The 288,358-nt window shown below is 38.6% G+C and overlaps 1 protein-coding gene, 2 long non-coding RNA genes and 1 pseudogene across 6 annotated transcripts; 1 reads left to right on the top strand and 3 right to left on the bottom strand.

Moving 5' to 3' along the window:
• The first annotated feature begins 31,691 nt into the window (after nt 1-31,691).
• On the top strand, nt 31,692-45,505 carry LOC112586930. Its single transcript, XR_003111430.2, has 2 exons — nt 31,692-31,981; nt 44,818-45,505. It is a non-coding gene; the product is annotated as an uncharacterized LOC112586930 (long non-coding RNA).
• Nucleotides 45,506-56,131: 10,626 nt separating this feature from the next.
• On the bottom strand, nt 56,132-247,670 carry COMMD10 (COMM domain containing 10). Of its 4 annotated transcripts, XM_025292979.3 has the most exons (7): nt 247,517-247,670; nt 245,724-245,814; nt 237,634-237,744; nt 235,992-236,147; nt 215,386-215,496; nt 58,786-58,845; nt 56,132-58,037 (listed from the first exon to the last, which is right to left on the bottom strand). In XM_025292979.3, exons 1-7 carry the CDS (start codon nt 247,555-247,557, stop codon nt 57,999-58,001), a joined length of 609 nt encoding a protein of 202 aa, XP_025148764.2. In that variant the 5' UTR covers nt 247,558-247,670; the 3' UTR covers nt 56,132-57,998. The 4 variants fall into 4 exon arrangements, with proteins under 4 accessions (XP_025148764.2, XP_044803726.1, XP_044803725.1 ...); XM_044947791.1 differs by lacking the exons at nt 56,132-58,037; nt 58,786-58,845 and adding an exon at nt 179,783-179,857; XM_044947790.1 differs by lacking the exons at nt 56,132-58,037; nt 58,786-58,845 and adding an exon at nt 194,818-194,895.
• A 5,073-nt stretch (nt 247,671-252,743) lies between these two features.
• On the bottom strand, nt 252,744-273,522 carry LOC123335246. The gene is made up of 3 exons (XR_006553650.1): nt 273,137-273,522; nt 255,682-255,799; nt 252,744-255,000 (listed from the first exon to the last, which is right to left on the bottom strand). It is a non-coding gene; the product is annotated as an uncharacterized LOC123335246 (long non-coding RNA).
• Nucleotides 273,523-275,035: 1,513 nt separating this feature from the next.
• On the bottom strand, nt 275,036-275,222 carry LOC123335245 (annotated as a pseudogene).
• Nucleotides 275,223-288,358: the final 13,136 nt, after the last annotated feature.

The following is a 288,358-nucleotide window of genomic DNA, read 5'->3' as shown; positions in this document are numbered from 1 at the left end:
TTAAACATAAATCTACCCTACAAACCAGAGATTTTATTACTAGATACATAACTAAGAGAAATGAATGTATATGTTCAGAAAAATCCTGTACACAAATGTTTATATTAGCTTTATTTACAATAACCCCAAACTGAAAATCAGGTTACCAAACAGTCATATATCCATACAAAGAGATACTACACAGAAAATGAATAAATAAATAAGGAATGAACTGCTGCTACACACAATTAACATGGATGCATCTCAAAAACATTATGTTGAATGAAACGAGCCAGACACAAAAGAGTACATGCAGCAAGATGCCATTTATGTCAAGTTCAAGGACAGATGGTGGGACTTCCCTGATGGTCCAGTGGTTGAGAATCTTCCTGCCTGTGCATGGGACATGGGTTCAATTCTTGGTCGGGGAAGATCCCACATGCTGCAGGGCAACCAAGCCCATGTGCCACAACTTCTGAAACCTAAACACTCCAGAGCCCATGCTCTGAAACAAGCGCCACTGCAATGAGAAGCCTCCGCACCACAGCTAGGGAGTAGCTCCCACTTGCCACAACTAGACAAAGCCCGAGCACAGCGATGAAGACCCAGCACAGTCAGAAATATGTAATAAATAACAAGTTTTTTTAAAAAAGAAGAACAGACAGTGATTGTCTCTGGGTTGAGGAATGAAAAGGGGTGTCAGAAGTCCTTTTGGAGTGGTGGAACTGTTCTAGATCTTCATTTGAATAATGGGTACTTATGGGCTTCCATGGTTATATATTTTTTATATTTTATATATATATATTTATAAATATATATATATAAATTTTATATATTTATTCTGCTTTATTGATTACACCAAAGCCTTTGACTGTGTAGATCACAACAAACTGTGGAAAATTCTTCAAGAGATGGGAATACCAGACCACCTTACTTGCCTCCTGAGGAACATGTATGCAGGTCAAGAAGCAACAGTTAGAACTTGACATGGAACAACAGATAGGTTCCAAATTGGGAAAGAGTACAACAAGGCTGTACATTGTCACCCTGCTTATTTAACTTATATGCAGAGTATATCATATGAAATGCCGGGCTGGATGAAGCACAAGCTGGGATCAAGACTGCAGGGAGAAATATCAATAACCTCAGATATGCAGATGACACCACCCTTATGGCAGAAAATGAAGAGCAACTAAAGAGCCTCTTGGTAAAAGTGAAAGAAGAGACTGAAAAAGCTGGCTTAAAACTCAACATTCAAAAGACGAAGATCATGGTATCCAGTCCCATCACTTCCTGGCAAGTAGGTGGGGAAACAATGGAAACAGTGAGAGACTTTATTTTCTTGGGCTCCAAAATCACTGCAGATGGTGACTGCAGCCATGAAATTAAAAGACACTTGCTCCTTGGAAGAAAAGCTATGACCAACCTAGACAGCATATTAAAAAGCAGAGACATTAATTTGCCAACAAAGATCCATCTAGTCAAAGCTATGGTTTTTCCAGTAGTCATGTATGGATGTGAGAGTTGCACTATAAAAAAGCTGAGCACCAAAGAATTGATGCTTTTGAACTGTGGTGTTGGAAAAGACTCTTGAGAGTCCCTTGGACTGCAAGGAGATTAAACTAGTCAATCTTAAAGGAAATCAGTCCTGAATATTCATTGGAAGGACTGATACTGAAGCTGAAACTCCAATACTTTGGCTATCTGATGCAATGAATTCACTCACTGGAAAAGACCCTGATCCTGGGAAAGACTAAAGGCAAGAGGAGAAGGGGATGACAGAGGATGAGATGGTTGGATGGCATCACCGACTCAATGGACATGAGTTTGAGCAAGCTCCGGGAATTGGTGATGGACAGGGAGGCCTAGCATGTTGCAGCCCATGGAGTTGCAAAGAGTAGGACACGACTGAGCACCTGAACTGAACTTGCAGGTTTCCCAAGTGGTGCAGTGGTAAAGAATTCGCCTGTCAATGCAGGAGCTGCAAGAGACGCATGTTCAATCCCTGGATCAGGAAGATCCCCTGGAGAAAGAAATAGAAACCCACTCCAGTATTCTTGCCTAGAAAATTCCAAGGACAGAGGAACCTGGCAGACTATAGTCCATGGGGTCGCAAAGAGCTGGACATGACTGAGCACACACCTAGTACTTAAGTGTACACGTCAAAATTGTTTGAGTTGTACACAGAATACTTATGCATTTAATTGTGGAAATTATACTCAGAAGAACAAGTACAATAATAAAAATGTGTATTTTTTCCCTCCTTCTGTTATTAGTTCATACTATTATTGCATTTAGCCAGGAAACTTATTTAAATACAATCAGTTTCTTAATATTTATTTTTGTTATCGCTCCATGAATATTTGAAAGAATATGTGCTATTCTGTTAGAAATAACTTTTTAAGACATAGCTGGTAGTTTGTTATTCAAATATACTATTTTTCTTTTTAAAATGTTAATTCTATTTCTGATAAAAACATACTAAAATTGTAGACTTGTCACTCATTTCGTCCAGGAAACATTTGCTGAATTCTTACCCTATACATTAAAGGTTGAGAGCAGAGGATGTGGAACCAGGGCCTGGTGGAACTAGATTCAACCTCCTGGGGTTGAATCCTGGCCCTGCTCTCTACTAGCTGTGTGATACTGAATATGCAACTCATTTCTCTCTGCCCCAGTTTTTATGTCATTAAAATGTGGCTAATGTAGTCACTACCTCATGTTGTTGGTCCTAAGTATTAAATGAGTACATATAAAGTCCTAGAAAAAATGCTTGCATATAGTAAGAACTTAATAAATGTCAGCTATTATGTGACACAGATAAGGCAATGGCACCCCACTCCAGTACTCTTGCCTGGAAAATCCCATGGACGGAGGAGCCTGGTGGGCTGCAGTCCATGGGGTCGCTAAGAGTCGGACACGACTGAGTGACTTCCCTTTCAGTTTTCACTTTCATGCATTGGAGAAGGAAATGGCAACTCACTCCAGTGTTCTTGCCTGGAGAATCCCAAGGACAGGGGAGCCTGGTGGGCTTCCATCTATGGGGTCGCACAGAGTCAGACACGACTGAAGCGACTTAGCAGCAGCAGCAGCAGCAGCAGCATTATGTGACAGGAACCATGTTAAATTCTGGTGCTACTGTAATGAAAGTGAGAATATAAGGCAAGATCTGAGACCTCATGGAGTTTACCTTGTGGAGGTTTCAGACTTTTGTTTAATCATGCAAATAAATGTATGATTATAGCTGAGAGAAGTGTAATAAAAGAGAGAAAACAGTATCATAAAAGCATGTAACAGGGACTTCCCTGTCAGTGGTTAAGACTCTGCACTTCCCCTGTGCGGGGCATGGGTCTGATCCCAGATTAGGGAATTAAATTCCCACATGACATGTGGTATGACCAAAAAAAAAAATCCTAACAGCACGTAACAGTGGAACATGATCTATTTTGAAGGATTGGAGAAGACTTTCCTAAGGAAGTAAAATTTGGGCTTATTGGAATCTGGTTATGACTTTAGGAAACAAAAGGACTTTTTAACAAATCACAATAAGGCTAATCTATAGAATTTGATTTCATTAAAATTTAAAACTTGTAGAGTTCCAAAATACCATAAACAAAATGAAAAGACAAATCAAAGAGAAAGTACTATAATGCATATGACTAATAAAAGGCTACTATTCAAATTTATAAAGAAATCCTACAAACCAGTAAGAACAAGCCAAAATGTATAAACATGATAGGAACAAGCTATTCAAATAATAAACTGGAAGAGCAAAACAACACATACAAAGATGCTCAACCTCATTAGTAAGCAAAGTAACATGAAATACAATAATGAGATAAAATCTACACCTAATATACTGGCAAAAATTTTGAAGCCTAACAATATCGAGATTCGGCAATGGGAGCTCTAATATGACTCTAAAGGTTATTAATACAATTAACTTGGAGAGCAGTGAGGCAGCACCTAGTAAAACCAAATAGGCACGTACTCTCTGACTCAGAAATTTCACTCCTGGGTGTATATCCTGAAAGTATGTGTGTGCTGCATGCATGCTGAGTCACTTCTGTCGTGTCCAACTCTTTGCAACCCCATGGAATGTAACCAACCAGTCTCCTCTGTTCATGGGATTCCCCAGGCAAGAATTCTGGAATGGGTTGCCATGCCCTCTTCCAGGGGGTCTTCCCCACCCAGGGATCCAACCAACGTCTCAGGTCTGGCATTGGCAGGCAGGTTCTTTACCACTAGAAGCACCTGGGAGTAGTGCTTTCCAATCTTTTCATATCATGACCCACACTGGATTTTATTTTACCCAATCTGTGAATCTTTTTCAATAGTGGAAATTTAATCCATTTACAAGTATCATGATTACTAATATGAATGAATGGATTTCTACAATCTTATCTTTTCCATGTATCCTACTTTTAAAAAATCTTCATTTCCCTTTTTTTAAACTGTAGTTTAAATTGATTTTAAATACTTTGAATTTTTTTCCTCCAATACTTTGGACATTATATAACCTATTTCCATTTTTCTGTTGATCATTCTTATGTTTTAACACATATTTAAATATGTTTTCTATGACCTTATGGTATTTGTTAATATCTCTATAATTTCCCTGAAAGTTATCTAGTGATTTGATACAATTTCAGTATTAGTCAGCTCTAACTGTCTTCTCCATCCAAACCCCACCATCTTGAAATCACTTGGGGTTTTAATTTTAGTTTAGTTATAGTAGGGCTTCCCTGGTGGCTCAGCAGTAGAAAATCTGCCTGCAATGCAGGAGATGTGGATTCAGTCCCTTGGTTGGGAAGATTTTTACCTTGAATCTAAAACTTTTTCAGACTTAACCATTAATCTTACAGGTCTATGGTTTCTTTGTTATTTGTTGATCACTTTCTTAATCATTTTTCTTACTAGAAACATTTGCTCAGAGAAGGTCTGTAGATAGTTAACTCTCAAGTCTTTGCAAGTCAGTGATCGAAATTTTATTCTGTCCTTCAACTCTAATGCTAGCTGGACTCAGCATAAAATTGTACTTCTCTGAAGCCATTCTCTTTCCTGTGGTTGAAAGCCAATGAATTCTCCTAAATGGCTATACTCTGATCTCTTACTGCTCTTTCTTAGTAGTAGTAGTAATGTTAGTCGCTCAGTCATGTCTGACTCCTTTTTTTTCCCCTTAGATTTCAGTTTAACAATATCTGTTGAGTCCCTACTATGTGCTGAGTACATCTCCAGGTGCTATGGATATAGGGTGAGTCAGTGCGCTGAGCTCACTCCCCACCTTTGGGCCTATATGTCCTGTGCTTCCCCCAATTACCAGCCAAGGAAGCACCGTTCTCAAGCAGAGCCAATGCTTAGGTTGGTCAACAGCATGGTGTGGCCTGATATTACACCCCAAACCCCAAAAAACAGCAACAAAACTGAGCTGAGATTCAGTTCTCATCCTTATGCATTTGAATGGGGACAGGCCCAAAGAATGAAGCTGTAAAAATAAAGCTGCCGGCTCTTTGGCCATCTGCCCACCAAGGGCAGAGCTCAGGGCATCTGGTGCCTCTGATAAACGCCCTGACCCAGCTCTGACTAACCACATCTTTCTCACTATCACTTTCTGAGCGATGACATTTGGGAGAGAAAAGACTAGCTTCTCAGCAAAGCAATTCCCTGAAGAAAGAACACAGGGCTGGGGGGACGGGCCCTTATTAAGTCACCCAGTGGGGCTGGGGGTAGGGGAGTCGGTGGGGGGCGCTTTTTCCAAAATACACATTCTGGGTCTTTGCCCCCAGAGAATGAGATACAACCTCTTGGGAATGGGGGCTGAGGAGGAACAAATACACATGTTTTTAAAAAGTTGTTTCAGAAAATGTATCATCTATTTTGTATGTATGACCACTCTGCCACCTCAGAGTTGACAACCAGTGATGCTGTCTAACCGTGTTATTTTATAGATGGAGGAATCCCGACCCAGCGAGAAAATGTGATTGATTGTCTAAGGCCACACAGTTAACTAACAGTGGAGCCAGAATGAGATGCAAGACGGTCTCCCAGACCAGCGCTTCTTCTCACATTCCCTATAATTCAACTTTACCACTTTTGACAATCACCGTCATCAGCATCAGCATCAGCATCTTCCCCAAACATTCTACTGGCCCCTTTACATTAAACTAGCTCTCAAAGTTGCAATAATCCTACTCCTACAATACAAGGTGAGTATTATCTCTGTTTCTCACTCCCTGTCCATGTTTCCAAGCTTTACATACTATGTACCCTGACACTCGGGATCTGTCATCAACAAGTACCCTGTATCTTTCATTGTTTTTTGTAAGGTCCCTTCATATCTTGCCCTAATGGAAATTTGGCTGTCCCCTGCAAATGCCACCTCATCCGCAGCCTCTTAAGTGGAGGTCGTTCCGGCCCCACCCCCATTCTCACTTCTAAGTGCGGGGATGTAGGGGAGACTATATCCCAGGGGGCTCAAGGATGGGGGAGGTGTCCTGTTGTACTTGCAATTCAGTTATCTTCCTTCCTCCCTCAAAACCCCCAGGTCCTCTGAAATTCACACCAGACTTTATGACCTGCCATCTGGACTTGCTACTGTTATCTCCCAAACTACTGTCCTTTTTTTTTTCCAGTAATATTTTTTTTGAAGTATGATTGCTATACAATGTTGCATTAGTTTCTGCTGTACAACAAAGTGAATTAGCTATACGAACACATATATCCCCTCCCTCTTAGGCCCCCCTCCCACCCCTCCACCATCCCACTCCTATAGGTCATTGCAGAGCACCGAGCTGAGTGCCCTATGCTTTATAGTGGGTTCCCATTAGCTATCTATTTGACACGTGGTAGTGTATATATGTCAGTCCTACTCTCCCAATTCATCCCACTCTCCACCCCATTCCTGGCACCATTCTTGGTGACTTAACAACCCTGTGGAATAGTGACCCATCCAATACTTTGCCTTCTGAGACCCATGACCCCTCACCTCTAACAATCTTTAATCCCTATGCCATCTGACCCACACTCTCATGCTTGTGTCCCAAACTCTGTCGTCACCACTCTCTGATATCAATCCACTCACCCTACCACCCACCTTTAAATATATATATATATATATATATATATTCCCCTTATATTCTCACTTTCCTCTTTGTTCTACTTAATTCCAAGAGTTACCATTATAACTACTGCTTTGGGAATTCTCTTCTTTTTCCTGCCTTTCTCTTTTCATCAAATTCATCTGGCAAGAGCCTATTCGAGAGTAAATCCATATCCATGGATTTTGTGATTACACTGAGATACTCAAAGCTGTGGTAGAAAATACAGAGGAGCTGGGGGTTCACCTTGAACACACACACTCAAATAGGACCCCAGCACATCTGGCAGTTCTGTGCTACTTCCCCAATGTTCCCATGTTTCCACTCTGTGAAAGGACTGTTCCACACCTTTCCCTCCCTCTTACAACTTTACACAAAGCTGTCTTAGCTCCAGTTTCCCTAAAAGTGGTGCTTGATACACAGGCTTCCCTGAAGGTAGTTTATATGGGAAGTGACCTTAGGGGTCCAGACACTGGTCCTGAGAAGTGACACAGAAGAGTGGGAAAGCCAAAGACCCATGACCGAGTTGACCGCCCCCATGGACAACAGAAGATTCATCCCGTGGGACTTTCCATAGAGCCTGATGGGAAGCCACTCAGGCTTCTCTGCTCAGGGGATGAAAGGGGTAAGCATTTACCCACAGGCTCCTGTCTTCCTTTGGCCACAGGTGGCCCCCAGCACTAACTGCCCTACATCTCTGGTTATCCCTGGGTGAGCACCCAGTGAACTGGACATTCACATAGCTGCTCCAGGAAGCCCTGGGGCAGGACACAGTCACCCTACCATGGATTGAGCTGTGTTGAAACCTGAACAGACCTGGTCCCTGAAACAACCAGCCAGGTAGCGAGTGAGGCTGAGGGGATTTGAACGAAGGCACATGAATGTCCCCTGCACCTCTCGTATCTGTCAGGGACCCTCTAAGTCCAACTGAGTCTTTACTCAAGTCTGTGACCTTTGACAGACCTTTAATGCAAGTGGGTGAGTGAGCCAAGTGCTGGTCCTCTGTCCCAGCTGATCTCAAGGCCATGACTGATACTCATCATCTGTTTCTCCCACCCATTTTCCATTTTCTTCATGCTCTGGCTACACTTAGCTGTTGTAAGTTGATGGCTTTAGGCCATGACAAACCCTTTATCCCCCGTGAGGTCTCATCCTCAATGTTTTGCTCCTACCAGCTCATGACTGCTGAGTCGCCTGTTCACCGTAGCTGTTGGGCAAGAAAGCACTGAAAGTCACTTCCATGGATGCCCTGGCTTCAGACACACCCCTCCTGCCCTCCCTGGAGGGTGAGCTGCAGTCAAGCCTCAGGGCAACAGGGCCCTAGACTGGCACAAGAAGTGTGAAAGCATCAGCCTGGGGTAAAAGCTAAGAGGGGAGGAGGTGACTCTCATGAAGGTGGCTGGGGCAGGAGCAACCACTGGAGGGACCCTGAGTCTGGACATGCCTGGAGAACACAGCCATCACCACCAAGGCAAGTGATCAGGTCTGACCTCCCGACTCCTCAGAGCCCATCAGAAGCAGACGGTGTAGATTTCAAGAGCATCCGCAAGGGGACAGGCCGGGGCAGTCCCAGTTCCCCAGTCCCCGCTTCTGCCCCTCAGGCTTCCCCCTGACCTTGCTGGTATTGGCGCCTCGCAAGTCCTTCCTGAGCCAGCAGCCTAGGCTCCTCACGCTCGTTCTTGAACTGTTTGCTGGCCCCACATCATTGTCCTTGCAGAGAGCAGCCAAGATGACTCCCTGAGCAGCTCCGGCAGCCCGTAGGCAGTAAGCGGAAGGGCCAGTGTTCAGCGTGAGCCTTCCCTGCCCAGGCCTCAGGGGCTTCCCCACTTTCCCAGCGGCAGAAGAGCAGAGCCTCAGGATGCAGGCTCAGGGTGTGACTGCTGCCTGGGGTCTGGGCTCTGCCACTACCTGGAGGTGAGACCACAAGCTACTAGCTTCTCTGTTACCGACCTGGGCCCTTGGACTCTTCAATCAATAGAAATTGGTAACAGGCAGGCACACCTCTACTGGGGTCCATGCGGCAGCATGAGGGAGTGACAACAAGGAACAGGTATCCTTGCTGGCTGCTGGAGAGGAGCTGCTTAGGTCCTTCGATAAGGTAACACGGGCCAGGTCCCTGGGTGGGGCAGCAGGTGGCTGGCTCGGATGGTCTGCCCACCCCCGTGGTGGTGCTGTGTGCTGGGATCATGTGCAGTACCCTGCTTTTGCTTCAGGCACCTAAGAAACAGCAATTGGTTTGTGGCCTTTTTGTATCCTATTGCTCATAACTGCCCCAGCTGCACATGAGTCCCTTATAGTTTCTTTAGTCTCTCATAGAGTCACTTGGACTGCAAGGAGATCAAACCAGTCAATCCTAAAGGGATTGAACCCTGAAGATTCATTGGAAGGACTGATGCTGAAACTGAAGCTCCAATACTTTGGTCACTTGATGCAAAGAGCCGAAAAAGACCATGGAAAAGACCCTGATCCTGGGAAAGATTGAAGGCAAGAGGAGAAACAGATGGCAGAGGATGAGATGATTGAATGGCATCACTGACTCAATGGACGTGAGTTTGAGCAAACTCCGGGAGATAGTGAAGGACAGGGAAGCCTGGCGTGCTGCAGTCCATGGGGTTGCAAAGAGTTGGATGCTACTTAGTTCATAAACAACTTGTTTCTTTGTATGCTGCTGCTGGAGAAGACTTTGTCCAGGTGCAAGCAATTCGGTGGTGGGTCCCAGGTCCCAGCCTGTCTCTGCCTCAGTTTCCTCCTCCATAAAACAGGATGGTGATGATGATGATAATACTACTTCCTCCTAGGTTTGTACGGAATAAATGAAGTAATATGTGTGAAGTCTTTAGAGAGGTATGCTTTCAAGCATTTCATTTACTCTTCAGAAAAGTGTGATTTGTCACATTTTACAGATGGGAACTGAGGCTCCAAAATGAACAGGCACTTATCAGATGACACACATAAAGCAGGAACACAATTTGAAAACCAAATAGTGTGACTCTGAGACCCTTGCTCTTTTTGGTCTCTCAAAGTCAGAGACACAGACAAGCAGGCAGGTGAACAGGCTGAGAGTGGCCCCCGCTGTGGCTGGGCTGGCCCTGGGTCCCTGCCAGGAATGGGGATTCCAAGCGCTTCACCTTTACTTCTATTGGGCGTCCTGTAACAAGACCTGGGTCGGGAGCCAAAATTCCTGCTGCAGAACCAGATGCCCAACTGCAAACCAGATGAAAGCAGAACAGAGACACAGGTGATCTTCTCTAGCCCTTTCCTTCTCCCCTCCCAGCAAGCAAAGCCTTGTGGTACCCTGGCCACCTGCCCAGAAGCCCTGGAAAGAACGATGGGCCATCTTTGGGGCTTCTGCTGAAGTTGGAGTTGCCACTCAGTTTCAGGATCACATCAAAGTCCTTTACTTGGCCTTCTCATGGTCCTGTTTCTGGACAGAACCTAGATAGAAGGATGGAGGTTGTGGGATTTCTGCTATGTGCAAGGGCTTCAACCAACCACATTCTCCATGCTCTCAGACCTTGTCTTTCTCCTGAGTTGACTTTTTGCAGCCCTGTGCAGTCAATTAACAACCCTGTGCAGTCAATTAACAACCCTGCTTCTGCTCCCTCCCCAGCCAAATGGGTACCAGATGCACCTCAGACAAAGTGGGAAAGAGACAAATCGGCAGAGAAAACACAATTAGACAAAGCAAACAGAGCTGAAGAGGCAGCAGACAAGCCAAGTGCCCTAGAGCCCACCTGCAACACATTTCCAGGAATGCCTTGACATCAACCTCTTCTAATGAGGGCCACTGCCCAGTGAAGGGAGGCTGTGACCACAGCAAATCCAGACAGCTGCCTAACAGGGGCAAGGAAAGTGGGAAGAGGTGAGTTTGCTTGTTTCCACCTTAGAGTCTCCAGGAAGGAGACTCCAGGAAGCAGCCTGTGGCTGCTGTAAAAACATGAGCACTCACTGCCAGAAAGTGACCAGAAAATGGACACAACTCTTTCCGTATCTTGCAATCTAGACCTCCAGCTGCAGCCAGGAGTTGCAGTCACTGGAACAGAGAGGGGAAAAGGCCAGGTTTGCAATAATTCTTTCTCTGGGGGGCCTGCTCACATCACAGAGCTGGAAATAGCAGCTGCCTCCCTGAGGCGGGCAGGAGGCTCCCTGACTGCCTACTTGGAGCATCAAGCAGGTTTGGAGGAGCTTCTGCCAAAAGTCAAGACCCAGAGCCCCCAGTTACATGGCCCTGCCACTCCCAGGGAGCCCCCGCTGCAGGTAGGGTTCCTTTTCCCTCCACCAACATCAGATACTAGAGTGAGACCTGAAGAGCCTCTTAACCTCACAGAGTAGGACACTGCCAGAAGGGGGTGCCTGGAGCACGGTCCTTGGGACGAGACAGATCTAAGCTCAAATCCCAGTTCTACCACTTATAAGAAGCTGTGCAATCTTGACCAAGTTGCTGAACCTCTCTGGGCTTAGTTTCTCATTTGTGAACTGGAGATGTACACCTAAAGTTGCTGGGAAGATTAAATGAGGTAAGTGCATATATGATGCTAAACAGACCCCTGGCACATAGCTGGGGCTCCATCAACGCAGCACGTTTGCGCTGAGTTTTTTAGAAAGATTTAAACACCTATTTAAACAAGGAGGCAGGAGAGGAGTGAATATGAAGAATAAATCTGTAGCTGCAAGGTGTGAGATGAAAAAGCTACAGTTGAAAAAACACAGGGAAGTGTTGATAGAACTACGTCATCAGCACCCTCTTATAAAGAGAGGAACAGAGCTCTGCTAGCTTATTAGCAGGGGAAGTGTTCTATTTTAAAAAAAAAGAAAATCGGCCCACAGGAGAATCAACTGTGTCACATCCACGTAGCGGATAGGATCACCCAGCTGTGGTTCTTCACCATCTCCAAAGCCTTGCCCAATCCCCGAGCTGGCTTCCCACCCCTTCTCAAGCCTCTGATTCACAAGGACAGCCTTCCCTCTTTCCTGTTTACTCTCCCTTCGTTACAGAGATGATGCCCCTTAGAAGTGGTGGATCCCACCTGGAAAGGAAGGATCCCACAGGAGGCTCAGTCTCAGGAGCTGGTCATGACACCCCAAAAATCTGGCTGGCATCCATGCTGGGGCTGTGGAAGATCACAACTCCTGCCCATGTCTGACACCCCCCACGCCCCTCGAGTATGGCCAGCATCGTCTGTAAACCATTCCTCTGCATGGACCAGAGCTACAGAACTCAAACATTCACAGAGAGAGATAGAGGGGACCACATTGCTGAAATCGAGGTGAACCAGGCCAAGTGCTATCACTTGTATTGGAGGATTTAGTTTAACAGTCTGACAATGAACCTTGATCTGGAAAATTTTGCTTTTTCTAGGCACCTACATGGCCCTATGGTGGTCCCACTATAGGGAATGAATGGGTTGGCTGCTTGCCAGAAAAACACCAGGAGATGCTGCTGCTGCTGCTAAGTCACTTCAGTCGTGTCCAACTCTGTGTGACCCCATAGATGGCATCCCACCAGGTTCCCCCGTCCCTGGGGTTCTCCAGGCAAGAACACTGGAGTGGGTTGCCATTTCCTTCTCCAATGCATGAAGTGAAAAGTGAAAGTGAAGACACTCAGTCATGTCCGACTCTTAGCGACCCCATGGACTGCAACCTACCAGGCTCCTCCGTCCATGAGATTTTCCAGGCAACAGTACTGGAGTGGGGTGCCATTGCCTTCTCCGCACCAGGAGATGAGTCAACAGAAACTGACAGCCAGAGACTAGCCCCTGAATGACAGAAAGGCAGCAGGGAGTTGAGTCTTCATCCTCTGTGCCCTAGGACAACATCACTGGTATTGTTCTGAATGGCAGGTGATCAGGGGCTCTTCTCCATCCAGAGGGCTTAGTGGGGCAGACAGGGTACCAGTTTTGGAATCAGCAGGCCCAAGTTTGAACTTGAGGCCAACATCTTCTGTGTGGCCTCAGGAACAGGACTCAGTCTCTTTGGCTTCAGGTCCTCATGGTGCTCAACTTTCTGCAAAGAATTAAGTAGCATGACATGTATACAGAACCCGGCTCAGGAAGAGTGAATTCCCTTCCCTTTGGTTTGAGTTCACAGATAGGATCTGGCCAGACTTACTGTGCTGTCCTTTCATTCCTCAAGACCCCTAAGCTCAAGCACTGTCCCTGATCACTCCCTTACCCTCCCACCCAACATATGCAGCCCCTGATTCTGCCCACAATTGCCTCTGCCTGGCTCCTCAGTCTCCACAGCAATGGGCCTCCAAACCATGCTCCAGTGGGCAATCTGACAGCATTTCTCCTCTTCATTCCATCCTGAATCACCCAAACACAGCTACTCAGAAACTAAGAACAAAATATCATCTCTGGCCAGCAGCAAAATGGTCAGAGCAAGAATCTTTTTCTGCAAGAAACTGAACAGGAGAGTATAAAGTAACAGCAGTCCATCTGTTAGGGATCAAACTGCTCTGAGACCCAATTTGGACTTCATATCTCCCAGACAGGGGCTTGAGTTCAGTGGGAAAGAAAAACTGTCAGGATAAATCTGCTTGGAAATATAAAGTTGACTTTTCTGATGAACAGTAGCCCAGAAGCTCTGTCTTCCTTGTTTTCTCTTTTTGTATGTTCATCCCTGAGGCCAAAGGGGAAATCACATCCTACCATGTAGAAAAGAGTTCTGCACTGGGCAGACCCTGAGAAGGACTCCCAGGTCCTAAACCACTTTGGCCTCTAATACCTACAGCACTCACCCTAAACTGACTGGGTGAAGCACAACTGCAATTGTATTTGAGACTGGCACATCCTTCTAAATCCTTAGGGTACTCCAGTGCTCAAGGCAGAATTTTACCAGACCTCTTGTAAAGCCTGCCACCTGTTTCATAACAACAGCTGATTAAGATAAGCTCTGTGACAGCAGGGAACAATCCTGTTTTGTCCAGGATCATGTGTCCAGTATCTGCCCCGGTGCCTGGGACCTCAGAGGTGCTCAGTGAATCCCCGCGAGAGCGAACTCCTCTGGGCGGCTGTGGATGCAGTTGTGATACAGGCAGTTCTGGGAAGAGATATCACAGGAAGACATTTTCAGCTCTGCTCCATGGGGCTTCAAATCCAGAATGATGTCCAGAAGGGGTGTAGAGGTAGGGAACTGAAAAAAATGCCAGCGGAAGAGAAGAGATCTCAACTATCAGAGTGTTTACTTGTTTAGAACAAGGAGAAATACTTGAAAGCACTACATGGAAGGAGAAACACTTCCTTTTGTTCAGTTGCTCAGTTGTGTCCAATTCTTTGAGACCCCGTGAACAGCAGCACACCAGGCTTCTCTGTCCTTCACCATCACCCAGAGTTCGCTCAAACTCTTGTCCATTGAGCTGGGGATGCCATCCAACCATCTCATCCTCTGTCACCCCCTGCTCCTCCTGCCTTCAATCTTTCCCAGCATCACGGTCTTTTCCAATGAGTTGGGTTTTCGCATCACGTGGCCAAAGTATTGGAACTTCAGCTTCAGTACCAGTCCTTCCAATGAATCTTCAGGGTTGATTTCCTTTAGGATTGACTAGTTTGATCTTGCTGTCATAGCTTTATAAAAACAAATAATCATGCTTTCCACGATGGATTTTAGATTTTTTTCTGTGCATGCACCCAAAAAGAAAGGATGATCTCAAATTTTAGAATTTCCTGGTGAGTTACTTATCAACCTAGTCTATCCCAGCCCTTCTAATCCAGCTGCTAAGAACAAAGACTAGCAGCCTGTCCCTTCCATGCAGCCAGGATGTTGCCCACCACCATCCAGCATGGCAGCATATTGGGACCTGCCAATTCCACTGGTGAGGGAAGCCAGTTCCTGCTCTGGGAAAAGCCAAGCCCCGAGGCTTAAGTGCAGTCTCCCTTCCTGATGCCAGGCATGCAGCCAGTTTCCCAGCTGGCTCTGCACTCTGGTTGCTGATCAGGACTTTAATTCTTTGCTGATCCCAAGTTAGCTAGCTGGGGTTCCTACCTCTTACTAAGAGTTTCTTGTACTAGGACTTGTGCTTGACAACATGTATTGTTGTCAAATATCAATATTTGTGAGGAGTGGGTGCTACAAGGACATTCTCCCCAGTTAAAACCATGTGGAAGGTGAAATGTCTGTTCTTAAAAGCTATGAAATAATGCCACCCTAACTTGGCAGGGGGAGGCAGCATGTGATGAGGGGAGAAACACAAGCTACAAAGCCAAGGCATGAATACCATGTCTCAGCAATAAACTCTACAAGAAAAGTCTCCATCAAATCCCCGATGGGAAACACGCCTACAGAGTGAGTGGCTGCCGTTAAGGGAGCCTGGGGCTAAACTGAGACTGATGTTACACTGATTCCCATCTAGGGCAACATTTTCTAAACATACCTGACTCTTCCTAACAACCACAGCATAAATTAGTGCTAATTTTAGCCCATAAGAGTCAACATGGATATCCAGCAAGATTTTAGTAACTAAAAATTCATAGGTATAAATTAATGCTTTCTGACTAACATCAACTGTTCCTCTTAGTTTATGTTTTTCTGTGTATCATCTCAGAAAACCCTTTATTTTAAAATCTAGTTCTCTCATTTCTCTGTAACTATCCACAGATAACTTGTGGCCTCGGTACTGAGAGTTCTGTATAACATTCAAAGGCTTCTTTAGGCTTTACCCCATGAAATGTAGGTGGCAAACAAAAAAAAAATGAAGATTAAAAAAATATATACCACCAACAAAACCCAGAAAAATGAGTTTTGAAGCACTCCAATCAGTAGTTCAATTGCTTTGATCCCCTCCTTATCAGTGGTGTGTGCTTAGTCATATCCAACTCTTTGTGACCCCATGGACTATAGCCCACCAGTCTCCTCTGTCCATGGAATTTTCCAGGCAAGAATACTGGTATGGGTTGCCATTTTCTTCTCTAGGGGATCTTCCCAACCCAGGAATTGAGCCTGAGTCTCTGGCAGCTCCTGCATTAGCAGGTGAATTCCTTGCCACTGTGCCACCTGGGAAGCCCATATGAAATGTAGGTGGCAAAACAAAACAAAATAAATAATAATTAAAAAAAAAAAAAACCACCACCACCAGCAACCCAAAAAATGGGCCCTGAAGCAACTCCAGTCAATTACTATTCAGTTGCTTTGATCCCCTCCGGATCAGTGAGTGTCACCTGCCTCCACTCCCTGGCTTCTGATCTGTTTATCCAGCTCAGCTTTAATAACCTCACCCTTAGACACAGCTCTCTTGCTTGCCCTGCTGCTTCCCTCTGATTTGGCAGAACAATTAGGACTTCAACTGGCTGTGGCAAAAAAGGTAAATCTTTGGAACAGAAGGGAAAGAGAGGGACGAAGCTGACCCTCAGGGCTAATGGAACAAGGGACTTGAATACTTCCGAGTGTTTCCTTCTCCATTTCCCTCTCTGATCCCCTCTGGTGTCCAGCTCATTTTCTAAGATCAGCTTCCTTCACATGGTTGAAAATAGGCCATCAGCCACTCCCATAGTTCACATCTTTTTATCCAAGAGGGATTAAGCTCATTCTACGGCACCAATTAAAAGAAAAGAAAACCCTGGGGAAGACTTCTGAATGACTTGGTTTAGTGCTATGGTCTGAATATTTATGTCTCCGCCCTCAAATTCATATGTTGAAATCTGAACCTGCAAAGGTGATGGTATTCCTAGGTGGGATGGTTGGGAGGTGCTTAAGTCATGAGGTGGGAACCCTCGGGAATGGCATTATACTTTATACAAGAGGCTCCAGAGAGATTCCCTAGCCCCTACCCTCTTGTTGTGAGGATACAACAAGAAGTCCACAGCTTGGAAGAAGCCGCTCATTCAATCACACTGGCGCTCCAATCTGCTACCCTCCAGAACTGGAAGAAATACATTCCTACTGTTTATAAGCTACCCATCTGTGGTGTTTTCTTACACCTGCCCAAACAGATTATGTGCCCATCTCCATGACTGCTGGGTATTATGATTGAAAGTAACATAGATGGAGCATAGGATAAGGTCCCCAAAGGGAAGTGTTATTCCAAGATGAAAGGAAGGGTGATTACAGGCAAAAAAAAAAAAAAAATGATGTCTGCTATACCTTCCTTGATGACAATCTGGTATCTCTCTCTAAATATACTTCCCAAGACTGTTGTGGCTCCAGGTGTACCTCAGACAATTTTCATGCACCCACCCTCCCCACACTGACAGATGACATTCTCACCATACTGTCTCAACTCACAAGAAGGACATCTTACATAGGCAGAACATTCTTTGACGTAAGTTGTGGCAATAGGTTTTGTTTTGTTTTGTTGTTTTTTATTTTTTTGATCTGTTTCCTAAAGCAAAGAAAATAAAAGCAAAAATAAACAAATGAGACCTAATTAAATGTAAAAGCTTTTGCACAGGAAAAGAAACCATGGACAAAATGAAGAGACAACCTACTGAGTGGGAGAAAATATTTGCAAATGATATGACCAATAAGGGGTTAATATCCAAAATATACAAACACCTCATACAATTCAACAGCAAAAAAAATAGAACAGCCTGATTTAAAAATGGGCAGAAGACCCAAATAGACATTTGTCCAAAAAAGAAATGCAGATGGTCAACAAGCACATGAAAAGATGGTCAACATCGATAATCATCAGGGAAATGTAAGTCAAAACCACAATGAGATATCATCTCACACCTGTCAGAATGGTATATCATCAAAAAGCACACAAGGAAGTATGAGGATGTGGAGTAAAGATAACCCTTGTGGCTCAGCTGGTAAAGAATCTGCCTGCAATGCGGGAGCCCTGGGTTCGATTCCTGGGTTGGGAAGATCCCCTGGAGAAGGGAAAGGATATCCACTCCAGTATTCTGGCCTAGAGAATTCCATGGGGTCACAAAGAGTTCGACATGACTGAGTGACTTTCACTTTGTATACTCTTGGTGCTTAGAACTGCCATATGACCCAGCAATTCCACCCCTAGATATGTGTTCAAATAAAACAAAACCATTAATTTAAAAATTAATTAATTAATTTAAAAAAATTAAAAAATACATGCACCCCAATGTTCACTGCAGCATTGTTTACAATAGCCAAGATATGGAAGCAACCTAAATGTCTATCAAGAGATGAATGGTCCCAACAAGAACCTGTTGTATAGCACAGGGAACTCTGCTCAATATTCTGTAATAACCTATTAGGAAAAGAATTTGAAAAAGAACAGATACATGTATATGTATAACTGAATCATTTTGCCATACACCTGAAACTAACAAAACATTGTTAATCAAATGTACTCCAATATAAAATGAAACATTTTAAAGTAAAACATTTTTTAAGAGAGCTGCATGTATAAAGAAGATATGTATACACTGCTGCTGCTGCTAAGTCGCTTCAGTCGTGTCTGACTCTGTGCGACCCCAGAGACGGCAGCCCACCAGACTCCACTGTTCCTGGGATTCTCTAGGCAAGAGCACTGGAGTGGGTTGCCATTTCCTTCTCCAATGCATGAAAGTGAAAAGTGAAAGTGAAGTCGCTTAGTCACGTCCAACTCTTCGCGACCCCATGAACTGCAGCCTACCAGGCTCCTCCGTCCATGGGATTTTCCAGGCAAGAGTACTGGAGTGGGGTGCCATTGCCTTCTCCATATGTATACACAGTGGAACACTAATCAACCATGGAAAGGAATGAAATTTTGCCTCTTGCAACAACATGGATGGACTTTGAGGGCATTAGGCTAAGTGAAATGCATCAGACAAAAAGACAAATGCTGTATGATATCACTCATTATGTGAAGTCTTAAAATACAACAACCTAGTGAATATAACAAAAAAGGAGCAGACTCACAGAGAGAGAGAACAAATTAGTGGCCACCAGTGGTAAAAGAGAAAGGGGGGAGGGGTAACAGAGGGATAGGGGATTAGGAGATACAAGCTATTCTGTATAAAATAAGCTACAAAGGTCCTTTAAGAGAGGATTTTTGTTTGCTTTTGCTCATCATTAGTCTGGAACTACCTGAATCCAAGTTCAGGGCTTTATGGTTTTTTTGGATTATCCAGATGATGTTAAATCAGGCTGCAAACCTTAGAAGAAAAGAAACAGAGAAAGAGAAGGGAGGTGGAGGCAGGATAAGAAAGGAAGGAAGAAAGGGAGAGAGAGATGGAGGGAGGAAGAAAAGAAGAGAAGGAAGGAAACAAAGAAAGAAACGGAATAAAGAGAGAATTACTTTTAGTGCACCCTTACTCTAACGATAAAGCCAATCAAGACACCAGCCTAACAGGTCTATGTAAGAATGAGCATCATCAATGCAATGGACATGAACTTCGGCAAACTCCAGGAGATGGTGGGGACAGGGAGGCCTGGCATGCTGCAGTCCATGAGGTCACAGAGTCGGACATGACTGGGTGACTGAACAACAATAATAAGAATGAGAGTTAGACCCCCTATCTTGAGCTTTAAAACCTTGGTTCTCACCTCCTTTCCCCTTGTCACATGCAGTCATCAAAAGTGCAGCTCAGTTAGCAGTTGTTTCCTAACATATCAGCAAATGTTCTCTGAATCAAAGTTGCTTTGAGTGAGCTACTTTACTTCTTCCTAGATTTTGGCTTGGTAATTCCTCCCTATCTAACTAGCTCCTTAGGGCTTTAAAATTGAGATTTTCATATTTTATCTGGAGTTTTTGTTTTCCCAGTAGAAAAGCTGACTTAAATTTCCTAGCTTGCCATTTCAGGAGTTATTATCTTATCTATTAATAAAAAATACCAGATCAGAAAATAAAGAAAAGAAAATAATCTGAAATACCACTATCAGAGATATCAGCACTAAAATTGTAGTAAACATCTTTTCAGAATTCTATGCATACAAACATATTCTACATAAAGGTAAACATTCTACATAAATATAAATCCTGTATTACTAACTAGTCTGTAACTTTTGCTCAACATGATAATTTTCTATGTTAATATAGATGGATATTATCTATAATGTTTGCATAATAATATCTAACATTTATTGTGTACTTAGTATGTATATGGGCTTTCAATATATTCGTTCATTCAATCTCTGTCATACTTTCTGAAATAGCTTTTACAGATTATGAAGCTTATTTTGGAGATTTTAAAAACTTTTTAAATACTAGGAAACTCAGGCACAGAGATATTAAATGATGTAATCAAAATCATACTAGTAGTGAAAGTGGCAGTCATTCAGTCGTGTCTGACTCTTTGTGACCCCATGGACTTCAGCACGCCAGGCCTCCCTGTCCATCACCAACTCCTGGAGTTTGCTCAAATTCGTCTCCATCAAGTTGGTGATCCCATCCAACCATCTCATCCTCTGTCGTCCCCTTCTCCTGTCTTCAATCTTTCTCAGCATCAGGGTCTTTTCCAATGAGTCCGTTCTTTGCATCAGGTGGCCAAAGTATTGGAGCTTCAGCATCAGTCCTTCCAATGAATATTCAGGACTGATTTCCTTTAGGACTGACTGGTTGGATCTCCTTGCAGTCCAAGGGACTCTCACGAGTCTTCTCCAACACCACAGTTCACAAGCATCAGTTCTTCGGCATTTAGCTTTCTTTATGGTCCAACTCTAACATCCATAACTTCCACTGTATGAATGCATTTAATTTATTAAACCAAGCTCCTACCAATGGATAATTAAATATTCACAGGGTGTTTTTACTATTACATAAAAATAGCTTTTAAAAAATCTATTGCCCTACATCTTTTTTTAATTTAAATTTATTCTTTTTAGTTGGAGGATAGTTGCTTCACAATATTGTGTTGGTTTCTGTCATATATCAACATCAATCAGCCATAGGTATATATGTTCCCTCCCTCTTTAAACCTCCCTCCCACCTCTCACTCCATCCCACACCTCTAGGTTGTCACAGAGCACTGGGTTGAGCTCCCTGTGTGATACAGCAAACCCCCAATGGTTATCTGTTTCACATGTGGCAATGTATATGTTTCAATGCTACTCTCTCAATTCATTCCACCCTCTCCTTCCTTCCCTTGTGTCCACAAGTCTGTTCTTTATGTCAGCTTCTCCACTGCTGCCCTGTAGATAGGTTCATCAGTACCATCTTTCTATATTCCATATATACGCATTAATATACAATATTTTTTTCTGACTTACTTCTTTCTGTATAATAGACTCTAGGTTCATCCGCCTCATCAGAACTGAGTCAAATGCATTCCTTGCCATACATCTTTATGTACTTGTTTATGTTCTCAGAGAAAATTCCTACAAAGAGAATTACCATTTCAAGGATATATACATTTAAAATTTTAAATTTTGTTACATACTGCCAAACTGCATTCCATAAAGGTTTACCAATTCACAGTCCCAGTTTATAAAATGGCCGTATGCATTGGCATCCTTTTTAGCACTGAGTTTTGTCAATATTTTCCTTCTTTGATGCTCAGAGCATTATTATTTGCATTTCTTTTCAAATGGCGCTATTGGACTCTTACTGTCTAGTGAGCTATCTGGATTCCCTTTCGCTGATTTCTTCTATTCAGCCTTGGCTTTGTCCTGCTTTTTCTCTTCATCAGTTTGTCCTATGGAAAATTCAACTTTTTGGTTAAGTTTCCTTTCAGAACGGAAAGCAATATTTCAGGATGCAGGGTTATTCAGAGTCTCTCCTAAACTGCATTTTCTGATTAGGAGGCTGCTACCTGAGTGACTAAGATGCTAATTTCAGAGCTCTTTATGCTGTGGAATCTGCTCACTTCACTTCCTTTCTCTTCTTTCTGGTCAACGAGCCTGAGTGATTGGCAGTATCTCAGCAGTTTTTTCCCAAGCCCATACACTCTTCTATTTACAGTGTGCAAAGCTTTAGAGATTGTACATTTAAAGCTGTTACAACATTAAAGGTGACTAGTGCAGTCCATCTGTTGGGTTGCACCCTGCTGGCCTGCAAGCCCTGTGCCTGCCAAGCCTCAAGACCCAAGAAAGAGCCTGGAGTCAGCAACAGAGACATCAATGGTTTAACAGATGAGGGGAGCTCACATGTCTGAAACAACGTCCTAGAACAACACCCCCACCGTGTGCAGCAAATGGTAGGCAGGATATGGCAGTGGTCTTGCTACCAGGGCAGAGGGAAGTTACCAACCATAGGGGGATGTCAGATTGGCTCATCTGTTACCAGGGAAACCAGCAGAGGAGTATGCACTTCACCACCCCTTTAACAAACTATCAGATAGAGTGGAATGGCTGTGATCAAAGATTAGAACAGTCACTAGCTAGGGCAAGCGTGTAGACATTTCCTGATTAGGCTCAGTGATTTAGAGGGAAGGTCAGCCATGTGAGTAGGTGTAGGTGAAGCAGGGACTGGTCAGCAGAGGATGTACAGAGAGCAAGAGAACAGCCATCTTGGGTGACCTGATCATACACCATCTAAGGGATATGTTACAATCAAAGAACTTCAGCTTAGTGACCAAAACAGAATTTTCAAGGTAGCCCACTCAACTTCCTTCCTTCCCTCCTCACACATTTATCGTTTCTTGAGCACTACAAAGACAATATACATTTCAAAACATAAATTCTTAAAATTCCATTTTCTCTCTCCTACTTCTCTTATATATTTCATATCCCCCCTACCTTGTATTTCTCTTCCAAAATTCCTCCCAACACCTTGCCCCTTCTTTCCCCCGAATCTGCATCTCTAAAGCCTAAAGAATGCCTCTAAAAATGACAGAGACTGCATTGAAGAGCAAGGAAAAGGAGAGAACTGAGCGGAGGAAACTGAAAAACCAGATTCCTTTTTTAGAGGAAATGGAAATGCTGGGAAATGGGGAAAAAACTATACGCAAATAATTTTTGTCCTACCAGAAGCACAAGTGCAGTGTTTAAATGTGTATCCAAGCACTTTCTGGTCCTTTCTTTCTGATATGCTGGTGGGCTGGAATGACAGCTGTGGAGGTGCGTTCTCAGAACAGTGAAGTGATCAGGTGAGATTTCCTGCCTTGGGGAAGAGCTCTCACTCTAGTGGTCTCTGTTGCAGGGAACCGATGCTGAGGAAACAGACAAGAATATTAGCAATCTAGGAAAGGGGTCTCCCAAATTCCTGAGCTCATCGTGCTCTCAACCATGCTCTCTGGAACACTAGATCATATTTAGATATTTACAGCAGAGAAGGGAGGAGAAAGAGAAAGAAAGCATAAACAGGTAAATAATTTTCCTTATTGCAGGATCACTCAGAAACTTGAATATTAATTACATGTCTCTAGGAGGAAGAGACCATGAAATACAGCTTAATGTTTCTTTAATTTATTTGATCACAGAACGCTTCTCTTTCTAGAACACCTACTTTTTACAACATAATTTGGAAAAAGGGGGTATATTTGTATTTTTGTTTTCATTTTTATAGAAGTTTTGTAGTGCCACGTTTTATTTAGTAACAATATATAGAGTGTACAATAGGACACAAGGTATTTCTTTACATTTAAGATATTGTAAAACATTAAATATGTTTAAACTTGAATTTAATGTTTAAACATAGAAAAATTAAAGTTTTCTAAATACCCCTTTAAATTGATGGAAAAATAATACATGCTCATCACAGAAGATTTGTAAAGCACAGGTAATTACCAAGAAGATACTGAAAATCATATCAAGGTGAGACTAAAATTCCATAGTATTGTTATCATCCAGAGATAATTCTCTTAACATACTGCAGATCTTCTCCCTGTATGTGTATGAGTATGTGTATATGTATATAAGCATGTGAAAGTATACACATAGCTTTTCAGAAAAATTGGGTCACCTTGTGTGAAATTGCTTTTCTATTTATAATGTTTTGACTATGCTATTAAAATTTTTCAAAACTTTATTTTAAATGGTTATTCTTTCAGTTGTATGACTAGACCAAATTTATTTAACTATTTCCATATCACTGAACATCTAGGTTATTTCTAACTTTTCACTATTATAAATAACACCATGATAAGCACCTTATATATAAATCTTTGTTTTCATCTCTGCTTATTTTCTCAAGATGGATACCAAAAAGTGTAACTGCTCTATTACATAGGAAGAACTACTTAATGATTTTGATTAAGATTACCAAGTTGCTTTTGATAGGGACTATTCCAACTCAGTATCATCAACAGTATATAAAATAGCCTCACAGGATATCAGTAAGCATTTTTATAGCACTGAAATTTAAATTTTAGTTATTTATTAAATAAGAAATACTGTGAATTTTACAAAATTTAAAATGTTACAAAGTTTAACATTTCTTTAAACACGGCGAAATTTCCCTCCCACCCCATCCTCCAGGCGTCCTCCCCAGAGGCGATTGATGCGTCTTGTGAACAGGACTTTGGAAGCAAATCTATGTAAATACATTCGCTTCTCTCTCAAAATCTCGCTTATTTCAGTTAACAATATTGCAGGGATCTCACTTCATGTTAGGACATAAAGGATGCTCTCATCTATGTTAACAGTTGTTTTACTTTTCATTGTATAAAATGTACTACATTTTAAAAAAACAATTCTCTATTGACAGACATACTATCAATATTAGCACATTAGCAATGTGCTAATACCAAAAAAAAAAAAAATATATATATATATATATATATATATATATAATTTCACATGTGTTCAAAAATAACCAGGCCAGGACTTCCCTGGTGGTGAAGTGGATGGGAATTCGTCTGCCCATGCAGGGAACACATGTTCAATACCCAGTCCAGGAAGAGTCCACATGCCCATGGGCTTAGAGCAACTAAGCCCACGCACCACAAGGACTAAGTCTGCATACTAGAGCCCGAGAGCCACAACTACTGACGCCCACACACCCACGAGCCTCACACCAAAACTACTGAAGCTCTTGTGCCCAGAGCCTGTGCTGTGCATCAAAGGAAGCTACCGCAACAAGAAGCCCCTGGCCTGCAGAGAAGAGAGGCCCCCACTCACCACCACCAGAGAGCCTGCACACAGCAATGAAGACCCGGAGCAACCAAAAAATAAATTACATAAATAATTTTAAGAAACTAGGCCATGTACCTAGAAGTAGCATTCTGGCTTTAAAAACTGTGCAGTTGATAACTTTGCTGCATTTAAATAAAATGCTTTCTGGAGACTGTGCTATTTATATTTAAAACAACAGTAGTAGGAGCTTCCCTGGGGGTCCAGTGGCTAAGACTCCTCGGTCCCAATGCAGGAGGCCCAGGTTTGATCCCTGGCCAGAGAACTAGATCCCACACAGGGCAACTAAGAGTTCACATGCCGCAACTAAGACACGGCACAGCCAAATTAAAAGAAAAAAAAAAACATTAGTATGAGCGAGCCTGTTTGCCTCCACTCTTACCTGGTAGTGTGTTGGTAAATGATTAACAACAGACTTTCATGGAAGGAAAAAACTCGATTTGTAGCATATGCCAGTTTCCAAGATATAAACAGTACTTTCGTCATGGCTGATTTTAAGCTGTCAACATGAATTCACTATAGGAGGAGCTGGGAAGAGACATCCATTATTGTCCTCACCCACACAGCGAGTTAGCAAACATTTCAATCTTCATCATCTGATGGTGAAAATTAATATTGTGCATAATATTGACTATACTTTTATGTATTTAAGAACATTTCTTTTTCTAGGAGCTATTTGTCTTTTATTTTTCTATTGGGTTACGGCCCTTTTCTTATTTGTAAAAGCACTTTATATATAATGGCTATCAGTTTCTTATATGGTAGGAGTAGCAAATATTTTCCTTGGTCTATGTACCATTGAATTTACTTATGATGTTTCTACCATGAAGAAATTTTTACTTTCCTATAGTTATTATATTTATCATTCTTTTCTTTAAACTCCATGAGTTGCATCAACATACATTTAAGTTTTCTCTATCCTAAGATTAAAAATATAATAAAACTCTTCTGATTTCTCCTCATAATTTTATAATTTTATTTTTTACACATAAAATCACTGAAACCTTTTCTTTCCTCTGTTTCATTTTGGATGGCACATCATCTACATATCCATTAGGTCGAGTTGGCTGATAGTATTGTTCAGATCTCCTATATATTTACTGAATTTCATTTGTCTACTAGTTTTATTAACTGAAATCTTCAGCTCTATCTGTGTTTTTTTCTTTTTGGTTCTATCAATTTTTGCTTCATTTTTTTTTAAAGGTGATTAGGTACATTTACATATAAGACTGTTATTTCTTGCATTGAATCCTTGATCTTAATGTAATAGCCTTCTTCATTCCTGGAATGGTACTTGTCCTGAAGCCCACTTTATCTTATGTTAATATAGCCTCTCTAACTTTCTTGTCATTCATGTTTATATGGGGATATCTTTTCTCCTTTTACTTTTAACCTATCTCTGTCTTTATATTGAAAGTGTGTTTCTTCTAAACTGTTACCAAGTTGGTTCTTATTTATTTTATAATGTTTTATTTAATTTCAGAGCTTAGACCACTTATATTTAATGCAATTATCAATATAGCTGGGTTTATATCTACAATATACCTGTTTGATATCTGTTTGTAACTTTTGTTCTTTTGTTTGTCTTTTTTCCCCTGCCTTCTTTAGGATTAATTGAATAATTTTAGTATCTGCTCTAAGGTTTACCATATATATCTCCAACTTACTAGTCTACCTTCACACAATATTGTACCAATCTGTATATGGTGAAAGACTCTTACAGCACAGTCCTTCCGTCTCCCTCTTCCTAGCCTTTGTTCTCATAGATTTCACTACTACATACATTATAAGCCTCAAAGCCTACTGTTGCTATTTTTGTTTTACATAATTATATTTACAAGACAGGAAAAATTAGAAAATGTATTTCTTTTATATCTACTCACATTATTTACCATTGCCAGTGTTCTTCATGAGTCTGTGTGTGTGATTTCAAATTTCCATCAGAAACCATTTCACTTCTGTCTGAAAAGCTTCCTTTAAGGGTGCTTCTACCAGAGCAGATCTGGTAGCAATGAATTTTCTTAGTTTTTCTTTGTCTGAAATTCTGTATTTTACCTTCATATATATATATTTTTAATGTACCCAAATGCTCACAGCAGCTTTATTCATAACAATCAAAACCTGGAAAACCTAGAAATAGTCCAAATGTAAATGTCCATCAACAGGTGAATAGACAAACTCTGGTTCATTCACATAATGGAATACTACTCGGTAATAATACAAATGAACTTCTAAATACATGCAACAACATGGATGCAAACACTGAGTGAATCAAGACCTATATGAAAGATTACATATTGTGTACTTTCAATTATATGATATTCTAGAAGTTGCAAAATCAATCTATAGTTTTAGAAGTCAGGATAGTGATTCCCTTTGTGAGGCAGTGAGTGGAAAGGAGCACACAGAGATCCTCTGGGAGGGCTGGAAGTGTTCTTTCAATATTTCTCCGTCTATCTAAGTGCTGTTGATGTGTCCTCTTTTATATATGCGAGCATGCTCAGTCACTCGCTAGAGTCATGTCCAACTCTAGCGAGTCGTAGCCCGCCAGGCTCCTCTGTCCATGGGACTGTCCAGGCAAGAGTACTGGAGTGGGTTGCCATTGCCTACTCCATACCTTCATCTTTAAATGATGTTTTCATTAGGTTTAGAATTCTAGGTTGACAGCTCTCTCCCTCACTTTAAAGATATCATTTGAACGTGTTTTTGAGAAGTCTGCTGTCATATTTTATATCTCCATATGTAATATGTATTTTTACTCAGGATGCTTTTCACCTTCTTTCATTTCTTCTCTAATGGAATTCCTTCTCTAATTATTTTTCCTTCTGTAATTCCTTGATTTATCTCTAATGTCCTTCTTTTCTTTATGTTAAATTCAAGCTTCTGACCTATACCATGCTCCTTCTCTTCAAAGAACTTATTTTAACATTTCTTGCAAAGCAGGTCCACCAGCAGTAAACTCCGTCAATTTTTGCTTGTCTGAGAAATGCTTTATTTCTTCTTTTTGAAGATATTTTCACAGGACACAATTCTGGGTTGGTGTTTTATTTCTCTCTACACTTTAAATATTTCACTCCATTTTCTTCTTGCTCACATGGTTTCTGAGGAAAAATTGGCTACAATTCTTATCTTAGCACCTTTATAAGTAAAATGTGTTTTTCACTCCCCTTTGCTTTCTTTCAAGATTTTTTCTCTATCTTTTAAATTCTGCAGTTTGAAAATGATTTGCCTAGGTATAGTCTTTTCATTTGCTTTTTTGAATGTGTGGATTTAGAGGGAGGTTTGTTTAGTTTTGCATTTATCCTGCTTGGTGCTCTGTGAACTTTGGTTCTGAGGCTTGGTGTCTGACATTAATTTTGGAAATATTCTCAATTGTTATTACTTCAAATATTGCTTCTGCTCCTTTCTTTTTTCTTTTGTAGCCATCCCACAGTTTCTGGATATTGTTCTGCTTTTTCAGTCATTTTTCTCTTTGCCTTATGGTTTCACCATTTTCTATCCATACAGCCTTAAGTTCAGAGATTTTTTTTATTTAGCCATGACAGTTTATTAATGAGCCCATGAAAGGCACTGTTCATTCATTCCATTACAGTGTTTTTAAATTCGATCATTTATTTTTTACTCTTACTGAGAATTTCTAGATCTCTGCTTACTTACATTATCCACCTGTTCTTGCATGTGGTCTCCTTTTTCCATGAGAATCCTTAGGATATTAATCATAAGTTATTTTACATTTCCAGTCCGCTAATTCCAACATCCCTTCCATGTCTGAATCTGGTTCTAATGTTGCTTTGTCTCTTCAAACTGTGTTTTTTGCCTTTTACATGCCTTGCAATGTTTTGTTGAAAGCCAGACCTGCTGTACTGGGCAAAAAAAACTTCTGGTAAATAGGCCTTTAATTATGATGTGGTAAAATATGAGGAAAGAGGAAGCATTCTCTAGTTCTGTGAGTGGGACTCAGTCTTCCAGTGAGCCTGTGACTGTGAACTTCACAAGGGCTTCTCAGTTGTTTTCCCCTCCTAGGTGGAACAGGATGGCTAAGAGAGGCCTGGAGTTGGGAACTATCATAGCCCTAGGTTGGTTTAGAAGTAATAAAGTCCCAATGAGTTAGGCTCTCTGGTGTTGGAGAAGACTCTTGAGAGTCCCTTGGACTGCAAGGAGATCAAACCAGTCAATCCTAAAGGAAATCAATCCTGAATAGTCATTGCAAGGACTGATGCTGAAACTGAAGCTCCAATGCTTTGGCCACCTAATGTGAAGACCTGACTCTCATTAGAAAAGAACCTGATGCTGGGAAAGATTGAAGGCAGAAGGTGAAGGGGATGACAGAGGACAAGATGGCTGGGTGACATCACTGACTCAATGGACATGAGTTTGAGCAGGCTCCAGCAGATGGTGAAGGAAGGACAGGGAGGCCTGGTGTGCTGCAGTCCATGGGGTAGCAAAGAGTCAGACATGACTGAGCAGCTGAACAACAACAGCAAAGTTAGTCTCTGGTGAAATATTTTATCTTTAGGGCAGACTTCATTAAGAAGAGAATGTTCTGGCATATCTCAAAATGGTTACTTTTCTACTTCCCTTTCCAGAAGCACGAGGGATCTTTCTCCAATATTCACCATGAGAACCTGGCAGGGCTCCTGGAGGTAAAACCCAACTAGTGTCTGTTTCTTCTGCTTGAGGTTCACTGAGCTTCTTGGATCTGTGGGTTCAACATTTTTGTCAAATTTGAAAAAAATTTGGCAGTTTCTTCAAATTTTTTTTTTTTCCTGGCAGGTAATTAAGTTACTCTCACATTGATTTGACCCTTTTGAAGTACTTTTTAAAAGTTCTTTTAAAGCGGGCTTAGAAGAGCCCTTGTTTAGAGCTCTTTTAACCCCCTTCTAAGACTTGGCCCTTTTGAGGTCTCTGCTAAATGTCAATTCAACAAGGTCTCTTTACTCTTGCTGGACATTAGTCAACACTCTTCAGTCCTGTGTGAGCTCTGGGAACTGCTTACTCTACAGTTTCCTTGTAATTATTTTACCTTGGAGGTTGTTCTTGTCTAACTCTGTGGGATGTTTTCCATTTCTCTCCTCTTACATTCATGCTTCCTTTTAATTCTTTGAACCAAACATGCACAGACTGCTAATCAACCAAAAACCCAAGAAACCCCTATGTGCACTTCTGTAGCAGTTAATCCTTCAGGGACAGAAACAGAAGCTGCTCGATCTATGTTTAATGGGGATAGAAAGAGATACAGAAATGTTGGACCATGTTCTTGCCCTCAACTTCACATTTCTCTAAGATACAAGGAACCAAAGGCTATTTTTAATAATATTTATGTCTTGAAGATTTAGACCATATTCCTGAAAACATACCATTCAAGGCCATATCTAAGTTGCTTTATATCCAACATCAGTTCTCTGGCCCTTACTGTATGTAAAGCAAGGATTACATGGTGAAGGGAGTTGGTACTTGACCACAACAAGTGGCCCAGCTTTTTAAATATAAAAAGATTTATATAAAATCTATTGCAGACTCTATGCCTTTGTGAAGAGGGCTTAGTTGGGTCAATTCCCATCACTGCATGACAATGAAAATACTTAGGGATAACAAAACAACACTGTCCATCTCCTCTCCTTGCCTCCTATCACTCACAACAGAAATATTCACAAGAAATATATTATTAGAAAGACCTTTGACCATATCTCCAAATGTCTCAGGTTATCCAGATCTTCTTAGGTCAAGACCAACAGCTACTCTCCTCTGATCTGTGAACAGCTCTAGTCAGGGTATATCAGGATTTTGGAAAGAGAATCCACTGCCAGAGAGACCTCAGCAACAATTCTTAGAGCTATTTTGTCTAATAAATGGCACAGAGCCAAATCCTGATCTCCTTTCTGCTGAAGATAGAGAAACCGAGAAAATAGTATTTTATGAAATGAGATAGTGGGAAGGAAATAGATTACACATAATCACTTTAAATGTTGGTATCAGCAGAGCCAGAAAAATCTCCTGGCTAAATCCCATGGTAAAAACCTCCTAATTTTGAGGGGATTAAATCAACTGAATAATTTTGGATAGGCAGATACTGGAAGTATCCATTTTTATAGCTAAACTACTCCAGGGAAAGAAACTTAATTTTTAAGTTTCTGGCAACAAATGCAAGTAGAATTTGATGTTTTTTAAGCTACACAATTGGGACTGTCTCTTCGATACAATTTACATCTCTAAAACCTCTGCATGCCAGTTGTATTAACATTTTATTCAGAGACAAATTCATAATTTAACTATTACTACCCGGAAAACTATTAGATAGTAATCTCCCATTTAACTTAGCAAAGAAGGACCCAGGCATGATTGTATCTGGTTGATATAATGATTGCCATAAAAGATTTCCTTTCCCATTTTCAACACAGAGGCAAAACTGAGAATGATACTGATGTTTAGCAGCGGCTAGTGGCCTGTGGGGTCAGTTTCCAGCTATGAGAAACACAAAACTTTCTCATTTCTCTTGCTTACAGCTTTTTGCCTGGTTGGCTGGAAAGAAAGTTGGCAGACAACACCGGCAGGAAGAGAAACAAAGGCTATCTCACTAAGCATATTACTAAAACTCTTCCCTTAGCAACCGCTAGCAAGGTCCTCAAAAATGCAGAACAAGCTGTGATGAGCTGGGAGCTCTTTCAGGGGTGGAGACTTGGGTTTCATTTTTACTCCTGTATCCTCGGCGCCTAGTGCTCTGCTGGGCAGAGCAGAAGCTCAACACGTGTGATGCGTGATCAATGGCAGAACCCCAGGGGCCCTCTCTCTGAGAAGACATGTGCCCTCCCTCTTTCCTTGCTGAAGTGGTGGGCAAGAAAATGGACCCAGATGGAGCTCACACTTGCTCTTCTCAAAGACACGTTTTCCCTCATATACTCGTCCTTTACCTTCCTGGTCAAAATGTGAAGTCTAACTGGTTTTTACCTGTCCTCCTGTCTTGTGGGACATTTCCAAAAGAGGGAACAGCCTGTGATGAGGTAAGGAGACATGAGATTGTATAGAATGTTTAACTATTGTGTCTCTTTCTCTTTTCTTTCCTGTTTCTCCTGTCAAGAGTGAGTGCAGAGGTTAAAGGGAACCATAGTCCTCTCTTCATGGCACATTATTGTAACTGGTCACTTTGGGTTTCTCTCTGGTTTCGTTTACACATTTATTACTTTTCCCCATAGACTTGCTTTTACTTTGTGACATACTAAGGCTCCTACTGTAACAGATAACTCCTGTAACAAAAGGTCACATAATTTTTTTTTTTTTTAAAGAAAATCACTTGTATAAAGACATCTGAGAGGATTATAGGGGCTAAGATTCTAGAGAAATAAGGAAGAGAAATGAACTGACCTTCTATAGCTTATTTTTCTCTGGAGGGGCTTGTTGATTTTGGCCAAAGGTCAAGCACCTGATTCAGGCTTAACATGAGCAGAATGAGAGAAACAAGAAGAATTTTTTGGCAGTCTCACAGGGCTAAGAATCTGAGTGGCCTCAACATACCTTCAGTTTTTTCCAAAGACATTTGCCAAATTCTGAAGTGAACCAAAAAGGCTAAGCAGGGCTTTAGGGTGGTCTCACAGTGATGAAGAAACAAAGAATAGAGCCCAGAAGCATGATTCGACAGATGAATGGACAAAGAAGATACAGTACATATATATAAATACAATAGAATACTACTTAGCTGTTAAAGGAACAAAATAATGCCATTTGCAGCAACATGACTGGGACTAGAGATTGTCATACTGAGTGAAGTCAGAAAGAGAAAGACAAATACTGTATGATATCACTTGTCGGTTCGGTTCAGTTGAGTCGTTCAGTCGTGTCCAACTCTTTGCGATGTGCCAGGCTTCCCTGTCCGTCACTTATACGTGGAATCAAAACATGATACAAATAAACCTAAGAAACAGAAACAAAATCAGGAACATAGAGAGCAGACTGGTGGTTGCCAAGGGAGCAACAGGTGGTAGGGGGAGGGTTGGAATGGGAGGCTGGGATTAGCAGATGCAGCTTTTATATACAGAATGGATAAACGAGGTTCTATTGTATAGCATAAAGAACCATATTCAATATTCTGTAATAAACCATAATGGAAAAGGATGTTAAAATATATATATATATATATAAGTACATATACATATGAATCACTTTGCTGTGCAGCAGAAATTAACACAACATTGTAAATCAACTATACTTCAATTGAAAAAGAAACAAACAAAAATAACAAGTCCATCAAGCATTATGCCCCCTCATTGATGGACCAGGATATAAGATTCAGCAACTTATCTGGCAGGTACCTGACCACCAACCAGATTCCCATGCATTTAAGTGATGTAGAAACTGCCTGTATTTTCATGGATGTAGCTCTTTCCCACTGGCAGGTCCATCTTTTCAATTTTTCAAGTTGTAAGCAGCCTAGTTGAGGGTTTATACCTTCTCGACAATTTACTCCAATGGACAAGTATTTTCTATGCATAGCATGATGTGAAAAAAAGTTTGGGAGGCACTGAGGTAAGTAATGTATGACAATAGTAACACTTGGTAAAAAGTTAACATTTCCTTAGAGGCTATACTGAATTTTGCTCTAGCATGCTCTGATCAGGGGAAATTCTATAGTTCTGGGAAAAAAAAAAAAAAAAAAAACCTGATGCTGGGAAAAACTGAAGGTAGGAGGACAAGGGGACAACAGAGAGCAATGGTTGGATGGCATCACCGATTCAATGGACTTGAGTTTGAGAAAGCTCCAGGAGATGGTGAAAGACAGGGAAGCCTGGAGTGCTGCAGTCCATGGGGTCTCAAAGAGTTGCACATGACTGAGCAACTGAACAATGAAAAAACACTTCCTAATTAAACAGTTACAATAATGTAGAAAATGTTTTAATAATAGCTAATCTAATTCCTAAGGGGAGTCTGCTGCTGCTGCTGCTGCTAAGTCGCTTCAGTCGTGTCTGACTCTGTGCGACCCCATAGACAGCAGCCCACCAGGCTCCCCAGTCCCTGGGATTCTCCAGGCAAGAACACTGGAGTGAGTTGCCATTTTCTTCTCCAATGCATGAAAGTGAAAAGTGAAAGGGAAGTCGCCCTGTCGTGTCCGACCTTGTGCCTATTCAGCCACCACAACCGTAAAGATTCGGTGGGGACAGTCACTGATCCTAAAGCAGAGGAACTGTTAATAGGTTCTAGAAAGTTCGTCCCTATAACTAAGAAAGCTTTTAATGATGAAAAATGTCACTTAAGGAGAAAGGAAATCTTAACTGTACTTCTTAAATCCTCTAGTCACGCAGCCTTGTGTTTTGGACCCAAAGTGTCCCGACATTTGACTAAAAGGCCAGAGGGTGGGAGAGTCCTTTTATCTCTGAAGCCCCAGAACAGTGTCTAGAACCATGATGCTTGCAGAATCCTTTATCAAATCATAAACAGCTCTTTGGCTTTTTTTGTCCTGGGACTCACTTCCTGGATCGTTAAGGAGGTGGCTGTTTTCAGTTTCATATTGTTGGTTATCTCACCAGCACTGACACGTAAAAGGTGTTTGCTTTTTTTTTTCCCCTCTTTGAATCTTTTCTAATGTAAAGAGTTAACAGGGGGAAAAATCATAGTGAGACTTACAGTGCTAAAGCACAACAGCCAAATAACAAGCAATTGCACATATTCCTGTTCAAAACATGACCTCCTGGGCTTTAGGGGGAGGAAAGTCACACAGGCCCTTCCCATCCCACCCTGTGATTCCCACATGTGGGGAGAGCCTGGAGACCTCATGAAGGTCAGAGAAAGGAGACACAAAGTGCTACCTTCAGGCTCATTTCTTCCTCCTCGTTCCCCTCACTGTTAGGAGCTGTGAAGATATTATCTGGAGCACTTTCTTCCACAGTGGTGCCTTTTCAAGCTTCAGATGCTTAGAAGTGTTCACAGAGCACTGGTTTCTTTATACACTCAAACAGTAAAGAATCTGCTTGAAACGCAGCAGACACTGAAGACCTGGGTTCCATCCCTGGGTTGGGGAGATTCCCCTGGAGGAGGAAATGGCAACCCACTCCAGTATTCTTGCCTGGAGATCACATGGACAGAGAAGCCTCACAGGCTACAGGCCATGGGTCACAAAGAGTCGGACACAACTGAAGTGACTGAGCAAACATTCTCAACTGTAGGAACTGGTTGGCCCTGGGTACCTTTTCTGTGGAGAACAGGCCTCAGAATCTTTCTGGCTGTATTCAAATGAGAGCTAATAGATAATCGTTAAAAACATTACTCTGTACCTAACTCAGCCTTCACTGACAGATTCTCAGAGGCAGTGAAATAAACCTTTATGAGGCCCCTCTGTGAAAAGTCAGTAAGGCATACTTTTCCTCAACTAAGAGCTCAGGTGGATTGTGTGCCTTACTGTTTTTTGTCAAAACCAGAAATTTTCAGAATGTTTTTCATTTTAAAATCCCTCTGCTTTGATATTAGGCTTACTTATTTCAATGTAAATTATTAAAATTTCAGTATTTTCAGCCTCAGGATATAGAAAGCAAAAGTCCTTGAACTGGGTAGCCTAGTGAAGCACCTTCTTCAGGCACAAGTTTTATTAAGGGGATTCTGCAATCAAGGTACATAATATTACACTGCATTATTTTTTAAAACTAATGCAAAAATTTTATGATAAAATATCAGAATTTTAAATAAAGATCAGTAATAGTGCTATTCTGAGCTATACTAAAACCTGAAGCAAATGAAAAACTCAGCATACTTTGTTCATCATGAACACATGAGGTCTTTTTACAATGTACAAAGACATGAAGAAATGACTGAAACCAGACTCAAGTATGACACAGATGTAACTATAAGACAGGAAGTTTAAAGCATTTATGCTAGAGATGCAGATTCAATCCCTGGGTTGGGAAGATCCCCTGGAGTAGGAAATGGCAACCAACTCCAGGATTCCTACCTGAAAATTCCATGGACAGAGGAGCCTGGTGGGCTACAGTCAATGAGGTAGCAGAGTCAGACCCAACTGAGCACACACACATGATTGATACTGTTAGATGCCATAATAAAAAAGGTAGATATTATATAAGATCAGATAGACAATGCCAACAGAGAAATGGAAACTATAAGAAAAAATACATGGCAATGGAAGAATAAAAAACAGAATAACAGAGATGCAGAATGCCTCCAATAAACCCATCAGCAGACCTAAAAAAGTCAGTGAATTTGAAGATAAGTCAACAAGATTTATTCAAAGTGAAACACAAAGACACAAGAGCATGGGAAAGAAAAACATAATTAGACATCAAAGAGCTGCGAGACACTACTAAATGGTGCAAAATTAGAATTCCTCAAGAAGACGAGAATAGGTCAAAATACTTGAAGAAATAATGTCAGGATTTTTCAAAATTAGTGACAGACATCACACCCAGATCCAAGCAACTCAGAGAACATCAAGTAGGATTATAATAAAAACAGAAACCCAAAAACCTGGGCATATCAGTCAAACTTCTGAAAACCAAAGACCAAAGAGAAAATCTTAAAAGCAGCCAGAGGAAAAAAGACACACTGCCAATAAGGGGACAAAGGCAAGAGTTAGAGTCAATGTTTTGTGAGTAACAGGCAAGCAAGAAGACAATGGACTCACCAAGAAAGCTGTCAACTCACATACACTATGAATTAAGCACGATATACTAATCCTATACAATGCTGCTAACTCACTTCAGTCGTGTCCGACTCTATGTGACCCCATGGACTGCAGCCTACCAGGTTCGTCCTTCCATGGGACTTTCCAGGCAAGAGTACTGGAGTGGGGTGCCATCGCCTTCTCCATCCTATACAATACACAGTGACAAACCTGGGTTTGTCCCAGAAATGTACATTTGGCTAAACGTTCAAAAATCAATGTAAATCAATGTAATCCATAATATCAGTAGAATAAGAAAGAAATAAGACATAATTTCCTCTTAATGAATGCAGAAAAAGTATAGGTCAAAATTGAACATTCATTCATGATAAAAATTCTCAACAAAGAACTTTCTCAGTCTCGTGAATGGCATATGCCAAAAACTTAAAGCTAACATCATAGTTAATGGTTGAAAGATAAGAAACAAGGCAATGTTGTTTGTTCTCATCATTTCTAGTTAATATTGTCCTGGAGCTCATAGCTAATACAACAAGAAAAAAAAAACTGTAGAGATCGGAAAGGAAGAAGTAAAATTGTCATTCATTCTCCCCAGACTACATGATCACATGTGCAGAAAATACAAATGAATTCTCAAAAAGCTACTAGAACTAATAAGTGAGTTTATCAAGGTTATAGAATGTGAGACTGAAATAAAAATATCAGTTGTATTCTTACATATTAGCAGTGAAAAATTAGAAACTGAAATACAAAAACACCATTTAATATAGGAATAAAGAACAAAATCCAAAGGGATAATTTTAATAAAACAAGTATAAAATGTGTACCTTGAAAATGACAAAACATTGTTGAGAGAAATTTAGGAACTGAATTTAGTATTGTTAAAATGTGATTTTCTTGCAAATTGATCTATAGATTAAATGCAATCTCAAAATCCACTGCTTTTTGTTTTCCTTTGAGCAATTAACAAGTTCATTCCAAAATTTAGAGACAAATATAGGGAACCTAGAATACTCTGAAATCTTGAAAAATTATAATGAAGTTTATTTCATGATTTATTCTATAGCTACAGTTATCAAGCAGTGTGGATTTGGAGGATAAACATGTACATGGGGCCAAACAGAGAGTCTAGAATACATGATCATGATCAATGGTCAATGTGGAAAAGATATTCTTTTAAACAAATGATGCTGGCAAAACTGGATTTCTATTTATAGAAGAAATGAACTTTGGCCCTTATATCATTTTATCAATATTATCTGAAGATGAATTATAGATTTAAACATAAACACTAAAATTATGAAACTTTTAAAAGAAAATACAGGAGAAAATATTTGTGAATTTGAGGAAGGCAAAGATTTCTTAGGACACAGAAAGCACAAACCATAATAGAAAAACATTGGTAAAGGTAGACTTTTTCAAAATTAAGCTCTCTGCTTTTGAAGGCAAGCCACGGACAGGGAGAAAATATCTTCAATAAATATATCCGACAAAAGAATTGTTTCCAGAAAATACAAAGAGCTCTTATTCAGAAGGCAACCTAATTTAAAAAAATGAGCAAAATATTTGAAAGGACAATTCTTAAAAGAATGACTGACAAGCACGTGAAAAATTGCTGAGTATCTTTGGTCATTATGGCAAATTAAAACCACTACACACCTAGGAAAGCTAAAATTAGAAAGACTGACAACACCAAGTGTTGGTGAGGATGTGACTTAATGACGGTCCTCATGGATGGATGGTGGGAATGTAACATGGTACAATTGTTTTGGAAAACAACTTGGCAATTTCTTATAAACACACACTTTCCATACTGTTTGTTAGTTCACAGGCATTTCCACCAGAAAAATGAAAACATGTGTGCTCCCAAAGACAGGCATAAATAGTCACAGCAGCTTTACTCATAATAACCCCAAATCGGAATTAATACAAATCCCATCATAAGGTAAACATTTTATGGCGTATCCATACAATGGGATACTCTTCAGCAATAAGAAGGAACAAACTTTGGACACATACATAGATAAATCTAAAAAAAATGCTAAAAATAAATAAAATCAATAAAAGTAAAAAGTAAAAAACATGCTGAATAAAAGAAGCTCGACACAAAAGAACACATACTGTATGCTTTCCATTTACATGAAATACTAGAACAGGCAAAACTAATCTACAATGACAGCAAAGAAATCAGTGTTGTCTGGGACTGCAGAGATTGACTGCAAAGGCGTCTTTGGGGGATGATAGATATATCTGTATCTATCTGTCTCTTGACTGGAATAGTGGTTACATTGTGTACACATTTGTCAAAATCTATTGAACTGTTCAATTAAAATGAGTGGATTTTACTGTATGTAAATCATTTGAAGGCAGGAGGAGAAGGGGATAACCGAGGATGAGATGGTTGGATAGCATCACCAACTTGAAGGACATGAGTCTGAGCAAGCTCTAGGAGTTGGTGATGGACAGGGAAGCCTGGCCTGCTGTGGTCCCTGGGGTCACAAAGAGTCGGACATGACTGCGCAATTGAACTGAACTTAAATCAAATTTCAAAAAATTTAACTAAAAATAAAAAATAAATCCTAGTTACTTTTATATTTAGTTTTTAGACAGAGGGATCTTAACATCCAAGATGATGTGCTGCATGAAACTAGCTAGGCCATTCTAAAGCCTAAGCTCTAGCCAGCTGCTGGATCATAGCCTTTCTTTCAAAAACATTAACACTCCACGTCTAGAAGTCAACTTTTTGGAATGTCTCTGTTTACAGAATCCTATCCTAACTGTTAGGAAAGGGTGATGGGGACTTGGCTAACAAAGAAGTGCCATGAAAAGCTATTGTATTCCTAGAGCTTAGCACAGTGTCTCTTGATGGAATAAATAAGACAAAAGTAAAAGAATAAAGGCATACCTCATTTTATTGTGCTTTGCTTTACTGCGCTTCACAGAAACTGCTTTTTTTTTTTTTTTTTAACAAATTGAAGTTTTGTGGAACTCTGCATTGAGCAAGCCTGTTGGCACCATTTTCCCAATAGCATTATTTTAAAATTAAGTTACTTACATTTTTTAAAAACATAATGCAATTGCACATAATATAATACAGAACAGTGTGAACATAACTATTATATGCACTGGGAAACCGAAAAATGTGTGTGCTTTGCTTTATTTTGATATTCACTTTTTTGGGCTTATCTTCAAGTTAACCTGCAGTTTCTCTGTGGGATGCTTGTATTCCCAGAGACTCCTTAGATTTCTAGAGCAGTACATATGCAAGGACTGAGAGAGTCAGGGGTGGAGAGAGGGAAGAAAAACAGTGACCCTGAAGACAGATCACCAGGCCAGGAAGTGCCTCATACTGTCTCTTAGAGCAAGCACAGGCTATGAAGTGCAAAATACAAGCAATTGCAAATCTGGGCAGTATCCTTCCTCACTGATCTCATGGGCCAGGTAAAAAGAGCCATCCTCACTGTAGCAGATTGTGTGTGTGTGTGTGCGCGCGCGCGTGTGCGCGAAGTCGTGTCTCTCTTTGTGACTCCATGGACTACAGCCTTCCAGGCTCCTCTGTCTGTGGAATTTTCCAGGCAAGAATACTGGAGCATTGCAGATTCCCTAGTGAGGGAAATTTTATTTCCTGGGTACCTGTAACTCCCAATAAAATGCAGCTCCAGCCAGAGACAATGTACAAAGTACAACTTGCATTTCACCGTTACTCCTTGCAGAAAACCTGGCCTCTCTCAGGACACTCACAGGTGGGACTGTTTTCTCTGGACCCATGTTGTCTCTTGCTTCCCACCACAGAGGTGTATGCACATCTGAAATCAACTAACCAGCATGGGCTCCTTTTCAATGACAGCCAACAAAGACAGTCAATACGTGGCTTAACTCACACAGCTCTTGTTATGTCCACATTCCCCCTTGGTTCATATGTGACCCATCTGCTAATGAAATATTAATGACACACATGTGTCACATATGCCCATACACTCATTGTATTAATAGAATTCAAGCTAGAAATCATGCTTGGGGGAAAGCTGTAGAGGAGCATGTAGAACAGGATCTGATGGCGCTCCCCCCGCCCCTTAGTAAATACCTTGGCTCCCTGGACGAACACGTGATTAGAAATAGCTAAATGTCCTGCTAAGTAAACCAACACGTCAAAGGAAAATCATTAGGACAATTAGGCAGCAGATGTTGGAAAGGAGTGATGGAGAGGCTTTCTGTGGGGGTGTAAGACCACCTCAGAAATATCAGTGATGTTTTGAGGAGGGTAGGACACAGAACATTTGGGTTTCCCCCAAATGCTCAGGAGGCTGTGAGTTAACAGGTGGACAATTACCTGGAAAGGTATCAAACCCTAAATTGAATGTATTTGATAGTCTGCTAGTTGCGTTCCAACAGGTAAAAGCATTAGCAGGGCAACTTCTTGGATCCTCCAAATCCAAGAAGTTAGTTGGAAGTTAGTTAGACTCTTTTGAACCAACCAGGTAAGGGACAATCATTTGGGGGGTATTTCCCCACATCCCCTGAGATGGCGGTGTATATCACCACTCCTTCTCATCTCACATGAAGAAGCAATGTGATGGCGAAGGACCATGAGACCTGCTTTCTGCTCTGGGCTCTACTGAGCAGGGGCCCCGTAACCTTAGGTATGTCACTTACCTTCTCAGAACCTCACAAGTGGTTAGACCACTTGGTATTTCCTTAGTTCCTCTGGGTCTTTCCATGTTGTTTTTGTTCATCTTCCAGAATGTTCTTTAGCTTACCCTCCAGTAGCAGCCATTTCTTGGCCTCCCAGTTGAGGGTCAATGCTGCTTTTCTGACCTGCCCTTGGCGCCAGTGCTGTTCCCAAACAACATCTGATCAAGTTCATTGAACAAACGAGTGAATAATCACATGCATAAACAAATTCATGACTCCTTCCTGCATATTAGCCCTCTCAGTGGACTGCTATTACTTCCATCAAACAGGGATGTTAAAATTAACTTAAAACATGCTAGTTAATCAGTCCTTATGCAGGGTCTTCTATGCGTCAGGCATCAAAATAGGCACATGTTTATAGTGATCAAAGACAGATGACAAGATCTGGCCCAAAAGAAACTTAAACTATTTCTTGGATCTTGTCTGTGGCTCTACAGCAACAGTTGGTGAGTGTATCAATCAGGAGAGAGAAACCATACAGTGATTTAAATCGGGAAAGATTAACATAAAGAATTATCAAGTTATAATAAAACAGTAACTCTAACATATAAGACAGGGCTTCCCTGGTGACTCAGTCAGTAAAGAACCCACCTGCCAATGCAGGAGACTAGGGTTTGATCCCTGGGTAGGGAAGATCTCCTGGAGAAGGAAATGGCAACCCACTCCAGTATTTTGGCCTGGGAAATCCCATGGACAGAGGAGCCTGGTAGGCTACAGTCCATGGTGTCACCAAGAGTCAGACACGAATTCATGACTAAACCACCACCAAGACATAAGAGAACTTTATAGGGTACCATAGGTTTGAGGATTTAGAAAAGGCAGAGGAACCAAAGATCAAATTGCCAACATCTAATGGATCATCCAAAAAGCAAGAGAATTCCAGAAAAAATATCTACTGCTTCATTGACTACACTAAAGCCTTTGATTGTGTGGATCACAACAAACTGGAAAATTCTTCAAGAGATAAGCCACCTTACCTGCCTCTTGAGAAATCTGTATTCAGGTCAACAAGCAACAGTTAGAACTGGATATGGAACGACAGACTGCTTCCAAGTTGGGAAAGGAGTATGTCAAGACTGTATATTGTCACCTTATTTAACTTATATGCAGAGTACATTATGCGAAATGCTGGGCTGGATGAAGCACAAGCTGGGATCAAGATTGCAGGGAGAAATATCAATAACCTCAGATATGCAGATGACACCACCCTTATGGCAGAAAGTAAAGAGGAACGAAAGAGCCTCTTGATGAAAGTGAAAGAGGAGAGTGAAAAAGCTGGCTTAAAATTCAGCATTCAAAAAACAAAGATCATGGCATTCGGTCCCATTACTTTATGGCAAATAGATGGGGAAACAATTGAAACAGTGACAGACTTTATTTTGGGGGGCTCCAAAATCACTGCAGATGGTGACTGCAACCATGAAATTAAAAGATGCTTGCTCCTTGGAAGAAAAGCTATGACCAACCTAGACAGCATATTAAAAAGCAGAGACATTACTTTACTGACAAAGGTCTGTCTAGTCAAAGCTATGTTTTTTCTAGCAGTCATGTATGGATATGAGAGTTGAACCATAAAGAAAGCTGAACGCCAAAGAACTGATGCTTTTGAACTGGTGTTGGAAAAAACTCTTGAGAGTCCCTTGGACTGCAAGGAGACCAAACCAGTTAATCCTAAAGGAAATCAGTCCTGAACATTCATTGGAAGGACTGATGCTGAAACTGAAGCTCCAATACTTTGGCCACCTGATGAGAAGAACTGACTCATTGGAAAAGACCCTGATGCTGGGAAAGATTGAAGGCAGGAGTAGAAGGGGATGACAGAAGATGAGATGGTTGGATGGCATCACCAACTCAATGGACACTAGTTTGAGCAAGCTCTGGGGGTCGGTGATGGACAGGGAAGCCTGGTATGCTGCAGTCCAAGGGGTCGCAAAGAGCCAGACACATGACTGAGCAACTGAACTGAACTGAACTAACAGGCTTGAGGGAGAGTTCAAGGAAGGATGAACTTGGAAGGGGAGGCCCCCATCCACCTCAAGGCTAGGGTTCATACCTTGGAGAAGGCAGCTGATGTCCATTGAATGGAAGAGAAATTTGTTATAGGCCAGAGCTTGTCTACAGTCACTGGGACAGCAGGAAGCTGCCCTCTGGGAAGTAAGCTACAGCCAGTGACCACATGTGTACAGCTGTAGAACGAACACCATTGTTTACAGGAGGCTTGGGACACGCAATGTCAGGAGGGCAAACTTAAGGGGCAGGGGGCCTTGGGTGAGTCATTGCCAGGGGACAGGTGAGCGGGCATGCAGAGGAGCTGGAGGTGATGCTGTGGGCCAGAAGCTTAGCGATGTAGTATTTTGTTGGGAGAGCCACAGGAGACAGGCTAGCCACAGGCTAGGCCAGGGCTGTAGGTGGCTGAAGGCTTGTGTGCTCTGCAGCCCTGACTGGGGCAGAGCACAGACCTCCAGAGACCCTCACACCCACATTGATGACCAGCTGGTCAGCTGGTGGAACCCACAGAAGCCTTTTCTTCCCACCTAGTCCCTCTAGAGCCCTTCACTGAGAAAGCTGAACACAGTGCTCTCAGGAAAGGAGAAGAACTTAGAGGGATTCCAACCATTATTGCAGAGCAGGTACTGAAGGGGACATTTGGTGGTGAGAGGCAAAAATTGGTATCAAAAGAACCCCAAACCAGGTGTCAGAATTCTGAGCACAACGTATAATCTTGGACTAGTGACTTAGGTGTCTCAGTTTCAGTTTATTCATCTATAAAATGGAAATACCACTTGTCCAACTGACTAAATAAGAATACTGTGAGGATCAAATAAGATGAGGGGTATGAAGGACTTTGTCAACTGTAAGGCGCTGCACATTTCCAATGGGCATGGCTGTTAACTGTACTCAGTATTTCATGTGTTGTCCCACCAAGGGGCGATATTCCCCTGGTATTAAGGCCAAAGAGATGAGACCCTGTCTTGTTTCTTTTGAACTGGCACAAAGTAAGGAGTTAACTGAGGAACTGAAGCTGAAGGTAAAGCTGTGTCTGACCAAGCAAGGACCAACCTCAGCTCCTCAGAGTGGCCCCCACTGATATTTCCCCATCTTTCTTCCTATTGTCAGAAAGCTTCTGGAGCAGTCAGTAGGGAGAGCCTCTTTGCCCCCTCCCTGATCAGCCTCTTCCTGAGGTCCGGGGGTAATGCCTTTATGGTAGTATCAGCTCAAGGAGCTTCTAGAAAGACCTCACTTGCTGGCCTATTAAATAGATGGAGGATAACTAAAGACATAAATGAATGAATAAATAGGCAGAGTTGCCCAGCTAAGGTCTTGTCAGAATCCTACTTGAATATGATAACCATAGGGCCAGCAAAAGCCATTTTTCATTAAATACAACATCTTTAAATGCACATATGCACACAAGCCATTGTGCATTCCTTTCTCCATTACTTCCTTAAAAACATAAACAAATGAAGAAATTAGGCATATATGCATAGCAACTGCTAATTTACTCATTTATTTATTGTACTTTTGCAGCAGAAACCTCACAGCAGCACAGACCAGAGCTCTGTCTGGATACCATGGGCACTGCTGTCTGAGGTCTGAAGAGTCTCTGGATAAAGGGTCCGTTCCTGGTGGTCTGTGGCCCCCACCCCAGATCCTAAGACTGCTGTGGATTGACGTGGGGAGGAAGCTGGGAACAAGCTGGGAACAGCTGGAGGGGACGAAAACTGAGGACATGCTGACTGTTCTGGGAGACAACTTCCTGCCATCTGCCTCTCCTTCCCCACAATGGCAGGCCTGAAGAGGAAGAAAAAGCAAGCAAGTTTAATTATTCTGAACATATCCTGGGACATTTCAGAGTCCCCTACAAAGGAACTGAAATGTTGCATGCTCTTTAACGCTAAACGTCACTAATGAGAAATTGTTGTTGTTGTTGTTCTGCCTGTAAGACATTTTGTGGATGACGTTCGGCCAGTCAGCACTTTCACAGACGTGGGCATGTCAATGGTTAATTGTTTGAGGCAGAAACCACTCGGTGTTGCAAAATCAGTTTGCGCTGCTTTTGACACACACTGGTATGGGTTAGATACTTCAGGGTGAAACTAATACACGGAATAAGTCTTTAATTCAGTCATTCCCCCTACCTGAGGCAAATCCCATGGGTTTCATATGATGTGAATCATCCCCACTCAGAGATAACTAAACACATTAAGAAAAGGTAGCTCTGAAGTGGCTTGGACATCTGTTACTGGAGCACATAGGGTAACTTGATCAGTCAATTAATATCTCATAGCTCAGTTTCCCACTTAGCTGTGTTGCTTTGTCATCACTTGGTCTGGAAAGAGAGGAGCCCTTTTCAATTGCTCTTTTTCCCTCCACAAATTCAGCAAAGGGTCAAAAGACAAAATCACATCAGGCTATCAAAGGTACATTCCATACCTCTTTAGCTTCCTAGGGAGTTGCAAGGAGAGGCTGAGGTTCAAGTCTTTAGAAACACAGAGGAAGTCGTGAGTGTTGAGGTCAATTTCCATCCTTCAGTGAACTGGTTTCACTGTTCTATTGTGGCCTTTGAAACTGACTTAGCAATGTCTCCCCTGTTTTCGGAGACATGGGTATTTTATTAGGAATGTCAAGCTGGTCTTCTTCAGAGGGAGTCAGCTATTAACTTTAAAGCTTTCTCTCACTCAACGCCTACCTGAGAGTTAAGGTATGGATGATGCCTTTCGTATTTTGGTCCATAGCTCTCTACATATGTTTACCACTGAAAAATAAGACATTTGCTAAGAAGAGTTATAAGGGACAGAGGAGAAATTGTGATTGCATTTAGTGGTGCACACACACACACAGAAAGACTGATAGCAAATGAGAAACAAAGAGACACTTTAGTATTACCTTTCAGAGCTTATTCAGACTGGGTTAGAGTACATGGTTCACTCTTAAGAACCCTCCCCACCTCCCCCCAACACCTCAGGTTCAGCTCAAATTCTGGACGATCACTAGTCCCTGCCCACCATATAGCACAAAACTACAGCAATGATGCTTTGTTGAGGCAGAGAAGCAAAGGCTAGGCCTTCTTTCTCCAGGTGCTGCTGGCAAGTCCAACCCACAGAGTGAAAGCAGGAAGTGCAAGAGAGGACCACCACCACACAAACATGGGCTTTTTATAGCAGCCTGCCCATCCGTAAACATCAGCCAGGATTTTACAGTTGACCAAACAGAATGGCAAATCCTTCACTCTTAAAGGCTGTGGGGGAGCTAGAAAGGGAGACAATAGCAAAGTAGGTAGAGAAACATTCCTTTCCCTATAAAACATTCACTCTCTACCCACAAACATGTTCTATTTGAAAACCTATACAAAGAAGCTTATGAAATAGAGGCGGCTTCTTTAGGAAAGCCTAACGCAGGTCAGGAAGCAACAGTTAGAACTGGACATGGAACAACAGACTGGTTCCAAATAGGAAAAGGAGTACGTCAAGGCTGTATATTGTCACCCTGCTTATTTAACTTATATGCAAAGTACATTATGCAAAACACTGGGCTGGAAGAAGCACAAGGTGGAATCAAGATTGCCAGGAGAAGTATCAATAACCTCAGATATGCAGATGACACCACCCTTATGGCAGAAAGTGAAGAAGAACTAAAGAGCCTCTTGATGAAAGTGAAAGAGGAGCGTGAAAAAGTTGGCTTAAAGCTCAACATTCAGAAAACTAAGATCATGGCATCCAGTCCCATCACTTCATGGCAAATAGATGGGGAAACAATGGAAACAGTGGCTGATTTTATTTTTCTGGGCTCCAAAATCACTACAGATGGTGACTGCAGCCATGAAATTAAAAGACACTTACTCCTTGTAAGGAAAGTTATGACCAACCTAGGCAGCATATTAAGAAACAGAGACATTACTTTGCCAACAAAGGTCAGTCTAGTCAAGGCTATGGTTTTTCCAGTGGTCATGTATGGATGTGAGAGTTGGACTATAAAGAAAGCTGAGCACTGAAGAATTGATGCTATTGAACTGTGGGGTTGGAGAAGACTCTTGGGAGTCCCTTGGACTGCAAGGAGATCCAACCAGTCCATTCTGAAGGAGATCAGTCCTGGGTCTTCACCGGAAGGACTGATGTTGAAGCTGAAACTCCAATACTTTGGCCACCTGATGTGAAGAGCTGACTCATTGGGAAAGACCCTGATGCTGGGAAAGATTGAGGGCAGGAGGAGAAGGGCACGACAGAGGATGAGATGGTTGGATGGCATCACTGACTCAATGGACACAGGTTTGGGTGGACTCCAGGAGTTGGTGATGAACAGGGAGGCCTGGCATGCTGCTGTTCATGGGGTCGCAAAGAGACGGACACCACTGAGCAACTGAACTGAACTGAAAATACATGTAATTCAGTCTTAGGTGATAAAATAAGGAATAATCATTTAATTATAGGAGGATTTTTAACTTCTCAAAAAATATGATTCTGTGGAAAGAAAACGACTTTTTGAGGTCCAACATTTTCAAGTAGATACTTTTGTAACCCTAGACCCCCCAGCATAGACTACAAAGCTAATTATAAGAAATAATAAAAACATTTTTGAGACCACAATGATTATAAATTTAACTGAATGTAAAGCCCAAAGGAAAGGGATCCAAATGCATTTATGGAAATGGCATTAACTCAAGGAAAATAATCCAGGAAACTGAGACAGGAGGAGAGGTTCCCAGAAGCCAGTAGAAAAGAACCATAGCACTATAAAATCAGGACATGTGAGCAATTTCTCCCTGAGTGCCTGGAAGAATAACCCTACAGATGGTGGTCACACCCTGCTGACCCACCAGCCCAGGGCACCTACCAGTGCATCTGAGTCAGTCCAGAAGAACTTTATAAGACCGCTGACCCAAACATGTACTCAGTCACTCAGTCATGTCCAACTCTCTGCGACCCCATGGGCTTTAGCCCGCCAGGCTCTTCTGTCCATGGGATTCTCCAGGCAAGAATACTGCAGTGGGTTGCCATGTCCTCCTCCAGGGGATCTTCCCAACTCAGGGACTGAACCTACATCTCCTGTGCCTCCTGCATTGCAAACGTACAAGGGAGGTTAATAGCACATCTGACAGCGGGGGCCACTCCCAGAGGCCTCAAGCCTGCTGAGTATGGACTGCCTGTGTTGGGTGATTTTCAAGTCCAGAAAGTGGGTGCACCCAACCGGCTGATGATGTATCACCATCCTAGTTCTTCCAGGTCACACAAGTACAGGACATACTCTGTAGTAAAGAACACCAACACTCTGACACAGAGTCATGAGTCATTTTTCTGCCATGAGGTAGAAAAATCAGATGCTATAAATCATGACTCTATCAAGAAGAAACTGATCCCCCACACTGGGATTCTACATCTAAACACACAGTCTTGGAAACAAAGGGAAATTTTTAACTGAAGTGTTACTGAACATCTTTCTACTGAAACTTGCTTGCCTTCTGCATTATCTATATGAACTTTTTCAGACTTCTGTTCTAAGTGATCACAAATACAAGCTGGACAATCTGTGTTGTGTAAGGGGAGATGCCTTTCTAAAACTTTGTCACCGAACTGCCCAGATCAGTGGGGAAAGCTTCTTTGTAAACAGGGTGCTTATATGTATCTTTAATCAAGACAACTTTTTCAATAGGAAACTGAAATCTGGGTAATGAGCTCACAAAATCTATACATACTTAACAAACATCTCAATGTCAGAATGTTGCCGATGTCTTTCTGGCATGCGCCATTTGACCCTGTCACATAAATCACCTCTGAATTTCATAGGAACATAATTGTTTCTCAGACTTTGTAGCAACAGTAGCAGAAGCATGTCTAAGTCAACTTCATGACCACCATAAATCTCCTCCCAGCAGCGGGAGAACTTGCTCCAGCATTCTGGACAGGAGAAATCTGGGTCTCTAGCAGGTTATCAGGCTTTTATTCTCTTCATATATATTTCCTGTGTGGTGAAGGAAAGAATCAGTGACTTTAGGCAACCCTCCCCAGAAGAGAAGTGGCTACTCCCTAAGCAGATAATCAATATATTTGGCTAAGGCTATTTGAAACCTACTTGTGTAAATCTGAGGTTTATGATGGTTTTGTTTGTTTTTAAGAATTCAGATAGCACAGTGCAAATAAGAGAAGCAGAGGGAGAAGAACTATTAGTGGACCCCATTTGTTCATTCAGCCAACCTGTCTTTAATACCCTGATGTTCACAGGACTACTTACATCAGCACATAATAGAGAGGCAGGAGTGCAAACCAGAGCACATGGTCTGGGATGCATGAGTCACTACTTTATCTGATCATTTGGAAAATTACTGTGCTCTGCTGCCAGAGCATAACAGCATTCCTGAAGGAGGAGAAACGCTGAACCTTCCAAAGTTGAAGTGTGCTACAGCAGCCTGTTTCTGGGGACAGCCTCTTGCTTTGTTCGTAGGTTGCCTGGTTGAACCTGTAGGAAGAATCTGAACTGTGGACTAGAAAGAGCATCAAGAACATCTGGTTATTCTAGAAGTAAAGAGACATGGGAAACAACCTTGAGATATCACTGAGCTCCACACTTCCCAGCAAATCTACATTAAAGATGAGAAAAACCCATATCATTGGCTTTTCCTTAAACAATTCAGGAAGGATGTATTGTATTATTCAAAATTTCAGAAATAAATTCAACTATTAAATTTACTGTTAAATGCTTTCCCCTTCTTTCCTTTACCTAGATTCCTTTGAAGAAAAAATTTTTTAAAATCCAAGTCATTTATAGAATGAGATTCTCATACTCATTAAAAGATGCTAAAAATGACTGAACTCTAGTTTTACTAAGGGAACATTATTATCTATTCATTATTTTTCCAGCTTTGGAGATTAAAACAGTTTCTCTAATCCTGTAACCTCCTCTTCCTTACAGATACACAGCCTGGACCTGCTTCAACTTTCTTGTCTTTGCAGACACTTCTTTTGAAATGAAAACTAATAACTTTCTATTTCAAATAAAACAAAGAAAGCAAGCAATGAAAACTCTCAGCACTCGGATTTGGATCATAGGTCTTGAATCAGCTAGTACAACCTTATTACACTTCAGACAAAAGCAAAAGACCTTTGATAAGATTCTAGAGTATGTTTGACAGGGGTAGCAGGGAGGGAGAAGGAAGGAAGCAATGAAAAAGCCTTGAAATTCTCCAAAATTATAAATCCCATTAAGCCTTACTATAAAGTCCCTCAAATTAATGTGCTCCTAATATTAGCATTAAATGAGGTTGGTGTATTGAGTAGAACTATTTGCATAATGATGACAAAAATCAAAGTTTTAGGGAAGCAAAATTGACTCATTTGAAACTTAAATTCTAATTCCTGAGCAGTTTCTGACTAATGAGCCTGAACAAGTCAGAACTGTCCTGGCCCTCTTCTTCAACAGTGGAAAACAGATTATGTAAAATGTTGGGGGAAATTTAGAACATACACCTATGGTTTCTTAAACTTTCCAAATAACCACACTACGGAGGGATTCATATATCCTCCAATAGTCCTAAGAGCTTAGCCTGAGGTTGCAGGCTGCGAGCACAAAGTTTTTTTGGAAATTTCCCATTTTCTCTGTAACTTTTTATGTACTTCCAACTAGACTGTTGTTGTTTAGTTGCTAAGCTGTGTTCAACTCTTTTATGACCCCATGAACTACAGTCCACCAGGCTTCTCTGTCCATGGGATTTCCCAGGCAACAATACTGGAATGGGTTGCCATTTCTTTCTCCAGGGGCTCTTCCCGACCCAGGGGTTGAACCCATGGTCTCCTGTGTTTCCTGCATTGGCAGGCAGATTCTTTACCACTGTGCCACCTGGGAAGAGCATTTCCAATTATATGCTATAAAATATTCATCTCTCTTTAAAAATACACATGCTCTAAATTACTGGCTAATTAAAATCATGGTACCCCCATTTAAGCTACCAGCTAAGATGCTGTACTAAAATGACACCAAATACAGTTGTTAAAATGCTTCCCTCTCATGTAAGGGTCTGGAGGCAAAAGCTTGTCAAGGGCATATTAGTAGTACTGCCCCATAAACACATTTAGGGACTAGCCTCCTTCCATCTTGTTGCTCTCTATCCCTTTAGGCATCATCCTTATCTTCTCAGTTAAAACCGTGTGTGTGATAGTCACTAAGTCATGTCCAACTCTTTGTGATCCTATGGACTGTAGCCTGTCGGGCTCTTTGGTCCCTGGAATTCTCCAGGCAAGAATACTGGAGTGCGTTGCCATTCCCTTCTCCCATCAAATCTATGTTTTAGTCAGAATGGGCAAAGAAAAGTGAAGATGAGAGACCTAGTCACATGGCTGCAGTAGACACAGAGTGTGAAAAACCACAGTGTCTAATTGGATGGCCATGTGGCTGGCAAAAATGAAAATAAAAGTGATGCTACAGAAATCTGTCTTACAAATTTATGTACCTACCAACTGCAATATTCCTCTAGGGATACCTTGAAAATGTGTGATATATAAGAAATGGCTCTGTAACTGTTTCATGTAAAGAGCCAGGTAATAAATATTATGGGCTTCCCATGTGGTTCAGTGGTAAAGAATCCACCTGCCAAGCAGGAGATGTGGGTTCGATCCCTGGGTCGGGAAGATCCTTTGGAGAAGAAAATGGGAACCTACTCCAGTATTCTTGCCCGGGAAATTCCATGGGCAGAGGAGCCTGGTGGGCTGTAGTTCATGGGGTCGCAAAAAGAGTTGGACACAAGTTAGCAACTAAACAACAAGTAAATATTACAGTCTTCCTGGGTACATGCTCTCTGCTCCAACTACTTAACTCCACTACTGTATTGCAAAAGCAGCTATGGACTGTATGACTATATGTAAATGAAAGAACATGACTAGTTTTAGTCATCTATTACAACACAACAAATTACTATAACATTATAAGTTTAAATTGACATGCATTTATTACCTCACAATTACCATGGATCAGGTCCAGAGTCAGGGTCCTTCATATAGGCTCTCACAAGGCTGCAATCACAGTCAACTGGAGTATGCTCTCATCTGGAGGCTTGACTGGGAAAGAATCTACTTCCAACCCACTCCGGTTGTTGGAGGATTTATTTCCTTGTGGCCGCAAGACTGAGGGATTAGGGCCTCAGCTTCCTGGTGGCTGCTGGCTGCCCTTAGCATCTAGAGGTCACCTGTAGTTCCTTGCCATGTGGTTCTGTCCAGAGCCCCTCTTACAATATGGCAGCTGGTTTCTTCAAAGTCAAGAAGGGAGAAAGTCTCTAAATGAGTTTGGTATCATGACAGAATTTTATGTAATGTAACAGTCACAGGAGTGACATCCCATTACCTTTGTCATATTTTATCAGCTAGAAGCAAGTTAACAGGTGCTGCCCACACTCAAGGGGACAGGATTTGACCTAGGTATAAATATCAAAAGACAAGGATGACTCAGAGTTTGTCCACCAGAGCTGTGTTCCAATAAAACTTTATAAAAACAAGTGGTGGGGATTAGGCCCACAGGGCATAGTTTACAGACACCTGGTATAATAAATAAGGTGTAGAAGCCATTGTTTAAGGTGAGAAGAGGTAAGAATTTATTGAATAGAGTTAGAGAGGAAGAATCCTCAGAGCTAGGAGAGCTATGTAGAAAGATGGTACTATCTCATAACATACCTATTACCTCGTTATTAAAAAAAATTAAGAATGTGATAGATGGGCAATATGCTCAAATCTAGTTATCATAAGATAGAGTTGTTATTAGAACACTAATTAACTACAAAGTGAAGGGGCTTCATAGTAAGCTTTCTCCAGGTTTAATTCACACTTTACATGGAATAATTTCAACAGAAAGCCTAGTCATTTTCTTAGTGATTATGAAATGACAGCAAACACTTATATGATTATTGTAAATCAGGAATTATGATAAATGTTTAATTTGAAATATCTCATTTAATCTTCATAATAATGCCATGTAATTATTATTCCCATCACAAAGATTAGGAAACTGAGCTTAAGCAAATTAAGTAGCACAAAAGGCAATAAAACTAGTATATGACTCTTAGTCTGTCCTGAGGTTCTGAACACTCAAATTTTTCTTGGAAGTTTAATGGGAAGTCTTTGAAGTTTTAATGCAGGAAGGTAGTGTAAATTAACATGGTTAATGTTTGTAGTGATAGGGATGGAGCCAGAGAGTCATACAAAGTGAAATGAGCCAGAAAGAGAAAAATATATATCATATATTAATGCATATATATGAAATCTAGAAAAATGGCACAGAGGAACCTACTGCAGAGCAGGACTAGAGACACAGACATGTGGACACAAGGGGGAAGGGGAGAGTGAACTGAACTGAGAGAGCTGCGCTGACATATATGCTGTACATACACAATGTCTGTGTACAACAGATAGCTAGTGGGAAGCTGCTATATGGCACAGGGGGCTCAGCTTGGTGCCCTGTGATGACCCAGAGGCATGGGACGGGGTCGGAGCAGGGGCAGGAGGGAGGTTCGAGAGGGAGGGGATATATGTATATGTATAACTGGTTCACTTTGTTGTACAGCAGAAACACAACACTGGAAAGCAATTATACTCGAGTAATAATAATAAGAACATTAGCTCCGTGTGGAGGCTGGACTAAAGTGGGGCTGGAGAAAGCAGGGTAGTCAGGGCAAAGATGATGGTAGCCTGCAGAAGGCAGTACCCTGGGGATACATGTGTAAGACATTAGGTGGCAGCTGTGGAAACAGTGGCTGACTTTCTTTTTCTGGGCTCCAAAATCACTGCAGATGGGGACTGCAGCCATGAAATTAAAGACGCTTGCTCCTTGGAAGGAAAGTTATGACCAACCTAGACAGCATATTGAAAAGCAGAGACATTACTTTGCCAACAAAGGTCCGTCTAGTCAAAGCTATGGTTTTTCCAGTGGTCGTGTATGGATGTGAGTTGGGACTATAAAGAAAGCTGAGCACAGAAGAACTGATGCTTTTGAACTGTGGTGTTGGAGAAGACTCTTTGAGAGTACCTTGGACTGCAAGGAGATCCAACCAGTCCATCCTAAAGGAAATCAGCCCTGAATATTCATTGGAAGGACTGATGCTGAAGCTGAAACTCCAATACTTTGGCCACCTGATGTGAAGAGCTGACTCACTGGAAAACACTCTGATGCTGGGAAAGATTGAGGGCAGGAGGAGAAGGGGACAGAGAATGAGATGGTTGGATGGCATCACCGACTCAATGGACATGGGTTTGGGTGGACTCTGGGAGTTGGTGATGGACAGGGAGACCTGGTGTGGTGCAGTTCATGGGGTCACAAAGAGTTGGACATGATTGAGCACCTGAACTGAACCGAAAACCACTCCACTATTCACTTGTCATGACACTCCAACCACACTGATCTTTGGTTCTTGGAATGTGCTGAGCCTTTTCCAGTCTTTGGGATTTTGCATCGGCCATTCTATCTACAATGCTTTTCACTCTATTCTGCTACGGCCTCATTCTAACTCATCCTACAGGACTCAACCCAAAACTCACTTCCTTTGAGAATCCTTCCCTGATGCCCCATATAAATATGGTCCTATCTTTTATTTTCTCTTAAGAGAATTCAATTATTTTTCATCCCATACTTGCTCATAATTTATTACATTTTGCTTGTTTTTATACTGACTGTCTAACACACTACCTTCAAGAAGCCAGGAAGTGTATTCGTTTTGCTCTTCATTGTTAGCACAGTACCTAGAGTACACACAGTTCCTGCCACCATAGGCAGTCATACAACATTTGTTGAGGAAGGAAATAAATAAATAAATGTCTGACTTCACTTAGCTACTGGGCAACTGTTTTTCACATGTCCTGATTTTAGAAGAAATTTTCCTCTTCTATTTCTCTGGAATTATCAACATAATATATGCCAAGTAATTAGTGACGTTCCAATATCCAACCCACTCTCACTCCACACTCTTCCCAAAACCCACCCCCAAATTGAAAATAATGTTGAGAATGAAACGTACAGTAGGAAGAAGGGCTGATTAAGTTAGCTTGAGGCAGGTGAATTTCATTTATTGTTGGTATGAGCATAAACTGATATGAAAGTAATTTGGGAAAGTAATTTATCAGTATGCAAAAATGGCCTTAAAATAAATATAAATTAAAAAAACAAATACAAAGAGGGATGTGTGTTTACATTTACATGAGACATATGAAATGATAAAAAACAAATGTTTCCAATGAGTTAGGTGGGTACTCCTGGGGAGAGACCTTTTTTTACACATTTTAAAAAAAATAGGCAATTTTATATTTACAATAAAATTCCATTAAAAGTACAAATAAAATCTTCATACCTTGGGCATAATAATCCCACTTCTAGGAATCTGTATTAATAATAAAATAATGAAAAAATGTGGTCTAGGGTTTATTTATAATGATCACCAGTGAGTTCTTTAGTATTTTTTAAAATTGAAAATCATCTAAATGGCCAACACTGATAGACTGGATAATAAATAATAATTACCCATTCAAATGAAGGACTACTTAATGATAGAGAAAGATATGTGAATAGGAAAAAAAAAAATAACCTTCAATAAAATGTACTAAAATGTCATTAATGGCCATTTCTGAAAAATTAGAGTATATAACTTTAGGCTACTCCTTTATGATTTTTTGGTGTTTCCCAATTTAAAAAATCAGATTTTCTAATCAAAGAATTCAAATATTATTTGCAATACTTCTTTCTAACAAGTAATTATATTTTTATTCAATCCTCATGACAAGCATTCACATAAAACATGTTTATCTGCTGAGAAAGAAGGTTTCGGTTTCCACTTATCACTCCACCCACCTTATTTCTGTGAAAAAATAACACACAATAATCTTTGGGAATAATCTTTTTTATTTGTGTATCATAACAATGGTAGTGGCTGAAGAAGTAAAATTATCTGCAATTAAATATGCTTCAAGAATAATTATGTTCTTAGCTGGAATTAGACCTCCAATGACCTATCCTTCCTTTAATGCCTTTGGTCAGACTTTCCTGAACTAAACTAATGGAGAGAAAACTATTTACCACTATTTTAAGCTACAATAGAAAATTTCATTATGAAGTGTCACATTTCACTTAGACACCTACACTGGGAATTAAGTCAGCATCATACCAATGAAAATGTCTACCTATTCATATGGTCACTGTCAGGAAGGCCTAACAAAGTCAGCTTGAAATGGTGGATGTCTATTTGTACGTAAGAAGAAGTCTGAAGGAATATTTACCAAAATGTTTATAGCAGTCAGGTACGTTCCTCTGGGGACCAGCAGAACAGTGCATAAAAATATAAGACAGGTCCTGCAAGCTATATATGGAAACAAATCCTGTTACATTATAAAAGTGTCTTCTAGATATGCTATCGATGGAAGTTTAACAACTTTTCAAATCAATCAACTATGGACAGCCACTATAATATTTACATTCTGAAATAATCCAAACACCCAATCCTTCTAAGCAACAACATACAAACACACATATAAATAAATAAGGGCATAAATTCCATATACTGAACATTTATTTGGGAGACATTTAACATTTGTATTACTCAGATACCTCATGTAAGGACTGTGATTTAAATCCAATGGTTCTGTTTAACCATAGGCTATTTCTGAAATCAAATTCTTTCATGTGAAGTCATATTTGAATCTCTCTGTTGTTCTTGCTTTCCCTCATTTTCTCCTTCTCTCCCATTTTCCTTCTTTCCTCCCTCCCTTGCTGTCTGCCTGTCTCCCTAGAAAAAATACAGTACAGACTTTTCATTCATAAAAACTTCAAGTGATTACTTTCTGCTGCCAACTATACTCATATGTATATATAGCCATAGCATAAAATACTGTGCACTTAAGTTCAACTAATTCTAAGACATAAAAATCTCATTGATTGAAATTAATTAACATATTTACAGAAAGAGAATATAAAAATGTTTTTAAAATTTAAGGATATTCATTTAGCACTCTTATCTTTTTATTCATGATCTGAATCTGTCTCCCATGCTATGAATTATTATTAATTTGCAGTACAAAAAAAATAAAAATAAAAAAATAAAAAGATCATCCATTCTAAAAGGCAAAAAAAAAAAAAAAATTTGCAGTACAAAGAAGAGCACACAAAAACGTAAACTGTTATTAAATCATTAAACTCAGAGAAAAAAATTAAGCACACAGAGAGGCTCATTAGAGTTGACTTATAAACTAGTACTAGCTTTCTTTAAAATTTCAAAATATACTCGTTATATTAAAGGAAAAAAATGCCATAATGTATTTAATTGAATGTGGCTACTGTCTTATGTTTATTAATGTAATTAATGATATTATGTGTTCTAAGGTACACATTATATTGTATCCATGGATCCTCCTTAATACACCAAAGTATCATCAAGTATGTAAAAAATAAACAGGTCAGGCAATAAAGCAAAAATAAGCAGTAAAAACCACATGATAGCCACTTTTGTTTCCTTTAAAACAATGTTCTTAAACAACTGCTTGCTTTTGGCACACAGAACTAGAGAATGTATATTAGAACATCGGTACTCAGAACAATGATCTTCCTCGGCTGTTATTTGTCTAAGAAGCAATAAGCCATATAATTTACAAGGAGAAAGCGACTGAATCCTTCAGAAAACAGAACCTGGCAGTTAATCTTCAAAGCAAAATAAGGAGGTGGCAGAAGTGTGATAGAAAAACCAGTCTTCAAGAACATCATGTAAGGGAATCCAGCTGTGCTTGTATGGTCTCTAGCTGTTTACAGAGACAAAAAAAAAAGAGAGAGAGAGAGTTGGTGAAGGGAGAGAAACTCATATGAAGTGTTGTTTAGAAACATGCAAATGAAGGAAAAGAATGCAACTGGTAGCTCTGCATTTTAAATCCACTCACAGAGCAATAAATACACCACTTGGAAAATTTTTCTTTTTATATGAAGCTATTAGAATCCCAGTTTGTGAAGTTTCCAAATTTGTAAAGAAGGATTTCTAAATACTATTGTTTAAAATGCACCTAGCTGTTTTATTTTAAATGATCACTACATAAGATTTGTAAGGGGTTGGAGGAGAGGGTGGTAGATGGAACAGTGCATTTTCCTGGGTTACAAAAATCAGCATTTAAAAAGAAACATGAAATATCCTCAAAGATAAATCTTTACAGGCCTGGTTTGTTCCTTTTCCCTTGGGCCAAGAAATTAAAATATTTAACATTATCTAAGGGCCAGTGTGGCTAGATACTACACAGTTTATTACTTAATGCTTTACATTAAAACAACAATCCTATTGCTTTAATTACAACCATATCCATTTTCTTCCTGATTTAGTCTGTCAGATCTTCTTCATCTCAGCAATGCTTCCTACTGTGAAACATGAGGTATTCACAAGGGAAGTTTAAGGAACTCAAGCTCCATAGCTCCATAATAGGGCATTTAAAAATAAGAATTCATGAAATGGAGGAAACATTGTGAAAAACCCCCATATAGGAAATTATTGAAAAAAATATATACCTTGTTATAGAAATCAAACAATTCCTTGTGACTGAATTCCACAAGAACTTTCTGCAGGCTCTGTAAAGAAAAGAAAGGAAGGAAGGGAGAAAGAAAGAAAAAAATTTAGAAAAAAATTTAGTTTTATACAGTTTACACTGCATTTCTTTTCTCTCCAGCTAGCCTCAGAATATGCCATATTATTCTCTGAGTGGTTTAAAAAAGGAAAAAAAAAAAAAAAAAAACCTTACCTGGTCTACTCAACCCCACTGTTCCAAGGACTCAAAAAATACATTTAATAACACTCCACTGTAACAAAAGGTTTCAACTCTACAGGGGTATCTGTTCTTTAAGTTGATTTCCACAAAGGTTAACAAAATACAGGCCAACAAGGGAACACTTTCATTATCTATTTTTTTCAAGACAGAGATAATACATGAGATTATATTTCATCTTTCTCAGCAGTCCATTTGAAATCTGGTAAATACCATTACACAAAGACACTGGCGGCAGCACATGTGATTGAACTCACCCAGCCATTAATGCCGCACACCAGCACAGCTGCTGCCTCCAAGCACCAACTCACGGTTACGATCTTAACCTGCTGAGATGGCTACCTTTTTAAATGCACAGACTCAGCACAAGTTAACAATCCACACAACAGCTTCAAAGCTGGGACTTAAACATGCTCCTTCCTTTCCCCTCATATGCAATAGAGAACTCTTTAAGGATGCTACAGATACTGAGAGATATTATGTATGTACACAAGATGGTGGAGTAGAGGGCAACATTTAACTCAACCCACCCCAGTCTGCTTGGGGTTGATTTTGTAAACTGAGGAAACAAACTAGTTTCTGAAAAGTGTTCCAACATGTTTATTTTACTCAAGGTACCTTTGGGAAGTGAAAATTAACGAGGAGAGAGCATCAGGAATGTGTTGCCTGCTCCGACCACGCTGTCGTGCTCATGTGACGTAAGAGGCACCATGAACTGAACAAGTGGAAAACTGCTGCCGACAGACGTTGATTCGTGTGCTTAACCGCCTACAGTCATTCCAACGTTATATTAATTCCAAGTTTCTAGGCTCACTGTTTTTTGGTTTTACTTGTTTTAATGATTTCCATTTCTATTTAGAAAGCCAACATTTTTCAAATCAGGTCTTCTCTAGCTAACTTCAGGAGAGTCAATGGGGCTCTGCTCAGAAATGGCACTTCCCTTTGTATGTAGCCCAAGCACACAGGCTCAAATTCCTTTCTTTGGTTTCTCTTACACACTCACATAAGTACTTAAGTTTTAAAATGAATGAAGCAGCATACTGGCTTTAAAGCTGTATCCTTTACAAACGATTTTTTTAAAACTATGACTTTTTCAATCCTATTAGAAAAATCAGTTGATTAATTGGCTCATAACATGAAACCTCCAAAGGCTGAATCAGCATTATCCAGCTATGCCATATTTCCTCCAGCAGTTAAAGAGATGATAAGCCTAGGTTTACCCTAGGGAAAAGTGAAGCAAGTTCATTTCTTTACCCCCACAGCCAAAAGTTAGGAGAGACTGAAGATTGAATCAGCGTGTAAACAACTGATTTGCTGTAACTTAGAGGTAGCAGCCAAGCTAGGCTCTTGTTTCCTCTATTTTGTTTTGCCATCTTTCAAGGTAGTATTTTCTAGTCATGCTACATTTAGGAAAGGAAAGGAAAGTAACTTAAAAAAAATACTTCTTAAAATAACAATATCTAAAACAATGTGTGTGTGTGTGTGCGTGTGCGCACATGAGTGTGTGTATATATACAGAGATGTTTATTTTTATACACACACATCCATCCATAACAGTAGACTCTAGGTACCCTTGGGAGACTGGATCCAGGACTTGCTGTGTATACCAAATTTTGTGGATGAAGTCCCATAACTGCCCCTGCAGATCTGCGGCTCCCAATCTTAGATTCAAACAACTGCAGATGATGTAGTGCCACAGCATTTATTGAAAAAAGTCCACATGTAAGTGGATTACATGTGGATTTTTTTCATCTGCACAGTTCAAACCTGTATTGTTCAAAGGTCAACTAACTTGAGCATCTTGCCTTACTGAAATAGACCCAAGAAGGAAAAGAATTGATACCTTGATATAAAACTCCCTATGTTTGGCATAATAACTGGTAGCTATTAACTGTGATCATTTCCCATTAGACACACAATGACTTAGAGAAGACCATGAGAATATGAAAAAGTGAGGGAATGGTTTTGTTTCATGTCTATATGTAAGGAGGATTATCCTCGATTTTGAGAATCTGTGTTTACCAAAGGGGTAGCCAGGGGCAGTGGTTAAAAGTTTTAGGGAAATAAGGAAGGAGATGAGGTGTGTAGGATAAAAAGGAAAGGGGGGTGGGGCTGGTCAGGGTCCAATTTCCCACTATGTCATGTTCTATCTAACATGGAAGCCCACAGAGTCCAAGAAGATTAAATGCAAATCTGACCTTTCAGGACATTATAGAAGTACTTTACTGAGAAAAAAGTATAGATCACACTTCATTTAACAGTTTGGTAGCTTTATTTATGACTTTAAGTTTAGAATGAACGATGGCCTCCCTTTTTACTCTTCCTTCAGGTTCCACAAATATTATGAGTACACTTGATCAAAATCTTTCCTGGGATTATACCATTTTTAAGAAGAAAACACACACTTGAGCTTTCCTTGAGAATATAACCAGAAAGTCACAAATTTGCTTATCAAACGAGAATAAACTCTTTAATTTCATTGTTTACTCTTCAGAAAATGTACAGAAGGTTCAAATCATTATGTTGTACACCCAAAACCAATATTATGTTATGTAAATTATATCTCAATTAAAAAAAAAAAAAGTCACATGGGTGGTAGCATTTGGCTGGAGAGAAGGAGCAAATCATCAGGAGACCCTTAGAGGCCAAATTTGATTTAGCCAGTGTGAATGATATGAAAGCCTGGCCAGTGATGGAATGCAAGGACTGGGGGTGAGGGACAAATAATTAGGAACAGCCTTTTTCTTGGGAGGTTTCCTGGAAGTTCCCCTAGCTGAAAGGCTATTCATGGGCAGTCTGGACTGACGGGCTTGATCTGATTTTTTTTTTTTTTTTTTAAAGAGCAACAAGAAGACTTGAATAGGCACTTGCCAGAAGAGGATATACAAACAGAGAAAAACATGAAAATATATGTTGAAAGGGATAAAATTATATATAACTATCTTGCAAACTTGTCTGGAATTATTTACTAAAGCTGAATATTTATATACATCCTATGACCCAGAAATTCAGTCCTAAATGTTAATATTGAGCTCAATAGAAATATACACATTTGGGCACCATGAGATAGATGCAAGAATAGTGACAGCATCATGATTCAAAAGAACCAAAACTGGAAATAATAAAAATTTGTTTCAACAGAAGAATATATAAGTAAATTGTAGTACAGGAATACAATGGAATGTTATTCAAACAGATAACAAACTACAGCCAAATACAGGATCATTCATGACTCTAACAAAACCATGTTGAACATTAGGAGTGGGCACAGAAGAACATGTGTGACTAATTTCGTGCATAAGAAGATTCTAAAAAAAACAACAGAAAAGGTTTTAGAAACACTTAGGTGGTAAAACTGTAATGAAGCAACAAAAATATTATTGACGTATCACAACACTGATCACCTCTGGGTGACTCGACAGAGGAGGCAGTAACTAGGAGAAAGCATAAGGGAGGCTTCTCATTTCTTCTGATTATTATTATTACAAATTAGGCAATAAATATTTCTTGATCTTGGTGTTGGATATAAGGGTGTCTCCTTTTTTTGACAAATTACTGTGCTATTTTTCTGCATGTGTGCTATATTTTACCAATTAAAAAAAAAGCACTGTTATGTGTTAAATTCATGCATTTTTATTCAATAAGTTTTTATTAAAGGTGTAAAAAGTCTGTTCTAGGTACTACATAAATAGCAAGGAGCAACAGAAATCAAAATCCCTCACATTGTAGTTGAAGAAAGCAGACAATAAGAAATGTAATAAAAAAACAATAACAACAACAATAACAAAGCTATCACCATAATTCACAACATACATATAGAAATGTTTATTGATGACAAGTGCTGGGAAGAAAAAGCAAGAAGTAATGTGTGTTTGGGGGTAGGTAGGTAGAGATTCAAGGTTACGTGGTCAAAAAGGGTCTCAAAGGGATGATAACATTGAAGATTTAAGAGAAGATTCTATCCCATGGAATAGGAGAAAATATTTATGAATCATTATCTAATACGAATATGATACCCAGAATATATAAAGAAATCCTATAATTCAACAATAAAAAGAAAAACCCCTGTGGGTGGGTCCTAATCCAATATGACTCCTTTCCTTATAAGAAGAGATGAGGATACAGACACAGAAAGGAATGGCTCTATGAAGACAATGGAGGAAGGTGGCCGTCTATAAGGCAAAGAGTGAGGCCTTAGAAGAAATTAATCTTGAGGACACTTCGATCTCAAATTCTAGCCTCGAGAACTGTGGGGAAATAAACTTCTGTTATTATAAGCCACCCAGTCTATGGAACTGTTATGGCAGCCCTAGCAAACTAATACATCGTCTCTTCTGGGATAGAAAGAAGAGAAGATCTTTAGCCTAAGAGCAATGGAAAGTCGTTGGAGAATTTCAAGAATGATGTAACTGTATTTACATATTAGCAACTCACTTCAGCTTTTATTTGTAAATGGATTAGAGCTGGACAAACTAGATGTGGAGAATCAACTAGGAGGTTATACTGCATTCGTCTAGGCAAAGATAGCGACGGCAGCAGTGATAGAGAAAAGCAAAAAAAATTTTTTAATGGTTTAGAGGTAGAAGAGATAGCATTCCGGAACAGATCTGGGTTGGGGAAGGAGGTGAAGGAAGGAGGAGTCAGAATGACTCTCAGGTTTCCAGCAAGAGAAACTGGCGGATGCAACTGAGATAGGAAACTCTACAGAGGAGCAGATTTGAAGGGAGACTCAAAAGTGCAGTTTCAGACAGTTAGTCTGATAGTCTGTGATATTCCCCCAAAATATGTGAAATAAGCCTGGGAAGCCAGAAAAAGAAACTAGCTAAGAGATACACACTTGGGAGTTAATGATATATTGCTATTTAAACCAAAGAAGACTGCCAGGAGAAGAAAGCAGTGTGAACAGGGAGGGCAGCCTGGGACTGACCCCTTCAGAACACCGATATTTAGGGTAAGTAGGTGTTCCATAACTGATGATTATCACCAGGTTCATAAATGTTTTTTGCATGGCATGTGAAACTGGAGGTATTTATTACATCAATCCAAATAATTTAGTAAGTTGGCACACAGGCAATAAAACTGGGTGGCCTGCCTTCAATGTTCCAGTAAGACTCATTAAACTCACTAATACTGTTAACTAAATACATACAGACTAGAAGATTTACTCTCTTTCTTCTGCTTTATATATATGAGAATATAACCAAGAGCCCATTTAGGAAATGCATGACTTACATTGTCTACGCTGGTCTCATGCATTAATACCAAACAGACTTTCCGCACCCTATCTGAAAACACTGCAAAGTGAAAACAAAGGTGCAAAGACTGACATTCTGCCCATTCCTGAAAAGAGAAGGAAAATGTATTTGTTCACCTATTTCCTCTATTTTTAATTTGTAATCCTGTCTATGAGTACCTAGATAATGTTGCATATACCCATTAGCAAAATTCCCATGGAAATAAAATTTAGTAAGGTCTTCAGAGAGGTCTAACTTGATGGAAGCTGACAGGAAGAATATCATTTGCTTTCCCATTTGTTAGAAATTAGGAACATATACATATTTTTCAAGACAGAAATGCATTAGTCTTATCACAAATTATCTAATAATAAACTCTAAATAATACAGACATAAACTAGATAAGAATTAAACCAAATTTACATTGCTTAGCTTTTAAAGTTAAGTAGGACATCAGAATTAGAAACCATACAATTATATTTATACCTAGAAAATCAGGAGTAGAGGATTCCAGTAAAAGAAATACTACTAATCTCTTGTCTTAGTTAAACCTAAAAATAATTTCCTAGGTACTTAAAGAAATTTTCTTCTTCTCAGCTACAGAAATGGACAGATATAAAATTTAAATAATATTTTAAATTCCACTGAGCAGTTTATAAAACAAAAATCATTAGACACCACTTTTTAAATAAATATATCTATAAATTATACTCTATATACAGTTACAGACCACTATAAAAATATTCCAGTGTCTCTTATTATTTGCTGACTATCTACACTATTACTGAATAGTCAGTGCCATTCTACTCATATATATGAGCATTAACCATTTCTACCACCTATAATATTCAGTAATTCAATACACATTTAAACAGTACTGATGCAGAAATGGATAAGCCATAGGAATGAGTACACTCTTGACCAAAGAAAGATCCTTTTCTAGGTAGGCAGGTTGTCCTTTATAGCTAAGCTTCCAACTATAAGAATGTACATAGAATAGTGAGAAGAAAAGGATTCCCTATCCATTATCAGATCAATGGAATTAATCCTGGCAACAAAAGGGGTACTAGATGTTATAATCAGCTTGATTCAGAGGATGCCAGCTTGAAAAGGTGTGAGTAAAACATTCTAGGTAGAATGAAAGAGCAAATTTCCATTTTTCTGCAAGGTGGTTGAACTATACAATTGCCCAAGGTTCTTATCAATTCTATGACTTAAGGATGCTGACAGGCAACCTCCATAAACAAAGTAAACTGGGGAACTGAGGTAGAGGACAACAAAATGTCAGTAAGAAAAAGCTTTAGCAGTAACCTAACTCAACTATCTTATTTAATAGATGAGAAAACTAGTCTCACAAAGTTGAAGTAACTCATGCAAAGTATACAGCACTGGAACTAGTCATTGTTCTTTCCATTACATTATTATGGTAACAAGATAAAATAGCACTTTCACCTATATATCAAGCTAACTTACAGAAAAAGATTTCTCCCCATGAATTTGCACAATTATTTCCCTTTTCTAATTCATTATATACAGAAATACATAAATGCTCTACTGAGGGTAAATAAATAGTTCAGTAAACATGGCTGATAAGGTGCCAAGTAAGAGATGTAAAATGTGAGGTTCAGTTCAGTTCAGTTGCTCAGTCGTGTCCAACTCTTTGTGACCCCATGAATCGCAGCACGCCAGGCCTCCCTGTCCATCACCAACTCCCAGAGTTCACCCAGACTCACGTCCATCAAGTCAGTGATGCCATCCAGCCATCTGGTCCTCTGTCGTCCCCTTCTCCTCCTGCCCCCAATCCCTCCCAGCATCAGAATCTTTTCCAACGAGTCAACTCTTCGCATGAGGTGGCCAAAGTACTGGAGTTTCAGCTTTAGCATCATTCTTTCCAAAGAAATTCCAGGGCTGATCTCCTTCAGAATGGACTAGTTGGATCTCCTTGCAGTCCAAATGTGAGGTTAAGATCTTAAATTTCTCAAAAATTTCCAGAAAAAAAAAAAAAAGCAACTCTTTGTCTCTGTTATATTATTTTTAAAAAAATCTACTGTGAAAATTTCACAAAGTTAACATAATTGCCATGTTTAAAATTCTAATTCCAAACATATAAACAATGTCGGTCCGAAACATACAAACAAACTATGTTAGCCTGACGAATATAATACGTCATACAGAGAAACACAGCAAGAAAAATTACTACTTTCACCTGCATATGGAGCTGATTTCTGTTGCTCCCTCAAGTCCTGTGATTCCAAAGTCTCTTCTTTACAATACTGCCCGGCCTAGCAGGATCCAAAATCTCACAGGCATTGGCCCCGCTGTTTGAGGAGGGCAGTGGGCAAACTGAAAACCCTGAGCTTGTATCCAAGTTTGACAGAAGTTACAAAAGGACAACTGCAACAAACACATGGAATCCAAGCCATGAACAGCATCTCCACAGGGTCAAACCAACCTAATTATAACTTGTCTTCTTCCAATCTTTGCAATGTAAGGTTTGACCAAATGCTTATCTGTTTAGGAATAATGGCAGTATATAAACAGCGAAAGCAAGTTTCAAGGTCATGAGCATGGCATTCAAGACTTCCACGACCTGACCCATGACTCCACCTCATGTCCTAACATCCTCCTCACGTACTGCATGCCCCAGCAGTAGCTGTAGCATTCTGCGTGCTTCAGGTCTTTGTTCATGTTGTCCCCTGTCTTCTCCCAGTAATGCTCCCAGTTGCTCTTGGGTGTGCATGTGGACATACATACATGGACATATACCAGCTATTTCATTTGGCTAGATTCTTTAATACTCAGCTCAGTTGACACTGCAGCACCCGATGTATATTTCTATCTTTCCCTTTCCCTATTTTATTTTAAAGGGTATCTCAGGTGGCTCAGTAGTAAAGAATCTACCCGCCAAAGCAGGAGATGTGGGTTTGATCTCTAGGCTGTGAAGATCCCCTGGAGAAGGGAATGGCAACCCACTCCAGTAATCTTGCCTGGGAAATCCCATGGACAGACGAGCCTGACGGGCTACAGTCCCTGGGGTCACAAAAGAGTTGGATACAACTTAGCAACTGAAACAACTTTTTTAACTCTTTTATATTGTTTTGACGTACAGTCAATTAACAATGTTGTGACAGTTTCTGGTGGACAGCAAAGGGACTCAGCCCTACATATATATATGTATCTATCATCGTTGTTTAGTCGCTAAGTCATGTCCAACTCTTTTGCGACTCCATGCAGTGTAGCACACCAGGCTCCCCAGTCCATGGGATTTCCTAGGTGAGAAAATTAGAGTGGGTTGCCATTTCCTTCTCCAGGGGATCCGCCCAACCCAGGGACTGAACTCACATCTCGTGCCTGTCAGGCATATTCTTTACCACTGAGCCACCTGGTAAGCCCACACATGTATCTATTCTCCCACAAACTCCCTTCCCATTGTATGGAATTACTTACATTTATATTGGGTTGGCCAAAAAGTTTGTTCAGATTTTTCCGTTATCTTACAGGAAAACCTTTTGGCCAATCAAATACTGTTGATGGTATGCTGTTCAAGAGAGGGGCTTGCCCTTATTTGCATCTAACAGCTTAGTACAGTACTTGATCATAGTACTTAATAACTTAATAGATGTTTATTAAGCTTAATTTTAAGAAGGGGAGATTGCTAAATTTAAATATGTTCCCTTTCACCCACTGGGAATGGGAAATAATATATATGGAGAGTATCAGAATAAATGGATTTTGTCTAACTGACAACAACGTTTTCCAAGTATTCTACAGTGTTTGCCCCCTATGCTGAGAGTAGTCTTCCAGGTCTTATAACTCTCCCATACTCAGTAAATACGTGGACCAAGTAGTACAATAATTAAATTCTAAGAACTGATTCTCTACTTAGCTTGAAAAATGGCCTCTCATACTTGAAGGCCTCTTCCTCAAACAAGTGAAAGCTGAAGATAGGAGGTTCTGTAAATACAGACTTAGCTAAAAACACAGTAGTTGTGGCCCTCAACATAACAATGAACCATTTTTGGCCAGAAACTTTTATTCAATATAAAAATCATGTAAAATATATACGAAATATTGTCACTAAATGTTTAATCAGGGATATATACTGCAGCTTTTATAACATTTACTCTGTTATCTGTATATGCTCTCTTCATTCTGGCTAAAATATTACTTCATTCTTGTGTAGACAAAACAATATGCTTGGCAATCATATCATCACCATATTTTTTCTCCTCTTAAAAATTAACAATGTGCTATGCCTGAGCAGATCACAAACTTGGAACCAAGCAAAATGTGGCTCCTATAGTATTCATTAACTATAATTTATTATGTGTATGCTGATATGTCACTATGATTTTCAGCTTTGGTATTGAAATATTTAGCTACGGTTGCTGAATATAATCAGCAAGATAAGAGGTTTTGAATATGATTACATGAAGCTTCTTAAATACAGTAAGAAATTATGTTAAAAAGAGCACTGATAGCAAAAAATGGAGCTTTTTTCCTGTAATAAATATTATAGGTGATGTTATCTTTTTCTGAAAATTATACTTTATTCTAATTATAAGTACTTATCTGATTACTAAAGCATTATCACTACAGATTTAGGAGTAGTGACATTACTTAATTTCTCAAAACATATGCTAGCATCCTAGCTGAGGGATTCCGGGTAAACTAGATACCAAATGGAAATCATATTATGTTTTCAATGTGTAGTTTTAAAGACTATGAGCTCAGTATCCAAGTCTGGGTTTCTCCTTTGTTCATAAAGTCACTTTACCATACTGAGAGTAAATTTACAGAAATTTGGATGGTGTGTGTGTACTTTCAGCAGCTACTGCACACTTTACATCTTAAATTAAGCAACCTAACGTAATTCACAGTGCTAAAAAAAAAAAAGGCAATTAAAAACATATGTTGGTTTAATTTTTTTTCCATCTCATACTGTCAGGTCAGTTGTCAAGGTTTTAAAAAAGAACCAACATGTGCACCTAAATGAGCATTAATTTCACAATTTAGTTACAATTTACAGTTCTTACCACCTAGCTGGAAGCTCTGTGTCTGCATACTAAAAAGTGTAAGTTCAACATTTGTTTCATGTTATGAATGGCATTGGATTCATCATTGGATTCATGTAAGGGGCATCTGAAAACCTATTGTTAACCTGCAGCATAATAATAGGAAACCCCTATTTCACCCTCAACACATGTGGGCCCCAAACCCTAAAGACAGGCAGGCACAGTAACTAATTTGATTATGAGGTTAATTTAAGGCAACAACCATCTAGAAGAAATTGTTAACTTGTAATCATGTTGTTCCATTACAAATTTTTAACTTGTAATGCTGACAGATGAAGACTGAGCTGATTTTTTCCCATCCACATTAGTTCCCTGCTAACCTAATTACCTGATTATAATTTGCAAATTCCTTTTGGAATCATCAAATGAACTAATAATGCATATTCTAAAAACGAAATGGTTCTAACAAGCTGGTATTTTTCTATACTCCTAAGTATATCTGGAGTTCATAAATAAGATTTTCATTTTAAAATGTAGTGTCCAGGGGTTATTACTATGAATTCAAAATAGATAGCACTGGGAGATTGTTCAGTCTGTACTATGGTACTTGAGTAAAGGGTGGAATGTGAGCTTAATTTTTAACTTAGGAAAAATAACAACATTGGAGAATTTAACTTATAGTCTTTTAACAGCCTTATGGAGATGATCATACATCATTTTGTGTGTGTTCAGTCACCCAGTCATGTCCAACTTTTTGCAACCCCATGGACTGCAGCACTCCAGGCCTCCCTGTCCCTAATCATCTCCTGGAGTTTGCCCAAGTTCATGTCCATTGCATCAGTGATGGCATCCAGCCATCTAATGATGCCCTCTTCTCCTTCTGCCCTCAATCTTTCCCAGCATCAGGGACTTTTCCAATAAGTTGGCTGTTTGTTTCAGGTGACCAAAATACTGAAGCTTCAGCTTCAGCATCAGTCCTTTCAATGAGTATTCATGGTTGATTTCCTTTAAGATTGACTGGTTTGACCTCCTTGCTGTCCAAGAGACTCTCATACACCATTCAATGCACCCACTTAAAGTGTATAATTCATTGGTTTTTTAGTATATTCATAAAACTATGTAACTATCACCACAATTAATTTTAGAGCCTTTTCATCACCCCAAAAGGAAGCCATGGGCCCTTCGGCTATCATCTACCAACCCTCCCTCCTAACCCCTTGTCCCAACAGCAATCTACTCTCTGTGCCTACAGACTGCCTATTCTGGAAACAATATAAAATATAAACAAATCGATTCCTAATGCACGCTAATATTTAAGGAATTGGCTATTAAAAAAAAAGAGTAGAGCCTTGCAAAAACAAAACCTGACAAACGTCTTGAGAGGTAGGATAAAAACTCAAAAAGTGCTATCATGGACCCTAAAGAAAGATAAAAGAGTTTTAAGAAGGAGCAATTCAAGTGTCAAAGGCTCCCCAAACCCAACTGAGAAAAGGACTAGGAAGTTTTTATTTTAGACTCAGTGATAAGGAAGATGCTACTGACATTGGCCTAAGTATTTTTGGTGTTTTGGTAAGAAGAAGCCAACACCAGTGGATTAAAGAGGTGCATAGAAAATGAAGAATTCAAATGAATGTAGACCAGGGGTTGGTAAACTATAGTCCACAGGCTAAATGTGGCTTGTTGTCAGTGTTTATACATCAAGATTTACTGGAACACAGCCACACTCATTTGTTTATGTATGGTTTATGTACGGTCTGTGGTTGCTTTTGTGTTAAAAAAATATTTACTATTTGGCCCTTTGCAGAAAAGATGTTTGCCAATCCCTACTGTACACAAATGCCTCAAATTATTAGCTCTACTTAACAAAAGTGACCTAATAAGCATTCCTATTCCAAATTATGTTCACTACTACTAGTTTAAAAGGACCTGTTGTTTATATGCTAGAAGAAAGTAAAATCAGCTGTACTGAATAAAACATAAGTATTCATTCCAAGGATGAAATTTCAGGCCCTCTTCACTACCATTTGATACACTGCTGTTTTACAGGAAAAGCTAGAGACAGCTACAGACTGTTAGATCGTCTCTTCGGAATAAACAGAATATATCACTTAGCAGCTCCTATTTATATAAATTTTCAAACAACAGTAACATCTCATATCATGCAAACTTCTTTAAGAGAAGAAAAATGTGATTTTAAAATTGGTAGTTTTAAAAAAGTAAATTGTGCCTCCAGGTTTATCCTTTATCTAAATTTGATTAATAAAAAATGTTTTGAATGAGTATTTCCAAGCATTTTAATGAATTATATATTCATATAAAGTCTATAAAATATGCTTGTGTGTCAATTTTAAAACTCTATAGTTTATCTACAAAGAGAAATAAAAGCCAAAGGTTTGACTCAGAAACATTAACCCTGGACTGTTCGGCTCTTGCCTGTTACATGTGATGTCTGCCTGAAATGACTCATAACATAATAAAGCTATACAGTCTGGTTTAACATTTTGTATCTGTTGATGATTAGAGAAGCTATATGCCTCAGAAGCCTAGTCATTAATCTTAATGAGCTTTGTGACCTAGGCCAAGTCAATAAAACAAACCTTTAAATAACATATTAAAAAGTTCTCAATAGTAATTGTGAACCTGAAACCGTTTTATATAATTTCTAGCATTTCACAGTTCTAGAAAATAAACAGGGGTTTCAAAGACATTTCTTAACCTGGACGAGAAAAAAATGACAGAATGCTAAGAGTATCCATCAAATATCACTTTTTTTTTTTTTGACAGGTCACATACAGCTGCTTCAAAAATCACAGATTAATGGAACAGGGAATTAAGACACAGATTATTCCATAGGTGACTGGAATATAACTTTATTTAAGAACAGGTTAAATTTCGTGTAGCTCCAAAGTGATAAGGGCCTTAAGATAATGGGGCTTAAGAAGCATCACTATGAACAAAGCTAGTGGAGGTGATAAAATCTCAGTTGAGCTGCACTCAATATGCCAGCAAATTTGGAAAACTCAGCAGTGGCCACTGGACTGGCAAAGGTCAGTTTTCATTCCAATCCCAAAGAAAGGCAATGCCCAAGAATGCTCAAACTACTGCACAATTGCACTCATCTTACACACTAGCAAAGTAATACTCAAAATTCTCCAAGCCAGGCTTCAACAGTACATAAACCATGTACTTCCAGATGTTCAAGCTGGATTTAGAAAAGATAGAGGAACCAGAGATCAAATTGCTAACATCTGGTTAGATCATCAAAAAAGCAAGAGAGTTACAGGAAAACATCTACTCCTGCTTTATTGACTACACAAAAGCCTTTGACTGTGTGGATCACAACAAACTGTGGAAAATTCTTCAAGAGATGGGAATACCAGACCACCTTATGTGCCTCCTGAGAAATCTGTATGCAGGTCAAGAAGCAACAGTTAGAACTGGACATGGAATGACAAACTGGTTCCAAATTGGGAAAGGAGTACATCAAGGCTGTATATTGTCACCCTGCTTATTTAACTTATATGCAGAGTACATCATGAGAAATGCCTGGCTGGATGAAGCACAAGTGGGAATCAAGATTGCTGGGAGAAGTATCAGTAACCTCAGATACGCAGATAACACCACCCTTATGGCAGAAAGCGAAGAACTAGAGAGCCTCTTGATGAAAGTAAAAGAGGAGAGTGAAAAAGTAGGCTTAAAACTCAACATTCAAAAAAATAAGATCATGGCATCCAGTCCCATCACTTCATGGCAAATAGACAGGGAAACAATGAAAACAGAGAAAGACTTTATTTTGGGGGGCTGCAAATGGTCACCATTGTGACTGCAGCCATGAAATTTAAAAACGCCTGCTCCTTGGAAGAAAAGCTATGACCAACCTGCTGCTGCTGCTGCTAAATCGCTCCAGTCGTGTCCGACTCTGTGCAACCTCAGAGACGGCAGCCCACCAGGCTCCCCCGTCCCTGGGATTCTCCAGGCAAGAACACTGGAGTGGGTTGCCATTTCCTTCTCCAATGCATGAAAGTGAAAAGTGAAAGTGAAGTCGCTCAGTCGTGTCCGACTCTAGAGACCCCATGGACTGTAGCCCACCAGGCTCCTCCGTCCATGGGATTTTCCAGGCATAAGTACTGGAGTGGGATGCCATTGCCTTCTTCTGACCAACCTAGACAGCATATTACAAAGTAGAGACATCACTTTGCCAACAAAGGTCTATCTAGTCAAAACTATGTTTTTTCCAGTAGCCACGTATGGATGTGAGAGTTGGACTATAAAGAAAACTGAACACCAAAGAATTGATGCTTTTGAACTGTGGTGTTAGAGAAGACTCTTGAGAGTCCCTTGGACTGCAAGGAGATCCAACCAGTCCATCTTAAAGGAGATCAGTCCTGAATATTCATTGGAAGGACTGATGATGAAGCTGAAACTCCAGTACTTTGGCCACCTGATACGAAGAACTGACTCATTTGAAAAGACCCTGATGCTGGAAAAGATTGAAGGCAGGAGGAGAAGGGGATGACAGAGGATGAGATGGTTGGATGGCATCACCGACTCAATGGATGTGAGTTTGAGCAAGCTCCGGGAGCTGGTGATGGACAGGGAGGCCTGGCGTGCTGCAGTTCATAGGGTCGCAAAGAGTCGAACATGACTGAGCGACTAAACTGAACTAAACTGAAAGTGATAACAAGTGATTTTCACTTTCAAGTCAGCTCTAACAAATATAAAATCAATAAGGCTGGTGGAATTTACCCAAGAGCTGTCAACAAAGACCGAGTTGTGTCATGTAGTTGGAAAAAGTTAATGATTTTGTAAAAATACAGATTATTTGTGTGGAGCAACGTTACCTAAGGTGGGGTGAAACAATCGTTTAAGAGTTTCTCTTTTAGACATTTATGAAGACACTGGCTTAAATAAAAGTTTGCAGAAACTTGTAGAAGTAGCCAAGGACAATGCTGCAAATCAGAACTCTTCCAAACAGACAAAGGCTCTTTCGAGATGGGCCAGACTAATTGGAAAGCATATTAATGGTAACAGAGCTAACTGATGCCCTTCATAAAAGATGATCTTTCACGTGGGTGGCTTAGGATTAAGAACCACATTACTGATCATGCTCTCAGTTTGGTCTTGGTTTGAAATGGAGAGCACTTACATTTATGCAGCAGGAACTAGATATGAGATAGGTTCTGAAGTATATGAAGTACATTAGGCAGGATTAGTAACACTTGCATTTGGGAATGCTTACCAACATTATTATATTAAAGAAAGCAGCAACCCTTCCCCTCTCCTTCCCATTCCACAAGCCACTACTTGGTCTAAACACCAATTTCTCAAAAATTAGAAAGCTGTATTTGCATTGCTTCTTGACCTTTTGGTTAAGATCAAGTGTAGAATGTTGAATTTGCATACATTTTTTTCTTCAATCTCATCATTCTCTAGATTATGCTAAATACAGATGCCATATTCAGTTTTTTAAAGTGCCACTTTTATCAAGTTGCTCTTCTAATAAAAATGGTCAGTATCTCCCTCATTACCAACACTTAAAGGTCTATCTTTTTTTGACTAGAAGTCAAAGCTCTCCATAAACTTCTCCCAGTATACCTTTTCCTTTCTAACTATGAAATATTTAAAATTTACAGGGACTAACAGAGCTGATATTCAAGTAATCCAACACCCAGATATAATTTAGGTTCCCACTCTAGTCAAGGCTATGGTTTTTCCTGTGGTCATGTATGGATGTGAGAGTTGGACTGTGAAGAAGGCTGAGCGCCGAAGAACTGATGCTTTTGAACTGTGGTGTTGGAGAAGACTCTTAAGAGTCCCTTGGACTGCAAGGAGATCCAACCAGTCCATTCTGAAGGAGATCCGCCCTGGGATTTCTTTGGAAGGAATGATGCTAAAGCTGAAACTCCAGGACTTTGGCCACCTCATGCGAAGAGTTGACTCATTGGAAAAGACTCTGATGCTGGGAGGGATTGGGGGAAGGAGGAGAAGGGGACGACAGAGGATGAGATGGCTGGATGGCATCACTGACTCGATGGACGTGAGTCTGGGCGAACTCCGGGAGTTGGTGATTGACAGGGAGGCCTGGCGTGCTGCGATTCATGGGGTCGCAGAGAGTCGGACATGACTGAGTGACTGAACTGACTGACTTTGCCCACAAAAAGAGTAAATAAAGAATACAATTAAATTTGCCATCAAGCATCTCATCTCTTTACCTTTAGAAGAAGGATAAAACTGGCAGAAACAAAAATACAAAGAAGGAAATGAGAAACAAACAAAAGACTTAAAAATGTAAAAATATAAATCTTAACTACATCAAGATTAGAAGAATGATTTTTTAAATGCCCTCTAGTTATTAACCTTAGATTAGAAAGTTGAAAATAAAGGGGAAAAATGGAAATTAATATCTTTTACCTTCACTTCAAATTTGTAATAGAGGTAAAATTAGACCTAGTATTTGGAGATGGGACTTGAATATACAGAAATGGAATAAAGAAGAGTATTCACTATTTCTCCCATTCCTGTTCCTTATTTCTCTAGGTAAAAAACTAACACTGGCAAGACATAGATCATTAGGGGTAGAAGATCATTATCTTCTTTAATAATCTATGTGTATATGAGCAAAGATGGATTACAATCTAAGGAACCAAAATAATTGTTAAAAAGCATTTCTCAGTACATAGCACATTCATGGAAAGTTGAGAGGGAGGTGCTTATTAGGAAGAGGCTAAAATAGCTGAAAAGAATCAACATACTGTATTTAGAGGTGCTTTTATAAAAAGATAAGGGACAAATCTAAAATTAAAAAGACATCATTTTATTACATAAAAATCATAAAAAGCAACATGAAAATGTCTGAAAAAAGATACTGGACAAAAATATGGTTCAAAATAATTCATTTTTTTCTAACTTAATCTAAGTAAGATGTTTTATTTGATTTACTGCCTGAAATCCAAAGGTCAACATAACCTATAAAGTAAAATGTGAAAATCATTAAGGAGAAATCACAGTCTGCATAATGACCTCAGTATAACTTGGTTCACAAAATGGGTTAGGAAATCACAAGTTTGGTGAGTGGCCCAAATTTCTCCAACTGTATCAGCCTTCCAACTGGCAAGCATGTAGGAAATCTTTCTTCTAGAAATACTATGTTCAGAGAACACTATTACACTGCTTAGGAGTACAGGATATTCACGTGTGACCACTCACATGCCTAAAAATGAAATTTTGTTCTGAGTACAACTCACTTTAATGATGTACTTTAAATGTTGTCAGGTTATAGAAAGAGATTTAAAGAGCATAATAGGAGTAGTTCTTTAGAAGGTAGATTTATTTCTGTTGCATCAACTCAGACCTATTTCTTCAGCTTAAAGGAGTATCTTCTAAGATAGATATAAAACACTAAAATCTATAAAATATTTTATAACATCATTATAAAAAAAAGAAATGTTAAATCTTGTTGAGATTTCATTTTGGATAATCACTTTCCATTCAAATAGTATCCTACAGTTAAAAAAGAAAATGTAACAATTCCATTTTTAAATACTCTATAATTAAAAAAAATAATCATCTATAATTTGAAGGTGGTTCAGGCAGTAAAGAATCCGCCTGCAATGCGGGAGGCCCTGGGTTCTATCCCTAGGTTAGGAGGATCCTCTGGAGAAGGAAATAGCTACCACCCCAGTATTCTTGCCTGGGTAATACCAATGGACAGAGGAGCCTGGCGGGCTACAGTCCATGGGGTCGCAAAAGCAGAACACAACTGAACAACTAACACTTAGACTTTTGACTGATATTTTGAATCTATAACTTAATACCAGAAAATTGAGTTTTCAAGTTTAAATGAAAATCTACGCATTTTATTTAAGGGTCTGTGTAAACACAAAGATTTTTATTTTCCACATATTCAATTTAACGATGGCCATCTTAAATTTTCATTTAGTTACAGAGTAAAAATATATTTTAAATATTCGATGCAATTACTAAATATGCTCTCTGCCCATGTTTCAATGTCTTATGGCCATTCTTCTCTTCCTCCTTCAAGCCATCCAATTCTGATCATGAACTTCTTTTCTAGAGTTTAGAACCTCCAAAGATTCTTCACTATTCGCAAAAGTTCAAATTTCCCAGGTTGCCACTTTAATCTTTATATAATGCAAGTTGAATCATCTTCTTCCTGCTCCCTCTGCAAGGATGCCATACAAATGTGCCAATTACTACCTCTGAACACCTGTGTATTTTCTCAAATCAATGCCTTTATCCCTACTTCCTCTTCAGTGAGAATGTACTTCTTTAACTTACACATGGCAAAATCCTGCCATTCTTCAAGGCTCAACTGAAGCCCCTCTTACATGAGGCCTTCCCCCAACTCCCAAACAGGTCTCCTTCTGAGTTCTTCCCACACTTCAGCTAGGGGTGCGGCACCTAACACATTCTACCGTGTACTGTACTTTCCCTGTGAATGTACCATCATTTGTCTAGCAGGACGAAAGTTGCTCTAGGATAGGATCTTAAGTGTGTGACCACTTAAGATCAAACTGCTTGTGTTTCAAAGCCATCTTCAGAAGTCACTATCTTGAACAAATTACGAAATGCTCTCTGCCTGTCTCCTCATTTGTAACATGGGGGTAGTAATAGCACCTACTTGATAGGGATTCAGTTCAGTTCAGTTATGTCTGACTCTTTGCAACCCCATGGACTGCAGCACACCAGGCCTCCCTGTCCATCACCAACTCCCGGAGTTCACTCAAACTAATGTCCATCGAGTCGGTGATGCCATCCAGCCATCTCATCCTCTGTCATCCCCTTCTCCTCCCATCTTCAATCTTTCCCAGCATCAGGGTCTTTTCCAGTGAGTCAGCTCTTTGCATTAGGTGACCAAATTATTAGAGTTTCAGCTTCAGCATCAGTCCTTCCAATGAATAGTCAAGACTGATTTCCTTTAGGATTGACTGGTTGGATCTCCTTGAAGTCCAAGGGACTCTCAAGAGTCTTCTCCAACACCACAGTTCAAAAGCATCAATTCTTCGGCACTCAGCTTTCTTTATAGTCCAACTCTCACATCCTTACATGACTACTGGAAAAACCATAGCTTTGATTAGATGGAACTTTGTTGGTAAAGTAATGCCTCTGCTTTTTAATATGCTGTCTAGGTTGGTCATAACTTTTCTTCCAAGGAGCAAGCATCTTTTAATTTCATGGCCACAGTCATAATCTGAAGTGATATTTGAGCTCCCCCCAAAATAAAGTCTGACACTGTTTCCATTGTTTCCCCATCTATTTGCCATGAAGTGATGGGACCAGATGCCACAATCTTAGTTTTCTGAATGTTGAGCTTTAAGCCAACTTTTCCACTCTTCTGTTTTACTTTCATCAAGAGGCTCTTTAGTTCTTCTTCACTTTCTGCCATAAGGGTGGTGTCATCTGCATATCTGAGGTTATTGAAATTTCTCCAGGCAATCTTGATTCCAGATTGTGCTGGACAGGGATATGAGGATGAAATACGTATTATGTATAGAAGCACTTAGGTCAGATGCCTGGCCTGGTATTCAGTAAGAAATCAATGATCCTTGTCATCACCATCACCCCATCATTTTTCATGTTCTACACATGGACCTAGCCCAGGACCTTGAATATAACAAATGTTTAATAAAATGCTTATTAAATTGAATGGAATCTTTTTTGTCTTTTCAAGTCAAGTGGGAAATAAAGCCATGTGGAATATACTGATCAGGGAAAACCAAAATCTCTCTTAAATGTAACATTTTCATGAGCAAGTATTAATAGTAGATTAATAATTAAATACTCAGAGTTATGTAAACATTGACAAGATAAACTGCATTTTCAGTAAGGGTGTAACAACCTTTAGATCTCACCTAAATGCGGGTTACAATTCTGACAGCTATTTTCATACCTGTGGGCTGTCAGAGAGGCCCTTTCCAGATACATTTACATATACATTAGTTGATCCTTCAAGGACTAGGATTTGAACTAAGCGGCTTCACTTAGACATGGAGTTTTTTCAATCACTATGTAGTCGGCCTCTCCATTGGAGGGTTTCTATCCATAGGTTCTGCACCCCGAGGGTTCTGCCAACTGCAGATGTGGAATCTGCAGATACTGAGAGCACACTGTGAGACTGGAGCATCCTCGGAGTTTGGGAGCCGCAGGGAATCCTGCAATCAATCCCCCATTGATACCAAGAGACAACTGTACTATAATGAAGGTCAATTTCAACAGTACTATCAGAACTGCATGAAAAATCCTGACTTTCCAAGAGAGTGATAAAAAGCCAGTAGGTAGAGAATCACATTTTAGGCAGGAGTATGTGGAGGATAGGTCTCCTTTCCCACATAACACTGAAAGTGAAAGTCATTCAGTCATGCCCAACTCTCTGAGACTCCATGGACTGCAGCCTGCCAAGCTCCTCTGCCTATGGAATTTTCCAGACAAGAATACTGGAGTGGGTAGCCATTCCCTTCTCCAGGGGATCTTCCCAACCCAGGGATTGAACCCAGGTTTTCCATATTGCAGGCAGATTCTTTACCATCTAAGCCACCAGGGAAGCCCAAGAATACTGGAGTGGGTAGCCTATCCCTTCTCCAGGGAATCTTCCTGACCCAGGAATCGAACTGGGGTCTCCTGCATTGCAGGCAGATTCTTTACCAGCTGAGCTACACATGATACTGGTTCACACTAAAACCGCATCTTCCAGTTATTCTTAGATGTAATGTCTTCTGTATACAGACTACCAAACAATGCAAAAGTGTGTTACTGTTTTGTGAAGTAGATAAAACGTCTTGAATAGGATGACTCTATTTAGATCCATTTTCACTGGTGACCTAATCCAGAGATTAAAACATAATGATAGTATAAGAAATATTTTCACTATGTGTTTTCATGAATATACGAAAACAAAATGAAATGCCAAATACTGTGAACATAGTATCTTAGGTTTTTAAGACATGAACTCATGTATGGTAAGCACTATGTGTCATTTACATAGTACAGACTTGCTTTCAGTTCAGTTCAATTCAGTTGCTCAGTCGTGTCCGACTCTTTGCGATCCCATGAATTGCAGCACACCAGGCCTCCCTGTCCATCACCAACTCCTGGAGTTCAAACTCATGTCCATCGAGTCAGTGATGCCATCCAGCCATCTCATCCTCTGTTGTCCCCTTCTCCTCCTGCCCCTAATCCCTCCCAGCATCAGAGTTTTTTCCAATGAGTCAACTCTTTGCATAAGGTGGCCAAAGTATTGGAGTTTCAGCTTCAGCCTCAATCCTTCCAATGAACACCCAGGACTGATCTCCTTTAGAATAGACTGGCTGGATCTCCTTGCAGTCCAAGGGACTCTCAAGAGTCTTCTCCAACACCACAGTTCAAAAGCATCAATTCTTCTGTGCTCAGCTTTCTTCACAGTCCAACTCTCACATCCATACATGACCACTGGAAAAACCATAGCCTTGACTAGATGGACCTTTGTTGGCAAAGTAATGTCTCTGCTTTTGAATATGCTATCTAGGTTGGTCATAACTTTCCTTCCAAGGAGTAAGCGTCTTTTAATTTCATGACTGCAATCACCATCTGCAATGATTTTGGAGCCCCCCAAAATAAAGTCTGACACTGCTTCCACTGTTTCCCCATCTACTTCCCATGAAGTGATGGGACCAGATGCCATGATCTTCATTTTCTGAATGTTGAGCTTTAAGCCAACTTTTTCACTCTCCTCTTTCACTTTCATCAAGAGGCTCTTTAGTTCCTCTTCACTTTCTGCCATAAGGGTGCTGTCATCTGCATATCTGAGATTATTGATATTTCTCCCGGCAATCTTGATTCCAGCTTGTGCTTCTTCCAGCCCAGCATTTCTCATGATGTACTCTGCATAGAAGTTAAATAAGCAGGGTGACAATATACAGCCTTGACGTACTCCTTTTCCTATTTGGGACCAGTCTGTTGTTCCATGTCCAGTTCTGTTGCTTCCTGACCTGCATATAGGTTTCTCAAGAGGCAGGTCAGGTGGTCTGGTATTCCCATCTCTTTCAGAATTTTCCACAGTTTATTGTGATCCACACAGTCAAAGGCTTTGGCATAGACTTGCTTTAAAGAAGTAAATATTCTTTACAATGGCAAGACAAATCATTCAACCAAGCCTTAGAGTAACAGGACTGACCGTGTTTTGCATTTAGATGACACATCTTCCAAGTTGCTGAAAACGTTTTGCAAAATCTCACAGAAATGTTCTCTCTCCCCACCAAGCTAACTAGGCAAAAAACATGCTAAGAAAAGCAAGTGAGAAATTAGCAATATGGTGCAAGGCCCAGACCCAAAAGTCATAAAGGAGATCATAATGCTGTGTCCTGTTTGCCAACAGGTGGGGCTCAAGATTGCAGGCTTGTATTTTCAAATTAAACTTTGATTTGTCTTTTACCTGGCACTGCAGCTAATGCCCTCTTCTCTCCTGATAAGACAGGAGACTGAGAATAGTAGAAAATCAAATCTTTGCATGCTAAGTGCTATGGTGGAGGTAACAGTGATGTGTGGTGCTGTGGAATGAATTGTAACATGACAGAGCTAGATTTTAATGAAGAAATATTCTGACTAGTGAACTTTCACTAAGCTGTAATTTTTTTAAATACTAAAAAGAATGAACTAGAATATTAAACAATATTATGGCTTCAAACATACATTCAAAATTTGACCTCAATTACTGTTGAATAAATCTGCAAAATAAAACCCTTCTTTTCCCCCAGCACCATGGCCTGCATTTTAATCACTAGGATTCATCCAAGGAAAATATATACATGAGAAAGCAGAGCCAGAAGGATCCTAAATGCCAGCAAGTGGTTGGGACCTGAAACTGTTAATCTGATTTAGGGACCATGCTATTATTAGTTAAAGGCTCTGAAGGCGGTATTTGAAACACCAGGGTATAGGCTCACACTCTGGACAATGTCCAGCTCTCTCTACTCTTAATCGTCTCAAGGACTATTTTAAAGTAAGTCAAATATATCCAGTTTTTAAAACATGCTTTTAAAAGTCCTCAAAGAGCAAAGTAAGAACTACTCACTTTCTAAAACGTGTGTGTATATAAATAAAAGCCTGCTTATATATTACTAAATTTCTATAAAAACACAGAAATTTTTAGTCATGACAGCCAACTATGAAAGCTTATTTCAAGTTTTTTTTTCCTCGCTACATTAACTGTTCCTATTACAGTGACTAAAGAAATAATTTTCAAAGCACTGTTTATTAATTTTATACTCATTTTTTAAAAAGGAAACAATGGTTCCTGCTAATACATGGTACATTTTAAATGCAAGGTTGTAAAATATTTGACATAGAAATATTGCCAAATATTGTATAAATGGGCCTAACTCGTACCTCAAATTATTTTGGAAATAAGCACTGAAGTCATAAAAAATTATTTTCTTTCAGTTGGTGCAAAATGTAAAGAACAGAATTCATTGGCATTTTATCTTCAGCTCAGTTAAAGTAAAAGACATGGGGATGCAAAGCCAAGAACTTGACAACCAACATTTAGACAATCATCCATTTTATAATGAGTTGAGTTATGCACTCTCAAATAATTAACACTGAGAAATCTGGTCCTAAATTCAGTCTCCACAACTCTAAGAAGATAAAATTTTAACTGCTAATGATGAAATCTAAGCATAAAAATGTCTTGTTATAGTACTGGCAAATAGGAAACTGAAGAATTATGGAAATGATTCAAAAAAAAAAACCTATATAGGTCACTTCTGCATCCTTTTAGGTCTAACTTTGAACTCTTTAATGATTGCTCTCTTAAAATTTAATTTCAAAGGACAACAAAAATAAATTTTTCCATAACTCCAAGTGGGATGAAAACTCCATTAACTGCTTCTTGGACAGTTTTGAGGAATACAGAAATACTTAACATAATAGGTAAGAGTGGGAGAAATGAAATCATCAACACCCAGATTCAAACAGAAAAGATGAGAGGAAACACTGATTATGAAAGCAATGTAACATCTAGAAGTTGAAAGTATCAGCTCTTGAGTCAGACTGGCCTGTGTTCCAATCCTGGCTCCCTCACGTGTTAGTTGAATGGCTTCACCCTAAGTAATTAATCTCTCAGTTCCTCACTTTCCTTTTCTGTGGCTGGGAATAATAAGAGTAACTAATCTCAGGACTGCAGCAATGCTTATATGACATGAAAAATGCTTGGCATAGTGAACGACACAAACTAAGTGCTCAACAAATATTACCTAAAGTTATTATAAAACTATGGAAAAAAGAACATTTCTGAAGTCAAAACACTAAGAAAGACTGGCCAGAAATACCAGAGGTTGATGAGATATCAAGAAGATGCAGAACAGGAGCACTGGGTTTGCTGTAACTATAAATAAGAACAATTTAAGTTAATAAGTGAAGATAAAAGCCAGGCACTAAAAAATCCATGCTGGTTGATAGGAATGAAGAAGCCAGAGATATGGATGTATATAAAATATGTCCATATTTGTGGAAGTTAAAAATCAAAATAAAAATGAGAAAATAAAATAAAATGAGAAAAGGATACAAACAAAGAAAAGAAGAGGCCAGAGTCAAGTATTTTGGTCAATAATCAGAAAGATGGCAAATAAATGCAACGAAATGAAAAAACTTCTAGTCATGATAATGTATTTTTGGAAATACTCAGCTATAGGCTATACTGATCAATTTGATAAAAGAGTTTTACTAAGATATGATAAGAATACACTGAACATTACTCTAATCTTACTAAAATGATAAATGTTAAATAAAAGCACCACCATCCCCCTACCCCAACAAGAATATCCTCCCCAAACTTGTAAAAGAACCATTTATACTTGGTATTACCCTAGAAAGATTAGTAAAACCTTAAAAGGAAATAGCAATTGTCACATCAAGATTTTCAGATTCAGTATCTCCATAGGCAAACCTTTTATTTCTGATTGTATCCAGCTTTTCTGTTCAATAAACAGTTTTGAACATTGTAATCAACTTCTTTTTAATCAAAACCAGTCATATTGACAAATTAGGTAGTACTGAGAAATGTGATTCATTATGGCAGTTTTCTTTTTAAGTATGTTTTTAATCAGTTTTGGATGCAGGTGCACTTTCAAAAGAAAAGCAACAAATTTCTACAAGTTACTGAGGTCTCTAAAGTAGGAACTGGTTTTGCTAAAAAAGTGTAAAAGACAAAAATAAAATCATGAAATTCATATACAAAAGCAATCTTAATGATTTGTTAATAATTTCTAACTTTTAAAAGAGAACGCTACTCCACATCTTCCTATTTTTGAAGAATTTAATGAAAAAACATATAGTACATATACAATAAATAAAACACAACTATATAAATAAATTATGTTTATTCTCTTCTAAACACTTATTAGCAAACTTTGTTTCAAAAACAATTATGAAAAATATGACATTCAAGTCCTAATTTAAAATTACATTCATTTTCTAAAAAATGTAATTAGTTAAAATGAGGTTATAAAAATCAATCTTTCCATTTTAATAGGTAGTTAATTTACTTGTACAGATGGTTATTACTTTGTATGACTATTAATATAATACCTGATTTTTGTTTTTTACTGAATCTTGTCTAGGACAAAACAGTAAAGTTCTTTTATAATCCCCATTAAACTTCCTAAGGTTTACTTCTTTTAACATTGCTAAGTTAAAATTCATCAATAAAAATGCTGACAAGCCATCGACTTTTGAAAATAACATGTCTACTTAATAAAATGGGTCAATACTGAATATAGCAAAATGATCCATTTGTTACCATAATAAAAATACCACTTATGCAAGTTCCTCTTAAATAGGATGATGAACAATAAACACTGCCCAAGAAATTACTCCAAAGTCAGTAAGCTTTGATTTGTTTTCTGGGGGGAAGAAAAATGAACTCATGAAGAAGGTTAATGATAAATAAATGGCTTTTATAAACTCATTAAGTACTATAAACATTCAGTACATTTTCCTTCTTTTAAAATGTTGATTAGTCTCCATTAAATAGTTTTATTTTTTCAGTCTGTCTTCATTTTGAAATCTGTACTTTTAACAAAAAATAAGGACACATTTACCTCTTCCCCTTTCCTTCAAATTGTACACACACAAAAAATATTTTTTAAAGGAAGAAACATTGATAGTGCAGTAAAACAAGAAAGAATACCACTGTAGGCCAGAAAATCTGAGGAAATTCTATAAACTAAAAAATCAGAGGAGATTTGATTAAAAGAAAAAAAAAATCAAATCAGCAAAACTAAATCTAAAACAAGCAAAAAAGAGTGTAGAGGCCCAGAGAAACATAGAGCTTATGGCCGACAAAAGCATGTGTGTCTTTTCTCAAATGTGATTTCTATCTGTGCAGAGTCCCAGAGTAGATGGTGGAATGAGAGAAACAAAGCAAATAAAGGCAAGCAATTTATGGGAAAACACTCCCAAACCTACAGGTCAAAATCCTGCAACGGGAACACCCTGCTCAGCAGTGCTTCCTCCTTTCGCCCTGCAGTCACTGGATGAAGGCTTCTGTAATAAGAATCTTATTACCCGCCCCCCGCGCCTACCCCACCCCCTGCGCCCACCCCCCCCCCACCCCCCGCCACCCCAAGGGATGGAGTCTCATCTGGTTGAAGAGTATAAATATTCTGCAGCATGAAAACTCCTCCATCTATGCTTTCAACCATACATACTAATAACTAAGAATCACTAACCATTTAAAGAAAAATTAGCAACAAAGCCATTGAATTTAAAATGAGGAAATATCATTCAGGCGGAATAGAAGACACAGAAAACTTGAAATATAGTTGGCATTCTCAGTGGAATAAAAAGACTACATCAACAACAACAAAATAACAGGCTATTTTGAAAAAGAGTTATATGTAATTAAAAATGTGCCTGATAAAGCAATGATAAAACAAAGCCAAAAAAACAGACTGATAATTTAAAGGGTTTAGCTAAAGGAAAAATTACTGCATTAGACAAGGACAAGAGATCCTCCATAACCAATGTAAAATGAAGAAAACATATAAAGAAAGAGAAATGGAAGGTAGATTTAGAAGCTCCAGTAGATTTAGAAACTCCAGTAAAATTACCTAGCAGAATGACAAAACAGAAAGAAATGGATGAAAAAGTACTCAGGGAAATAAAGGAAGAAAAGTTCTTCTTACCTAAAGATAGATTCAGGGGCAGAGGCATCTGAAGAACACTAACAATTAAAATTAATAACTACACTTAATCACATCCTAAGTGTACTATCAGGATGCTATGGATATAAATTTCAAAATCTTCAGTGGGGGGAACAGGCAGAAGGAAGGAGAAAATGGTTATTTACAAAAGTATAAAAATCATATTGCTATCAGAATTATTTCTAGCAAAATCAGGTAACAGAAGTCAATAAAAAGTGAAAGTGAAAAGTGAAGTCGCTCAGTCATGTCCGACTCTTTGCAACCCCATGGACTTTAGCCTACCACGCTCCTCTGTCCATGAGATTTTCCAGGCAAGAGTACTGGAGTGGGTTGCCATTTCCTTCTCCAGATGATATTCCTGACCCAGGAATTGAACCTGGGTCTTCCACATTGTAGGCAGACGTTTTATCATCTGAGCCACCAGGGAAGTCAGAAGTCAATACAGGAGTCTTCAATTCTCAGACAAAATTATTTATATGTAGAATTTGGTCAAGCCCTATTAGAAATCAAGCAAGAGATTAAATACACAGTTTTAGTCATGCAAAGACTCAGACCTCTCTGGTGGCTCAGCCAGTGAAGAGTCTGCCTGCAATCCAGGAGATATGGGTTCAGTCCCTGGGTTGGGAAGATCCCCTGGAGAAGGAAATGGCAACCAACTTCAGTATTCTTGCCTGGAAAAATCCCATGGACAGAGGAGCCTATCTTCATAGGAACTCTCCTATGACAGAGTTCATAGGGTCGAAGAGTTGGACATGACTGAGCGACTTCACTTTCTTTCTTTCTTTCAAAGACTCAGACTAGTTCAAAACCTTCAGGTACAATCTAAATGAATTATTGGAATCCCTTGGTGGTCCAGTGGTTGAGAGCCCGCCTGCCAGTGCGGACTCGATCCCTGCTCTGAGAAGATTCCACATGCTGTGGGGCAACTAAGCTATACACCACCGCTGCTGAGCCCACACTCTAGAGCCTATGAGCTGCAACTACAGACGCCCACGCACTCTAGAGCCGGCGCTCCGTAAGAGGAGTCACCACAACCAGAAGGGCACATACCACAATGAAGAGTGGCCCCGCTTTCCACAACTAGAGAAAGCCAGAGCACTGCAAATATTTATTCACTCAGCACGGCCACAAATAAATATTTTTTAATTGAAAAAAATAATTATTAAATAATCAATTCTAGAAAACCAAACAAAAAATGAGGAACATGTAAAAATATAAGAAACTGTAATGTCCCAAAGCAGTAAAACCAAATTTACTAAATCACTAAATTAAATTTTGTAAAACTAAATTTAAATCATAATGTTAAAAAGAAATAACAATCTGAAATTAAAGTACAAAAGTACTTTAGAATGACTGTCAGGGAGGAATACAAGCATATATATTAAAATTCCAGACATTTTTAGAAAAGAATAAGAATACAGAGTAAGAGAAAAGCTTTTGGATGTTCTCAAAATATTCCTTTTATTCATTTACACAAAGAGATACTTGACAATAGAAAAAAGGATCTAATTTCTATGCCTTTAGATTTAATATGAATTTGCTTTTCTTCACATATACCCATACTTGTACATCAATGAGCCCTTACTGGTGAGTAAACGTCACCATTGGACTGTTTCAAAAGGTTCTAAACCCTCTTTAAAACTAATTAGACCAAAATGGTTATATATGGCTTTGAATATCCTATATGGAATGGAACCATATAATGAAATCAGGTATATGAATTTCTAACTCAGAAAGTTTCAGTACTAATTCTTGGAAAATTACTTCCCCCAAAGTTCATATGACCACAGAAGCTTTATATTAGAGTTACATTATGTTAAAACAGTCCATATATGAGAATATTCAAACTATCTCTTAAAATTTTCCCATTAGAATTGACCTGAATCTACAATAGTTTTCATTTTGTTCAGTAAATAAATTTGATGTCTTATTTTTCTTCCTAAGAAATTTACCTAATTTTGAAAAGAACTGGTATTTACAAAAAAGAACCCGAAGACCTAAACTGGCACTGTGATCTCAGGCAGAGGGCCCACTGCTAAGAATGCTCATGAAAGTTAATTTTAAAGATCTAAACAAGCCTTCAATTTGCAATGTATTCATTAAGGGCAGGCCAAGTGTCAAAAGCTGTTTTGTCTTCTTTGTTTTGTAAATGTGCCCTCTTGTGCATTTTCCTTTCGTAAATTTCAGATGAAAATAGATAAATGTTTCTACAGCACAAGGCATCTGGAAATGGGTTGATACAGAAATTTTAAATATTAAATAGAAGAAAAAAGATCTTTCTACTCAGTAGACAATAACAAGCCATATTTTCAAGTATCTATTAAGGGTCTTCACAAGATCTAAAGAACTTGTTTGTATCTTGTTTCTAAAGTCAAAATAAGACAGAGGGGGGAAATGCCTATCCTCCAACTTCTTGAAACATAAAACTAAGGACCGTTTATTAAGACTTTTCAGATCTCAACTGTTGTGAGAATGTATAGGAATGGTAATTTCTATAGCACCCAAAGTACAGAATACAAAAGTCTATTACAGATTAAAACCAATATCGAAAATACACTTCAGCAAGATCATGTCCATGTTTACTGACCTTTAGGAACAACTATATTTTTCATACACTTAATAACTCCAAAATGAATAGAAGTTGCAAACTACCATATGAAGTTTCCACAAGTCTCCAAGGTCAGTCTCATTCAGTGATACAAGATCATTTTGGACTTTTATAACAGTATAATTTACTTTCTTTAAATTTTAGATTCTTTCTTCTGATCATATATCCATCCAGAAGCTAGGTACAACATTTAAATCAAGTAAAATATTATAGACTTAACCACCCTTGGGATATTTTTCCAATGCTTTTGGAAATTTTTATGGAAGGTAATTTCAGTCATGCATAGTTGGACTAATTTATTTAGCTGAAAATGAACACAAATATAAGTCCATATGCATAGCCACGAAAATTTAAGGAAATGAGAAAAATTAAGATTGAGTCTAACTGCAATTTTCTGAACACTACAAGTCAATTCACATTACTAAATGTTTTAAAGACAAGAAATATGTTCTTCTCTTCCACTTAAGGAGATCAACATTTTTCATTGCTTTAATAAAGCATTCTATATCTCTTATAGGCAAAAAAAATGATATAACCCAAGAGGCCAAATAAATCTGAATAATATGTGCACATAATTAAATATCAGTGTTAGCTTATGCTATCATTAAATTTAAGCTAAGATTATGAAATATAAAGACTAATTGTTCCTAAATCATATCCCACTAATATATTAGCAAAATTAAAACATCTTGGGAGGAAAAAGCAGTTTTTGGTAGCTTTCTAAGACTGAGTTACCAAAAGTGAGTTACTCTCGAAAAGAAAATCTGCTTCCATTTGTGAAAAATCTGTCACATTGCGGACAAATATTCAATGAACAATCAAAATGATGATAAGAACATAGAAATTTAAGTGCCTGTAATAATACAAGGGCTTCAGAGACAATAGACACATAATAATGAAAACAGATTTCATCTGTCTTCTTGCCTCCTTGGCAGCATTAACTTGAGCTCTGTATACATCAGCGTGTTTGGACATAGGCAAGCTTCACTCTAGAGCTACAGTGAGCGTGCAGGAAGCCAGCTGTGAGGTTGCAGTTCCTCAAAGGCCAGAATAATGCAGACTTACTTGTAGAGTGCCAAGATGCACAACAGAAACCTTACTCCTTCCCATATGGTTCACTGCCTTCCTTCTGAGATGAGGCTCTGGTTTCTGGCCTGGGGATGAGAAGTGCAGCAGGGGAGCCAACTGTTCTGGTTTCATGGACAGACCTTTGATTAATCCTCCTGTTTCAGCTCTATATCTTCTTCCTGCCCGACTTCATACTTGGCAGATTCTCAGTTCAGAGGCTCTTTCAGGCTCAGACAGGCTGGTCAGTTTCCTCTCACCTCCTCTGTAGCCTCCTCGCAGCTTGTTTCATCAGTCATCTCACTCCCATCTTTCCTTCTCCCAGTCATTTGTTGAAAACTTAACAAGTACTAGTGAGTCTCTGATTTTCTTTGCTTCATCAATCTGTTCTTTCTGTGCTTCTACGCTTCTATTTTAGTGACGTCTCAGGAGGGACAGGAAAATCAACATGTGTGCTCAGGCCTCCATCTTACCCTACGTAGGACTACTTTTTAAACTTTTCAACGAGACTACTTCCATCTGGTGAATATAATTATACACAAAAACCTTACCTGTTCACTTGTATAAGAGAATAGCTAACTTTTCTGAAATCCACAAAAATTTTAAAATTTCACAGCATTTCAATTCAATATAAATTGTCTACAAATGGGAAATTAGGCATTTTATACCTGAAGGGTAAAAATTTACTATTATGATACTCAGTGCTTAATTAAGAAAACCTAATCCATGTACTGAATTTCAAAAAGACAGTTTCTGTTTCAAGTTCAAAGGATTCCTTACAAACTAAAAGATAAAATGCATTTTTTTCCCAATTATCGCAAGAACGGAATAATTATCAATAAGCTGCAAGATAATGAAAACTAGATGTCTGAAAGTAAAAATTATGCTTCCCCCACCAAAAGAAGGCATGAGTAAAAAGGATCAACTACAATTGCTTAGGGAAGTTTGGAGGAATATATAGTATCATTATTCATAAAATCAAATTTGAAAAAATAGCAATAGTACAATCCTTAAAAACTGTGGAAACATATTAACTTTATGACAAACATACCACTGAATAACAAATATGACTGTTAAGTGACTTATGTGAAGCACAATTAATTGAATCAATATGTTGATTTAAACTTTACTGCCGTTGTCTCATTGCTGGTTCATAAAATCAGATGTGGAACTGGTCTTAAGCCCAGAAACCACAAAGAAACAAAAATATAATAAGAAGCACAAGTCATCTAAAGGCAGCTTAAAATCTGCAGTGTATTAAACACTTTAAGATTTTAATTAAGTATAGAAAGAGAAAAACTGTTTTTTAAAATCACAAAATAATATAGTTTACTTGATGTAAATCCACAGACTGTCTCAGCCACACTGGAATATCTTTTAATCTTTAGAATTCAAATTTTATGCAGTGGAGAGGGAGGGAGGGCCATGGTGGGACTGGGGAGAGGGGATAAACTGACCTCAAGTATCTTCCTCATTCCAAAATTCTCTAGTCAACTTCACATTCTCAATTCTTTATTTACTAATACTTCAACAGTTTATTACCATTACAAATAAAAGTTACTTTTTACTTATATCATGGTAACTTCAAAATCCTACATCAGACAAATATGTTTAGATTTAAAACCCAATGTTAAGACAAATGAACACTAGAATATGAGACTCAGCAGTTCACCATGGCCAGGTCATCTGATCTACCCAGATGTCTGACAGATGAATGCCAGGGCACAGTAATCACTGGAATAATGTTTCGGAACCTACTTGTTGTCATAAGACAAAAAGTAAAGAATTTTTCAATAAAAAGGAAGGACCTGTAATCATTCATATATTTGACACAGCCCCAACCACACGAGTCCTGAATATACTAAAGTAAATAGAATAACATGGTAAGAATTTTGACTTTAAAGGAAGAAGATAATGAACTAACTAGTCTAATATTCCTTCACTACAAACAATAAAAATTGATAAAGACAGTATTACTGAAATTTACCACAACATAAAATTGTAATAATGAATATTGTACTATTTTTTAGTTTTTGTTTTAGTGTTGTTTTAAAAGATTGGTGGGAAAGTAAAAAAAAGAAAGATGACTTGCATAGCCATGCTACAACAGTTCTCAACTTCGACTCTAACAGAACCAAAAATTGTAATACAATTTTTCTGTCCTCCGAGCCACTCCCAAAGATGCTGTGAATCTTGAGGCCAGGGCAGATGTGTTAAGACAAAACAAAATTACATCGACAAAAAAAAAGCTGCAGAAGGCTATCCTGATGCCTATCTAGGAGCAGGCACACCTGGTCCAACTTATTTTCTCTTACCCAAGTCTTTGTTGTAAAAATCTCCATTCTGTGTCTGTCATCCAGTTTCCCTTCCTAACTTTCATGTTACATTTTTTCTAACTATTCCTCACAGAGGTGCCTTGCAGTTCATCTATACCAGAACTGAAACTTTCAGTGTTGCCCCAAAGCTACATGTTAGTCAATTTATGCACTCTAAACTTTTATTTATGGAGAATTCAAGGTCACAGAGGTATAACTGTTTAATGAATATTCTGATGTGAGCACAGGACATAGGGGTAAATACTCAGGTTTTGATCCTTTATTCATTGAAGAAAAGCAATACATGACAAAAAGCATGAAATTCTGGTGAAAAGTAGCGCAGGTGAATTCAAAGACAGATGGGTTTATACCTGGCAGATTTCAGTACCCCAAAATATACTGGTTTGAAACAATCTGAAGGAAAAAAAAAAAAAAACACAATTTTTTTTTTTATCAAAAGCAATCTCTCAGTGATAAGAAAGTCTTCATCAGTTATTACAGGAGATCTCTTACAGTGGCCTTTCATGAGCACCCCTCTTTGGAGTTAAAAAAATTACATGGTCTAGAAATGGCTAGATGCATTGTAGTTCAGTTTGAAATTCGTGTTTCCAATCTGTCTTTTACATTTTTGAGATACTTACAATGCTTTTCCAACAGATTTCATTTTACTTCAGTAATTCCTAATTTCTTACCTATTTTGCAATTAGTAAGCTCACTATCCTAATAACTGTTACTGCTCTTATAACACTAATACACACAATTTACCAACTTTCAGACGATGTATGAATATTAACAAAATATATTATACTCTAGAAGTTGCCTTTAGTACAATAAATTTTAACCATATCAAACTTTTGCCTTTGTTTTCCACTCTTTACATCCAAACTTAAAACTTTTTACTCCAGCTCAAATGCATTAAAATTGCACCTCCTCAGAATTCAATTTTTCTGATAACTGTGTAACCACTTTTAAAAACTAATGGCTAATATGGCAAAAATCATCACAATGATGTAAAGCAATTATTCTCCAATTAAAACAAACAAACAAAAAAAAACTAATGGCTACATAGTGGAGGTTATTAGGAAACCAGATGCTTGAATAATTCCAGGAAACCTATCTCATTCTTGATTGTTTTGAAACCTAATTGCTGCTAAGTCACTTCAGTCATGTCTGACTCCGTGAAACCCCATAGACGGCAGGCCACCAGGTTCCCCCATCCCTGGGATGCTCCAGGCAAGAACACTGGAGTGGGTTGCCATTTCCTTCTCCAATGCATGAAAAGGAAAAGTGAAAGTGAAGTTGCTTAGTCGTGTCCGACCCTCAGGGACCCCATGGACTGCAGCTTTCCAGGCTCCTCCGTTCATGGGATTTTCCAGGCAAGAGTACTGGAGTGGGGTGCCATTGCCTTCTCCGTGAAACCTAATTAATAGTAAGGTATTCTTCAAATTGTTTTTCTTGGGACCTTACATTCACATACAGGTTAAAGAAAAAGTTTATAAGACTTTATTTTTGATACAGAGGAATATTCTAACACTAAAAGGATAATAATTTAAGAAACAGAATAGCTCCTTATTTTCCTTTTTTTTTGCTGGGGGCAGGGAGGGAGGTAAAGATTTCAAATTAAGTTGTCAAGATATGTATAGATTAGAAGGCCGAATAAACAGGCAAATCTGAGTGTTTAGAGCTGCATTTCTTTTCTTTTAAAATATGTCAATTCTTGCAGAAAAAAATATGTGATCTAATTCTAAAACATAATTTAAACAGTCTAATATGGGGACTGCCAATCCCACATATAAGAAGCTTTGTGAGACAGAGAGAGAGAGTTGGAAGATATTTATTTGGCTTAGTGACTAAAGCCATCTTAAACCACAAACTTACATACTGAAAAATAGAACAATTTAAAAAAATTTTTTAAGTTATTAAATAAAAAAGATGGAAATCTGTGCAATTTGTATTCTTTAACTTTTTGTGATTAGTTTCTATCTGAGCAAATCTTATAAAAATAAGAAAACCTTTAGACAAATATTTAATGTAAGGAGATGTCTGTTAAATTCGAGAACTCAAAGCAGGGAAATAAAATGATTAAATCTACATTTTGGAAAAAAAAAATCAAGTATTTGCTGAGTCTGTCACATGCTTAACTAATTTGAGACCTAAATTATGGTGTGTGAAAATTGAGGAAATAAATGTTCTCTATAAGGCAGACAGCCTTATAGAAAACATGTTTTCTCAAATTTATATCAATTAAAAATTTCCAAATAAAGTATTCTGATTGGACTATCAACAGGTTAAGTTTCCTACTCAACAGTTTAAATAACTTACTTGATAACACTATTTGATTCTAAAAAGGCTGACATAAAATGTAGTGTGTATAAATCAGAAAAAGCATAATACTGGCTGTATCATAATACTAGAATGTGGAAAAAAGGACACAACTCCTTACGTACTTACCTAATTATTTTCTATTTTCTTTTTTTTGTTCCTCTTCTATGTAAAAGTGAGTATATTGTACACATATGATCCATATAAATAAATTACATGTATATAGAAGGGGGCATACACCTAAATTTTTATTTATATAATCAGGGAAGACTGGAGTAATACAATAAAATTTTCCAACTATAACATTGGAAAATATTCATGACAGAAGATTGTAATTACTTCTTAAATAGGGCACAGAAAGTAGGAGCCATGAAGGAAAAGATTGAGAAATACATCAGAGAAATAAGGTCATATTAAAATTAAAATTTTCTCTTCCTCAAAAAAATGCCTTAAGACAGAAAGCAAGCCACAAAGCATGAAACAATAATCTACAATCAACAATGGGGTAGTGTCTAGGATATCTACAAATGAATATGAAAAACAGACAACTTGATAGATAATAGACTTGAAAAAGCACTCTATATAAGTGGGTTTCTAAATGGTCAATATACATATCAAAAAGTGCTTAACTCACTAACAATCAGGAAAAGCAAATTGAAAGCTCATTGCAATGTCTCTCTACAAACTCACCAGAATGGCTGAAATTAAACACAGTGATAATATCAAGTTTTGGAGAAGAAATGTATCAACCACAGCTCTCATACACATCTGGTAATAAGCAAATTCGTATAGCAACTTTGGGAAACTTGATTATCTACTAAAATTGAACCCATGATCTAACAATTCACATCTAAGTATATGTTCAACAGAAATGCATGTGTATGTGCACCAATCATAGTACAAACTCAAATTTCCATCAATATGGAAAATGGTTACACACAGCATGGTATGGTCACACAATGGAACACTATGCAGCCAGGAGCGAAACTGGTGCTATACAAAGCATGGAGGGACTACACACATGCCATGCTGTGGGGAAAAAGTGCCCAGAGACAAAACAGGGAATTCTGACTGACTCAATTTATATAAAACTAATCCACGATATGAGGATAGATGGGAGAGTGATTAACTTTGGGAAGCAGGAAAGGGGCAGTGGTTAGGAATCAGTAAGAGGGCTTCCAGGCATGCAGATAACACTTTCCTTCTTCAGTGGTTGGTGGTTACACAGGAGTGTTCATTTTGTGATAACTTACTGAGCTGTATGTATGTTATACTTCCTTAAAACATACGGAGACCAAAAGCTAACTTTAGCAGCTTTACTCTGAAGATGAATTTATTATTTTCTTAAACATGGGCAAGTTTTTCTTCTAACTTTTCACAGAATCCTACCAAGAGGAAAGGCAAGAATTGTTTTAGTATAACAGCTAAAATGTCCTCATGCTTTAAAAATCATCATTAGCAAGTATAGTATTTATTTTACTATATAACTTAAAAAGTTTATATAAGTCTTTTTAAGTCTATATAACTTAAAAAGTTTCCAAAGAAATCAATTGGGAAATAACAGTTGAACCTGAATACTAGAATAATTACTTGAATATAATACAGAAACTAAAAAATAAAGACGATAAAAACGAAATGTTTTTAACAGAAAAGTTCAGTTGGAGATATACAGAACTGTTTGAGATATATAGAAAAATAATTTCTTCTAAACTGAAAGAAAGGCAATGCAAAAGAATGCTCAAACTACCGCACAATTGCACTCATCTCACACACTAGTAAAGCAATGCTCAAAATTCTCCAAGCCAGGCTTCAGCAATACGTGAACTGCGAACTTCCAGATGTTCAAGCTGGTTTTAGAAAAAGCAGAGGAACCAGAGATCAAATTGTCAACATCAACTGGATCATAGAAAAAGCAAGAGAGTTCCAGAAAAACATCTATTTCTGCTTTATTGACTATGCCAAAGCCTTTGACTGTGTGGATCACAATAAACTTTGGAAAATTCTGAAAGAGATGGGAATACCAGACCACCTGACCTGCCTCTTGAGAAACCTATATGCAGGTCAGGAAGCAACAGTTAGAACTGGACATGGAACAACAGACTGGTTCCAAATAGGAAAGGGAGTATGTCAAGGATGTATATTGTCACCCTGCTTATTTAACTTATATGCAGACTATACCATGAGAAATGCTGAGCTGGAAGAAGCACAAGCTGGAATCAAGATTGCTGGGAGAAATATCAATAACCTCAGATATGCACCGCCCTTATGGCAGAAAGTGAAGAGGAACTAAAAAGCCTCTTGATGAAAGAGGAGAGTAAAAAGGTTGGCTTAAAGCTCAACATTCAGAAAACCAAGATCATGGCATCCGGTCCCATCACTTCACGGGAAATAGATGGGGAAACAGTGGTAACAGTGTCAGACTATTCTTTGGGGCTCCAAAATCACTGCAGATGGTGACTGCAGCCATGAAATTAAAAGACGCTTACTCCTTAGAAAGAAAGTTATGACCAACCTAGATAGCATATTGAAAAGCAGAGATATTACTTTGCCAACAAAGGTCCGTTTAGTCAAGGTTATGGTTTTTCCAGTGGTCATGTATGGATGTGAGAGTTGGACTGTGAAGAAAGCTGAGTGCCACAGAATTGATGCTTTAGAACTGTGGTGTTGGAGAAGACTCTTAAGAGTCCCTTGGACTGCAAGGAGATCCAACCAGTCCATCCTAAAGGAGATCAGTCCTGGGTGTTCATTGGAAGGACTGAGGCTGAAGCTGAAACTCCAATACTTTGGCTACCTCATGCGAAGAGTTGACTCATTGGAAAAGACTCTGATGCTGGGAGGGATTGGGGGCAGGAGGAGAAGGGGACGACAGAGGATGAGATGGCTGGATGGCATCACCGACTCTATGGACATGAGCTTGAGTGAACTCCGGGAGTTGGTGACGGACAGGAAGGCCTGGCGTGCTGTGATTCATGGGGTCGCAAGGAGTCAGACACGACTGAGCAACTGACCTGAACTGAACTGAAACTGAAGGACACTCCCTCCAATGCAAAGAGGTTATCTTAATCAGTGGTATACAACTGTGTCAAGCTAAAAAGCCCCTTCACACTGAACTGAATTGTATATGGGAGCTGGAGAACCACAGATTTCACTGCCACATTGCAAAGGTAGCAACCCTATTTCTGACATGACACAGCCCGTCAGGACTGTACATTATATTTCAGAAGTCCAGGTTATGTTTGCATATTTGTTTTGCTACCAGCAGCAAGTAAGTTTAACCTGCCCTTTGTGATATATCTGTTGTCATACTGGTTTGAACCAAACTGAGTCAAACCAAAGCAACTGTGATTAGAAACGAAGGGCTCTGAGGTATCACAAGTGGGGGCCCAGAAGCGGGTATATACTGAACATATACAAGTTGAATATCTCTGTTCTAAAAAAGCTTTTTATATTAAAGTATCAAAATCATGATTTAAAAATGGTATTTGTCTTTTTCCATCTAGTTAAAAAAAATTCAATCCCTGGTGTTGAGACTTCTCTCTTAAAACAGCCTTAGCGTAAATATTCAGAAATAACAATGCCAAGTAAGCTGAAAGAAAAGACAAAACCAACTTTGACGTTGTTGACCATTTCCTTAATATCAAATTATAGAGTACTGTGTGTGCTGTATACTATTAAAATTGCTTTACATACATTAATTCATTTCATCCTCAAGCAACCTATGAGATACAGAATGAGACAGAGAAATTAAGTACTTGTGCAAGGTAACAAAAATGACATTTGAACCCAGGCAATCTGATTGTAATTTCTGCTCATAACAGAAAAGACTGGTCAACTCTAGCTAAAATGTATATCCATATAAAATAGTGAACACAGGAGCATTTATAATATTCATTCATTCAACAAATACTTAACTGAGTGCTTAAGACAGGCCAGGCATTACTCTAGGTGTTTCCAATTCAACAGTTTATAAAACTAAAGTTCCCTGCTCCTGTGGAAGTTTTCATTTGGTGGAAGCTGACAATAAATAAGTAAAATACATAATCTGTGTAATAAAACGTATGGCTTGTCTGAAGCCATGGGGCATGAGATATACTGGGAATATGCTGCACTGTTATTCTCAGGGTGTAAAGAGAAGGTTTCGCTGATGAGGTGACATCTGAGTAAAGATCTGCAAGAAGTGAAAGGATAAACCATGAGAATATCTGGGAGTGGAACGTTCTAGACAGAAATATCAACAAGTACAATATTCCTGAGGAGAATGTGTGCATGGTATCTTCAAGAAACAACAAGGAGACAGGATGTCTGGAATACAGTTAAGTAAGAGGGAGGCGATGCGGTAAGAGGGAGAGGGAGAGGCTTTATTCACATAAAGGCACTGTGAGACTTTGGCTACTGTTTTCAGATAGGGAGCCATTTAAGGGATTTGCACAGACAACCAAGACTGAACTTGGGGCTTTCAGGGTTCTAGAAGAATCTGTGGTAACGGGAGAAATATTTTGCATTAACGTTAAGAGGTGAAAAGTAATGAACAAAAACAGAAGGGTCATAATCAGTGAGGTTAACATTTCTAAAGGGTCAGGGTCTTTACTAAAGATAGAGAGAAAGAGAGAGAGAAGAGGCTAAAATTTCCACCAGCACTGTGGCTGGGAAGAATCCAATCTGAATAACATCTGCTATGGAAGCCAAAGAGACAATGGAGGCAGACATGACAAAGGAAGATAGGGAAACTCCCAGCAGCATTAGAATCATGTAATGGGTTCCTCCTGGAAATACTTACAGGGAAAGACAGAGTGTGTCACTGAACAGCAATGCCAATCAACAAGGCAGCTTTGCTAGCTAACACTTGCAAGCCAGGCATTTATAAGACTTGCCTGCTTTAAAAACAGGCAAAAAGTCCTAGATAGCATGGAAAAGAATACAATTTCAATTTTGTAATAATCATTAAAAGAAGGTCACATAAAGAGAAAAAAATACCCTCAGTTCACATATAAATTCTCGAGGGAGTAATAATCTAATGCATATTGTTTTGAAGATGAGTAAAATTATTACTTTAATACCATAAAACGGATGAGTAAGGAATGATATAAGCTGCTTATGCAAATATATTTGAAATGAAGTAAAATTCGGTGTTCAAATGGAGAAGCTATTGAAGTGTCCAGTAATGATACATTTAAATAAGGCAATTTGGCTGGAAGTGCATTCATCTGTAAATAATTTACACACAGATCGAGTTATTAACTAGCTAAAAAAAAAAAAAGTATGAGTTCTGAAAGCATACCCAAAAGGATAATTTCGGCTCTAAGGACAAAGAACGCAGATTTTAAAAGGGTCTTAGAGTTCCTTTCAAGAAGAGATTCTTTGAAGTATAAATGGCTGGTAGGGGCACAGGAAGAAGCTGACGTGGAGCCTTGGGAGTGCTGGGGAAGAGAGGACACAACTCTACTAACTCAGTCACTCAGCAAAGAGTCTGGGTCTCGGCCATCTCTGCAGGTCTGAGACTTATCATTTTGCTGGAAAACCCTCCCCTGGTCTAACCAACTAACCAACTGTCTACATCCCAACCGTGAACTTCCACCTTGAAGGTACTATTTTTGTAAGACGACAAAGAGGTCAATCATTTCTATATTTCAGATCTGTGCTTTTTATACATATTTTGCAGTTTTCTCCGTTTGTGAAATGTGCCAAAATCTACTCATCTACTTAAAAAAAAAAGAAAAAGAAAAAAAAAACACAGGTACAATGAAGAAGAGAGAGTATGAGCTAATAATAAGAAGCTCATCAGTTAAAAACATTAAATGGAGAACAGGCTGATAATGAATACTTTTAATTCCTTTGAGGAAGCTTTCTGGTTCTTCAGGATTCAGCATTATAAAAGCTGTAATTCCCTTTGACTGCTAATCATAGGATTGCTGCTTGTTTGTTAGATTTTGAGTTTCAATTCGAATCAGTTGCCTTCCTGGATAATAACTGCTTACCTGTCACTTACATTTTTGGGGAATTTCACTGTATACTCGGGCTAGAGTCACTGCTGCTTTCCTCTCCTCTTATCACCTACTATGTTTTATTGGAGATGCACTTTTAGAGTTCTTGCAAGTCTGCCTCATCTATCTTTGCTTTCACATTTCACAGACAGTTTAGCTCAGTATATAAACTCCTAGTTTCAAAATCATTCTCCTATAGCACCCTAACAACATTTTCTCCACTATGGCCTAGTATTCAGGGTTGCCACTGTGAAGTGTTAATAACTGTCTAATTCAGGGGTTTTTTGTTCGTAACTTATTTTTCTCTTCAGGGTCTCAGGACTTTCTTCTTCAGTGTCAGTAGACTAAAATGCCAAAAATATGCATTTATAAGGGAGTATTTTATATTCATTCATTCTGTTTGATACTCGCTCAGCCCTTCTATCTAAAGATTAATACCTGTCTTTAGGTCTTATGATTTTGTAATTATTATTTCCTTAACTTCCTCTCTGGATTTGACATACATTATTTGTGCCCATTCATTATCTTTGAATATGCTTCTGTGTTTTGTTCTATTTCACACTTTATGTTCTTTAAAAATAAGAACATGTTACAGTTTGTTAGAAAGTGAGAGATGCTACTGAAATGAGAAAGTGGAGCAGAGTAAGTAAGTTCAGGTGCTGGAGGCAGTGGGAGAGTAAAGGTTGTGATTTTTGAACAGGAGGATCAAGGCAGGCCTGCCTAAGAAGCTGACGTGCAAGCACTGGGAAAAGGCTACATGGCTGTCTGATGGAAGAAGATTCCAGCGAGAGATACAACTAGTACTAAGACTCTAAAGCAGAAAGTTCCTGGAAGGTTGGAGGAACTGTAAGACGACTAGCGCAACTGAAGTAAACTCAGTGAGGGAGACAGGGTGGTAGAAAACAAGACCAGAGAGAAAACCTCGAGGGGACCATGTCATTTAGGATTTTGTAGACTACTGCAGAGACCTCCCAGTATGTGAAAAAGGGACTTCCCTTGTGGCTCAGCTGGTAAAGAATCCGCCTGCAATGTGGGAGACCTGGGTTTGATCCCTGGGTTAGGAAGATCCCCTGGAGAAGGGGCCTGGGGAATTCCATAGACTGTGTAGTCCCTGGGGTTGCAAAGAGTCTGAAACGGCTGAACAACTCTCACTTTCACTGCATGGTAGAACAGTAATGGTTAAATTTGAGCATTTCCCCTTTGACTGGTAGTATTATTAAAAACAGATTTAATGTTCCAGTTATAAAAATTATGATTTATTTTTACTTTATTTCCACTGTAATTTCAGGAATTTTGGCAAAAAACAATACCCCATCATGCTTTTATTCTAAACTATAGATGTTACAAGAAAAAAAAATGTATGCAATATTTGAAACTTAACTACTCTGAGAAAATATTCCCTGCTTTTTATTACATGGTCAAATTATTATCTAGTAAAGTTCATTTGGTTATATTTATTTAGAAAAAAAGACACTTTGCATTTCTTGTAAATCAGCAGTGATGCTAAATCCTACATCTCTCGATTTGTACCAATACCATCATCTCCTACTGAAAAGAGAGGATAACAGGAGAAACCTTGGGAAAGATTAAATGACAGCAAAGCTAAGGGGTCAGAATAGAATATCTTAGTTGTTTCAAAGCAATTTTCTCGGTTGTAATCAAAATAAATTTAATAAAACTAAAAACAATCTGCCCCTAGAATGTTATATTCTCCTGTTTTGAATAAATTCATATTATCTGGAAATCAATATGGCTCATGTTGCACACAAACAAGGTCCGAAAATAGTAACACCCCAGAGCTCCAACAGGATGCCATATCCTTGAACTTTTTAGATCAAAATGAAAGGCTATTTCCTGGAAGAAGTGATGCTTCTGAGCAAGACATTTCTTAAAATACTACTTCCAGAATTACTTGCAACCACCATAATGAAACATTAAGTCATCAGCCTGATTGTTAACAGCACTGGTGACATAGAGAAACTGCTCATATTTACTGGACCACATGACAATTAAGAACAGAGCATTTTTATGATTAATAGTTTAAAAGGCAGGAGTTTTCAATGAACTAACTGGAGCAACTTTCAATTCTTTGATGATTGCCCTGACCAGTTTTAACTAGATTAAAGTAATTTGAAAATGTTTCTCTAAAAGTTACATCTGTTAATAGTTACAAACCAGCTTAAATTCCCATTAAGTTTTATTCAACAAATCTCAAGATTCTGCTCTGAGAACCTCGTAAGTACCCACTATTCTGTAACAGGATTAGCAGTGCATTTCCACATTATGTTGGTTTGGAAAAATTTTTTAATGTGTAGGCTCCCTAGGAGTTCATTTTCAACCAAACAATATCAACCCACTTAAGCCATAAAGACCCATTTCCACTGGCAACAATATGAAAACCAAAACGTATTACATGGGGCAACTCCCAGGGAATAAGCCCAGCAAAGCACAGAACCAGGATTGGGAGGGAGACTGAGCTTTAATAAAACACCACTAAATAATACTTAAACCAGAAATCATTTCTGTTGTTTACAAATACAGATCTGTTTAACGTCTTCAGTTGTTTAGGCTAACCATTTAGATGATCCTAAACTTGCTTGAAGCCTTTGCATTTAGCTTTCCAAGTATTTGGTTCTGGTTTTGCTTCAAGCTTAAAGTAATTCTAGCATCCTATAGCAACACACTGCAACAACAAGTTGATTTTTAACAATGTCTTCTATATAGAGATCTATGTTTTTAACTGTTGTCTCTTTAAGAGAAGGCAACAGTAAAGTGTGTCTTTAAATGTCACAAACATATTCTCAGTCTGTATGAATCATGGCTTTCAATCAAAAATGTGATACTAACATAACTCTTCATGCAAGGATCACAGTAGATTTTATATACTTGTAGTTAACAATTCTCACAAGATTTACAAAATTACATATTTGTGTAAAACAAACCTCTATTTCTCCCATCCAAACTTATTCCCCTTCAACTTTGTTTCATAAAAATGAGCACAAGGAAGGGCAGACAAACAAAAAGAGATCACTACATGAGACAGGGCATGTACGTTCTTACATTGTACAAAGGGAGGACAGAATGGCAAATGAATGAAGTACATCAATGTGAGAAAGGAGCTGAACAGAGGCGAATGCAGAAAAATAGGGGAGGAAATGGAAGAGGTAAAATGCAGAAAGAAAGATAGATAAGCGGAAAAAAAAACACGGGAGGAGAAAGGAGAAGTTAGTAGGGCAAAAAGAAAACAAAATGAAAAAGCGGAAAGAATGGAAAGCCTTCAGAAAATATTTGAAGGTCCATTTAAGGTGGACCTTAATAAGCTGAAAAAATTCTGATTAAGTTGAAGGAACTCACTGTGAGCCACATTTGATGAAACTGCTTGAATTTTCAAATACTAATTAAAATGTTTGTTCAAAAAAAAAATGTTTCCTTTAATCCTCTCATTAATGTTTATAAAATAATGCTATAGACAGGAATTAAGGACACAGCCAGAAGTGACTATGATATCCAAGAACTTTTGGGAAAAAAAAGAGAAAAAAACTTGTCATATTTTAAAATTATAATAAATACTAACCACACTCTGTATAAACTGAGAAAAGTGAGGTTGTAGCTACTATATTGGAGAAGGCGATAGCACTCTTGCCTGGAAAATCCCCTGGATGGAGGAGCCTGGTAGGCTGCAGTCCATGAGGTCGCAAAGAGTCAGACACGACTGAGCGACTTCACTTTCACTTTTCACTTTCATGCATTGGAGAAGAAATGGCAACCCACTCCACCGTTCTTGCCTGGAGAATCCCAGGACGGGGGAGCCTGGTGAGCTGCCGTCTATGGGTCGCACAGAGTCGGACACGACTGAAGCGACTTAGCAGCAGCAGCTACTATATACTGCAACACACAGTATCCTAGATATGATTTTGGAGCTTTTACGACTACTACACTAAGGCTTCCCTGGTGGCTCAGTTGATAACGAATCCACCTGCAATGCAGGAGACCCAGGTTCTATTCATGCGTCAGGAAGATCCCCTGGAGAACGGAATAGCAATCCACTCCAATATTCTAGCCTGGGAAATCCCATGTGCAGAGGAACCTGGCAGGCTACCGTTTATAGGGTCAAAAGAGTCAGATATGACTTAGTGACTAAACCACCATACTACAGTTAGAAGAAAGCCAAAAACCATGTGATCAGGGAAAGCATAGTTAACAAAAACACAAATTTAAAATTTCACTCTTTTGAATTGAACTGGAGAATTTCTTATATTCACTGCCAAGAAAAACCACCTAAGAAGTGAAAACTTAGATACCTTCATTGCTGAAATACTGACTTTGAAGAAAATACAGTTCAAAACAATAAAACAGAAGAATTCCATTTGCCAGAGAGGGTATGATTCTCCAAATAATCTGATGTTTAAGAACTTAAGAAATACAGTTGGGGCAAAAATAAAGTAGCTGACACTAAAAAACTCTTATTATGAAAAACTGCAACAGAAAATTCCAGATGAACTAGCAATTAACTATTTCAATTATAGTTATTTCATGTCAATTATATTTAGCCAAAATTATAGCACTATATCTACCACGAATAGGCTGTGGAATCAGCTTGATCTTATTTTACGAGGCTCTAAGAGCTGGCTTAGAAAAGACCCTGCTGCTGGGAAAGACTGACAGCTGGAGGAGAAGGGGATGACAGAGGATGAGATGGTTGGATGGCATCACCAACTCGATGGACATGAGTTTGAGCAAGCTCCAGGAGTTGGTGATGGACAGGGAGGCCCAGAGAGCTGCAGTCCATGGTGTTGCAAAGAGTCAGACACAACTGAGCAACTGAACTGAACTGAAGAGCTGGCAAAACCATTTTTAAGAGTATGGAGTAATGGGGAGTACTATTCCAAGCCAGCCTCAGAAATTACCTTAAAAAAAAGGAATTAAGGACAAAAAAAAAATTTTTTTAATGCAATTTAAAACCATATCTGAAATCATTAAGTGGTAAACTGGGAGGAAGGCAATATCAGTTAAGACTTGAAAAGCTGTTTCTAATGAGGATGATATATCACACACATATTATACCTACATATCACATTGATATTTGAACTGATTCAAGTAACTTCAAGAACTGTTGATGGTGTGGAGAAATGAACAACACAGTTTTTCATATTAGTTTTCTTAGAGAAAATTATATGGTAGAGATGGGGCTGTAAAAGAGGTGGGCTTTTTATTTTTAACTTGTATACATCATTGGATCTTAAAGATCCATATCCACTGGACATTTAATGATAGGAATGTACCCCATGTTTACTGTAAGAACTAAATGCAATAACAGATGTTTCCAGTTCAGTTCAGTCGCTCAGCCGTGTCCGACTCTTTGCGACCCCATGAATCGCAGCACGCCAGGCCTCCCTGTCCATCACCAACTCCCGGAGTTCATTCAGACTCACATCCATCGAGTCAGTGATGCCATCCAGCCATCTCATCCTCAGTCATCCCCTCTTCCTCCTGCCCCCAATCCCTCCCAGCATCAAGGTCTTTTCCAATGAATCAACTCTTCGCATGAGGTGGCCAAAGTACTAGTATTCTAATAAATAACAAATTCATATATTTTATTCATCCTATAAGTGTTTAAGAGTCTACGATGTACTGAGAAATTAGTGAAGTTCTAGTGATATGGTAAAAAAAAAGTCAAGCTAATGAATCAGACAGATTAATTTATTAAAACATATTAAAATACAATGACATAAGATAAATGTCCAACAGGTCTGGAGGGACAATGGAGAAATACCTAAGGAGAGGCACAGAAGAGAGAAAGCTTCCCGGTCAAAGCTGAGTCTTAAAAGTATCTTAAGAGCATACTAAAGGAAAAAGTAAAATTATCTGTTTCCAAATGACTAAACTCTAGAGACTGCACAAAAAAAACTGAAGAGAATAAAGAAATTGAATAAGACTGCAAGATTAAAAAAAAAAAAATCAACATGCAAAAATCAGTCACATCTCCATACACTAAAAAGGAACTATCCAAAACAGAAACTAACAACAACAACAACAAAACATATATAATACCATCAAAAAGAATAAGATAGTTAGGAATAAATTTAACCAAGGAGGTAAAAGATTTGTATACTGAAAAGCACAAAGCATGATGAAACAAATTAAAGAAGATACGAATAAATGGAAAGACTTGGAACATTTAATATTGTTAAAAGGTCTGTGCTACCCAAGGCGAGTCACAGATTCAATGGCATTTCAAAATACCAATGCAGTCTTTACCGAAATAGAACAAACAACCCTATAATTCGTATGGAAACACAAAAAACCCTGGAGGCCCAAAACAATCTTAAGAAAGAAGAACATGGCTGAAGGCATCACATTTCCTGATTTCAAAATACATGATAAAGTTACAGTAATTGAAACAGCAAGGTACTAACATAAAGACACATATACAGACTGATGGAAGAGAACAGTGAGTCCAGAAATAAACCCATGTATATATGGTCAACCAATCTTCAACAAGGGTACTAAGGAGAAAAGGAGAGTCTCTTCAGTAAACTGTGTTAGGAAAACTGGATATCCAAATGCAAAAGAATAAAACTGAGTCCTTATCTTACACTGTACACAAAAATCAACCTGAAAGGAAGTAACGCTTTAATCATGAGACCGAAAAATGTAAAACTACTAAAAGAAAATGGAAAAAAACGCTTCTTGGCAATAATTTCTTTAGGACACCCAAAAGACTGGTAACAAAAGCTAAAATGGACAAATACGGCTACATCACACTAAAAAGCTTCTGTACAGTAAAGGGAGGAATTAAAAAGTGAAAACAGCAACTTACAGAATAGGAAAAAATATTTGCAGACCATGTATCTGATTGAGGAGTTAATATTCAAAATATAAAAGAAACTCTAACTTACTAGCAAAAACAATGAAACAGAAAACAGGACCCCAAAACCATAAATTACTAATTAAGAAAAAGGCAAAGGATCTGAATAGACATTTTTCTAAGGAATACTTACAAATGACATGGACGGACCTAGAGATTGCCATACTGAGTGAACCAAGTCAGATAGACAAGTATCACATATTACTTATATGTGGAATCTTAAAAAAAAAAAAAGGTACAAATGAACCTATTTGCAAAACAGAGTCAAAGGTGTGGAAAATATCTGTGGCGGGGGGGATAAACTGGGAGACTGAGATTGACATGTGCACACTACTATACATAAAATAGATAACTAATAAGAACCTACTATATAATAACACAAGGAACTGCACTCAACACACTGTAATAAACTATGTGAGATAGACTCTAAAATAGAGTAAATCAATTTATATGTATAACTGATTCACTTTGCTGTAGCACAGAAACTAATACAACCCTGTAAATCAATTATATTCTAATAAAAATTTTTAAAAAGAATACTACAAATGGCCAATAGGTATATAAAAAGATGTTAAACATCACTAGTCATCAAGGAAATGCAAATCAAAACCATAATGAGACGGTTAACAATACTGTATTACACACTTAAAATTTGTTAAGAGAGTGGATCTCACGTTAACTGTTCTTACCATGATTATCAACAACAACAAAAATCTTCTAGACCATTACCACTGAGAAAGCAATAAAAAAATAACATAAACAGAACGTAATGAGGCTGCTTTGCTACATGGTCTCATTACACAAAGTTAAGCAGATGATTGTGCTCTTTGAGGCCTACTTTCTAAAAAATACGATCCAGAATACCTAGATATTGGAAAAATGAACTGTATTTAGAATATATAGAAGACTTAATGCAAAAATAGAGTGAATGAATTTTTAGGATATTAGAAGCAAAGAGAGAAGGCTATTTTACTTTATGTCACCACACAGAATTTCACATCATACAGGTATTTCTTTTCACATGCTGGACAAATAACTGTGCTTGTATTTTTGTTGCACAAACAAATCCACACGTGATTATATATTGTCATATTTTGTTGTCCAGCTGTTTCATATATGAATGACTTGTCTCCCAAATTACATGATAAACTTCTTTAGGGCAAATTATACTGTCTTTTCCTTTTGTGTCTATTAGCAGCTAACACTGTGTTGGGCTATAGAACTGCTCAATGAATGCTTGTTGAATTGAATGGTACCCTTAATCACTGCCATTTCTTTTCTCTGAAGTACAGTTGAATAGATTTAATGCTGTGGTGCTGTCAGCTTTTATACTTCATCCTGCTTCTGTGACTACCTTGCTAGGAAAAGGCAAATTCAATCTTCACATTTGTTCAATCAATGCTGCTCCTGCCAGGATTATCAACAACAATGACAATCAATGCTAAATCAAGCAGTGAGTTTTATTACACATGAATATCCATCACCTATAGATTGAACCCAAAATATCTACGTTAGAGTCATTATTAGTCTGTACCTGATTCAAAACAAATGATCAGTCTTAAATATAAGTTCACTACCTGTATCTCATTCTGTAAGTAGGAATAAAAAAAACAGTAAAAGGGGAAATAATAAAAATATTTTTTAAGTTAATAAATTATAAATGTCCTCTACATGCTAGCATTTTTATGCCTAAATTTGAAGACAAATTAGTTTCTTATAAAGTGAAATTCTTCGACTTTAAACTGCAACATCTATAAGTACACATTTATTTTATACTATTTCACAGGAAGATAAAACAATCAACCTTAATCCTATCAGAAGTTGGAAGTCAAAATCAAAAGTATGATTCTCAAGTTAAGTTAGTCTTCAAAATATAAGATATGTCTTCGCAAAGAGTCAGACACGACTGAGTGACTGAACTGAACTGAACTGAATGCTTATTTACTGCAGTGAAGAATTTTTTCTTTACAAATGCAAAGATTAAACTGAATTAAATAGTTAAAGCTTGTATATAATCAAGGCTAAGTTATAATATATAACCTGTAACTAACAAAGAGATAATCACAGTGATCCTAGAGGTCCTATTTTAATAAGCATGAATCAGAAAAGCAAAAGGAACAGAATCCAGACATAACTGTCATTCACAATCCTACAATTTATGACAAATCACAATTTATGCAACCATGAAAAGATTCATTTAAAATCATAGTGGGACTATATTATTTCCTCGGGTTTAATTGAAACTTTGAAGGAAAAAAAGAAGTATCGGCCTATTAAAGGTTCTTTGACAAATCTATTTTACTGAACCTTTTATATCTATAATTCTTTCTCTTGAAATAATGGGAAAAAATTACTATATATGAACATGAAAAATGAGGTATTTCCTTTCTTCAATTACTTTGCCTAAATAATTTAAAATTAACATCTAGTTAGTGTTGTACAAAATCAACAACAATGAATAAAATTTTTTTTAAACTCTGGCCTAGAATATGAATAATGTTAATATAATATCAAGTGGTGGTTCTGTGGCTTACATTAGATCTCACTTCTCTTAACACAGTTTTTAAAGGTGAATTGGAAATGTATTTTTCTATCAAGCAACTACAATGATTTGGCTGAAAAACTCTTATCTATACTAACCTCCCATGGCAAAACTGAGAATTTCTTTCTAATTTAAGGTAACCAGGGATGAGGCCAAATTGAACAGTTAAGAAAAGAGTCACAGTGACAGTAACTATATTCATATTTATTGCTACAATGAAAAAAACACCCTTCTAATCCTGATTCCCATAAAAGATTTTAAGTTCCACTGAAATATAAGCACATGTGTATTATTCTGATGATATTTTATTCCCTCTCTCACTATGTTGACATTTATAACATGACCTAGTTGAGCTAAAATTACCACAGTAAAAAAGTAGCTGCATTGTGATAAGTGATTTTACCTAGACATGCTGTCTGGTTCCCACTGGTATACACACACTGACATCCTGGGGTGAGAAAGACTAATTCCTTCTACTTGTCTTTTTCATGACAAAAGGCACTGATAATGACTTTTAAAGTTTCTTGCTTACTAACTGAAAAGCTATGAATGTTCAGTATCACCAAGCAAATCAGAAAGCTAAGCCCTTCAGTATCACAAGATAAAAAAAAAAAAAGAAAAAAAAATCCTGAGGCCAATACCTTGCAAAATGAAGATAAAAGAAATGAAATCACATAAGTGGGTGGTCTTAGTATTTCGGGTCACACTCCCTACTTCACAACAAGTAATAGTGGACCTGCGTCTGGGAGGCATATGACACAAAACATAAATATGGAATTTCTTTTCATTCCAACCCCAAAGAAAGGCAGTGCCAAAGAATGTTCAAACTACCACACAACTGCACTCATCTCACGTGCTAGCCAAGTAATAACTCAAAATTCTCCAAGCCAGGCTTCAACAGTACGTGAACCCAAAACTTCCAGATATTCAAGCTGGATTTAGAAAAGGCAGAGGAACCAGAGATCAAATTGCTAACATCTGCTGGATCATTGAAAAAGCAAGAAAGTTCCAGAGAAACATCTACTTCTGCTTTATTGACTACGCCAAAGCCTTTGACTGTGTGGATCAAAACAAACTGCGGAAAATTCTTCAAAGATGGGAATACCAGACTACCTGACCTGCCTCCTGAGAAATCTGTATGCAGGTCAAAAAGCAACAGTTAGAACCGTACATGGAACAACAGACTGGTTCCAGATTGGGAAAAGAGTATGTCAAGGCTGTATGTTGTCACCCTGCTTATATGCTGGGAGGGATTGGGGGCAGGAGGAGAAGGGGACGACAGAGGATGGGATGGCTGGATGGCATCACTGACTCGATGCACGTGAGTCTGAGTGAACTCTGGGAGTTGGTGATGGACAGGGAGGCCTGGCGTGCTGTGATTCATGGGGTCGCAAAGAGTCGGACACGACTGAGCGACTGATCTGATCTGATCTGATGCAGAGTACTTCGTGTGAAATGCAGGGCTGGATGAAGCACAAGCTGGAATCAAGATTGCCGGGAGAAATCAATAACCTCAACTATGCAGATGACACCATCCTTACGCAGAAAGTGAAGAAAAACTGAAGAGCTTCTTGGTGAAAGTGAAAGAGAAGAGTGAAAAAGCTGGCTTAAAAGTCAACATTCAAAAAACTAAGATCATGGCATCCAGTCCCATCACTTCATGGCAAATAGATGGGGAAACAATGGAAACAGTGACAGACTATTTTCTTGGGCTCAAAAATCACTGCAGATGGTGACTGCAGCCATGAAATTAAAACACGCTTGCTCCCTGGAAGAAAAGCTACAACCAATCTAGACAGCATATTAAAAAGCAGAGACATCACTTTGTCTAGTCAAAACTATAGTTTTTCCAGTAGTCATGTAAGGATGTGAGAGTTGGACCATAAAGAAAGCTGAGGACCAAAGAACTAATGCTTTTGAACTGTGGTGTTGAAGAAGACTCTAGAGAGTCCCTTGGACTACAAGGAGACCAAACCAGTAAATCTTACAGGAAATCAGTCCTGAACATTCATTGGGAGGACTGATGCTGAAGCTGAACCTCCAATACTTTGGCCACCAGATGTAAAGAACTCACTCACTGGAAAAGACCCTGATGCTGGGAAAGATTAAAGGCAGAAGGAGAAAAGGATGACAGAGGATGCGATAGTTGGATAGCAACACCAACTCGATGGACAAGAGTTTGAGCAAGCTCCAGGAGCTGGTGATGGACAGGGAAGCCTGGCGTGCTGCAGTCCATGGGGTCGCAAAGAGTCAGACACAACTGAACAACTGAACTGACTGACTATTCTATGTTAAATTATCAGGGACTATGAACTGAACAACATTTCTGTGCTGATAGTACCAATTAAAGATATAAAATAAAGGAGTCTTTCAAAGATACTCTGAAATATAGAAAAAGGCAAACAGAAGAATATCTATAATGAACTGCTGGAGAATAAAGAGGATGAGTAATCACAATTTGCCAGAAAGTTATTAAAACTACTAGTAGGAATAATAATGTCTTCTCAAAGGAATCCAAGACATGTTGATTGAAAATGCAAAGCTCCATTAATGAGAAAATTAGGTAAGAGGCTCAGTGCCCTAAAATAAAGAGAAAACCTCTTCTGTCTGTGGACTGGATTCAGTACTTAAGTAGATACTTTTCAAGTATCATTCTAACTTATGCCAAGGATAAGTGAAACTGTAATACAGATATAAATGGATCCTGTTTACCACTGCTGTCAACTAGGAAGGCTTTTTAGAGTGAGAGGGAGGCAGATAGAGTATGCGTTAGAGCAGTAAATTTACCTGTACCTTGGCCTAGGGCACAGAAACAATGTGAATCTGTGTGCAACAGATGTGAAATTAGAGAAAAATCTGAAAATAGTGTTCAATGTTTAACTGTCAAAATCAGCAATGTGCCTATATGTAAAGCCCCTAATACCATATTAGGGATTATAATCAATCATACAACTACTATTCTCATGAACAGACACAGAATTTAAGTGCTAAAGTTACTTTAGAATTCAAAGGTACCTTGATGTCTATAGCAGGATAGTAGAGCTGGCGACATATATAAGCTGTGTGTACTGACCTGACTTGCACAGGGACCAGAAGCCTAAGGGAAGCAGACTTGACAGCAGGGTGGTAGGGGAGGGTAGAGAAAAGATAAGGCCGAACCTATGGGAATGTCTATGTCTACAGACTATGTTTATGTCTATGAATCTATAGCAAAAGTTGTTTTCAGAAAGGACTCTGTGAGACATGGAGTTCAAGCATAGTTATGATAAACTATGATAAATATAATGCCATTTTACATGCTCCAGAATTTATATCTGTGAGATTATCAAGAGACAGCATCTCTAATAAGAAAGCAGCTACACAGGGCATACAGAGGTGGTGGTGAGGGTGTGCCCTCACGCAACTGCAAGAGAAGACAAGAGTAAAGGAACGTGTGGAGCCTGTGTGCACTCGTGAGAGAGCCCTGGGGGCTATCAGAGTAAACTAGGGATACTTTACAGGAAGGCGGATGCCTTGCATCATTCATGCAGGACATGAGCCAATATAACTGAGTTATTACCATTAACATGACTGTGCATGGATCTCCAGAATGGTGAGGCATGGAGACACTGAGGTTGGGCATAATGTATGTCTTGAACCTCTGAGAATGTTCTAATCTGACAGATGTGACAAAGTTAAAAGGATGATTTATAAAAGAGTAGAAGTCAGGGAAGGAGTACATACCCTATAAGAGACGTATTATTCCAGAATGCTTAGAAAAGCAGTCTTCTCCTCTATGACCACTTGATAGCATCCTTAATGGTACTGGCGGTGGGGTGGGGGAGGTGGTGAGGAAGGGAATGGTTATCTTAATGATGATGACAGCCATAACAAATGATATGTGCCTAGTGCCAGCTGCTGTGAAAATTATTAATACTTTATTATTCATTAACTCAATGAATTCTCACAATAATGTTATGGTGTTGTTGGTGGTGCTATTATTAAACTTCCTTAATTAATAATGGAGCTGAGCTTAGAATTTACCTTACATAAAAGGTAGGTGGTGGTGACAGCAGCTTAGGGGCATTCTGGCAGGACCTCTGGCAACCCAGTCCAGTATTCTTGCCTGAAGAGCCCCACGGACAGAGGGGCATGGCGGGCTACAGTTCATGAGGTCGCAAAGAGTTGGACATGACTGAACAACAACAACAAGAGCCCCAGAAGCATTCTGTTCGGCAGCTTCTCTGAGAGGGCACAGAGGGGAAACCTGAGCATATCATCAGCCAAAGCTAGAAGCAGCAACAGAGCTATGAAATTAAACCGTGAACTGCAAGTGCCCTGCACAGAGCTGTGTAGTACCTAAAGTGTTTCTGCTATATGCTGCAATTTTCCAACTTTTCTACCCCATACCAAGAGGAGTCAGTACTTTTCAGAAAAAGGGCAGAAGATGAATTTGCTCAAATTCAAGTTACTCAGAGTGAGGGTAAGAAAGGAAGATCACTTATGTCTTATCGGGCTTACCTCTTGTTTCTCCTCAAACCTTAGGAACTCAACATTCCACATCTTGAATGAATGAATGAGAGGGTGGATCCCACAACTTCAAGATCCTTCCCACAACCAAATCACACTAATATACCCAACTGTCTGTATCCACTTCAAACCCAACCACTCCTCAGCTTCTAAAAAAGTGAAAGTTAGAAAATTATTTATCATTTGAATTATAAAAACTCTCTTAGTAGTCCACAGGAAACAGACTACACGACAGCCTCAAGATAAGTAATAAATGATAAGCATTCATGACACAAAATGCTACAAATGAGAAGATCAAATACAAAATGGTCAAGCTAATTTATGCACAATCATTTAAAAATGATAATTCTTTCACCTTTAAGCAACACAAAAATTTTTCAGTTGATAAGTAGTCTGGAACACTAGCACTTAAAGTTTTAAGACACATTTATAGTCTAATGTTACATTCTGAATGCCAAATTTAATAGTGGTAAAATTAATTTATGGCCACATCCAAAATATAAGACTAGATGATTACCTTTTATAGGTTCTTTCAATCAATTAATCATATTTTACAAATCCCCTCCCCCACCCACACACACACATAGACTCTAGCTTAAGCTGAGCTACTTGTCCAAAAACTTTAACTTTCATTCAAGCAGTTGGTAAAAGCCGAATGCTTATCATGAAACTGACAGTGTGTTTAGGGTCTTTTACTCTCATGAAATTTGAATTTTAGAAAGACAAAAATACAAGGAAATAGGCAAAGTAAGTGCAAGCTGGTAAAAAAAAAAAAAAAAAAAAGAAGGAAACTAACAATGAACTTGGACAGGCATGGTGCTCAGGGTATGCCTCTTTAAGAATATAAGATCTGAGTTGAGAAAGTGAGAGAAGTAAACCATGTGCAAGGCCAGAAAAAGAGTTCCAGGCAGATGAAAAAGGATGTGAAATAAACTACAGAAGAAAAATACTACCATTTGAGGAACTACAAGGACATCAATGTGATTGTGGTCAATGAACAAGATCAGGCTAGGGAGCTAGAGAATTGGGCTCAATCATAAGCCACAGAAAAGAATCCAGTTATACTAAAGACAATACAGAGTTATTGAAAAGTGTTCTATGCAGGGAATAATGTGATTCAAATAACATTTTAAGAAAGTCAACTTTAACTGTGTATAAACTGTGTATAAACAGATTAGAGGGGCTCCAGAAGGAGTCAATGGCACCCCACTCCAGTACTCTTGCCTGGAAAATCCCATGGACAGAGGAGCCTGGAAGGCTGCAGTCCATGGGGTCACCAAGGGTTGGACACCACTGAGCGACTTCACTTTCACCTTTCACTTTCCTGCATTGGAGAAGGCAATGGCAACCCACTCCAGTGTTCTTGCCTGGAGAATCCCAGGGATGGCGGAGCCTGGTGGGCTGCCGTCTATGGGATCGCACAGAGTCGGACACGACTGAAGTGACTTAGTAGTAGTAGTAGGAGGAGTCAGGAAAGTTAAACAATGATGATACTTTGAAATAGGTGTCAGGACATACAAAAAGATAAGAGTAGAGTCAAGACAAAATTTGAAGAAAGAAGAAATAAAGCTAAAAAATGAATAGAGATACAGAAAAAAGGACATAAGGAATAAATCCTACTTTTTTGCCTTGAGTAATTTTAAGGTAATATTATACCAAAAGTTCTTCAAGACAAATATCCAAGTCCTAACACACTCAAAGGGTCATTTAGGAAAAGAAATAAGATTTAGAACAAGTATTTTAAATAACCCACTAATTAAATAAATAAGGATGAAAGGAAGGAGGAGGAGGAAAGGAAGGGGACAAAAGGAGGCAGGAAAGGAGGGAGGAAGGGAAAGAAAGAAGGAGGGAGAGAGAGTGGAATCCCTCCATCATTTGGGGAATTTCAATGTCCCCACCATATCTCACAATCATGTCTAAGCTGATTCCTGTTACCTACTTGCTCATCTCCATATTTATTTTCCATTTACAGATAATTTACATAAAGTAAGCATGCTCTAAAATGAAAATTAATGTTGGAATTAATTTCTTCTACAGTTGTTAGAAAAACCACAAACTTACTGACGTTTCATTCTAAGTAAAAGTTTAAAATATGAACTTGCAGGATTTCCCTGGTGGTACAGTGGTTAAGAATCCACCTGCCAGTGCAGGGGATAGGAGTTCAATCCCTGGACTGAAAAGATTCCACAGACTGGGGGGAGAAGGGGTAAACTAAGCTTGTGCCCGCCTGCCACAACTACTGAGCCCACACACCTACAGCCCATGCTCCACAACAAGAGAAGCCGCCGCAATAAGAAGCCCATGCCCCACAACTAGAAAGTAGCTCCTGCTTGCCACAACTAAAGAAAGCCAGTATGCAGCAAGAGACTCAGCAAAGCCAAAAACAAATAAGTAAAATGAATAAATTAAAAAAATATGAATTTCCAGCTTATAAATACTCTGAAACCTGAGAGAAAGGGAGAGAAAAAAAGGAGCTATATGTGCTAATCAAATCTAAGTAAGAAAATATTTTAATTGTGGGTGAGATGGTTTCTTGAAATGGACATGAAAGTTTCTTAAAAGTGACAGTGTTATAAGTTTCTTGAGGATGGAGTAGAATTAGATGTAGTAGAACAGTTAATGAAGCAAGGTTCAGGAGACTTGGGCTCAAGAATTAGTTCTAATACTGTATATTAATATTAATATTTAACCAAACAAAGTATTATTTAACTTGCTTGTACTTTAGTTTTTCACCAATAAAGTAAGGAGGCTGTAGTAGTAATTATTTGTTTTTCTTCCAGCACTAAATCCAACACTTTTTATGAAACTACATTAACCGAGGTAACATGTTAGACAAGCTGAAGAGACAAAAGGCCCACTTTCATCGGAAAAGCACATTCCCACATGTGAATGGGGGGATTAATCTACACCAAATACTAAGGATAGTAACACACTGTTTACTGATTTAAACTGGGAGTAATTCAATAAATTGATTGCATATTAGTAGGTACAAGGCTAACCCTAGAGAAAATATAAAAATGGTTTTGAACTCTGGTGTTGGAGAAGACTGTTGAGAGTCCCTTGGACTGCAAGGAGATCCAACCAGGCCATCCTAGAGATCAGTCCTGGGTGTTCTTTGGAAGGACTACGTTCAAGCTGAAACTCCAATACTTTGGCCACCTAGTGGAAGTGAAAAAGTTGGCTTAAAGCTTAACATTCAGAAAACAAAGATCATGGCATCTGGTCCCATCACTTCATGGGAAATAGATGGGGAAACAGTGGAAACAGTGTCAGACTTTATTTTTTGGGGCTCCAAAATCACTGCAGATGGTGACTGCAGCCATGAAATTAAAAGATGCTTACTCCTTGGAAGGAAAGTTATTACCAACCTAGATAGCATATTGAAAAGCAGAGACATTCCTTTGCCAACAAAGGTCCATCTAGTCAAGGCTATGGTTTTTCCTGTGGTCATGTATGGTTGTGAGAGTTGGACTGTGAAGAAGGCTGAGCGCCAAATAATTGATGCTTTTGAACTGTGGTGTTGGAGAAGACTCTTGAGAGTCCCTTGGACTGCAAGGAGATCCAACCAGTCCATTCTGAAGGAGATCAGCTCTGGGATTACTTTGGAGGGAATGATGCTGAAGCTGAAACTCCAGTACTTTGGCCACCTCATGCGAAGAGTTGACTCATTGGAAAAGACTCTGATGCTGGGAGGGATTAGGGGCAGGAGGAGAAGGGGACGACAGAGGCTGAGATAGTTGGATGGCATCACTGACTCGATGGATGTGAGTCTGAGTGAACTCCGGGAGTTGGTGATGGACAGGGAGGCCTGGCATGCTGTGATTCATGGGGTAGCAAAGAGTCGGACACGACTGAGTGACTGAACTGAACTGAACTGATGCGAAGAGCTGACTCATTTGAAAAGACCCTGATGCTGGGAAAGCTTGACAGCAGGAGAAGAAGGGGACGACAGAGGATGAGATGGTTGAATGGCATCACCGACTCAATGGACATGGGTTTGGGTGGACTCCGGGAGTTGGTGATGGACACGGAGGCCTGGCGTGCTGTGGTTCATGGGGTCGCAAAGAGTTGGACACAACTGAGCAACTGAACTGAATTGATAATAGAAGAAAGTGTCCAACAACACAGTGTGACACAAAATGTTCCTTTAGGAATAAGAATATTTTCACTGTTTTTTAACTCCCCCAATTAATATCACCAAGACCAATGCCAAGCAACTTTGCAATCAAATGCCTAGAAATCTGACAGAGGTGAAGAATGAACAATGACCTTAATTAATTAGACTATTAAACACACATGCACACACCTGAACATGCAAACAAACACACACATACAGACACACCTTACAGAAACTTAAGAGTCTACCAGCTAAAATATAAATTTGCTGTCCCTTAAAAGTATATAAACTGTCAACACGAACCTGGGAGAACTGAGGTGTAAATGAATATTTTAAAATGTCACTCAAAGTTCACTGAATGTTTAGCGGCTTTAAAAAAAAAAGTATCATTAAAAGCAATAGAGATTAATATGTTCAACTTCTGGTCACACTAAGTGCCAGAGATAACACTGATAAAATATAAGATTAATACAAACAAACAAACTACATTAAGATGCTGGAAAGTATTCAGAAGCATATATAAGGCTGAAGACAGTTCATTTTAATTTTGAAAAATGAAAGTAGAATGGTTAAGAGTTCATGGCTTACTGGTTCCCAGGCACTGATCAAGCTTCACAGCTACAACTATAGTTGCAGAAAATGGAGGGGGAAAGGCAGCCACTCTCGCTAAACATGTTAGAAATTAAGAGTTTAGGGCTGGAAAAGCAACCGAAAATTTAAAGAGGAAATCCTGACAGAAAGTCAACCTCAGACCCAAATTCAGAACGTAAGCTACACAAATTCCTGGCTGGTATCAAAATTACACATGAACATAGGAGGCCCGTGAAGCCTGATAAAAAGAAGGAAGAGAAAAAAGTCAGATTTTTCTTTGTAATGATACTATTAACCGAGTTAATTCATCAGTTATTTGTAGTCCGAGTGTGAGAAAGATGACTCTGGACAGACTTAACTATCAGAGGAGACAGCCCAAAGTCATCGCAGCTACTATCATTTAGGAGGGAACCCTTAGAAGCAAAGAAACAATACAAATGATGAGCACCATTTTAGCCCAAATCTTGGGGCTAATGGCCAAAGTCTGTAGTCACAAGAGAGACCTACAAGGGTTTGGGGTATTTAAAAACAACAACAACAACACCAACAGGAAGCTGTAAAATGCACAGAAGACAATATTTGCAATTTCAATTCAAGCAAGCCTGCATGCTTAGTTGCTCAGTCATGTCCAGCTGTTTGTGAGCCCAGGCTCCTCTGTCCATGGGATTCTCTAGCAAAAATACTAGAGTGGGATGCCATTTCCTACTCCATCAAGCAAGCCTACTGGTTCAAAAAATCAAGGTCCTCTAAAGAATATGACAGAAGGCAGAGTTACTTCAACATAGAACCTACAATATCCAGTTTACGAGCAAGAATTTCCAGACATGCAAATTAATACTCAGCAAAAATGTATACCCTGGTCTCAGATGGTGAATTTAGCAGATAAGTAATTCAAAGAAGTTATGATCAAGAAATTTAAGGAAAACACGCTATTAGTGAGTGAATACAGAGGAAATCTCAAGGGGAAAAGGGAAACCAAGAAAAAAGAGAGAGAGACTCCAGACCTGAAAAGTATAGTAACTGAAATAAAACATTCCCAAATGAGCACCACAACAAAGTGGAGATGGTAGGGGAAGAGTCAGTAAAACTGAAGTTGGAGTGATAGAAATTACCCAAGCCGAAGGTAAAAGAGAAGAAAAGACTGAAGTAAAATGATCAGAACATCAGAGGCCTATGAGATAGTACGAAATGATCCAATACATGTAACTGGAATCTCAGCAGGACAGGTGATAAAAAGAGAAAAAAAAAAAATCCAGAGATATAATGGATGGAAAATTACCAAATTTGATGGAAAATATAGTAGGCTAAGGTAAACACAAGGAAAATTTTTACCAAAAATAACACAGTCAAACTGCTGAAATGCAAAGATAAAAAACAAATCTTGAAAGGGGCCAGAGAAATTCCATGAATGGGAAAGTGATAAGACTGACAGCTGAATTCTCTTCAGAAACTATGGAGCCAAAGATACTGCAACAACATAGTCAAAGTACAGAAACCAAGAATTCTATTTCCAGGAAGTCCAATCCTTCAATAATAAAAATAAAATAAGTACATGTTCAGACAAAAACAGAGAATATGTTGTCAGCAGGCCTGAATAACAAGAAACACTAAAAGAAATTCTTCAGTCTGAATGACTGAAGGCAACTCAGGTCTACAGAAAAGACAGGTATGAGTAAATATATAGATAAAAATAAAAGAGTATGCCAAAATTTTCCTTTCTTCTCTTAATTTAAAGAAAATATATGATTATTTAAAGCAAAAGTTACATCACTGTATGGAGTTTATGTTAATAATAAAGTTTTAATATTGGTTCATCAGTTGAATCAAATGCACTCACTAAAGCAAGATATTAAAATAGGAGAAACTATTCAGGGAGAGAGGGAATAGATGGAAACTCTACTTTCTGTTCAGTTTTTTGATAAACCTAAAATTGCTCTAAAAATAAAGTCTATAAAAATTTAATTACTGACATAAGGTAATATAATGGTGATTATATCATGACTCCAATTTTTAAAAACCTGGTGCAACAGCAATCCTAACATTAAGCAAAATCATCTTTAAAACAACAACAATAAAATGTCTGTATTCTCAGACATATGTAAAAACTCCTAAGAAAGTTTCAAAACCAAACACTAGAACCAGTAAATGCATTTAGCAAAGTCACAGGCTACAGGGTCAATATTGAAGTACAAACTGGGAGAATGGGATTGACATATACACACTGCTATAGAGATAATAAATAACTGAGAAGAAACTACCGTATAGCACAGGGAACCCTACTCAATACTTGGTAATAATCTATTCGGAAATAGAATAAAAAAGAGTAGATATATGTGTATGTATAATTGATTCACTTTGCTCTATGGCAGAAACTAACACAACATTGTAAATCAACTATACTCCAATAAAAATTAAAAAGTAAATTATAGTGCTATATACTACCAACAATTCAGAAGTGATATTAAGAAAATAATTCCACTCACAGGAGCTTTAAAAAAATTCCTTAGCTATAAATTTAGCCACAAAGGCACAAGATCTACACACTAGGAACTACCAAACATGATTAAGAGAATTTAAAGAAAATGAAAATACCTACATTCCATGAAAATAGCTACATTCCATATTTATACACTGAAAGACTCAATATTGTTAAAGTGGAAAATTTCCCCACTTCATCTGATAAAATGCAATCTCTAACAAAATCACAATAAGTATTTTTTGTAGAAATTGATAAGCTGGTCCTAATTTATATATGGAAATGCTAAAAATGTAAAGCAGGCAAAATAATTTTGAAAAAGAAGAACAAAGTCAAAGGAATTACACAACTCAATTGAAGAAACTTGCTATAAAGTTACAATAATCAGAATAGTGTGGAACTGGTCTAAAGATGAACTTCTACATCAATGCAGCAGAAGAGAAAGTCCAGAAACAAACTCTTTCATTTATGTCAAATTGATTTTAGACAAAGGTGAAACCCAAAATCATCTGGAGATAAGGTTAATTCATGTAAACATCTAACTGTTCCAACATTCCCTGTTGAAAGACTACCTTTTCCTCTATAAAACATCTAGAAGAAAATATACATACAAGAAAATCTTTTCGATCTTGAGCTAGGCAAAAGTTTTCTAGATATGACGCTAAAAACAATCATATAAAAGAAAAATTTGATAAACTGGACTATCAAAGTTAAAAACTTCCGCTTTTGAAAAAGACATCACAAAGAAAGCGAAAAGACACACCACTGACTGGGAGAAAATATTTGCAAATCTGATAAAGTACTTGTATCCAGAATATGTAAAGAACTGTAATAATTCATTAATAAGAAGACAGTGCAAGAAAAAGTTAATTCCAATACTCAAAACTAACTTTTTTAAGATCCACATAAGCTGTCTTACTATTTATTCTTTACAACTTTGGGAATATTTTCACAAGAACAAAGAGGTTTCAATTGGACTTAACTATCACTAGAGAGTAAGTCATCATAATTTCTTAATTGTGCTCTATGCCCTCCTCAGTATCCCAGGGAACATTAACATTTTCCTTCTCCCTTTCACCATCTCTCTCTTTGGAATTATCACACACTTATCAGTGCTGGCTGATGCACTGAGGCTTGCCCACATCCACCTTCTCGCTAAAGGGCAAGCACAGATCAACGGACTCAGTACATCTTCTCACAAACCCGCTACACAATTTTTTTTTTTTTTTTGGAGAGGGGTTGAACTGTCTTCCTGTCTAGTTATTTTCTCTCTGGTAAGAAAAACTCTGAAAAATAAACAAAAGACTCCAAAAATTCACCCTTATTTGCTTCTTGACTTGCTATCCATTTAAACAAAGAATGGTGCCCAGAACTAAAACATTACATCCAAAACAATCAGCTGGACCATCTCAAAGAGTTTACTAAACTGAAAGTATGAAAAAAAATTAAGAATAATTTTATAAAAGCAGAAGATATGTCATTAACTTTCAAAATGCAGCAATATAAAATTCACTATGCACAGCCCAAGGTCAAAAGATGCAGATATCCTTACTTTTTCAGTTAAAGACTAATAATTAGTACTACAAATCTAGGAACGCTTCTTCATAAAACTTTTAAGGAATCTTGAACACAGAGGCTCTGACCAGGAGTTTGACTGACTAGCAGTGTAAACAAGAGTGACAGCCTAACCATGAACATCCTCAACAGTAAGATAAAGCAACTGGTGTTTAATTAGAAGACAGTCCCTTTAAAACAAACCAAAAATTTACAAACTATCATGGGATAGTAGGCAGGTTAATGGTGCTTCAAAACATTAACAACCAAACATACCACAAATTTTAAAAATATAATTTTTCACTTGATGATACAGATTTTTTAATGAAATAATTTTGCATATTTGAAAATCTGGACTAACAGGTGAATGTTAATATTATTTTTTTAGTGTTGAGATAAATGCTTGGGAGAAGGGGATGGCAGAGGATGAGATGGTTGGATGGCATCACCAACTCGATGGACATGAGTTTGAGTAAGCTCTGGGAGTTGGTGATGGACAGGGAAGCCCAGCATGCTGCAGTCCATGGGGTCTTAAAGAGTTGGACACAACTGAGCAACTGAACCGAACTGAAGGCTTGGGTTACATATGGATCCATGGATCCTCAGTAATATCTCTCTCTTGCTTTTCTCACAGAATCCAAGGCCACAGTTCAGAAACTCTGATCTACACAGACATTTTTGTATCATCCCCTAACATTCCCAAAGTTTATGACTCTATGATGCCTATAATTCCTATGATTCTCTCCAAGAACAAAAGGGAAAAAAAAGAATCAAAAGGCAAAGATAAGTACGGTCACCTTGCAGTCATTCACTCTTAAGTGGCTTAGAATTCCTTGGCTTCCCAATTGAATGTTTCAAAACCCGTGTAAGTCTCCTAAAGAACATGAACACAGTGGAATATGTTCAAGAAACTCAGTTCCTGGGTTTCTTATATGAGACTGTAATACTTGACTCTTGTTTCATAGATAACTATAGACAACTATTAAGTGCACTGTTATGTCTTATTTTCTAAACTACCCCTTTCATGAGGCTTCTACTGATTAAGAACCAACAATAGCTCTCACAATTACCTATATCAGAAGATTCAGCTTTGATGTCTGGCTTTCAAAATTAGGATAATCTGGATTCTAGCCACACATTCAACAAATTTGAGATAACCTTAAGACCAAAACTTGACAAAAAACAGTATAAAAAAGGAAAAATACAGACTAATTTCATTCCTTAATTAAAAAAAATTCTAAGTAAACTAACACATGTATACCTGTGGCGGATTCATTTTGATATTTGGCAAAACTAATACAATTATGTAAAGTTTAAAAATAAAATAAAATTTTAAAAAAATAAATAAATAAAAAATCAGAAATATAAATTGAGTTTACCCAAGAATACGATGATGGCTCAACAAGAGAAAAATAACCAACATAATTCCCTACTTCAGAAAATAAGAAGCAAATATCACAGGGCACAAAATCCTAAGACTGCTTCAACAGATGCTAAAAATTATTTGGTATTTTTACTAGCTATTTGTTTTAGTTTCCTATGGCTGCTGTAAAAAATCACCACAAACTTGATGGCTAAAAACAACAGGAATTTATTCACTCACAAAACTTGTAAACAGTGACACGGAGCCAACATCGAGGTGTCGGGGGGCTATGCTCCCTCCAGGAATCTATTTCTTGCCTCTTTCGGCTTCTACTGACGGACAGTATTCCTTGACTTGTGGCCACCATCACTCTGGTCTCTACCTGAGGGACACCACCAGCTTCTCTTATGTCTGCTTGTGTCAAATCTCCCTCAGCCTCTCTTATAAGGACATTTTTTTACTGTATTTAGGGCCTATCCAGACGATCCAGAATAATCTATCTCCAGACATTTAACTTAACACTACAAAGATCTTTTTTCCTTATAACATTACAGGGTCCACAGATTAGCAACTGATCTCTTTGGGGACCCATTATTCTTTAAAAAGAAAAGAAAAAGCAGTTTTACTCTCTATTAGTTGGTTAGGGCTATCATAACAAACTACTGCAGATTGGGTGGCCTGAACAACAGACATTTACTTTCTCACAGTTCTAGAAGCTCAAGATGTAGGTGCCAGCATGGTTGGTTTCTATTGAGGCCTCTCTACTTGCCTTGCAGACAGCTGTCTTCTCGCTTGGTCTTTTCTCTGTCACATGCATGATCTCTTCTCTGTGTGCATGCAATCCTGGTGTCTCTTCCTCTTCTTATAAGGACACCTCTTATATTGGTTCAGGGACTCACCCTTACAACCTCATTTAACCCTTTAAAGCCCCTTCCTATCTTCAAATACAATCATATTAGAGGCTATGGCTTCAGCATATAAATTTGGAGGGAAAAGAATTCAGTCCACAAAGCTCTCTAAGAAGGTTCACATCAGGGAGGAGTCAAGGACCTACTCAAGGCTAGCTAAAATTTTCTAACCACAAAAGAATGAATGGAAGTTCTATTTGAGTCTTTATTACTTTACTACCCAAGATTGGGCCTAATGGGTTCTTACGGTATCTATTCCTTCTTCTATCCTTGTCTCATTAAGATACTGCTTCCTGGAAATATGGTTCCACTTTTCCTGTTTTCTGAAAATGTTTCCCAAACCTCAATCAGAAAAACTCCTTCCTAAAGCTAGCCCATATTCTGTTCATGAACTTTCAAATACAAATACTGTAGGTTTTGTCTACCAAGTTGGGTCAATTTATTTAGAAAACTGTGTTATGTTGTCATTAGCAAGTATCTTCAGAAACTGTGTAAAGCAAAACCATTTTTGTGAAAATTTATAAACAACCCAAATCTACATAGGAATCAAAATCTGTAAGTTCACTGTTAAGCAGTTGATTTTGGGTGGTAGAATCAGAGTGGATTTTTTTTTCTTTTATATCTCAGAATTTAAAAACTCTTTCATAAAAATATACACATCTTTGGGTTTTTTACATGGCTATTTAATGACTATATTTACTCAAAAGGACCTTCAAAAGGATCTATTAAAATCTATCATCTGCACCCCCTCTGCATCTTTCTGAATCTTAGTCCTAATTTAAATGTTCATCTTTTTTGTACTAAAGATACAGCACAGAAATTATAAGCTATAATAAAAACTTAAATAAAATATAGAGCTGCTATATTTAATTTATATCCACTTTAGCAAGTTCTATCTGGACATGTATAACATTTACTGGTGATTAACTATGAAGTTTGTAATAATTTTGGTGAAAATACAAGTCTTAATTAAAAACACAACCTAATATTTTGGAAATTGTTTCAATGAGAACATGAGATTTGTCTTATGTTTCTACTGAAAGCATAAGAACAAAACTTTCTGGTTCATATAAATATTATATACATGCTATGTGTATTTTATGTGATCAGCCTTTCCTCACTCTTGTAGAGTATATCATTCAGAAATAAAAAATTTCCTGAATCAACAGAAAATCTTACTAACAAATACTACAAAATTTACACTAAAAATTCAAATTTTCCCCTCAATGTAAAATCTTCTGATCAGTTTGCTATCTATTCCTTTTCCAACAATAAAAACTTTTACATAATGGCTAAAAATATAAATCTAAGGAAAAAGAATTGCCTTAAAAAATGCTTCTTCTATATGCAAAAACCTTGTATCAAAAATACTGGACACTGTGTTCTTTTATGATTAAACCTCTAATCTAACTGGGAAAAGTTATCAATGCTACAATGGTCTGGGTCGCCTCACTTTGAAACAACTGTCCCTGTGGCATCAATTTTGTAAATGATAAGGCTTCTCCTTCCCCAGGGGCAACTTCAGGACTGACTTTTCCAGGCTGAGCTCTACATTAAACAGGAAAAAGACTGTTTTTCTTCTATATACTCAGTGTACCTTCTAATACTCAACCAAAATTTCCTTCACAAAGGAAATCTTCATTTGAAATAAAAAAAGATCAATCTATACACTAGATTGACCTAAACAATTAGGCCATATTAAAATAGTGATTATAAGGAAATGAGAATAAGGAAAAAAGCCATTTATTTTTAAATACAGCACCAGCACTACATCTGCATAGGCTTCCCTGGTGGCTCAGATGGTAAAGAATCCACCTGCAGTGCGGAAGACCTGGGTTCAATCCCTGGGTTGGGAAGATCCCCTGGAGGAGGGCATGCAACCCACTCCAGTACTCTTGCCTGGAGAATCCCCATGGACAGAAGAGCCTGGAAGGCTACAGTCCATGAGGTCACAAAGAGTCGGACACAACTGAGCAACTAAGCACACACCTGCATAAACAAAATATGGTATCTTCACAAACTTTTAAAAACTGCTCCCTTCTATAAAAGTTAGATGGAGTAGGGTATCACTTAATAGTATTTTCTATCATATTCCCTTCAACTAAATGAACTTTGACTATAAGGCACTAATACTAGCTATAACATTTAAAATATGCTGAGGTATTATCTATTATATAAACTTTCTTCATAGGCTTAGATCTTTATAAAATGCTCATTATACAACATTTTCATTTCTTTTTCTCATATTCCACAACACACATATTTGATATCATTCACAGAATTAACTAACCACTATTTTAAAATGAGGTTACAGCAAAATGAGAGAGTGCAAAAGTAAAATTACAGTATATCTACAAAATATACTCTCTCCAAAGAAACCAAATCAAGTAAAAACTATATTACAGATGGCTTAACTACCCAAATTATTAAGAAAAATAAGGAACCATCTCTAGTGACAAAAAAAAAGCTATATAGATTTCAACCAATTTTCAGTCTAGTAATTGGTGATGAATAAGAAGAAACAGAGGTATAAGAAATCTACTGCACTCACTTTTTACACAGAGTTATGTAACAACAGACTGGTTCCAAATAGGAAAAGGAGTACGTCAAGGCTGTATATTGTCACCCTGCTTATTTAACTTCTATGCAGAGTACATCATGAGAAACGCTGGACTGGAAGAAACACAAGCTGGAATCAAGATTGCCGGGAGAAATATCAATAACCTCAGATATGCAGATGACACCACCCTTATGGCAGAAAGTGAAGAGGAACTCAAAAGCCTCTTGATGAAAGTGAAAGAGGAGAGTGAAAAAGTTGGCTTAAAGCTCAACATTCAGAAAACTAAGATCATGGCATCCAGTCCCATCACTTCATGGGAAATAGATGGGGAAACAGTGGAAACAGTGTCAGACTTTATTTTGGGGGGCTCCAAAATCACTGCAGATGGTGATTGCAGCCATGAAATTAAAAGATGCTTACTCCTTGGAAGGAAAGTTATGACCAACCTAGATAGCATATTGAAAAGCAGAGACATTACTTTGCCAACAAAGGTCCGTCTAGTCAAAGGTTATGGTTTTTCCAGTGGTCATGTATGGATGTGAGAGTTGGACTGTGAAGAAGGCTGAGTGCCAAAGAATTAATGCTTTTGAACTGTGGTGTTGGAGAAGACTCTTGAGAGTCCCTTAGACTGCAAGGAGATCCAACCAGTCCATTCGGAAGGAGATCAGCCCTGGGATTTCTTTGGAGGGAATGATGCTGAAGCTGAAACTCCAGTACTTTGGCCACCTCATGCGAAGAGCTGACTCATTGGAAAAGGCTCTGATGCTGGGAGGGATTGGGGGCAGGAGGAGAAGGGGATGACAGAGGATGAGATGGCTGGATGGCATCACTGACTCGATGGACCTGAGTCTGAGTGAACTCCGGGAGTTTGTGAGGGACAGAGAGGCCTGACGTGCTGCAATTCATGGGGTCGCAAAGAGTCGGACACGACTGAGCAACTGAACTGAACTAATGTAATATAGATCACATTTCTCCCAAATGATAGAAAAGCTTGCTGACAGGGTGGCACGTATTTCACTGGGAACATTTCTGTGTTATATATATCAAGGCCTGGGATCCTAGACCTTGATTTAACCACAGATAAATGGAGAAATGGAAACACTGAAAGGGGAAGGGATCAGAGATTCACAGATATCACTGCAGTTCAACTTAACAAATACTGAGCACCTATTACTGCCTGGTTTTAAAGGTCTCAAAGAACACCTTGAACAAGCTACTCTGTTTCAATTTCCTCATCAAAATGGCAGTATTATTTATCTCAAATGAAGTGATACATAAAAGTGCCAGTAACAAGTCAACACCCCTACTAATTCTAGTATTTTCACTAATTAACATAACCATTGTGCTCTCTTTGGTGACAGAATAAAAATTTATTGTCTTTAAAATTTTAATTCCTAAGTCAGCAAAATAACTCCACATTTGCTCATTAATGTAGTGATAAATTTTATGACCTTGGGTGTTGGAATTTTGAAATAAATTACTCATTGTCTAATTAAAAATATTAATTAATGTCAGATCATAATTACATGTTCTAATCTTGTTCATCTTCAACTCTAGAGTTCCACTTTCTAAGAAGTTTGTTTCCCTTTAGGCAACACAAAGATCCAAGGAGCAACAGCTAAGTTTTAAAGAATTCTGATTCTATCACCAAGTCCAGTTCAAATAGGACAAAACATTCACATACCCTCATAATAATCAACCATGGTTTAGTCTATATATGATACTACCATTTTCTGTATGATAAGATCCTATTTCTACAGAATGTGTTAGGGTTTAGTACTTCCATAAAAGCCAGTATTTTCTTTATAAAAAAAAAAAGATAGGTATTTTCTGAATATGAAAATTTTACACAGTCCAAAACTTTTTTAAAATTGTTCTACTCCATGAAAAAACTACATGTAAAATATGATAAATTCCTTCTTTCCCCCTTTAATAATGAACTCAGGTACATAAATAATAAAACTATGCAAAGCATCATTCACATTTTATCAATCACATTCACTCAGTGACACTGTATTTGCATTAAAATATGAATTCACATAAAAAGAAATACCACTATATTATGAAAAGGCCACAAATTTTCTGGACTGTAAAATTAAAATAAGATTGATAAATAAACACACGTGGTATCCTCATTTCTCCAGAGGTACATGCTGTATATCAAGGAAATGAGATGGCAAACGTTTACTCTATGTAAGACACTTCTGAAAAGGTTTCAAAATGAACCCACTGGTACTTAACCCTTCTTTAGTTACAGACTTGATAGTACTCATAAATGATACAGACATCTTCTCAGAAAAAAAATGTATATGTGCACATACACAAAATGTAGCAATTTCAGGACTTCCACAGACCTTCTGGAGACAGAACCCATACAGATTAAATATCCTTACACAGACCTTTGATATTCAGTGAGTATTTTCACAGTGAGCCAAAGGGTCAAGACCTGTGGTAACTGGCCATTCTGTAGAGGCCCACATTTGAATCAAACTAAAATAAAGCTGGAAATGGATATGAAATAGCAAATCACCCAGCTAGTGAAGGAGCCTGGCATTCACCTCTCAGTTTGACTCTGGCATCTTTACAACTCATTATTAGTAGAATAAATATCAAGGAGTGCTTGGTGCTAATCATTAATATATTCAGAAGGTCTTTGAACTTCTCACAATAAAAAGAGTACACTGTGCTTTCATATCCTAAGCCTCCTTGGCAAGTAATATCACGACGAGTCTCTAAAAGATAACAAGAAATAAAGTATACGATCTCCATAGATAGCTATTTGTTAACATATTTATTAAATTCACATCCTCTAGAAGGAACTTTAATCATAGTGTAATTTATAGAGATAAAAGATACAAACCCAATCTTTAAGAGAAATCAATATGATACACCAAGTTTATTCCTGAAAACACTGACCACAAAGAACTGTGTGACGGATATTTTATTATAGACACCCTAAAACAATTTAAATGTCAGATATATTTACACAATTCTTTATTTCTTATAAAGTTCTAATTGGGTTTACTGATAGCCTTCAATGTCTGTTCTAACTTACACAACAATTTCACATTAAAGCAATTAGAAATCCATTTAATTTTCTTAAAGAAGATTGGGATGAGAAAATGTGATATGCTGTACCATGCTTAGTCATTCAGTCATGTCCAACTCTTTGCAACGCCATGGATTGTAGCCCACCAGGCTCCTCTGTCCATGGGGATTCTCCAGGCAAGAATAGTGCCTGGAGTGAGTTGCCATGCCCTCCTCCAGGGGAGTCTTCCTGACCTAGGGATCAAATCCAGGTCTCCCACACTGCAGGTGGATTCTTTACCATCTGAGCCACCAGGGAAGTCCAAAATGTGATATATTCATTATCTATCATAATTTCAACAAAATACCAAGAGTATTTCTTGAAACAGTGTACAGTTGGAATGATTATTTTTTTAAAATTAGAACTTCTATTACACCTATAACCCTGGCCTACCATTTTATATCTTCCATTACTCACCTCCCTACCCCAAGATCCTTTCCGCCAGGACAACATGGTACTTCAGTGCCTCCTGTCACTGGAACCTCTTTTTTTAATCTTCATTCCTCTTATAAGCCCCATGTTGCAAAAAGCCCCAGCCCCAAGCAAAAAGAGCCACCAGCAGAGGCTTAGATATGTGGGTATATTCATTCTTACTCCTCACAAGATAGAAGGGTGCCTAGGGAGAGGATTTATCACTTTTACTCCTAGAACTTTAAGAGGGGAAAGTACAGTTGACCCTCCATATCAGCAGGTTCTGCATCTGTGGGTTCAATCAACTCCAGATCAAAACACTTGTAAAAAAAATTACAGAGAGTTCCAAAAAACAAAACTTGAATTTGCCATGCACCAGCAACTATTCACATAGCATTTACATTGTATTCATAACCATTTACATAGCATTTGCATTCTATTAGGTATTAAAAGTAATCTAGAGATGATTTAAAGTATATGGGAGGAAGAGTGTACAATACATGAAATACCACACCTTTTTATACAGTGGACTTGAGCATCCGCAGATTTTGAAATCCACAGTAAGTCTGGTAACCAAAGGACAAAGTTTAGGGCTTTTCAAATTGAAACTCTAGCTATATTTTTCCATCAAACCACTGCTACAGATGCTTGTTTCACTCCAGGTACTACTTATATTACTCTGAGTTACATTATGAATCTCATCAACTTTGAGAGCTAAATCAGAAACTCAAATCATATTTATCTAATTGTTTTTCAGGAGAAAGAAGTTAGAATTAAAATATCGATGTCTTCCTGAGTATGCTGTGTAACTGTACTAAGTAGTTTACACAAAATCTCATTTAATCAACAAAATGAAGTAGAAATTATCTCTATTTAACAAGACCTAAGAAAACCAAGGCTTAAATGGGTAAGTTATATTACTTGCCAGGGCTAGAATTCAAATGCAGTTCAAGTCTGTGCTCTTAGCCACTACACTTCATTATCTTATATGTATATTTAAAGTTTCAAATATCACTGTATAATATAATCTTATATCATGAATTGTTGCATGGAAGTGTGTATATAAAATGCAGTTACAAACAGATATGCATCAAACTTTTCTGACCTTCAAAATCGATGTATTTTAAAATTTCCACATATTTGAAAAGCAACTGAAAAACTTCATCTATGTATGTGATTTGAACCTCACTAGAAATTCCTTTACACAAATTTATATTAATACACTAATGAATAAAAATAGCAAGCTAAATAATCATTACCAAGCTCTTTCACATAACATGATTTCCTGGTAATGTCCAGTTCAGTTCAGTTGCTCGGCTGTGTCCAAGTCTTTGCGACCCCATGAACTGCAACACACCAGGCCTCCCTGTCCATCACCAACTCCCGGAGTCCACCCAAACCCATGTCCATTGAGTCGGTGATGCCATCCAACTATCTCATCCTCTGTCATCCCCTTCTCCTCCTGCCAGCATCAGGGTCTTTTCCAATGAGTCAGCTCTTCATATCAGATGGCCAAAGTATTGGAGTTTCAGTGTCAACATCAGTCCTCCCAGTGAACATTCAGGACTGATCTCCTTTAGGATGGACTGGCTGGACCTCCTTGCAGTGCAAGGGACTCTCAAGAGTCTTCTCCAACACCACAGTTCAAAAGCATCAATTCTTCAGCACTCAGCTTTCTTTATACTCCAACTCTCACATCCATACATGACCACTGGAAAAACGATAGCCTTGACTAGATGGACCTTTGTTGACAAAGTAATGTCTCCGCTTTTGAATATGCTATCTAGTTTGGTCATAACTTTCCTTCTAAGGAGTAAGCGTCTTTTAATTTCATGGCTGCAATCACCATCTGCAGTGATTTTGGAGCCCCCCAAAATAAAGTCTGACACTGTTTCCACTGTTTCCCCATCTATTTCCCATGAAGTGATGGGACCAGATGCCATGATCTTAGTTTTCTGAATGTTGAGTTTTAAGCCAACTTTTTCACTCTCCTCTTTCACTTTCATCAAGAGGCTCTTTAGTTCTTCTTCAGTTTCTGCCGTAAGGGTGGTGTCATCTACATATCTGACATTATTGATATTTCTCCCGGCAATCTTGATTCCAGCTTGTGCTTCTTCCAGCCCAGCATTTCTCATGATGTACTCTGCATATAAGTTAAATAAGCAGGGTGACAATATACAGCCTTGACGTACTCCTTTCCCGATTTGGAACCAGTCTGTTATTCCATGTCCAGTTCTAACTATTGCTTCCTGACCTGCATACAAGTTTCTCAAGAGGCAGGTCGGGTTGTCTGGTATTCCCATCTCTTTCAGAATTTCCCAGTTTATTGTGATCCACACAGTCAAAGGCTTTGGCATAGTCAATAAAGCAGAAATAGATGTTTTTCTGGAACTCTCCTGCTTTTTTGATGATCCAGAGGATGTTGGCAATTTGAGCTCTGGTTCCTCTGCTTTTTCTAAAACCAGCTTGAACATCTGGAAGTTCATGGTTCACGTATTGCTGTAGCCTGGCTTGGAGAATTTTGAGCATTACTTTACTAGCATGTGAGATGAGTGCAATTGTGTGGTAGTTTGAGCATTCTTTGGCATTGCCTTTCTTTGGGATTGGAATGAAAACTGACCTTTTCCAGTCCTGTGGCCACTGCTGAGTTTTCTTGGTAATGTATCAGGCATTAAAACTGAAATTTTGCTTAGTTAATGGCAATTTCAAATAACATAAACTTTTATACTTCACTTTATTTCCCCAAATCTCCAGTTATACTCTTGCAGAAGAAAGAAACTGTAGTACGGTATTTTCTCAGTAGAGATACTTTATAAGGTATGAGAATATTTTAGTCTTTATACTTTCATTGAAGGCAAAAAAAGAGGATGGCAGAGGTTGAGATGGTTAGATAACATCACCAACTTTGAGCAAACTCTAGGAGACAGTGAAGGACAGGGAAGCCTGGTGTGCTGCAGTCCATGGGGTTACAAAGAGTTGGACTTAACTTAGCAAATATTTTCATTACATTAAAAATGATTACTACTGTGTTTTAAATTTTTACACAATTTTTGTTTCTTTGCAATTTTTCTTTTTAATATGCACTGATTTTTGAAATTTATTAATCTTGGCAAGATGGAACTGTCATGTTACCATTCTGATTGTTATATGATGTCAACTTTTAAAGAAACCTACTTAACCAGCTAGAATAGGCCATAATACAGTTTCACTTTGTCACTATTGCAAATATAACAATCATCCTATTATTACTGAACTCAGGTTCAGCTGCTCACTGCTCAAAAGCCAATAGTGGAGAGGCAAATGTTGGCAGAAAGGAAAGTTACTTTAATCAGAAAGCCTACCAACTAAGGAGACGGTGGACTCATGTCCCCAAAACCAACTCTAAAGATTCTGCTCAGCTATGTGATTTTTAAAGGGAAAAGGGGGAAGTGATCTCAGTTAATCATTGAAGCAGATGGTTAGGTTCTGCATCATTTTCCATTGCGTGCAGGATGGCTGACAGTTAACTATCTTTCTTCAGATGTTATCATGCCCATGTGGTCTGCCTGCAGGATTGCTAAGGGGGCTGCTGGAGTTAGAGAGCGAGTCATTCTTTAATTACTTAATTCTTCACTCCTACTTCTTTCAGTCAAGGGAAAGAATCAACAGGTTAGGCAAGATATTGTGTGCATTTAGTAGAATGTAAATCAGGAGTTAGGTTAAATGTTACCTAGTGATCTCATTTTTATACTTCAGGCTTAACAGGGACAAAAATAGACAAACAGGAAAGGGGCAAAGAGCTACTTACAAATCCCTACTTGTCAGACATCATTTCATTTCTATGGGATTAGGGGAAAAAGTCCATCTTCCATAATTTCTTCACACTGACATATGATGTTGTATAACTAGAGTGGAAGACAGGTCTGTGGTGCCTCTTTGCTCACAATTTTAGTTGCCTTCTTATATATACAGGCAAAACAAGGTATAATTATTTTGATGCCCATTAACATATAGATTATTAAGAGCAATTGTGTTAATACCATTCTCTGAAGATCAGTTCTTCAAATAGTGCTAGCTGTAGATTCAGTACTGCTCACGATGGAGCAGCTTATGTTACGGTTACAGTTTGGTCATGGTGCAGTTAGCTTTTTTCATCTGATGGTGGTGACAGCATTTTTAAAACAACTAAGGAATGTGCATCAGACACTGAGTCTGTTACTCTATTGTCCCAACCATTAACTGCTCAAGCCCGCTCTTTTGTGACTCAGGGATGACTGAGAGATTTCTGTTTCTCTACAAACAAGAGGCCAGGGACAAACCGAAGCCTTTGTACTTTGGGGAGTCCTGCAGGGTTCTGCTCAGTCCCACCATACATGTACAATATTTGCTCAGGTTGACATCTGGAAGGATAACCTGCTGGGCCATAAGGTTTGTGCATCTTCAAACTTACTAGGCATCATACAGCTGCTTTTCAAAGAGGGCTGTACCAATTTACATTGACACCAGCAATGTATACAAGTTCTAATTTCCCTCCATAAGTATTTGGCAAATATCAGACCTTCACATCGGAGAAGGAAATGGCAACCCACTCCATTATTCTTGCCTAGAAAAACCCGTGGACAGAGGAGCCTGGTGGGCTGCTATCCATAGGGTCGCACAGAGTCGGACATTATTGAAGCTAATTAGCATGTGTGCATGCCTTGGAGAAGGAAATGGCAACCCACTCCAGTACCCTTGCCTAGAGAATCCCATGGATAGTGGAGCCTGGTGGGCTGCCATCTATGGGATTGCAGAGTCAGACACAATTAAAGCAACTTAGCAGCAGCAGCAGCAGACCTTCACATCTCTGTCAATATGATGGTTGTGCCAACACTATCTCATCCATGTTTGTCACCCGACATTCCATTGGTTCATCAATGATATTTATTATTGATATAAAATTTTATTTTTCTTAGTGCTGACACTATTGTAATAGTGTTTACATTTTTTATTGATCACTTCCAACTTGCTATGATTCAAAAACATTTAAAAACTCAGTTTGTAACTTTTGAAATAAAATTTCTCTCTCTTAAGGAATGTTCTAGTTTGCCATAAGTTATGACAATATCTGTTAAAAAGAGTTTATAACCTCTTCGTCATTAAATTACCTGGTTTTTGAGAAAACTATTAAATAAAAAGAAATTATTTCATCCTCTGCTCATTCAAAGCAGTTTACACATCAGTTATTTTACTTAGCCTAATGTTAGCTGCTCCTTCATTAAGTTAATTCTTTTAAGGCTAGGACTGTCATGTTGCACTAATGGCATGTTGTACTATCTTTAAGATATAAAACGCCAGAGCACCCTAAAAGTCCCTCCTCAGTCCCCTTCCAGTGCCATCCTTTCAAGGATAAACACTATCCTGACATCTAAAAACAGATCTGAACTTTATATAAGTAAAATTATATAATATGTGTTATTTTGCCTCTGGCTTCTTTCAGTCAACATTATATTTATACAATTCATTCACAGTCTAACAATACTATACTTCATATATTCTCAACGATGTACAGTATTTTGTTATATGACCATACTACAATTTATCCATTCTACTGTTTATATGGGCAGTTTCTACACTTGCGCTCTCGTGAATGGCATTGCTATGGACACTGTCATTCATGGCTTTTGGTGAATACATATTTGCATTTCAGTTGGGTATATACCTAGAAGTGGAATTTCTGAGTTACATGGTATATGTATGTTCAATTTTAGTAGATAATGACAAATAATTTTTCCGAAGTGGACTACCAAAGCCTAATTTTTGAGTTCATTCATTCACTCATTCCCTAATTTAAAAAAATATGTTAAGCAGAAAATTGTTAGATGGCTCACATCAAGTTTCTGTGTCTCCACAGCACTTGTTCCTTCCTGTATTCATTTTCTTAAATACCTAAGGTGTGCCAAGCACTGTTCTACATTTAGTGACCACTGGATTTATAAGACAGATTCCTCACCTTCATGGTACTTACATTCTAATGGGGAACAAACAATAAATCACAGGTGATAAATAAGTTTTTTAAAAAAGATATAATATCAAAAAGTGGAAAGCTCTACTAAAAAAAATAAAATGGAATAAGGGGAAAGAATGTAGAGATGGGAAACAGGGTCCCAATTTTGATAAAATGTATCAGGTATCTCTAAAAAAAAGTGAAATCTGAGTTGAAGTAGGTGGTAGTGAGAATAATTACATTTAGCACATATTCTGAAAGTAAGGTAACAGGATTTGTTGACAGATTTGATATGGGTATGGGGTGTGAATACAATAATTATGATAGTTATTCATACATGTTTGGATGAATAACTCTATCTAATAATAAGTCTGTAGTATGAATACATGCCATCAGATACACACTCATTTATTAGGTGGTTTTTAGACAGTTGTTAAAGTACTGAGTATATCTTCTATAGTAATACTTAGAATGTATTTCAAATCTTCCTCTGTTGTCATTCCAACAATCAGTCAACAATAACTCTGTAAAAAAATATTCTTCTTCTTAGAGGAAAAAATTTACAAATAACACAAATAAACATAGACCCCACTCCAGTACTCTTGCCTGGAAAATCCCATGGACAGAGGAGCCTGGTAGGCTGCAGTCCATGGGGTCGCTAAGAGTCGGACACGACTGAGCGACTTCACTTTCACTTTTCACTTTCATGCATTGGAGAAGGAAATGGCAACCCACTGTTCTTGCCTGGAGAATCCCAGGTACAGGGGAGCCTGGTGGGCTGCCGTCTATGGGTCGCACAGAATCGGACACGACTGAAGCAACTTAGCAGCAGCAGCATGTCTGTATGTATTTACATATATATGTGCGTGTATATATGTATGTGTGTGTGTATATAAAGATTATATACCTATAATCTTAATAACATCAAATGCTTAGAAGGTTTCTTTGTTTTGTTTTTTTTTGGCAGTGCCACATGGCATGCAGGATCTTAGTTCCCTGACCAGGGATCGAACCCATGCTCCCTGCAGTGGAAGTGCGGATTCTCTCTTTTTTTAATGTTGATAGTCATTTTACTTATAATTGCCAAAATCTAGGCTAGGCTTCAAAAATACATGAACCAAGAACTTCCAGATAATCCAGCATATTAATCCACGCTGGATTAAGAAAAGGCAGAGGAACCAGAGATCCAACATCCACTGGATCATAGAAAAAGCAAGGGAATTCAAGAAAAACATCTACCTCTCCTTCATTGACTACACTAAAGCTTTTGACTGTGTGGATCACAACAAACTGTGGAAAATTCTTCAAGAGATGGGAATACCAGACCACCTTACCTGCCTCCTGAGAAACCCGTATGCAGGTCAAGAAGCAACAGTTAGTATCGGATATGGAACAACGGACTGGTTCCAAATTGGGAAAGGAGTGTGTCAGGGCTGCGTATTGTCACCCTGCTTATTTAACTCATATGCAAAGTACACCATGTGAAATGCCAGGCTGGATGAAGCACAAGCTGGAATCAAGATTTCAGGGAGAAATATTAATAATCTCAGCTAGTGCAGATGACACTACCCTTATGGCAGGAAGTGAAGAGGAAGTAAAGAGCCTTGATGAGGGTGAAAGAGGAGAGTGAAAAGGCTAGCTTAAAACTCAACATTCAAAAAACTAAGATCATGGCATCCGGTCCCATCACTTCATGGCAAACAGATGGGGAGACAATGGAAACAGTGATAGACTTTATTTTCTTGGACCCCAAAATCACTGCAGATGGTGACTGCAGCCATGAAATTAAAATATGCTTGTTCCTTGGAAGAAAAGCCATGACAAACCAAGAAAGCATATTAAAAAGCAAAGACATCACTTTGCCAATAAAGGTCCATCTAGTCAAAGCTATGGTTTTTCCAGTGGTCATGTATGGAGGTGAGAGTTGGACCATAAAGAAGGCTGAGTGCCAAAGAACTAATAATGCTTTTGAACTGTAGTGCTGGTGAAGATTCTTGAGAATCCTCTGGACTGCAAGGAGATCAAACCAATCAATCCTAAGAGAAATCAACCCTGAATATTCATTGGAAGGACTAATGCTGAAGCTGAAGCTCCAATAGTTTTGCTGCCTGATGCCAAGAGCTGACTCACTGGAAAAGATCCTAGAAAAGACTGAAGGCAGGAGGAGAAGGGGATGACAGAGGATGACATGGTTGGATGGCATCACCAACTCAATGGACATAAGTTTGAGCAAGCTCCAGGAGATGGTGAAAGACAGTGAAGCCTGGCATGCCATAGTCCATGGAGTTGCAAAGAGTTGGACACGACTGAGCAACTGAACAACAAAAAGGAAAACAAGTATCCTTCAACAGGTGAATAAACAAATGGGTACATTTATAAAATGGAATACTTTCAGCAACAAAAAAGCAACAAACTACTGATTTATGTAATGTCTGGAATGAATATCAAGAACAATACACTGGAAGTGTGGATTCTTAACCACTGGACTACAAGGGAAGTCCCCGAGAAGTTATTTTTTTAATTAATATGTCACTATTTCAATGAATGAGTAGCTAACAAAGACTGACAAACAGATCGATCAATAAAAAAAAATTTTTTTTAAGTACAAAATTACAAATCCTTTAAGAGGTACCTTGAGGAAGTTAAAATTTTAAATGTCTTAATGAGCATACTATGACTTAAGGTAAAATTTCACTCCCTGTGCTAATTACCAATTGCCTCTGTATTTTTAATGTTAACTTTTTCTCTTAGTGTTTTTATTTGAATTCATAACAATCCAACAGGAGATAAGAAATTTGGGTTGAGATTCAATAATACCAACACATAGTAGCCTATATTAACCATATGAATGGAGAAATAACACATAAGTCTTTTTAATTATCCTAGTCTATTTTTTGCTCTTAAAAATGAGAATTGTCTCGCATGCTACATCCTAAGAACTAAAAATGGCACAGAGTGCTCTATACTTGGTTTTGTGTTGCCAGGAAATACTAAGTGGAAAATCAGTCTTAACAGACAGATTTGTCACATCAAACTGGCATCTTATATGATTGGTAATCAGTTGACAACCTTTTGCTCTTTTAAAAAAAAAAGCAATGAAAATATTAAGGGCCAAGTCAATGGCACCCCACTCTAGTACTCTTGCCTGGAAAATCCCATGGACGGAGGAGCCTGGTGGGCTGCAGTTCATGGGGTTGCTAAGAGTCGGACACGACTGAGCGACTTCACTTTTACTTTTCACTTTCATGCACTGGAGAAGGAAATGGCAACCCACTCCAGTGTTCTTGCCTGGAGAATCCCAGGGACAGGGGAGCCTGGTGGGCTGCCGTCTATGGGGTCGCACAGAGTCGGACACGACTGAAGCAACTTAGCAGCAGCAGCAGCATACAAAGTCTTATGGGCTTCCCCAGTGGCTCAGCGGTAAAGGATCTGCCTGCAATGCAGGAGATGCAGGTTTGATCCTTGGATTGGGAAGATCCCCTGGAGGAGGACATAGCAACCCACTCCAGTATTCTTGCCTGGAGAATCCCCGTGGACAGAAAGCCTGGTAGGCTACAGTCCACAGAGTTGCAAAGAGTTGGGCAAGACTGAAGCAACTGAGTATACATGCACACACATACAAAACCTCAGGATGTACTTATTTGGAAAGTTTTACACTTGATCTCCAGTTTTTGTACAGGAAGAAAAATAAATGAAAATGAAATTTTCCATACAGAATTATAAGCAGGAGACTTAATCATTTATTAAATGAGTCAAAATAAAGCATATAATATATAAATTGCAAATAAAAAGGAAAAAAGAAAATATGGCTTAATTATAGGATGGTCAATAAATGTAATCTAATTGTAGAGCTTCAAAAGGCTTCAGAGTAAGACTTGGAAGAAAGCAAGGGGCTATGGGAAAGAAGTCAAAAATGAGCATGCTAACATCACAGAAAACAGAATCAAAAAGCAAAACAAAAGCAAAAAATTTAGAAAAGAAATTCACAAAGTTTAATCCAACAAATGAGCTACACTGGAGAAACAGTACACAGTTGAAACTGTAAAATACAGTCTAAACTGTGGACGCTTAAGAATGAAAGAGGTTAATTCATTTTACAAAGGGTTCAGTTGAACTTGGTACACCCCTGCATCTAAAGGCTAAGACAGTAGAACAGTTCTGATAGTCCTATTCTCAACCACACAGCCTGGTGAAAGAAAGCTATATTCTCCTCTACTGAGAATGGAAATTGTTTCAACTTATTTCAGTTATTAAATGTCTACTGTGCAGACTGCTATGGTTTCCTCCCTTCAAGGTATTTACAACAAGAAACAGATAATAAATAACTGAAAAAGATACCCAGGAGTCACACTTCAAATAAGCAAATGAACAATCCAAAGAAGCAACATGTCAAGGAAGAAGTAACTGTACATCACTGCCAGCATGTGACAAGGGTCATGAGTGTTACATGGATAGAAATGTCTGGCCAAGACATGTTAAATGAGGAAGCTTCCAAGACATGATAGACTTTCAGGAGCTTTTTGAAACAGAGAAGTTGACCAGAGTATATTTCAGAGGGCACTACACTGGGAAAAGGCTCTAAAAGTGAAATAGAAACATTATAACCAAATAAATAAAGCTAGTCAAATCACTTTTTTAAACAGGGTTAGAGATAGTGAACTGTAAGTTTCCTCTCCTAACATCTGTGCTAAATGTTTTACATGCATTACCTCATTTAATCCACACATTTTTCTCATTTAGAGCTGTTATATTCGTTTTAGCAAGAAGGAAATCGAAACCAACGATGAAGAGACTTGTCCAACATTACCAGGAAGTGGTGCAACCAAGAGTAAAACCCAGGCAGTGGGACTCAGGAATCCTGATTTATGGACCTTCTCTACTAATGGTCCATAATGGCTAAAATAATTAAGGTCACTTATTGTCAGAGCTTTGTATAATGTCTGGGTCACAGTAGGTCCCTGATAAATAATGGCCAAAAGAAAGAACGGGAATGATAAAGGTGGACAATGTGATACAGAAAAACTACTGATTTCCCTCTCTCTCTCTCTCTGATACTGCAATGTTCCAAAAATCAATGAAGAAAACCTGATGAATAAAACACCTGTATTATCTTTATGCAATCTCTTGAAAGACTATAAGAAGGATCAAGGAAGTCAAGAAATCTCTAATCTTACTGATGTCCTTTCCTGATATAGAGGATTATTCATTTCAGTGGATTGACTTGGATATACAGATATATCTAAACTATTAGTAAAAATAAAATAAAATACAATTCACATTAATTAAAAATACAGTTATTGTTATTTGTAATGGCTAAAAATGAAATGTTTATTCCAAGATTACAGGAGTAAAAAGACCAAGTATTCTAGACTGCATATAATACAACAGACATGGCAATGCAATAATTGCATCTAATTCGAGTAACTCAACTGAAAGTCAAAAAAAACTGGAAAAGTACTTTTAGATTCTCAAGTTTGCTAACTTCAATTCGACAGCAAAAGAGATACTGATGTATAGAACAGTCTTATGGACTCTGTGAGAGAGGGAGAGGGTGGGAAGATTTGGGAGAATGGCATTGAAACATGTAAAATATCATGTATGAAACGAGTTGCCAGTCCAGGTTCGATGCACGATACTGGATGCTTGGGGCTGGTGCACTGGGACGACCCAGAGGGATGGAATGGGGAGGGAGGAGGGAGGAGGGTTCAGGATGGGGAACACATGTATACCTGTGGTGGATTCATTTTGATATTTGGCAAAACTAATACAATTATGTAAAGTTTAAAAATAAAATAAAATTTAAAAAAAAAAGCATATTAAAATAGGAAAAGGGAGAAGCTAGATTGTATCTCTGCAGTTATTTGGACACATTTCTATTTATAATTTGGGGGAAAGGAAGGGAGAGGAGAGGGTGATTGCGTCCTCATGCCTGCCAGCCCAACACCACAGGTTTCCTCTGCTTTTCAAAGAAAAGTCAAACTAAATACTCTACTGTGGTTGGACTAAATCCCTGATTCAAACATCCACCAAAGAGGTTAGTTTGCTTTTGACAGTCTATCTCCCTTAGGGTGAATATAAATTTTTATTTCACCAATTCTGCTTTCAGAAAAGCTCTCCCCAAATATTCTCCCTCCTTCGAATACAGAGCAAACATCCACTTTCTACATTTTTCCAGTGCTAGAGATCAATGATAAATGTATGCGTGGGTTCATTTACCCATATGGGAAATGGAAACTGCTGTTTTGACTCTAAGACTACTCCGTGGAACAAATGGATTAGGAAGTTTAGACAGTTCCACTGACCATAAATTCATGATAAATCTGTAGAAAATGCCCTATTGAATTCTGCGAAATACACAACCATAAGCCCACCAGAACTCAATGTGAAGTGTCTGGTGACTGACATCCTGAATACCTGACATGCAGATAACTGGGCAAGAAATAATAACCTCAGTAAACAATCTCCAGAATTAAGAACAATAAAATGTTATTCAACTTTATGTCTAAATTGCTTTTTGTCTTTTAGATACTACCTTGTAAGTGATGTACATAAACAACGGAGGGAAAAGAAATCAGTGGAGGGGGAAATCAAAGTGTTTTAGAGAAATAAAAAACCCTGAGAATAACAGGAAGCAAATATGTAATTGAGCAGGTCAAGAAAACAAAATAAAAAACAAATAGATGCTAAAAATTTTTTAAACCAAATTAAAAGTCCTCAAGTTTTCTTAGTATCTGTGATGTTAAAGGCAAAAAAAAAAAAAAAAAGTGGTTAAACAACTTAATTTATCTTCACCTTATTTTTTTTGGTTATTTATATTTTCCAAGGTATGAAACAGAATAGTATTTGGAAAGGAATATTAAGTATATACATACAAACAAAACACACACATATGCATGTGTGTATATATACATATATGTGCATATACAAATACACACATATCCAAATGTATATGTATACATATGTGTATTTTCTCAACAAATCATCTTAACTGAATATGTAACTTTTTCCCCAACAGTAGTACGGCTAATTAAGATTTAATGTACTTTTCTGCTTCAACAATTAAATGAGAGGAACTGCAGGGAATTGTTTTGTACTGCTAGGAAAACCATACAATGGTCAGAAATGTGAAAATAAATTTCCACGAAAAATTCTGTTTTCTTTCATAAGTTTGAGGAACATTTTCACTTATGAATAATCCTCCTCCTCCCTTTAATTTGGAATTTAAAACTTATGTTGTAGATTTGAGTGTTTCAGAGAAAGAAGATTCTGGACACACCAGATGTATGACCATCTAGGAAACTGATTATTTAATGGAATAAAAAGAAGAACTACAGAAACTAGGCAGCCATTTTATTAACATCTGATTTAGCAGCATCTAACAAAGATGACAAGTTTTATCATGCATTTTTAACCACTAAATTCACAAAACAAACAGAAGGTTTACATGGGAGGTACAGAGTGATCAGACTATATCCTCTAGTTGTTACTCTTCCAGTAAAACAGCATGTGTTGTCTAAAATTGCTATGGGAACGTGGGAGCTCATAAGAAAAATGAAGTTTTAGTCGAATGTCTTCTTTAATATCCTATACTACGACCTCTATAGTAAATGAAAAGTTTACATACAAACAACCATTATGAGTAAGATCAAATATTAACATTAAGATGGAGTACAATGATGTTCAATTTTGCAACTATGGTGTTGAATCTTTATTAAGCATGTAAGCAGTTTCACCGCATGAGGGTTCTGTTTGCATGTTACAATTGACTTAACATATTCTGTTATTCAAATGAATTTAAGAGGGAAAACATTTATGTTCCAACTCTCCTTCTGATTATAATATAGAGAATGATGGCAGAGATTTCTCTAAATAATCAACATAATCAGGAATAAGATCCAAAAGAAAACTTAAAGCAGAAGGTACAGAAAAGAAGGGATGAGAAAACATCTAAGTGAATATGAGATAAGAAACAATAACTTAAGACTCATTGTAAATTTACCTAATATGAACCATTCATATTACTGGTAGCTCAGACGGTAAAGTGTCTGTCTACAATGCGGGAGACCCGGGTTCGATCCCTGGGTTGGGAAGATCCCCTGGAGGAGGAAATGGCAATCCACTCCAGGATTATTGCCTGGAAAAATCCCATGGACAGAGGAGCCTGGCAGGCTACAGTCCATGGGGTTGCAAAGAGTCAGACACAACTGAGCAACTTCACTTTCACTTTCAAGAAAGTGAATTTAGTGCAGTAGAAAGAGAATTTGATTGAGAATGCAAAAGTTAAGTTCCAGTCCCATCTCTGTTACTTACAGGCAGGGTAACTTTGTTGCTGTTGTTCAGTTGCTCACTAGTATCCAACACTGCTTTGGGACTCCACTGACTGTAGCATACCAGGCTTCCCTGTCCTTCACAATCTCCCTGTTTGTGAAAACAGGAGTTTGCTCAAACTCATGTCCATTGAGTTGGTGATGCCATCCAACCGTCTCATCCTCTGTCATCCCATTCTTCTCCTGCCTTCAATCTTTCCCAGCATCAGGGTCATTGGCCAATGAGTCGGCTCTTCCCATCAGGGAGCCAAAGTATTGGAGCTTCAGCTTCAGCATCAGTCCTTCCAGAGAATATTCAGGGCTGATTTCCTTTAGGATTCACTGGTTTGATCCCCATGCTGTCCAAGAGACTCTCGAGAGTCTTCTTCAACACCACAGTTCAAAAGCATCAATTCTTCGGTGCTCAGCCTTCTTTATGGTCCGACTCTCACATCCACACATGACTACTGGAAAAATCATAACTCTGACTATATGGACCTCTGTTGTCAATGTGATATATCTACTTTTTAATACACTCTCTAGGTCTGTGACAGCTTTTCTTCCAAGGAGCAAGTGTCTTTTAATTTCATGGCTACAGTCACCATCTGCAGTGAATTTGGAGCCCAAGAAAATACAGTCTGTCACTGTTTCCATTGTTACCCCCATCTATCTGCCATGAAGTGATGGGATCAGATGCCATGATCTTAGTTTTTTGAATGTTGAGTTTCAAGCCAGTTTTTTCACTCTACTCTCTCATCTTCATCAAGAGGCTCTTTTTTGTTCCTCTTTGCTTTTGCCATAAAGGTGTTGTCATCTGGTTATCTGAGGTTATTGATATTTCTCCCGGCAATCCTGATTCCAGCTTGAGCTTCATCCAGCCCAGAATTTTGCATGATCTACTCTGCATAGAAGTTAAATAAGCAGGGTGACAATACACAGCCTTGACTTACTCCTTTCTCAATTTGGAACCAATCTGTTGTTTCACGTCTGATTCTAACTGTTACTTCTTGACCTGCATACAGATTTCTCAGGAGGCAGGTAAGGAGGTATGGTATTTCCATCCCTTTAAGAATTTCCTAGTTTTTCATGATCCATACAGTCAAAGGCTTTAGCATAGTCAATGAAGCAGAAGTAGATATTTTTCTGGAATTCCCTTGCTTTTTCTATTATCCAGTGGATGTTGGCAATTTGATCTCTGGTTCCTCTGCCTTTTCTAAATCCATGTTGTACATTTGAGTGTCTCGGTTCACGTACTGTTGAAGCCTAGCTTGAAGGATTTTGAGCATTACCTTGCTAGCATGTGAAGTGCTGCAACTGTGCGGTAGTTTGAGCATTCTTTGGCGCTGCCCTTCTTTGGAACTGGAATGAAAACTGACCTTTTACACTCCTGTGGCCACTGCTGAGCTTTCCAAATTTGCTGGCATGTTGACTGCAGCACTTTAGCAGCAGCATCTTTTAGGATTTGAAATAGCTCAGCTGGAATTCCATCACCTCTACTTACTTTGTGGAGTATAGTGATACTTTCTAAGGCCCATTTGACTTTGCACTCCAGGATGTCTGGCTCTAGGTGAGTGATCACACCATCACATGGTTATCCAGGTCATTAAGACCTTTCTTTGTATAGTGCTGTGTATTCTTGCCACCTCTTCTTCACATCTTCTGCTTCTGTTAGGTCCATACCATTTCTGTCCTTTATCGACCCATCTTTGTATGAAATGTTCCCTTGGTATCTCTAATCTTCTTGAAGAGATCTCTAGTCTTTCCCATTCTATTGTTTCCCTCTATTTCTTTGCATTGTTCACTTAAGAAGGCTTTCTTATCTCTCCCTGCTATTCTCTGGAACTCTGCATTCAGTTAGGTATATCTTTCCTTTCCTTCTTTGCCTTTCGCTTCTCTTCTTTTCTCAGCTATTTGTAAGGCCTCCTCCTAGAGCTATCTGTAAGACAACCACTTTGCTGTTTTGCATTTCTTTTCCTTGGGAATAGTCTTGATCCCTGCCTTCTGTGCAGTGTCATGAACCTGCTTCCATAGTTCTTCAGGCACTCTGTCTATCAGATCTAATCCCTTGAATCTATTTCTCACTTCTACTGTGTAATCATAAGGGATTTGATTTAGGTCATACCTGACTGGCCTAGTGGTTTTCCCTACTTTCTTCAATTTAAGTCGGAATCTTGCAACAAGGAGTTCATGATCTGAGCCACAGGCAGCTCCTGGTCTTGTTTTTGCTGACTGTATAGAGCTTCTCCATCTTTGGCTGTAAAGAATATAATCAATCTGATTTCAGTATTGACTATCTGGTGATGTCCACATGTAGAGTCATCTCTTGTGTTGTTGGAAGAGGGTATTTACTTTGACCAATGCATTCTCTTGGTAAAACTCTGTTAGCCTTTGCCCTGCTTCATTTTGTACTCCAAAGCCAAATTTGCCTGTTAATCCAGGTATCTCTTGACTTTCTACTTTTGCATTCCAGCCTCCTATGATGAGAAGGATATCTTTTTTTGGTGCTAGTTTTAGAAGGTCTTGTAGGTCTTCACAGAACCATTCAACTTCAGCTTCTTCAGCATTAGTGGTTGGGACACAGACTTGAATTACTGTCATATTGAATGTGTAACTCTGTGTAAACCAAAAACCTTCCTGGCGATTGCTTGAAAGACTTAAAACCAAACAGCAAGCTGTCATTCTTCTCACTTAATTCTGCAGTGTAGTCAGAGTGTCAGTTCATGACATTAAAATGATTTCCACAGCCAATCAGTGTCAACACAGTGTATTTACAATTCTTTATATTCAGTCAAAGGCAAGAGACTGACTTCTAAAGGTAATCACCTACTAAAAGCATACACCTCTAATATACAGCAAGGAAAATACCAAAATGTACTTGAAATTACCCTGCTCCTTCTATGTTCCTCTTATCTCTCCAGCTACGACTAGTATTAATGTCTTTCTCTTTAAGACAAGCAATGGACATTTCTGAGGATAACTTGACTTAAGGCTGTGAAACGAAGTTTAAAAAAAAACTCATCAAAACTGTAAAAGGTAATGCATATATGTGGTTGCAAATATATACATATATACATATGTATGTCTCAAGCTAAGACTATGCGTATGAGAGAGAAGAGAAGGTTAGAGAAGAGAAGCAAAGAGATCCATCTGAGACAACTCTCTTTACATCTCTGGTAATCAAGCCTTTCACACAATAACCACCAGGAAAGCATCCATGGCTCTGGCTCTGAGCTGAACTGACTTGGGGATTAGAGTCTATGATAATGGAGCAGGACCTTATGCGGCGTTCCCAAGACAGAACCTCACCCTTATCCTCTGCTCTCGTTACTCTTTGAAGTACCTAGATAAGAGTATCTGATGCACATTTTCTGAGTTGTTTGACAAATGCTAAAACCACCACGAAAAGAAGTAAGAACCACTTGATGATCATGATCACAAAGCTCCTCGCTCGCCACCCCTCCTCAGATCTATCCGTGCCTAAGGGCTAATAATGCTAACCCCTGTGATAGCACCCCTTTTACCTCACAATTATCCAATCAGAGAATTGTGCACAAGATGACCACAGACCCTGGGATGCCCCTCCTTCATTTCACCTTTAAAAATACTTTGCTGAAACTCCTGGGGAGTTTGGGTGTCTTTAGCCTAGCTGTCCTGACCTCCTTGCCCGGAGCCCTGCAATAAAGGCTGCACTTTGCCACAACCCAGGGTCCACAGATTGGCCTTAGTGCAAGCAGACCCAAGTTTGGTTCCAGCACACAACTATTTCAATTCTACTCTACTACTAGTTCAATATATAACACAGGCAAATCATGTAATCTCTTTGTGCTTCAGTATCTGAACTGGATTCTACTCAAAGGCTGACTGGCTCTTTCCATAGGTGCCTACATTTGAACGCACTTTTAGAAAAGATAGGAAAAGTAGCAGAGTTCTTTCACAGATTTTTCTATTTCTATAAAAATAAAATTTATAATTCTTATTGGCAAGAAAGACCAAAAACAAAAAACTGTGTACATGAAATCAAATGACACTTTAGAAAGTAAAAAAATGTTGCCTAAGGTGTTAATTTCATATTAAACTGCAAAGTACATTACCATCAAGTGGAAGGGGATGAATGGAATGACCTTTTATGGTCTCTTCTAAAACTGAAGACTATGATTGTGAACTAGACTCTGCAAAATGTGGCAAACAACCCCACATATTAAAAATACCACAAGTGTTTGGACCTCCCTGGTAGCTCAGACAGTAAAGAATCTGCCTGCAATGCAGGAGACCTGGGTTCAATCCATGGGTCAGGAAGATAACCCTGGAGAAGGAAATGGCAACCCACTCCAGTATTCTGGCCTGGTGAATTCCATGGACAGAGGAGCTTGTCAGGCTACACTCGATGGGGTCGCAAAGAGTCAGACATGACTGAGGGACTAACACTTTGACAAGTGTTTACTGCAAGAAAGATTTAAAAAGGATAGATATTTATTTGGCAGAAACAATTATCCTTCCTTAATTATCAACTTCTGGTATAAATTACTGACAATCTATAAAAAGAAAACTTCTATTATCAAGATCTTATTTTTGCACATATTGAAAGAACAGGTATAGCAGTGTTTCTAAGCTTTATTTAGAAAATCATATGTCACACAAACAATATCCATTATTTCTTAGGTTTTGCTTAGCGTCTCCTTTTCCCTGGTAAATTTGAAAATCTATCCTTTTATATATATAGAAAAGGTATCCTTTATATATAAAGATAAAAATTAATCACCATTTAGAGTATATTACTATTTTTCTGATCATTATATTAGGTCGTGAGAAGCCATCCACAGAGATATAGTATTTCTGTAATTAATAATAGCAGGAAGGATCCTTGAACAAAAGTATGCCATGTACTGTCTATAGCCATAAATAAAATATCTTTCTTACAAGTAAGCCAGTACAATATCAACTCCATAACTCTGACTTCTTAATATCGTGTGATAATCACATACATTAACTAAAGCAGAGATGGGAATGTTGGCTATTAAGATAGAGTTGGCTACTAAGTTGGCTATTGAGAGTTGGCTATTAAGTTTTTTATACTAGAAAATCATCATTTTAGCTATGTGTGTCTTAGATTATTCATCTATGAATTTATTCTCATTAATAACAAAGCAGTTGAATTCTCTGCCTGCTTACTGTAAACACTTTTCCTCATGAGTCAATCACCCCATCACTGTAAAGGGCCACAAGTTATGACAGGACTTTTAAAGCCAAATGTTAAACACCTGACTACAAAAACAAAACAAAAAGCCTTGAAATTTCATCTGTGACTTAATTAGGCTCCAGATCAAGCAACACCTCCACAAACAAGTCACATGGCTATGATACAACTTCTTACGGCCATCAACAGTCTCTGCAAATATATTTCATTCTGCTAGGTACACTTTAATTCTAGTATTTTATGAAATAGATTCTGATCCTTACTTATTTGTCTGGCCCTCATAAAGGGAAAAACTAAATATAAACAACAACAACAGAGCAAAGAGAAGCAAATTCCTCTGAAGAATGACTTATACAAAATATTTTTTCTTCAAGTTCAAGACAATTTTCCCCATAGAACCAATATTACGAACAGCAGTTAGACTTTCTGACTCATTTGTAAAATCTGATGTGAACCTTAATGTAAGTGAACTACAGAACCTTTTCAAACTCTTAATCCTAGGTAGCCAGGAACCATTTGAGAACAAGGGTGGCCAAGGACAGTATTTATTATTATTGTTACTACTAGTGGGAATCATAATATCCAGGAAGCTATCACTTACCAAGTACCACTATGTGCTAGGTATTGTGTTAAATGCTTTACTTGCCTCATTTAATTTTCATAGCTACTCTATGATATATGTATTATTTTTATCCTATGGTTTAAAAAAAATGAGGATTTGAAAAATTAAGTGACTTGCCTAAGGGCACATAGTTAGGAAGTTGCAAAGTCATACCCAGGTCCACATGGCTTCCATGCTGTCTACCACTTTGCAATATTGCTAAGTTTCAAAATACTTACTTTCTTTTTCAGAGTCAAAATTTCCAGTCCTTCAGAATAGGTGATACCAGCTACACACTATAAGAAACCTTTCTGATCTAATTTGCACTGGATATAAATAACCAAATCCTACCAGAAGTAGCATTTTCATCTTTTCAAAAGGAGGCAATTTAATTCAACTGAACTTAAAAATGGTTATGTTAGATAGTGAAACAAGAGTAACCAGAATAGCTTGCAATGGGAAGCAGATGAACCCTTCTGGAAGAGGACATCCATACTTGTCTCACTAGTATCTTTTCTTTTTGGGAAATATTACAATTCCATTCAGTGCGATACTGACAAAGCCATCAGTCATGGGGCCTTCCATCCCCTAAACCTGGTGGCCATGAGAACTAAGCAAGGTCAATAGTTATTTGGGTCCCCACCCCCACATATTTAATTGTCACGGGGGAAAACAATAGTCATTCACATTCATCTGAAGCCTGGAACTGTAAGAATGACAGACATTAGGACACACACAGTCCACAGGGAGCAGTTGCCAGAAAATAAAGTCATCACACAGGAAAGCAAAATTGAACAATGTGGAGACGAAGCCCTGGTGATATCGCTTGAACCCCTGCATCCCGCCATGATTAGGTTAGAGGTTCACCTCTTGTTTCCTAGTAGCTATTTGAGCCAGTAAATTTTGATTAAGTTAATTTGTGTCAGATCTCTGACACACAAACCCAAAACAATCTCTACTAACATGGGTTTCTGAGAATTTGCTCTTGAGGTCATCTTCCTCCTGGAGTGCTTTCATTAGTTCTCTTTATCCATTCCAAGCAAGAAGGAAATGAAGAAAATCACTTTCAATTTCAGATCAAGGATGATTAGCAAAGGGAAAATACAAGGATACTGAATACAGTTTGGACTGTTAAAGGCAATATTAATATATACATTTTCCTATTTAAAATATTTATGTACAAAAATCTGGAAATAGCCATGACTCTCATCCATAAGCTCATATTTTCAGTCATGATGTTTGACAGAAAACCACAATGTTATAATGTCAAAACTTTAGAAAGTTATATGAAAGGCAATAATAGAGCATAAAATGTAGCAAAGTGCTTATCACAAATAAAATTCAGCAAATGTTTGAAATGTGTTTAATTTGACTTTTTAAAATATACATTTTATAGGACTTAAATATTCTTTTTAAGTTTTTGTCTCTCAACTTGTATTTTACAAGGAAGTCATACAGAAAGCAAAAATGCAGCTATCTCAAAGTTTTCTAGAATTTAAGGTTTGAATTTTCATGCTCATTTCTTTCTGGATTAGTTCTTCACCTTCAAGTATTAGCTGCTTTTCCTTATTAATAGTTCATGTACCAAAGGTATACACAACTTATAAATAAAAAGTTAACCTTAAAAATATGGTGGCAAAAATCCATGATGCCAATTCAAGATAATTTAGCATCTACATTCCAAAGAAACTAGGGCTCTTGGTTGCCAAGGACAGATACCTACCCCCTAAACTAGCATAAGCAAAAAAAGGTAATGTACTGGCTCAAAGGATTAAAAGTGTAGAAATGGGAATGGCTTCAGGCATAGCTGCATTTAGGCTTCAAGATATATCATCAGGACTCCACAATGTTCAATTTTGCTTTCCTTCATGATGACTTTATTCTCCAGCAAGTACTCCCTATAGACTACATATGTCCCACATGGCTCTCTCTCCCCATCCTCTCAGTTCTACTTTCTGATATGTTGGCCTCCTTCTCTAATTGTATGTGACGTGTGAGGCTGTAGTACTTGAAGCTGCTACAGCCATCTTTCAATGCACACTGATATATACTCATCCAATCAGCCCTCAGTGCCTGTAACGAGACACAGTGTGCTGACTGCTTAGGTGTAGGTCACACACACCATGTCTGAGTCAGCTGGTGGGTGTGGCCTTACCCTTAAGAGCAAGGAAAGGGTGGATTCTTCAAAGGAAAATCAAAGGGACATTTTTCAGAATGCCAGAAATACATCCCCAATACAAATTACCTCTTTGCAAAATAAAAATCATGCGAACAAAGATAACAACTACAAAAACAATGCAAAGGTTTTTAGAGTGCTGAAATATATGCACAATTTCTTGGGAAGTGTTCTTAATTAGATGCTCATTGTTTCCTTCTGATATCACTACTGAAATAATTAAAACTTATATTTTCCCCCTTTCAAATTCCCTTTTATTGTGTTAACTGAAACTCAGGGTTTTGACAGCTGTGGCTACCAAAACAAATGAAATGTATTTCCAAATAGTTAAAGATTAAGCCCAATTATTGCCACTAATAATTGTACCAGAGTTCTTGGCTGCAAGAACAGTGCAATTTCTGTTAAGTTAAGCAGAAAAGGACACATAAACAAGCTGAAGAAATAGACTTGGGAAACAAGCTGGAACTAAAGAGCACTAGGAGGCTAGAACTGCCACCAAAATCCACGCTGAAGGAAAGAAAAGTTGGCTTAGGAAGCCTCTGCCGAGAATGTTGGCACCACTCCCACTGCTGGTCCCAGTGCTTCATCTGTAACTGTCCCCTGTTTCTTTGTATTGCTTTTTTCAGATGTGAAGTTTCATGCAGAGTTTTCTAGCCATCTGAGCATAAATCATGTGCCATAACTCTAGCCGTATCAAGAGCTATGAGAGGGATGATCTGTAGCATTTTGGCTTTCACAGTAGAAGTAAGACTTTAGGCACTTAGAATAAACCCTAACATATAAACAGCCCTTGATAAATGTGATTTATTATTCTCATAAAAGCATGGCTTAAATCGCTATGTGGCAAATAATGTTTTTAACATGACTATATGATTGATAGATCATCTTCATTAAAAACAACAACAACAAACGTATTTCCCAAATCACATAATTATTGGTAAAAAACAGGTAAAAACTGGACTTCCATGACGGCACACTCCCAATGCAGGGAGCCTAGGTTCAACCCCTGGTTAGGGAAGATCCCGCATGCCACATGGCATGGCCAAAAAAAAAAAAAAAATAGGCAAGAATTGATTATTCTGAATCAACTCTTGGCTCCAATGCCAGTAGAAAGAATTCCTGAAAAATAAATTCAATCTCCTTCCCCTCCAAACATATTCTGCCTCTACAACATAATTAAGTCAAATAAGCTTAATAAAGGATTTCCCTGGTGGCTAAGATGGTAAAGAGTTCACCTGTAATGTAGGAGACCTGGTCCGATCTCTGGATTGGGCAAACAATAAGCAGGAGACAATCAAAATTTGACCTTCTGGGGTAGATTATGGCAGGTCGTGGACAAGTTATTAATATTTCTTTCTCCACCATGAGTATAATGGGGGAGTCAAGTAGCCAGTCACTTACTGCAAATTAAGTACCAATGTTCATCTAGGTTAGTTTCCATTACAGCTACTGGAAACTGACCAAGTCAACATTCTGTTGTAATCTGACAAAAAGATGTATCTCACTCATAAAGAAACCCATCCAGAATATGGATCTATACACTTAGAGGGAAAAGCTGTCACTTGGCTCCTATATTACCACACTACTTTTTTTTATTATTACAGGATAAGAGTCTATTATTATTTTCTTAGAATTTCACCCAAGACATGGAGCTATAATTTAAAGAAAATAAAGTATAAGATATAAAGGAAATATTTAAGAGGAAAAATTGACTTACAATATACAGTCGTTTTAAAGTACTTGGAAGCCAGCAATTTAACTTACAGAAAAGCTATGTTTTAAAAAAAAAAAAGACAGAATTTAATTACTACAGTATGTTTTCTCAACTCAGTTAAATAAACTACATTCATTTCTACATTTCTATTGTGAGTTTGAATTACAATATGCTAGGAATATAGTTACATGTAAATATCAATACATGAAGTAATTAGAGATCATTTAGTCTACTTTGCGGTGATAGTTCAAATTCTGTCACTCTTCTTTGTCACAGTCATATGTACATAGGTTGATAGCGATTATTTTTACAGCAATAAGGTAGCTGTGGAAATAATATAATGGTTACTTTTAAACACTAAATATCTTCAGAATTTCACCTGACACTATTTACTAATCCATAATACATGGACGCAATCTCTGTACCTATGTGCAATATTCAATGGTACTTAACTGCACATACTATTATCATTTTGGGTAGAAATGAGAAATTTACAAAATGAGTACAACGTCACTGCTATCCACTCCATTATATACTCATTAATTTATCTTACATACTTTTAGCTATACTTTCAGCTGTCAAATAGTTCTTCATTACAAAAGTTCTATAACATTTTATTTACTAGAGTATTAGGGGCTGAAAAAGTCTAATAAAAGTCTAAAATATAGGAAGAAAACAGAATTACTGTTGTCTCTTTTGGATATATACATTTCTTAACTGCTTTTAAAGTATATTTTATTTTTAGGGAAAAAATTTTAAATAGATAAAAATCTTCTATCTATATGTTAGCTTTTCATTTAGGGGCGTACACTTAAATTGCAGTCAATAAACACATGATTTAATTTAAAAGTAACAAAATACTCGGCTTCCTAATAAAAAAGTTGGAAATTATTACATATTTCTAGCTTTTTAAAAAGCAAAAAGCAGGAGAGGATGGTAAAGAAAAAATGTATATGCTATGCAGCCATTATGCACTACTGAGTACACTGCTTAGTAACTCCAGTAGAGGAGCTAACTTTTGAACTTCCACTTAAAACCTATTATGCTGTCAATAAAAAGAAGTTCTTAATGTCAGAGACCTTCTGATCTACAGAGCTATGGAGAAATAAAGTTGTTCACTTATTCAGTCATTTCTTCAACAAATATTTCTAGAGCTCCTTACAAATATCAGGCTCCATAACCAATGAAATACCTACTCTCTAGAAGCTAAGATTAAAAGATATAGAAAGAAAGAAATTAAATAAATTACTAGAATTGTGACAAGGACTATAAAGAGAAAGGTATAAAGTAGGAGGACTACATCAGGTCAGATCTGATCACGGAAAATCTCTTAAGAAATGCTATTTGATAACTGAACAGCATGCTCAAGGACTTGGGGAAGTCAAGGAGAGAGTCTTCTAGGTAGAAGAAACAGAACCTGTAAAACCCAGAGAGGCAAGAAAAAATTTAGGTATGTCTGATGAAGTGAAGGAAGTACATATAACGAGAAAAGAAGAAACAGAATGATATGAATATAACACTGGGGATATGAGACTCTCATAAAGTAAAGATAAAGTTGTTAAACACTATTAAGCAGGAAGGTAAAATAAATTTACAAAGCAGAAACAGCACTGGAATGGTCTAAAGACCATGAAAATAAACATCGTGTTGAAAAAGTTTGTGAGAATATGAGAAAGAGGGTGGGATCTCAAATAGCAGATGGATTCATTATTTCCATTTGATGCCTGGATTCATTTGAACATGCTTAAATGTCGATGGTATGACGCCAATAGAGAGAACAATGAAGGAGAGGGAAGTAACTGGCAGAGAAGGAACTCAGAGCTCAAGAAATTATTAGGCAACTCATCATCATTAGTCAGTGTGTTATCTTCTCCAACACTTAATGCCTGATGGCAGAGTAAAGTCAGATAGATTTATTCAGAAGCAGAATTCTTGCTGGTTGAGTTCAGGGAAGACTAGGACACTGAAAAGAGAATAAGTGATGGATTTGAGTCTTAGATAAAGAAGAAAATGAAAACAGTAAAGGTGAATTCAAGCGTTCGCTTCTGCTTCATGGGGCTTCCCTGGTGCCTCAGATGGTAAAGAATCCACCTGCAATGTGGGGGACCTGGGTTCGATCTCTGAATTGGGAAAAGCCCCTAGAGGAGGGTATGGCAACCTACTCCAGTATTCTTGACTGGAGAATCCCCAAGGACAAGAGAAGCCTGGCAGGCCTTACTATGCTAAAGCCTTTCACTGTGTGGATTACAACAAACTATGGAAAATTCTTAAAGAGATGGAAATACCAGACCACCTTACCTGCTTCCTGAGAAACCTGTATGCAGGACAAGGAGCAACAATTAGAACCAGACATGGACAATGGACCAGTTCCAAATTGGGAAAGGAGTATGTCAAGGCTGTATATTGTCACCCTGCTTATTTAACTTACATGCAGAGTACATCATGTGAAATGCCAGGCTGGATGAAGCAAAAGCTGGAATCAAGATTATAGGAGAAATATCAGTATCCTCAGATATGCAGATGACACCACCCTTATGGCAGAAAGTGAAGAGGAACAAAAAAGAGCCTCTTGAAGAAGATGAAAGAGTAGAGTGAAAAAACTAGCTTGAAACTCAACACTCAAACAACGAAGATCATGGCATCCGGTCCCATCACTTCATGGCAAAGAGATGGGGAAACAATGGAAACAGTGACAGGCTTCATTTTCTTGGGCTCCAAAGTCACTGCAGCCATGAAATTAAAAGACGCCTGCTCCTTGGAAGAAAAGCTATGACAAACCTAGACAACATATTAAAAAGTAGAGACATCACGTTGCCAACAAAGGTCCATATAGCCAAAGCTATGGTTTTTCCAGTAGTCATGTATGGATGTTAGAGCTGTACCATAAAGAAGGCTGAGTCCCAAAGAACTGAGGTTTTTGAACTGTGGTGCTGGAGAAGACTCTTGAGAGTTCAGTGGACAGCAAGGAGATCAAACCAGTGAATCCTAAAGGAAATCAACCCTGAGTATTCCTTGGAAGGACTGATGTTGAAGCTGAAGCTCCAATTCTTTGGCGGCTGCTGCTGCTGCTGCTGCTGCTGCATTGCTTCAGTCATGCCCAACTCTGTGCAGCATGCCCAACTCATAGACGGCAGCCCACCAGGCTCCCCCACCCCTGGGATTCTCCAAGGAAGAACACTGGAGTGGGTTGCCATTTCCTTCTCCAATTCTTTGGCTACCTGATGCAAAGAAGTGACTCATTGGAAAAGACCCTGATGCTGAGAAAGACTGAGGGCAGGAAGCAAAGGGAACGACAGAGGAAGAGATAGCTGGAGGGCATCACTGATTCAATGAGCGTGAGTTTGAGCAAACTCTGGGAGATAGTGAACAACTGGGAAGCCTGGTGTGCTACACTCCACGGGGTCGCAAAGAGCTGGATACAACTAAGCAACTCAACAACAACAGAGTTCTCAAGAAGGGCAATTAGGAGAAAGTAATCAGAGGCAAGATGTCTGTTTTAGTTATTTCAAAGTTGGAAAATTTCTGATGATGGCCCACAATGTGCCTCTGCATGTGTGGAGATCAGTCCCAGAGCTAAGCAGGTCAAGGAACTTTTCCACCAGGAGTGCCCTCTTTGCATAGGAACCTTCTTCTATGATGGCTTGTTGGCTGAGAGCTAAACCAAGAAGACAGCCTGGGAAACTCCTCCTTCCTCCTTGCTACCAAGGCTAAGGAGAAAACAGAGTAGCACCTGAAAGAAAGGGAAGTCAAGGAATACTGTGCTTGAGTCTGTTCTTGTTTTTCCAAACTTTTTTGAAAAACACTGATTCTTTTGTGATCTAGAGATCTCTTCAAGAAAATCAGAGATACCAAGGGAACATTTCATGCAAAGATGGGCTCGATAAAGGACAGAAATGGTATGGACCTAACAAAAGCAGAAGATATTAAGAAAAGGTGGCAAGAATACACAGAAGAACTGTACCAAAAAAAGCTTCATGACCCAGATAATCACAATGGTGTGATCATTCACCTAGAGCCAGACATCCTGGAATGTGAAGTCAAGTGGGCCTTAGAAAGCATCACTATGAACAAAGCTAGTGGAGGTGATGGAATTCCAGTTGAGCTATTTCAAATCCTGAAAGATGATGCTGTGAAAGTGCTGCACTCAATATGCCAGCAAATTTGGAAAACTCACCAGTGGCCACAGGACTGGAAAAGGTCAGTTTTCATTCCAATCCCAAAGAAGGGCAATGCCAAAGAATGCTCAAACTACTGCACAATTGCACTCATCTCACACGCTAGTACAGTAATGCTCAAAATTCTCCAAGCCAGGCTTCAGCAATACGTGAACCGTGAACTTCCAGATGTTCAAGCTGGTTTTAGAAAAGGCAGAGGAACCAGAGAACAAATTCCCAACATCCACTTGATCACTGAAAGAGCAAGAGAGTTCCAGAAAAGCATCTATTTCTGCTTTATTGACTATGCCAAAGCCTTTGACTGTGTGGATCACAATAAACTATGGAAAATTCTGAAAGAGATTGGAATACCAGACCACCTGACCTGCCTCTTGTGAAACCTACATGCAGGTCAGGAAGCAACAGTTAGAACTGGACATGGAACAGGACATAGGAAAAGGAGTACGTCAAGGCTGTATATTGTCACCCTGCTTATTTAACTTATACACAGAGGACATCATGAGAAACATCATCAGAGTATATCATTCTTCCAGCTGGGCTGGAAGAAGCACAAGCTGGAATCAAGATTGCCAGGAGAAATACCAATAACCTCAGATATGCAGATGATACCACCCTTATGGCAGAAAGTGAAGAGAACTAAAAAGCTTCTTGATGAAAGTGAAAAAGGAGAGTGAAAAAGTTGGCTTAAAGCTCAACATTCAGAAAACTAAGATCATGGCATCTGGCCCCATCACTTCATGGGAAATAGATGGGGAAACAGTTTCAGACTTTATTTATGGGGGCTCCAAAATCACTGAAGGTGGTGATTGCAGCCATGAAATTAAAAGACGCTTACTCCTTGGAAGAAAAGTTATGACCAACCTTGATAGCATATTGAAAAGCAGAGACATTACTTTGCCAACAAAGGTCCGTCTAGTCAAGGCTATGGTTTTTCCAGTGGTCATGTATGGATGTGAGAGTTGGATTGTGAAGAAAGCTGAGTGCCAAAGAATTGATGCTTTAGAACTGTGGTGTTGGAGAAGACTCTTGAGAGTCCCTTGGACTGCAAGGAGATCCAACCAGTCCATCCTAAAGGAGATCAGTCCTGGGTGTTCATTGGAAGGACTGATGCTAAAGCTGAAACTTGAATACTTTGGCCACCTCATGCGAAGAGTTGATTCATTGGAAAAGACCCTGATGCTGGGAGGGATTGGGGGCAGGAGGAGAAGGGGACGACAGAGGATGAGATGGCTGGATGGCATCACCGACTAGATGGACATGAGTTTGAGTGAACTCGGGAGTTGGTGATGGACATGAGGCCTGGCGTGCTATGATTCATGGGGTCGCGAAGAGTCGGACATAACTGAGCGACTGAACTGAACTGAACTGATTCTTTTGTTCAAACAATATCTTCTACAGAAATACAAAAGGTAAAACAGAAAAATGAAGGTGGAAGTGGAACCAGGGGCCCATTAAACTCCCCTTGCCCATCCTCCATTTTTCCCAGCGACCTTAGAGCACAAATTGACTTTCTGTTCAAAGTGAACAAAAGAGTAAAAATTCCACACCTTCTTAAAACACACTTCCTTGTTGGAGTCATTATGGATCATTAGGTTAAGATAGTATAGAGATCTATGAGCATAAACCTCTAGTAAATCATGAAGAAGTATTTTCACATCTCCCTTTCTATACTTACCAATAGGATCTATTTGTCTTTGCAGAAAAATCTGTATGTGCCCAAAGTTTCATTAGGCATTTTATGTATATACTTGCATTTAATTATCTCAAGATTCTGGTAAATAAATATTATTTCCATTTTGCAAAACAAGAAGTTGAGGTCCAACGAGGTCAAGTAACTGGCCCACAGTTACAAAGCTATTAAGTGAAAGGGTCAGGACTCAAAGCATCTGATCCCAAAGCCCCAGAGTCCATTACATCAGACTGCCTCCAAGTTCATAAATGTTACACTGTTCCTCTATTACCATTTATATATAAACTTCCCTGGCTAAAAGCCCGTAAAATGTTTTCTCATTAAAAAACATTAAAAGCAGCTCAATCCTTGAGAATTATCATGTAACTTTTAAAATCTAATAATAGCACAAAACATCGTCATTCTAACAGATCTCTGCTCAATCTATTTTCTTTTGGTAAATAATGATTCTCTTCACTGCTGCTAGAATAAAAGTTGATGCTGCTAAACACTAAAAGAGTGTTCTTTATGTACTGTTCTACATCTACATGACTATGAGGTTCTATCCCAGAGGTGAGGGTAAACCAGCAACATTAATCCAGAAAGGTTGGCTGGAGGTGAAATGACAACCAGTAAAATATGGCTATATAAAACTAACAAAATTCATGGAAACAAATTTTGAGAAATAATCACTAAAAAACAAGATCATGAGAAAAAGGAGCCCAAGTTAACTTGAATTATTCTAGAGGAAAGTTGATTTTAATCAAGAGCTTCAAGGGGAAAAAAGTCAGATACATAACTAAGCAAAATAAAGGAAGTATGGATACATAACTAGGAAGTAAACACAAAAGAACTAACATGCTAGGTTTTTTTTTAATGTAGAACTATGGACCAGGTAGGAATAGCTGTCATTTTTTTACACGTGACTAGAGTAATAAGTACATCTACTGAACCTTCAAAAATAATTCAAGTAAAATGAGGTCCTGGGCTATCTCATTATCCATATAACTATTTCCAATAGTATTTCTTCTCAAAAGCATCATGAATTTAATCTTTTCATATTTGGAACATAGGAACAAGACAGTCAACTATATATTATTAGCTGTAAATAGGAGACTAATCAAAATAATTAAAATTTATACAAATTCTAAAAGGAATTTACATTTGGTTTGAAATAAGACCAGTCTCCTCTGTAATGCATGGAAATACAATCTCAAAAATGTTCTACCCCATTTCTGATCAACACTAATACTATTTAGGTATAGCACCAAAAGTGAAAGTGTTAGTCGCTTGGTTATGTCTGACTTTGCGACGCTGTGGACTGTAGCCCAACAGGCTCCACTGTATATGAAATTCTCCAGGCAAGAATTACTAGAGTAGGTTGTCATGCTCTCCTCTTGAGGATCTTCCCAACCCAGGAATCGAACCCAGGTCTCCTGCATTGCAGGAGGATTCTTCACCATCTGAGCCACCAGGGAAGCCTAGGTATAGCCCTACTACTGTACAATACTTGACCACACTAAAGGGAAAGAGATCTCCTCACATACCACAAATGAACTGCTTTGTAGATTATCAGCTTTCCACAAAGTCCAAAACTGAATGAATTAAAATTTATATTTATTCATTCACTTATCATTCAACTATAGACAAAATGTTTACTATGTGTTCTGGCATTGTGGTTCAGTTCAGTTCAGTTCAGTTCAGTCGCTCAGTTGTGTCCGACTCTTTGCGATCCCATGAATCGCAGCATGCCAGCCTCCCTGTCCATCACCAACTCCCGGAGTTCACTCAGACTCATGTCCATCGAGTCAGTGATGTCATCCAGCCATCTCATCCTCTGTCGTCCCCTTCTCCTCCTGCCCCTAATCCCTCCCAGCATCAGAGTTTTTTCCAATGAGTCAACTCTTCGCATGAGGTGGCCAAAGTACTGGAGTTTCAGCTTCAGCATCAGTCCTTCCAAAGAAATCCCAGGGCTGATCTCCTTCAGAATGGACTGGTTGGATCTCTTTGCAGTCCAAGAGACTCTCAAGAGTCTTCTCCAACACCACAGTTCAAAAGCATCAATTCTTCGGCACTCAGCCTCCTTCACAGTCCAACTCTCACATCCATACATGACTACTGGAAAAACCATAGCCTTGACTAGACGGACCTTTGTTGGCAAAGTATTGTCTCTGCTTTTGAATATGCTATCTAGGTTGGTCATAACTTTCCTTCCAAGGAGTAAGCGTCTTTTAATTTCATGGCATTGTGGTTAAGTATGATGAATACATACTCTTGTGAACAAAACACCAATGTCTATTTCTTTTAAATGTAAACAGTGTTCTCTCAAAACAGAGCTTTCTTCTGCAAGAAAGTCACAAGTTTAAATTGAACTTGTGAGTTTAAAGACTACTTGGAAAGTCTTTACCCTTATTAAATTCAAGGATGCCTATAATTCACTTTCATAAGGATATGGATTATTTAAATCCTTCGATGGTCCCTTGGAGATGTGGGAAATATCACATGAAAAATAAAAACAAGACTGATTTTCATTTTAATGAGTAGTCACTGAAATTCTAGAGCATTGAGCTAGCTAAACCAAGATTTTAAAAAGTATTTTAGGCATTTACATTTTATTCTCAAGGAGTCTGCTAAGATTTTTAGGTCATAGAAACTGCTTTTCCCTTTCAATTCTGACACTGTCCCTTTAGTATCCTCTATGAATACTAACATTTCATATTTTAACTATCATGTTAGATATTCTGTATCTATGGTAATTATTTTCTATACTCTCTGAAGAGCCAAAGGCCTCTCTTACCAACAATCTATGTGATTACATATTATTTTATATTTTCACTTACCTTCTGGACAATCTGCCTTTTTTCCATTTGATTAAGAATTTTAATCTTTTACTTGACTTTTAAACTTTTTAATCTTTGTGGGTACCAATATTGCTTTAAACACCCCCAAAATCTTAATCTTCCTAGCAATCATGAAAGCCCTTTCTGTGTAATCTTACTGCATAATCTGACTTTATTGTAGCAATTATTTTAATTACCTTAACTGACTGCTTCTTTGACCAAAGTTTCAAAACACAGCTGAGCTCTCCCTGACCCTACACACACACACACACACACACACACACACTTCTCATTTCCATAAACAAGACCACCATTCAATCCATTTATATAAACCAGAAAGCCAAGGATTGCCCTTAATTTCTCTCCTCTTTCTGCCTTACCTCTTCCCCAAATTTACAAGCGGGCTAGTCTACTTTCAGTTCCTAGAATAAAGATTTTCATCTTGCCTTAGGGTCTATAAATATTTAACTGTGTCTACTAAAATAATACCCCGCTCCTATCAGTAAACCTACTTCCTTCTCTTCTGAAGTTTCAACTTCAATGTCATCTCTTCAGAGACCACCATACCTAGGAGTCTGGTCTCTGACTCTCAGTCTTCTTCCCCTTGTTTGTGCCCTTCATAGACACACTTCGACTGGCAACTACATCATTTGCCTGATTCCCTATTTATCTATATATGGCCCCCAGGAGAATGTAAGCTCCATGACAGCAAGAGCTATGTGAGCTATGTCTGTCTTACTCTTTATCTCCAGTTCTAAATATGCCTAGCCCTTATTCAATATTCAGTGAACATTTACTGAATAAATGAACAAAGAATAGAAAGTTTAGATGAAAACATACTGAGATGGTGGCCAGGTTCATAACACAATACCATTGTGGTAAACAAGACCATGCATGCCCAGAAAGTCGAAGATCACTTTCTTAAGTTAAAAAGCCTCCCTTCTCATTCTCATCTGGATAACTTCAAATGGGTCTGTCAAGATCTGTAACAGTGGTCCTCAAAGTATGTTCCTGGATCAGCAGTATCAGGATCACAGTGCTTTTCCAGAATGATAGTTCTCTAAAAATGTTTGTTGAATTCAACTGAACAGACCTCCTATTATTATTTCCTTCTTTCTTTATGTGGATTTTCATGATTAACGGTGCTCTATGCCTTTAAAATTCGTGACTCAGAAGTCATACACACTGTACGTATGTGTGTGTTAGTTGCTCTGCATAGGTTTACACTATCGTGACTTCTACTAATTTCTTTCACATTAGTTACAAATTACTAGCTTAGTTCTAATTCCCTTTATTTTGCTGTTTCATACAATCTCAAAACATGAAAGAGACAAAACACAATCTTGGTCTGTAAAAAGGCCATATTTTTAAAGATCTCAATTTATCTAACAAAGAAGTAAAATTGAGAAATAAAATTAATTTGTGATTAAAATAGATGAATGGCAAGAATAATAAGGATGTTTAAACAAACATTTCTCCATTTTCTCCTCAAAATAACAACAAAAAATTCCCTTTTATATGGCAATAAAAACGCAGTCAGCCAATAGGATATTACAAGATACATAATCCCCCTGCTGCTGCTGCTAAGTCACTTCAGTCATGTCCGACTCTATGCGACCCCATAGACGGCAGCCCATCAGGCTCCCCCATCCCTGGGATTCTCCAGGCAAGAACACTGGAGTGGGTTGCCATTTCCTTCTCCAATGCATGAAAGTGAAAAGTGAAAGTGAAGTCGCTCAGTCGTGTCTGACTCTCCGCGACCCCATGGACTGCAGCCTACCAGGTTCCTCCATCCGTGGGATTTTCCAGGCAAGAGTACTGGAGTGGGGTGCCACTGCCTTCTCCAAATCCCCCTAAATGTCCCAAATCAAAAGGACTGACTTTATGAAAATAGTTTTTAAAAACTCACTGTTTTTTAGTCAGGAAAATTTCTCTTTTTTATTTTTACTATGTTTATTTTTCAAACAAACTGTATGATTAGATGCCACAAAAAGATAAAAAGCTCATGATTTCTGAAACATTTATGAAAGAATTACTAATAGAAAATGTCACAAGTTGTAATCTCATTTAGGTAATATTATTAACAATGTGAGGAACCACCAGAGTCTACTGTGAAAAAGTTAATCCATATATTCCAGAAAATATAGGATAAAAATGGAACTGGAAAAAAATGTCCATTTCTCCTATTTCACTCACCTCTATTCCAGTGGAATTTGGTGCTAAAAATTCATTCTAAGCAATAGAGCCCTGACAATTACAAATTCAGCTATATTATGGCTATTAAGGGCTTCCCTCGTAGCTCAGTCAGTACAGAATCCACCTGCAATGGGGGAGACCAGGGTTCAATTCCTGGGTCACGAAGATCCTCTGGAGAAGGAAATGGCAACCCACTCCAGTATTCTTGCCTGGAAAATCCTGTGGACAGAGAAGCCTGGCGGGCTACAGCCCATGGGGTCAAAAGAATCGGACACAATTTAGCGACTAAACCACCACCATTGCTATTAAATTTAAATCATACTCCATACCACTTTTTATAAACCTCAGTATAAGTAGCCTTCCACTCAAAAACATTTATTTGTATAACTTAAAAATGTACACAGATAACCTGTCAGTTTCTAAGTGTACACAGCTGGTACAAATGATTATTAACCCTGAATTAGAACAACAACAAAAAAAACTTCATTACTGATTGTCCAAAGATTAAAGAAAACTCTCAAATGAAAACCTAAAACCATATTTTAGATTAAATGTTAATACATTTACAGTAAGCCTTCATTAGCACTCAGCATTAATCTTTTTAATATCAAGAAAACAAACAAATAAGAAAAGCTTCCTTGGTCCTTATTCTTTGATTCAAAATATACTTAATTATACTTCAAAGCTGACTTACCACTATACAACCTACATAGAAATGTGCTATAACTATACTATGACTCTATTATACTGCTTTATCCAAAATTCACCTTTTAGCTGAATTATGTTAGTCTCTTTTTTATTTTTCAGACCCAGTGGCATTCCTTTATTCTTTGAAGATTCTTTATAAGGTAGATTCTACCTTATAAGGTTTATTGACTATACCTGAGTGTCAAGCACTGAACTAAGCTCTTTATTGACTTTATTTAATGATCACAGTAATTCTTACCTAAAAAGGTAGGTACTATTACTATTTCATTTTACATAAGAAAAAAACTGAGTCTATAAGATTCTTTACTCAATATAAAGGATGGTAAAGGATGGACTTCAACCTAGGTCTATGTGGGACCAAAGTCGATGGTGCTCTTAACTATTTTCCCTCCACATTTTCTGTCTCCTTTTTAGTTGCTTTACTTCTCCCTCGCCCCTTCAATATCTTCTACTGTTTATTTCTATCCGTTTCTTTAGTAAGCTCATACATCTTAACAATTTCAACATGATCATACAGACAAGATTCTAAAAATCTATACTTTGGTCCTTTCAATTTACTGCTATATTTCTAATTCCCAAAGGAATATATTCACCTATATAACCTAATATTACCTTCAAATTCAGCAGAGATGATTTCCAAAGTCCTTTACAACTTAATTTCACACACACACACACAAAAACAATTCATCTTAGTCCTCATCCAAGTGATTGTTTCTGTCCATGGAAATACTATTCCTCTATGTTCTTCTTCCCTTCATTCTCTGTATTAAACTAAAATCTATTGCTTTTCCCCCAGGTATGTCTTGTGGATTTGAATTTTCTATTTCATTCCTACTATCACAACCTCATAACTCAACCTACCCTGACTTTCTGCCCCCTTCATGCTCACCATCACAGAAGGATCTTCCCCAAATACAATTTGTATCAAGTCATTCTGTTTGAGAAATCTATATAGGCACTCCAGTGTCTACAGCATAAAAACAACATGGTTTTCAAGGATCTCCTTAATCCAACCCCAGGTTACTAACAATTACTACTACGTGCCTTCCACTCTCATTAGGCTGCTCTCTTTATTCTTCCCAAATATCCTAAGCTCTCTGCCTTAGGGAATACTCCACCACCTACCAATTCCCTTCAGCATCTCACTTTTTCCACATGTCTTGAATGTAGCCCACTCCACATAGCCTCACAGGTGTTTCCAAACAGAAAACACTCAGCTACAGTCAGGAAATGTGGGTTCCAACCCTGGTTCTGACATGACCCAGGAGTGTGACTCTGGGCAGATTTTTGAGGTAACTAGTCCAGACTGCTATTTCTTCATCAGTAAAATGAGAAGCTGAATTAAATTATAAAATCTTTTTTGGTTTAAAAAATTTTTAACTCCAACAATATTCACTGTCTTACTATTTTAATGCTTAATAATATATTAAAGGTGTTATTTATATTTAATCTTCCTTACTAGATTATAAACTTCCCAAGGATAAAAATCATGTATTCTATGTTTTTGCAAACTCAACAAGACACAGTATAGTGTTGATAAATAGATCCTTAATAAATACTTGTGACTAATTAACTCTTTTAGGGTAACTAATACCCTTTTAAGTAATAAAACCTTAAAATAATTTCATAATTTTCAAAATCATGTAATCAGGGTATGAGGAGGGGTTTATATTTTTCCTTTCCTTTTCTTCTGTTTTCTTCAATTAATTTAAGAAGCAAAAGATAAAACAGGATCTGAGAATTTCTTTTTTAGGAAGCCCATAGTAATGTATTTGCTAATGCTTAATTATAACCAGTATTTCAGATAATAACTCTGTGGAAAGAGAGGCAAACTGTAGCTCAGCTTTTTTAGGAATTTCTATAGCAAAACACTGTTCTTTATATATTGGTTCCTTTCAATTATTTTGTCTCTGGGATTATAAAATTACGCATATAAACATGGAGACAAGATTATTTTTTAAAACTTGGTTACTTTGTATCCCTTTAACATAGAATATCTGAAATCCATATGTCTCTGGTCTAGGTGCCTTATAGAATACCATGCAACTGAAGGATTAAGACATACAATATTATGTTTTTGAACTCTTAGGAAAGGGAGATATTTCTCTGAATACATTCTGGTGACTGCTTTCATCAATTAACTGTACCTGACCCCCCCTGAGAAAAAGTCAGGGCATCAAATTTTGTGTTAAAATCCTATTATCAAACCAGTTCTCCTTAAGGTTACTAGAAAAAGCAGAACCAACTACAAAAAGCCTTATCTAGGCTAGAAAGCACACTGTTCTAGTGGCTCAGGTGGTAAAGAATTTGTCTGCAATGCTGGAGATCCAGGTTTGATCCTTGGGTTGTGAAAATCCCTAGAGAAGGGAATGGCCATCCACTCCAGTATTTTTGCCTAGAGAATTCCACAGACTGGCATGCTACAGTCCCTGGGAGTCAGACACTACTGAGACAGACACTACTGAGACACTTCCAGCACTTTCAGCAGGCTAGAAAACAAACTTTGCCATAGAGGCTGTATTTCCTGGTACCATAATTTCAAGTGCTTCTTAGGAATTAGAATGTACAATATTTTCAGAGACAGGAACTCAAAAAAAAGGCACCATTATCCATATTATGTTGTTCAGTCATTCACTCACATCTGACTGTTTGCAACTGCATGGACTGCAGCATGCCAGGATTCCCCGTCCTTCCCATCTCCTGGAGCTTGCTCAAACTCATGTCCATCAAGTCAGTGACGCCATCCAACTATCTTACCCTCTGTCGTCCCCTTCTCCTCCTGACCATAATCTTTCCTAGCATCAGGGTCTTTTCCAATGAGTCAGTTCTTCCCATCAGGTGGCCCAAGTGTTGCAGCTTCAGCTTCAGCATCAGTCCTTCTAGTGAATATTCAGGATTGACTTCCTTTAGAATTGACTGGTCTGATCTCCCTGCTGTCCAAGGGATTCTCAAGTGTCCTGTCCAGCACCACAATTTGAAAGCATCAATTCTTCAGCACTCAGCCTTCTTTGTGGTCCAACTCTCATAACCGTACATATACTGGAAAAACCACAGCTTTGACTACACGGACTTTGTTGGTAAAGTGACGTCTCTGCTTTTTAATATGCTGTCTACATTTGTCTTAGCTTTACTTCCAAGGGGCAAACTTTACATACTAATTTCAAAAATCATAAATTTATTTGCCAATTTAGGAAATCATTTAGGCCGCAAAGAGTCAGACAGACATGACTGAGCAACTGAACAGAAATAGGAAATCATAAATATGCACTCATAAGTGAATAAATGTGCATATGCAAACATATAAACAAACATTTGGGGATATCTTCAGGATATCTGTGCTGTAGCACCGAGTTCACTGTATATTATAAAACTTTACTGTATTTTATTTTACTGTATTTATATAACTTCATATATATATTATATAACTTTACTGTATTTAATTTAATATGTGATACTTTTACAATAATTTTATAAGTAATTCAAACATTTGATATAACCACCTACTTTAGAATAATATTTAAATACGTTTTCTTTATTTTCAATATTACTAAGTAATGACAGAATCTTAGATGTGGAAGAGAACCTAGAGTCACAGATCTAAGAAAGCATCACATAATAAGACCTAAGACTCTTGAGAGTCCCTTGGACTGCAAGGAGATCCAACCAGTCCATTCTGAAGGAGATCAGCCCTGGGATTTCTTTGGAGGGAATGAAGCTGAAGCTGAAACTCCAGTACTTTGGCCACCTCATGTGAAGAGTTGACTCATTGGAAAAGACTCTGATGCTGGGAGGGACTGGGGGCAGGAGGAGAAGGGGACGACAGAGGATGAGATGGCTGGATGGCATCACGGACTCGATGGACCTGAGTCTGGGTGAACTCCGGGTGTTGGTGATGGACAGGGAGGCCTGGCGTGCTGCGATTCATGGGGTTGCAAAGAGTCGGACATGACTGAGCGACTGAACTGAACTGAACTGACTTGATTTTTAGTACTGGAACGAGTAAAGGAAGATAATCCAAAAAGAGGTGGTTTCCAATTTCAACTCCACCATTTCACTTAAGCAGTTGTCTCCTTTTCACCTCATTTTCCTCACTTCTAACTTGCTCTCCCTATCGCATAGTAATAATATACATTTAAATATTAGGGAAATAGAAGAACTAGAGAATTAAGTGGACTTCCCTCATAGCTCAGTTGGTAGAGAATCCACCTGCAGTGCAGGAGACCCCAGTTTGATTCCTGGGTCGGGAAGACCCCCTGGAGAAGGGATAGGCTACCCACTCCAGTACTCCTGGGCTTCCCTTGTGGCTCAGCTGATAAAGAATCTGCCTGCAATGCGGGAAACCTGGGTTCAATCCCTGGGTTGGGAAGATCCCCTGGAGAAGGGAAAGGCTACCCAATCCAGTATTCTGGCCTGAAGAATTCCATGGACTGTATAGTCTAGTCCATGGTAGACTTGACTGAGTGACTTTCACTTTCACAGAAATTAAGGTATTATTTCTTTACAGGTATAAACAAATGGAACTCAAATACTTCTCAATTATAGGGTGTATTCTTCTGAATTTTAAGTTATGAAAATGAAAGTGAAGTTTGCTCAGTTGTATCCAACTCTTTGCGACCCCATGGACCATACAGTCCATAGAATTCTCCAGGCCAGAATACTGGAGTGGGTAGCCTTTCCCTTCTCCAGGGGATCTTCCAAAGCCAGGGATCAAACCCAGGTCTCCCACACTGCAGGTGGATTCTTTACCAGCTGAGCCACCAGGGAAGCCCATTTCAATTTTAAGTTATGGCAAGTGAGTATTTAAAGCTAAGTGTGCAGAGATAGAGTTTATTTATTCATCCAACAAAGTAAAGCTTTTCTCCAAATGGGAACTCAGCTCTGTTTCCTAAGGCATTACCCTAAAACTGTAGGACTGAAGAAAAAGCACTTAAATATTTTCTACCTAGGACAGATACCATGAAGTAGTCAGTCTGAGCAAATATGTCAAATTTGAGGGAAGCCCTATGCTTCTGTAGAACCAAAAAGCTAAAAAGGCCTTATAATACAAGGTAGCAAGTTTAGAGAAAGGAAAAAAAGGCAGCATCAACATTCCTGCAAAATATAACTAGCATCAAAATAGAATTTTTCCTCATATAATCTCTCTCCCTCTCCCTACCTTGCTCACTCTTGCTATCACTGAGGTAGTTAAATAATATGCTTCCTACTCCTGTAATAATCAAAAGCTTTTCTCTACTTTTCTCCCCACTTCTATCCAGCCTGAGATATTAACTTAAATCAGATTTCTCTCTATAAAAGTGCCAGTTAGTAAGCCAATACGGGATATTGCCTTAACATTTTACAGACTTCTCAATGCAATATATAAAGTGGCTGGGCTAAGAGAGGCTTTTTTCCAGTCTTGGATTATTCTTCTATAAGCTCTAGACATATCATTACTATTTTGAGCACTAATCACCAGCAGCTGAATTTAGATAAAATTCACAAAACAAAGCACAGCATTTTGGCTTATTTGCATGAGATGGTATAAACAAAATTAAAGGGGACTTTCCCCAGATGAACTGGCCATAGAGAATTACAATTATTTCTGGGGAAACAGGCATATTTGATCACTTATAGAGTTCTACTCTTGGAATTAGGAGGCCTGGGTTCAAGTCCTTAAGTCTACAAATAATAAGAAAATAACACTGCCCATCTTTACAAAAAAAACCTCATCTTTGCATCTTACTTTACAGTTTTTAACATATTTTCCTCTTAAAGAATCATGACCAATAAAAACAGACTCAAGTTCATAGAGCTACAGGTTCTAGAGTCAAACCTGAAGCAGAAATATTTTAATGTGCTGGCTTTTTCAGCCATACAGTATGTAAGTATGACACAAGTGATGCAGAATAGCTTCCAAAAAGCAAAAAAGCGATATGCATAGCCACCAGAGTTTGCCACTCTTAGCAGTGGAAGTCCCCAAACCTAATTTGATTAAAAACAAACAAAAAAAAAACTATAAGGGCGGGTCATCTCTCTGGGACGGATACATGGTAACCAAGCGTTACAGACTAAATGTTTATGCCCCCCAAATTCACATACTGAAGCCCCACCCCAGTGTGGCTGTAGTTGGATGAGACCCCTACAGAAGTAATTAAAGTTAAATGGGGCCATAAAGGTGGGGCCATAATCTGAAAGAATGAGCGTCCTTTTAAGAGGCACCAGAGAGCTACCCTGCTCTCTCTGAGCACATACACTGAGAAAAGTCCACGCAGGACCTAGTGAGAAAGCAGATGTATACAAGCCAGGAAGAGCCCTCTGTGATGCTGTTCAGTCACTAAGTCATGTTTGACTCTGCGACCCCACAAACTGCAGCACGCCAGGCTTCCCTGTCCTTCACCATCTCCCGGGGCTTGCTCAAACTCATGTCCATCAAGTCGATGATGTCATCCAACCATCTCATCCTCTATTGCCACTTTCTCCTCCTGCCTTCAATCTTTCCCAGCATCAGGGACTTTTCCAATGAGTCAGTTCTTCCCATCAGGTGGCCAAAGTATTGGAGCTTCAGCTTCAGCATCAGTCCTTCCAGTGAATATTCAGGACTGATTTCCTTTAGGATTGACTGGTTTGATCTCCTCGCGGACTCTTACCAGAAACTAAATTTACTGGCACCTTCATCTCGAACTTCCCAGTCTCCAGAACTACTAGAAATAAATATCTGTTGCTTCAGCCACCTACTCTGGGCTATTTGTAATGGCAGCTTTAGTAAACTAATATATATGTACATAAGACCTATAAGAATAGCTAATTAGTAATAAGAGGCACTTCATGGCAAATAGTGGAGAAGGCAATGGCACCCCACTCCAGTACTGTTGCATGGGAAATCCCATGGATGGAGGAGCCTGGTGGGCTGCAGTCCATGGGGTCGCACAGAGTTGGACATGACTGAGCAACTTCACTTTTACTTTTCACTTTCGTGCACTGGAGAAGGAAATGGCAACCCACTCCAGTATTTTTGCCTGGAGAATCCCAGGGATGGGGGAGCCTGGTGGGCTGCCGTCTATGGGGTCACACAGAGTTGGACACGACTGACGCGACTTAGCAGCAACAGCATGGCAAATAGATGGGGAAACAGTGGAAACAGTGACAAACTTTATTTTCTTGGGCTCCAAAATCACTGCAGATGGTGACTGCAGCCATGAAATTAAAAGACGCTTACTCCTTGGAAGAAAAGTTATGACTAACCTAGACAGCATATTAAAAAGCAGAGATATTACTTTGCCAACAAAGGTTCGTCTAGTCAGAGCTATGGTTTTTCCAGTGGTCATGTATGGATGTGAGAGTTGGACTATAAAGAAAGCTGAGTGCTGAAGAATCGATGCTTTTGAACTGTGGTGTTGGAGAAGACTCTTGAGAGTCCCTTGGACTGCAAGGAGATCCAACCAGTCCATCCTAAAGGAAATCAGTCCTGAATATTCACTGGAAGGACAGATGCTGAAGCTGAAGCTCCAATACTTTGGCCACCTGATGCAAAGAACTGACTCATTTGAAAAGACCCTGATGCTGGGAAAGATTGAAGGCGGTAGGAGAAGGGGACGACAGAGGATGAGATGGTTGGATGGCATTACCAACTTGATGGACATGAGTTTGAGTAAACTCCGGGAGTTGGTGATGGACAGGGAGGCCTGGCGTGCTGCAGTCCATGGGGTCGCAAAGAGTCGGACATGACTGAGCGACTGAACTGAACTGAACTGAACATTTACCAAAACTATGATATGGTCAACTGTATTCCTAGTGAAGACTGTCCTTAGAGCCAAGAAACAAAACCTGGGGAGCTTGATGAACAGGGTATTTTAATGGCCTGAAATATCCTTCTCACCACAGGCAACTCCCTCAACAATGGAAGAAGATTATTCAGACTTTCCTGAGTTAAATTCCCTCTCCTCATGCACTGACAATTATAGTTCTTGTCTCAGAAATCTCTCTGAGCTTCAGCAGAACAAAGCCACTTCATCAGCTTCAAAGGAGCACATACTTCTTTAAATATGTTGATAAACTGAAGAAGTTAGAAGCTACAGACTAAGATAAATATTGACTTTATCAGTGACTTTCCATATTTTAGCCATGATTCATTTTGTGTACACAGAAGATAACTCTCAGAAGTATTTTCTTCATTTCCAAGTTTGTAAGGGGTGCTTCAGTCTAGCCTCCAAGAACTTTAAAGATTCCAGCGTTCAGACTGCAACTATTGTTCATTCTAGTTTACCAAGAGTATGTTATAGCTTATTAAGTGGTTGTATAATATGTAAAACATTGTATTTGATCTGTACAACATAACCCCTTCTAAGAAGGTATATACTTTTCCCCCACAAAATTATAAAACTGAGTTTCTTAGTAAGCGGTAAAGCCCAGAAAAACACTCTTTTTTCCTTTTTTTTTTTTTACTACTTTATATATTATGAGAAAATAAATGAAGCATCCCAAAATTTCCTTGAAATAAAGATATCTGTGGTCATTTGTAAACAATGACAGTTAGCTTTTATAATCAAAGTTTTAAAAGCTAGACAGGTACTAGTTAACTTACTGTTTTCATTTCATTAGCAGTGATGACATGAAGATTTTATAACCTGGGTATGCTCATTAGGACTTTTTCTAAATTAATGAAATTTCATCACAGATCTACCCAAAGCTTTGTACAAACCGTTATCTATTACCCACACTTACTTGGAGGTAGAGGGAAACTTAATCAGTAATTTAAAATACAGACTAACCCACGGTTTGTTTCTATTAGTGAGGGAAAATAGAGTAATCTCAATCAGCCCTTGTGTAGCTATAAATCCATTACTTCAGTGGGAGGAGTCATTGACTCACATACAAGACATAACCAAAAACTTAAACATAAATTTCATTCAAACAGAAACTGGGTGGGTTTTTTTCTTTGCACATCATTTAGTTTCTGAATTAAAATAAATACATCATTTAATCTATCTTAGAAAACACAGAAAGTATTCTATACCAAAAAAAAAATGGTTTTAAAAGTAAAATAGCAGTATTTGGTGAAAGTACTCTCTAGTTCAAGAATGTAATGTCACAAAATAAACCCAACCATAAACTACAAATTATTCACAAAATAATTAAGACCTTCTCCTCACATTGGTTCAAGAGTTTTTTGTTTAGAGTGTGTGTGTGTATTTATTATAAGATGCTTTCAAGAAGACAAAAACAACATTTAAAAAATAAAACTTAGGAAGATACTTTAAGAAGATCTAAGCAGACCACTAGATAAGATGTTCTAACAGATATGTTCTATCTTTTGACATTAAAAGCATTTGTATATATCTTAATTGCTGTATTATTTCAAAATTTCTCACTGAAGTAAATAATTATTTCCCTTTAACTGATTCTTTAAGTAAAAAGATTCCTCTTTTCTTATCTGAACCTCTGAAGAAGTAGTAAGGAGTCCCAACGGTGGCAGAGATTTCTAGGAATTAAGGGAGGAATATAAACTGGCCAGAGTAGAACATGACTGAGTGACTAAGCAGGAAACGCAGGTTTGATCTCTGGGTAGGGAAGAGCCCCTGGAGTAGGAACTGGCAATCCACTCCAGTATTCCTGCCTGGAAAATCCCATGGACAGAGGAGCCTGGCAGGCTACAGTCCATGGGGTCTTAAAGAGTTGGATACAATTTAGCAATTCAGCAACAACATGAACAGGCCAAATTACCATCAGTTGCCTGGCCCCCTCACTCCAACATTTGCTCAATTTTTGTCACACACGCACACACACACACACACACGGAAGGGGCGCGAAGCGGGGGAAGATGAATGACTATTGGAGACAAGGTGCTGCATCTAAAATAGATGCTCCAAATTAGCTCCTACACGGTGTCCTCCATGTGATAATTAAACACTGATCAGGACACGCACTAGTATCTCTTCCCAAAGACGTATGCTTCTTAAATCTCAGACAGATTTGATGAGAGCGTACAAACTGTCCTTTCAGATACCAAGGTGCACATTTTTGCTGCTCATTATACTGCTGTGATATCCATACTTTAAAGTCTTTAACCAAAATTAGTTCTAAATTAACCAACTTAAATTATGGAGAATGATGAATATACATAATCCATCCAGCTGGGCTTGGGCATGGTTACTCTCCACCTCCAACAAATACATTCTTTCTTAGAGCAAAGAAATTTACCAAAAAAGCTACTAGGTTAGATCACAGCCTATGCTGCTGCTGCTGCTAAGTTGCTTCAGTCGTGTCCAACTCTGTGCGACCCCATAGACAGCAGCCCACCAGGCTCCCCCGTCCCTGGGATTCTCCAGGCAAGAACACTGGGGTGGGTTGCCATATAGAGACAATGGCTACCAAAGCTCAATTGAATTGTAAACATACCTACTACAGGTATGTATTGCTATTGCTAAGTCGCTTCAGTCATGTCCGACTCTGTGCGACCCCATAGATGGCAGCCCACCAGGCTTCCCCATCCCTGGGATTCTCTAGGCAAGAACACTGGAGTGTGTTGCCATTTCCTTCTCCAATGCATGAAAGTGAAAAGTGAAAGTGAAGTCGCTCAGTCATGTTCGACCCTCAGCGACCCCATGGACTGCAGCCTTCCAGGCTCCTCCATCCATGGGATTTTTCAGGCAAGAGTACTAGAGTGGGGTGCCATTGCCTTCTCCAATATGTATGTAAGATACATACATACATATATATATATATATATACATACATACATACATAATACATATATATATACAAGATACAGTTGACACTATATATACATATTTATATCTATATGTATGTCACTAAATGAGAGCTACTTTGCATATGTTTGGTCCAGGTAAATTATTTTACACAGAAATTTCCGGGTGTTTAAAGCAATTTGAAAAGGTTCTCTAAAATAATCAAGAAACACAATTGCTCATAAACCTGAAAAAGGGTATCTAGGTCATCTATTTCAACTGTCTACACCAAGGAACATTTCCTTTGACTGATTTTATCCAACTGCCATGGCATCAACTGTTGTCACTGCAACTCAGTGCAAACAGGGACTTCAGCGGTTAGATATACTCTGCGTCAGAATTATAACGTCATTAATGTGACCCTGGGGAAATCATACTTTTTTTTTTATCAGACTCTGAATTTATAAAATAAGGATTAAAATGTTCCATAGAAGACAAAGAGAAAATAAAATAGTTAAAATGCACTGGGTCCTCATAAAGTTGTCTTTGTCATAATAATAGCAACAAAAATGAAAGACAATGATATTAGCTATCTTAGCATTTGGTTCTGATTATCACTTTCTAACCATGACTAACTATGCTAGTCACTTAACCATCTTTCAGCTTTCTCTCATCTATTAATCTTAATAAAGTATTAACATTCATAGTACATACATAGTTAGAAACATCAATGGTAATAATATGTGAAACTACTTTAAAACAAAAAAAAAAAAGGTTCGATGCATGATACAGGATGCTCGGGGCTGGTGCACTGGCATGACCCATGACCCAGAGGGATGGTATGGGGAGAGAGGGGGGAGGGGGGTTCAGGATGGGGAACACGTGTGCACCCATGGCCGATTCATGTTGATGTATGGCAAAACCCATACAATATTGTAAAGTAATTAGCCTCCAATTAAAATAAATAAATGTGTATTAAAAAAAAAAGAATCACAGATATAGGAAACAAACTTCTGGTTACCAAAGGGGAGAGGGAAAGGGAGGGACAAATTAGGAGTATGGGATTAACAGATACAAACTACTATATATAAAATAGATGAACAACAAAGATATACAGCATAGCATGGGGAATTGATTATACCCAATATCTTATAATAACCTGTAATGGAATATAATCTGCAAAAATACTGAATCACAGCGCAAAAAAATAAATAAATAAAACAAAAAAGAATACATATGTGAATTACTATAAGTTATTGTTATAAGTATAATAATGAGATTGGAAATTTTTGTAATACTTTCCTAAAATGTATAATATAAATGGGGCTTCCCAGGTGGCACTGGTGGTAAAGATTACACCTGCCAAGGCAGGAGATGTAAGAGACGTGGGTTTGATCCCTGCGTCGGGCAGATCCCCTGGAGTAGGAAATGCCACCCCACTTCAGTATTCTTGCCTGGAAAGCTCCTTGGGCAGAGGAGCCCGGCAGGCTACAGTCCATGGGGTCACAAAGAGTTGGACGCGACTGAGAGACTGAGCACAGCAATATAAACGATGGGTTCTTCACCACAGTGTTTTGACCACTGCCTGATTCACTTCACTACAACAATAAAATTTTAAATCTTCCAACTTTTCTCAAAATTGGATTTTTCTTTATGACTCAAACATTTATTAACTCCACTATTCAACATTTTAAAATCAATACATATGTATTAAACTCCAAATATGTACAAGGTACCATCTCATACCCATTTACTAAGAGGCTCATCAAACTGTGGAATGCCAAGGCTTTTTCCTTTCTTCATTTTTTTCCTCTTGGATTTACATTCAATTTAAGTGGTAACTTTACTTGAGATTCCCTCTACCCCCAACCACTTAAGAAAGAAGAAACTAAAAAAAAAAAAAAGAAAGAAAGAAGAAACTAAATTTATTCAGCTCCTATTATTCACTTGGCACTACATTTACATTTATATTATCTCAGACAATCCTCACAACAACCATAGGAGACAGGTATTCACATCCCATTTTAGAAATAAAAAAAGATAACAACCATAGCAGAGAAAAAATTTAAACCAGGTTTGCTGAATGCAAAGCCTACGATCTTTCTACTAAGTTAGCACTTTCCGGATTTTCAGATTTCATAAACCAGAACAACACACACACATACACATACACACACACCACCGGTGGTCCTCATGTGGCTAGCAACATTTTACTTTCTAAGAATTTATATGTATTTTAAGTCCTACTATCTACCATCAGCATTACTGTATAAAAGAGAAGGATATTAACATTTAACAAAAAGGAAAAGAAAGACAATCTCAAAATAAGATGCAAGCCTTCTGAAGAAAGAACAGTTGACAATCTTACAGATATTTTCACCACACAATGGACCCTCCGACTGGCAAGTGAGAACACATGCACTAAAGGAAGCTGCTTCCCATGGGAGTGAAGCAGAACCTTAAACAGTGCCCTACTCACTTTCCCGAACTTCAGCACAAAGTGAAAAGAACACGTTTCCTTGACTAAAGCCATGGGCTTTCACAAGGTTCTTATGCTCCAAGACCCTGAGGACAAAGACAATTTCAGAGGCTTAAAAGTAAGTTAAAGAAGCTTCTGATATCAAGAGATCAACATCTGCAGTATTATTATGTATTTTCACAGAGAGCAGTCCTTCTTACAGGTTTTTTCCTTCAAACAAAATCTTTATATCTGAAGCAATTGAAAGAGTGGTTAAAGAATACAGATTTATTACCTCACACTTACTAAGAGACTCATCCATCTTCAGGCACTTTCCTGTCTTTCCAGCCTTATCTACCACACTTAATTAAAGAGCGCAAGGACCTTGTCTTTCTCATGTTTTGAGGCAGGATCTGATATTAGGATGCTAAGTTACCATTTGAGGGTCAGTATACAATGAATTGACTAGCTCAAGGCCAGAAAAAGTATGAAATATAAACAAGTGAATTTAAACTAAATTTTCATAATAAATTTACATTTTAAAAAAATTCATAGTTTGTCCTTCAACAGTGACCAACAGGAAAAATCAAAATAAATCTGAGACACATATAACCTAAGTACTATAATCTCTTTCATACTCTCTTTTTTAGTTTTTTTTTTTAATTGGAGGCTAATTACTTTACAATATTGTAGTGGTTTTTGCCATACATTCACATGAATCAGCCATGAGTGTACATGTGTTCCCCATTCTGGCCCTCCCACCCACCTCCTTCCCCATCCCATCCCTCAGGGTCATCCCAGTGCACCAGCCCTGAACACCCGGCCCCCATCTCTTCCATACTCTATTTCTAATTCATGTACTCACTAGGCAGAGGATAGGATCAAGAGTCTACGGTGGGAAGCAGAACAGACAGAGGAAGATAACTTGCTATTTGCTGTCCAGTGGCACGTGGAACTGACTTATATAATTCATTACCATTTAAGAGCAAAGTTGGACCATAAAGAAAGCTGAGCACCAAAGAATTGATGCTTTTGAACTGTGGTGTTGGAGAAGACTCTTGAGAGTCCCTTGCAAAACAAGGAGATCAAACCAGCCAATTCTAAAGGAAATCAGTCCTGAGTATTCAGTGGAAGGACTGATGCTGAAGTTGAAGCTCCAATATGTTGGCTACCTGATATGAAGAACTGACTCATTGGAAAAGACCCTGATGCTGGGAAAGGTTGAAGACAGGAGGAGAAGGGGACAACAGAGGATGAGATGGTTGGATGACGTCAGCGACTGGAAGGACATGAATTTCAGTAAGCTCCAAGAGTTGGTGATGGCCAAGGAAGCCTGGTGTGATGCAGTCCATGGGGTTGCAAAGAGTTGGACACTACTGAGCGACTGAACTGAACTGAATCTATCAGACATCACATTAGGTACTTTACAGCCTCCAATCCCTGCTCCACCATTATTCTATCCTGAATTGTCCTAAAAGTCTTAAGAAAGGAGCATACTCACTAGACACCTGAAAATTCTAAATGATCACTTGGCAATAAAGTTCAAAGTTTTATGAAATAATTCTTTTAGGCCAACAATATTAGGCAAATCCTCTCTTTCAGGGATTAAAGAGCATCCTGACTGCTTTACTACATTTTATATGTGCAATTGGGTTACGCATCTACATTTCTCAAAGCAATCTACATTTCTGCCTACAGTAGGCATCTACATTTCTCAAATTTTATACATATATATAATATCCTGATTTTGTCAGTGATTCCCTTTAAGGTCATAATACAATGTTATTGAAATAATCTACTCATACAGAAAATGAAATGCCTTCTAACTGGTTGGGTTTTTAGTTTAAGCTACACGGGAGGTAAATCTTTGTGGGCAACAGATATAGGTTTTCATCTTACTGAAATTTAGTCACTGGATATAGTCTTCCCCAACTCAGACTATCTGTTTCTTTTTTCACTCACATTTTAAGGCCTAATTCAAATATATACTCCACAGCAGACACGTCCCTATGAATCTATATAAAATCAGTACCACACATGGTATATCAGACTGCACTATGAATAAACCTCCCTAATTCAACTTATTTGTAAGTTTCTAGTAGGGGCACCCCACTCCAGTACTCTTGCCTGGAAAATCCCATGGAAGGAGGAGCCTGGGAGGCTGCAGTCCATGGGGTCGCAACGAGTCAGACACGACTGAGCGACTTCATTTTCACTTTTCACTTTCTTGCATTGGAGAAGGAAATGGCAACCCACTCCAGTGTTCTTGCCTGGAGAATCCCGGGGATGGGGGAGCCTGGTGGGCTGCCGTCTCTGGGGTCGCACAGAGTCGGACACGACTGAAGTGACTTAGCAGCAGTACCAGCAGCAGCAGTATGTCAGGCACCATTTTAGGTGTTTAACATATTTTCCAATTAAGTGTATTGTTTCCAAGCCCTTATCTATTATATCCAAAAGAAAAATTTGAGTCTATCCAAAAGAGAAACTTGAATATACATTTCTATCCACTCAGCACCTATCACAGAGCTTGGTACATAATGCTTTTTGAACAAACATTCATACTTTATTAAGAATATAGATTTTAGGAATACTAGTCATTAAAAAAAAAAGAATGAAATACTACCATTTGCAGCAGTCTGGATAGACCTAGAGAATATTATGCTCAGTAAAAGAAGCTGCAAAGAGTTGGACATGACGAGGAGGCTGAACAACAACAACAAAAATGAGTCAGACAGAGAAAAACAAACACTGTATAATATCACTTATACATGGAATCTAAAAAATAATACAAATGAATGTATATGCAAAACACAAACTGACTCACAGATACAGAAAACAAACTTGTGGTTACCAAAGGGGAGGGAAAAGTGACGAGGGACAAATTAGGGGTTTGGGATTAACTAATACAAACTACTTTATGTAAAACAGATAAGCAACAAGGATATACTGTATACACAGGGAATTATACCCATTGTCTTCTGATAACCTAAAATGGAGTATAGTCTGCAAAAATATTGAATGACTATGTTATACACCTGAAACTAATATTGTAAATCAACTATACTTCAGTTAAAAAAAAATAAGACTACACATTTTGTTCACAGAAATATATAATTGTATTCATCTAAAATATAAAGACTATAATTTGAACAGAATCTTCAACTTTTATTATTTTAATGCAAAATTTGGTTCTTGATTTTCTTCAAAAAATGAAATTTATATAAATATTTGCTTAGCTTCAACATGTTTTCTATATGTCATATCCTCATTTCTGACCTTTTTCCCATTTTATATAGAAAATCAATTGCTGAAATAATTTTGTCTCTAAATCAGAGAGGGTTATACATATTAAACACTTTGTTAAATTGGAGTCAGACCTGTGTTCAAATCTCAGCTTAGCTGACTCAGCAGCGATATGATCCTGCTCAGTTTCCTCATTTATAGAATGGAGATAATATCTATTTCACAGAGTTACTGGGAAGAGTAAATCAGATGAAATATTTTAAGCAAGGGAACACAGTAAACATTCAGGAAATAGGCAGCTGTTGTTGCTATGATATAGATTTGTCCCTAACTCAGCAATGATTACAGTCTTACTTTAAACCAGTGGTACTCAAACAGATGTGTCTAACAAAGAACACAAAAAATATTTGTACAACTTATAAAAACACAACCTATATCCCATACCTCATTCTGAGATTTGTTGTTTGTAGAAGAAGAGAGGAAGTAAGGTATAGGCACACAGAGTTAGAAAACAACCCTTCAATGACTTTGAAAACACTATTTTAAATATTAAATTTATTAAACCTTTCATATGAGTCCATCTGCAACTCCATTTATTAATAATCAAAATGTTTGATTTGTTAACATGCAAAATTTGAATTTTCTATTTACCATTAGACATATTTTGTTCAATAAAATAGCTGTTTATACAACAAGCTCTCTTAATAGTAACTGCTTAATTAAAATAACTGTATTGCTTTTAAATCCACACATAAGATTAACTGAAGGTCTACTGTGTGGCTGACATTGTTTTAGGCATGTCCCTGCTCTCATGGAGTTTACTTTCTAAGACAGGGGAACGGAAAATAAAAGTAGTAATAAATAGTTATGTTAGGAGATGACAGTAATGTAAAGAAAAATAGAGTGAGTTAAGGGGGATAAAGAGTGATAGGAGAGATGCTGCAATTATTTGTAAAGTGTTTGGGGAAGGTTTCTCTCTAGAAAGATATCTGCTGCTGCTGCTAAGTCACTTGAGTCGTGTCCAACTCTGTGCGACCCCATAGACGGCAGCCCACCAGACTCCTCCATTCCTGGGATTCTCCAGACAAGAACACTGGAGTGGGTTGCCATTTCCTTCTCCAATGCATGAAAGTGAAAAGTGAAAATGAAGTTGCTCAGTCGTGTCTGACTCTCAGCGACCCCATGGACTGCAGCCTACCAGGCTCCTCCTTCCATGGGATTTTCCAGGCAAGAGTACTGAAGTGGGGTGCCATTGCCTTCTTCAAGAAAAATATCTGAGTAGAGACCTAAGAGAGGGGAAATAGCAATCCATGTAGCTAACAAAGGAAGAAGCATTCTAAAAGAGGAAATAGAAAGTGCAAAGGCCATGAAGTGTACCAGGAAAAACAAGGCAACTTCTGTGCATAGAGCAGAAGGAAGAGACAGGAAAGGTATCAGATGAAGTTAATTAAACAGGCAGCATGGGGTCATGAGGGCTTTCCCTGTGGCTCAGCAGCAATGTGGGAGACCCGGGTTCAATCCCTGGGTCAAAAAGATCCCTAGGAGGAAGGCATGGCAACCCACTCCAGTATTCTTGCCTGGAGAATCCCCATGGACAGAAGAGCCTGTCCTCTGTGGGCTACAGTCCATAGGGTTGCAAAGAGTTGGACACAACTGAGGCAAGTTAGCACGCATGGGGTTATATCTGATAGGATCTTACAGGCTATGCTAAGGCCTTTGGGTCTTTGAGTTAAGAGAAGCCCTTAGAGTATACTAAGCAGAGATATAACATAATCTGAATTACGTTTAAAAATTCTGACTGCCACATGAAAAATAAACTACACAGAACAAAGGTAGAAGTGAGGAAGCTAGAGGCACAAAAGACAGACTCATGTCAAACTTAAATGATTAGCCACAGGAGAAATAAAATTTCCTGGACTTAATTAATGAACATAGTGACCTAGACCCTCTATTCCCAGAGACAAGATTGCAAAAGACGTTAGCACCTATTACATGTCAAACACAACAAAACTGTTTGCCAACAAATCAGTCAGGCCTCAGGGAAAAAAAAAAAATCACTGCTTGCAAGGCAAATGATACCTCACTTACAAAAGGTCTTTCCGTAATGTACATTAACCCTTAAAACTTTAGATGTGCACCCCCAATTCTCCCAGATTCATCCAAGTCAAAACTCCAAAGACATAGGAATACAAACATTCTACTTCCAGGAATGGGAGACTCAGACTAACCCTCCCACTAAGGATTAACTAAGAAAATTTATCAAAAGATAATTAAAAGCAAAAATTTTAAAACATTTACTTGAAGGCACTGGAGGGCTAACAGTGAAGTAATGATTTACAGTCGAGGATCCAGGAGCAGCCTAGAAATAAACTCAGCCTTTGGAGGCACTTCTCCCCTCCCCTTTAAAACAAGTAGATACTCAAATGGCCAATAAAAGGGGGAAAAAAGGAAAACCATCTTATTAGAAATTCAAGTAAAGAAATATTAAGACCACAATAAAATACCACTGGACAATCACCAAAATAGCTAAAAGTAACAAAGATGCATTACTAAGTTCTGATGACCATGTAGAATACAACTTTTACACACCGTTAATATGAGTATAAACTACAACTACTTTAAAATTAAACATGTATATGCTTTGGAAGATTGCAAAGATGACTCCAATTCTCCACCCTTTACTACAGACATTATTGCTAAAATGTGACTCTACAGCATCTCCCATCAATAATTAGAATCTATTTCCCTACTCCTTAGATTTGGCCTGTAGGTGTGACTGACTTTGGCCAATAGAGTATGTTGAGAATAACAGTGTGCTGGTTCAGCCCCAAGGTTTCAAGAGGCCTTGTGCCGGTTCACGCTCCCTGTGAATCAAGCGAACAAGCCTTGTGCCGGTTCATGCTCCCTGTGAATCAAGCGAACAAGCCTTGTGCCGGTTCACGCTCCCTGTGAATCAAGCGAACAAGCCCATGCTAACCTGCCAAATGGTGGAAGACGTGAAGCACGGTCACCTCAGTCAGCACGGTGACTAAAGCCATCGTAAACTAGCCTGCTGCCAGCAAACTGCTGACACATGAGCAAGCCCAGCTTCAAACTACCTTGCCGACACATAGACCCATGAACAGTAATAAGTGGGTACCGTTTTAAACCACTGTTTTGGAGTGGTTCCTTCTGCAGCAATAGCTAACTGATGGTACCAGAAAGAGGTACAGCAATAATTTTAAACATAAAGTATATAATACTGTTTTTGAAATCAATCAGTGGCCTAAGGCTTAAAAAATGGTGAGCAAACTCTTAGCAAAAGCTGAAAAAGGTTAAGAAAATTTTCACAAAAGCTGAAAAAGGTTAAGAAAATTTGCGCTGGAGGCTGAAAAAAATGGAAACTTATGCTATGTAGTAACAAAATAAATGGCAAAAACTGTGTTGCCTATAGTACTCCGAAGATGAAGAAGTTACTTAATAAACATTTAGATTTGTCTCAGATCTCCAGGCAAGTGTTAAAAGTCAGGTGGTTGTTCCCAGCTGTGTATGATAAGGTAACAGGGCAAAAAAGAGATGAGCTAAAGAAAAATTGATCAACTCACAAGCAAAATTTAGAAGGAATAAAGAGGGGCCAGGATTTGTTGGGTTGAAAAATAACAACTGCTTCTTACCTCCAGTCTCTCAGCTGGCAAAACATTCTCCAAACGTATAGTCTGGAACTGCAGGCCAAATCAAAATGTAAAAACCCCTTGTAAATGTCTCTAAGAGAATAATGAAGGGGCCTATAAGACCCTCTCAGCTAAATAAAAAGCCTTCTATAGTCTTAAAGGAGTTGTCTCACAGTCTGACAAACCCAAAACATGTCTAGAGAAAGAAATGTTGTCTCAAAACAATTTTAAGTGTGACTTTGGCATATATCATAACACTCAGCAATTCCACTCCCAGGCAGATACCAACAGAAACAGACGCTCCTATGCAACAAAAGGCATGTATCAGAATGTTCATAGCAGCAGTACTCATAATAGCTAAAAACTGGCAACAACCCAAATGCCTATCAACAATGTAATGAATATAAAATTTTTTAATTGTAATGAATAAATAAAATATGATCTATTCATATAATAATATGCTATACAGCAATGAAAATGAACAAACTGTATACATAGCAATAAGAATAAATATCAAAAACATAATTTTGAAGCAAGCAACACAAGAAAATAATGTAATACCTTTTAAATAATGTCAAAAATAAAACAGTCAATAAAAACAAACAATATTATAGAAGGTACACTACGTAAGAGGGAAAAAGAAGAGGAAACTATATAGGACAGGCCAAGAAAACTTCAGGAAAGCTGGCAATAAGTTATATCTGGAATGGAGCTGGATGGTAGTTACACAGATGTCAGCTTTGTGATTAACTGTAAATTTGCGTTTTATGCGCTTTTCTGTACATACATAATTCAGCATGCATAAAAGACGTGCATCAGAGAGGCCACAGGACAGACTGCGACAGCCAAAGAACTAGGAATGTGTCCAAGTCCGAGAGCACGTTAGACAGAACTATTCTGTTTAAATGACATGCTCTGCAGAGATTTTATTTAATTCATGTAATCAAAGCAACACTGATTCATTCTGTCAGCCTGTTTAAGACTGAAGGTGCAAAGAGGATTCCCTGTGTTTGCTTAACGATTCAGTAAAATCTAGCAGGCACTATAATACGAGATGAACTGTCACTGTCTCTCATCAGGAGCACCATTCACTTTCAGTAATAGTTTTTTTTTAAGATGTGTGTTCAACAGTGATTCAAAAACTCCTGCTAAATATTATTCCTCCATCATTTATCTACTTTTTCTTCATAAGTTCCTTGTGAAATCTTACTGTGATGAGAAACATTTGAGCAGAATTGCCTCCTAGGCCCACTAGAGCTGAAAGCAAAAGTCCTAGACTTTTTCGGCCAGGGAAAGCCCAGAAACGAGAGAAGCCACAAGAGATTGAGAGAACCTTCCCTCAAGGTTTCAGTAGGTACCACAGCCGACAATCAGCCTGACTTTGGTGAGAAGAGATATGTGTAATACAAAATAATAATAAGCTACACTTAGAACCTTCTCTTAAAGAAAAAGGTACCATTGTGAAAAAAAAAAGCTGAAAAATCATACATCAGAACTTGTATTTGTTCAGTTCATATTCTACAGTTTTTGAAATCTGTAACACAAAGTATAAAAGAGGTACAGATTGACTCAGTTAAGAGAATACTTTTCTTTAAAAATCTAAACTCATTAAACAAGAAAAAATCAGCTTGAGCTCAGTTCAGTTCAGTCACTCAGTCGTGTCCGACTCTTTGTCACCCCATGGATTGCATGGATTGCACCCTATGGATGGATAGGGAGGATTGCCAGGCCTCCCTATCCATCACCAACTCCCAGAGCTGCTCAAACTCAAGTCCATCAAGTCAGTGATGCCATCCAACCATCTATCTCATCCTCTGTCGTCCCCTTCTCTTCCTGCCTTCAATCTTTCCAGCTTGAGGGTCTTTTCCAATGAGCCAGTTCTTCGCATCAGGTGGCCAAAGTATTGGAACTTCAGCATCAGTCCTTCCAATGAATATTCAGGATTGATTTCCTTTAAGATTGACTGGTTTGATCTCCCTGCAGTCCAAGGGACTCTCAAGAGTCTTCTCCAACACCACAGTTCAAAAGTATCAATTCTTCAGTGCTCAGCTTTCTTTATGGTTCAACTCTCACATCTATACATGATTACTGGAAAAACCATAGCTTTGACTAATTTCAGCTTGAATTACCAGATAATAACTTTAATTAAATTTAATTTTTAATTTTTTAATTAAAGAATGTACCAGTTAGCTGATGTCAGTATTGGATATACTATAAGACTATTATAAATAAAACTTTAGATTTCCCTATAAATCTTTAATTGTGAAATGGGCTACAGGGTTGATAGCATTATATTTTGAAAGACCATTACAAATCAAATAAAATGCAATTTTAAAATGCAAGCTAAAATGCTGAGCTCTGTGGTAGATTTAATTCTCCAAATATAACACAGTATCTTTTACCCGACAAGTCCCTTTTTCAATATGACCTCAACGCTTCACCCGTACAGAAGTGTGGTCAGTTCCCCTCCCCGCTGAACCTGGCAGACCTTGTGATTGCTTCAACCAGTAGAGAACAACAGAAATTATGCTTATGTGACTTCTGTGTCAAGGTCATAAAAATGTCACGCACTTCTACCTTCAGATGCTTGCTCTTGAATTGAGGTGGAGACTGAGTTAAAGCCTTAAGGGCAATGAGTACAGTGTTAGTGGGAACCTCAAAGGCCAAGAAGGCTTCCTTCATGGCCAGGGATAAAACATCCACCTGCCAACTCAGGAGACCCAGGTTCGATGCCTGGGTCAGGAAGATTCCCTGGAGAAGAAAATGGCAGCCCACTCCAGTGTTCTTGCCTGGAGAACCCCATGGACACAAGAGACTGGCAGGCTACAGTCCATGGGGTTGCAAGAGAGTCAGACACGATTAAGCGACTAAACAACAACAACAGAAAAGGCCCAGAAGGGGTTGTTGGTGAGGGTTTAAAAGTCCTAAAATGTGATTGGAAGCTGCAAGAAAGAGGTTCCTTGTTTTGTTTTGGAGAGAAGTTTAGAAATACTGTTGTTCGAAAGTGGGAAATGTTCCTAATTAACTCAATGACTAAAAGTGCCACTGGGCTTCTCGTTGCATATAACACATGAGAGGAAAGAGATGAACTAAAGAATGAACTTTTAGGGCTTCCCTGGTGGTCTAGTGGTTAAGACTCTGTCTGCCAATGCAGGGGACATGGGTTCGATCCCTGGTCTGGGAAGATCCCACATGCTTAGGAGCAAATAAGCCTGCGTTCCGCAACTGTTGTAAGCCCGTGTGCCTAGAGCCTGTGCTCCACAACGAGAGAAGCCACTGCAATGAGAAGCCCACACACCACAACTAGAGAGTGGCCCCAGCTTGCCACAACTAGAGCAAGCCCTTGCACAGCAATGAAGACCGAGCACAGCCAAAAATAAATAAAATAAATCTTTAAAAAAAAAAAGAATGAACTATTAGCTCCAAAAGAGTGAGGACTTGGGTTAAACAATAAAGCTATGCCAAGTTACAAGCGCCTCCAGGTGACAAAACTATTCTCAAATAATGAAATGGCTTTCAGGTAAAGATCAAATCCAGAGTAGGGCTGTATGCTATGTTAAGACTTCTGAAACAGCTAAGACAGAGCCTCATAGAAATGTTCAGACTGACAAAACACCTTATAAAGTATATTTGTTTTTCTTTTTTGCTATATAACTAATTACCACAAACTGAGCGGCTTAAAACAAGATGCAGTTACTAGTTCATAGTTCTACAGGTCGGTAGTTGAGACAGGCTTGGCTGGCCTCTCACTGGGTATAATCAGGTGTCAGGCAGGTAGGGCCTTTACCGGGAGGCTCCAAGAAAGAATGTGCTTCCACGCTCATTCAGGTTGATGGTGGAACCTAGCTCTTGTAGCTAATGGTCTGTGTTCCCTGTTTCCTTGCCGTCAACCAGGAAACACTCTCTTCTCCTAGGGGCTGCCCTCATTCTTTCTCACCAGTGTCTCCATCCTCAAACCAGCAACACACAGAGTCCTTCATACACCTCACATCTTTCTGATTTCTCTTTGGCTACCAGCCAGAGGAAGTTTTCTGCTTTTAAAGTGAACAGCTGATTGGGCCAGGCCCACCCAGAAAAAATCTCCATAGCTTAAATCAACTGACTTGGGACTTTAAATTTCTGTAGAAGACAATTATTTGTTTTAACAAACATATTAGTATAGTGAAAGGCCTATAACATATTTAATAAAAATGTATGATAATAAAAGCAAAAGGCTAGGGGTTGAGGGAAATGGGTGTATTGTGAAGTTCTTATCAGTTCCCGGAACTTGAGGCTAAAAGAAAAATGTGTCCCCTATTCTCACGTTTTAGTGTATATTTTAAGGGTTAGTATTTCTGCAGAACATTATTGACAAATTGAAATTTACATTTTAAGTTTAAATATTTTCTTTATACCAACCACAGAACATTACAATTTTACTCTCCTGGTTTTATGGAAGCAAATTCACCAATAATATTTTTAAAATCTACTTCTTAGCTTATGTTATTTTCAATTGAGGGAAATGCCATGTTAAACAATTTCTCTTGACTAAGTGACAATCATAAGTAATTTTAAATTAATTGCAGTTTACTAAAACTTCTTTCACAGAACACTACTGTGACTGGTATTGGCTCTCAAGGTCACTAACGTAACCAGGTAAAACCGCACAAGCAAATTTCAAACCAATTTTAGAAGAGCCAAACGTCATGCTGACTTCACATGATAATTACTGACACTGCATGTTGCTAAAACTATTTCAGATGAAATTCTTACGGGACTTAATCTAAATTTTTTAGAAGCAAGTCAGTGGCTGTTTTTTGTAAATAAAAGTAGTCACAGAAAATAACTTTTCTCTGGTTAAAAATACAAAACTGGAAGATACTTTCACTTAATTTTTTATATCTTCATTATAGATGTAACATTAGGCTGACCATAACCTTCTAATTTCTATTTTATACACACTTTCCCATAATAATTTATACTCTTACCTGGTGATCTGTACATTTTGAACTTTTTTATTTTAAAATTGAACAGGTAAAGTCACAAGTCTTAGGAAAGTTCTCCATTCATCAAACATTCAAAGTTATATTCTCCCACTTATAAGCAAAGGCACAGGCTTTCTATTACGGATGCAGCTTTATTTTTAGTCAGAGTTTTACTGTACAGCTTTATTAACCTTTTTTACTTGGTTCAAACTGCTAGCGAAAGGTCACCAGCACCAAAGAACAAAATTCAGTAAGGTCTTCTAATAGACCTAATCTTCCCTTAAACATTTTCTCCCTAAATTTATCCAAAAGATAAAAAGAATATTAAAAAAAAAAAAAAGGATAAGAAGGAATTATTTTCTTTATGCTTTCTACTTTCACAACTAGTTCCACTTTTGGCAAAACTTAACAATAAAAAGGCCTTATAAACAGCTTATAAAGGCCTTATAAAGAGCTAGGCATTTTGATTCTCCTGCCCTAAACTGGAAAGATCTCTTTAAGAAATGAAGATATCAATGTGCTATACTGTAATAGATACTTTTACACTTCCTACCATATTTAAGGGGTTCCCAGGTGGTGCAGCAGAGAAGGCAATGGCACCCCACTCCAGTACTCTTGCCTGGAAGATCCCATGGATGGAGGAGCCTGGTAGGCTGCAGTCCATGGGGTCTCGAAGAGTCTGACACGACTGAGCGACTTCACTTTCACTTTTCACTTTCATGCATTGGAGAAGGAAATGGCAACCCACTCCAGTGTTCTTGCCTGGAGAATCCCAGGGACGGGGAAGCCTGGTGGGCTGCCGTCTATGGGGTCGCAGAGAGTCAGACACGACTGAAGCGACTTAGCAGCAGTAGCAGCAGGTGGTGCAGTGGTAAAGAATCCACCTGCCAAAGCCGGAGACAAAGGAGAGGCAGATTTGATCCCTGGGTTGAGAAGATCTCTTGGAGAAGAAAATGGCTACCCATTCCAGTATGCTTGCCTGGGAAATCCCATGGACAGAGGAGCCTGGCTAGCTACAGTCCATGGGGTCACAAAGGAGCACACGACTGAGCGCACATACACTGTATTTAATTCCAGAAAAACCTTGGGAGGTTGCTATTACTGTCCAAACTTTCAGACCAGAACTTAAGTTTCAATCAAGTAAGTAACCTGCCCAAGATTCTTCAACTAGTCCCCAAAAGGTAAAGAATGTGATCCCAAAGTCTGTGATCTTTTTACTACATGTCAATGCCAACTCCAAAGTCCTCCACCTTATTCTCTATTATCTATCAAATGTAATAGTTTTTAGCTGGATGGTAGAAATCACTGGGATCCAGAAAAATGTCTTGTCTCAGGACACACACTGATTTAATAAGGTGTGTATTTAGTAACAAAGACTAAACCTCCCTACAACAATATTAACAAGGGGACAAAATTAAAATTAAAATCTTCAGTCAGACCTTTTTAAATAAAAGAAATTAAATACCACAATTGTTCTCAAATCTTTTGGTCCTTAAGTTAGGAGGATAATTGATTTTCTAATTATGATACTAATGAATGTGACATGTTTTAATGACCTAAAATGAAAAATTAATAGGTGATTAATACTATGAATATAAATAAAGGCAAGCCCCTACTGTACAAAGCAGTATAAGCAGAGCCTACAAGAACAGAAGCCATGGGAGATAGTCATGCCTGAATCTAAATCCAATTAAAACACCTTGGCTTGCAGCAACAGAACCCTACTCAATACAACTTGAAGGAAAACAGGGAATCATACTAGAATTCTTCAAATTGGCACCAAGTAGGCCAATACAGTCACATGCCTCCCAGTCAATTTTAAAGTTAGCGCCTATCATCTATACTATCTTATCCCTTCCATTTTTCATTTGGACACACTGAATATTTGTTTACCTACAAGATTTTTATAAGACTATACTTACTTGACAAATATAGATTATCAGTGAATTTATGTTTAAGAAACTTTTCTCTAACAGGCTCTTATCCTATAAATCAGTAAGAGATTGGTAACAGGCAGGTGACCTTCTTTAATGTACACAGTAGTACTTTTAAATTCTAAGACAAGAGAACCTGAAGAATCTGCATGCGTGAGTAAAACATAAAAGGGACAAAGCACACACGAGTCATCAGTTAATACAACACAATGACATATTTATGTGAATTTAACCACAATTCACTTACATAACTTCAACTATACACTTTGCAAACAGAGATAGAATACTAATTTAAAAATGCAAGCAATTAGGTCCACCATTCCTTGAACAAGGGGAAGTCCTGGAGTCAGTGTGAGTGTGAGATGGAAAATGTGAATCTTGTTTTCTCAGTCAATGCTAGCTGACATCCCATGTGTGCTAAGGTGACTAGGGCTAAAAGACAAAAATGCACTCCAAATCTAAATGACCAACTAAAGAAACAGCCAACAGTTCCAACAAACTTCTGAAGAAAAATAATATGACTGAAACTGACTTACTAAGAAATGTTATGTTGATAGCCCATGTGGTACTTTCCTAAGGAATTTCCTCTCCCTCCTCAAATTAGAGTCTTATTTCTATGAGATCATCACCTTCTCCACTGACCTTAGAGACCATAAAATCCATCTCTCCATAAGACTCTGTATATGTAAAAGAAAAAAAAAAAAAAAAAAACAAAGAAACCATCCATCACTCTTTTTAACATTAATATGCAAAAAAGAAAAATAAGTTTTATAGGGGAACCTGATAGAAATGAGAATTAGGAGAAACTACGTGGGTTAATAAAGGCACTCTTTGAATGTAAAGACTTGGGCCAACCTGAATTACGAATTGCTTAACATAAATTAATCATAAACTATCTGAAAGAATTTTTATGTCACAGAGTTTCAATAATTAGCTAAAACTATTTATAAACCAAACTTCCCCAAAAAGAAAATTGGAGGTGAAAAGCATTCTCAAGTAAACAGGTCAAGTTTGTCCTCCATCAACTGACACAAATGATTGGTAAACACAATCTGGTTAGGAAATGTTTATACTTTTATGCAAAGTGGCTACCATTAAGCTGCTAAGTATAAGGTTCAAGGTCTAAATTCAATATCTCATCAGCAATTAAATAGGAGAGAATTATATATTAAAAACAGATAAAATATTATATAATTTCTACTGCTTCACATTTCTGAAACAGTTTCCTGAGGCCTAACTCACATTCCAGCACTGACAAAAAATGATGATGTTTACAGTTCTTTGTTGTTATTGTTCAGTCACTAGGTCATGTCCAAGTCCTTGTGATACCAGTCTCCTCTGTCCTCCATTATCTTCCAGAGCTGGCTCAAATTCCTGTCTATTGAGTCAGTGAGACCTACTAACCGTCTCATCCTCTGTCGTCCCCTTCTCTTTTTGCCTTCAATCTTTCTCAGCATCAGGGTCTTTTCCAATGAGCTGGCCCTATACATCAGGTGGCCAAAGTATTGGAGCTTCAGCACAGTCCTTCCAATGAATATTCAAGGTTAATTTCCTTTAGGATTGACTCGTTTGATCTCCTTGCAGTCCAAGGGACTCTCAAGAGTCTTCTCCACCACCACAATTCAAAAACATCAAATCTTCAGCAGTCAGCCTTCATAAAGAAGGCTTATATAGTCCAACTCTCACATCCATGCTGACTACTGGAAAAAAACACAGCTTTGACTATATGCACCTTTGCCAGCAAAGTGATGTCTCTGTTTTTTATACACTGTCTAGGTTTGTCATAGCTTTCTTACCAAGGAGTATGCATCTTTTAATTTCATGGCTGGAGTCACCATATGCAGTGATTTTGGAGCCCAGGAAAATAAACTGTCACTGCTTCCACTTTTTCCCCTTCTATTTGCCATGAAGTGACAGGACTAGATGCCATGATTTTAGTTTTTTGAAGGCTGAGTTTCAAACCAGCTTTTTCACTCTCCTCTTTTATCCTCATCAAGAGACTCTTTGATCCTCTTCACTTTCTGCCATTATAGTGGTATTATCTGCACATCTTAGATTGCTATTATTTCTCCCAGCAATCTTGATTCCAGCTTGTTAGTCACCCAGCCCAGCATTTCACATGATGTACTCTGCACATATGTTAAATAAACAAGGTGACAATATACAGCCTTATCGTACTCCTCTTCCAATTTTGAACCAGTCAGTTGTTCTATGTCCGGTTCTAATGGCTGCTTCTTGACCCACATACAGGTTTCTCATTGTATTCTACAATGTGGTTAACCAACAAGGCAGCTTGAGGTTAGGTGACAGGCTAAGGCCTCCAGGTCCCCCACACACTGCTTGACTGCCCCTAGAGAGAAGAGGTCAATCAATACATCAGCTAACCTGTTACCTACTCGCACTTCAACTGAGCAGTTATAATCTAGAAAAATCCAGTACAGATTCTATTTTACTACCAGCAATGCCCTGATTCCCGAGTACTATGAGTACTTCACCCAGACAGCCCTGCCAGAAAAGAACAGGAACAACTCTCAATGCAATCCTGTATCAAGGTCATTCTCTCACCTCTCACACTTGGCAAATGGAGATAAATCACCTACCCTCAGGAGAGTTTCATGACTATCAAAACAAAATGTTTAAGAACAAGATAAAACCATAATGACTATGAGAATAGGCACTACTCATGGACCTCATTAAAGACAGATGGCAAAGTAATCACTGTGGAAGCAGAGTGGCTACTTTATTAAACTGTACATTATTTTCAGTCCTTCTGAGCAAATTTAAAAACGTGACTTATTGTTTATTAATTTCAAGGGTCCAATGAGACAAAGTATAAAAGTACATAGGATACCTGGCATATATTAAATGGTCAATAAATGTTATCTATTATCATTATCTTCTTAACTGTTTAAATGTGGTACTATCAGACACAGTGCTTACTCTCTATGCACTGCAGCCATCAAGACACTAAGCTTTGATGAGCTCCATCTACCTAGAACGTCTAGAATTCAGAAAAATATAAAGTGGCAGCACTTACAAAAGAGACAATAAGATATCTTGGCCACTTGCAAATTTCATATAATTTCATAAAGAAATTAGTTGTCCTCTCATAAGAACTGACCCAAGGCAACTTATGAGTTTACTTCTTAAATAAACAAAATTTCCTTATGAGAAATCTTTTTTTTTTTTTTTTAGGAATTACCATTAATTGGATCCCATTTTAAAACATATTTTTAAACTTGTTCTTTTTTTTTTTTTTTTTAAACTTGTTCTTATTCTATGTAATAGTCCTATGCTGCTGCTAAGTCACGTCAGTTGTGTCCAACTCTGTGCAACCCCATAGATGGCAGCCCACCAGGCTCCTCCGTCCATGGGATTTTCCAGGCAAGAGTATTGGACTGGGTTGCCATTGCCTTTTCTGAATAGTCCTATAGGTAGTACTTAATTCATAAAGAACATGTGTACCATAAAAGAGAAGTGTAAATACACTTAATGGCAGCAGTCTTATTATATTATTAGTCATTAGCATGCCAACCTAAAATACCTAAGGACTTGACTATAACTAACTCACAAGTGAATACACAATACCCATCTCAAAGCTAAGAAATGTACAAGTTATATCTAAATATAAATTTGTCAATAAATCTATAAATTACTTACCTGTCTACAGCAAAATATTTGATAAATCTAAATCATTCAATCAAACTACTTTAGGTTCATGCTTACAGTGTTCATATTTTCTTGCACTTTAGAGTCAAAGAAAGTCAACATACAGTACAATCAGTTGAAAAGTAGAGAAAATACCCAAACAAATAAAATGTGGAAAAATCTAAACATTATTTACATAAGGAAGAAGAAATTTTCATTTGTTAAAAATAAGACTATCCTATAACTGCTTCCCTGGTGGCTCAGTGGTAAAGAATCCACCTGAAAATGTAGAAGATGTGGGTTAGATCCCTGGGTTGGGAAGATCCCCTGGAGAAGGAAATGGCAACCCACTCCAGTACTGACTGGGAAATTTCACGGAGAGAAGAGCCTGGCAGGCTACACTCTATGGGGCTGCAAAAGAGCCAGATACGACTTAGTGACTGAACAACAAATCCTATAACCAGTGACAGATTTTTAGTAGATTATTTCTTCTGTTACTGAAGCATTCACAAATAATATCCTCCTCTTTTCTTAACTAAAAAGGATGATTATAGTATGCCTACCTCACTGGAGTGCTTTGAGTCTCTCTAGAGTTTTGAGACTCATAGCTAAAAGCTACCAAGTAAATACAAAGTATTATAATTGAGACTAGTGATATAAAAGCAAAGATGGTTTAATATAATAGAAAATTACATTTGTAATTGGCACAATGCCATACTATCCCTGTGGGCTTGTTCTTTCAGAGCACATACTCTATAAAAGGTCACTGTGGGTGAAAAAAAAAGTCCCACAGGGAGTTCCAGTAGACTATAACGTAATATTAGTAATTAAGGAAGTGGCATTCTTCCTCTATATTCATTCGGGAATCTTTTCTACTAATTAAAAGAAACAGTAATTTGTTAAAAAAAAAAAAATGATGGCTACAGATAATTCAATCTCAATTCCAACAGCCTGGTTACAAAGGACAATATTGTAACACTTAACAATTTTTTAAGTAAGAGCAGAATACTATATAAGCCATCAAGCCAGTACTCAACTATCTTCTAAAGTAATCTTTTCCTAAAAATATTTTCCAGAATAACTTATGTTCTTACACAATGTTAAACTATAGCACTTCAAATTCAAATTCAATTACACTAAGTTCCTACTATGTGTTAGCCATTCTAATAGGCATTTCAAAGATATCTCATGCAATTCTATCAATAATCTTAAGAGGCAGGTATTATCAACCACATGTTCAAATTGAGAAATTTACTGCAAAAAAACTCGGACTTTTTACCACAGTCTAAGAATTTAAACTCAATCATCTCACTTTAAATCTTATGTTCCAAAAAAAATAAAAAATAAAAAATAAATCTTATGTTCCGCCCCCCAATTCTGTCAGACTAGGGTCTCATCTGGCTATGCCACTAATCAAGGGATAAATCATTTAACCTCATTGGGTCTGAGTCTTATCAGTAAACTGAGAGGGTTAAACTATTCCTAGTCAGCCTCTGTCTCTCTAAAATGTACTAATTTAATCCTTTTAAAGTATACAAGTCAGTGGCTTTTCTTCCCCTAAGAAAAAGATTTTTAAGGTACATATATATATATATATATATGCCAAAGCCTTTGACTGTGTGGATCACAATAAACTGTGGAAAATTCTGAAAGAGATGGGAATACCAGACCACCTGACCTGCCTCTTGTGAAACCTATATGCAGGTCAGGAAGAAACAGTTAGAACTGGACATGGAACAACAGACTGGTTCCAAATAGGAAAAGGAGTATGTCAAGGCTGTATATTGTCACCCTGCTTATTTAACTTCTATGCAGAGTACATCATGAGAAACGCCGGGCTGGAAGAAGCACAAGCTGGAATCAAGATTGCCAGAAGAAATATCAATAACCTCAGATATGCAGATGACACCACCTTTATGGCAGAAAGTGAAGAGGAACTAAAAAGCCTCTTGATGAAAGTGAAAGAGGAGAGTGAAAAAGTTGGCTTAAAGCTCAACATTCAGAAAACGAAGATCATGGCATCTGGTCCCATCACTTCATGGGAAATAGATGGGAAACAGTGGAAACACTGTCAGCCTTTATTTTTTGGGGCTCCAAAATCACTGCAGATGTTGCCTGCAGCCATGAAATTAAAAGACGCTTACTCCTTGGAAAGAAAGTTATGACCAACCTAGATAGCATATTAAAAAGCAGAGATAATACTTTGCCAACAGAGGTCCGTCTAGTCAAGGCTATGGTTTTTCCTGTGGTCATGTATGGATGTGAGAGTTGGACTGTGAAGAAGGCTGAGCGCCGAAGAATTGATGCTTTTGAACTGTAGTGTTGGAGAAGACTCTTGAGAGTCCCTTGGACTGCAAGGAGGTCCAACCAGTCCATCCTAAAGGAGATCAGTCCTGAGTGTTCATTGGAAGGACAGATGCTAAAGCTGAAACTCCAATACTTTGGCCACCTCATGCAAAGAGTTGAGTCTTTGGAAAAGACTCTGATGCTGGGAGGGATTGGGGGCAGGAGGAGAAGGGGATGACAGAGGAGGAGAAGGGGATGACAGAGGATGAGATGGCTGGATGGCATCACTAACTCGATGGACACAAGTCTGAGTGAACTCCGGGAGTTGGTGATGTACTGGGAGGCCTGGCGTGCTGTGATTCATGGGGTCGCGAAGAGTCGGACACGACTGAGCGACTGAACTGAATATATTGTAGCATGAATCAGGACATCATTTCTTTTTATGGCTAATAATACTCCATTTATGTATATCAGATCAGATACTACCTGTTTATTCATTCATCCATTGATGGGCATATTTAAGCTGTTTCCACCTTTTGGGCTGCTATTATGTACTACTATAAACATGCACATAGATGTACTTATTTGAATCTTGTTTTCACTTCTTCTGGGTATATATCTAGGAGTGAAGCTGCTGAGTCATTAGATAATTCTATATTTAAACTTCTGAGGAAGTAGCAAATGACTTGCCATAGTGGCTGCACCACTTTACATTTCCACCAGGGATATATGAGGGTCCTAATTTCTCCATATCATCACCAACACTTATTTTATTTTTTTAGTTATAGCCATCCTAATGGGTGTCAAGTGATATATCAATGTTTTGTGTATCCCTAGTGACTAACGATGTTGAGTATCTTTTCATGTGCATGTTGGCAATTAGTATACCTATTTTAGAGAAATGTCTGTGCAAGTCCTTTGCCCATTCTTTGAGCTGTTTATCTTTTTGTTGGTGAGTTTTAGGAGTTCTTCACATATTCTAGATAGAAATTCCTTATCAGATATATAATTTGCAAATATTTTATCTCATTCTTTAGGTTATCTTTCCTTTTTCTTCATAATGTCCTTTGATGCACAAATTTTTAATTCTGATGAAATCCAATTTATCTATTTTGTTGTGCTTTGGGGATTACATCTAAGAATCCATTGCCAAATCTACTTAAGATCTCTTTTTTGCTGGAAAATTCCATCAGCTTTTGCTCATTCTATAAATACAGTTGCATATGAATAATTCTATTTGTTTTATTGCTGATAGTTATTAAAGGGTGATTTTCGGAGCTTTTATTATATTGCCCTTACCAAAGAAGTGGCAGTATTTTACATTTGGATAAAATTGCCCTTTAAAGATGGATAGGTTGGAACTCCTTGAGATAAAATGGAGTAACTCTGAAAGAAACTGCACTTTTGCTTGTTTATTAAAAAGAAAGAAAGAAGGGCAAAGAGGGGAAAAGAAAGGAAAGGAGGGAGCAAGTTCTCTTCATCTGAGAACATCATCAGTTAGTAATCACACACAGACAATTTTAAAAGGCACTTTAAACTATATGTTGAAACATGATTATTAGAAAAAAGTTTATCCTGCAATAAAAAGTAAATACTGCAGCAGCTATCAAAATGGTCTCTAATACATGGATAGCATTTCTGTGATCTAGTTCCCTCACTTCAGCCAATAATATTAGTATCTGTCAACTGGCTTAAACATGGCTTTAAAGCAAATATACTGCTAAAGAATTACTAGACAAAATAAACCATATTTACCAAAAAATAGAATATTCCACAGCCATTTAAAACTTCATCTATTGACAAAGATATTTATAATGTAATATTCCATGAGGGGATGGGAAATACTTTATAATTGATAGATTTGGAAAGCTATATGCCAATTAAGTATGTCATTCGAAATTATTATCTTTAGATAGAATTATAGACGAATTTTATTTTCTTACATTTTCTGATTTTTCTACAATGTAAATTACTCAAGTAAATCTAGCAAAATACAAAGGAATAAAAAAAGAGATAAAACTAAAATTCCCTAAAATAAGTTTGGGTAAATTGCCCTTTAAAGATGAAATTAATAAGTAAGAATTTCTGTCTACACATTTACTTGTTATTACATTTCATCTTCACCCATTATGTGTAATTTGTCAGCCATATGTTTTGGTTAACTAATCACAACAATAACAACAAATGTACAGAGTTTCACTGAAGTTTTAACAGCACAGTTACAGAATATACGTAAAGTTTACATAAACTCCAGAGAACACCAACGAAAGAATTTTTAAAAGCTTAATATGATGTTTTAAAAACTGTGTATGATATGTTACCTCATTAATTAGACATGGGGATCAAAACCTTCCTGAAACAAGCAAATTATCAAGGTTTGTAAAAATTAGATTATATTAATTCTCTCTGTTTTTGCTAGCAGCAGGAGGTGAGATAAGTGACACAATAATTGCTCTACCAACCCTATTCTATCTATGGCCCTAGTTATGTTCCCACTGCCTATGGATACCATTCTCCATTAAATGATATGGTGATTGAAATTGGCTATTTTCTGTGCACTAACTGAACAACTATCTTCAGATCCTCAAAAACACCATTCAGCTCTAGAATTAAAACACAGAACTAATGATGCTGAGTTAATGTTAATGAATTTAGCGTAATGGGGGTCACTGGTGATCACCGTGTGGGGCAGGAGAAGGAGGTGTTTCAAGATGGAGGGCGGTGTTGAATACTATTCAGAGGTCTAAAGATTCAAACAAAAAATTCCTGTGTGATCCTGGAACTAAGGCGTCTGAGGGTCCTCTGTACCCCAAATGACTCTAACGAGGGTGCGGCAAGGGTTCCAGTTCTATCATCAGGCAATTTCTCACTCACCATCATGCCACCCTCAACATACACCAAATCCTCACTTTCCAACTGACCCGATTTAGAATCTATGGTCCATCACCAAAATCACTCCCTTGTATGCAAAGTCAATCCTTTGTCCCTTTCTCTCTTCATCTGATATACTTGGCAAAGATGAAACCCTGATTAAACCTAAGTATCAACCTACTTCACACGTGCACTAGAGCAACTAAAAATGGATGAAGGAAAATGTATACCCTTTCAACAGTTCTCGTTTCAAATTCGTGGTCACAAAGCTCAAATGAGCAATGAGCACTGGTAGGTAACAGTGAAACAGTCTAAAATAACTATCCCAATATCCAAAGTAACTACTTCATACTTTTTCCTCTGTTCTCAAAACTCCAAGACCTATCCACTCCCCCAACAAATAACTACATTCAGAAAACAGAAGCAATCAGTTACAGCTTTCTCTCCTACCACCAAAACGACCTACCTGGTCCATTCTCTTTGTTTTTTTCTGTTACAACAAATAGTATGTTCCTACTCTCATCACAGTCCAACCGTTCCATTTGTGCTCTAGCTCACTTCTCACTTTCTTAAGGAACTCATACCCTTCTCTGTCCAGCAGCATCAATTTTTTCCCCCCATAGATGTGGCACTGGCATACAAACCTTCTCTAATATCTTCTGCCACTGAATCCACATTCCTCTACATTGACTATTCTATTTTGCTTTCACTTTCTTACCTCATTTTCTTTCCTCAATTTATTCCAGTCAGGATTCTTTTCCCTCTCAATTGTTACTGAGATTACAATTGTCAAGGTTATCAGCGAAGTCCATCTAACCAAATCCAATAGTCATGTAGATGTCTGCTCTTCTTTTCTGACCTCTGAATAGTATTCAATACCGCACTCCATCTTGAAACACCTCCTTCTCCTGCCCCACACGGTGATCAACAGTGACCCCCATGGCGCTAAATTCATTTTTTTTTTAACTGCTATGTAGTGACTGTAAATTCAGGCTATTGTGGCAGATGAACCTAAGTTCAAATCTTACCTACATCACTTTTTAAAATCCAATCTGAAAGTGAAAGAGTCAGTTGCTCAGTCATGTCCGACTCTTTGTGACCCTGTGGACTGTAGCCTGCCATGCTCCTCTGTCCATGGAATTCTTCAGGGAAGGATATTGGAGTGGGTAGCCATTCCCTTCACCAGGGGATATTCCCAACTCAGGGATTGAACCTGGGTCTCCAATCTAGGGAAAGATATTTAACCACTGAGACTAGGTTCTCAATCTACAAACTAGGAAAAATATTAGTACCTAATTCCCAGCTGTGAGGGTTAAATTAGTAACTTTCATTCTCTCTTTCACCTATTATAGCATGTAAAGTAATTCGCCCTCCAAGAACTGCTCTCTCCCTTCAGTTGTTGGCTGCTCCTTTCCCAATCACTGTGAAAAGCTCCTCCAGCTCTATTTGCCTTTTAAATTTGGGAATTCATAAGGTTCTATACTCCTTCCCTAAGCAACTAAGCTCTTCCATCTCATAACTGAAATTATAATCAAAACCTCAATGATTTCCAAGGTTCAATTTCTGATGTATCACCCGCCCCCTACCTCACCAACTGCCATGCAAAAATCTCTACCTGCATCTCTCAGCTATCTCATACTCAACAAGCCCAAAAAACAAGGCTCTCTCCTTTTTCATGTGTTCTTCCTCCACCTCAAACTCCCCTTTCTGTTGCAGTCTCCAACTCCTTGCTGTCAGTTTCCACAGTTTCAGTATTTCCTCTTTGTAACAGTCACTAAACTTACATTTACAGGCTTAGAATATGTACTCCCTTTTAGACCGTAAGCCCCACGATGGAAAGTAAATCTGTCTATATCAAAAATACCTTGCCTAGTATCCCATGCACGCGTGTGTACGTGTTCAGGTGCTCAGTCGTGTCCAGCTCTTTGCGACACTATGGACTCCAGGACACCAGGCTCCTTTATCCATGGGATTTCCCAGGCAAGAATACTGGAGCAGGTTACCATTTCCTCCTCCAGGGATCTTTCCAACCCAGGAATCAAACCCATGTCTCCTGCTTTCTCCTGCATTGGCAGGCAGATTCTTTACCACTAGGCCCATCCCATGAATAATAAATGTGTTTAATAGTGTTTCTTGAATTGAATTTGAGATATTTTAGAAGTTTGCTTATTTAACTTACTGAACTTACCAGCATTTTATTTGTTTAGATGTCTAATTCATTGTTAACACTTTTATTTCAAAATACTTGAGCCACTCATTTACATTAGTATTATTTCTAACCCATAAAATATTTTAAAGAAAATTTAAAGGTACTCAAACATACTATATTTGAGGAATTCTACAATTATCAATTGCCACTGGATTTCAAAAAATAAAGAGGTTCAGAAGCTAGGAAAGGCAAGTGAGGGTAATACTATTTGTTTCCCTACTTTGGAATTTCACAAAATTTTTGAAAAGAATTTCAGTAAAAAGATGATTTTTTTAAAAATTATGAAATGCAGAGGATGGTAAACTTCCAAACTCATTCTATGAGGCCACCATCACCCTAATACCAAAACCTGACAAAGATCCCACAAAAAAAGAAAACTACAGGCCAATATCACTGATGAACATAGATGCAAAAATCCTTAACAAAATTCTAGCAATCAGAATCCAACAACACATTAAAAAGATCATACACCATGACCAAGTGGGCTTTATCCCAGGGATGCAAGGATTCTTCAATATCCGCAAATCAATCAATGTAATACACCACATTAACAAATTGAAAAATAAAACCATATGATTATCTCAATAGATGCAGAGAAAGCCTTTGACAAAATTCAACATCCATTTATGATAAAAACTCTCCAGAAAGCAGGAATAGAAGGAACATACCTCAACATAATCAAAGCTATATATGACAAACCCACAGCAAACGTTATCCTCAATGGTGAAAAATTGAAAGCATTTCCTCTAAAGTCAGGAACAAGACAAGGGTGCCCACTTTCACCATTACTATTCAACATAGTTTTGGAAGTTTTGGCCACAGCAATCAGAGCAGAAAAAGAAATAAAAGGAATCCAAATTGGAAAAGAAGAAGTAAAGCTCTCACTGTTTGCAGATGACATGATCCTCTACATAGAAAACCCTAAAGACTCCACCAGAAAATTACTAGAACTAATCAATGACTATAGTAAAGTTGCAGGATATAAAATCAACACACAGAAATCCCTTGCATTCCTATACACTGATAATGAGAAAACAGAAAGAGAAATTAAGGAAACAATTCCATTCACCATTGCAACGGAAAGAATAAAATACTTAGGAATATATCTACCTAAAGAAACTAAAGATCTATATATAGAAAACTATAAAACACTGGTGAAAGAAATCAAAGAGGACACTAACAGATGGAGAAATATACCATGTTCATGGATTGGAAGAATCAATATAGTGAAAAGGAGTATACTACCCAAAGCAATCTATAGATTCAATGCAATCCCTATCAAGCTACCAACAGCATTCTTCACAGAGCTAGAACAAATAATTTCACAATTTGTATGGAAATACAAAAAACCTCAAATAGCCAAAGCGATCTTGAGAAAGAAGAATGGAACTGGAGGAATCAACCTACCTGACTTCAGGCTCTACTACAAAGCCACAGTTATCAAGACAGTATGGTACTGGCACAAAGACAGAAATATAGATCAATGGAACAAAATAGAAAGCCCAGAGATTAATTCACGCACATATGGACACCTTATCTTTGACAAAGGAGGCAAGAATATACAATGAATTAAAGACAATCTCTTTAACAAGTGGTGCTGGGAAAATTGGTCAACCACTTGTAAAAGAATGAAACTAGAGCACTTTCTAACACCATACACAAAAATAAACTCAAAATGGATTAAAGATCTAAACGTAAGACCAGAAACTATAAAACTCCTAGAGGAGAACATAGGCAAAACACTCTCTGACATACATCACAGCAGGATCCTCTATGACCCACCTCCCAGAATATTGGAAATAAAAGCAAAAATAAACAAATGGGACCTAATTAACCTTAAAAGCTTCTGCACATCAAAGGAAACTATTAGCAAGGTGAAAAGACAGCCTTCAGAATGGGAGAAGATAATAGCAAATGAAGCAACTGACAAACAACTAATCTCGAGAATACACAAGCAACTCCTACAGCTCAACTCCAGAAAAATAAATGACCCAATCAAAAAATGGGCCAAAGAACTAAATAGACATTTCTCCAAAGAAGACATACAGATGGCTAACAAACACATGAAAAGATGCTCAACATCACTCATTATCAGAGAAATGCAAATCAAAACCACTATGAGGTACCATTTCACGCCAGTCAGAATGGCTGTGACCCAAAAGTCTACAAGTAATAAATGCTGGAGAGGGTGTGGAGAAAAGGGAACCCTCTTACACTGTTGGTGGGAATGCAAACTAGTACAGCCACTATGGAGAACAGTGTGGCGATTCCTTAAAAAACTGGAAATAGAACTGCCTTATGATCCAGCAATCCCACTGCTGGGCATACACACTGAGGAAACCAGAAGGGAAAGAGACACGTGTACCCCAATGTTCATCGCAGCACTGTTTATAATAGCCAGGACATGGAAGCAACCTAGATGTCCATCAGCAGATGAATGGATAAGAAAGCTGTGGTACATATACACAATGGAGTATTACTCAGCCATTAAAAAGAATACATTTGAATCAGTTCTAATGAGGTGGATGAAACTGGAGCCTATTACACAGAGTGAAGTAAGCCAGAAAGAAAAACACCAATACAGTATACTAATGCATATATATGGAATTTAGAAAGATGGTAACAATAACCCTGTGTACGAGACAGCAAAAGAGACTCTGATGTATAGAACAGTCTTATGGACTCTGTGAGAGAGGGAGAGGGTGGGAAGATTTGGGAGAATGGCATTGAAACACGTAAAATATCATGTATGAAACGAGTTGCCAGTCCAGGTTCGATGCACGATACTGGATGCTTGGGGCTGGTGCACTGGGACGACCCAGAGGGATGGAATGGGGAGGGAGGAGGGAGGAGGGTTCAGGATGGGGAACACATGTATACCTGTGGCGGATTCATTTTGATATTTGGCAAAACTAATACAATTATGTAAAGTTTAAAAAAATTAAATTAAATTAAAAAATAAAAAAATAAAATAAAATAAAATTATGAAATGCATGAATGGGGTATTCTTTTTTTAAAAGGATTTACTCCTACAAGACATTTTTATCTAACTATCATCGTACACTTTGTATTAATACTTTGTTTTCACTCAAAGATATATAGTGTCTAAAACAATATTTTTGCTAGCTTAGAAAGTCTTATTATGGATAAATATGGACTTTCCAAGAGGCAGCCTAAAATACAGATAAAGGGTTACACATACACACTCTTCACACACATACAAAGGGGTTCATTTTGTGATATCAAGGAGTTGTACACATATAATGTGAATACTTCAATATACTTGAATACTTGAGATCTTTTAGAAAGTCACATTATCAGGAAACTTAAAAATAAGCCAAAAAAAAAAAAACACTAAATTGAGGAAAGACATCTCTGTATTGCTCTCATTTAGAAAACATGACACCTTAAAGGATACTATCACTGAGAAATTCATCACAATGAAAAAGGATAGAAAACAAAACTAGGAATCAGAAAACTAGAGCCACAAAGTCTTAGAAATATTTAAATAAGTAAACATGATTCCAAAGAATCAAGCTTTTTTTTTTTTTTTTTTTTCAAAGTATATGTTCAATTGTCTACCAAACAGGGGCTGTTTTATTTTCTCTAATTCTGCTAGATTATTTCTAGCAGAAATATTCTGCTAGAATATTTCATAAGATTGCTTCCACATGTTCTTTAATAATATAGAACACATATAACAAAAGCTGGTTTAATGTGTATACTATTGGAATAAAGAAATTATAAATGAAAGGGCTCTATAATATTATAAAAATACCTGGGCTTTCACTGGTCTCCTAAAATTATCCAAAGTATAATAATTAACTAGTTATCAAAGAACTTCTTTTTGAGATAGTAATGTTATACCTTTCTCTAGAAAATTTTAAATCTCTCAAAGGCAACCTAAAATGTTCCTAAAATGATTATGAAAAGCCTATTATCTAATTACAGTCAGATCTTTTTTACACCCTTCACCCAGCAATTATACTCCTGAAGAATAACCATAAATTCCAAAGATACTTTATTCATTCATTCATTCATTTGAATATGGAAAAGATCTGTTACAGAGTTAAGTGAAAAAGGCAGAATAGAAAATCAAAGAAGACTTGCAAAAGAAAGTATCTATTGAACAAAAACTGAAATAAAAGATGTCTGCATAGTCGTGGTAAATCTGAGTTTTTCTTTCTATATCTCTAAAATTTTCACAATAAACAATTACAACTTAGGTAATTAAAAAAGACCCCAAAAAATCTTTTAAAAAGATAAGCAATATTCATCAATCATTTCATGTCAAAAGTAAAACCACCGACCAATCTCAAAATTTTTCTGAACCCTGAATAAAACCATCCCAAATGACACAAATAAAAGTTAGTATCTTGATACAAACCTGCTCATTAGACAAAGCTCATTTTATAAATTTCTGGTCAAAATCAGTGAGTAAAATACCCAAGACTTTACAGAGTAACTTTTCAGATCGTAAGATAGTATACTGTGTAAAAGGGGAAAAAATTCTGACTGAGGAAAGAGACTTATCTTCTCATACCACATCTAGTATTGAATAGTAATAACAAAACTTCAATTCTTTTTCCCAAACCAAAAGAAAGCATCACTATTTTTTTAAAAAATCACTCATAACAAAGGTACAAGAAAAAGCAACTGGAAGGTCATACAGCAAAACATAACAAGCCTATGGGTGAAAAGTGAAGTGGGTTCTAGAATTATACATGATTTTAACTGGCTTTTTCCCTATATTTTCCAAAATGTCCATTATAAATATATGTACATCTACTGTAACAGAAAAAAATGAACTTAAATTATCAAGAGAATATGTTGAAACATATTCACTATACAGATATTAATAAAAATACAGCATTTGTAAAATTTAGACCTGCTCGTCAAAGCAGCTCAGAAAAATTTGAAGGTCCTTCAAAATCAGTCACTATGAACACTGTCCTTAAGGAAATCAAAATAAACTTCCAATACAAAGAGCTCATGATTTGAACCACATATGCTTTTCTCTTACTGAAAAACCTGTTATGTACACAGCTAAGGATGTGTTTTTAATGATATACCCTATTTCTCTGTTCATAACACATCAACATCAATGATGTCACACAGCCCTTACAGTAAGGTCTGTCAATACCTACAGCCTCTACTGACTGGGATAACATCAAAACATACAACCTTACTTACTATATAATGGAATATATTAGTGTCTTTCACTGACTTAAGTGTAAGATTGTTTCAACTTAATCAAATAAAAAGAAAATGCAAAGGAAATTTAGAATCCACATAACTATAGTTTCATGAAGAACAACAATAAAAAAACAATCATTGCATTTTAGAAAAGCCCTCAACACCCTGAAACATATACACATATTACAAGATAAGTGTTAAATTATTAAATAAGCAAAATGATACAGTATCCTAGCAATAAGTATAGCATAAGACTCAGAAATAAAACTGCCTGACTTCCAATCCCAACTTTGTTTATTGTGTGTTAGTCGCTCTGTCATGTCCCCACTCTTTGTGATCCCGTGGACTAGAGCCTACCAGGCTCCTCTGTCCATGAAATTTCCCAGGCAAGGATACTGAAGTAAGTTGCCATTTCCTTCTCCAGGGGATCTTCCTGACCCAGGGATTTAACCCAGGTCTCCTGCATTGCAGGTGTATACTTTACCAACTGAGCTACTAGGGAAGCCTTGTTTATTAGTTAGGATTAATCTAGGAAAATAAATTAATTATACATGTCTCCATTTCTCCATCTATCTATAAAATACAGATAATAATAAGAATTTATTCGTGGAAGACATGTTTTAAATATTAAGAGGCAAGCCCACATCTACATAGAGTAACCACTAAAAAAAGGCTTTTCCCCCTTTTCTCAATCTAAATAGAATTTGTCATACATTTTGCAAATAAGAATGAAGACCTCTAATTTTTAAAATTAGTATTAAAAGTCCTAAGTTCACTGGAGATCATAATTAACCTTCTACAATGTGAGCACAATCCAACTGAACAGTTAGATAAAAGTCTAGAAAGCTTTCTTGTCAATATGATTTTATCTCAGCTGTTTCAAAATAAAGAAGAAAAAAAGAATGAAACACAAGGATTCTTTCTTAAAAGATGTACAGAAAGAATTTAGAATTGCTGTATTAACAAAATATGATTGTTCTCAACAGCAAATTTACTGAGGAAAATGAAAGATTAACAATAAAATTCAAATATTTTAGTGTTTTTAGGATATTCAAAGTTAAAGTGTTGATGCCATTCAAAATTACCAGATCTGTTACGTATAAATTGCTACTCTCTATAAACGAAGAGATTTCAACTGTCTATGACTAGTCTGGAATTAGTTATACTCTAATACAGCCATTCAACTATCTTTGGGAATATTGTATTCTCTTCTCTCATAAAGAAATTAATACAAGTGACAGAAGGTAACCAAAAAATCAACAGTGTGGAAGGCTTTTTAATAAATTTCATTTTGGCAAATGATCATATATAAATTAGCAAACATTGAAATCATAATGATTTCATTTATTTGTTCTGTACATATCTGATTAACAGGCACTAATTTTGTTGATGGAAACAAGAGAACTCTATTGTTATATACAGATTAGAAATGTAAACACTTAGCATTTCCCACAACTACTGACTTCACAAATTACTTTGAATGTTATTTCAAATAACATTTTGAGTGCCAGAGATTAGGTAAGCAAAGAGCTCTACTGCCCCCTAATGAAATAAACCAAAAAAAAAAAGCCAAAAAACTCAGAAAACTTGTTTTGAGCTATGTGTGGAACAGGAAAATAATCTTACTTTGCTAAATGCAATAGATAAACACTATGAAAATTAACTGAAAATGACTAGAATATCTATCAACATACTATAAGAAAAGCTAGGATCATCCAGTTTCCATGATAAAATTAGTAGCAAAACAGGAAAGCCTTGAGACAGAAATGTTCTAAGAGAAAGGAGGTCAGTACAACAATGTTATCTAAAGTGATAGCAATTAAAACTTCACTGCAGGCTACCCTTTTCATGTGTATGTTGGAAGGGAAGAAGAGAGAGATTCTTAGAAACCACACTTTACATTGAATTACAGTAAGTTTTCAGTTTAGCAGCTTAAAAGTAAATACTACCAAAATATTCTCTTATAATTTGCACTGATTCTAATCCTCTCAGATTTTAATAATGTGTACTTTCAAAATAACTACACTATAAAGCATACATATGAAAGAATTTTACCTGTTTCCTGTTTTAAAAAAAATGACCATTTCTTAAGCACGACAACTTTGTCCTTCATGATACTCTGCATCATACACTAACCAATGATAACTTTCAATATTCCTTTTAATAAAAGTTCTCCCTTCCTTTAACCAATCTGGTATTTAAAACACATTCCATACTCGTGTTCCTTTAACCTAATATTCTAACCTGTCTAGAATTTCCGAATTCTCATTTCAGAAGAGAAACAAGAACAGAATGAGAGATCATAAAAACATGGAGAAAAAGTAAAGCCTCCCAGCATCGGTTCATGGAGGGCACCGTGGTGTGGTAGCTCACGGTCCCTTTAGAGACGGGGCACACATCACGTGGAGAGGGCATGTTTCCATCTAGGTTGATCATAACCGTACCTTCCATTACATGTCTACTGTTTCCAAGGTATAAGGAATAGGGGCCAAATCCATAAAAATGCCACAGGAGAGACAGGCAATACAGACAAGGACGTTCACTTAAATCTGCATACAAAAAGAAAATATCTTGTATATTTGAGTGCTGCAGCTCCCTTCCCAAGCGCCTGTTAATGAAAATCGTTCTCGAGCTGTACAAGTCATGCATGTGTGTGAGTGCTAAGTCGCTTCAGTCGTGTTCGACTCTTTGTGACCCTATGGACTGTAGCCCACCAGGCTCCATGGGATTCTCCAGGCAGGAATACTGGAGTGGGTTGCCATGCCCTCCTCCAGGGGATCTTCCAGACCCAGGGATCAAACCAGCATCTCTTAGGTCTCCTGCACTGGCAGGAGGGTTCTTTACAACTTAGCCTAAGGGTAATCAAATGTCTGTTCAAAATTTTAAAACAGCAACAAACAGAAAAATACAAATGTACTCAAGCCTATGTCTCAAATGAGTTGGATCTCACATATGTAGAAATTTCCTGAATAATATGAATTAAAAACTTGACTCTCTTACTTGAAGCATTACTCATTCATGCCTACTGCCTAAAAATGTAACTGACACAGACACATTTTGAAGACATAATAAAGAAGCTGGGAGGACTCAAGCAATCCAAAGTCAAGCATCCCAAAGTCCATCACTGCCAAAGTGATGATGTTTAAGATATCCAATAGAGGGGTCAAAGACAGTACCCTTCCAACCTATAAATTCCAAATAGCTACTCAGATTTCACATACAAGAGTCATGAGAAATAAAGTGAAGGTACATTGGAGAACACATACATGTGTGTGTGAATGTATAGGTGCGTGTCTTCCCTCATGGAGCAGTCCCAGTCCATACCAGTGAGCTCCAGATTAGTACCCTAAACCTAAAGGAATGTTTTCCTTAGTTCACAGGGGAAAAAAAAAATAAAGGACTTCCCAGGCTATCCTTTACCTCCCTGTGCCCACTAAGCACACATATGAAAAACATGATCAAGAAATAAAAGGGAGAAAGATTGAAAGAAAAGAGGAAAGGTTAATTTCCTTAAGAAATAAAGTTGATAACAGCTTTGGTTTAAAACAAAGAGATTTATTTATTCATTAGCCCATAAAAACTTTTAGTGATGATGATGATGAAGATGGCAGCGGCCAGCATTTATAGAACATGATGTACTTCACAAACAATGAGTATTTGATCTTCCTTAGAGCTCTGTGAGGCAGAAAATACTATTCCTATTTTACAGATGAAGAAACTAAAATTCATAAGGATTAGGTAACTTGCCCAAGGTTAGACAGCTACTAAATTGCAGAGCATATTTAACATACCACTCAATTCAACACTTAATTGTTACGTTTATGTTCTTTTCTGGTGAAAATGTGTGAAATGAAATGACTCTTTGGAAACACTGTAATAAATTAACAAATTTTATATATGTATGTGCTTGTGTGTGTTAAGATCCAACTCAAATGCCTCAAAATTCTGTTGACATGTAACTAGAGATAGGCACTTATGCCAGTTCTTATGAAAGAGAGAAACATACAATCCATAATAGTGGGTTGGCCAAAAAGTTCATCTGGGAAAATCCAAACGAAGTTTCTGGGCAACCCAATAAACCGTGAAAGTGCTAACAAATAAATAATAATATACACACCCTTCAATGCCCATTATTTCAATAAATAATATTTCTTTCATTATTCTCCGATCACATACTGTCATAATAATCTCTTCTTCAGATCTTCCTAACTCATTCTCACCTCTATTTCACTTGTCTTAAAATGAACATTTTCATTTATTTGAGGAAAAAAGGTCACTCTCTCTTCTCGCTACTAAGGATACTCAATTATAGTAAAAAATATATGTATGTAAAAAATAGCTCTGGTTGACATGTGAAATATACATTTCTTTAAATGCTGTAACAATAAAAACTATTCCATAGCAACTCTTTAACCTCTGATAACATGTTGAAGTTTTCTGAAATTAATACTAAGGAAGAAATCACCATGCAGTATAAAACTAATCCAAAATTCTATTTTGTAAGAGCTGAGATCTAAACATAGCCACAAACATACTATACATACACAAACACAATTCAAGTCACCTTCATATTCCAGGCATTGGCTGGACAACAATACTCCCTCTGCAGGTTAAAACACAAAACCAGAAATATTCACAAATACCTAAAACATTAAAATTGTAATTTTATTATGACTACCACCAATTTTTTCCCATTGCAGAATTCAAAAGAATATGTTATAACATGTTCTTACAAGAACGCCACCTTGTAAGCGAATCTGGTTTCTCAAATAAAAAAAGTGAAGTGTAAATCTGACATCAAAACTTGCACAAATAAAGATCTGTCATTTTGTTAATCCTTGTCTAATTTTAATTAAATTATTTTTTAATTTTCAATCCAGAGAGCAAAGACCCTGCCAACAATAAAGTACAAGACGTAGGAAACAAAATACATCATTTCAATGGGATACTTTCTCACCTTCGAATCTTCATTGCTCACTCCGAGCTGTAACACAGCTTGAGGAGATTTTAGTTTTGCTTCAGCAGAGTGAGCCATCTGAAGGTTAAGCTGCCATCCAACCGTCTCGAGCTACAAAAGACAAGTGTAGATTGGAATCAGATGGTACAGAAGGAAGAAAACACTCAACTTTAAGCAAATCTCCAGTCAGCAGGAATGAACATGGATAGCCTGGACTTTGTGGAAAGTCAGTTCCTGGGCTCCTTCAACCTGCACACTCTGCACATTCTCCCTTTGGGCTTATTAGATTGGCCTCATGCCATGCCTGTCAAATTCAAGCCTAAAACTGGTCTTTAAATACATTCTGTTCTAAAAATAAAAGTTCTGAGAATAGGCAATTAAATACACTAAAGGAGTCAATGGGTTTTTAAACAGTAAATTACTATTTTAAAACAGTATATTTTAAAGCCAATGGTATTTATATAGTTATAAATTGTAACTAGTAAATAGCATATATATGTGATAACTACTCTAAATAACCTCCCATTATCTTTCAAAACTCTTTGCAATAAGTAGAACAAGGTAAAACTTTTTTTTTTAATTTAGTGGGAAACTGAAGTGCCCAGATGGTAAGAGGTTCACACATTTAGACACAGAGAGACTGGAAGAGAGCCAGAAAAAGAATTGATATCTACTTACTAGTGAGCAGGTGTTATCATGCTTTCCAAAGTATTCTAACCTACTATGGTTCCCAGTTATGACAGAAACTAATTAGAATACTTCCTTTGAATTTATTAATTAACACAACAGCAAAATTTAATCAGGAAGGCAAAGACAGCAAAGAGACTAAAGCAGTTTAAGTTTCAAAATATTAAGCAACATAAATGCAGCTTTACTGAACATGACAGATTACTGATTTTTCCAACCTCAAAACTGTAAGTATAAAGTTTTAAATCTAATTTCCAGTAAATCCAAAGTATCAATATTTAGGGTAGTTTTGTGACATGAAATTGTCATATACCTCTGACAACTCGACTCTAGTCGTTGATTTACTGAAACTACCTCAGCTACACTGGTAAGAATGGCAGACTCAAAACAATTTTTACTTAACTGGAATACTAATTGCTAACTTGAAAGACTGTTCAACAGCTAGAATCACAGCAATGACTCAAAGCCAAATTGGAAAGAGAGCAATGAAAGTATTATCTATTCAAGAGAGGATGTGATGAGAAAATAAAGATACAGTTCTGTTCTTCCTGGCACTGAACCTTTAAGAGGTTATGGGTAAAAAGAGCGAAGATACTGCAGAGACATAATCCATAATACCACAAGTAAAAAAATCAATGTAATGGTACACATGAAGCAAGGATCCGTAATGTACTGATTTTTAATACTAATTATACTCTTGATGAAAGTGAAAGTGGAGAGTGAAAAAGTTGGCTTAAAGCTCAACATTCAGAAAACGAAGATCATGGCATCTGGTCCCATCACTTCATGGGAAATAGATGGGAAACAGTGGAAACAGTGTCAGACTTTATTTTTCTGGGCCCCAAAATCACTGCAGATGGTGACTGCAGCCATGAAATTAAAAGATGCTTACTCCTTGGAAGGAAAGTTATGACCAACCTAGATAGCATATTCAAAAGCAAAGACATTACTTTGCCAACAAAGGTTCATCTAGTCAAGGCTATGGTTTTTCCTGTGGTCATGTATGGATGTGAAAGTTGGACTGTGAAGAAGGCTGAGCGCCGAAGAATTGATGCTTTTGAACTGTGGTGTTGGAGAAGACTCTTGAGAGTCCCTTGGACTGCAAGGAGATCCAACCAGTCCATTCTGAAGGAGATCAGCCCTGGGATTTCTTTGGAAGGAATGATGCTAAAGCTGAAACTCCAGTACTTTGGCCACCTCATGCGAAGAGTTGATTCATTAGAAAAGACCCTGATGCTGGGAGGGATTGGGGGCAGGAGAAGAAGGGGACGACAGAGGATGAGATGGCTGGATGGCATCACTGACTTGATGGATGTGAGTCTGAGTGAACTCCGGGAGTTGGTGATGGACAGGACTGGCGTGCTGCGATTCATGGGGTCGCAAAGAGTCGGACACAACTGAGCGACTGATCTGATCTGATAGTAAAACAGTCTCTAACACCAGCTCACTAGTATTATCAACAGTCCACGGGGTAAACAAAGACTCAGATATGACCTAGCAGACTGAACAACAATTATTTTCAACAGAATCTACAGGCAATAGATTCTCCAACATAACAGGAAAAAACACGACACAACTACTCTCATATATCCAAGCATTTTGATACACAGTCTTAATTGAAAAACATCCTGTACATATTCATATGAACCTATAAGACACTGTTTTGATCTCATTTAATCGTATACCTGTCCTTTAAGCACTTAAGATAAACGACAAAGATAAATATTAAGTGAATAAATTAAAATATGGTCCCACTATGGTCAGGTCTTTGCACAAATGAATGTATACTTAGTCATTGCACAGAGGTGGAATGGGGCAATTAAGATCACTGAACTTAAAGCTTATGCTTTAGTTCATACTTAAGCCACTACTCACTACCTGCTACTGCTAAGTCACTTCAGTCATGTCCGACTCTGTGCGACCCCATAGACGGAAGCCCACCAGGCTCCCCCGTCCCTGGGATTCTCCAGGCAAGAACACTGGAGTGGGTTGCCATTTCCTTCTCCAATGCATGAAAGTGAAAAGTGAAAGTGAAGTCGCTCAGTCGAGTCCGACTCTCAGAGACCCCATGGACTGCATCCTACCAGGCTCCTCCATCCATGGGATTTCCAAGGCAAAAATATTGGAGTGGGGTGCCATTGCCTTCTCCACTCACTACCTAGGTGGCCCTAATAATTAAGTCACAATCTTTCAAGATCTCAATTTCCTCATAGGAAGTGGAAATAAATCTATCTGAATTATCTGCTTTTTTTCCTGAGTTATTGCCAATACTAAATAAGAAAATGCATATTCAAACTGTTTTGGAAACTCCAAAGCATTATAAATATAAGGCCTTTTGATTACCTAATTTTTCCTATAGTATTTTTTAATAGTATCTTTTAAATAGAGTAGACACTCTATATGTTGAATTGAACTGAAGCAAATAAAAAATACAAGCAAAGGTAATTTTAAAAGCATCATAACATGGGAGAGGGAGAAGGTGGTATGATTTGGGAGAATGGCATTGAAACATGTATAATATCATATAAGAAACGAATCGCCAGTCCAGGTTCGATGCAAGATACAGGAAGCTTGGGGCTGGTGCACTGGGATGACCCAGAGGGATGGTATGGGGAGGGAGGTGGGAGGGGGGTTCAGGATGGGGAACACGTGTACACCCATGGTGGATTCATGTTGATGTATGGCAAAACCAATACAATATTGTAAAGTAATTAGCCCCCAATTAAAATAAATAAATTTATATTTTTAAAAATAATTTTTAAAAAAATCATTTGGTTTTTTGTTACTTGTATTTATTCCTGTGCATGTCTTGTATCTATTGATCATTAAATGCTATATTTTTTTCCAAAAAAAACAAATAAAAGCATAACTACAAACATTGTTGACTGACTTTCTTAAATTTTAGAGCCTTTTCTATTGTTTTGTGATTTAAAAGCATTCATCCCATGCCCACAAGAAACAGTAACTTAAAAAGTTAAAAAAAAGAAACACGTAGTTGTTGTTGTTCAGCCACTAAGCCACTCATATGTAGACATATGCACATACACACACCCATACATAAAATCTCATATAAGAAGAGCAGTATCCAGAAACCTCAAATGAAGAGGGAATAAAGGAGAACTTCAATTATTTTTTTTTAATATTTTACAGTCACACAGAGCAATAAGAAAAACAAACCTAACAAAATCTTTCCAGTGAAACTAGGAGAGAATACCAGCACTACTCTTATTATCCCCATTTTACAGATAAATGTGTAAAAGTAAACAACTGGGGAAGAGAAGAGTAGACAGAGGCTCCTTATGCTTGTTACTATTGCCACTTTTCTCTAAGTCGGAAATTACATCAAAATCAAAAGTTACAAAAATTAATTCTAGTAAAAATCATCAATGGATACTAAATTTAAGTGGAGAAGGTCTGATTTGAAATGAATAGTCACAAAGCTTCTTGCCCACAATTGCTTTTTAGGTACAAAAGAAAAAAATAATTATGCAGTAGAAAAAAAAAAGCAAAACGTCTTAACCAAGAGATCAAAATTAACATCACCAAGCAGCGGCAAACGGACAAGCTGCACCTGCAGGTACGATATCCTGCAAATACCATTCACATTTTTAGCCAAATCATAACTAAATTTCATCCTGAAGAAACTAACAGAAAATATAAACACAAGAGGAATGTACACTTGAAAAACATCAATGTCCTAAAAGACAAAAAAAAGTTAAAGAAAGAAGAAATTTCTTAAACTGGTTAAAACATGTATTATTTTCTGGATCTATAATAGACACTGGTGATATAAATATGAATAAAACAAAAGCCTTTTATCAAGGTGAAAATATTATAGTATACTCTAAGTATTCATCTGAGACTCATAACTATGAAACAAATACGAAAGTCATCAATATTTTAATTACATAGGAAACAAAATCTAGATTGAATTTTTACTTAAGTTAGCTAAACTACATTGCTTCTATTTAAAAGAAAATTCTGTATTGTGTATATCGAACATATGTACATTAAAATACCAGGAATCATTTGAATATAATTAGACATCTCACATCCAAATTTAAATCTGAGGGTCTTTCCACCTTAATCAACATTATACATTGAAATGTCACCAACATAACATAAAACACAAGGAAAATGAGCCACTAATATTTTTAATGTTTTCTAACCCATGCCAAAACTGTTTAAATGATAGTTCTTAGGCATCTTGCTTACATTACTTATTATCTGACAATGTTACTAAGATGTCAGTTCAAAATAGGTATAAAGACTTCATTCTCCCTCTAACATCCAGGTAACAACTCCAAGCTTAACTTCTGGTAATTGCTTTGTAAATCACAAGTCCAAGCACATACAAAATCAGTCAAAATTACAATAATACTAACTCTCTTAAAATGAAAATGAAAATGTAAAGTTAATCACCATACTTTAACTACTGGCTTCCTATAATAGTAGCCTCTGCTTGGATCATATCACATAGTAAGAAATACTTTTTTATGTTGCAAATTGATATAAATATACAAAAGCGTCACAAGACAATTTTTCACCCAGAGCAATGATACATATATTCTGTTAAATTTCACTTTTAAAATACTAATTCAAAAACCCTCCATATTGATTTTATTACCCACTAAACCTCTAACAGGTCAGGCCATCTAAAGTAGGAAAAACATTGCTCAGAAATACTGAAATGAGTTTTAGGAATTATGTGTGTGTGTATTCATGAAACAATTACTGTTTACTATAATAAATCATGAAAATACATAAAAATAGAACTGTAACTGCGAAAAGAGAAAGCACTATCTATATTCTGTTGCTATAATCCATATTTATAACTAGTAAATACTATAAGCAGATATTCCATATACAATATATATATGGCTTATTACAGAAACTATACATTATTATTTATACTTATGAAATGTAAAAACTGGAAGTTGACTAAACATTTAATACAAGAACATTAACCTATTTTTTAAGCTTAGCTAAATACTTATTCCCCAATTTCCTCGACCACTTCTCTTAACCTCAGTGATTTCTTCCTATACAATCTACTGACTAATTATAGGAAATTCCCCACTTAAAAAAAATTCTAGTTGGTTTATTCTGTGTTTTCTAAAATTAAACACATTGAATGAAACATAAAATAAGAACTTTTTCTAAATCTTTCATACAGGGGAGAAGGGCATTTTTCAGTTCAATGTAATCTGCTTAATAAGGTTAGCTTTTAGAAGCATTTCTCATTATAAACCTGTATCACCAAGAAAGCAATACCTGCTGGGAAAATCAATTTATGAATGTATAAGAGGTCATAATTATGATCCCTCAATAATGGCATGTGTATATGAATGTGTATATAATTAAACCTTTAAAATAACAGATTCAGAGTACTTTTACATTTGTCTAAAATAGAGAAGTTTCTAGTATTTCCATTACAATCAATAAGAGATTTATTTTTTTAAGCAATATATGTGCCTACAGAGTCTGCCAAAGGACACAAGACGACAGCATCAATTTAGAAGTACATTTTATTGGAAACGTTCTATTACTATAAACCAGTGAACAATAGGGGCACTGATGTTTATACCTCAAATTTTTACCTTTTTCCTTCAAAAGAAAATGCTGTAGAAGAAATGAAGAAGGGTATTTATAATCCACTCAAATAGGTCCATTAATCAAATCAGGAAAATTTTAAACAACCTGTCACTAGCAGGCCCTCCAGGAGATGCCAAGTTTTACTCCCCATCTTTAAGCTGGCAACGCCCAATTTACAAAGTCAGATTCCAAAAAAAAAATCTATTTGCTTAGAACTTAGAACAAATTTGCAAATACAATGAAATTGTAAATGGGGATTAAATTACCAAGTAATTTAACAGAAGGAATAGAAGTGCTTCCCTCCTTTTGTTCTAACCAGAGGAATATCTAAAATTCAAAAACTAATGAAGTAAATTCCAATCTCTAATGGCTAAAAATAAATAATACCTTGGCATTAAGAAAAATCAATCTCCAGCATTTTATACATGTGGTTTTCTTAACTATTATCTACATCAGATATCAGCCTTAACTCAACAAGCATACAGTTTGACAAAAAGCTTGTCGCTTTCAGAAGATTCCCATCTTTATGTGAATTCTGTAAGTTGATGAAACCTATGCTTCTTTTCAGTAGAATCATACTTTCATCCTGGTTTTCTATCCATTTTTAAATAATAATGGCAAAATTAGATCATTTTGACCTGTGCAAATTAAAAAAAAAAAAAAAAAACTTAACCATTACCTGAGACGGGAAAACTACAGGAACAGTTTCAAGAGGAACGCTCCAAAGAGCAAATTATTTTTTAAAAGTTAAGTTTGAGATGCCTATTCTACATCCAATGAAATTATCAAATAGGCTAGAGAAAAAAATGTTTTATTAGAAAATAGTTTTTAAACTCAGAAGCCTGAATGTGATTGCCAGGCAAGTACAAAAGAATAAGAGAAGAGCACTGGGGACTGAGTCCTCGCATAATACACAATTTAGAGGTTGTGGAAATGAGAAGACAGTAATGAATATGACTGACTAAAAGATGCAGCCAGAAAGGAGAAAATCAGAAGAGCATGAACCTGACCTTTATACCATCACAGATGCTGGGGACATAAAAATCATCAAACTAAAATCTCTGCTCCAAGCCACGTGATGAAGACAAGCATATGCAAAAACAACTTTGCCATAACATGTACATAAAAAATCTTAGGTAATCTGCAAAAAAGCTACTAAAACTAATGGCTGATTTCAAGAAAGTTATGGCAAAAGATCAATATAAAACATCAGCAGTTTTCAACATACTAGAAACAAACAACTGGAAATTACAAAAACGCAATTCTATCTATAGTAGCAACCAAAATCAGGCAAATACACAGTGTCTTAGTCTGTTCAGGCCACTAAAACAAAATACCACAGACAGTATAGCTTAATAATAACAAGCATTTATTTCCCACAGTTGTGGAGCCTGGAAGTCTAAGATAAGGGTGCCAGCAAGGTTGGGTGAGGGCCCCTCTTCCAGACTGCAGACTTCTTGTTGTAGCCTCACAAGACAGAAGGAGGCAAGGGAGTTCTCTCTTTATAAGGGCATTAATCTCCCTGATTAGTCCCTTCCGTATTAACTAATTAATTCCCAAAAGCCCCACCTTCTAATACTATCACGTTGGGGGTGAGGTTTCAATATATGAAATTTGAAGAGATGCATTCAGTCTATATCATAAGGACAACTTTAACAAAATTTGTGAAAATTCTGGTCATTAGAAAAGTACAAACATTGCTTGAATAAATTAAAGAAGATATCAATAAATGGAGAGATATACCATGTTCATGAATTTAATGATTCAATATTGCTAAGATGTCAGTTCTTCCAAAAGTGATCTACAGATTTAGGGCAATCCAATTAAATTCCCAGCAGGAATTTTTTTTTTTAATAGAAACTGACAAGTTGATTCTAAATTTTAAATGGAAATGTAAATGACCTAAAAGAGTTAAACCACTTTTTTTCAAAGACTTGGAGGAATCATATTACCTAACTTGAAGAATATAAAGCTACAGCAATAAAGACAAAGGCAAAGGATAGACCTAAAGACTCACAAAGTGACTTCTAATGAAAGCACCAAGGTAAATGATGCTGGAACAACTAGATATCTGCAAGGAAACAAAACAAAAAACAACCTCTACCTAACAAATGGGCTTCCCTGGTGGCTCAGACGGTAAAGAATCTGCCTGGAGTGTGGGAGACCCAGGCTTGATCCCTGGGTGGGGAAGATCTCCTGGAGAAGGGAATGGCAACACAATCCAGTATTCTTACCTAAAGAATTCCATGGACAAAGGAGCCTGGTGGGATCACAAAAGTCGGACATGACTGAGCAACTAACACCTAACAAACACCACACACAAAAATGAACTCAAAATGGATCACAGACCTAAATGCAAATGCCAAAACCATCAAACTTCTGGAAGAAAACATGAAAAGAAAACCTTTGTGATCTTAGGACAGGCAAAGATTTTAGAGACAGCCATAGAAGAATGACGGAGAAGGCAATGGCACCCTACTCCAGTACTCTTGCCTGGAAAATCCCATGGATGGAGGGGCCTGGTAGGCTGCAATCCATGGGGTCGCTAGAGTCAGACACGACTGAGCAACTTCACTTTCACTTTTCACTTTCATGCATTGGAGAAGGAAATGGCAACCCACTCCAGTGTTCTTGCCTGGAGAATCCCAGGGACGGGGGAGCCTGGTGGGCTGCTGTCTATAGGGTCGCACAGAGTCGGACACGACTGAAGCGACTTAGCAGCAGCATAGAAGAATGAACCATAAAAGAAAAAGGCTATAAACTGGACTTCATCAAAACTAAAAATTCTGTTCTTCAAAAGTCACCATTAACAAAAAGGTAAGCCACAGACTAATAAAATATTCACAACACATATATATACCTGACAAAGGACTTGTATTCAAAGTATATAAAGAATTCTTACCACAATAAGACAAAAAAAAAAATCTCTACAAAAACAGGCAAAGATTGGAATACATAATTCACAAAAGAAAACAAATAAACCAATAAACACATAAACACAATAAACAAATTAAAAGATATTCAATCTCCTTATACCATTAAAATGTTAAAATTTGAAAGAATGGCAATACCAAGTGTTGGCCAGGATGTGAAAAATTGCTGGCTGGAATGTAAAATAGCATAACTTCTCTGGAAAACTCTTTAGCAGTCTCCTCATAGTTAAATACACACTGACCCTACAACTCAGTCAATCCATCCCTAAGAAATCACTCAGGCAAAGTGAAAATATATGCCCATAAAAAGGTATGAGAATATTAACAGATTTATTCAAAATAACCCCAAACTGAAAACAGTACAAATACCATCAACAGGTGAATGGATAACAAATTGTGATATATTCATATAATAGAATACCATGCAATAAAAAATACCAACCCATGATTTAAAAAAAAGAACAAACTATTAACACATTCAACAACAAGAATGAACCTCAAAATCATACTCAGTGGAAAAAGCCAGAGAGAAGTACATGTATATGATTCCATGGATTAAAAATCCAACAAACATCACCAAGCAAATCAGTGGTTTCCTGGGGCCAGGGTTAGAGGAAGAAAGAACTGCCAAGGAGCATGAAGTAACTTTTGAGAATGATGAAAAAGCTCTGCCTTTTGATTATGACAATGATATCATAGATATAGCTCTATCAAAATTCACTGAACAGTACAATTAAAAGGATATAGATTTTACTTTGTAAATTATAATTTATTACTGCAAGGAGATCAAACCAGTCAATCCTAAAGGAAATCAGTCCTGAATATTCATTGGAAGGGCTGACACTGAAGCTGAAACTCCAATACTTTGGCCACCTGATGGGAAGAACTGACTCACTGGAAAAGACCCTGATGCTGGGAAAGATTGAAGGCAAAAGGGGAAGGGGACAACAGAGGACAAGATGGCTGGATGGCATCACCGACTCAATGGACATGAGTTTGAGCAAACTCCAGGAGATGGAGTAGGACAGGGAAGCCTGGCGTGTTGCAGTCCATGGGGTCACAAAGAGTCAGACACGACTGAGCAACTGAACAACAACACGCAACATTATTTCTTAACAGACAGATGAAATATACGAAAAGCTGTAACAGAGGACCGTATAGGTGCATTCAGAGAACATCTTCAATCTCCTTGCCATACTTTAGTCATTGGCAAGAAGGGAAGGCAATAAGCTTCAAAGAAGCCCCACTACTACTAGCCTCCCTGAGAAAGAATTCCACACTGTAACATCCATAAGCATACAAAGACAAGGTCAGGATCTCAGAGATGACCACTGTGCAGTTCAGTATTGACATCATAAGAGGTATAAATGCTTCATTACAAACATCGCAACGTAGGGATACTCTGTAACCTATACCCTCAAGTTTAGATGCTCCCGAAGTCAACACAGCATCACTGCTAGGGTGGTATGAAACTTACAACTATATTCCTTGACTCACAGACTTGGCCAAAATACCTAACTGGTCATCATATCCAAGTTACCAAAGTCAACACAGCATCACTGCTAGGGTAGGATGAAACTTAAAATTATATTCCTTGACTCACAGACTTGGCCAAAATACCTTAACTGGTCATCATATCCAAGTTATAAGGTGATGAGGGAAAACATCAATGAATTATCTTTCAGCCTGTTTTCCACCTCTGCATACCATGGATATATGAACACAACAGTACAAGATTGAGGACACTGAAATGTCATGCAACTAATGCTCTCACTGTTGGCACACTCTGAAAAAGTACATCAATTCTATTTAGCAAGTGCACATCTTTGAATACTATGACATAAGAGTAATTTTGCTAATAGCCCAGTTCTTTGGCATTAGTAAAATCTTTATTTAATTTGTTAATGGCTCTGGTTTTAGTCAATTATTTATAAAGCATAGAACACATTTCTGTTTCAAATTAGACTGATTAAGGGTCTTTTAGATCTAAAGTTCTTTAAACTGATTGCTGCAGCAACAGCTAATGACATCACCTTTTTTCCCTGGAGAATTTTCATTCCAAGCTAAAGCAATTCTTATTATACACATTCCCACTTTTAAAGAGGAAAAATATAAATGACTAAATATAGTTTCCAGTGAAACTCAAGAGTCATGAGATAAATGAACCACAAAAAGTTTCAAGTACAACCAAAATCAAAGCACAAAAGAGCACTGCTGCTGCTGCTAAGTCGCTTCAGTCGTGTCCGACTCTGTGTGACCCCATAGACAGCAGCCCACCAGGCTCCCCCATCCCTGGGATTCTCCAGGCAAGAACACTGGAGTGGGTTGCCATTTCCTTCTCCGATGCATGAAAGTGAAAAGTGAAAGTGAAGTCGCTCAGTCGTGTCTGACTCTAGCGACCCCATGGACTGCCTACCAGGCCCCTCCGTCCATGGGATTTTTCAGGCAAGAGTACTGGAGTGGGGTGCTATTGTCTTCTCCAAAAGAGCACTAGGAAACACAAAATATAATCCATACCCTTCTCTCTTTACTGTTCTTTCCTCCACCTATAAACACAGATATTCCTCTTTAAGAGAAAACCTTATACACAGAACCTCAAAATAGCACAATTTGTAAAAGCAGGGATACTATCCATTTATTCAGTCAACAACCAATTTCTGAGAACCAAGTCCCAAGGGTCATTTAAAGTAGTGAAAATACAGTAGTGAACAAAACAGACAAAAATTCCTGTCCTTCAGGGATTTATAGTTTAGTAGTAGAGATTGACAATAAAAAAAAATAATATAAAGTAAGTACAATGCATAGTGGGTCAGATAAGAATAATAAGTATGGTAGAAAAAAAATGAAGTAAGAGATTACCATAAAGGTAGAAGCACTTTTCACTATGATGATTACAAGAAGGCTCACTGATAAACATGAACTTTGAGCACAGGGCTGAAAAAGATAAGGAAGCCAACCACATGAACACCCAAGAGCTTCTGAGGTAAAAAGAATAAAAGTATCCCAAGTGAGCCAGGTGAAGGTCAACAAGATAGCAGACCAAGAGGGGGTTCCTGATCATGTAGGGTCTTAAAGGCAATTGTAAGAACTTTGACTCCTATCATAAGCAACATGGGAAGACTGGTGGATGTGGAACAGAGGAGGGACAGAATAAGACTTACAATTTAAAAGAAGCATTTCTGGAGTTCCTAATCTGATAATGGTAGGAAATAGTTTATATGACATAAACTTCCCTTGCAAATACAAAGTACAACCTCTAAACAAGCTAGCTTAAAAAGAGATTTGAAGGCACTGGAGGATAACTAAAAAGCAAGCAGAAGTTAACAGGAAGGGCTCCACACAACATGACAGATTCAATTTCTTTGCCTTTTTATATTTTTATGACTCTTCCCAATCCATGCAGCATGGGGTGGCTGAAATTCATATAGAAAGCCTTAGATTTGGCTAAAGGGGTCAATCACCCCCTTCCTAGACATTTACTCAAGGGAAATGAAAACATATGTCCACAAAAAGACTTGTACACAAATGTTAAGTGTTAGTCACTCAGTCATGTCTGACTCTTTGTGACCCCATGGACTGTAGCCCACCAGGCTCCTCTGGCCATGGGATTTTCCAGGCAGGAATACTGGAGTGGGTTGCCATTTGTTAACAGTACTCTTATTCATAATAGCCAGAAGCTGGAAACAATCCAAATGTCCATCAACAGGAGTACAGATAAACAAATTGTTTTCATACAAGGAAATATTACTCAGCAACAAAAGAATTACTGATACAACTAACAACACAAATGAATCCAAAAAAACATTATGTTGAGAGATACTATACAGACACATTTATTTAAATTCATTTATACTATTAATAAGACTAAGAACATAAAAAAAAATTTTTTTGCGATGGAAAGTGAGTATGAAGGTGGAGAGAATTAAAATTGGACCCGTTTCAGGTGATGAAAATTTTCTCCTCTTTTGTTAAGAATAATGACTAAAAGGGCATATATAATTTATGAAATTCATCAAACTAAACATTTAAATTATCTGCATTTTTTGCAGGTAAATTATATTTCAATAAAAAACAGCAAATGAATATAGGAGCATTTAAACCTCACAAACATTGACGTTCAGTCAATTCCAGCACATGGAAAAACTATGGCTTTCTTTTGATTCTTAACATGTCAACAACTAAAGTAACAAAGAGGGAGAAATCTGACTTGTATATGGATATAATTACAACAAAATACCTCTCCTATAAATGCAGATGATAATGTTAAGAAGCATTTAAATCTTGAAAAAGGAGACTCCCCTGATGGTCCAGTGGTTAAAAACCTGCCTTCTGGTTAAGGGGTGCCTGTATGTTTAGTCACTCAGTCGTGCCCAACTCTTTGCAACACAATGGACAGTAGCCATTCAGGCTTCTCTGTCCATGGGATTTTTTCAGGCAAGAATACTGAAGTGAGTTGCCATTTCCTACTCCAGGGGATCTTTCTTCCTGACCCAGGGATCAAACCATGTCTTCTGTATCTCCTGCACTGGCAGGTGGACTTTGGATGCGGGTTCAATTCCTGGTCTGGGAATTAAGAGAACACATGCCACAGAGCAACTAAGCCAGTGCACCACAGCTACTGAGCCCATGTGCTGCAACTAAGATCCAATGTAGCCAATAAATACATAAATCTTGAAAAGAGCACTCAGATATGCATTCATAGCTATATATTTAGATTTAGCTCTACGAAGTATGCTTTTTCTGTTCTCTTTATAGTAAAGCCCTTCATCCATTCTTAGAATTCCAAAAGAAATGAAACAAGAATACTAAAGAATATAAAAAAACTAAAAGAATGCATCAAATTTTTAAAAGGTCAAATCGAAATTTCTAATTTCTTATATTGCATTTAAAAAACAGATATTTAACAGTTAATAAAGCAAACAATTAGTTGCTAAACTTAACAGTGAAGTAAATCTTACTACAATGGCTTAAAGAGAATTTTTTAAAAGACTATTTAGAATATTATCTTAGAACATTACCCATCCATTTTTAAATGCAGATTTCTCAAGAACATGAAAGAAGACATGATGAATTTTCACTATATAAGGAGATGAGTAAATATTATAAATAAATTTGTCATATAATTGGTAAAGTTAAGAACACTATTAACAGGAGGAGAAAATCACATTACACACATTTTGAGCATTCAAAGCAAATACAACTGTCAAATATATCTTTAAAAACTCCCTAATAAATATACAACTGCATTTTAAGAAAAAGAATCGGTATATGTAGGCTTTAAAAAGCAGGCTACTCACAGTGCTAAAAATATGCCTTAAATATATTTCTCATTATCAAATCTATTACTAAGGAACAGGTGAACTCTAATACAAAAATATTTTTTTAAAAATCATAAAACAACTCAATTATTTTCCTTAAGGTCTCAGAAAAAAAAAGAGATGTGTCTCAATAATATTTGACATATAGGTTACATTTTGTATAGTAGGAATATACATAAAGAAACTCTTACCAGAATTTTAGGACTAAAATTAAACACAGTATTCAAGTTCTGTCTGAAAGAGTATTCATAATTTAATAAATTTGTTATCACACAGGCATTGTAACAAAAATCAAACAGAAAACCCTGGTAGAAGGACACTGCTAACATAATCAACACTGGTGAAAGAGGGAAGAATACAAATTCCAATATAAGCTGTGGTAACATTTCAGTCTCTGAAGGGTTAAGACAAAGTGTATTAAAAAAAAAAAAAAAAGGAGATGGGATAAAATTAAAAATCCTTTCAATCATATCCTGCAAAAAGCTATCAGATTAATTTTTAATCAGCTTCTCACTTATCAGATTTAAGTAACAGAAGATGAAAGAGGTGTTTTAAAAAATTGAATTAAAAATAAGCTCTTTTTGATTTTTTAGCTTGTTATTTAACTGAATCTGACTCTCTCTGAATTGATAATTACTTACATAGATGTTCCACTGCAAGCATGGCACAGACAGTTCATGAGACCCTCTAAATTACTGTAAAACAACAATCAGTCTCTGTAAATACAACCTTTGCCCATTGTAAACTACTGCCATATATTTTTGTTATAATTTAATATATGACATGATTTATTTTCATCTATAGCTATTTTAGTCATCATATCCTAAATAGTCATCAGGGCAAAAAAAAAAAAAAAGAAAGATAACCTTATAGCTGCAAGAGATGCCATGACATAAAAGGAACAAGGCTTAATTAAGAAAGGGGCCAATCTGACTACCATCTCAGCTTCACCACGGACCACTTGGGTTAACACAGTTAAGGCACACTTTCAAGTTTTATTTCTTTTTCAAAAATACAAAACACACACCTACTGTGTAAACCACTGTGCATAATGCCTGACAGAAAAATTCTGCTGCTAACATCTAGGTGGGAGAGCAACACGGTGGTTTAGAAATGTTAACTACTTTGTCAAATCCCAACTCCACCACTTATTTAGCAGCATGACCATGGATCAGTTATTTAAGTCTCAGTTTAATTTTAAATATAAACTAGAACTATTAATGAGTCTTACAAGCTATTACTATAAAGCACTGAGTAGAATATTTGGCCCACAATAAACACAAGAGATGTTTGCTATTATTATACAATCTTAATTAAGCATTGAAGGCATTAAAATAATGCACTGATATTAGCTATCCTCTCATATACTCTGCATTGGCAAAAGGTAAATTTCTACCTTCTCAGGGACCAATGTACAATTAATCACACTCTTCCAACTATTTTTTTGCATAATTTGTATGACAACTGATCAAACCACTTCTTAAGACAGAAGTTAATGTAATACAACATAACACAGGGAAGAAATATTATTCTTTAAAGAGTAACAAACTATCATCCAGAAGATATTAAACAATGACTGACTATTGGAAGTGAAAAAAAAGAGTCCTAAGATGAGCTCAGGGAGGACAGAAGCCTCCCATGGAGAAGAAGGGCAAGAGCTCACTTGATCTTGATTTTCAGTATGAATAAAGACTCTGAAAGCAGAGCTTCACATCCTTCTGACCTTTGGGGTTTTGAGCAGGAAGTGTCAGAAAAGTTAACACAGGGATAACTGGCTTGCAGTGGCCTAAGCATTCACAGCAACGTCGCTTTTTGATCCTTCTTTGTCAGCTCTTCCTATCACTGAGAGGCAGGATTCACCAAGTGTTGGATTGTTCACTCACTAATATGAAACGTGAGTTGGGCTTAGGCTGTTATGAGATAGGTAAATTTTACTCTACTAATGATGTGCTGTTGCCATGGTAACCCTGCTCTGTAGGAGAGGAACCACAGGTTCAGACATTTGGCGTATGTGCTTGGCTGAAGAGCCAATAGGGGGAAGCCACCATCTGTAGCATTATGATCACTTCTAGGTCAGAATCCGACCCCAGGTCAATTGATATGGCTGCACCCCAGGAGCCTCAGTCATCCTAAGCAAGCCGGTCTCCACACCCAGCATCCCTCGGGGCACAGTGTGCCACACCACACGTTGGGACTGGGGTCTGGTGTGGACAGCCCTTCACCGTGGGACACACAGCATGGCCAGAAAGGTGGCCACCCCCATGCGTTCATGGGCAACTTGGTGCTAAACCATCTGTAGCTGACCTGCTTCTAGGTCAGGGTTTCATACCTAGGACAGCAGCTCCCTCATTGTGATCTATTTAAAGTCAGCCCTTGACACAAGGTTTTGTAAAAAATAAAAACAAAAAATAAGCAAAAAAGAAGTGGGAAAAAAACCCACTTTTAACTATACAAGTATACTGTACTTATATAAATACAAGAAAGAAAAACAGAAGAAAATGATATAAATATAAAACAGGAAAATATTCAAAGGCAAGTGGAGATTTTTTTTTTTTAATGAAGATGTTTAAAAAAAATTTCAGGAACAAAGAATGGAAAACAAAATCTGGATAAACCTTTAAAATAGGATAGGAGAAAGCAGAAATTTAAATGATGAAAAATGAAGCAGTGATATGGAGCTTCACATCCTTCTTGAGAGCTCTTGAATGCAGAAGTCAACAAAAAGAAAAGGAAAGGAATGAAAACAACACAGGGGCATTTTGTAAAAACCCACAGCCAGCGTCTTACTTAGGGTGACACACTGAATGCCTTCTCTCTAAAACTAGAAACAAAGCACAACAAAGTTCAAAGTTACCAATCCTATTCAACATCATGCCAGAAGTCCTCCTCAGTGCAATAAGGGAAGGAAAACAAAAGCTGAGCAAACAGGAAAGGAAGAAAGAAAACTCTCTCTTCATGGACAATCTGACTGTAGAGAAAATCACAAGGAAAACAACAAAAAAAACTGCTATAACTAAATAGTAAGTTTACCAAGGTCTTGAATACAATAACAATAAACAAAAATCAATTGTGTTTCTATATACTAGCAGTAAACAATGGAAACCCAAATTTTTAAATCAGTACCATTTACAACAACTCCAAAGGGGGAAAAAAAATGGTTAAGAGTGTTCAACCCTAACAAAAATGGAGATATACTCAATACTCTTAAGAAGTCATTTCTCTACAAAGTGACCTATAATTAAACATCAGTTCAGTTCAGTCACTCAGTCATGTCCAACTCTTTGTGACCCCATGAATCACAGCATGCCAGGCCTCCCGGTCCATCACCAACTCCCGGAGTTTACCCAAACTCATGCCCATCGAGTCAGTGATGCCATCCAGCCATCTCATCCTCTGTCGTCCACTTCTCCTCCTGCCCCTAATCCCTCCAAGCATCAGGGTCTTTTCCAACGAGTCAGCTCTTTGCATGAGGTGGCCAAAGCACTGGAGTTTCAGCTTCAACATCAGTCCTTCCAATGAACACCCAGGACTGATCTCCTTTAGAATGGGCTGGTTGGATCTCCTTGCAGTCCAAGGGTCTCTCAGGAGTCTTCTCCAACACCATAGTTCAAAAGCATCAATTTCCTCGGCACTCAGCTTTCTTCACAGTCCAACTCTCACATCCATACATGACCACTGGAAAAACCATAGCCTTGACTAGAAGGACCTTTGTTGACAAAGTAATGTCTCTGCTTTTGAATATGCTATCTAGATTTGTCATAACTTTCCTTCCAAGGAGTGTCTTTTAATTTCATGGCTGCAATCACCATCTGTAGTTCTCAATCAAAATTCCAGAAGGTTTTTTGCAGATTTTTTTTTAAAGGTTTTCATTAAAAGGTAAAGAAACTAGAATACCCAAAACAATTATTAAAAGGAACAAAGTTAGCAGATTAACAATACTTGATTTTAAGACTTACAACAAAGCTATAGTAATTACGGCAGCATGATACCAGCAATAAAGACAGACAAATAGATCAATGAAACCAAAAAGAGAGTCCAGAAAGAGACACATAAATATGTCAAATGATTTTTGACAAAGGAGTTAAGGCAATTCAGTAACAAAAGGATGTTATCAATAATTGCACTGAAACAAATGAAACATTAACATCAGAAAAAATATAAGAACTTGGACCTATACCTCATATCCTACATAAAACTAACTCAAAATGGATATTAGACTTGAATGTAAAACACAAAACACTTAGAAGAAACACTTAGAAACACTATAAAACACTTAGAAGAAAAAAAACAAGAGAAAATTTTTGTGGCACTGCATTACGCTACAAATTCTTAGATCAAAAACCAGAAGCAGTATTAATAAAAGAAAAAAATGATAAATCAAACTTCATCAGATTTTAAAGCTTCTACTTTGCAAAAGATACTATTAGAAACTTAAAAGGAAAGCTACAGACTAGGAGAAAAAACTGCAAATTATGTATCTGACAGAGGACTTAAAAATTCACAAAACTCAACAGAAAGAAACCAAACACCCTCTACAAATTGTAACACCCAAAAAACCAAGAACAAAACCAAAACCCATGCATTTTGATATGCTGGGATTTACACTTACAATTGTCCTTTATATTTATATTACTATGATTCTTAATCTGTCATAATGTAGAAATACAGTTACATAAAAGGTCTGAACAGACACTTTACCAAAGAAGCTCTATGGATGACAAGTAAGTACATAAAAAGATGGTCATAATTTGTTACTAGGGATATGTAAATTAAAAACACAAGATACTATTACAAACCTAATTGAATAGCTTTAATACAAACTGATGATATCAAATGCTGACAAGGATTTGGAACTACTGGAACTCTCATATAATGTTGGTGAAAATGCAAACTAATACCAAACCTTCACAAATAATTCCAGAAAATAAAAGAGGAGAGGGGAACTCACTTTGTAACCAGATGCCAAAAAAGACATCACAGGAAAACTACAGACCAATATCCTGCATGAACATAGATCTTTACCAAAATATTAGTAAAGCAAATACAGCAATATACAACCAAGATTATATACCAGAACCAAGTTAAATTTATCCCAAAAATACAAAGATGGTTGAAAATCTGAAAATCAATTATGTAAAACAACATATTAATAGAAAAAGGGGCAAAATTTATATGATCATCTTAATCTCCATCAAGAGTAACCTGGAGTTTCCCAGGTGGTGCTAGTGGGAAAGAGCCCGCCTGCCAATGCAAGAGACTTAAGAGATGCTGGTTTGATTCCAGGGTCGGGAAGATCCCCTAGAGGAGTAATGGCAATGCAATCTAGTATTCTTGCCTGAAGAATCCCATGGACAGAGGAGGCTGGTAGGCTATGGTCCATAGGGTCACAAAAAGTCAGACACAACTGAAGCGACTTAGCATGCACACACATGCAGAGGTTATTAAGGAGCTTTGTGATACTGCTATTATTTTATATTTTCCTCAAAGAGTTCATTTTGCTTACTATTTGCTATTCAACAAATGCTGAGCACTTTCTGCATACAAGGCATTCTGCTAAGCCCTAATACCAACACACAAAAACAAATAAGCATGTGATTCAGTAATAAGTCTGGGACTTCCCTGGTGGTCCAGAGGCTAAGACTCTAAGCCCTCAACTAAGGGGGCCCTGGTATGATGCCTGGTCTGGGAACTAGATCCCACAACTAAGAGTCTGCATGCTGCAACTAAGACCTGGTACAGTCGAATAAATAAATAAATACTTTTAAAAATTATAATAAGTCTTATACATAAGATACACAGTTAACAGAATAACCAACTCTGACCAAGGGCTCAGAAGGAAAAAAAGGTCTCATTCCTATCCTAAAGTTACAGAAGCATATTTGAAATTGGCAATTAAAATTAAATCACATTGTGGTAGCAAATATGCATGGAAACACTTTTACAGGAATATCATATACATACTTTCTATTGCCTGATTTACCTCTTTACAAAAATTATCACTTTAAAAACTTTAGGTATAATAATTTATGCCATACATTACTTTAAAATATCCTTTGAATAATATACTCTGTACCTTGTGGGGAGCAAGAATCCTCTGCCTGAATTTTTCAATTGTTTCTTGACCCATAGAAGACCATGCACTGGCAAAAGCTTCTGCTTTGTCTTGTCTAAGATGAATGCTCTCTAACTGCTGCTGCAAAGCGGCCGGCTTCACATTGTGATACACTGCCTGGTAAGGAGGAAAAAAGCTACATATATCCCTAATGTTCACACAGAGACCTTGAGCTATAATTAAATACAACATTACTTCAAATGATTTAAATTTTTAAAAATTTTATATTTCTATTGCATAAATTTTTTAATATTTTACAAATAACAATATACACAACCAAGGGTGGAAAATTCAGAATTAAAGGGCCCAAATTAGTCATGCTAAACTTCATTTTTGCCTGTGGTTTAAGTAATACTAAATCTACTTATCAGAAAACCTTCTTTGCTCCAGTTATGTAAATGGTATCCTAGTTAAAATTTAATTTCCTTATTTCACTTAATTATTTCAAATAAGTACACAGTGGTTTTGTTTCCCAACTAACACAATTTTTCCAAGAAACACTTTCTCAAAACCATCTTCATCTACCAATTTCCTAGGTAAATACATAATAAAAAATTGAAAACTTTTTTCACAGTAATACCTGTTCTATTTTTTACATTATGATGAAACAATTTTCTCATAAACCCCATGCTGCTCTGTCCTGTCTGGTTATCCTTTTCTTCTACGGAAGGTCCACTGAGGACAAGAACATAGTCATCTTTATGATCTGTAATCTGTGTAAGTCTGCATGTAGTAGAGCCTAGCATTTTGTCCTCAACTGTATCTGTTCACTAGAATGCCCCAAAGCTGCAGTACTGTTTAAATTTTTATTTCACAAGTATTCTTCTACTTAAGCAACAGGAATTTATTAAGAATCTACTTTTAGATTCTTAATAGATTTAGCCTAGCAATGTGCTACAATGCACCAAAAACGTGATCCTAGCCCCCTACAAATTCAAAACCTAGTGAAGGAGATGTAACTGACATACATGAACTCATGAAAAGACTAACAATGGGCTCAACCATGATGAGCCAAGCATAAAAGGAATCAAAATAACAGGAGGACTGCGAGGATAAGGGGTCCAGGCTGCAGTGGGAGGAGATGTGATCTGAAGGGAACTTAAACAATGAACTGAATTTAGATGTAAAGAAGGGATGCAGAAGGGCAGCTCAGTAGGAAGAAATACTATATAACAAAACGTCCTTTGACAACTATTTCTTTTCTAAATGTTTTATTTATCATCCTAGTCAAATAAATTCTCAGAATCAATTATTAAATTTCTTAAATAAAATGTGTGCATTTTTGCAAATTACTATACCAAGTAACAATAAATTTAAATCTTTTTCAACTGTCTCAAGTCAGTGAAGTCTTGATTTACAATGTCAAATATTAATACTTTACTCATGCTATTCAACACTAAGACTGTGTTGTAGAATGCAATCCCATGAGAAAAAAACACACGTTCAAATACTTTTTTACCACATCAAAATTTTTGATAAAACAGATTCACAGCTTTTACCTGTACACTTTAGAAAAATAAGCTAAAATGCTATAGATGTCACAGCAATGCAAACATGTAGTAAATAAAAATCATGGTTAGGCCTTTGGGGGCAATAAAAATACCTGTTCTAAAATGAATGATATTGTTTCAAGAACTAGGTGAAGATCTTGCTTCTCTAGAGAAAATGCAACTTGAAGTTTTTCTTCCTCTTCTTCACTGAAACTACTTTCAGCCTACAACACAAAAAGCAACCTATTAGCATACATTCAGGTATTCAAAATGCAGATACTCAACAGCCAATTCATTTATTCATATGAAAATGAGAACTTGAAAGAAAAAAGTAAATCCACCATTGAAATAAACTGATGTGTCTGTAAATTTCAATATCTTAAAATCACAGAACAGTTCATTATTTGGATCTTGCCAAACAAATTTCATTTGTTTAAAAAAATCTTAAGTTCTATGATGTATAGGAGGTGGAAAATAATAACATGAAAAATAGACATTTAGAAAACACAATACTACAAAGTAAAGCCCTAAAATGTTCTTCAGTGGCTAAGTCATGTCCAACTCTGCCACCACATGGACTGCAGCATGCCAGGCTTCTCTGACCTTCACCATTTCCCGGAGTTTGCCCAAACTCACGTCCAATGAGTCAATGATGCCATCCAACCATCTCATCCTCCATCACCCCCTTCTCCTCCTGCCTTCAGTCTTTCCCAGCATCAGGGTCTTCCCCAATCAGTCAGCTCTTCATATCAGGTGGCCAAAGTATTGGAGTTTCAGCTTCAGCATCAGTCCTTCCAATCAATATTCAGGACTGATTTCCTTTAGGATTGACTGCTTTGATCGCCTTGCTATCCAAAGGACTCTCAAGAGTCTTCTCCAGCACCACACTTCAAAAGCATCAACTCTTCAGCGCTCAGCCTTCTTTATGGTCCAACTCTCACATCCGTACATGACTACTGGACTACTGGAAAAACTATAGCTTTGACTAGATGAACTCCCATCACTTCATGGGAAATAGATGAGGGAACAGTGGAAATAGTGTCAGACTTTATTTTGGGGGGCTCCAAATCACTGCAGATGGTGACTGCAGCCATGAAATTAAAAGACGCTTACTCCTTGGAAGGAAAGTTATGACCAACCTAGATAGCATATTCAAAAGCAGAGACATTACTTTGCCAACAAAGGTCCGTCTAGTCAAGGCTATGGTTTTTCCAGTGGTCATGTATGGATGTGAGAGTTGGACTGTGAAGAAAGCTGAGCACAGAAGAATTGATGCTTTTGAACTGTGGTGTTGGAGAAGACTCCTGAGAGACCCTTGGACTGCAAGGAGATCCAACCAGCCCATTCTAAAGGAGATCAGTCCTGGGTGTTCATTGGAAGGACTGATGTTGAAGCTGAAACTCCAGTGCTTTGGCCACCTCATGCGAAGAGCTGACTCGTTGGAAAAGACCCTGATGCTTGGAGGGATTAGGGGCAGGAGGAGAAGGGGACGACAGAGGATGAGATGGCTGGATGACATCACCGACTCGATGGACATTGAGTTTGAGTGAACTCCGGGAGTTGGTGATGGACAGGGAGGCCTGGCGTACTGTGATTCATGGGGTCGCAAAGAGTCGGACACGACTGAGCAACTGAACTGAACTGAACTGAACTGAGATGGACTTTTGTCAGCAAAGTGATGACTCTGCTTTTTAATATCCTATCTAAGTTGGTCATAGCTTTTCTTCCAAGGAGCAAGAGTCTTTCAATTTCATGGCTGCAGTCACCATCTGCAGTGATTTTGGAGCCCAAGAAAATAAAGTCTGTCACTATTCTCATTTTTTCCCCATCTATTTGCCGTGAAGTGATGGGACTGGATGCCATGATCTCAGTTTTTTGAATGCTGAGTTTTAAGCCAGCTTTTTCACTCTTCTCTTTCACCTTCATCATTCACTTGTAACACTATAAATCAACTATACTCCAATATAAAATAAAATCTTTAAAAAAATAAATAAAACATTGTGGGGGAGAGCACCTTCTCTGTACTAATACTAACCAATTATAATGGGTCCCAGCAACTTTTCTAAGAGCCCAAGCAAAATCTTCATTTAAGCGAATAGCATTTTAAGATAGAAAATACCTGGGAGTTCCTTTCCCTTGTTAGCTCTTTCTTTCCTCCCCTGAACACACCCCAAAACCTCTCCCAATATATGACCTTACCCAGCATTAAGCCCCTGTCAGCATTTATAAGAGGCAGGATTAAAGAGATAAAATCTGTTAACCTTAAGAACCTTTATCTACATCCTCCATTACCTAGCACCAAGATTCCCATCAGATAGAGAGGTGGCAACTAGTTTGAGCCTTAGTATTATTTTGTTAAGTCAGTGGATTAAGGGATGCAGCAAAAGCAGTTCTTAGATAGAAGTTCACAGTGATACAGGCCTTCTTTAAGAAACAATAAAACTTTCAAATAAACAATGTAACCCACCACCTAAAAGAATTAGAAAAAGAAGAACAAAATGCAAAGTCAGCAGAAGGAAGGAGCTAATAAAGATCAGACAGAAAATAAATAAGAATTTTTTTTAATAGAAAAAAAAAATCAATAAAACCAAGAGTTGGTTCTTTGAAAGGGTAAACAAGATTTACAAACCTCTGGCCAGGCTCATCATGAACAGAGAGAAGACCCAAATAAACAACATAAGAAATCAAAGAGAGAAATCACAACTATTACTGCAGAAATACAAACAAGTAAAACAAACAATCAGGACAGGGAAGCCTGGCGTGCCGAAGTCCATGGGGTCGCATAGCTGGACATGACTTAGCAACTGAACAACAAAACACATTTACTGAGTATTTTCTATGCACTACACAGATGGTTCGTGTCCTCAGGTGTACTATGCTCTAGTTAGAAAGACCTTACAAACAACTATTCCACTAATCTCCATTTTAATGAGTTCTGCAAAAGTATGGGTTACTACAAGAGTACACATAAATCAAGAAATCTTTTTGATAATTTTAATATTTTCCAAAACTTACACATTACACACATTACTTTCATAAGCAATATGTGAAAAACAGAAGTGAGGCATCTGAGTACAACCTCATGGCTAGTCTTTCTTCCATTTCCAAAATCATCTCCTTGATCCAAAGACTGGTTTTTCACACATGAAAAATGTACACTATTAGAACTGCTTTCAAATAAAAATACTTTATCCCCACATACCAAAAACAACTTTCCTAGTTGCTGCCTCTCCCCAACAGCTACATGGAGAAGTTTCAAAAGTATCATGAGTCCCTGCCTTGATGGCTTAGGATGAGATACAATTTTACAACTGCATTCTTGTAGTGAAGCAACAATGAGGTGAAGCTTAGAACTCTTAGAAGTGCAGCTCTGAACTGTCACATTTTTGGTTTGGGGAGGTCAGTCACAGGAACTCCAGTCTCTTCTACCTATTTTCTGACTAAGAAAAGCATGAACCCAATTTGGCTAAAATGTCAGTCACTTACCTCAAGACCAATGTTTTGATTTTAAAGTTCCAGAGTTTCTGTGACTACCACATACCTTCTTGAAATAATGACCTACAGTACCAGAGTTTTATCAATATAAGGAACAGAATAACAGTATTACTCGCATATAATCACTGAACCACATGTTGCATTACATTCAGTGGATATGTACAATCTAACTTCCAAGTGTGTCAAACTGATTCCTTTTAACATACACCAAATGAGGTGTTTTTGACAAAATAAAGACAGTGACTGGGCACACAGAAAAATAAACTTCAGTGCCCTCAATATGTACAAGAAAGGCAGATTTTTTAAAAAGAGAGCAAAAAAAGGGACAGTCTCAAGATCTCCAGGAGCATTATATTAATAAAGTGGTTTGGAATTAAGGAGAACAAGGGAACATTTATCTCCCCTCAACCACTAGTACATGAGATATGCACCCTTAAAATAAGATGGAGCTTAAAATATGTGAACAGAACAACAAATGCAGAATACAGCTACAAAACAAAGTTCCAAACACATATTCAACATCTTGATCTAACAACAACCCTGGGCAGATAAAAATTAAATGTAAGTCATGGTATTTGCTTCCAAACAGCAGCAGGTTAACTTCTTCCTCTATACCAAAAGTAACCCACACATATCTGGGCACTGAAAAAGTTAGAGAGATATATTCATTTTTATGCTCTCAATGGGAGAAAAATTTAAGGCCCAGGTTTATAAAATCAGAGATCAAGGGTCCAAAAAAATTAAATTTTTTTTTCATGCCATATATACTTTTATTTCTTTTCCTTTTTTTTTTAATTTTATTCTTTAACTTTACAATATTGTATTGGTTTTGCCATATATCGAAGTGAATCCGCCACAGGTATACATGTGTTCCCCATCCCGAACCCTCCTCCCTCCTCCCTCCCCATACCATCCCTCTGGGTCGTCCCAGTGCACCAGCCCCAAGCATCCAGTATCATGCATCGAACCTGGACTGGCGACCCGTTTCATATATGATATTATACATATTTCAATGCCATTCACCCAAATCATCCCACCCTCTCCCTCTCCCACAGAGTCCAAAAGACTGTTCTATACATCAGTGTCTCTTTTGCTGTCTCATATACAGGGTTATTGTTACCATCTTTCTAAATTCCACATATATGCGTTAGTATACTGTATTGGTGTTTTTCTTTCTGGCTTACTTCACTCTGTATAATAGGCTCCAGTTTCATCCACCTCATTAGAACTGATTCAAAAAACTTAAATTATTAATGGAAAATGGATGTTAATTTTCTATATATGTAAAAAGCATACGCCATAAACACAGAACATAGAACTTCCCTGTAGCTCATACGGTAAAGAATCTGCTTGCAATGCGAGAGACCTGGGTTTGATCCCTGGGTTGGGAAGATCCTCTGGAGAAGGGAATGGCAACCCACTCCAGTATTCTTGCCTGGAGAATCCCATGAACAGAGGAGCCTGCTGGGCTACAGTTGGTGGGGTTGCAAAGAGTCGAACACAACTGAGCGACCAAGCACAACACACATAAACATATATATATACAGGTAAAAAGGAAAACCAATACTTAAAAAGAATAAGCACTATATGGACTGACAAGGAAAGATTTCTGGTAAAAGCGATAAGTGGAAAAGGTAAACGGCAGGGCAATACACACAGTACAATGACACTTATGAAAACATTTATTTACAAACCAAGCAGTTCTATGTGTATATGCATACACATAGATGGGCACATCTGTATTTATTAATACCTGAAAAAAGACCTGGAAAGATAAAAATCAAATTGACAACAAAGACATCTTCGAGGGAGGTGTGATGGTTTTCTCACATCTGCAGATTCTTTAGCTCGCCTCCATTCAAAAGATGGGAGTTCCTCTTAAGTTTCTCTTCCTTGAATGAATCAGACTGACTGACTGACTTTTAAGAAGAAGAATAAAGTAAAAATGAAGTTATGTGATATTCAAGGTTAGGTCATAAAAAGGACAGCACCATCCTCTCCTGGACCACTCATTCTAGAAGAAGCCAACCTCCACCCGTGCCAGGAACAAAGGCCCATGTGACAAGCAACCACAGCTGCCGCCAGCTAGCCATATTAGAAGGAAATCCTCCAAGCCCAGTCGACACTTCAGGTAACAACTGCCTCCACCAGAAGCTGGGAGCAATTTCATGAGAACCCCAAGTCAGAGACGCCCGGCCAAGCCACTGCTAAATTCTTTATTTAGAGGAAGTGTGAGAGACAATAAATGATTATTGTGTTTTAAGCTGCTAAATTTGGGGGAAATTTGCAATTCAGCAATAGATAACTAACACAGGAAAGAACTAAGGTGGAGAAAGAAGCAAGAGTTAACCAAGGGGGCATTTCAGTTCATCCACACTGTTTAGATGTCTTAAAACAAACATTCATAAACTGTGAAATAGTTTATGTTATTAAAACATAAATGTTATTAAAACAATTTAAGCACTCTATTTTGAACTTCAAAGGCACAAAAAGAGCAAATCAAAAAATCCATGCTTTCAACATTTCTTTTTCTTTTTTTTTTGAAGAATTCATTTTCTTAACATGCATGATGAGTGAACTAATCTCAGTTCCACACATAGTTAAAATCAGGTCATATTCCTCAGAAGGTTATAGAGAATTTCTACTCTATGAAGGCAGAATATTATCGAAATAATTATAAAGGCAATTGCTTCCCTGGTGGCTCAGCTGGTAAAAAATTCGCCTGCAATGAGGGAGACCTGGGTTCGATCCCTGGGTTGGGAAGATCTCCTGGAGAAGGGAGGGCTACCCACTCCAGTATTCTGACCTGGAGAATTCCATGGGGTCGCAAAGAGTGAGACGCGACTGAGCGACTTGCACTTTCATTTTCAACTCAGCATGGCTTTAGAGAGAAGAGAAGCCTTTGGTCCAAAATTCAAGCTCTGACTTTCATACACAGGATACACACACACCACCACCGAGGAAGAACATACGGTACTAGTAGTCTGCATACGCCATAATTTAAAGTGTACATATATAATTTTAACCTGATAAACTTAAGTTGTAAGAAGTCCTCCAGCTTATATTAAGTACAAAATAAATGCATTTTCAGAGATAAGCTACCCTTTTTCTTTTTTTGTTCGGAGATGGGGTGAATTCTTTGTTCAGGACTGTGCTTCACATTATTAACACATTTAACGTCCCAGGGCATTAAATGCCAGCAGCACCCTAAACACATTGTAACAACAACAAAAATCCTCACGCATTTCTATATGCTGGGGTTTATACCTGTGATTGTCCTTTATGTTAATATAACAAGACCTCTCTATCATAATGCGGAAATACAGTGGTACCCACGAGTCAATCTATCAAATAACTTTTAAAGTCTTAAAACATTTCTGAAATGTATGGCACCCATTCCAGACTTCTGTAAACAAAGTATACTGGATTACACTGTGTGTTAGTTGCTCAGTCGTGTCCAACTCTTTGCGACCACACAGACTAGCCCACCAGTCTCCTCTGGCCACAGGATTCTCCAGGCAAGAACACTGGAGTAGATTGCCATAACCCTCTCCAGAGGATCTTCCTGACCCAGGGATCTAACCCTGGTCTCCTGCATTGCAGGCAGATTCTTTACCATTTGAGCTACAGGGAAGCCTTATGTTTTTGAAACAGTTTTAAGGAAAAATACACCAAGACACAGAAAAAAAAACTTACAGTTACCAAATGGGGATGTGGAAGGAGATAAATTAGGATTTGGGGATTAACATACACACACTACTATATATAAAATAGATAAACAAGGACCTACTGCATAGCACAAAGAACTATACTCAACATCTTATGATAACCTATAATAAAAAATAATCTGAAAAACAATACATATATATATATCAATATCTTTGCCTTACACTTGAAATATAACACTGGAGATTAACTATATTTTAATTTAAAAAAAAGGACATATTAATAGTCTTTAACTTTTTTCTTCTCCATTGCCAATAAACTTGGGTATAAGTAGGTATAAGTTTCATTGTGATGTTCCAAATACACCAAACTCCAGAGGCTACAGGTTTTATCTCTCTGAATGAATAGTTATATTTCAAAGATTCATTTGGATTAGTTTCTTGTAATGAATCAAGTATTTCTTATGTCTGATTTTCATAATTCTTCTAGAAACTGATAAAGAAGTTAATTAAGATTGGTGACCAAGTAGTGAATTACTAATCATCAATATTTTCAAGATAACCACACCCTTGAAATAAAAGTGGAAGAGAAAGATTATATACTGGTTGACAGCAAGACTACAGAATTATTTTTAAGAGGAAGAATGAAATCGTGATATCAGAATTTTCCCAAAGCATGTTCCACAGAGTCTTAATCCCAAAATAAATACCATGATAAAACAATTCCATGGTCAAATACATATGGGAAAAAAATACATATGGAAAATTCTGCACACAATAGTCACCCTTAAATATTTACTATTAATGCTACCATAAAATATACTCTGATAAGTTCCATAATATTAAAAAAAAAATTGTTTTGAATGAAAACAGAACTTCCCAAACTTTTGACCATAGGATATTCATCAAATTTTCTGGAGACTCAGTGTTCTCCAGTATTTCTGGAGAAAAACACAGTGCAAAAAGTTATTCAAGTGGAAACCTGGATTTGCAGTAGAATCATAAGAACAAATTATAAGCGATAATATTGCAAACATACAAACCTTCAGGTGAAGTTTTTGAAGAATTCGGGTGAGCAGTCGTGGAAATCTTCCTATATCTATTTCATTTATCAGGGACACTGCTTTTTTCATGCTAAAGAAATTCATAAAACAAAGTTTTAAAATATGTTTTCCTCAAGTGGTACTGTCATTGCTCTAAGTACAGCTGACTGTAAATTTTCATTTCAACAACTGATTGCTATTAAGCTAAGTCTGAGTGAAATAAAAACAGATGATGGCCAGCGAAGAAGACAGGACATTTCCAAAAGATACCCCATAAGTATCTCTGTTGAAAAGGTCTATTTGGCAAATTCTCTTTCTTCTGGGCCAGGCACACTACTTGGGAAAACCTGCACTCTGGGGGGAACAATATCAGTTTAGGAGTGGGAGTTTATGTATCCATGTAACTCAAAACAGAACTCTGAGAAGAGTAGGGGGAGGGAAGTGGCAGTTACACCAAAAACAGATAAAAAGACTGATGTTTTGCAGACAAGGGAATTAAAAAACAAACATTAACATACAATATAATTCGGGGTCACTAAGTGCACAGTTGTTTTAAAACCCTGCTTAAACTGTTCGTTAAGTTGCTCAGTCGTGTCCGACTCTTGGCAACCCCATGAACTGTAGCCCATCAGGCTCCTCCATCCATGGGATTCTCCAGGCAAGAATACTGGAGTGGGTTGCCATTTCCTTCTCCAGGGAATGCTTAAACTGTAATCAACTTTAAATTATGTAATAAGAACAATTCTACTGCACCACACTGGATATGGTTTACTGATGTGGTGTGACACTGGTGTGAGAAAAGGAATTGGCTGTCAGAACGCAATCAAAGAAGGAAAAACTTCAAAATGACAACTCTCTTCAAAAAGAGTCTTGTCCCGTCACAAGATGGGCTTCCCTGCTGGCTCAGACCGTAAAGAATCTGCCAGCAATGCAGGAGACCCAGGTTCAATCCCTGGGTTGGGAAGATCCCAAGAGAAAGGAATGGCAACCTACTCCAGTATTACTGCCTGGAGAATTCCATGGACAGAGGAGGCTGGTGGGCTACAATCCATGGGGTGCAAAGAGTCGGACACGACTGAACAACTAACACTATGCACAAAGAAGTTATTCTCCAGATTCAGTGATACTTCTGCACTTTTCTGCATCCACACACCACATGCATTATTATTTATCTTTCATTACACGGAATCATTTTTGCCTAATTTTAAAACAGAACTTTATATCACCACTATAGACCACCGACATTACCTACCATGAATAGATATGAACTAAATATATAAATGAACAAAAGGTAAATAAAGGGGAAACAAAAGCAATGTTACCAAATTCTGGTCAAATGCTGTTACCAGCCAAAAAACTCCTGGCCTGGGGCCTATTCGATCTTGATTGAAAAGGTGTATTAACACGTGTTAAGTATTAATGACCACTCAGGACCAATGGGAGTCTTTCTCGTATTCAGAAAGTCTGAAAAGTATTGAAAAAGGAAAGGGAACACCTCTTCACGTGATTTCAGAACTACTCCAGGATGGCTTGGGTACCAGTGATACCAGCCTCGGGGAACAGTGACAGTGACCAGACACTGACGCACTGACTTCAGCTGTCGGGCCGATTGTAAGCCCACGCAAGTGAACCACGGTGCAGGCGGAGACGCCCAGGGTCCCGCATTGCCGCGGGGCCCGCACAGCTACTCCGCCGGCTCGGCGCGCCGACGACAGACAGCAGCAGCATCCTCGGGCCGGCCCTGCCCGCGCCACCCCGGTGACAGCTGTCCCCCCGCGCCCAGCCGGGGCTACCTGGGGCTCTCCCGCAAGATCAGCGCCGCGGACGCCGCCATCCTTGACGCTCCCTGGCCCCGCCGCCCGTGTCAGATGCCTGGAGCCCAACCAATGGCGGAGGCGGCGGCGGACGGCAAGCCGGAAGGGCCAAGCCTCGCCCGGGCCGCGCCGCTCCGCTCCGCTCCTGCAGTCCTGGAGGGGCGAAGGGGTGTTCTCAGCAGTCTTACTCCGCGCCACTCTCGCAGTTCCGAGTTAAGGCTGTACACATATTAATTTACTTGTAGATATATATTTACCTATTTTATATATACACATACCTGGATATGGAGTGTGAATATTTTTAGGTATTGATGTAGATAATGTGTGTAAACATATATTTAGGAGTGTGTACTGCGGGAGTTGGTGATGGACAGGGAGGCCTGGCCTGCTGCAGTTCATGGGGTCGCAAAGAGTCGGACACGACTGAGCGACTGAACTGAACATATACAAATAAATTTTTTTGGTGGGGGAGGAAAAGTTTAAGCACCGCCTGCAGTGTCTGGCCTGCGCTGCAGCTGGGCAAGCAGTGGAACATGGGGTCACAAAGAGTTGGACATGACTGAGCGACTGAAATGAACTGAGGGAGGAGGGCTATTTCATGTTCCCTGTTTCCCCTTGTCTCACATTCAAGCCATTTATCTCCAAAAGCAGTAGCTTCCGCCAAAACTCAAGCTCTTGAGTCAGGAGTCAGCATCTGTCCCAAGACATTCATCTCCAAGTAAGCTCATAAAGTTAGTCCTGTAAAGGCTTCTATGTACTTGTTGGATCTTTTAGATAGTTTGACCAGAATTGGTACTGTTTGAATTTCTACCAAGACTGAGGCAACCCTTACTGGAAAGGTGTCCTGATTCTCAGCCTGTTCAATTGCAAGCCCCAGATCCAGGGGCAAAGTAAGAGAAGAGGAGGGAGCTGAAGGTTTCACACCCAAATCTGTACTCTTAGGACATAAGCCTGGCATGTCTCACAGAGAGATAAAGAGAAACATATATGTCACTTCTACCCATTTCTCTTGCTTTCTACAGAACCGATCTAATTGTAAAACAGTATTATAGTTGAAACCCTTCAACAGATCAACGTTCCCCATCTTCCAAAGAATACTGTGCCCATTCAGTATCACAGAAGAAGATCAGATGTGTGTTTTTAAACTCTGGGCATCAAATTTGTCCCAGTTTTTTAAAATAAATTTTAAAGAAGTGGTTCTGGAACTGCTAGCTCCAATCTGTAAGAGAGAAAAAAGCGGCATCCACAGCCGTGGCTTCTTTCCACCGGAGGCATCCCTTCCTGGTCTAGATGGGGGTGTGGACAGACTTTCCACTGAAGATTTCCTTCCCTTGTTGGACTTAGTCTGTTGCTTACCAACGCAGGTGCCTTACTCATCCCTCCCGGTTGAGGTGGGGTGGAGATGCACCAAGGGTAGACCTGATGGCATGCCAAATTGATTTAGTTCCTTACCACCAAGACCTTTGTTTGATATGCCCTTTTGTTCTAATGTCACCTGGGGTAGAGCAGAGTAGCTTTCCCAGAATATTTTCCAAGGGACTACTGGGGGAAGCTTCCATCTTACATGTGCCTGTGTGCATTCCTGAGTACAGTCCTGACCATAGTAGAAGCAGTGAGTCATAAAGAAGTGAACAACAACCAGGATATCTCCTCTGAGTGTTGCCACATCACTATATGTGAGAGCAAAAGGGTTGGCCAGCGAAGAAAAAGTGATTTTTGTCCTCAAGCTATTAGGGCCAATCCTTCCAATTCATTTCCACAGATTCTACAGAAAGAATATCTAAGGAGTTGAGACAAAAGCCACCAGAGAGCCTCCTCTGGCCCACTAAGAGCTAGTGCTACCAAAGGAAGAAACCCCTTACACTTCCAATCTGACCAGATTCTGCAATTCCCGATCTGTGTCCTCAAAAACCTCATGGTCGCCAGCAGGGCTTTTATCCACATAGATCGGAGGCACAGCTGTGAAAAAGTCTCACTTTAAGGTCACTGGCCCTTGAGGCAGGCAGCCAAGAGAGTGACCTCTACCCTGAGAGAAGTTCCTGGAGCTAGAGCTCCACCTCGCTCCCAGAAGTGCTCTTGTAACTTTTGGCTTCTAGGAAGGCTAGGCACTTCCATACATGGAGTCTAAGTAAAAGTACAGAGTAACAACATGGATCACAAGTCCCTTGAAAGTCTATGATCTGACAGATTAGGTTAGTAGTTCTAATTCCCCAAGCAATTACGAAATGGTCAAAGAGACCAGGAAAAGGTGACCAAGAAAGGAAAGTTCGGTCCACACTCTTCGTCCATTTCTGGCTGCTCCCCTCGCAGGGACGTTGGGTGTCTCTTGGCATTGGCAGGTCGGTGTAAACCCCTGACAAGTCTCCCCTTTTTGGGACTGCATTCAGCCACTCAAGAGCTTTCTCTGTCCCTTTCATACTTTAATAAGACTCTGCTACACAAAAGCTCTTTACCTGGTCCCTGGTCCTGAAGCTAAATCTTCTTTGGAGATCATGAATCTGATATTGTTCACCATAAGCTATCAAGACTTCGATTAATATTGATGCATATATGTGGAATCTAGAAAAATGGTACAGATGAACCTATCTGCAAAGCAGAAATGAAGACACAGCTGTAGAGAACAAATGTATGGACACCGAGAGGAAGGCGGGCGGGGGGTTGGGATGAATTAGAGGATTGAGGTAGACATGTATACACTACTATGTAAAAAAGTAGATAACAAGTGAGAACCTGCTGTATAGCACAGGGAACACTACTCGATGCTCTGCGGTGGCAAAGAGGTGATCCATGTCTATACATAGCTGATTCACTTTGCTGTACAGCAGAAAGTAACACTGTAAAGCAACTAAACTTCAAAAAATAATAATTTTTAATAAGATAAAAAGAACTCACGGGAGAGTAGAAAGACAGCACGACTTCAGGAATAACTTAGTCTCCCTTAGAGGAAAATACCAAGTGCATTATGAGGATTCAGAGGTGGGAAGAGTGATAAGACATCCCCGAGGTATGATCAGGAAAGCTTCCTGGGGCAGGTAGCGTGAAGAAGCCTTAAATATTAGGTTGTGGCATGTATATTCAATCTGATGAGAAATGGGGAGCCTTAAGTGTTTTCAAGCAAAGCAAGTTTTGTGATGAGAGCTGCATTTGTTTGTTTATTGAAGATCACTGTCAGCAGAATGGTTGTTGGACAGGGAAGAGGTAAGCAGGGATGCCAGATAGGGAACTATTGCAATAACCTATGGAAAGCAGTAAAATTCACTGTAGCAAAATGGCATTGGAGAATGAAAAGACAGTGGATGAATTAGAGTTACATTTCAGCTGCAGAATCTTCAGGAGCTGAGAAAAGATTGAATTTAATTTCCGTACCTAATTATGTTTTACTTAAATTATTTAAATTAGTTGGCATTCCTAGAGCAGCCCTGAAACATCCTAACTGAAAGGAGAAGCCAGATTGCAAATTAAAAGTGAATAATCCCCACATGGATAATTGAGTCAATTATACAGCGTGTTGAACACATACAAATACATTTGGTTCCACAACACTCCACACACTTCCCAATTCATGCAGTATCTGAAAAAAAAAAAAAAGTACATGTGAATCTACATAAATTATAGGTCTCTGATACAAACATAGATTACCTTACCTGACACCATTTTAATAGAGTTCCAGTTCCCTCAGCTTTTGAATCATTTCCCTTATGTCTTGATTTATTGCCTGAAATAGAGATGCTAACAGCAAACTATTTTGAATCTCTAGGAGGAAGAGGTGAAGTTTATCTCCTCCTCAGTTCCCATCAAAACTATAGCTGGGATTTTCAGCCAAGGAGCATCAGGGTGGTTTTGAGAGTCAATTCGAAGGCAGGCTGATAAGTCTGGGGTCTCTGAGAAGGGGAGAGAGGGGTCTGGAATTCTCAAGGAGGAGAAAAGGACAAACATCTTTTTTTCCCTCTACATTCCTTAGTCTTAGTTACATAAAACGTTTTTTTCTTTAAGCCCAGGACTGATGCTTACACAACAAATAACTGTTTAAACTCTGTACTAAGGATTATATAACAACAATGTATCCTGCTTGAGGACATGTTTCTCCTTCCTAAAAACCTTCTGGTTAATCCTGTAATCTTAAAATGTAAATTACGGGAGTGGGTCTAGTAAAATCTTTACAACCTTGAGACATCCTTTGGATTTATTGTAATAACCAATTTAAAAAGTATATAACTCCCTTGCTTAGACTAGGGAGGGGGGCACTCTCCATCCCCCTTCTGATGTCTATGTCAGAAGCTTTCTCCCTTTTCATACTTTAATAAAACTCAGCTACACAAAAGCTCTTGAGTGATCAAGCCTGGTCCCTGGTCCTGAAGCTAATTCTTCTTCGGAGATCATGAATCCAACATCGTCTGGGCACTGAATTCATGTAACCTGGAACAAAACAGTTGACTGCACCAATTTCCTTTTATTGATCTGCAAAATGGAGGTGAGAATAATGTTTGCTCCCCTGGGCTGTGGTGAGAATTAAACAGCCTGATTTGTATGTGCAAGAATCACTCTACTTTCCCTCATAAAACAAAGTACAGACTTCCAAGGTTTTAGCAAAATAGTGTCTAGTGGATGCAGAAAGCCCTCTCATTATTTTTCTTCATATTCACTGATTGCAGTGATCACTTCTTATCACTACTTTTTCCTATAAAGGCTTGATGCAGTGAATAATTCCACCCCCTAAATGAGACTGTCAGCCAAAATATTTCTGTAATCTCTGGAGTGTGTGTGTGTTAGTCGTTCGGTCATATCTGACTCTTCGTGACCCCATGGGCTATAACCCACCAGGCTCCTCTGTCCATGGAATTCTCCAGGCAAGAATACTGAAGTGGATTGCCATTCCCTTCTCCAGGGGATCTTCCCAACCCAGGGACTGAATCCAGCTCTCCCACATTGCAGACAGATTCTTTACCATCTGAGCCACCAGAGAAGCCCCAGTCTCTGGAGTATAGGCATACATATCCAAAACTACATGGACAAGCCCTCGTAGTTGTCTTCCTGTTGCTACATGCTAGAGAACAGGATATGTACCTCTTGGAGCGTAATTCCATAACCACACTTTATTCCTAACCCTCAAACTTGTCAACCCATCTTTAGAATGGATCCAGAGCCTAGATTGTTGTGGAATGTGAAGTTGCAAAACACACCTCGGAGGACACTCAAGGCGGTGGAGTACAGTTTATTATGCCAGAGGGTCCAAGGGGAATCAGTTCCCAATAAGGACCCTGATGTTTCTGAGAGGCCCAGTTTTATACCCCCTGCTATGTGACAGGTTACATGTTAGCAACCTCTCTGTTGTATATGACTGAGTTTTACAACAAATAGGTGCTAGGAGAACAAACAGTTAAGGTTAAAGGGGGGAAACAATGATTATCCATCAAGGGGGGATGTCTCCTTGGTTAATCTAACAGGGGCAGCCTGAGCTCAACTACAATGTCCGTCTGTCATCTGTAGGGAGGGATGTCTCCAGGAGACCTGGTTTTCATTAGCAACTGTTTCCTCACTCTTGGGCAAAGTTCATGCCCATTTCACATCTTGTCTTTAGGATGGATGACAGGCTTCAAGATGGAGTCTCTCTTGCTTCTCCCACACTGGCCCTAACATTCCCCCCTCCTGATGCTCATCTTATCTTTAATGATGGGGATCAGTCTTGGGTATGTGTTGTACACAGAGACTACATAACTGCAGCAGGGCTGTCAGTCTGGAGGTTACACATTGAGCTATACACTGGAGAATACAAGGCCCAAAAATTAATATAATGATTAACAAAATAGTTACAAAAAGATTTTTCCATCAATCACCTTTGATCCAAGAAAATACTGATGTCCAAAAAGGAGGATTATCATTAGACATAGCTTTTACCTGGTTTTTCATGTCATCTAGAGTGGCTGATACATTGCCAGATAAATCAGGAATATATACACAACATTCAACTTTAATTATAGCATAAGTCCCTCCTTGGGCAGCTGTAAGTATGTCTAAAGCCATCCGATTTTGAATCACTGCCTTTCTCATTTGTATTTGTTCTTCATTTAAAGCTTGGACTGCCTTTGCATAATTGCCTTTGCCTTGGATTGCCTTTGTGTGTTTCATAAAGTTAGTTAGAGCTTCTACTTTAATCATAATATCTGTTGTTCTTATAGATGGTACGAACAAGACAGCTATGTAATCATACCATTGAAACATGAACCTTGCCCACCATGCATGCAAATAAGGCAAAGTTACCACGGCTTGTTGTAAGGATGGCTTAATATGTTCATGAGCAAAGGCAAATCCTAAAGTGCAGCGGCTGACCCAACCAACTGGAAGCCAAGGTCATAAATTCGATCCACACAGCCATTAGGTGCCTTTAGGGGCCACCCATCGGATCCCAGGGTTGTTCCTCCAGTCTGAGCCAGGCCAGTGAGCTGGTAAATCTGGGCAATAGGTGACCTCTAATATTTGTTTACATATTCCAAGGTTTTAGCAAAATAGTGTCCAGTGGATGCAGAAAGGCCTCTTATTATTTTTCTTCATATTCACTGATTGCAGTGATCACTTCTTATCACTACTTTTTCCTATAAAGGCTTGATGCAGTGAATAATTCCACCCCCTAAATGAGACTGTCAGCCAAAATATTTCTGTAATCTCTGGAGTGTGTGTGTGTTAGTCGCTCAGTCATGTCTGACTCTTCGTGACCACATGGGCTGAGAACAAGTATCCCACATATTTTAATTATTTTGGACCTATGGGACAGTCACCAAATCCAATAGTCTGTCCCTTTGCTCCCAACAGATAGGGGCAGGGACAATAGTCTGGCCTTTTTCTGGAGTCATCCAAAAATACTCATCCCATATCTGGTAAAATTGTTCAAAGTACCTGATGGATTGGTCCTTTTTACTGGCCATAGAGTTCTTACCTTTTTTTTTTTTTTAAGTGAAAAGTATAGGCTTTTGTTACTTTATAAAGCTTGCATTTACTTCAGATGTCACCCCATGGTCAGATTAGAGTCCAGTTTGCACCAAGAAAGAAGTGACAGGTTATGAGTTACCAAAGAAAGAAACGTTTCTCGTTGTTGTCTCAAAAAGGAACAGAGGGGGCAAAAGTCCCCTCTGCGGAGGGGAGACTCCCACCAAGGAAGTCCAACCATCACTGACAAAGGCATGGCCCCACAAACCCAACAGTTAGAAGTGTTATGGAAGTTCGCATATGAGTGGGCCCAGGACAGGAACACATTATCCTGAGTTTGCAGTCCTGGTAGGGTGGTCATGCTAATCAGGAACAGCAGAATCATCTGCAGTGGTTCCATCCTGGATCTGTAGTCGTCAACAGAAGATGAGTCGGATCTTCAGTGGTTCCTCTGGGTTAGTATGACTGGTCCAGTGTCCTTTTTCCTCCGCTGCTATCTTGAGCTGAGTATGGTAAATCCATGGACTTACCTGCAACTTTAACTGCAGTGGGAGTGGTTAGTACAATAGCGTATGGCCCTTTCCAGGTGGGAGATAACATCTGCCGTTTCCAATCCTTTACCCATACTAAATATCCTGATGAGTATGGGTGTGTAATAGTAACTAAAGAAAAGGGAATTCTTTCTTGAACATAAGGGGTGATATCATGGATTACCTTCCCCAACTGTTCCAGTTGCTGCCACACCTCCACCCTTCCTCCTTGTAATAAATTTCCCTTTTCTTCCCAAATAAGTGGGGGAGGCCTCCCAAACATTATCTCATAGGGAGAACACCCGTGTGACCGGGGGGTCATTCTGATCCTCATTAACACAATGGCAGCACATCCATCCAGGGGGCGCCAGTTTCTTACACCTATTTTGCCAAAGTCACCTAGATGGTCCAGTTCATTCTCTCAACCATTCCTAAGCTTTGTGGCCTATACGCTGTATGTAGCTTCCATTTAATATTTACTGCTTTGCAGACCAGTTGGAGTAAGTCAGCCACAAATGCGGGCCCATTATCTGATCCTATACTCAGAGGGAACCCAAAGCTAGGAATAATGTCTGTCAGCAAGAATCGGGCCACTTCCTTCGCTTTTTCAGTCTTGGTGGGGTAAGCGTCTACCCATCCCGTAAAAGTACATATCATCACCAGTAAATATCTGTATCCTCAGCATGGCTTTACCTCAGTGAAGTCCACTTCTAGATGTTCAAATGGAGCGGTCCCCTTTAACTGTATTCCAGTTGGCGCTGTCTCTTTGGGGGCTGGGTTATTCTTGGCCCAGGTCACCCATCGGCAGCATCTGCATACAAGGCTATTAGATGTGGCATGACAAAATAGAGGGCTAAAATCTCACAAGTCTTTGTTTTCCCTAAATGGGTGGATTGATGGAAATCTGTAACCAGTTGAAATGCCAACCTAGAGGGGACGAAGAGTCTCCCATCTGAGAGTTCCCACCATCCGTCCTCCCGCACTATTCCCTGCTCAGTTTGTGCCCAGATGGTTTCTTCCTTGTCATAGACGCAGACTGCTTGGGCAGTTAGTAGGCTAGACACCACAGGTGTCACCAGAAGTTTGGTTGCTATATTGTCTTGGGCGGCTGCTTCCTGTGCCAGTTGGTCAGCCAGATGGTTCTCTTTCGCCTAAGGTGTGTTCACCCTCTGGTGGCCCCACCAGCGGGTACATTACTGCCACTGCAGCAGGTTCCCATACTGCTGCCAACAGCAGCAGGAGTTCCTCTTTATTTTTTGTATTTATTTTCCAGTTGTAGTTAATAGCCCCCTTTCTTTATATATGGCCCCCTGTACTTGTAAGGTAGCAAAGGCATAGCGTGAATCACACTTTACTCCTAACCCCCAAACTTGTCAACCCATCTTTAGAATGGATCCAGAGCCTAGATCTGCTGCCTCTGATCTATTATGTCTACTAAACCTGCCCAGAGCCCCAAAGTTTCTTCCATACTCTTGATTCTATTGCAAACTTCTGCCAAATTCACCTTTGTTTTTATATTATTATAATATAAATAAAATATATTTATAGAACAAAGTATATTTTGTTTTATATTCTATATATTTGTTTTATAAAACATAAAATTATATTTTGTATTATAACTCAGCATGTAACAGACTGAGCTACATGCTAGTGTTTCCCTAGGGGCTGTAATTGTAGGGAAGTAGGAACAAGTGTCCTTTCCGTCATAGGGGCTTCCCTCATAGCTCAGTTGGTAAAGAATCCACCTGCAGTGCAGGAGACCCAGGTTTGATTCCTGGGTCTGGAAGATCCCCTGGAAAAGGGATAGGCTACCCACTTCAGTATTCTTGGACTTCCCTTGTGGCTCAGCTGATAAAGAATAGACCTGCAATGCGGGAGACCTGGGTTTGATCCCTGGGTTGGGAAGATCCCCTGGAGAAGGAAACAGGTACCCACTCTAGTACTCTGGCCTGGAGAGTTCCATGGACTGTATAGTCCATCGAGTCGCAAAGAGTCAGACACCATTGAGCCACTTTCACTTTCAGGAACAAGGGTAGAGGAAGGAAGGAGGGAAGCAAATACAAGGTGCCATGTTATCCAGCTTATTACAGCTTCAAAACCTAGTTTATTTCTGAGAGAAACTATTTCAGGGTACTGTATCTTGCAACAGCCAAAAGATAGCAGTGGAGAGGAAATTTTTGTCTGCAAACTCTTTCTAATTTGCCATCTTATTTTGGTCCAAATTTGTCCAATGGCTCACGCCACCCTTGAACTCCTGAGGTATGTCACCTGGAGCCTCTAGACAGTCACTGGAAAATCCAGAGCTTCCACAAGTTGGGTAGGAACTGTCCTAGGGCCCACGGCCCAATCCCTGCCCACACTCACCTTGAAGATCTCCCCAGCCCCTGCCCTACCAAGGCTGGAAGCAAGTGGCAGGGGCTTTAAGATCACAGGAATAATTCAGTATTCCCATGGGTCACATTATTGAGAAAGTCAGCAACAGCCTGAAGCCTGGGACACAGTGGGCTGAATGTATCTGTGGAGGTATATAGCTGGAAGACAGTTTTACTCCCCGAGTGGACTCTCAACACAAGAATTGGCTTGGGCCCTGAGTGCTTCAGCTCTTAATTGATGCAGCTTTTTCAATTCATGTACGCCTAGCTGTTTTACCAAAATATCAGAACATAGGTTGGAGTGAGGTTGGTTACACCACTGCCCTGTGTTCTGAGAACTAGGTATGACCTTTGTCCCATTTGGAGCCCTCCCCCTTTTTTTGGCTGTGCTGCACAATGTGTGGGATCTTAGTTCCATAACCAGGGATGGAATCCTCATCCACTGCACTGGAAGTGCAAAGTCTTAACCACTGGACAGCCAGGGAAGACCCTGGAGCCCCTCCTTTTTGATGATTTCCTTCTCAACGGCCCATGGCAGTGTCCTGCAATGTAACCTCAGTCTGCCCACTAGGCATGACCTATATCTTCTCACTCAATGAAGTAGAGCCAAAATATGCGCCTTTTTTCCCCAGAAGTCTTCTCCAACTTATGTAAACCCTGAGTACATCAAGGAATCCAGCCCAAAACCATTCCAGCCAGAAATGTGAACAATTATCTTTGGAGGAAGGGTAACACTTACTCAACCGTTAGAACAGCATCTGAGCCCAAGGAGTCCAGTCTAGCTGAAATGACCTTTTAAGCAAGCTCTTGATCTATATTATCAAACTGAGGGGTACAGACATTTTGTTACAACCTCAGATTATTCTGGCAATGGCTTAGCTAAGGATCTGGCCCAGGTCCTTAACTATGTAAAAGCCTGTAATCCTACAACTCACCTTGAGTTTCTCAGGTAACCATCAAAGGTTGTTTAGAGTCGCATCAATGAAGAGGACAAGAACTGCCTGCCACCCATGCCCCATCCCCAGGTGACGAGCAAATACAAAAGCCACATTCAGCTGCTTGGAACAGGCACTTGCAGCAGCCACTGGCCCAGTTTTCCTCCTTCCTGCCACCTCCCCATTCCCACACCAGCCTCAGTGCCACTTTCTAGCCCTATTTTTAGCTCTGTTTTCAGCACTTGCCTCATAAGTGTAAGTGAATTAGTTGGGGTATAAGGGACAAACAGCCTTCTAGATGGTAAACATGTAATGTTTCCACATTTTCTCCCCAGCTTCTCAGGGGAATGAAGTTTTAAAGTCCCATATTCCAATTTATGAGTTGGTTATGTGACTGTTCCTATTTAATGTAAGATAAGTTAGGAATCAATAAAGCATAAATGTAAACTATTGCCTGAGTATTTGCATACCAGGCTGTGGTGTAGAAGGAAGCAAGAAGCTTAGGGGAAAAAGAGAAAAGAAGGAATAGTATCAGACTTCCTTGGTGGTACAGTGGATAGCACATCCCCACCAATGCAGGGGATGGGGTTTGATTCCTGGTCTGGGAAGATTTCACTTCCTGCAGAGCAACTAAGCCCGTATACCACAACTGCTGAGGCCACACGCCACAACTACTGAGCCAGTGAACCTACAGCCCATGCTCTGCAACAAGAGAAACCACCGCAAGGAGAAGGCTGCGCACTGCAATGAAGAGTAGCCCCCACTCATTGCCACTAGGGAAAGCCCACACGCAGCAACAAGGACCTACTGCAGCCATAAAGAAATCAATTTAATTACAATTTTTTTTTCATTTACCTTTGCATTAGCTCTTTTTTTTTTAAATTTTATTTTATTTTTAAACTTTACATAATTGTATTAGTTTTGCCAAATATCAAAATGAATCCGCCACAGGTATACATGTGTTCCGCATCCTGAACCCTCCTCCCTCCTCCCTCCCCATTAATTACAATTTTTTAAAAAGAAGTAATAGTATCCAGGGTGCAGGCCACATTTGTTCACACAAACAGTATTTATTTTCACCCACCCTTAACTGGAGACTGGGGAAGGGAATGGGAAGGAAACTTTTTTTAAAAAGTAATAAAAATATACTTTGTGATATACGAACAGTTCCCCTTCCTAATCTGTTCTCAAGCTTAAAGTTGAAAATCATCTGAAATTATCACCCCTCCATTTTCATTTGCACCTAATTTCTTCTCTCAACCTCTCAGAGACCTGTGCCATTCACAGGATTGATATTTACACATAGGATGTGTGAAACATTGAGTGGTTTCTTCAGTAATTTTCACCAGTGAGCACAGTTTGAAAAGAATTAGATGGTGCTTCCCATATAGACACATCCACCGAGGCACAACTGCAGACTCCCCTTTACTCAGTGACTAGTAAAGGAAATAAAAACAGTAACCACCACAATTAGGCAACAGGAAAAAAAATCCACCCATCAACAGCAAGCAAACAGGGAAACATCAGGCAGCATTTAATAACATACTTGAAAGAAGCGTCTGCCAAGACAAGAAAGGGCGTCTGTATTGCCTAACATGCATCCTAGAGGTGATCCCCAAACTGCTGAAACAGTGCTAGGGAAAGAAGACATCTACAAGCCAGGAGAATCCTCCTAATAACCCCCAATTTGGGGAGGAAGAGAAGTTGGGGAGCTGTGTAAATTGCCAGCCAAAGAGAATCATGGGACATCCTTAGAGAATATGTATCTGTGAAGACAGACGCAGGATGCTATGGGGGATGGAGGAACATCCAGGAACTAGTCTTCTGGTGCCCCTGGGGGAGGGGAAAGTAGAACAATAAGGCAGAAAAAACAGAAATATATGGCATACAAGAAACAGATGAAAAGTTCAGTCTAGAATAAGATATAACGGAATAGAAGAAAATGCCATCTGCCATGTAATTGCTCAAGATAGAACTTACTACGAAAATAAATTCAGTGGAACAAGAGCTAAAAGACAAACTTGATGAAACAGCACAGTTAGATGTAAAATACATTGCAAAAGCAAAGAAAGAAATTGAGGACTAAAAGTGCATCATTTCCTAATACATAAATAAGAAGCTGAAAGAAACAGAGTAGGCACAATTGCAAATTGAATTATTGACAGAAAGGAAGGGCTAACCATAGCAAAAGCAAAGGAGAAAGACAAACACAAAGTAGATGCTGAGAGCAAAGAAAAGTCAACCTGAAAATAACTGCGTCCCTAAAGCAAGACTGAGGACAATAGCAGGGGGCGACAGAGGAGACGATGGTAGGATGGCATCACCCACTCAATGGACATGAATTTGAGCAAGCTCTGGGAGATTGTGGGGGACAGGAAAGCCTGGTGCGTTTCAGTTCACGGGGTTGCAAAGAGCTGGACACGACTTAGCAACTGAAAAGCAACAACGAACAAAAACAGACACAAAGATACATTCAATCACTGTAATAAGGAGTCTGACAAGTCTGACTCCTTTTTTTATGTGACTGCTGACAGCTTTCAAGCCCTCTTCCCTTCTGACCCACATCTGGGCAAACTGATGAAGATGGCCCATCACTCCCTCCTTTGGCTCTGGCAGGACATTCAAACCACGCAAGACCCCAACCGTGTGGGAGAACTGTCCTCCTGCACCCCCATCCCAAACACAATAAAACTCCAAGCCAGCCACCTTCCCTGCTCCCTCCAGACATTGCTGGACCTGTTGGGAGCCTGTCCCGCTCACCCCAAAAAGCCACATGATGTGAGTAACAAACTTTTTCATGTCTTTTTAGAGTGTGTGTATGATACCATCAGTCTCAACAGCAAATGAAAACTGGGTTGAAGAGTCTATCTCTCTTCTGTAAAATGGTCACAACAGATATACACTAGAAGACAATTTCCCTATCATGTGGGGGAAACTGACTCTTTACTTTGAAAAAGAGTAAAATTTTTATCAGGAAGAACCTGCTATAGAGTGATGATACTGGGGGGGGTGGGAATTCTGGTGAAATTATCACACTCGGAGTATAAAGGAGACATTCTTCAGTAATCTAGGTGAGAAAAGTAAATCACAAGAGAAAAGAAATCAACAAGTCTCAGACTGCTCCACAGCAATGTCTATCAAGTCTTGATAAAGGTGTATTATGTTCAGCCATGATGCTATTCAATTATTAAAGCAAAAGTCAGATATTCTCAGATATGATTGTATTTGTAATTCTCAGAGTTCTTTTGGAAAAGCAGATAGTTAAAAACAAGCCAACCTAACGATTAACAAAATAAAGAACACAGGAATGAATATGCGACAACATGTAGTGAACATTAAATCCATTTAGAAATAAGGGTTAAAATGGGAATTATGTTTACAAAATTAAATCTAAATATTTTAATGTTTGAAAATGTAAAATTAATATATAGCTAAGAGAACTAATTTATGTAATGCACATGATAAGTGAAATAAAATTTTAGGAGTATAGATTTCTTAATCTTTCATGGCATGGTATCAATCAATTCTATCTTAAGTGAACTATATCACTTAAAAAATAAATTAACTGTAACTTCTTAATCTTTTTTTAATTTTTGCAAGGGTAACAACCTAGAGAGCTGTCATCTGAATATGGCTAATGGACTATGAAAATATTTTGCTCCCTCATTTTCTTTGACCTACTCAGTGATGACATAGGCAATGTAATCAGAGAGATTTTTATTTTTAAAACAATACTAGCAATTTAATATCCATTGCTTGCTTCACAAGTCATATTACCACTGCTTCTAAAGCCACTTGAGTTTGTGACCTCTTCCTGAGAAGAATATTTTAGGAATACACATAGCTTTGTTAAAGAAACAACTTTTTAAAAAGAGCAATTTCTTCCATTTCTTTTCCTTCCTTATCCACTTTGATAAAGATTCTGTACAGCCATATATAGCTTTCAAACACTGCATATAGATTGAGATCTAGAAAAATATCCATCTAGAGGTTACTGGAATTTGGTTCAGCTAATGTTTACAGTATTATTTCTGATTGGTAAGAGTTTCTATAATTTTTTACCTTCTACTTTGTACTCCATACTGCTTGAATTTCTAATCAATATAAAAATAAGAAAGTTGTTCTTCAAAATATAATGAAAACAAAGTGAATTTGTTGTGCATTCAGATTATTTTTTAATATATTACTAAAAGAGGTCACATATAAATAAAAGTTCTTTGAGTGACCCAAGTATTAACACCATTCTCACAGTAATTTGTAAGTAGTATTAATTTATTAATTATTATCAAAATTTACTTAAGATTTTGTGTTCAAGGAAAGGTCCAAAATAAATGATGAATACTACTTGAATTGAAAAGAATGCAATTGTACATCTCTTCAGTATAACTACCTGCTTTTTACACAAGATTTTAAAAGCTTTCTCTATACTGTTTAGATTAGTAAACTGACCAGACGGCATAGTTGCTATCCCCTAGAACAGTCAGCATAGTATTATTAACGACAAAGCAGAGCTTCTAACCAGCCACATAGCCAGAGAGGGCCCAACCTGCCTGCTTAGAGTCACATGTAACAGTAAGGGGTTTGTCTGACTCTTCGCCCAGTTTCCTCATTGGTCCAACCACACACCTGTCCATTCTCAGTTCTATATCTAGAATTAAGTAGTTTCTCCTTTGCAATCTGAATAAAGTATGGATTTTAGTTAATAGTAATGTATCAGTATTGCCTCATTAACTGTAATAAATATGCTATATTAACCTAAGATGTTAATAACTGGGGAAGTTGGGTGTTAGGTACATGGGAACTCTTTGTAATGTCCTTGCAATTTTTCTGTTTTCTAAAACTCTTTTAGGAAAAAATTATTTTTAAAAAACCTATTAACTATTTGCAACTTTTTGAATTATAAAGGAAACACTGCTGTCAAAATGACACATATAAAACTTAGAAACATCATCATCTCCTTGTGCTTTCTCAGAGCAGCATCACTAGAGCACTGGGATTGTTGGGGGTGATGTGCTGTGTAACCCATTTCCTTCCCCAGGAAGGTGGGCTGTATCCCCTTCCTGGGATAGCTGCTGGGAAGGTTGCTATTGCTCTAAGCTGTCAGCCTTCTCCAGAGATCTCCTCTCCTAAAGAGCCCCATTCAGCTTAAGGTCACATCCATTCCTCAGGGCAGCCTGTCTCCAATTTCTATTAGGTAAATGCTCCTACCATGGCCCATTTCAAACCAAAGTCTTCTCAATGACTGCACATCTGCAATGTCTCCTCTCCTGCTCCGGGACACCTCTGTGTCTCCCTGAGGTCAAACGGGGACAAGGTCAGAGCACCATTTCCGCTCCAGAGCTTCCTGGGGCCCGCTGGGTGCTTGGTCTGCCTGCATCACGGTCCTCCCTCTCCCTCCAGCTAGTCCTGCTTTCTTCCCACCCCTTTCCAGGTGCTGAACTCAATAGCCTTTCTTAACCAACTTCCTACATACCAACTGAAGCTCAAATTCTACTTCCCGGGGAACCCAATTGCAGCAGAGATTCTTATTGAACAAATTTTCAAGATTATTATTCAGTGGTTGCATCAGGCACTTGAAGACAATACTGATGGTGAAGATGGTGGTAGTGGTGATTATGGTGATGGGAAGACAAAGGAAAGGAAAAGTTTTTGTCTGATAGATTCTTGAATTTTATTTGAACAAGGGTTTGGGATATTTGTCAGGTGGGACTGAAAAAATTAAATGATAGCCAAGCATTTTAATGAAAAGAATTTATGTTACTCTCTAGGAAATCCAGAGGACCTTTCCTAACCATGCCAACTTTACTTTCATATTCCCCTTAATACATAATCCATGGTGTCTATCACCTTCATCCAACGTGCATTTATGCAGCATCTTCTTTGTGCTAAGCTCTGTGCTAAGGCTCTGGTGTCCAAAAAGCACAGTCCCAACTTCCCTATGCAGATTACATCATGTAAAATGATGGCCTTGATGAAGCTCAAGCTGGAATCAAGATTGCTGGGAGAAATATCAATAACCTCAGATATGCAGATGATACCACCCTCATGGCAGAAAGCAAAGAAGAACTAAAGAGGCTCTTGATGAAAGTGAAAGAGGAGACTGAAAAAGCTGGCTTAAAACTCAACGTTCAAAAAACGAAGATCATGGCATCTGGTCCCATCACTTCATGGCAAATAGATGGGGAAATAATGGAAACAGTGAGACACTTATTTTCTTGGGCTCCAAAATCACTGCAGATGGTGACTGCAGCCATGAAATTAAAAGACGCTTGTGTCTTGGAAGAAAAGCTATGCCCAACCTAGACAGCATATTCAAAAGTAGAGACATCACTTTGCCAATAAAGGCCTGTCTAGTCAAAGCTATGGCTTTTCCAGTAGTCCTGTATGGATGTGAGAGTTGGACTGTAAAGAAAGCTGAGCACCAAAGAATTGACGCTTTTGAATGGTGGTGTTGGAGAAGACTCTTGAGAGTCCCTTGGACTACAAGGAGATCAAACCTAAAAGTCAATCCTAAAGAAAATCAGTCCTGAATATTCATTGGAAGAATAGGTGCTGAAGCTGAAACTCCAACACTTTGGCCACCTGATGCAAAGAACAACTCACTGGAAAAGACCGTGATGCTGGGAAAGATTGAAAGTAGGAGGAAAAGGGGATGACAGAGGATGAGATGGTTGGATGGCATCACGGACTCAATGGACAAGAGTTTGAGCAAGCTCCAAGAGTTGGTGATGGACAGAGAAGCCTGGCGTGCTGCAGTTCATTGGGTCACAAAGAGTTGGACACAACTGAGTGACTAAACTGAACTGAACTGACTTCCCTAGTGGTCCAGTGGTTGTGACTCTTTGTTTCCAGTGCAGTGGGCACAGGTATGATCCCTGGCTGGGGAAATGAGGTCCCACATACCAAAAATAAAATAAATAAATAACTAAAAAAAAAACACTGTCCTCCTGATAAGGAAGTTACAAACTGATGTAATGAATGTGAGGTCTAAAAAAAGACAATACAAAGAAAGAAGTACCATGATTGATGTGAGCATGGGGCAGGGTGGATGTTCTGAATACACAATGATAGCCACCATTTATCAAGCTACACTTACTGTGTGCCCAGCATTGTTTTGAATGCCTTGCGAGCATTGTTTGATTAAATCCCACAACAACCCTGTTGGCAGGTCCACTCTCAGATAAGGAAACTCACAATGAGAGTCTGAGTGGTTTTCCCACCGTGATTCAGTAAGCTGTGGGTCGAGCCAGGACTTGGATCCCACGTGCTAATTCAAGACCTAGGACTCCTAACCTTGGTCCTGCTGAGAGATGGAGAATGACTGAATCTAACAAGGAGTATGCAAGTGGGCTGAAGACAGAAACGCTGTGATGAAAGAATAACAAAAAGACCACAAAAGAGACTAGGAAATAACCGTCGAGAGGAAGGAAGGGAAATAAACAAAGGTAGAGGTGGTTCAAAGGCAGAACAGAGCCAGTAGAGTCAAATACCAGAATAAAAGATTTAAAGGTCCTGGTGGCTCAAACAGTAAAGCGTCTGTCTACAATGCAGGAGACCTAGGTTCGATCCCTGGGTCGGGAAGATTCCCTGGAGAAGGAAATGGCAACCTACTCCAGTACTCTTGCCTAGAATATCCCATGGACAGAGGAGCCTGGTGCAGGCTACTGTCTGTGGGGTCACAGAGTCGGACATGACTGATCGGCTTCACTTCACTTCAAAGGTCCATGGACTTTAACCACAGTGCTGTCCTTGGGGATTTTGGTTGACTAGGGGGAAGGCAGAACTGATTTCAGATAGTGAGTTGAGAAATGAGTAAATAAGTGACTGGGAAATGGACACCGTGAGTGTTGAATATTATTTCTAGAAGCTCAGTTTTGGGGAAAAGGGGAGGGGTCAATAGACAGGATCAGAGATTTTTCTATAACAAGTTTTGCTTTGGTTTTTCTAAGAAGGGAGAGACTTGAACATGGGTAGTGTGATGACACTGAGTTAACCTGCCTTGCTTCTCTTTCACCTTTTTTTGCAACAGCCCCTGATTTTATCTGAGCTAATCCCCTTCTCCCACTCTATGCTGTTTGATGGGACTGCTGTACTGGGTAGGTTCTGACCCCAGGGACTAACTGACACCAGGACCAAAAAACAAAAATACTTAGAGTTGATTCTCCCCAACAATGATGAGGAGTCCAGCTCCTGTTTGAAAAAAAAAACCTACATGTGACTTTTCAGGCCTGACCATGAGTAATTACAAGAGCTCTCCCTGGGTGCCTCACGGGGAAGGCCGCCCTCCCTGCCCTCCTGGCCTGGGTACACAGTCAGTTCAGTTCAGTTCAGTCGCTCAGTTGTGTCCAACTCTTTGTGACCCCATGGACTGCAGCACGCCAGGCTTCCCTGTCCATCACCAACTCCCCGAGCTTACTCAAATTCATGTCCATTGAGTCGGTGATGCCATCCAACCATCTCATCCTCTGTGGTTCCCTTCTCCTCCTGCCTACCATCTTTCCCAGCATCAGGGTCTTTTCCAATGAGTCAGTTCTTCGTATCAGGTGGCCAAAGTACTGGAGTTTCAGCTTCAGCATCAGTTCTTCCAATGAATATTCAGGACTGATTTTCTTTAGGATGGACTAGTTTGATCTTCTTGCAGTCCAAGAGACTCTCAAGAGTCTTCTCCAACACCAAAGTTCAAAGGCATCAATTCTTCGGTGCTCAGCTTTCTTTATAGTCCAACTCTCACATCCATACATGACTACTGGAAAACCATAGCCTTGACTAGATGGACCTTTGTTGACAAAGTAATGTCTCTGCTTTTGAATATGCTGTCTAGGTTGGTCATAACTTTCCTTCCAAGGAGCAAACATCTTTTAATTTCATGGCTACAGTCACCACCTGCAGTGATTTTGGAGTCCAAGAAAATAAAGTCTCTCACTGTTTCCATTTTTTCCCCATCTATTTGCCAGGAAGTAATAAGACCAGATGCTATAATCTCAATTTTCTGAATGTTGAGTTTTAAGCCAACTTTTTCACTATCCTCTTTCACTTTCATCAAGAGACTGTTGAGTTCTTCTTTACTTTCTGCCGTAAGAGTGGTGTCATCTGCATATCTGAGGTTATTGATATTTCTCCCAGCAATCTTGATTCCAGCTTGTGCTTCATCCACCCTGGCATTTCACATGATGCACTCTGCATATAAGTTAAATAAGCAGGGTGACAATATGCAGCCTTGTTCATACTCCTTTCCCGATGTGGAACCAGTCTGTTGTTCCATGTCCAGTTCTAACTGTTGTTTCTGGACCTGCATACAGATTTCTCAGGAGGCAAATCAGGTGGTCTGGTATTCCCATCTCTTTAAGAATTTTCCATAGTTTGTTGTGATCCACACAGTCAAAGGTTTGGGCATAGTCAATAAAGCAGAAGTAGATGTTTTTCTGGAACTGTCTTGCTTTATCGATGATCCAATGGATGTTGGCAGTTTTGTTCCTCTGCCTTTTCTAAATTCAACTTGAACATCTGGAAGTTCATGGTTCACATACTATTGAAGCCTGGCTTGGAGAATTGGGTTTTGGAGTCAGGGCCTCTCAGACCTTGTGCTTTGCACATTTGCATTCCTAGCCCCAGGGCCTTCAATCCTTAGTCTCTTTATCTGAGGCCTTGAGCAGACCTCTGCCAAACTCTCTTTACTGGGAGGAGGAGGGAATCCTGAAGATAGATTTCCCCACTCTGGCTCAATACCCAGTATTCGTCCACTCCTAATCCTCACCCACTATCCCCTACCCAAGCCAGGGTCCATAAAGCTGTAGGAGCCTCTTGTTCAGGATTTGTGGACAGTAAAATGCCCCCCAAGACTGCCCAGATCCACCTAATCCTCCACGGTGGGGAAAAGAGAATGGGGTGGCAGGAGGCTGGTGCTTTCTTTGGTTTTAGCCCCTTGCATATGACCGTACAAGGGAACATACCCCTTGCATATTCCCTTGTAGCTCAGTTGGTAAAGAATCTGCCTGCAATAATGCAGGAGACCTGAGTTCAATTCCTGGGTCAGGAAGATCCACTGGAGAAAGAAATGGCAACCTTCTCCAGTATTCTTGCCTGGAAAATCCCATGGACAGAGTAGCCTGGCGGGCTACAGTCCATGGGGTTCAAGAGTCGGACACAACTTAGCGACTAAACAACCACCACCACCATTTTACCATCACAGTAAGTGATAATGACTTAACTCTTTGCTTTTTGGCTCCTGAATCGGCTGCTCTGACTCCTGACAACTCAGCTGTCTCTCCCAGCTCAGTGAGCTCCTAACAGTTTGTCCTGAGGACACTGTCCTCTGTGCACTGCTCCCCAGCTCCACAGAGCACCTGCTCTTTCCAAGGCAGGCTCTTGTTCAGTTCATTACCTCACATGTGGTGGGCCCTTTTCTGGCCTAAATTAGCCAGAACTGTTTGCAGTTGAAAACCATAGCTGACGTACGCACATCTAAATGCTGATCATGAAAAGCCAACAAAGACTAAGCGTGCAGAGATACAGAAAAGAAAGAGAAATCACAAAGATTAATACACTGGGGCTCCAGATGAATCAGGGGAAACTGGATCCAGAGGTCATTCCAAGTGACTGGACTTTGGTAGGAGAGAACATAGAGAAGTGGGGGCAAGAAGAAAATAGAGATTTTTATGAAGATTTGAGACACGGAAGATAATCAGGATTGTCAAAGATATCTGTGTTGGGAGACCTCTATCCTTTCTAAGAAAGATGAAACATTGCTTAGATGATGAAGAGGTGGTGAGTTTAGATAGCTAAAGCTTACATGGTTGCTATGTGAATGACTAAGGAGCTTGTTGGGCCAAAGGAGGTATTGCCATGGGAACAGGCAACAGCATAAGTCTGCATAACTGGTACCTTCACCACAGACCGCTTGAGAAAGAAACATATATGGAGTCACACATTTTATTTGAAATATTTTCTAAACTTGATATTTTTGCTAAATGTAGCCTTTGTTTTCAGGCTGCCCAGATGGCGCTTGTGATAAACAACACACCTGCCAATGCAAGAGATGTAAGAGATGTGGATTCAATCCCTGGGTCAGGAAGATCCCCTGGAGGGAGGGCATGGCAATCCACTCCAGTATTCTTGCTTGGAGAATCTCATGGACAGAGGAGCCTGGCGGGCTAGAGTCCAAGGGGTTGCAAAGAGTCGGACACGACTGAAGCGACTTAGCACAGCACAGCCTTTGTTTTCAGTTATAACTTTGAAGCAAAAGTAAACACCAGAATAAAAATGTGTTTACCAAACTGAAAGACTGTCATAAATTTGGAAACATTAAATGGAGAAATTGCAATAAACTTTGCGGGGAGGGGGAACCCCAAATCTGTTTCAATAGTGGTGTCTCAGTTTTGTTCTCTGCATAAAACTTAAAGTACATATTACTGGCCACCAGAGGGAGCCAAAACCAAGCATACAACTTTTTCTACAAAGCTTTTTAGGAAAGTGAATTATTAAAAACTGCAAAATGCAAATGAACCTCATCTTCCAAGAATATATGCAAAAGTTGTAGAAATCATACAATTTAATGCTACTCTGATGCCAAATACATTAGAAAAAATTTCAAACTAGAAGAGAATTCTGAATCTCAAGTAGATCAAAAAAGCGGCATTCTTCCCTGCCTCCCTCCCTGTCTCTTTTTCTCTCTCCTCTCTCCGGGGCTGGGCTGTAGTAACTCCCCAAAGCTAGGTCATTTGTATTCCATTTCAGTGAAAACATTCTGTGAGTTGTATCAACACGTTCTCAGCCACTGCTACAGGGAGCATACCTGATTAGAGGTATGTTGACAAGAAACAGGTCTGACTCAGACCTCTTAATTCAGGCTTCAAGTATAACTTGGGAAAGAGAGGGGAAACATTTCTAGTGGAAGTTTGGTTTTTAAAAAATTGCTGCCATTAAATAGACATCTTTCCATTTTCTGCATAGTATGTGCATTAGTTAGGATAGTTTGTTTATAAGCAAGAAAATCCTACTTTGGCTAACTTAGAGGGGAATGGAGTTTACTGAAAGGATATTGGTTTCTACTATCCTTTGAACAGTTTATAACTAAAATCTGGGAAATATTTTATACTGAAAACGATAATTAGAGTTTATTTTGAACTAACTTATGTTCACAAATTTGAAAATATGGATTAAACGGATAAATCCTAGAAAAATAAAACTCTCCAAAATTGGCATTAAGATAGAATAAAATAGAATATAACTGTTTTTATAAATGCATATATTCTTAAATACCTTCTTATCAAAACCAACCAACCAGCCAACCTCAGATCCAATGGCTTCACTGGTAAGTTCCAGCAAATATTTAAGGAAACCACAGTCATCTGAAACAAAGCCTTCCAGAGAAGAAAAAATGGATAGGAATCCACAATTCCTTTTGTGAGATGAACATTACCTCCATATCGAAGACCACAAGGGACTTCCACTTCCAGAGAGATGAGTAGAAGGACTTTTTTCTGTTTCTCTCAATAAGTACAGGTTAAAAGACTGGACATGATAAATGAAACAAAGGATGACTCTGAAAAATTGACAGAGGTAGACAGGCTGAATAGGGACCTTGGATCCGAGAAATGACACAGTTTAAGTAGCCTGAGTTTTCTTTCTACTTCACATATCCCAGGTTGAAGAAATTTTTTCTTATTCCTTTTATCCTTAGCACCTAGTAAAGTAACTGGCAGATAGGTACTTGATGAACGAACAAATGAATGGTCACTAAGTAGTATATCTATTAAGCACTCAGGGCCATTGAATTCACTGTCAAAGGAAAAACAATTAAAATCAGTCCCTGATCTCTTTGAATTTACTATAACTGATTTAAGCATTGGCCAATTTTAAAAGAACCATAGAGAGTGAGGAGGGAAATGCTGCCAAAACTACAAACTATAAACACAAAATAAGCTATTTGTTAGACATGAACAGTGAAGATAAAACAGTCATATTCCTTCCACAGAGTGGAAAAAAAATTATTATGGAAAAAGCAAAATTTTAGTAAATCTGTGAATATGAAAAAGAATTTCCCATATCTAGGATTAAAGCGTAGATTATGAAAAAGAAAGTATGAAAACTGGTTTGGCAACATAATATATTTGGAGTACTGTTCAAACTAACCTGGAAATTGTAGTATGTCATTAGAGACACCACACAGAATGAAGGAAAAGAAACAGTAGAAGGGGGAAAAGCAAGAAGTAGAGATGTTTTTAACTATTTCATACAAAGTGAATTATTATTTTAATTATTTTATACAGTCCATGCGACCCCATGGACTGTAGCCCGCCAGGCTCCTCTGTCCATGGAATTCTCCAGGCAAGAATACTGGAGTGGATTGCCATTTCCTCCTCCAGGGGATCTTCCTGATCTGGGGATCAAACCCGGGTCTCCCGCATTGCAAGCAGACTCTCTACCATCTGAGCCACTAGGGAATCCTGTTTTATACAGGATATATGCTAATGGAAAGCACTCAATGCTGAGAACATACCAAATGTCCATAAATACTAGACAATCAAGAAAGTCACACATCAAGGGCACCTGCTATAATAGAAGAGCCGCTTTACTGTGCTCCCAGGGGAGCGGTGGCAGTGTCGTCCACATGAAAGGCACCCCTGGACAAAGCAGCCGATTGTTTGCGTGGCCAAACACTGCAGTCCTGCCCACATAAGTGTTTACATTTCCAATGCATAATAGAACTACAATCCATGATAGCCACAAAATGTCCAAGTTGGCATTGTTCATTTTCCAGGACAAGCAAATAAATACATAAAGGAGAGCTTACGGGATTTTTCTATGAGTTCACATCCCAAGGTTCATACCTGCAAGAGATCCAGGATACTGGATTTTGGGGTTGGGGTTGGGTGTGGATGGATTGTCTCAGATGCTGTATGGATTCTCTTACAAATTAGATACAGGTAAACTATTCTGCAAATCAATGAGATATGACATTCTATTTGCATTGGAATAAATCCTTGTGTAAAGGAGTACTAAGTGACTTTAAATCCCTTGGTTAATATTTTAATCAACATGTGGAACCACGCTCCTTACAATTTCTATACATATTCATGAAGACACACAGTCAACACTGAAAGATCACCAAGCAGAAAGAGAAAAAATCCTATTACACTGACATGACAATTTCCTTAATGTAATCAAATGGTACAGCTCTATTCCTTGTTAATCTGAATTCAGTTCAGAGAACTAAAGAGATTTGTTCACCCTGGGATAGAACTAGACACTTACAAAATAAGTTTCTGACAATTCACATCAATTTATTTTTGCAATAATCATTTAGTGCAAGAGGCTTTAAAAAAATGCATTGAATTAGCATTAGATCAAGATGAAATAAACTGATTCACACACACAAAAAAAGGACTTCACCAAAGGTTTTACTAGGCTTCCTTAACAGCAGTATGAGATGTCTGCTTAATAAATATGTGCATTTATTTATTTTTTGCTTTACTTGGAAAACTTACCAATGTAATTTGCCAACACATGTTTTAAACCAGATCCTCTCATCTAATGTTTAAGACAGTAGAACAAGAGGAGACAAAAAGGAAGGGCAGTTTAATGTTCATTTGCCCGATTATTTTTTAATATGAAAATGAGTTTTCACTGGACAAGATACAGATATAGATTGAATGGTGAGGTTAATATGAACCAGTTCAGTATCTATTCCCCCATTTCAAAAGTTTATCACTGAAAAGTAGTTTACTATGTTTATGCTAATTCTAAGTGTTCTAGATTTGAAGTGACCAAATACATGTATGTTAATAAAAATATTTTTAAATTAAAAAAATATATATAATAAGGCAGTTTTCTCAAACTTACCTGATCTTGAGACCTACTTGGGGATGCTGGTTTTAAAGTATGGATTTCCGGGCCTCCTCCCTAGAGATTCTGATTCCCAAAGTACAGGGTGGGCCTAAAGAAAGCACATTATTAGAAGCACCTGGATGAGCTTTACAATCAGGTCCATTAGGGACCTATGTGGTGTCATGACAACAACTGACCTAGTCTTAGGATTCAAAACCCTAGGGTTGCCAGGGCTTCTGTTAGTCCTTAACTGAGTTATTTTAATCTGAGTCTAAATCGCCTCAATTGTTTAAAAAAAAAAAAAAGGAAGACTGTTTTCAGTGTATAGACTCTGAGGACAGGACCAGCTGAGTTCTACTCACAGCTCCCTCCCCATGCCTGGCACAGAACAACCTCTTGGTTATTACCTGTTGACAAATCCCTAGTTAAAGACAACACGTAAGTTTCCTTTTCGACTTTAAAATTACATAATTCTAAAATAAATAAGGAAACAATTCACTTGGTCAGTCATTTACAAAATAACAATTATTCTCAAAACAAAACATAATATAAACCAAAAAAAATGCCCCCATTTCGTTGGACTGGTCTCTGTATGTTCCTGATGGACATTTCAAAGGACCTGACTAGGGTGATTTGATTTCTTCCTCCCAGGACCGTGATGGTTAAAGGTAGTGAATTGGGAGCACAGAGTACAAAGTTGAGTCTAGAAAATCCAGTAAATTCTGTGAAAAACAGAGTCAGTTCTCCTGCTGCACACATAGGAATACTGGCGTCACAGCATAACTTGCAGGATTTTTGTTACTTTAGTCCCAAAACATACTGTTAAGTAACAAGTCCAGAATTATCATGAACCTTCCCTGGCATGTGGATTGTACGGTAATAAGTACTTTTGAAAATGATTAAACAGGAAAAATAAACTCTGGGAACTATATGTTTCCAGTCTCCACACAGCAGCATCAACCCCACCTGGGGAATGCAAATTCTTGAGCTCTGCCCCAGACCTAACAAATGAGAAACTCTGGGGGTGGGGCAGAAAAATCTAGCATGTTACCAGCCTCCCAGGTGACTCTGATGTACACTGAAGGATGAGAACCACTGAGTTAAACAGGACTCATAAAAACAAATGCAAAGTAAGCTGAGTACAAGTTTCTATAAAGCTCCAACAACAAATCAGAATTGAAAAAAAATCACATCATGTATCCACTCAGTTGGGTATCAATACACTCAGTCAACACACAACAACATGCCTCCACAGAATAATTTAAGTTTCCTCCTTTTGGAAAAAAAAAAATTCTGAAATACTGATCCTGAAATGAAAAAACAATGTAAACCAATGACCTTTAGGATATTCAAGTCTTAATATTTCCATGTTACAAGTAACATGGAAATGTTGCCAAGTATTACCAAATTTCATTTTTTAATTATTAAAATAATAATGATAATAAATGAAACTATGGGTATACAGTGCCAAGTCAATCCAAATAGCAATTCTGATTTAAAACTGGTGATATGTGAGATTCTAAGGGTAACTAGCTATTAGAAATGTCTGAATCTATGTTCTTCTATGTCAAGACAAGCTCCCAGCTACAGAATTCTGAAAATCCTCAAACTCCACCTCCTAAGGTACCAGCAAAGAGGAAAGAGATTTTTAATCTGAGAGCAGGGTAGCAATGGAGGTGCTGGTGCTAGATCCATCCATGTGCACGCTCTTGAGTTACCAGGGGAGGAATTTCAGACATCACAACAGGAAGGTTAGAGAAGACTGGCGCATTCTGTGTAGGTCTATGGCTTTGGAGAACACAAGTCTTAAGTGTGTTTTTTAAAACGTTTTCTCCCAGCCCTAAAATTCACCTAGGAGAAAGAGGCTGGCTTCAATGCAAAAAAGAAAAAACCTATCCGCCCCAAGGGCAGCTCCTAGTCGGGGACATCGAATGGCAGCACGCTGATGACCTCCCCAGACTCGGTGATGATGGCGCTGCTGGAGCGGCACTCAGGCCACGCTTGTTGGAGTTACGCTTGGGGCAGGGGTAGAAGCAGCCCAGGCAGTCCACAGGTCCGCGTTGTTGCAGATAAGCCCGCCGCTTTTGTCATACTTCTCCATGACTCCGCAAAGAAGAACGACGCTAACAAGACACTGGGCTTCCCTTTGTAGCTCAGTTGGTAAAGAATCTGTCGGCAATGCAGGAGACTCAAGCTTGATTTCTGGGTCGGGAAGATCCCCTGGAGAAGGAAATGGCAACCCACTCCAGTATTCTTGCCTGGAAAATTCCATGGACAGAGGAGCCTGGCAGGCTACAGTCCACGGGGTGGCAAGAGTCAGACCCGACTTAGCAACTAAACCACCAACCACCACCACCAACAGGCCGGTGCATTCAGAATGGATTTTTGTTTGGCAATCTTCCTAAATAAACTCCCTTTACTCTGAAGAAGCAGCACCCTAAAAATGACCCTGCAGTACTTCAGAACATTATAAGGCAATGTGTCCTGGGAAATTCAGGCAACATGTACCCTTACCAGGGCAGTCAGGCTTGTCACAGAGAGTAAGGCTCCATTCTTCCAGCATTCTGGGTAATGTAATATCCAACCTAAGCCAGTTTTAAGGAACAGTTGATCGAAAGCTATTAAAAACTTCCTTCTACAAAAATTTTACTTAAAAATGTAACCATTCTTAATGGAATTTTTCCTAATACATTACATTCCCTTTTTTTTCCTTAAGAAAAAGCTGCTGCTGCTGTTGCTGCTAAGTCACATCAGTCATGTCCGACTCTGTGTGACCCTATAGACGGCAGCCCACCAGGCTCCCCCATCCCTGGGATTTTCCAGGCAAGAATACTGGAGTGGGTTGCCATTTCCTTCTCCAATGCATGAAAGTGAAAAGTGAAAGTGAAGTCATTCAGTTGCGTCCGACTCTTCACGACGCCATGGACTGCAGCCTACCAGGCTCCTCCGTCCATGGGAGTTTCCAGGCAAGAGTACTGGAGTGGGGTGCCATCACCTTCTCCATAAGAAAAAGCACTGGTGGTTAAGTCACCAAGTCTTGTCTGACTCTTTGCGATCTCATGGACTGTAGCCCGCAAGGCTCCTCTGTATGGGATTCTCCAGGCAAGATTACCGGAGTGGGTTGCCATTTCCTTCTCCATATACCTAAAACTGGGCTTCCCTGGTGGCTCAGTGGTAAAGAATCTGCTTGCCATAACTACTGAAGCTAGACAAGGCTGTGAAATTATGACCTTCTGCACCCTTGGTCCCTAAGCAGGCATAATACCTCCTTCCCTTCCTGTTAGGTAATGCTGTTCCACGAGGCCCAAGAAAGGTACTTTCAGAGCTGTTTGATCTCAAGGCCAGTTTTCTCAGCTCCTGGGGTGGATTTCTTGTGGCAACAGATGTTCCCCTCCACTGCCTTTTCTGTTCTTTTTTCTGACTCCAGTTGTGGTTCTCAGCCAAGCCTATTTTTAAATTCTGTCATGGCCACTTCATTTCCCCAAGGGTGGCAGCATTGTTGGCAAGCTGGTCTTCGAGGTCTGACTACTGGTTCTCATCTGGGGGCAGAGAACAGTCGAGGGTCTCTCTGTGTGGCTCATCAGGGAATCTGGTTGCCTTTTTACGTATGTTTACAACATACACTTAGCAAGAAACTATTTTTCTAAATACTTTCAACTCAGAACTTTCTTTTGTACCTCCTTGGGCATTTCATACTGTAATAAACTCGGAACCCCAGAAATTGAAATTGAAACCAGAATCTCTCTTATACCCAGCCAGGATGCCCCCAAATCGTCCTGCATTCCTACTTCACAGAAGGGCAGAGGGTGGGACCAGACTCTGCCCACCTGCCTCCCTCTGGACATCTGCTCTCTCTGGGCAGTCCAAGCACTCAGATAGGTCCAACCCCAGATAGACTTGCCAGCATTTTCACCACCCATCAGCAGACTGAAACTTGGCCCCTGGGATGGCAGCAAATGGGGCATTCTCATTCCTAGGGTCTCTATCCTGGAAACTGTATATGGAAACCTGCCCCCTATAACATCATGGATGAGGCATGCCACCTAGCACTGCCCAGGAATTTGTCCATTTTCATTGCCCATTCAGCAGCAGAGGAAACTAACACTCTCGAAGGGACTTCGGAAAAGATACCTCAGCCAGGAAGTGGCAGAGTTGAAATTCAAGCCCAGGGCTGAACGCCCAGCTGATATTCGGGAGGCTGGCTGTCCTTGACCTCAGCATCTTCACTTTGAGGTCGCTTGTGCAAGACAGTTGAAGGCACTGTCCCAAGGAAGAAACGATAAGAAATAACACTGCCCTCTAGTGGTGAGTGGGGAAAGATTCCACTGAAGAAATTAAGAATGTTTGGTCAACTGTCAGATTATCCTTCGAAACCCCCTTCGGCCACCAGATATCATAGATAATGCAACTAAGGTGAAGAGAACAGAAGGAACCCAGGAACTGTCACACAGCTAGTCCTGGGCAGTTGGTTAGATAGAAATGTGTTCTTTGGAGAAGGCAGTGGCACCTCACTCCAGTACTCTTGCCTGGAAAATCCCATGCACGGAGGAGCCTGGTAGGCTGCAGTTCATGGGGTCGAGAAGAGTTGGACACGACTGAGCGACTTCACTTTCACTTTTCACTTTCATGCATTGGAGAAGGAAATGGCAACTCACTCCAGTGTTCTTGCCTGGAGAACCCCAGGGACGGGGGAGCCAGGTGGGCTGCCGTCTATGGGGTCGCATGGAGTCGGACACGATTGAAGTGACTTAGCAGCAGCAGCATAAAAGTCAAATTATGATGTTGTATATATGAAACTTGTTTAAAGTTATAAACTGTTACTCAAATAAATAAAGTCTCATTATAATAGCCAGTAAACAAAAAAAAAAAAAGAAAAAGAAATGTGTTCTTGTATCTTACTTTGTGTCAGCTGCTATGCATGCTACTCTGGATACACTGGGGAGAAAGATACAGTCCCTAGCTGTTATAGGCTGAATGGTGTCTGTCCAAAATTCATCTGATGAAGTCCCAAACCCCAGTGCCTCAGAACTAACATATTTATAGATAAGGTCTGTAAAGGGGTGATTAGGTTCAAATAAGGCTGGTGTCCTTTTAAGAGGCCCTAGGGTTACAGAAGCACAGGGTAAAGGCCACGTGAGGTCACAGTGAAAATGAGGCAGTCTGCAAGCCAAGGAGAGAGGCTGCAAAAGAAATCACACCTGCCAGCATCTTGAGCTTGCACTTCTAGTCTCCAGAACTGTGAGAAAAGCAATTTCTGTTGTTGAAGCCACCTAGTCTGTGATACTTTATTAGGGCAGCCCTACCAAACTAATGGGCTTCCCTGGAAGCTCAGCTGGTAAAGAGGCCACCTGCAATGCAGGAGACCTCGATTCAATTCCTGGATCAGGAAGATCCCCTGGAGAAGGAATAGGTTGGTTACCCACTCCAGTATTCTTGGGCTTCCCTGGTGGCTCAGACAGTAAAGAATCTGCCTGCAATGCGAAAGACCTTCATTCAGTCCCTGGGTTGGGAAGATCCCCTGGAGGAGGGCATGGCAACCCACTCCAGTATTCTTGCCTGAAGAATCCTGTGGACAGAAAAGCCTGGTGGGCTGTAGTCCATAGGGTCGCAAAGAATTGAACATGACTGAGCACACAGCACAGAGCCAATATGAGGAAAGAAACAATGAATGAAGGATTATAAATAATTAAGAGTCAAACATCATGAAGCAATAGCAACAGATAGTCTGACTTTGAAACACCAGGGGAGGGTGCCCAGAGGAATATGAGCTACAGAGGTGAGGAAGTGAGTGGAAGAGGGTGCTACACATAGGGCACCAAAGCAAGGGCAAAGACCTCTGAAAGCAGGAGAAAGCTCGTGTCTGAGAAACTCAGAGGAGGTAGAATTGGGGGGTGGGAAACAATTGGCAGAGTCCTTGAGGTTGGCGGAGTCCCCACCAGCTCAAGGTTTATACATCAAGGTATGGGTTTGGTAAAACCCTGAGAGCAATGGGGGTGAGGGGCCATCTGGAAGTGGATATAGTGTAAGCAACACTGTAGTCAGCTTGAGTGGGGAGGTAAGGTAGAGTTAGAAAGGTTAGTTGCAGTGGGCCCTGGCGTGACTTTGTTGCTGCTGCTGCTGCTAAGTCGCTTCAGTCATGTCCGACTCTATGCAACCCCAGAGACGGCAGCCCACCAGGCTCCCCTGTCCCTGGGATTCTCCAGGCAAAAACACTGGAGTGGGTTGCCATTTCCTTCTCCAGTGTGTGAAAGTGAAAAGTGAAAGTGAAGTCGCTCAGTCCTGTCCAACTCCTAGCGACCCCATGGACTGCAGCCTACCAGGCTCCTCTGTCCATGGGATTTGCCAGGCGTGACTTTGTTAGGCCAGGTTTTATTAGAGTTAGTTGGGGTTTATCTTGATGGCAGTTTGAACACAATTAAATGCATTTGGGAAGAAACAGCTAAGAAGAAAGTGTGAAAGATGCAGGCGAGTAAGGGGTTGAGACCCAGGAAGGGGCACCTGGCATTTGATCCATTACCTAGAGCCTGCAGGCTTTTCAGGGACTCACAAAAAAAAAAAAAAAAAAATCTTTGAGCACTAAAAGTTAAAGGATTGGCTCAAAAAAATTTTAACTGCAGAATCAAAATATGTTTAATTAAATGTATGTACAACGGAGTATTATGTCAACTTCCTTTTGATAATATTTAACTTTCATAAAGATGGCATTGTATTTAAAAACAATTTGGGAGTTAGATTTTTCTCATCTTGAAAAATACTTCCAAAGACCATCTTTATTTAGTTGCTAAGTCGTGTCCGACTCTTTTGTGACCCTATAGACTGTAGCCCAGCAGGCTCCTCTGTCCATGGGGATTCTCCAGGCAAGAATACTGGAGTGGGTTGCCATTCCCTTCTCGCGGGTATCTTCCCTACCCAGGGATCAAATATGCGTCTTCTGCATTGGCAGGCAGATTCTTTACCACCTGAGCCACTGAGGGAAGCCTGATGAGCATCTTAGTGCTCCAAAAAAAAACACACACACACACAGTCAATCACAAATAAGACAAGTTATTTGTAGCTAAGTAATTTTTAAAGAAAAACTTTCTTAAATTGCTTTAAAGCTTTACAGCAAACATGTATGTATGTGTGTGGTGTTTTATATGGAAAGTAAACACATTTGAATATATTTGGTACAGTCTGTAGTGGAATGTCCTAAAGAACATACAAAGGCCAGGGGAGACCTAAAAAACAGCCTGCAGTAGGCAGAGCATGTGACATGTGAGGGGCCAGCCTGAGAGAGGAGGAAGTTTTCAAGGGGGTTGGTGGAAAAGATCGGCAAGCCCCCCTCTGCTGGCTCTTTTGTCCTCTATAAGATAGGAGATGAGTTGTTTCTTCTGTCTGTGAACCAAGAAAGGGAGGGAAGGTGAAGGGCAAAGAGAGAGGAACATCAAGATTTGAAATTGCCATTTCAGAGAGAGGAGGAGGGAGACTGACTGGAAAGCAGGGAGCGCCCAGGTAAGCACCCAGGTCACCAGGAGTAAGTGGCTGTGCCAGTCTGCCTAGTGGCGTGTATTCAGGAGCACAGTCAGTCTGGAAGCTGGAACAGAAAGTACTTTCTTGGATTCACCAGGGCTTGGGGTTCAGTAGTGATAGCTTACAGTGAACAGGGTCGAATTTGTGATCTCTGAAGATTTAGCTTCAAGACCAGGGACTTGGCTTGATCACTCAAGAGCTTTTGTATAGCACAGTTTTATTAGAGTATGAAAGGGACAGAGAAAACTTCTGACACAGACATGAAAGGGGGACGAAGAATGCCCCCGTTGCTCGTGTTAGCAAGGGAGTTATATACTTTTTAATTAATTATTACAATAAATCAAAAGAATGTCTCAAGGTTGTAAAATTTTACCAGACCCACTCCCATAGTATACATTCTAAGATATCAGATTAGTCAGAAAGTTTTCAGGAAGGAGAAGCTGTCCTCAAGCAGGATACATTGTTGTTGTATAATCCCTAGTACAGAGTTTAAACTGAGTTGTTTGTTGTGTAATCATCAGTTCCAGGCTTGAAGAAAAAAGTTTTTATGTGACTAAGACTAAGGAATGTAGAGAAAAAGAAAAAAAAAAAGTTTGTCCTTTCCTCTCCTTGAGAATTCCAGACCCCTATCTCCTCCTTGAGAACCCCAGACCCCTTTCTCCTTGGGGACACCTGGACTTCTTATCAATCTGACTAGGAATTGACTCTCTCAGTAGGATGGGCAGGATGAAGGATCAAAGGTGGTGAGGAAGTTAACATCATTTGAGTGCCTACATCACGCACAAGAATAGACACTCTTACATACAATGCCTCATCCAGAAGCATCATTATATTGGTTACAACACGTTTGGCTGCAATCAAGAGAAAAACTCAACTAACAATGGCCGAAAGGTATTCGTTGTTTACTCACCAAAGAATCTAGGAAATTAGACCTAGAATTGGTTTGGAAGCTCCATGATATCCTCAGAGACTTGGGTTTTCCTTCCCACTCATGCCTTCCCTCAGCAAGGGTTTCATTTGCAGGCTTGGAGCTAATGTGTGCACTGCGGTTGCCCCAGCTCACAAAGCATACCTTCCTCATATGACAGCACTCTCTGTGGGAAAGGAAAAGGATACTACTTCCTAGAAGGCTAGCAGTCTTCTACCTGCATCCCCTGGGCCAGAACTGAGCTGGGTGCTCACCTCTAACTGACACTGATCAACAGGAATTGGAAGGCTCCAGTTTAGTTTTAAATCATGACTCCTCTTGAGGCTGGTCACATACCAAGAATAGAGATGGGATTCTGTTAGCAAGAAAAACAGAGGAATGGCTGTTGGGCAGGCCACCAGCATTGTCTGCCACAATCACTATCTTCATTTTGCAGTTGAAGAAACAGGTTCAGGGAGGTTATGTGGCATGAGGAAGGCCATCGGGGGTCTAGAAATTGAGGTCTTTTTTTTTTTTTTTTTTTGCTTTGTTTTCTACTTTTTAGCCACACCATGCACCGTGTTGGATCTTAGTTCCCCAAGCAGGGATCAAACCCACACCCTCTGCAGTGGAAGAGCAGAATCTTAACCTCTGGACCACCAGGGAAGCCCCATGGGTCCAGAAACTGAACCCAGATCTTTCTGATACCACTATGCTTTGCTTTATCAAGTCTTGCTGACTCCAAGACCAATTTTCTTTGCGCAAACAATGGTTCCCAACCAGGATTTGAGGACACCAGGGGTCAGTATAGCCAGTAATGAGGTCAAAGTTAAGTAGAAGAGGGAACCTTCTGGGCATTTATTTCCAGTGTAAAAAATTAATAAACAGAAATCTCAAATAAATAGTCAGGAGACCAAACACAGGAGACTCTCACACTGTGTTGATGATGATAGCAGAGCCCAACGGGAAGAAGAAAGATTCCTCTTCCTTCCTGACAAAGACTTACCCAATGAAAAGCCATGGACTCTGTTTACTGTAGCATCCCAGCCTCCTTTTCCCCTTTATAAAAGAGTTCTTCTTCCCTTGCAATGCAAGGACTTGTACATGGCTTCCCACAGTAAATTCCCCCAGGCCCTAAACTGCAATTCTCTGCTGATCCTGAATAAGCCCACCTTGGCTGGAGAAATATCTGGCAGTCTATTTGCTTTAAGTCAACATTTTGGTGGCCCATAGAGGGGCCAGAGATGACCCCTGCTGACTCTGAGACTGGGGAGCAAACAGGTGCAGCACCCACAATTGAGCCCACTGCCACTTGCTGTCTTTCTCACAAACCCTGGATTTGAAAGGTATATCTTTCTCCTGGATCAAGCTGACAACCTCTTTGCCTTTGACACTCTTCAGGCTTTGGAGTGGGGGTCTACTTAAAGCTTTCGTTTTTGCGGTTAAGGTCTTGTTTCTGTATGTGAGTCCTTGCTTGGCCCTTTGGTCTGGCTTTTGAGATCAGAGTGTTTCAGTTGAAGCTGGCTGAGAGGCTGTGGGCCCTTTCCTTTGGGAACAGAAGCTGCTTCACTGAAACTGCCAGTTCCACTGTCAGCATATTCTTTAGGAACAGGGGCACTTCTCCGGAAACTCAGAATGTCTCTGGCCTGGCTTCTCTGGGACCAAGGTATTTCCTTAGAATTGGATGATATCATCTTGCAAGTTGTTTGAACTGAGTTGTTCAAACTGTTTTGAAATTGTCCCTTTACAGAAAAACCTGTGAGTTATTCTCAGCTATCAGTTACCTGAATATTATGAGGGTGAAGAAGGCTGAGCGCCGAAGAATTGTTGCTTTTGAAGTGTGGTGTTGGAGAAGACTCTTAAGAGTCCCTTGGACTGCAAGGAGATCCAACCAGTCCATTCTGAAGGAGATCAGCCCTGGGATTTCTTTGGAAGGAATGATGCTAAAGCTGAAACTCCAGTACTTTGGCCACCTCATGCGAAGAGTTGACTCACTGGAAAAGACTCTGATGCTGGGAGGGATTGGGGGCAGGAGGAGAAGGGGACGGCAGAGGATGAGATGGCTGGATGGCATCACTGACTCAATGGACGTGAGTCTGAGTGAACTCCAGGAGTTGGTGATGGACAGGGAGGCCTGGCGTGCTGCGATTCATGGGGTCGCAAAGAGTTGGACACGACTGAGCGACTGATCTGGTCTGATCTGATCCTCACTATAGGGACTCTGGATGATTTTATGTTTAAAAACTGAATCATCCTTGGGATTTCCCTGGTGGTTCAGTGGCTAAGACTCTGCACTCCCAATGCAGGGGGCCTAGGTTTGATCCCTGGTTGGGAAACTCATTCCCACATGCCACAACGAAGAGTTTGTATGCCACAACTGAAGATTATGCATGCATGCTGCAACTAAGACCCGGTGCAGCCAAGTAAATAATAAATTAATTAATTACAATATTTTTTAAATAAAAATAAATAAAAACTGGATAATTCTTCATCCACATTTCAAAAATGGAACAACCTGACCAAAGGCAATTTAGAGTATCAATGACCATTTAGAGGAACTTTTGAAATCCTCAGACTTAATTTCCTTAAAACCAAATTGGACTACAATAGCTTAAAAAATTTCCAGAACTGAGTAGTAGGTCTATTTTGAGGGTTCCCAATGTTACCAGGAGTCTGAAATTACCTCTCTGCAAAATAAGATTTTAAGATTAACTGAGGCAAACAAAGAAAAACAGAATGTTTCCGAAAGCCTGGGATTCTTCTTCCTTGGTTCGTCTCCCATTCTGCCTCTGGCACCATGCTCTCTCTCTCCATTGGTTCCATTCCTGTCCTGCCAGGCTCCTCTGTCCATGGAATTCTCCAGGCAAGAATACTAGAGTGGGTAGCCATTCCCTTCTCTAGGGGACAGCCTAGGGATCGAACCCAGGTCTTCCTGTGTTTCAGGAAAATTCTTTACTGTCTGACCACCAGGGAAGCCCAGTACTGGAGTGGGTAGCCTTTCCTTTCTCAGGGGATCTTCCCAACCCAGTAGTTTCTGCTATTATTGCAAAGAGCCAGGACACTGAGAAAGAGGTTGTTACAGACAAACCGGAAGGAATTCACCTGCAATGCTGTAGACCCCGATTCAATTCCCGGACTGGATACGACCAAGCGAGTTTCACTTTTCACAGACTCAAACATGGCAGACAACATCAGCCCTCTAAACAGCCTTTCCAACTTTCTCCCAACTGTTAATGATGGGGCTCCAAGGAAGTACAAGGGCTCTTCCCAACCCTCCCTCTCCCAGCTTGGAGAAACATTCCTCCAGACTTGGGATGGATCTCTTCTAGTTCAGTTGACATAGGAGAAGTGCCCAACCCCACTACTATAAAGCAGACCGTGCCTTGGAGGACCGCTGCTGCTAAGTCACTTCAGTTGTGTTCGACTCTGTTTGACCCTGTAGACAGTAGCCCATCAGGCTCCCCCGTCCCTGGGATTCTCCAGGCAAGAACACTGGAGTGGGTTGCCATTTCTTCTCCAATGCATGAAAGTGAAGACTGAAAGTGAAGTTGCTCAGTCGTGTCAGACTCTTCGCAACCCCATGGACTGCAGCCTACCAGGCTCCTCCATCCATGGGATTTTCCAGGTAAGAGTACTGGAGTCGGGTGACATTGCCTTCTCCGCCTTCGAGGACTAATACAGTTCAAATAGTGCAGATCTAATGAACATCAACAGCTTCCTGTCCTTTAAACTACTCTTTTTTTGTCTAAGTCCTTTGAAAGATGTACATCCTTTTCTTCATAGCTCCTCCACTCACCCATTTATTAGGCCTAGACTTCTTACAGAAGTATCATGCCAGAATTTCTTTCTGCCCAAAAATGGAAATAATTCTAGAGTTTGAGAGTAGTCATCAAAGTCACCCATCCGGTGAAGTAAATAATCCTTTGATATCTTTTATCTGTTCCATTTCTGATAGAATTATAACTTCTTCTAGAAACATTGATCATTTGTCTCTATTGAATCAGCTACCATCCTCTTTATGCAAAATCTCCAACTAATGTTTGCAAAATCCACAGTACACTTCCCTTCAAGATTCATATAGACCTCTCAAAACCTCTCCCCAGAACTAATTAATACCCTGTAAGAAACTCTTCAAGGTTTAAGGCCCATAATAGTTGCAAGGCTCAAAGCCTCATTAGCCCTTGCATTAGCCCTGTAACACTCCCATTTTATCAGTGGGAAAACCTAAGGGTCAAGGATGGAGGTTTGTGCAGGACCTCAGAGCAACAAACACCCTATTGTTCCTAACCCCCATATGTTACTAATATCCATCCCCACCAGATGCAAATTTTTTACTGTAATTGATTTATCCTGTGCATTCTTTAGTACTCAAGTTGATGAAGCTAGCTAACACTCCCTCCTTGCTTTCACTTGGGAAGAAAAACAATTCACCTGGAGAGCAATGTCTCAAGGTTTTACTGAGTCCTTATTTCTTGCAAATCCTAAAGGCTGATCTGGATGGTATAAAGTTCCCTAGATGTTCTACCTTGTTGAAATGTATAGATGATTTGCTTCTTTTTTCTCTTTCTCAAGCTTTCTCACAGAAATAAAACACCCACTTGTGAAAGCTTTTATGTATTTACTTTTAATTTTTTCTGTTTTTTGTTTGTTTGGTTTTTGTTTTTATTTATTTATTTTTGGCTGTGCTGGATCTTTGTTGCTGTTCTGGGCCTCCTCTAGTGGCGGCAAGCGGGGCTATTCTTCACTGCAGTCTGTGCAAGGACTTATTGTGGTGGCTTCTCTAGCTGCAGAGCACAGCTCTAGGCATGCAGGCTTCAGTAGTTGTGGCTCACAGGCTTAGTTGCTCCTCTGCATGTGGAATCTCTATAGACCTGGATCACCCTCTGCATTAGCAGGTGGATTCTTATCCACTGTGCCACCAGGGAAGTCCTGCTAAAGATTTTAACCTCAAAGGGACTGAAGGTCACCAAAGAAAAATTGTAGTTTGTCCAAACCCAGGTTCGATATTTAGGACATCTGATACCAAACAAGGGCTACACTCAGGTCCAGATAGACTTCATGGTGTCCCAAGTTTCCCCAAATCAAATGCCAGCTGGGAGGTTTTCTTAGGCCAGTTGGTTATTGCCAAAATTGGATAACCAATTTCTTAAGGCCAAACCTCTGTAATATCTTACTAAACAATAATAGCCTGGACCCAATTTTATGAGAAGAATCAGACACCATAGTTTCCAAGGCCTTAAAGCAGAATCTGATGAACCCACCTGCTCTTGGACATTGCAATTACCAGATTCCCTCTTCTCTTTTTGTAATATAAAAAGGAGAATGCCCTGGGGATATTCACCCAAAAACATGCAACCACAATTGACCCTCAGGGTATTACAGCCAGTAACTGGATCCCATGGCATGGAGTACTCTCCTTGGCATTGGAGCCATTACAGTCGCTGCCCTTTTGGTTAAGAGCACCAAGAAAATTACTGTGAGATTCCCCTTTAACAATTTTTGTCCCCTAGACAGTAGAAGCCCTCCTGAATTCTCATCACACTCAGCATTTCTCAGTCAGCTGCCTCCCCTCCTATGAAGTCGTTTTGTTAACTGCTCCTTACATAACTCTGTTATGCTCTAATAACTTTTAACCCTGCTACTCTTCTCCCTTCCGACACACGAGAGACTTCAAACTGTGAGTTTCGCTTCTTTTTCAGAAGAAAAGTCTGATAAAATGAGTGGACCTAGGCTCCAGCAACTATAAGGGAGGATCTAGGATATTTAAAGCATGGGTTTGAAATCACACAGACCCGGTGCAAACCCCAGCTGCATCCTTTATGGACTATACAATGTTGGGGGAGTCACTTCCTCTCTCCAGGCTTGTTTTCTTTAAGGAGGTAGAAGTAAGTTGACAAGTTGGTAGATAGCGGAATCCAGTCCTAGGTCAGGAGGATACCTGAGAGTCACAAGGAAGTTGGCAGATCTGAGAAACTAGCTCTGTGATTACCTGAAGAGGGCCAGGCTAGGGTGTGGATGATGGTAGCCCAGAAGCAGAACCCAGAGGCCTATCAGAGTTTTCAGATAGATATACCTTTGTTTTCCCCACCTTGCCTGGGACAGACCTTGACCAGCCCCATAGCTATCACCATATCATGACTGCAGGCTGAGAAGGTACTGGCTGGTTGTGGGCAGCTTCAAGCTTCAGGAGGTTGGGGGGTATGCGTGTCAAAAACAACTGCAGGGCAGCGGCTGGCCTGTGCCTTAGCCTCTCTCCACCACACTTTCTCCCCTCCCAATACCCTAGGTACCAGGTTACAGCAGCCGTGAGTGGCAGCTTTTCTAGGAAGAATCTTATCTGGACAGAGAGAGGTACAGGGAAGTTTTCCGGAGATGCTCAGGACCAAATAGACCAGACTACACCAACATTTCCCCAACTCACCAAAATAAGTTCAAGCTACACTTGGGCTTTGCTGCCTCCCTCAGGCACTCAGTTCTGACCCCAAAGAAATAGAAGCCACAGGCCAGATAAGAGACACAGCTGAGGGACACACACCCAGCCAGAGAAAGACAACACACAGGGAAAGCTTATCTACAAACAGCAGAGTTAACCGACTAGGCAGGGCAGGAAATGAAAATACACATTTTAAGTATTATTCTAATCTAAAAGGCATTAAAAAGGACAAAACAATGCCATTTGCAGCAACATGGATGGACCTAGAGACTGAAGTAAGTCAGACACAGAAAGACAAATATCCTATGATGTCACTTACATCTGAAATCTAAAAAGAAAAAGGTACAAATAAACTTATCGATAAAACAGAAATAGAGTTACAGATGTA

This window comes from Bubalus bubalis, chromosome 9 (genome assembly GCF_019923935.1).
Source record: "Bubalus bubalis isolate 160015118507 breed Murrah chromosome 9, NDDB_SH_1, whole genome shotgun sequence".
NCBI lineage: Eukaryota > Metazoa > Chordata > Mammalia > Artiodactyla > Bovidae > Bubalus > Bubalus bubalis.
This window is presented reverse-complemented; position numbering and strand designations above follow the sequence as displayed.

What these genes read in the sequence shown, in the direction of transcription:
- COMMD10 (XM_025292979.3), bottom strand. Translation starts at nt 247,557, where the DNA reads ATGGCGGCGTCCGCGGCGCTGATCTTGCGGGAGAGCCCCAG. An exon ending in ATCTTGCGGGAGAGCCCCAG is followed by an intron (nt 245,815 to 247,516) that starts GTAGCCCCGGCT and finishes GAATTTCTTTAG; the next exon opens with CATGAAAAAAGCAGTGTCCC. An exon ending in TATCATTCATTTTAGAACAG is followed by an intron (nt 236,148 to 237,633) that starts GTATTTTTATTG and finishes CCTCCTTACCAG; the next exon opens with GCAGTGTATCACAATGTGAA.